At 44.2% G+C, this 288,358-nt stretch overlaps 2 protein-coding genes across 2 annotated transcripts; one reads left to right on the top strand and one right to left on the bottom strand.

Annotated features, from left to right (window-relative positions):
• The first annotated feature begins 35,447 nt into the window (after positions 1-35,447).
• Positions 35,448-36,887, top strand: KCNS2 (potassium voltage-gated channel modifier subfamily S member 2). Its single transcript, XM_049772956.1, has one exon. The coding sequence runs from the start codon at positions 35,448-35,450 to the stop codon at positions 36,885-36,887; it is 1,440 nt and encodes a 479-aa protein (XP_049628913.1).
• Positions 36,888-61,945: 25,058 nt separating this feature from the next.
• Positions 61,946-281,270, bottom strand: STK3 (serine/threonine kinase 3). The gene is made up of 11 exons (XM_049773897.1): positions 281,129-281,270; positions 255,600-255,680; positions 247,719-247,847; positions 244,884-244,998; positions 218,330-218,494; positions 217,566-217,733; positions 150,613-150,750; positions 141,879-142,004; positions 118,469-118,667; positions 111,119-111,294; positions 61,946-62,851 (listed from the first exon to the last, which is right to left on the bottom strand). The coding sequence occupies exons 1-11, from the start codon at positions 281,152-281,154 to the stop codon at positions 62,693-62,695; spliced, it is 1,482 nt and encodes a 493-aa protein (XP_049629854.1). The 5' UTR covers positions 281,155-281,270; the 3' UTR covers positions 61,946-62,692.
• Between the last annotated feature and the right edge of the window lie 7,088 nt (positions 281,271-288,358).

The raw sequence follows: 288,358 nt of genomic DNA, 5'->3' as shown, positions 1-288,358 counted from the left end.
GATGGAGGAGGGAGGGCTGAGTGCTAGTCCCTGTAGCATAGGGGGAGGGGCCTTAGGATCACGCGACTCTCTGCACCTTGGTTTCCTCCTCTGTAGCAGAGAGCTGAACTGGGGCCTTGAAGGGCTCTGGCCATACTTACACTCTCTAGATCAAACTCCTTGTTAATGGAACTGAAGTACAGCAGTAGGGCATTTGCCTTGCACGAGGACAACCCTGGACGAACCCCGGTTCAATTTCCGGCATTCCATATGATCCCCCAAGCCTGCCAGGAGTGATTTCTGAGCACAGAGCTAGAAGTAACCCTTGAGCACTACTGGGTATGACTCCAAAACCAAAAAGAATAAAAAACCAAATAAACAAACAAGCTCCTTGTTAAGTTTCATGCCAAGGGGCAGGTCGGAGGCCCTGGAAACCAGGCCTCTTGATCCCCATACCTTCTCCTTCTCAACCTCAGACTATGGGCAAGATGGTGTGTCTTTGGGCACATTGCTTTGTAGGAGCTAGAGACAGGGTTTGCCTTGGAACAGGAGGCTTCAAGACCAAAGGAGGAAAGTCTGGATTGTGGATTTACAGCTGAAATGGAAGAGATGTCAGAGAGTTAAGAGTTCTAAATGCGCAGCTCCTCTTACCGCTTACACTACTCAGGCAACTAGTGAGCTGGTCTGGGCTTTCTTGCACACAGGCATCATGGGAAGAAGCTTCCATACTCCACAGTCAGAACCTATTGATAAAAGTGTGCGGTGCAGGCAGAGGTGGGTGTGGGGGGCCGTGGTGCCTGAGGGATGTGAGATGAACATTTTAAAGAAGGTAAAACCCCTTAGGCTGAGAACCTCAGAACTTGCTTCAGTGCAGACAGTCCTGGAGGAAGGGGGCATCCAGAACAGAACCAAAGATGCATCCCAGACATGTCTTTTGAGCCAATGGAGTAGGGGGGGGCACCCCATGAAATAGGATATTTATGCCACCCCAACATGGTGCATGCAAAACCCAATAGTTACTGCTTACCTGTGCACTGGCCTAGAAGGGCAGGTCAGCTCCCTGGCAGCACTAGAATGAGCTGGAGTATTGACAGGTAGGGTGCTGGGTGCCTGCAGGCCAATGTGTGTGAGTGTGTGTGTGTGTGTGTGTGTGTGTGTGTGTGTGTGAGAGAGAGAGAGAGAGAGAGAGAGAGAGAGAGAGAGAGAGAGAGAGAGAGAGAGAGAGAGAGAGAGAGAGAGAGAGAGAGAGTGTCCTTGCCAGCAGAGGAAGTAGCAGGAATGCACATGTGGAAATTAACCTGCCTGGAGGGAGACCTGGGGGCACCTGCAGGCCTGGGTGGTAGGGGGAGGATGAAACTGCGCCTCAATTTTTCCTCACAGAATTTCCCAATTCAGGCACTTTCCTGAAAAACACCAGGAAACCCTTGGACGATTTGTAATAAGAACAGAGAGAGGACAAAGGTTTCCATGCTCTCTAGTCACCAGTGCGGAAGCTTTCTGGTCTTGACAGACAAGACTGACAACTGTGTGACCTCTGGGGCCTAGCTCAGTGTCTGGCCTTTGAGAGATGAAGACCAGTTCCATCATCACCAACAGAGGTTTCCCTGGCAATCAGGCGGCAGCCTTGGATAGTCTGGGTTTTGTTTTATCTTTTATTGTCCCTTTGTTTTTGGGGTTACCTCGGCATTGCTCAGGGCTCACTCCTGGCCATGGGATGCTTGTGTGGTGCTGAAATAGAACAGAGGTTGGCTGCGTGCAAGGCAAACTCCTGATTTCTCTCATGCCAGCCTCAGTTTTTGGGATGCTGCATTGATTTCTATCACAAGAGATTGAAATTTCCACTGACCATGCCTTGAAAGCTGGAAGCCAGAATCCCAGATAAAAACTAAAGCTATGGGCCTGGAGAGATAGCACAGCGGTGTTTGCCTTGCAAGCAGCCGATCCAGGACCAAAGGTGGTTGGTTCGAATCCCGGTGTCCCATATGGTCCCCCGTGCCTGCCAGGAGCTATTTCTGAGCAGACAGCCAGGAGTGACCCCTGAGCACCGCCAGGTGTGGGCCAAAAACCAAAAACCAAAACAAACAAACAAACAAACAAACAAACAAAAAACTAAAGCTATAAGGGCAACAAATATTTTGGCCCAAATTCATTATTTTTTGTAAATCCCAACCTCGTCCCAACTTTCTGGGGCATGCAATGAGGCCAGTATTTGACAAGTCATAGAAGAAGCCTAAGATTGAGGGTCAGCAAGGACCAGACCCTCGAACTAGAAGCTGCCTGGAGGGTGCTGGCTTGCATGGTCTGACTGTGGGGTGGGAAGCTGGAGTGTCCTAGCCATGAGGTTGGGGGAAGGAGTAGGATTGGCTTCTCTAAACCAGAGACCTGGCTCCAACTTCTGGTGGTTAGACAGAATGAGCAGCAGGCCGGGATTTGGACATGGACGCCCGAGTTCCCATCCAACCCACATGCCAGTGAAACTATTGCCGTTCCAAATATTTACCCAAATATTTACCTAGGGAATATTGGTACACTGGTGTCAGTGGGGGACCCCTAACAGCAGTGGTAGGTTCGGAGTTGGAGTATTACACCCGAGATACTATGATGAACATGTCTGTAAATCACAGTGTCCCAATAAAAGATGGCAAAAAAATTAATATGCATTCAGATGGATTCATCTGAGGCCTTTCTGTAAGTGCCATGAATTTTTTTTATTTATTTATTTTTTTGGTTTTTGGGTCTCACCCGGCAGTGCTCAGGGGTTACTCCTGGCTCCACACTCAGAAGTCGCTCCTGGCAGGCTCGGGGGACCATATGGGACGCCGGGATTCGAACCGATGACCTTCTGCATGAGAGGCAAACGCCTTACCTCCATGCTATCTCTCCAGCCCCAAGTGCCATGAATTTTAACACTGTTGATTAAATAAACACCACCAATAATAAATGAAACAGGTCCTTAGCCCCCAAAGAGGCACAACTTCTTAAAATTGTGGAGCCAGACAAATAGTACAGTGAGGAGGATGTTTACTTTGCACGCGGCAACCAGGGTTTGATTCTTGGTATCCCATATGGTTCCCCGAGCTTTCCCAGAGTAGTTTCTGAGTGCAGAGCCAGGAGTAATCCCTGAGTGCTGCCAGGAGTGACCCCCAAACCAAAACAAACAAACCAAAATACCAAAATAACTCCTGTGGGTCATGGCTCTATGAGGGTCTGTATACAAGGGCCTTGAAGAATCTTAAAAACTTGTTTTAAAATATATTTTATTTCACCCCTTATTATCAGTACATATTGGATGATATACTTATTTTATCCATCTGTAGACCTAGGGTTGTGTAAAAGTTTCTCGGGTGGCATCTACAGATCCAGAAGCAGTGGGTAAGCTCCAAAAAAAATAATGAAGCCGATACTTCTGAAGTAGTCTAATCTTGGCTCATAACTTTGTGGCACTCTCAGAAATGGGAAGGGGGCAGATTCCCCTTTCTGAAGGAACTACAGCAGCTGAACACTGGTCCCAATACCCTTTGACAGAAAGGGCCCAGCACAGACTTAACCAAACTACCAAGACACCAAAATTATCAAACTGCCAAGACACCAAATTTATTTAGATCTATAAATCCTACAAACCCTGGGTAATTTGGCTACATTATCTTACAGTGGCGTCAGCTTAGTAGGATCACAGGGAATCTAATGGGAAAATTACAGAGTGATCCTCCAAGCTTTAAGGGAGCTTAAACAGTAACACAGAAGCTCAACTTAGACAACCACAGCCCACAGGAAATCCTCAGACACTAACTTTAGTAACAACACCACATCGAGATGGAACAATTATTTAAATTTGACCTGTGTTAATATAAGTTTTAGTAATTCCATTTACCTTTGCCTTAATAAACAATAGGAGGTAAATTTGGGGACTGGAACAATGCACAGAGAACATTTACCTTGCACACAGTCAACCTGGGTTTGACCCCTGGCATTTTATATCATCCCCAAAGCCTACCATGAGCAATTTTCTGAGCCAGAAGAACCCCCTGAGCACCTTAGCATCACTGGGGTGGCCTATGAAAACACACACACACACACACACACACACACACACACACCCCACACACACCACACATGAAGTAAATTTGTTGGAGCCTGTAAGGGGCAGGCTAAGGTGGTGGGTGGGAGATTGGAAACACTGGTGAAGTGAAGGTCACACTGGTGGTGGGACTGGTATTTGAGAAGTGAGTCAGAAGGACAGGGATAGACAGAATGACCTCTCTCACATGTAGGATTTAAAGGGTAAAACAGGACCAAAGACAACAGAACTGAGTTTGGGCAGCTGGGAGCTATCTCGGTGGAGGGAGGCAGATACTTGGATGATGGGTGTTGTGTTGGAATGATGTAGGCATGAAACCATCACTAACAGCACTGTAAATCACAGATCCTCAATAAATACATAAATACATACAAAAAAATTCTAAAGTGAAAGAGGGTCAAGTGTGGAAAAGTTTAAGCAGCCTGCCTCAGGTCACTGCTTCCTCCTCCCAGGGCTTTCTGCAATTATTCTCCCTCCCAAAGTTTGTCTTTTTAAAAATGGCATGTCCATGAATTCTGTGGTGTGTGACCACTAAGGTGGCCTTTTCAACCCTATACAACATAGGGTGTTCAGTGCCTGTCCAAGTTGGTTTCATGGACCAAAATCTACTCTGTTCTGTTGCCAGGTACCAATCCTTTGGGTGGAAGCAACATTGATCCTCCTCTCCCCAAAATCTTTCACAGGGAGACCCTTGGCTAGTTTCCAGTTTGGAGGAATCACCAAAGGACCTGTTCTAAGTATTCATGTACGGGGTTTAGGAGGCATGCACAGTTATGTCTCAGAATTGGCACACAGGTGGAATTACTGAATCTGGTTAGCCTGATGAAGACCTTGCCACAAATGTCCTCAGTCATTGTAGCATGGAGTCTCCACTATCTGTGCAGAAGGGTCTTAGTTGCTCTGTAGATTCTTGCCTACACCGAAATCTCAGTGTAGACTAATACACGTTCTAACGAGGTCTACAGGTATCTCAGAATATTAAAATGTGCGCTTCTGGGCTGGAGATATGGCACAGACGTTAAATCACTATCCTTGCATACAGCTCACATCGAGGCTTGATTCTCAGCACAAAATAGGGTCCCCCGAGGACCACCAGGAAGTGATCCCTGAGCACTGAGATAGAGCATCTCTGGGTGTGTCCCAAGGCCTCAATAAAACATTGTAAAAAGTTTACACTTCTATAATAACTAATGATGTTAACCATCTTTCTATGCACTTATTTACCATTTTTATGTTCACTTTGGGTGGAATTTATGTGCAATTCTTTTGCTGATCCAAAAACTGGATTGACTGGAACTGAAGAGATAGTACAAGGAGTAAGGTAATTGCTTTGTGTGCAACTGGTCTGGTTTCATCTCCAGCACCACATATGGTCCTCTGATGACAGCCAGAAATAATCCCTGATCACAGAGTCAGAAATAAGCCCTGCACACTGTTGAGTGGGACCCCAAACCTTCTCCTACCCCGATACATTAAAAAATTGTTCCCTTAGTATTGAGTTTTGAGATTTCCTTATATATTCCAGATAAAATTCTTTTGTCAGATATAGCTAATAATTTTTTTTACTAGCCTCAGAGCAAAAGTTTTTTATTTTGATGAATTCTAATATATTTTGGGGGTGAGTCACATCCAGTGGTGCTCAGGGCTTACTCTTGGCTCTGTGTTCAAAGCTTACTCTTATTGAGCTTAGGAGACTATTTGGCGTGCTGGGGATAGAACCCACATTCTGTCCTGTTACTCTATCTCTCCATACCCCTCTTTAAAAGGTTTTCTTTTCATGTCTCTAAGTATTCCTTGCTAGATCCAAATTCATAAAAATTGTCTATGTTTTCTTCAGAAGTTGTATCATTTGGGGCGGGGAATATGGCTCAGAAATGAAATCTTTGCCTTGCGTGTGTGAGTCCCTTGGTTTGATCTGCAGCATCACAGAAGCCAAAGGATTTTTTTCTTTTGAATTTTTGGGTGGTGCTCAGGGTTTACTCCTGGCTCTGTGCTCAGGAATCACTCCTGGCCACACTCCAGGGAATATACATGGTGCCAAGGGATATCAAAGTAGAGTCAATCCAGACAAAACAAGCTCCTACCCCCCTGTACTATCTCTGCAATCAGCAAAAATCAGTTTTACAGTTTTATGTACTAGATGGAGATAGAATTATGATCCTCTTTGAATTAATTGTTGTTTACTCTCCAAGGCTTAGAAGAAGGTGCCTGATCTCTATTTTTACATATTTTTTTTACCAGTTTTTAAAAAGCTATTCAACCTTCACTACTAAATTATTTTGCCATAAATCATTTGGTCTTATCCGCGAATCCATCTTTTAGATGTCTTGTTCCATTACACTGATCTATGGATCTATCCCACTGCCAATACTACATTGTCTTGCTGTGCCTCAAGTCTTAAATTCAGATAGAATTTTTATTTATAAATTTTAATTTTATAAATTTATAAATTTATAATTTATAAAATATATAAATTATAAATTTATAAATTTAATTTATAAATTATAAAGATTTATAAATCTTCAGTTTTATGTTTTCTTTTGAAAATTTTTTCCCTAGTCCATATTTTTGTACATTTTAGAGCCAGTTTGCATATATTTAAAATTTTTATGTAGTTTTTAGCAGGAGGGCATTAAATCTACAGTCATGGGAAGGTTAATATGGTATATAACTATATGATATATCTCTATTATATTTATCATACTAAATATAAAAGTTCCATGTATTTAGTTATTTTTATTAAATTTTTTTCATTGGCTGTGGGGAAATGCTCAGGGCTATTTCCATTGATGTGTTCTGGGGTTTCTCCCAGCAGTGCTAGATGGATCAGGTGGTATTGAGAATTGAACTAAGGCATCTGACCTACAAAGCAGCTACCCCAGACCTTTTGTGTCATCTCTCTAAACCCTAGCAAAGTCTCTTAAAAATTTTTTTTGGGGGGTAAGCCACACCTGGAGGTGCTCAGGGGTTACTCCTGGCTCTGTGCTCAGAAATTACTCCTGGCAGGCTCAGGGGACCATATGGGATGCCAGGAATCAAACCTGGGTCAGTTCTGTGCAAAGCAAATGCCCTACCTACCATGTTATTGCTCTGGCCCCTCTAGGCCTTTTAAAACTTTTTCTTATCGTCAGCATTCTTTGTTTTTATCATATACATCCTATACATGTTTTGTTTTCAGAGTTATTTCAAATGCCAATGCTTTCTAATTATACACTGCTGATGACTTAATGTTGGGTTACTTTTTAATGTTAATTTTGTGTTCTGCAACTTTTCTTTTTCTATTATTCTAAGAGATTTTTTTGTTGGTGGATTCTCTGGGATTTTCTAGGTGGCTAATTATGTTACTTCTGAAGTAGTGATTTACTCCTTCCTTTCTGGGGTGTCTTGTATTTAGTTTTCATATCGTATTGCAGAGGCTAAAATTACAGAATGTTGAAAAGGAAGAGTGAAGGTGGACATTCTTGCATTTTGCCCACTGTGAGGGGGCAGAATTCAGGTTTGCTTCTTTAAGCATAATGTTAGTGAGATGCTATTTGGACAGCCCTTGATCAGATTGAAAAAAATACTTTCATTTTTTAAATTAATATCTGTTTCTAGTTTTTCCTATGTTTTGAATGTCTGAATGTTGTACTTTGTTAATGCTTAGTCTCATGTGGTTTTTCTTCTTTATAATATTAATTTAATGGATGATAGAGGAAATGTCCGGTATTCCAAGAATAAACACCTCTTGGTTGTGAAATATTACTCTTAGATAGATTGTTAGATTTGATTTAACAATATTTTGAAATTATCTTATGAAAATATTGGTATAGTCTTCCTGTCTGTATTTTGTACCAGAGTTATACTGGTCTCAAAGTAAGTTAGTATTGTTCCTCTTCTTCTTTCTGGAAAATAGTAAATAACATTGTTTGGGTTTTTTTTTTTCTTTAAATGTTTGAGTTCACTACTGAAGCCATCTGTCTGGATATTTGTTTTTTTGTAAAAATTTTAACAAATTTAATTTATTTAATTGTAATTGGAAACATCATGCAATCAAATTCTCCTTTTGTATTTTTAATATTTATAAGCTCTCAGAGAATCAGCCAATTTTATCTATATTATTTTATAACTACCCATCTTATGTCTGCATGGCTTAGGTGATACCATTACTTTTATTTGATTAATTAATTTTTACTTATCATTGATTTATTATTTACTTGCTTGTTTAGGATCACACCTGTGGTGCTCAGGGATTACTTCAGATTCTGTGCTCAGGGGACATATGAAGTGCCAAGGATCAAACTTAAATTGTTCATATGTAATACAAGTGAATTAAGCTCCATTTTAAGCTATTTTAATAATGTCTTTTTTATTCTATTCTCTTATTTATAAATATAGCAAGAGTTTTAACTACTTAACTTTTTTTTTTTTTTATAAATTTTTGGTCCACATCTAGTGGTAGTCAGGACTGACTCCTGGCTCAGGGATTAATCCTAGCAGGCTTAGGGGAACATATGAGGTACCAGGATTGAGCCCAGCTTGACCACAAGCAAGCACACTTCCCATCTTATTATCAACCCAGCCCCTATTTAAAATGTTTAAAGTTTGTTTTATGATTTGAGCAAGACCCAAGATCTGGTCAATCTTGGTGTTTTCTGTGTTCCCTTGAAAGAAACATATGTATATTATGCATTATGGGGGTAGAAAGTTCTATAAAAGATTATTAGGCTAATTTGGCTGTTCAGTTTTGTGGCTCAATTTTGTGTCCCTGATGAATTTTGTTCTACTAATTACTAAGAGAAGAGTTTTGAAATCTTCACGTAAAATTGTGAATTTTTCCCTTATAATTTCTGTCAGTACTTGCTCAATTAATTTTGTGGTTTTTGCTTTTTGGTGTAAACATTAACTATTCCTATAGCATTCTATAATGATTCTCCTGATCTCTGAGAATTTATTTTCTTTTCAGTCTACTTTGCATGATAAACTAAAACTACTGCAGCTTTCTTATAAAACATTTATACAACTTTCTTTTGGAATACTGTTTATATGGTGAATAGTATTGTCCCCATACTATTCGTTTGAACCTATTATCATTCCAGTAAAATAATAGCACATATCCTGGCCATTCTTTTCATCCATTTTATTTTCATCTATGACAGTCTTTGCCTTTTATTCAATATGTAAACAATAGGCATTTTATATAATGTTATGTTCAGATTGAGATGACCTTTTATTAACTGTTTTCTTTGTATTCCTTCTGTTTTATTTTTTCAATATAAAAATTCAGTACATGTGACATAAAAATCAGCACTATAACCATTCTTTTTATTTTATTTTGTTTTCTTTTTTGGATCATACCCAGCAGCAGTGCTCAGAGTTACTCCTATCTCTATACTCAGGAATCATTCCTAGTAGTGCTCAGGGGACCATATGGGATGTTGGGGATTGAACCTAGGTTGGTCACATGCAAGGCAAATGGCCTCTCCCTGCTGTCCTATCACTCAAGCTCAACATTGTACCATTGTACCCATCCTAAAGTGTGCAGTTCTGGGGACTACAAACAGTCGAAAGCCCTAAAGCTCTAAATTCAAACCCCAGCATGTGACTCCCAGTGTAGCTCTAGGTGTTGTGCTGGTGGCCTGTAGGGACCCCTTAGAATGGGCAGAATACTTAGGACCTTGTGACTTTGCTCAAAGCAGGTAGCCTCGAGAATTAAATGTCAACATTTAAGGTCACCTTATTTGTATATCCCACCTGCCAGAGATAGGTTCCATTATCAAGTACATCCTGACCTAATAGAGACAGACCTCATTATCTGCACATTCCATCTCATTTGCTAATGGGTCCTGTTATTTGAACAATCTGGCCTGTTCTATAGATACGAGCGGAATTATGCCCACAAAAAATATATAAGCCGGGCCTTGAGTTTCAATAAATTGGAATTGGATTTGGATTTGGCTGGAATCCTTTTCCCACTTTTGTCTGTCTCCGTGTCTGTCTTTGTCTTTATGTTTGTGCGATTTTCCTCCAAGAAAGAATAACCACACCTTAATTGGTGTCCCTGCAGGCTGGGGTATTCACAGTGGCCTCTAGCACTGCCCAAGCAACAAAGCACACTGTTCAGAGGTATTAATCACATGAAGAAAGGGGTAGATACATAGACATCAGGGTTTCAGGACTACACCTAGCAGTGCTCAAGGCTCACTCCTGATTGTGCTCAGGGATAACTCCTGATGGTGCTTGGATTGAATTGGGGTTAGCCACATGCAAAGCAGGCGTGTCAACACTTGTACTATCTCTCCAGCCATAAATGTATTCACAACTTGTGATGATTCTACCATCATAGTCCCTCTCTGAAATTCTCCTCATCTTATAAAAGACTAAATTGCACCCATTGAATAATAATGTCCTGCTTCTTCCTTTCCCCCATAACTTCTTTCTAGGAGACTGACTGCCTGGCATCCCACAGAAGTAGAATCACACAGTACTGTTTTTGATCTGTTTTTTTTTTCCTGGTTTTTTGGGCCACACCTGCTGGTGCTCAGAGGTTACTCCTGGCTCTGTGCTCAGAAATTACTCCTTGCAGGCTCAGGTAACCATATGGGATGCTGGAGATTGAACCCAGACTGGCTATGTGCCAGGTAAACGTCCTACCCACTGTGCTATCACTCTGGCCCTATAACTTATTCTTGTTGTTGTTCTTGTCACAGGTTTAATTCACTTGGCACATGTCTTCATAAAACCATGCTGCAGGGCTTTATTGTATTACTTTAAATTTCTAAGCCAAGAACAAAAATATTAAAAATTTTAAATCATTATACTTTTTTTAAACATTGTGATTACAAAGTAGTTACTGATTGAGTTTCAATCATACAATGCCCACCTCCCATTACCAGTGCACATTTCTCACCATCAATATCCCCAGTTTTTCTTCACCTCTGCCTGCAGGGTAAAGTGAGTCCTCTGGATGTAAGATTAAGGTCTGATTATTTACAGTTCCCAAAAGGCATAGGGAATCTCCATTCCCCCTATCCAGTAGTGATGGGGGGGGGGGACAGTTCCAATTGAATAGATCCACAGTAAATACACCACACAGACAAAAAGATAAAAAGAGGCAAGAAGGTCAAACACAAAGCTGCTGACCAACTAGCCAGCTGTTTCCATTTGGAAGCTTGCAAACCAGCAGCAAAAGGCCCCTTTCTCTCAGCATTGCCTCCTATTTATTCAGATCCAAACATTCAAATTCAGATCCAAAGTCAGGCACAAAGAACAGATACAAAAGAGAAATATTATAGGCCTCTATGTGCCTCACACTTCCTCCTTTTTTAGTCTTTAAAAAAATATAAAACAACGTGCAAAATAAGTAATAGATCCTACAAGGACAAGGGAAAAAATGAAGCTAAACAAAAGGCAGCAGTTTGCATAGGCTCATCAGAAGGAAAATGTGAAGAAAAACTTTTAGGCCTAAAGACAGGGTGTCCATATCCAGAAACGTGAGTCCAGGAATCATCTTCAAGCTCCAGAGACAATAATTTCACAATCCCCGAAGAACATGCTGAAGGGTTCTTACAAGGTCTTCCTTTGTAGATCAGGTGATAGAGCCAAATTCAAAGATCATATATCTGGTAGGTTATGGAGATCTTATGAAGCATGGTTTTAAGCAGCACCCTTTTATGTGAAAGTTTAAACATACTCCATCTTTTGCTCACACTAGGCAAAATCTGTTCCATTCTTCCACTATGGTGTGAGGGTCCTCTGGCTGACCCCTAGATCAGCTACTGGAAAAAAATATTGCTATGAATAGGGATAAACAAAACCTCTCACAGAACATTTTACTTGGGAAAAGAACATAGTAGGAACCATCTCTATAAGGTCATGATGGAATTCTAGTTTAGGTTAAGTTTTAATTCATCCTTTGTTGATTGTGGTGATGGGAGTGTGCTGGGGTATTTGCATAGACACCCCAGTGTTCACTGGGTGCTTGCACACATCCTCATCATGGCTTTCACTCATATTCATGGCTCTCTGAGCTTGGGGTGTGGTGCTCACCAGGGATCCCTGGGTGTCTGAGCACATGCTCACTTAAGGTTACACTTCAGGCTGTGGCACACACATCTTTTCAGTTGGGGACTCCTATGGGGTGGGGTGAGCTCAGCTTTATTTATGGTGCCTACATACCTCTGGTTGTGGTGTGGCCAGAAATGGCTTATGGTATGAAGGAATACAGATAGGCTCCAACAGCAGAGCTGTCTGGATCGTGCTCCGAGCTGGAGGGGAAAGACCTCATCCTCCATCCCTCCATCAGTCAACCTCTTCAGGGGCTGACTTGCAACAGTTGATTCTGCTGACAATCTGCTATCCTTACAATGCTCAGGGAAAATCACGCTGAGGACTCTGAGTTATTTGGGGGAGGCAAAAAATGGGAGGCAACTGGGACATCACTGATCATTACCGGGGGAGACTCCATAGGGGGCTCTCTGAAGACACTGGGGACCAGGTCTGGAAGCTTCCTGAGGGGCTGATATCAGCTGGGCTGCTGTTCTCCTTGCTATAAAGGCTGGGGGTGGGGGAGTGGAGACTGAGTTCTAGTCTGGGAAAGGAAAGTAGCTCAAGAGTTAAGTCTGAGTTAAGTCAGAATCCTTAGCTCTGCTCTCCAAAAGCCCCAATCAGGAATACCCACCTTTATGAAGTTATTCATTCCAGTTACCACCCAGTACCTTCTGAATGGGTTTACATGTTTCCTTAGAGGCAGCTCCTGATATCACTAAGGTCAACCGGACCTCCAGGAAGCTTGGGCAGAACCCAGAGAGCAGCTGCCATCTCAGGCATTGAGGTATAGGAATCAGACAGCGCCATAATGCAATGGCTCTACTGAAAAAAAAAAAAAAAAGCTTTGTTCTTTCCGATTAGGACTTCAAAAGTGGCCCAGCGCTGCAGAACTTTGCAGCAGGCCTTGTGAATCCCTCCCACGTTGCCCTGGCCACCTTGCTTCGTGCTGATTTAGGGCACTCTTGGATCTGTGCTGTACCCCCCAGCCCCTTGTTCCTCCTCCAAGTGCCTGGGGCTTGGTGGGTTGGACTCAGCAGCTCCAGAGAGCACAGCTGTAGGTCACCCACACTGCGCTGCCTCCGCTAATCAGATCTTCCAGTCCTTAGAAGTCTTGTAAAAGAAACAGGGGCTTGGTCCAAATTGGAAAGAGGCCGCGGAGCAGAGCTTGCAGCTCCTGAGTCAGACCCCAAGATAAGCGCAAGGATGGCTTCAATGCCATCGTTAATCTCTCCTCCTGATGTCTGTCCTCGTATCTGATGTCTCTCCGTCTGATGTCTGTCCTCGTGGTGGCTGGAGCTAGCCCTTCCTGTTGCTGTAGGCAGTTTTCCACCAAGCCCTGGCTCACCATCTCAGCAATTAAGGGTCATCTCAGTTTTTGTGTCCGTCTCCTATGATCCCTTTGCAACAGTAGTCAACACTTCGTGGGGATGCCCAACGTGGAGTCAGACAAGTTTGCAGGGTTCTACGGCTTTTTAAAAAATCCAAGCTGATTTCCAGGAAAACCAGGAGTCTTGCCTTTCAGTAACAACCCAGGCGACTTGTTTCCTTGAGCCCTTTCTAGCTCTGGGAGGTTTTCTTTCATCCTCATTTGATCCTGGGAAGCGCCTGCTCCTTAGAAGGCTGGAAACTTACCCCCAGGCTCCTGTTCTTTCGTTTCTTTATTGCAAATGACCTGGGTCTGGGTTCATTCTGGCCACTGGGTGTTGTTTTTCCTGCCACTTTCTACAAGTGCGACCCAGAAAGAGAGGAGAGCATCTTGTGTCTCTCCCAGTGGCTACAAACACACTTCCCTCAGACTGCAGTGTAGATGATCTGTCCACTTCTCAGAACCACATGTTTCTTTCACAGGGCCCTGAGAGCTTCTTTTCCTTCATCCGTGTGTGTATGTGTGTGTGTGTGTGTGTGTGTGTGTGTGTGTGTGTGTGTGTGAGAGAGAGAGAGAGAGAGAGAGAGAGAGAGAGCATGCATGTGTGTGCATGCGTGCATCTGCATGCTTGTATGTATGCATCTCTGTGCATACACATTACCCAACACTTCCTCAGTACCCTGGTTCACCTCCCTTCAGCAAACACGTATGTCTTTTCTACCCTGTGCAGGAGCTGGGTCCTGGCTTCCTTCCAGTGTATGGTGTGTCCTCGGAAGCTAAGGAAAAACAAACCAGCAGGGGAGAGCAGGGGAGATAGGCCCACATTTAGCCAAGCCCTCCCAAGAGCCAGGCTCCTTGGCTGAGTGGTTGTTTCAACTCTGACAGCAGGATTCTGAGATGGTGGTTTTTAGCCGCCAACATGCCTGGACTGGGTATGAGTTTGCCCGGATAACTTGGTGTGAGGCAATTCCTGTCATGTCTGTGACAATGCTTTTGGATCGTTTGACTCAGGAGACTGAGCGGAGCAGATTGTCCTTCTGGGAATCTGGGCTGGGGGAAGAATGGGGCCTCATGAGACAGGAACAGGCGTCATTTCAGAAGGCGGCTCATGAGCAAATGTCAGAATCGTGACACCGAGGGGGTGTGTTTTCTCCACAGCACCTAACCTTGCTGGCTAAAGGCCTGAAGGGAATCAACCCTTCATCCCCCCTTCTCTCTGTGTCTTCCCGCATCTCTGGAAGCCTATTTTACAAGTTCAAAGAGTTTCTGTCACTTAACCTCAAGTCCCCAGGCTGGTAAGTGGCACCATGGAGTCCTTTTCTGTGCAGTGCCCATGCCCCTGCCCTTCCCTAGGGATGGGGCTCCTGGAAGGAGCAGGGGGGTGCAGAAGAAGCAGATGAGGTGAATCAGAGAAAGGCATACTTCCACCTCACTTAGGGTTTAAAAGTCACATTTTTATGCCTTGAGGATTTGGGATTCTCTCTCTCTCTCTCTCTCTCTCTCTCTCTCTCTCTCTCTCTCTCTCTCTCTCTCTCTCTCTCACTCTCACTCTCTTTAATTTGGGCCTTTAGTGATTACTCCTGGTTCTGTCTCAGAAATCACTCCTGGTAGGCTTGAAAGACCATATGGGATGTTGGACATTGAACCCTTGTCAACCATGTGCAAGGAAATGCCCTACCGTGCTCTGGACTCCAAGGCATTAATTTTGATGTTTAAAGTATGGGGCAGGGTGGCAGATTATGTCCAGCGTGTGTGTGTGAGGTCCTGAGTTTAATCCTGAGCACTGAAGCCCTTCCCAAGCATCACCAGGTGTAGTCCCAATACATGTCCAGGTGTGACATAATTCAATATCACTTCTCGTTGGCACTGAATTTTCACTCTGTCCCTGAAGTTGCATGACTAAGGGAGGCTCTTTTATCCTAAAAAGGAAGTGGCAGAAGTTCGGGGAAGCTGGTGGAGTGAGAGCGGCAGGTCCAGGAGACCTGGAGTCAGTGCAGGCCCCATGGGGTGTTGTGTGGTATGCAGCAGCCTATGTGGTCCATAAGGCACCCTGTTCTGAGTTGGTGAGTTTTAACAAAACAAGCCCCCTTTGGATACACATGGCTCTGAGTCTGCTTTTATTTTATTTTCATCCTTACTTGGTGCCCAGTGCTCATGCATGTGGAGACCATGTGTCGCTGCTGAGTGGCCATGGATGTGGGAACAAGACAAGCTGCCCTTTGCAAAGACAAGGCACACTCTCCATTCACCTACCTGAGCTCTGCAAGGAGACTACATCACAGCCAGCCTGCCCTGTTCCTGACTCTAGCTTCAAGGAGGGCTGGGAGTGAGGGTCTTGGTGGGTGCCCTGCCACACCACATTATACTTTCCTCTGTGGATACTTTGTTCCTGGGTCTGGGGTGGCCTGGATGGCAGTCTGACAGAAGATCCCACCCCCACTCATGTGGGGTCTGGGCAGCAGCCAATACATGACCCAGGGGAAGGGCAGAAATCGCTTCTGACACAGGGCCCAACTGATAAGACCCTTTCCTGGAATCCCAGCCGGGGCTGGGGCATTTGGACATGCATAGCCTAGCTGGATGAAAGAGTTCCAAGGTTCAAGGGTCCCTCCTCACCCAGGGACCCCCACAGTCTGCTCCTGTCTCCTTAGTGCACACCCTCCCCTTGCTGAGTGTTCTGTTCTGCCTGTGGCTCTGCAGTGGGGCTGCCCCCTCCCTGGACTCTGGTCTCTGTCTCTGAAAGCTCTGACTGCCACATGGCAGTAGTTTCGAAGTGAGGCACATGCTCTGCTCCTCTGGGGCCTTCCCCTCAGTTCTCTTTTTCACAACCCTGTGGCCTTCCAAAATCCCAAATAAACAGGGCTAGAAAGGTAGTGTAGTGGCACTTGCCTTGCATGCTGCTGACCTGGGTTTGATTCTAGGCATCTCATATGGTCTTCAGAGTATTGCCAGGAAGGATTCCTGAGCACAAAGTTGGGAGTTACTCCTGAGCATTACTTGGCATGGCACGTGTCCCCCCCCCCCAAAAAAAAACAACAAAAAACAAATGGCGAGGGCTCCCATCTACCTTTGGTTTCCAGAGATGGTGGTGGAGTTGGTGGGGGGACAAGGCATGTACAGAGGGAATCTGCAATATCCAGCAGGGAATGTGTGTTTGACAGGTAAACAATACTTTCCTCTGGAAGAATCTATGCCAGAGAAAAACCAGAGACAACAATGCAAGGTGTGTGCGCACAGTTATCAACAGCAGCACTATGAAGAGCAAAGAACCGGAAATGAATGAACTATCAGAACCTATCAGTAGTGCACCAGTGAAAGATATGGTGGAGGGGCCCGAAGAGATAGCACAGCGGTGTTTGCCTTGCAAGCAGCTGATCCAGGACCAATGGTGGTGGGTTCAAATCCCGGTGTCCCATATGGTCTCCCGTGCCTGCCAGGAGCTATTTCTGAGCAGACAGCCAGGAGTAACCCCTGAGCAATGCCGGGTGTGGCCCAAAAACCAAAAAAAAAAAAAAAAAAAAAAAAGAAAGAAAGATATGGTGGAGCTTGTGATTACCAAACTCTGCAACAGCTAGTCCTGCAGCTGAAAGGAATGGGAACTGTTTCAATATAGACCTACAGAGGAACCTCTGAACTTGTTTTTATGGTGGAAAAATGGTGGAATTATGCATCATACCTGAGAAAGAAAAATGAATTTTTGTTTGTATTTTTTTTTTGCCACAATCAGTGATTCCCAGGGGTTACTCCTGCCTCTGCACTCAGAAATTACTGCTGGCAGGACTCCAGGGACCAAATGGGATGTTGAGGATCGAACTGGGTCAGCCATATGCAAAGCCAGGCTCTACTCACGGTATTCTCACTCTTGCTCCTGAAAATGATTTGATTAGTCAAACACATTGCTTACAAGCTTTGAAAATGCAAAATAATAACGCTAGTAACAGTGAGCAAAGCGTCTGCGAATATGCCTTGGTTGACGGATTTTTACCTTGAAGCAACGGAAACTGTTCTTTCACACAGTTATAAAACATCATCAATCAAGTAGCAAATGCCAACCTTAAAAATTGAAAGTAAATTAAATAATTAAGCCTGTTTCAATTTAGTGGCTAAAGCACACTGAGAAGGGTTATTTTAAATGATTTAAAAATACAATAATGTGCTCAAGCCATTTTGAGGCACAGCCTAAGAATTAAATTGAAAAAGGATTAAATAAAAAAATTAAATAAAAAACCTGAATAGGACTATTAGACTGCTTTTCCATATTAGTTTGCTGATAATTCTTCTCCTGCTATTCTGAAAAAAAAAAAAAACCATGATGGAATAAAGCAAATAAGTAATTTACTATTTAAGCTTTTTCAAAACAAGAGACACCAGATACAAATACAAAATTAAAGATATTAAAACAGTTTAAAATTTGCATAGGAAATCTCAGCATGAGTCTAGGAAGCAGTTTCCTCTTTTTTTTTTTTAAATTTTTATTGTGGCCAAAGTAAACTACAAATCTTACACAGTGATATTTAAGGTACACAGTGACAATAAATGAGGGCCTTTTCACCTCCAGTGTTGTCCTCCCTTCATTTCTGTTCCCAAGCATATATCCTTTATCTCCCTCCTTTATCCCCCAGAATGCTAGTGTAACTAAAAGCATATATGTTAACACTAATGTAAACCATATTTTTTTGAAGTTCCAGATATTTTTACTAGTGGTTTCTTAAAGGTTTAGAGTCAAAGGAGCACTGTAAAAATAATGTTAGAGTGGCAATTATCGTTTGCATGGACCCACCAAAGTATAGGAGTCATAGAAAGGAAAAACTTTGGCCTAAGTACAAGGAAACCTTACCCCTGAAGTTTCCTGACATAAGACCATTTCTAGGCTCCAGGCAAACTAGTCTGTCCAATCCCGGTCATTGTCTGTAATGACCATACAGTTATATTTTTCACAGTCTCTGTTGTTGATATCATGTTTCTGTATTGAAGATCCTGGAATCTGTATATCCTACATTGAAGTCAGGATGGTTCGGAGTGGTGTCTAATTTCAACTCACAATTAAAGGGCAATGCAGAAAGCCCTGTCCAGTACGCAGGTCGTTGTTGTTGTTTAAATCTTCTCAGCATTAAGGAAAGACTCTTTTGAGTAAATCGATGTCAGAGCAGCAGTAGGGTCTTCCCTGGTAGAGGATTGCTTCCAGGTGATGTCATAGACAACTTTGGATATTTCATAGATGGCTTCCCTGGTTCAGGGGTGACTGGAAAATGCCCAAACCTCTGAGGCCTGTGCCAGGACCATCATGTCAATGTTCAGGGTGTTAAGGTTCCATTGCACCACAAGATTTGTGTGTTCCTATCTCTATTAGATAAGAACTTATTTGTATGAATAGTATTTTCCATTTTTTTTTTTTTTTTGTGGTTTTTGGGTCACACCCGGCAGTGCTCAGGGGTTATTCCTGGCTCCAGGCTCAGAAATTGCTCCTGGCAGGCACGGGAGGACCATATGGGACGCCGGGATTCGAACCGATGACCTCCTGCATGAGAGGCAAACGCCTTACCTCCATGCTATCTCTCCGGCCCAGTATTTTCCATTTTAATGTGCCCATGCAAACAAGGATTAATGCCACCTGGCACTATCAGCACATAAGGAGGCCACAAGAACAAGTCCAACAATCCCCGTGACCTGGTTCAAACATAAGCATTAAACTGCGGGACTCTTTCACCAAAATTCTTATTGACTGTTCACAAAGAGAAAAAAGATAAAAAGTGGGGAAAATAAGCAATCTAACTTAAGACAGTGGACACAATCGTCACTGTTTAAAAAAAAGTTGTGTGTTCCCATCTCTATAAAATAAGAACATGTTTGTATATAATTTCCCATTTTAATGTGCCTATGCAAAGGAAGAATAGTATCACATGGCGAGATTGGTGCCTATGGGGATGCTAGAACAAGTCCAACAATCCAATTGACTTGGTTCTTATATAAACGTTAAATGAAGGGATACCTACAAACTTCCTTATTTAACAAATAACAAAGGGAAGGAAAGATAGAGAGGGACTCTTTCACCAAAATACCTTATTGAACAGTTCATAAAGAGGAGAAAAGATAAAAAGTGGAGAAAATAAACAATCTAACTTAAGACAGTGGACTCAATTGTCACCGTTTATGGGAACTAATCAGAAATCTAGTATGGTAGCAACCACAGTTACACAATGAAAGAAGGAAGAGGCCAAGAGGCCGCTGAGAGTAAACAAGTAGGTAAAGAGTACTGGCCTCTTCCCAGCCTGAGAGTCCATCCTCCCATTTTTATTTTAAATATATATTGTATATATATAGCCCCCGTGGGATTTTTGAAATGGAGACCAATGAGAAAAAAAAAATACCAGTCAATGTCACGACGTAATGTCCCGACATACACCAGTGCTGCATCACCCACCATCTATCCCATGTGTTCCCCCCTTAGTATCGGGAGAGAAAGGGGGAAAGCCTGAGGACCATGATAGAGTCCACCTGGGTCGGCAACCAGGGAAGGCCTGGAGCAGGGAGGAAATAGGGGAATGGTTGGAGGCCTGCCAAGCCTCCCAGCATCCCCCAAGCTAGGGAGAATGCCTCTGACATGGGGTGTCCCCTGACCCCATACCTGGGAAGAGCTGGCCTCCAGGATCAAGGCACCGGAAGCCAGCTATCTGCCCGGCCCCTCCTTCTGCTCCTCCCCCCTAGAGTAGGGAGGGGAAGAAGCCTGGGACCCCTAATAGTCCACCTGGAACCTACAGCAGGCCACCTGAGGTGGCACTCAGGCCAGGCCTACAGTCCAGGGGGAAATAGAGGAACAGCTGGAGGCCTGCCAAGCCTCCCAGCACCCCTCAAGCTAGGGAGAATGCCTCGGCATGGGGTATCCCCTAACCCCATACCTGGGAAGAGCTGGCTTCTCAGTTTTCTTTTAAAAGCATAAGATATTGCAGCTGGAGCAATTGCACAGAGGGTTGACCTGGGTTGATTTTTTTTAAAAGTATTTCTTTTTTTAAAAAAAATTATCTTGGCACCGAAGAGATAGCATGGAGGTAAGGTGTTTGCCTTTCATGCAGAAGGTCAGTGGTTTGAATCCCAGCATCCCGTATGGTCTCCTGAGCCTGCCAGGAGCGATTTCTGAGCATAGAACTAGGAGTAACTCCTGAGCGCTGCTGGGTGTGATCCAAAAACAATAATAATAATAATAATAATAATAATAATAATAATAATAATAATATCTTTATTTAAGCACCATGATTACAAACATGTTTGCAGTTGGGTTTAGGTTATAAAAAAAGAACACCCCACTTCAGCAGTGCAACCTTCCTGCCACCAGTGCCTCCCATCCCTACCCTCCTTTACCCCCCACCTGTATTCCAAACAGGCATTCTACTTCTCTCACTCACTACCATTATCATGATAGTAGTCAACATTATTTCTCTAATTGAACTCACCACACTTTGTGGTAAGCTTCATATTGTGGGCCGGTCCTTTGATCTCCATCAATCTATATGGTCCCCAAGCACCACCAGGAGTAGTTTCTGAGACCAGAGCCAGGAGTAACCCCTGAGCACCACTGGGTGTAGCCCCAAAACAAACAAAACATAAAATATTTATTTCCCACATTTGCTGTAAAGACCTAGAAAGAATGAGTCACATAGTGATGAGAAGTCTTGGGGCCCAGACTTGTAATGAAACACCATTTTCTACGAGAAGAAAATAGAGTTCGTTGTAGATAGTTGCTTTCTGGTCTGAAGCAGGATATGTGCTGGGTAAGTCTGGGAAATCAAGGAAGATGACTAAGGCTGCTGAGATCCTGTTGAGAAGGAACCAGAACCAACTTGAAGGGTCCAGTGACTAAAGAGGGGACCATCTGAGCATGTAAATAAACAGTAAGTAGAATAAACTGAAATACATCCACAAACCTCAAATTCAGGCATGTGCAAGAAGAATGAACTAGCCCATCCCTTTTCGAGTATGCCAGGAATAAACCCATTACTCTAAAAACTTGTAAGAAAACAAACAAACAAACAAAAAATGCGCTACCTTTTCAGGTCAGAAAAATCTAAGAGTTGATGTGGAGAAAGTTCTTCAGAGAGGAATTCTAGCCTGGGAATTAAAAAAGAAAAAAAAAATCAGGGTCAGAATATCACCAGTGCTGTAGCTTTTCATTTTTTTTCTTTTTTTCTTTTTTCTTTTTTTTTTGGTGTTTTTTTTTTTGGGGGGGTCACTCCCGGCAGTGCTCAGGGGTTACTCCTGGCTCCATGCTCAGAAATTGCTCCTGGCAGGCACGGGGGACCATATGGGACGTCGGGATTTGAACCAATGACCTTCTGCATGAAAGGCAAACATCTTACCTCCATGCTATCTCTCCGGCCCTTGCTGTAGCTTTTCTATGTTGTCATGGGACTAGGAACAAGAACCTCAAGCCCCATACTCCACTCCATTCTCAATGACTGTGGAAATTATAGGTCAACGATAATTGACCTTCTGGAAAAATAAAAATGAGTACTTAGTTGTTTATTTAAAGTATCAAATTCATTTTGGTGATTGATGCCAATAATGTTTTGTAAATTTAAAGTGATTACAAAAGAAGAAAACACAAGTAGAAACCTAGGTTTGGAGGGAGACAGTGGGGAAAAATTTGGGACCACTCCTTATTCTTGGACCACTTTCCTAATTGCTATTGGAAAGCTTTGACCAGATTATTCAGCATCGGGGTCATCTAAACCCTGGGCCAACTCAATCTCTCCCACCATGCAGCGGACATCTTTCTGCCTCTTTGGGATCCAAGAAATCCTACATCTTCCTGCACATTGATTGCTCTGAGATGCTGGGCCTTGTTCAAATTTTAGGAAGAATGTAGCTATTTCCGGCTGAGTTTCAACCTGCCTCCGAGATCCATGGTTCTCCACCCATTCAGCAAAGGAGGCTGCCCATTCAGGGCTATGTCAAGTTTGGGCTGGAGGTGGTGGGTGCGCTCATGTGGCCACTCTGTTGGGTGTTAACATTTTGCCCTGCAGCGCTCCAGCTCCTGTCAGAACTCTGGGGCTTCAGTGCACCCTGATTTGCCCGGCGCCCCCTTCCATGGCACCGAGAATCCCAGCAGGGATTACTGGGAAGTTTATCGCCAACTGAGCAGGGCCCCAAACTCTGCTCTTCCTCCTCAGCCCACTCTCTACTGCTTGCTTTCCAGTTCCTTCCAGAAGCATCCAGGCTGGGGAGCTGTGCTTCCCAATCTTTCTCCAATTTCCTGGAACCCCAACCAGTTTTAGGGAACACTCCTCAACATGGTCGTGGTGGTGGGGTTGTGTCTTTTCTCCCCCAGGCCAGAAATCAATGATGAACTTGACAGGTGTTGAAATTGCTGAGTCAGACCTAGTGAGCCCAGAGAGTACAAGCATGGAGGCAACTGTAGGCATGTGGGGCACTGAGCAAGCCTTTAGGGTACCCTGGGCTCAGGTTGTCTGTGCTGTGACCTCCACTGTCCTTTTCTTTAAAGCTCTGCCAGGGGTTTCCTGTCTCCTGTCACTCTCACAAGCCACAGGCCACATAAATTTATCCCAAGCAATTGAAACATTGAATGTTGGTTTTTAGCTCAAAATTGCCTTTTTGTGAAGTCTCTGGTCCCCAAAGCTCATTTCTTGCAGCTACTTCCCCGAATGCTTGGCGAGTGCAAGAAGACAGACAGCAAACACCATCCAGGAAAGGGACAGGTGTTGAAGGATACTGGGCAGTACCAGGAAGGGTCGAGCATGGTAGTTTTTCGGGGTGGGGGGTAGGAGAGCAGGGGCTCAGCCAGCAGTGAGAGGTGGAGGCAGGACAGGGAGCACATAACAGTCATGGGGGACAATGGGAGAAGCGCTCTCCAAACTATAAACCCCCCAGAAATATTCCAAACAAAGCCCTGAGGGGCGGGGCTTTTGGCTATTCTCCCGAGGATGCACCTGTTGGACATTTTCTTCCTCAAACAAGAAATATGACACATCCTGATACTGGAGCTAGGAAGCTTTCCTTGACTCCCCACATGAGAATTCTTCCCAAAGGTGAGGAAGAAAAGGCACCAGGCAGGGCCACCTTATTTTACTGCAAAGCTTTCTGGGTAGTGTCCAGAGCTGCTCACATGGGGATGTTCAGGATAGAAAATGGGGAAAGGGTTAAAGCCTGGTGTGTGGTTTCTGTGTTTTCTTTGGAAATGAAAATAATGTGAAGTACTGGGCAGCAAAGTTGAAGCTTTGGTGGCCATGAAATCTGAGACTCAACTGGATCTGAGTTCCTCTGCTTTCAGGCCAGCATGAGGGGAGTGCCCTTCGGATGTCCCTTCCGGTCTTTCACTCCTGTGGGATGGAAGACACCCAGTATCCCAGATAAAGGGGGTGCCATCTCTGTCCTCTTGGGTCATAGGGCAGGAAGCTGCTGACAGACAAGGCTCAAACCTGCACTGACCCTAACCAGAAGAGAAGTGCATTTGGGTGGTGTTAACATTGATGTCTGCCTGCCCCAGTCTGACTAATGCTGTATTGAAAGGCTGAATTCTTAAAAATACCATTAAAAAAAAAGCCCACACAAAAAATGAGGGGGAAATGGTGCTGTTTATAAAATGCAGATTATCCATGGTTAAGTTTTGGCAAGCACAGTCTGGGACGCAGAGCAACGTCCAGGAAAGTTTAGAAACATAAACACAACAATGGCAACTTTATCTGTTTGGCAGAAGTGGAAGCAAAATTTGATAATATTATGGCAAGATGTTTATGTCTAATATAAATACTGACACCAAATATTCTTGTTTAGAGGCGGAAATACAAAATGAAATTTTGAAAATGGTAGCAGATGTAATCAATGAGTCTGAGAAAGGTAAGAGGAGTTAAATGTTAGTCACTCCTTTGGCTACAAACCAGGATGTTGTATTCGAACCCCAAGCTCTGACCAGTCTAGAATAAGTTTTTTTTTTCTAGACTTATTGGTTTTTCTGAATGCTTCTGAATATGGGCAGGGAGTGAGGAGGCTGGCTCTAGAAGAGGTACAGAGAAAGGTAACCAACACTCTTAGCAGAACAGATACGGAAGTCAACCAAGTATCCAATATGCAGAGGAACCAGGGATATCACAATACAGAAAATATGTGTGGAAAAAAACAATTGAAACCATGATTCTAAGATAATTCAAGGACATTTTCTGTTCCTTGACTGTAGGTAGATATTTTCATCTCAGGAGTGAATGTGCAACCAAATTATCTTCTGACACTACTTACTGAATTTTTCAATAGCATCCAAGATCTACCCACCGCCCTGCAGCTTTGGGAGATGAGCATTTATTAAAAAACATATTGACTGTATGTAAATGTGAACCACTGTCACAGAATTCAATTAGAGATGCAGAACAATTCCTTTCTTGAAAACTTGGCATATTAATATCATTGTAATTTGAGCCAAAGGTAAACTCTCAAAGACACCCACTCTTTGGTTTTGTTTTGGGGCCACACCTGGTGATGCTCAGGGCTTACTCTCTGCTCTGTACTCAGGAATCACTCTTGGAGGTACTTGGGGTACCCTATAGACAGTCAGGTTTGAACCTGACTCACCCAATTTTCATGAGTGCTCAGAGAAATTGGGAAACCCATGTTGGGGCTTTGCCAGGTTCTCAGGCACCTAAGCACCTTGTGCCTGCTACAGCCTGGGGTGTCTGGGGTGGTTCTTGTGAGACTTGTGTGTCATCTGCTGCCTGACATACCCTCACAGCCTCCCTGTGTCCCTTGGGCCTCCCCCACACAGGGCTGGCTGGGCTGAGGAGCTTGTGGGCACCGGCTGCCTGTCCCCTGGGCACCCCAGTTGGAAGAAATAGTGCCTGCTCTGAGTGTTTCCAGGGACCTGGATAGTCTAAGCAAGGCTGCAGGGACATGAGACTCCTTGTCAAACTCCAAGGTCCAAGAGTCACTGGGTGGGGAGGGAGTCAGGACAAGTCCCCAGAGGCTTTGGAGCTAGTGGCAGCCAAGGCTTCAGGTAGCCAGTCGGTGGTGGTAATAAAGCCCATGTCAGTAAAGCAGCCAAGCTACTGCAGTCCAGAATGGTGCTGTGAGTAGGTGTGTGTGTGTGTGTGTGTGTGTGTGTGTTTGTGTGTGTGTGTGTGACTCTGTGTGTGTGTTCAGGTCTTTGCAGAGCTGATTTCAGACACTCAAACAGGAGGAGCAGGTGGGGAGAGAAGGAGCTTCTACTCTTCATGAGAGATGGGGAATCCATGTCCATACATGGGTGCCTGTGAGTGGAGCTGGGATTCCCTGGGATCCTGGGCTGAAGAAGAAGAAAGGTTGGGTCTTTCATCTCCCGACCCAGGCTGACTTCCAGACAGTCCCTAGAGTGGCATGCAGAGGGAGGAGAAGGAGAATCCCCGAACTCTCCAAGCTATGATTGCTGCCTGTACTCTGGCCATTCTACAGAAACTGTAAGCCCAGGTCATAAAACCAGAGAATCAGGACAGCTGGAGCAGGGCAATAGGAAGGGCGTCTCTCTCTCTCTCTCTCTCTCTGTGTCTCTCTCTGTCTCTCTCTCTGTCTCTCTCTCTGTCTCTCTCTGTCTCTCTCTCTGTCTCTCTCTGTCTCTCTCTTTCTCTCTCTCTCTTCCCCTGAATGAGTGTCCCCCATGGCACACCCCTTGAGGGGCTCTAAGACCCTTCACTTGCCTTCTGGAGATGGGGCTCACTCACTTGCTCATTCTGCTTCTGCCCCACCTCTGCATGCACAGAGAGATGGAATGAAGCAAACTTTGAGCATTAAAAAAAGAAATAAAATGAGTTGCAGAGTCAGGAGGAACCCCTGCCCCATCCTCCCCAATATTTTTGTCAAGTTCCACAACCATCATAACTGGCTAAATTTGATTTGGACATCTGCATGCAAGTAACTAAAACTTGACGTGGGACAGATCAATTTGGGGCGGGAGTGGGTCTTGCCCTGACTGCCTCTTGCCAAAGTGGCAGAATAGAGCCGTAGATAGTCTTGAGAAGGGCCTGAGAGGGGCAAGCCCTATTAATTCTACAAGTCTGCTCATTCCTGGGGGCTCAGAGGCCCTACAATTTATTCATGATTTATGCTGGTGGACTTTAGGGGTGAAGCACCAGTGACAAAAATGTTCCTATGCTCCTCAGGCCTTTCAGAGAGCTCACACCCTCACTGTATTCTCAGGAGTCCCACTACCAACACCTCTTTCAGGTGAGTCTTAGATGGTTTCAGAGTACAGTCCTCAGGCTGGCAAGTGTGCCGGTGGGTTTTTGCACCATCATAACAGTGGGCATCTGACTGCACAAATTGCCTGTGAGTTGAAGTCTAGCTAGGGGACCCTCCATGCCAAGCTTGTCTCTGGACCAGGCACAGTTTTAGACCACTGAGCGCTGTGTTATCATTCTGTGGCCACTACGTCTGCCCCATTGTCCCTACCCTTGGCCTGGCCAGTACTCCTGTCTCTGACTCCCACCATGATTTCAGCCCTGAACTCCTTCCTCAGCTGAGACTACCTGGGAGTCATGTCTCTCAATGGCTCTGTGAGAGGCTGGTGAACTGAAGAGGGATGGGGAGGGAGAAAGGGAAAGAGAGGAGTGAAGAGAGGTAGAGAGAAGAAAATAGGGAGAGATGAAGGCAGAGGTTATTTGCTAAACATAGAAAATCAAACAGGAATGTCTATAGCAGGTAGGTGGAGAGAGGAGAGAGAGAGAGATGGGAGAGAGGGAGAAAAGAAAGAGAGAAGGGTAGGGAGAAAGAGGAAGAGAGAAGGAGAGAGGGAAAGAGAGCCTCTGTTCAGGGCTTCCTTGGGGAGGAAGAAGAGGGTGAGATGGGGAAGCAGAAAAAGACAGACCCCTACATGACTGACCAATCTATGTGACCACTGCTGGGGTCATTTCTATCTTCCCTCTGACACATCAACTTACCAAACCATGCCATTTACACATATGCATAATACATGTCCACTTACATACACGAATGCACATATATACTGCGTGCCCACCTACATACATACTCATGCATGTCTATACACACATTCTTGTCTATTTGCACACTCAATACTATGTGTCTACACACACACACACACACACACACACACACACACACACACACACGGTCCTAAAACCAAAGTTTACCAAAACCAAACCACACACACAAAGGAGCAGGTTGCAGAGGAGGAAGAAGAAAGGAGAAGAGTCCCTTGATCAGCAGCCACTCTGGAGTCCACAGGAGTCCCAAAGCAAAATTTAAAGCAGTCAAGGAGTTGGCCTGGTGCATAGATAGGCCATTTCCTTGTTTGTATATTGGGCCACAAGTGGTGGTGTTCAGGGGACCAGAGGGTGCCAGGGATAGAGTCCTGGCCACTTGCACTCAGCTCTACGTTCTTTCTCTCATCCCACTCAACCTCCCTTTCTATGTGCCACCAACTGTGCCTCATATCAATTTGAATGTCCACATGGCACCTCAAGCTGTCACAGACACTACAAAACTTCAATCCTTAATGCTGGCGGAGGTGGAGCCCTCATATTTGACATAGAAAAGAGAAATAACCTCTGGTGACAGAGCAGGCCACTAGCTCTTCTCCAAGTCCAAAGGCTCCTCCAGCCCACACCACTCTAGGAACTGGGAAGATCATCATGGCCAGTCTCCATCCTGATGATTAAGGGGATCATTGAGGAGATGGCTGAGAATGGGGGCATGTATAGGCCTGCACAGAGAAACCTCTCGGTGTGGTTCCATGACTGTTGGGAATGACACAGAGTTCCAAAGCAGGAGGAACATGGGGATATGGCTGGATAATGCCAAGAAAAGCCTTCTGGCCTCATCTCATTGGCCAGAAGAAGTCACATGATTTTCCTAAGAGGGGTGGGAGATGTGGTTGATCTATCTCATTGGTCAGAAAAAGTCACATGCTTCCCACAGTAGGGGTTGGAGATGTAGTGGTTGACCTCCCCTCTCTTTCTCGTACATACTCACACCATAATGTTTGGGGTAAGTGGCGCACATCACCCTGGTAGGAATATGGCCGGCTCCCCCTTACGTGCTATGAACGTTTGGGGTTTTGATGTGAGTGTGAGTGATAGGTCACTTCTGTGGCACCTGAGTCTTAGTGCATTTGCTTATTCATCTGTTGGCATCCCCAGAAATACCTTAAACTAGCTCTCCTGGGCAGTTCATTTGTAGCACCCAGCACAACAACTTGAAATTCACCTTGGTCAGTCACTTCTTCTCCTGCTCTACCGAGGCCAACCCCTTTGTCAGAGAGCCTGCCCAGGCCTGAAATTCTGAGAAATGAAATCTTACCTCCCATTCTGACCTGTGCTAATGTAAGAAGCTTTTTTCAATCCTACCTTGGAACTGGAATAAAATTAACTCTTTCTGCAGACACACAAGTTTTGTTTAAATACGTTTATGTTTCCCTAGCAATCTTAGGTGAGCCTGCCCTTCATCCCATTCTGGACTAAATAGGGGCAGATTATACTTGAAACTCCAAAACACTCTAGTATTCGATCACTCAAACAAGATGGCAGTAGGACACAGTGACTACCTCAGAAATGTGACTGGCTGTTTTAACCAGGGTATAGTCAATACCTTATAGTGTCCACCAAGACTCTCTCCAAGCTGAGGTATGGAATGCAATCCAGTGAGAAATGCAATGTCCAGGAAACTCAAGGAAACTTCGATGGAATTCGGGGTGTGATCTCAGGGTGCTAACTGTGGGGTACCATAACACAGAGTTCCAAGACAGGAGCACGGGGCTGTGGCTGGACAAAGTCAGAAAATATCTTATGGACTCATCTCATTGGCCAGAAGTCACATGCTTCCCACAAAAGGGAGGGAGATGTGGTTGATGTCATTGAATAGAAGAAATCACGTGGTTCTCAAGGAGGGACAGGAAGTGCTGTCCTTTCAAAGACCCAGAGAGAGATACTGGGATTTGGGTGAGCTGTGTATTCTGGAAGATTCTCTCTTTGACGTTGTGGATTTCTTATTCCTGTCATGAACTTCTGCGAAGTTCATGTTTTCCTCAAAAATAACTCAGAAGTTTAAATATTTCACATCTTTCAGCCTCAGGGGGCAGAAAGGAGCCACATTACAAAGATGGATGGAGAGTATTTACCTTTCAAATGACCCTCCCAGAAAAAAAATGTGAATCTAAAGGTTCACCCCTTCTCTTTGATCCATTTTGGAGGAGGAGAGCAGTGAAAGGTGAGGGTGTTAGTTGATGGGCAGAGGGGAGGAGGCACTTTCTAGAATCCTCTCGTGCTACACAGCTTCCTACCAGGACAAAAATATACAGAGCCGCTGTCATTTTTAGCAAGATTTAATTAAAAGTGCCCTAAATTAAGAAAGCCAAGTCACTGTTTGCATTCCTAGAGTTCTATGTTTAGTTGAGTCTCACATAAGCTGAGAAAAGGAACACGAGTTTGGCACTTGGCTCAAGGGACCAGTGTGCTCTGACCCTGCCATGGGCTGTCTGGTGCTTTGCTCAGGACAGCACTGTCCCCTGCACCCCCAGAAGTCTGGCAAGTCACTGCAATCTGAGGATATGTCTGGGTCAGAGGGTTGGGGGCCTCAGAGAGTCAGGAAGTCCTCCTGTGACAGGAATGCACCCTGCACCCCATACCCCATCCAATTTTCTGAGCAGTAAATGCAACTGCCAAGTGGGTCTGCCACGAAATGACGGGCGGTTCCCACATATGGACAGAGTGCTGTTCTTCAGCGTCAGAAAGACTAGATGAGAAAATGTAATGTAGTAAAGGGGGGGTATGCCTAGATCTCTCCTGACTCCACAGTCTAGTGAAGAAAGGTACAGAGGAAGAAAGAAATTCAGGGTGGAAGGAAGAAGGTGAGAAAAGGGTGAGTAATGGGGAACAGGGGCCTGAGCTTCGATTATACCAGTGATGATTTCGAGTGGTGTAGTTCGACATCCAAAGCACAGTCTCGCCAACACTGAAAACATGAGATCTCAGATGCAACCACAGAACTTTGTAATGAGCCTGTCAAAGTGGCAAGAGGGTTGGTGTTAGTGGTGGCAGTGGGAGGTAGGGAGCTGTGGGGATTGACGGAGTCTGGGAGCACTGGTGAGGGGGATTGGTGTTGAACTATTGTATGCCTAAAACCTGACAATCAATAACTTTGCAAATCACAGCTCTTTAAATACTAAAAAGAAAGATAAAATGGAAAGGTTCAGGGCAGCACAGAAACACCAGGCGGCTTGGGGATCATTGGGCTGTGTCCAGCAGGCCTTGAGATGGCTCTTACCTAGTCCTGCAGCCTACTCCCTGAGCGAGCTGAACTAGCTCTATGTCATCTGTGCCCTCCCCCACTACTGGGGGCAGGGTGACTGGGAGGACAGACTGGGGTTCACCGCAGTGGAATCCTGACACCAGTGTGGCTGCAGAAGGAGCCTGTATTCGAAGCCTTGGTGTAAAAACCTCCCACCCTGCAGAATCCCTGGGGAGCATGTCTGCTAAGCCTAAACGGATTGGTGGGGGTGGGGAGTGTTGGATGAAGCCCTCGTGGGGCTGGGCCCCAGAATCAGGTTGGAGCCAGGCAGAGCGTCAGTCTGTCATGGGAACAGCCCCAGCAGAGCAGAGCAGCTCTCAGCAAACTCAGTGCAGGCTCAAGCCCTGCACGTCGCCATGGAAACAGGAGCCCACGGAGGGAGGCTTGGGGTGTGGGATGGGGAAGTGGGTGGCGGGAGGGATGGAGCCACGGAGATGGGTCACCTGGTGGGTGCATGTCACCTTCACCATGGAGAGAGGGGCTGAGTGCTCCAAATGGTGGGCGGGAGGAGGCTGGAGGAGCAGGGCGGGGGTCCTGGTCAGACAAGAGGCTGGGTGTGACCAGGGACCCACAGACCAGCCCGGCCCTCCGCTTCCCTTCACTAGGGAGGAGCCCAGATCCAAGACCCCCCCAAACCATCCCCGAACCACCATCCCAGCAGTACATCTTTACTCCAGTCTTGTCTTCGCAGACTTGGTGGAGCCCACCAAGAGGGCTTGCAGGGAGGCGTGTCCTGATCCCCCATTTTATCAAAATTGTCCAGTGAGAGGAGCATTCAGGAACAGGAAGTGTCTCTCCTTTGCTGACCCCAGGGGTCCCTGAGGCGCTGTACCATGTGGCGTCTGGAAACAATGCAAAGGATGTGGGGCAAGTAAATGGCCAGGCAGGGCATAGGTCAAGTGTGAAGCCTTTACCCTCTCTTCTCGTGAGTCCCCCAGCTCAGGATCTCTCCTGTTCCAGGTCTGCCTGCACACACCACACCCAGCAGCTTCCCCGGGGCCTTTATGCACACCCCACTCCCTCCAAGGCCAGAGTTCTTTGGGCACAGATGCCAGGAAGTGATGAAGGACATTGCCAACTGCGCTGCCTTCCAGGCAAATATTTTTTGTTGTTTTTGTTTGTTTGTTTGTTTGTTTTGGGGCCACACCCATTTGACGCTCAGGGGTTACTCCTGGCTATGTGCTCAGAAATCGCCCCTGGCTTAGGGGGACCATATGGGACACCGGGGGATCGAACCGCGGTCCATCCTACGCTAGCGCTTGCAAGGCAGACACCTTACCTCTAGCGCCACCTTCCCGGTCCCCCAGGCAAATATTTTTGAGGGCAATATTAGGCAACCCTGTGGGAGTGTGGGGAAGGCTCTGAGCCTTTAGGGGGCCCTGCCCGCTGGAACAACCTCTGCCAACTGAGGTCTGCTGCTTGTTTACCTGCACAGCCCCTGTCCTTGGTGCTGACCACCAGGCTGCAGGTTCTTCGAGCAGCTCTGAATCCATCCCCAAGGGAGGAGGCTGCGAAGGGCTAGCGCACTCAGGGGAAAGGAGGAGCCTGCAAGGGGCTGGAGCACTAAGGGGGAAGGGAGGAGCCTGTGAGGGGCTGGAAGGTGATGATGAGGTGGCTTCTTTACCTCCCTGTAATGCCAGCAAGCCCTGCACTGCTCTGATGGCATGGTGGGGGCTGTTGGGGTGCAGGAGATGCCCAGGGGAGCAGCCTGTGCGGGGCAGGGTGTGCAGCGCCCCCGCAGTAAAGAATGTAGGTCAGTCAGCCCAGCTCCCTCAGCCATGCTGCCAGCAGCCTCTTGGCTTGTCAGAGAGAAAAGATAACTCAGAGATGTGTGGACCTGGCCTTGAGTTGTGCAGGGGAGGTAGAGACTTCATCACCCAGTGCCCCCTTCCCACATCTCCCTGACAGGCTAGGCTGGCCCTGGGGAGGTGGCTGTGTGAGCACAAAGGGGCGACTTGCCCTCAGCCATGGGCGGCCATGCTTCTGGGCCCAGTAGAGGCAGTTCAGCATGGCCCCAGGAACCTAAACTCCTGGCTTGGATCCTCATGTGCCCTCTGCCCTCTACCCTCTGTCGAGTGTTGTGTAGCTGACAGACTTCTCTCATCCCTTTCCCTGAAAACGTACACCTCAAAGTAGGGCTTCTCCTTCCAGTGGCCTCCATGCTCACTCACCTGCTGGGAAGGCTTCAGGGGGTTGTGGCCTCTGGCCCAGTGCAGGTGAGTCCTGATCTCTGTCAGCCTGAGGACAGAACAGGAGGAGGAGAAACTGGGAAGAGGAGGAGGAGGTTTGAGGAAGGGGGTGGGAGAGAAGAGTTTTAGAGAAGACATAAAGGATGGAGAGCCAAGGGGCGAGCCATGCCGAAGAGTCTGAAGTGAGGGCACAGGAAACACAGGTGAGATCGGACAGGGGGGAGGAGAGAAGGAAAAGGAAAAGGGGAAAGAGGAGCAGGAAGAAGAGAAGAAGCAGAAGAAGGAGCAGGAGGAGGAGCAGGAGGAAGAGCAGGAGGAAGGAGAGAGAGAGAGAGGAGGCAGAACAGAGCAGATACACTTTCTTTGCACACACACCACACACCACCCCTACATACCACCCCCCACATTCAGACAGCCCAATCATTCACTCCACACACCCCTCAAACCCACAGACCCCTAATTCTTCCTATACCCACTTCCACTGCATCCACAACACCCCCCCCCACAAACACACAGGAACCCCACACCCATAGCCCACATCTCTACACTCCCAGATACATATGGTATAAACAGCACATAGGCACACCAGACACATACACCTCAATGCCGTATAGCCCTCCCCATCTATCTCCCATGGGGACAAGGAACCCCGAGTTGCAGCCTGCAGTCATCAGAGGAGGGGCCCTGATGGAGTGGGACACCCAGAGGGCAGGAGGTCAGTTCCAAAGTAGATAGAAGCCAGGCCAGGGCCCAGTCTTTCCCTCAAATACCCCTCCTACCAGAGGGATTCTCTTCTCCCTTCTATGGAACGCCAGCATTGGCTCGTGCCTCCATGGGGACCCAGAGCCACCCCAAGTTTGCCTGTGCAAATAGAGCTTGGTGCCGCCCCTGCCTACAAAACTGGTTTTTAAAGAGGGACTCCGTGGAGGGCTGAGACCAAGGGACACCACAGTGCTTAGGTCCTTAGGGGACCACATCTTGAGGACACAGGCCCACACCCACAGACCCCAATGTACTGGTCCAAGGCCCTTCACACATGACTCCGATTCACCGTGCCACCCCAGACAGGGCGCATCCCCTCTTCATCCATATTCCATAAAGACGCAGCCAAGTCCTGGTATCCTCAGACAGCCCCCATACCCCAACATCTCACAGGCTTGTGCACACGAGCGCCCCAGTACGCCTAGCCTAGGAGATCCCTGTAGGTCTGGGGGTCCCCCGCCAGTTGGGGCTGAACTCGCGACCTCCTTCCCTCCCTCCAGCCTTGGTCCCTCTCCCCCCCTCCAACTTCCTGCCCCTTCCACGGCCCCCCTCGGTTTCAGAAACTTTCCACCCCCTCCCTGTAAGCAGAAACAGGGGGCTCCAGAGGGGCACCCCACCCCAGCCCCCAGTCGCGCCAGCCGCAGCAGCAGCAGCAGCTTCCCTTCCTCGTCCTCAGCCTGGCTCAGGGGAGGCGCAAGGTCACTGCGCTGGGGGCTGGGGCGGGGGCCGGCGGAGGGGAGCCGGGGAACGCGGAGCAGCAGCAGCCGCATCTGGGGCGGTGGCCGCGCGGACCTGTCCGTTCAGCACCGCCGCGCACCGGGGCGCACGGGCGCAGCTCCGGGAAGGCTGGGCGGGCCGAGGGGCGCGGGGCTGGCGAGGGAGGGCGCGCCTGCGAATCGAATCCGGGGGCCCCGCAGCCACCTGTGAGCCGCCCTCGAGTGCGGGCAGCGGCGGATCCCGCACACACGCCCGCCGGGCGCAGCGCACACACGGGCGCGCACCAGCACCCGCAGCGCCGCGGAGATGCTGCTCGCCGGCGGGTCGGGGAAGTTTGCCGCTGGCCCCGGCCGCGGGCCCCGGTGCCTCCAGGTAAGCTCTCCCTGGGGCGCGGGCCGAGCCGGGGCAACCCCACGGGCAGGCAGGGCAGGGCAGGGCTGGGCAGGGGAGGCCGGGCAGGGTGGCGCGGGGCCTGGGGGCGCTGGGAGCGCGCGGAGGGGTGCCAAGCCAGCCCCATTCTGCCCCTCAAGGCCGGGTCCTCAGATCCACGGAGCAAATCCCCCTGCTTCGTGCCCCCTACCCAGCCCTGCTGCCTGCCCGCCCGCCCGCCCGCATCCTCGCCTACCCGGGTCCGCCTGTCTGCGGCTGGCGGGCGGGGGCGTCCTCACTGCCAGCCCACCATCCAGGCCAGCTCCCAGTCCCCCGATCCCCCCCCATCCCAAGCTTGACCCCTGCCCCAGCATGAAGCCATCTGCGGCTGCACCCCGGAGTGCCAGGGTGGGTGGGTGGGTGGGTGGGCGCGCGTGCGACTCCGCTCTGCGCCTGGAAAGGAAAGCACCGCGCGGCCCGCCTGCTTTCCAAGGGAGCCAGACCCCCAGTCCCGTTCCCTTGCACCCCGCGGCACCCCGGGAAGCCCGTGCCCGGCGGGTGGACAGGCAGGCAGGCAGGGCGAGGGTGCGCACCGGGCCCCGGCGTGCGCTCCGCGCGCGCACCCAACGCGGCCGCCTGTGCTCTGCTCGCTTGCAGGTGTAGCCCCGCTCTTGGCCGGCCCCCCAGCATGAGCGTCCCGAGCCCCGCGTGGGCCTCGGCCGGCGTGGCGGAGGACGGCGAGCTGCGCGTGAACGTGGGCGGCTGCCGGCGGCGCCTGGCCTCGCGCGCGCTGCTGCGCTTCCCGGAGACGCGCCTGGGCCGCCTGCTGCGCTGCCGCTCGCGCGAGGCGGTGCTGGAGCTGTGCGACGACTACGACGAGGCCCGGCGCGAGGTCTACTTCGACCGCAACCCCGAGCTCTTCCCCTACGTGCTGCACTTCTACCACACGGGCCGGCTGCACGTCATGGCCCAGCTGTGCGTCTTCTCCTTCAGCCAGGAGATCGAGTACTGGGGCATCAACGAGTTCTTCATCGACGCCTGCTGCAGCGACAGCTACCACGGCCGCAAAGTGGAGCCCGAGCCGGGCCGGGAGGCGTGGGACGAGCAGAGCGAGCGCGAGAGCACGGCGTCGTCGCTCGACGAGATCCTGGCCTTCTACCACGACGCGGCCAAGTTCGACGGGCAGCCGCTGGGCCGCGTGCGCCGCCGGCTGTGGCTGGCGCTGGACAACCCGGGCCACTCGGCGCTCAGCCGCGTCTTCAGCGTGCTGTCCATCCTGGTGGTGCTGGGCTCCATCGTCACCATGTGCCTGCACAGCCTGCCCGACTTCCAGGCCCGCGAAGGCGACGGCCACCCCGGCGAGGACCCGCGCTTCGAGGCCGTGGAGCACTTCGGCATCGCCTGGTTCACGCTGGAGCTGCTGGCGCGCTTCGCCGTGGCGCCCGACTTCCTGCGCTTCTTCCGCCGCGCGCTCAACCTCATCGACCTCATGTCCATCGCGCCCTTCTACGTCACGCTGCTGGTCAACCTGGTGGTGGACAGCACGCCCGCCCTGGCCAACCTGGGCCGCGTGGCGCAGGTGCTGCGTCTCATGCGCATCTTTCGCATCCTCAAGCTGGCTCGCCACTCCACCGGCCTGCGCTCGCTGGGGGCCACGCTCAAGTACAGCTACAAGGAGGTGGGCCTGCTCCTGCTCTACCTCTCCGTGGGCATCTCCATCTTCTCCGTCGTGGCCTACACCATCGAGAAGGAGGAGAACGAAGGCCTGGCCACCATCCCCGCCTGCTGGTGGTGGGCCACCGTCAGCATGACCACCGTAGGCTACGGGGACGTGGTCCCCGGGAGCACGGCGGGGAAGCTGACCGCCTCCGCCTGCATCCTGGCCGGCATCCTGGTGGTGGTGCTGCCCATCACGCTCATCTTCAACAAGTTCTCGCACTTCTACCGGCGCCAGAAGCAGCTGGAGAGCGCCATGCGCAGCTGCGACTTCGGGGACGGCTTGAAGGACGTGCCCTCGGTGAACCTGAGGGACTACTACGCTCACAAGGTCAAGTCGCTCATGGCGAGCCTGACGAACATGAGCCGGAGCTCGCCCAGCGAGCTGAGTCTAGATGATTCTCTCCACTAGGCTTCGGGATGCGCCTTCCTGCTCTGTCCCACGCCGGCCGCCGGCGTCTGGCCATCACCAAGCCAGCGGCCTGGTGCGTTTGGGTGCATGTCCGGCAACCCACCTGCTGGCCGATGGCCTCGAGAGTTAGGTCTGGCCCCAAAGCCGGGCGCTGCCCGCCTGGGATCGGCACCTCAGCTGGTATTTGCAGCGCTGAGGATCCCTTTTTTTGGGGGGGTTGGGTGTGCCTGAGCCCACAGTGAAATGATGCCCGCGCGTGTCCCCTGCTCCCCTTTGCAGCGGGACAGGGAATGCCTGGAATGCTGATCCCCCCCCCCCCACATCTGTTGTGTGTTCTGCTCTCGTGCCCGTGGCCCTGTCCTGTCTGTGAATTGTTCGTGCCCCTAAATTTTGTTAAAACAAACAAAAAAAAAGTCTGCCCCTCTAGTTTGCCCAGAGAGAGAAGACACCCCCACCAAGTCTGTAAGAACAAGACAAGGTTTACGCTGGGAGTTGCGCAGACGGTCTCCCTTCACAGTTCTCATTTCCTTTTGATACCAAAGCAGAATCCAGGCGCAGGGCCCGTGTGCGCGTCTTTTGGGATGGACAATCCAATGCCGTGGCTGATGTTCTTCCTGTAAATGTCATTTCTGCAGGGATTTTGCTACTTGGCCCGAAGGGTAGCAACAGTGGATTGATTTTTTTTTTTTACTTCCCCTGACAACAAAGCCTTCAAGTCAGAGGATGCCTGAAGGATGTGTCCATGTAGCACCAATGTTCTGTTCCAAGTCTGGACCTGGTTCCCCCTCTGGTAATTGTAAGGACATTTATTTATGGCCAAGATTCTTGGTCTAGGCCACTGACACAAACGTTGCTGTCTTGATATTAGCATGTTCTCGAAAGCTTTGTTTTCCATATTTGGAAATAAGGTCATATTGTCTCTATTGTGGAGGTCTGTTGTAATGCTTGTCTACCTGGGCCAGAACAAACCAGGCCCTGGGCCTGGGGAATGGCCTGGCCATGTCTGTGACCTGATGATTGGGGCCTTTGGCTTCTAGGCTGAATCCACTCTGCTTTCAGGATTCATTGTGGGCTATGGGGTGCTATGATCATGAATGGGAGTGTGGAAGGGTGCTCTAAAATGCAGATACCTCTCCGTGGGCATCTCCATCTTCTCTGTGGTGGCAGATACCTGTTGAGGGGGAGGATTGGAGCAAGGCTGCTTTTCTGGGCCCTGCCTTGTGGAAGGAGCCTGAGGAAAGAGTTACAGAGCAGAATCTTCCTCCACTCCTGACTTCACCAACATTATATCCAGTTCTTGAAGAACTCAGAGTGATTGAAAAGCTCTTTTGACCCCTATATGCTAATGAGACCTGAGAGCTCTTCTCCCAATCCTGCTTTTGTAGGCTGCCCTGCTCACTGACACCAATGTGGAGACAGATATCCGGAGTCCTGCATGCAAGGTCATCCCAGGGGGCTTCCAGGAATGCTATGTGTCTGCAAAGGTTTTGGGAATGCAGCGGCACTGTGTCAGGGTGAGAGAAGGCAGAGGACAAGGGGATTTTTTTTTCCAGAATTGCACAGGCTCTGATCTACGTGCCTAGCATTATAAGAGGGTTCGTCCATGCCCAGCCACGGGTCCATGTGAGAGAGGCTTAGGAGGTGATGATGAAAGAAACAGAGTAATGCTTCTGGAAAGTGGGAACGAGGCAGGTCTCTGACCCTCTGGGCAGCATTTTTCTGATGATCACAGTGGCTCTGTGGCTTGAGGAGACCCGCTGCTCTGTTCTGTTTGGGCAAAGACGCCCCTTTATCCAGTTCCTTTTCTCAGGGGTAGGGGATGAAGGGGAAGTGTGCTTTAGAGGCTGCCTTTTCCAATAGTTGCCCTTAGACTTACTGGCATGGCTCCTTTCTCCCTGTCCACTGTAGTCGCTCTGGCAGGTGTATGTCTCCATGGTATCAGCTTTTCCAGGCACGATTTCCAGTAGCACAAGCACTGGAACCAGTGCCCACAAAAGTTGGAGACTGAGGGGTAACAGGAGTGCAAGATCCCTCCTCACCTGCTAAGGACTATGGCTCAGTTGGGCTGACTCAGGGAGTAGGTCACATCCCAGGAGGTCACAATGTAGAGCAGCCCTGAGGCTTCCACATACGGTGAGTTGGTCATTTCCTTCTCCTGCTGGTCCTGAGAATCTCAATGCATGGTGACCCTTTGGCCACCAGACTGACCTCTAATCCTCTTGGGGGACGCAGAAGACCCAGATCATTATCTGAAGTTACTATCTTGGAAGCAGCCTCACTGCCACAGAGTGATGGAGCTATCACTGTAGATGTCCAGGGGCTTCTCCCACGGCCGCAGGCACCCAGCCTTCTGCATGAATTCCCACTGGTTGTCTGTGTGTGTGTTTGTGTGTGTGTGTGTGTGTGTGTGTATGTGTGTGTATCTGTGGGTGTGTGCCAATAGAGGGGCATATTGTATTGCCAGCCTGATCTGTAGCTCCGACAGTCATAATTGGTATTTAATATTTGGCTTTGTTGCCTCCACTTATCTTTGTGTTCCAATAATTGCACTACCTGCTAATTCCTGCCTGGTTTAGAGAAAACATGATTTGTACTGCACGTCGGGAGAGCGGTGATGTGTGCGGGCCGTGTGTTACTGACTCGAAGGCATCACTGGGATTTCGCATATGTCTGAACAGCATGACTTGTTACAGAGCTGTAATTTTGACTATTGAGCGCGCTGTATTTGTGGTGTCGGCTCTACCTCTCATTAACACGCTCCTCTGTGAAGGTGGGAGCAGGGCTCAAGAAGGGCTTGGAGCAAAAAGTGGCGGGTCACAGAGAAAACCCCACTGCATCCGAAAGGTTTTTGGGGAAGTCCGTTAGTGGTCAGCATGGGAGTGAGGGAAGAGAGACTTCTGGTTGGCTGGAGCTGGGGGTGTTTTGGGCCTATGGGAACAGACTCTACTCAGTAGCTTTGCAGTAGGAAAAAGTGGCTGGTATCAGAGACCTGGGAACCAGCACCCAATAGGATTACAAACCCTCCACTCTTGCCTGCAGTAGCTTGGGTATGGTAGGGGTTTCCAGTGTATTTGCTATGAGCTGTGGTACCTCTGCAGGGACTATGCTGCCCCTACATGCTGCCCTCATTTCCACGGCTTTCCCAGCTCCACATAGAGATAAGGGTGACTGCTGGGCAAAGGAGGTTCAGCTCCTTTCCAGTCCCACCTCCTAGCCCTCGATTTAGGCACCTGCTATCAGGGATTTTGGAGAGGGGGATCCCTATGATCCCCAGAAGCAGAATAGAGGTGCTTTCTACAACCCACCTGTAATGGCGTTGCCTGTGCTTGGCCACCACCCACTTCACCAGGACAGATGGATGAGTGTTGTCCCAAAAAAGAGCGCCCTTGAAACATCAGTACGTATCTCCTATGGCCTGTGACACTGAGCCTTGGCAGAGGGAGTCTGAGGTCATGGTGAAGGCAGGCAGGAGAGACAAGGGAAGGATGGGCAGGGATTCAGTGGATGGTGGTGAGTGGGTGGACACCGATGGGTGGGCAATGGTGACTGCCCATTCAGTGGATGGCGACTGGGTAGACAGTGATGACCGGTGTACCATGGTGACTGGTTGGACATGGCTACTGGGTGAATGGTGACTGGGTGGATAGTGACTGAGTGGATGATGGTGATAGGGTTGATAGTGAATGAGTGAATAGTGGTGAATGGGTGGGCAATGGTGACTGTGTGGTTAGTGACTGGGTGGACGGTGGTGACTGGGTGGATGGTGGTGATTGGACGGTAGTGACTGGGTAGACAATGGTGACTGGGTAGATGGTGGTTACTGGGTGAATGTTGATTATGTGGGCAATGGTGACTGTATGGGTAGTTACTGGGTAGATGGTGGTGTCTAACTGGACAAACATGACTGGGCGATGGTGACTGGGTGGACAATGACTGGCTGGATGATGGTGACTGGGTGGATAGTGGTGACTGGATGGTGACTGGGTAGATGATGGTGACTGGGTAGACAATAGTGACTGAGTGGACAATGGTAACTGGGTAGATGGTGACTGGGTAGATGGTAGTGACTAGGTGGACAGCAGAGCCTTGACAGGAAGTGTCAGGAATCTCAGGCACAGGAAATCCGTGATCTTTCTGCAGAAAGGGGATCTGGGACCATGCAGAAACAGTACAGGAAGATTCAGAGAAAAGATGGGGGGTGGGACAGAGTGCTGCAAGGAACAGCTCTTGGGGGCAGCCATGGAAGGAATAGGGCTCCAAGGGCCCCGACAGATCAGCTCTCTTTCCCTGGGCAAGCTGGAGAACAAGGGATCTGTGGGGTGTGTGACCTGTCTCATCTTTGGGCTAGAGGGCTGTTCTTAGGTGTCAACATTTCTTGGTCTTGCCCCTGCTTCCAGGTCCTTCAGATACCCTAGAACCACTTTGGCTCCCCCATGTCTGTAGAAGGCAGGTTCTGGGGGCCTCTGCCCTTTCTCACCCCGCCATCTCCATCACATCTTTCCTTCGCCTTGTGTCCCTGTAACCCTCGCCAGAGTTCCCAGTAGGTTACAGGTGACCCACAAGTACTGTGCAGCTCATGGCCCTCACCCCATATCTGCCCTGCTGCCTCCTCATGAGCATTCAGGGGACCACCACAGTCTGAATAAAGGGAACATTACTTGTTCTCCCTCATACTGCCAACACCTTAGCTGGGAGAGAAGCCAGCACCTTGGGTCTAAGCTGTCCAAGCTGCCCACAAGTGGGCCTTGACACCCTCTGGGTGCCGTGACAAGGCTTATTTCTAGGCAGACTCACATGGCTGAATCCCAGGGACATGCGCCTTGAGGAAGTGTCAGATGTGGGTAGTTCTCGGGAGCCCTCTCTGTCCTTGTTGGCCCCATGTACCCCAGGATTCCTAGTGCTATCCCGCTCCAGGTTCCCAACCCATTTTCCTCCTGGATCATTTCTGCTATGTATCTTCGACCAGCTCTAGTTCTCCAATTCAGGCTCACTCACACCTTCCTGTCCTAAGACCTCTGGGCTCATGCCACTCCTCACATGGGGTAGAGGTGTGGGGGTAACTGAGCCCAAGGATGTGATGCAGAAAAGGATCCCTGGAGAACAAAGTGACAGCAGAGTGGGGGGGCCAACCACAGTTCGATCCTCAGCATCACATGGGGTCCCCTGTGCCCCATCAGGAGTGATTTCTTGAGTGCAGAGTCAGGAGTAAGCTCTGACTACTGCTGTGTGACCCAAACCCAAACCCAAACCCAAAACCAAAACCAAAACCAACCAACCAAACAAATGAGCTCTGTATAAAGGAGCAGATCCAGCAGACTTACTGGTCTCCCAAGAGCTGAAAGACACAGCTAGGTTGTTGGGAGCAACACACAACTGGGAGCAAGACTGGGGGACGAAGGGGAAGAGAAGTGGGGTTCTTGGGAGTTTTTTTCCACTTGAAACCTTCTCCGGTTGCCTCACTCTCCAGACACTGAAGCCTGCGGAGCTATTTTCGGGCCTTCTATGAAAAGAACTGAGGTGCTATCAGCCTCGGCATCTCTGCCGCTTCCTCCGTGTGGGGCTGGTGTGACTCACGCCTGAGCCATCAGCTTCGCAGGATTTTCTGCCGGTGCTGGGACTCCCCGGGCAGCCCACGTGACAGTCACACCCCAGCATGCTCGAGCCACTTGGGCCCAAGGACAGCCTCTCAGTGTGTACACGCACATGTGTGTGAGGGTACATGTGTATGTGTGTCTGAATAAGCACATGTGTTTGAGGTGTCTGTATGTACATGGTGAGTATATACATGCAACCTGTTTACATTGCATGCTGTATGCATGTTGAGTATGTACGCAATATGAGTTTATGTGAATACGAGTATGTACAAGAGCACATGTAAGTGTGAATACTGCAGGAGTGTATCTGCACGCATGTGCATGTATGTTAATGTATGGAGGAGTAGACGGGGAGCCACAGGCCACAGTATTCCAGGCCCTTCCACTCTGAGCTGTTCAGTGCACCCAACTCTGTGACCCCAGCTGGAAAGATCCAGGACTGCTTATAGAATGAGGCCTGATGGAAGCAGATGGAATTCTAGGGAGTCACTGTCCTCCCTCCACTGCTGTCCTCTGTCTCATCCCACCAGTGACGCGACATTTGTCTGGTCATCTCCCCACTGTGCACAGAACGTTCTTGTGTCCAAAAAGTAAGAAGCAAGTTCAAGCAGTTCAAGTCTTGCCCTAGCACCCTGACCTGCTGGGGTCCATGCTTTACACACCCACTCCTCTCCTACCATGGTAAATGGGCCTGGGGGTCAGGGAGAGGTGTCACAAGAGCAGAGGCTGAAGCTGTGAGCACAGAACCCACCAGGGTCAGCAGTTTGGAGCCCACACGCTGTCACACCTGGATTTTCTGCTGCAGGGAGCAAGGCCGAGGGTGTGACATATGTGTGTGTGTGTGTGTGTGTGGGGTGATCTGTGTCATTCAGGGCAGTTCTGAGCTTTTGTGTGTCCATGAATAGGCATTATTCATATCCTGTGGGAGAAATGGAGACTAGCAGCACTCAGGACCCACCATGTTCCTTCCCTCAAGGTCTATATCCCATTTCAATCACACCCCCACTGTCTCATGTACCTTACACTCTGCTCCCTCAGCTGACAGCCATCTTCCATGCACATCAACCCACTCTTCAGGAACTCTGTGCTGCAGGGACATTTCTCTCTGGGGTTAAGCATGGGATCTGGGAGTCACTCTAACAATGATGACACCCTAGAGTTCAGCTGGGCTCGGAAAGATGCCCATCTCCATTGCTGTCCTTACCTCATAGACTTTCTTCCTTCTAGCATTTCCTTGTGTGGTTATGGTGTCAGAGGTGACAGAGGTGACAGGAGGCCCCTGCCCCTGGATGTGAGGGAGTGATGGCACCCTCATTGGGGAGCAGAGAGCATTGTCCAGGGCTGCCTGAGAAGGAGAGTCTGTCCCAGACAATGGTTACCAGTCATTCATACTGGGGGTGTGTAAACCCAAAAACAGGTCTTCCTGAAGCTCAGAGCCCCTGGGTTCCACTGTATCCAAACCTGTGCTGTGCTCTTGACTCAGGGCTGTCTGTTCCCATGGTGACTGCATGGTTTGGGGGCAGTTCAGACTGGGGTCCTCAGTGCTGATGTGACATATTTTTTGCATGTTTATGTAGCCGCCCCCCCCACTGTCTCTGCTCCCCAGAGAACAATATGAGCAATGAGTCATCCCTCCTTAATTAGAACTGCACTACACCCCAGTTCTCTGGGTGCCCAGAGCCCCGACCTTATTCTCTTGGTCCCGTCCCACTGCTCAGAACTGATGAGCCAAGGTCAGAACCATATCCCCAGTCGCCTGAAAATGTGGAGCATACTGTATGACCATGGGCTGCATGGATGTTTCCAGAACATCTAGCTTAAATTCCCAACTTTCCCTTGCCTTTGCCCCACTCCCAACCTATCCATTCTCACACAACAGGTCTGAAGAAAACAGAGAAAGGAAAAGGAAGAATTTCAGATTCTGGCCTGAATTTATCCTTAGTCTGAGAGAATTTCTTTTCTTTTTTATTTTTTTCCTTTAATTTTGGCCCACGCCTAGCAGTGCTCAGGCATTATTCCTGGCTCTGCACTTAGAAATTACTCCTGCAGGCTTGGGGGATCATAGGAATGCTGGGAAATGAGCCCGGGTCGGCTGCATGCAAGGCAAATGCCCTACCTGCTTTGCTAGGGCTCTAGCTTCTAAGAGAATTTCCTATGCTAAACTCATTCATGGTTCAGCTCTTTCCAGCAACACAGGAAAATGGTTGCAGTGCTGACCAAGATGTTCGAACATTGCTCACACTTACAGCAATGTGAGAACCCAGAGAGTACAAGTGTGAGCAAGACCAAATACTCCTCTTCCTGTATTTACTTCGAGGTGTGTTTTGCTAAATTTTCTCAGCACTTTGGTAGCTCTCAGTACTGTGGGTGATTCCTCGTGATGCAGATTGCCCTGAGAGAAAACCTAAAAACACATGTGCTCCCTTTCCTAGAGATTTCTGGGCCTCTGATGATAGAACCGAGGTTCCAAAAAGGAAGTCTCACAGCCAAAACAAAAGGAAAAGAGACAGTCTCTCCTTCTTTGTATTTTGGTGAAGGAATGGGAGCCTTGGTCAATTCTGCATCAACCCCAGGATCAGGAGCTCAGAGACTAAGCTGAGTACCCCAATGACAGGCTGCTTGAGATTCCCTTTCCACACAGGGCTCCACCCACCAACTCAGGCCCCAAATGCCAGCGATTACAGAACGTGCTTGTCACTTGAATTTATCATCATCAATTTGTCCCAAGGCAAATGGCATGCTTCCTTGGGTTCCAAGGCATAGATGCTGAGTCACTGACATTCTATCTGGGGGGCTAAGAAGACACACACCGATCGAATTCTATGAATGTCAGACTGAGATTTATGGAAGTGGTTCATTCGACTCATTTCCTCACCCCTATCTTTGTTCATTCATTCATTTATCCTCCCAATCCTGCCTGGTTACTGCTTATTAGCCTTATAGTGCTAATTCTAAACAATGCTGGGGGCCAGTCAGAGGGAAATGCCCCCTTGGAAAAAAGCCCCTACAGAATAGGCATCTGAGGCCCCTAAGCTGCAGCCCAGAGTCCAAATTAAAATCCCACTTACTGTCTGTGGCTCACAGTTCAGTCAGCTTTGGGGCTGAGAGCATTGCAGGCAAACATAGCAAGCAAACTTGGGGAGGCTACCTGTCTGAGAGTACGGAGGACACCCCTGAGTCCAGTATCCAGGCTGGGCACCTAGAATCCAAAGGGCTGGAGGAGCAGGTGGGGAGCAGGGTGTGTATGGGGGTCTGCTGTCAGGATTCCAATTATAGTATTCTGAGCTAAACCATGGTGTCCCTACAGAGGCCTCAGCAGGAAGGCATCTCTGAGTCTTGAGGACCATTTTCTCATCAAATGCCCAGTTTCCCCTGAGCAACCAAGACAAATGGGCAAAAGCATCATCGTGAACATGCGGAATCTCTAATGAGGTGTTGCCACATTTACAGCTCAATAAACTGAATTTAAAGTTTCTAGTTTTGTATATTGAACACCAAGGATGGAACCCAGGACCTCAGCCATACAAAGCAAGCGCTTTCCCACTGTACTCATTAGTGGCCTGATGATCTTCACTCATCAGAGTTGTGCAAATATCAACACAGTGCAATTTTGAACGATTTTTAATTGCTTTTTTTGGAGGGGGTTACACTCAGTGATGCTCAGAGATTACTCTTGGATCTGTAGTTAGAAAGTACTTCTGGTGGTACTATACTTGTGTGACTATATAGGATGCAGGTATTAAACCCAGGTTGCTGCGTGCAAGGCAAGCATCCTACCTGCTCAGGGCTCCCTGTTTAGGAATATTCATGTCACCACCCCCTTGCCCTCTTCCAAAGAAACCCTGTGTAGGTATTATTCTGTTCTTTTCCAGTGCTGAATAAACGTTCCTTGGTATGTATCTATTACATTTATCTAGCGATCTGTTGAAGTTGCTCTGCAGTCTAATGAATGGATTTATGCAACGTCAAATGTGAAATGCACGCACTGTGTTCTAATTACTAGCAGCTGCATGACAACGAGGAATGAGTGAAATTAATCTGAATGATTTCAGCCCAATCTATCCCAAGCAGTAGCGTTTCCACAGATAAGAGCTCTATTTTGTACGAAGTCTTCGATAAACAAGGGGCACTTTATAGCACAGCTCATCTCAGTCTAAATGAACACACGTCACATTCCAAGGGCCCCCAAATCTCACAGCAGGCAACTGCATAGTTCCTGGTTTGCTTTTTTCACTCCACTAGGCCACTAGGAAGTTTTGGGCCAAAATCAAGTCCAGCGATTTCACTATGAACATGAACCAGAGCTGTGGCAGGTTGTTCAGCTTCTGGGTTCTCTTCATTTTATCTCTTACATTCTCATTCAGCCATGTTGTTATATCTAATGTTTATCCTCCCTGCTAAGTTGCCTCCCCATGCTTTCCCCATTTTTCCCAAAGGTGGAAAATCCCCATGTATTTGAGAAGAAACTTGGCAACAACAACAACAACAACAAAGAACAGAAATAAAAATCAAGTCATTCCAAGCAATTGAGAATTCCAAGGAAATTCCAGAACCATTTGCCTCTATCTATATTTCTTTGGCCCTATTTTCCTTATGCCAAATTTCAGCCAAATATCAATAACAAATATTTTGTTTGGGTGGGAGTGGGAGGCAGAGCACCAACTAACTGAGTTCATTTTATTGACTATTTTGAATGTCCATCACTAAAATTTCTCTGGTCAAAATATGTATTGGTATGATTGGGAATAGGAGATAGCAAGAGAGGAAAGGAAGTTCTCCCTGCTAGGGACCTTTCCTTATCCTCTCACGTATGCCCAGTCACACAGTAGAACAACAAAGGTCTTTACACATTCACACAGGGTTGTTGCTGAAGACCAAGAAAAGTTGAGGGGGTGGAACCTGTAGGGTACAGTTTGAGAGGGGTCTGGGACAGGTTCCAAAGCAGCAGACCTCAGCACAGGGACATAAGTAACAGGGTCCAGACCAGGACCAAGAATGGCTTAGGAGCAAGACCAGGACATCAGAATCTGGGCTTACTGAGCACTTAAGGGGACCATAGATGTGAAGAGCAGGTGGTGCAAAGAGATGCCAGATGTTGGAGGATCATCAACTCTTTGAGTTAAACTGAGTGATACACTTGTACTTCCAAAGCCTCTGAGTTTTGTATGGAAAAATTTCATACACTATTCAAGGTGTATAAAAGAGCCCAGGAATAAATCCACTTTTGCACTCACACTTTTAACAGGGAATTGTCAAGTAATACTAGCGAGTTTAGTGTACACGACTCAGGGATTCAATGCCAGGAAGGAGGCCAGATATTGCTACTTGGAATTTATTTTTCTGGCAAACACGCAGGTAGAGTTTGGTAAAACAAAAACTAACCAGATGCTCTGAGCTCTTAGTCCACAGGGCTCTAATTATTCATCTCTAGCCCATGTTCACCGCTGTGTTTGTGGCGGGAGAAGGGCCCAGACAGCTAAGCCAGCAGGGGACTCTGGGGTCTGTTTCTGACATGCTTCATGCTCCCAAGCTCTATGGCTGCCCATCCCAGGTCTCCTGAATTCCTATTGTTACAGGGCTTCGCCAGCCTTCCCTTTGTGCTGGCATTACTTATCTTCATCACATCACATCATATCTGAATCCACGGATCCCTTACGCATGCCCAGATACATCGAGGCGCATCTAGTATTGCCCGAGCACTTAATAGCAGCTGGAGGCACGTGGAGCACATGGAAGACAAACCTGCTCACTGCAGGCCGCAGGGATGGAGGCTTCCCCAGTCACGGCTCAGCTTCTTAATTTGCATGCTGCTGGTCCAATTGCTATTCAGGGCACTGATATGTAAGCACCGTGGTTAAAAAAAACTCTGTTCATTGTTAGGTTCCAGTCATACAACGTACATCATCCTTCACCAGTGCACTCTTCCTGCCACCAATGCCTTCCCACCCACCCCCAACCACTCCCGCTTGCTCTAGGGTAGGCAATTCCTCTCTCTCTCTCTCTCTCTCTCTCTCTCTCTCTCTCTCTCTCTCTCTCTCTCTCTCTCTCTCTCTCTCTCTCTCCCCTTGCCCCCTCTCCTTTCTCCACACCCCCTCTCCCTCACTCTCTCATGAAATGAAATTCTCCCTGATAGGGACCTCTTCCTTATCCTCTCATGTACGCCCATCATAACATTCCAAATGGCCAATGACATGAACTCCTTCTGTTCTGCCTCCTCCTTATCTCTTGTTTTTCTTATATCCCACAAATGCGTGGGATTTTTCTATGTCCACCCCTTTCCCTTTGGCTCATTTCACTCAGCATAATAGTCTCCATATCCAGCCATCTATAAGCAAATTTCATGACTTAATTTTTCCTAACAGCTGCATAGTATTGTACATTGTGTAGATGTACCAGTTTTTATAGCCACTCATCTGTTGTTGTCTGGCACCTTGATTATTTCCAAGTTCTTTTTTTTTTATCTTTTGGACCACATCCGGTGATGCTCAGGGGTTACTCCTGGCTAGGTGCTCAGAAATCACTCCTGGCTCGGGGGACTATATGGGACGCCTAGGGATCAAACCAAGGTCCATCCTAGGCTAGTGCAGGCAGAGCAGATGTCTTACACCTTGAACTACTGCTCTGGCCCCAAGATTCTTTTATTAATTATTATTATTATTATTAAATAATCTATTTAAACACCATGATTACAAACATAATTGCAGTTGGGTTTCAGTCATAATAAGAACACACCCTTCACTTGTACTTCCTCCAGATTCTGGCTATTGTTAATAGTGCTGCACTGGACATAGGAGAGCAGAGGGCATTTTTTTATTGTATTTTTGAGTTCCTGGGGTATATTCCTAGGATTGGTATTGCTGGATCATCTAGAAGCTCAATTTCCAGTTTCTTGAAGAATGTCCATATTGTTTTCCCAAAAGTCTGACCAGTCTGCATTCCCACTAGGCACTGAATGAGACTTCCTTTCTTCCTACAAGCACTGGTTGTTCGTGTGTGTGTGTGTGTATGTGTGTGTGTGTGTGTGTGTGTGTGTGTGTGTGTGTGTGTGTGTGTGTGTGAGATGTGTGCTAGTCTCTGTGATGTGAGATGATGTTTTTGATTGTTCTGATTTGCATCTCCCTGATGATTGGTGATGAGGAGAATTTTATTTCATGTGCCCTTTAGCCATCTGTATTTTTTGTTTGAGGAAATGCCTGTTCATTTCTTCCTCTATTTTTTTTATGGAGTTAGCAGGGTTTTTTTAATTGTAAAGTTCAATCAGTGCATTGTATATCTTAGATATTAACCCCTTATCTGATGGACATTGGGTGAAAAGTTTTTCTCATTTTGTAACTAGGAATGAGAGATAATAATAATAATATATAATAATAATAATAATAATAGTGAGAAATAACTAGGATAGCCTTTGTATTCTAGTTACATTTCCTTTGAGGTGCAGAAGCTTCTGAGTTTAATATAGTTCCATTTGTTTATCTTTGCTTCCACTTGCATGGCCAGTGGTATTTCATTATGGAAGATGGCTTTGGCTTTGGCTTCAATGTCATGAAGTGTTCTATCTACGTTTTTCTTTATGTATCTTATGGTTTCAGGTCTGATATCAAGGTCTTTAATCCACTTTGATTTGACTATTGTGCATGGTGTTAAGGAGAGATCTGAGTTCATTTTTTTTTTTGCATGTAGTTGACCAGTTTTCCCAGCACCACTTGTTGAAGAGACTTTCTTTGTTCCATTTTGTGTTTTTTGCTCCTTTATAAAAAAGTTATTGTTCATAAACCTGTAGGTACACCTCTGGATATTCAAGTTTATTCCATTGATATAAGGGTTTATTTTTATTCCAGTACCATTTTATTTTGTTTTAATGATTACTGCTTTATAGTACACCTTTCCTTATGCCTGCTTACTTTTGGCTCATTTTTTGTTCTTTTTCCAATTTCCTAAGCTGTACTATTGTTTATGTAGGCCTTTTCTTCTTTTATGATGAATGCTTGTAAAGCTATAAATTTCCCTCTTAAAACCACTTTTGCTGTGTCCCACAGATTCTGATAATTTGTCTTCATTCTCATTTGTTTCTAGAAATCTTTTGATTTTTCTCTTTCATTTCATCTCTGATCCACTGGCTGTTCAGCAGTGAACTATTTAATTTTTAGGTTTAAACGTCATTTCTCCATGTCTGCTTGTAGTTTACCTCTATTTTCAGTGCTTTATGGTCTAAGAAGGTAGCAGAAACAATTTCTATCCTCTTGATTTTATGGAGATATGTTTTATGGGCTAGCATGAGGTTTATCTTAGAGAATGTCCCATGTGCATTGGAGAAGAATATTTATCCAGTTTTCTGGGGAGGAAGAGCTCTCTATATATCTACTGATCCATTCTCTTCTAGTTCTTCTTTCAGAGCCAGTATATCTTCATTAAGTTTTAGCCTGGTTGACCTATCAAGAGATGACAAGGTGATGTTGAAGTCTCCCACTATTGTGTTTCTACTGATGTTCTTCAATTTTATCAGTATTTTTAAAGTATTTGCTGGCCCTTAATTGGGTGCATATATGTTTATAAGTGTTATTTCTTCTTGGTGCACATATCTCTTGACTAGTAAGAAATGCCCATGTCTATATCTGATAACCTTTTTAAGCCTAAAGTCAGTGTTGTCTAATATTAGTGTGGCCACACCCAGTCTTTTTTTAAGGGAGTTGTTTGCTTGAACGATTGTTCACCAATCTTTGATTTTTAGTCTAGGTTTGCTCTGATGTGTTTCTTGCAGGCAGCAAAATATTGGATTCAATTTTTTTGATCTATTTTCTAAGCTGTGTCTCTTAATTGGTTACTTAGTCCATTGATGTTGAGATGAATGCAATGGGATTAGCCATCTTTTTGTAGGAGTTTGGTGTGTTTGTTGGGTTTGCCTTGCCTTTTTGTTTTGTTTTTGGGTCACCCCTGGTGGCACTCAGGGGTTACGCCTGGCTCTGGCTCAGAAATCGCTCCTGGTAGGCTCGGGGGACCATATGGGATGCCGGGATTCAAAACACCATCCGTCCTGGGTTGGCTGTGTGCAACTCCCTACCACTGTACTATCTCTCTAGCACCCTGCCTTGCCTTAAAGTAGAACATTCAGTTCTTTTAAGGTTGGTTTGAAGTCTGTAAAGTTTTTAAGTTGTTGTTTATCGGTGAAGCTTTTCTTCAAACTTGAATATAAGTCTGACTGGCTGAAGTATTTTTTGGCAAAGTATTTATTTCAGAGTTCTGTCACTATATCCCATCACTGTCTTTACACCTTGAGGGTTGGTCATGATCTGTAATAAATTTTAAGGATGCTTCTTTGTATGCAATTTCCTTATTTGATCTTGCTCCCTTCATTTTTCTTTCCCTATCTTTAGTATTCATCAGCGTGATTATGATGTGCCTTGGGGTGCTTTTCTTTGGATCTATTTTAGCTGGTATTCTTTGGGCATCCAGGATGTAGTTGCATGTTGCTCTGGGACCTTCTCTGCCATGATGTCCTTGACTGTTATTTTTCATGGGGATTTTCTTCCTGGGCCTCTGGGACTCCAGTGATTCTTATGTTGTTTCTATTTAATTTATCCCAGACTTCTATTTTCATCTGTTCATATTCTTTGAGGATTTTCCCCCATCATCTGCTCATTTATTTTAAGGCTTTTTTTCCAACCTTCTGTTGTATGAAGTTGTTATGCAGTTCATCTTCCAGCTCACTGATTCTGTCCTCAGCAGCTGTTACTATGCTGGTGAGGCCTTCCAGTGAGTTTTTCATTTTGCCTACCAAGTTCTTCAGCCCTGTTATTTTAGTTTGAATTTTTCTCATTTCTGCTTTTATATCTTCTTGAGTCTTGGTTATGGTTCATTTAGTTTGTTTCATGTTTTCTTTGAGTTCTTCAAACATCCTCCTTATTTCTTCTCTAAAGCCCTTATTTGAGAGGCTATATAGGTGGTTGGTATTTTTTGAGTCATCAGAACTACCATCTTCATTCTCTAAGCATGGTGGTGATCTGCATTGTTTTCCCATTGTCACACTTGTAGTGTGGTATTTTCTATGTACCATGCTGGGTTCATTGACTAGGAGAAGTATGCAGCTATAGAACAAAGCTGAGCAACCAAACTCCTCTGGTTCTGTTCCTCTGGGCCATTATCACCTGGTCATTGTAGGGCCCAGAACAAAGGTGAAAAGCTGAAGTTTTTCTCTAATTCTCTCCCTCTGGTAGGGGCCATGCTCACCTGGCTGGCCCTCTGATTTGTAGTCTTTTTTTTTTTTTTTTTTTGGTTTTTGGGCCACACCCGGTGACGCTCAGGGGTTACTCCTGGCTATGCACTCAGAAGTTGCTCCTGGCTCCGGGGGACCATATGGGACACCGGGGGATCGAACCGCGGTCCGTCCAAGGCTAGCGCAGGCAAGGCAGGCACCTTACCTCTAGCGCCACCGCCCGGCCCCTGATTTGTAGTCTTAAATTGCATAACATACCATCTGTTAGAATGCCCTGAGGGACTAATCTAATTTGCAAGGTTGGCTTGAGTACAAATGTTGGGGCCTTTACTTGCTGCAAAGGGGTCTGCCTCCCGCATCCAGACAACTGGGGGCCTTGTTCTAGGGCTTTCTGAATTTATGCCTGGAAGGCTGCAATCCTGGTAAGACACTAAATTGACATTTTCTAGCTTATAGCTGGAGTCAGGCAGGCAGTGGGTGCTCAGAAAAATTGTTATTGATGAGCTAAGTGAGTTCCAGAGCCCCAAAGCAAACACTGAGAGCAACAGTTTGGTTGATACGAAGGAAATGTCATTCTATCTGGTAGCTATGGCCTTTCATGGACAAAGGTGAGAATTGGGGGGGGGGGAAGTTTAATTATTTTTCCCACGCCCAGATTGCAAGCTAGCAGCAGTGCTGACAATATGCTTACTTTGAGGAGATGCCTGCTATTTCAGAGATAACTTTCATCATGGCCTCAAAGAAATGAATTTGCTTGCAAATAACAGGGCAACATTCTGCATCAGCTTTGGCCTCCTTTCTGCTAAAGTAGAAAAGGTTACATAGGTTCATATTGTATATATTTATATTCATCACATATGTGAGCTATGGTTGCTTGGGGATAAGTGGCAGGAAAATGGACAAGACATCCGGATTCACTGAACAGAAAAACTGGCAGCTTGTTGGATCTGAGTGCAAAGAGAATCATTTTGCATTAAGAATTTAAAAAGTATTATTTGTACCATGGTTGATATCACATCCAAATTCTGAGTCATTCCCCCCTCAAACCACCATTTCCTGGTAAAAACTATTGATTTACCATCCACTCTGGGAGATGGCTTGTTGAACTGTTTTTTTTTGGGGGGGGGGCATGTTCATTAGCTCATGAATATCATGTATAATTTTTAAAAACCACATTCTAAGTATTCAGCCTGACTTATGGTTATCAGCAGGGAGGTGTTTCTAAATACTTGTCTGTATCCTTCCCCAAAGGTCAACAGAGAATGAATGTGTGGCTTCATTAATAATGAAACAGCTCTACATTGCAGATTCCTTCTGCATCTTATGTTTTCTTTTTCTTTTTAACCATCAAGGATTTTGATTCCCAGTGCTATTATGTATTTTGCCTTCTCATTTGAATAGTTTTGCTAAGGAAAAAAAAAAAAGAGCTGTCATGGAATAAATGTGAAAACACACAGCTGCAAAGCCCCCTGAGTTTTGCACAGGCCTGAGCTTTTCACAAGAAAATTTGCAAAAACTGAGTGAGCGCCTGCTTGCCAGGGCTTTATTTAGCTTCCACGCAACTAATTACAGTTCACCTTGGAAAAATTCTATCAACATTCAGAAAGCAACTAGTTGATGGTTTTAAGCAGGCACTGGGACTACCAAATATTCAAACAAGCAAGCTTTTAGTGCTGTCTCAGAACTGAACAACTCGGGTTCAGGGGGAGAAAATGTGGGGTGCCACTATGTTGTAGTTTGGGTTGAACTGTCTTTTCTCGTGTATTGGAAACACTCTTTCTCTCTGCCCGCATCTCTCTCCTATTCTTCCCTCATCTTGTTAAGAAGGGAGGGCTTTTAGCTAGAACAGTGAAAATGGAAGCATGGACAGGCAGCTCCATTGCTCTGCAAACCCTAATGTGTCTGTGCTGCAGCTTCTGGGCTTCCCTGGTCCCACACCATTTATCTGAGGTGGAATGTGATGTATGTAGGATGCTGACATCACGCAGAGCAAAAGTCAAGGCATTCTGGGGACTTAGTTCCTTTCCAAAGCAGGAAGAGGAGAATGATCTGTCTCCATTTCTTAGAGGGACACTTCCCAACGGGGGGGGGGGCAAATAAATCCCCTGTGGGAACCCAGATTATTTTACGGGTGCCACAGATGAGAATCAAGTCAATTGAGGAGACATGGAAAGAAACAATTGACGCAACACTGTCTTGGGTGAAAAGCATCCATATTCTAGCAAGGCTGGAATCTTTTATTCACAACCTCCCGCCTCACATAAGCATGGTCAGAAACTCCTTATTTATGATGAAGTTTATTTTGAATGTATTCAGAGTGGGTGCAAGTTCAGAAACCTTTCTTTTGCCAAAAATGTTCATGGTTGGGGCTGGAGCGGCGGCGTGGAGTGGTAAGGCATTTGCCTTGCTGGTGCTAGCCTAGGACGGACCGTAGTTCGATCCCCCGGCATCCCCTAGGGTCCCCCAAGTCAGGAGCGATTTTGAGCGCATAGCCAGGAGTAACCCATCACTGGGTGTGACCCAAAAACAACAACAACAAAAAAGTTCATGGTCCCACATTTAGTGATGTGAACTATGCTGGGATGATGTAACCTCTAGTTTAAGAAGCTCAATCCTAGGACACCTTTCAACTCCCCTGGAGGGTAACACTCAAGGCAGGTTTAGCCATTCCACCCCCCCCCCAAATCCTCCTCCACAGGGTTTCTTCCAAGATCCATATAGGCAACCTCTGACCCAGTCTGTATTTGACAGGCAGACAACCCCATGAGAGGGAACTTGTTAAACTTGTTAGGTTGAATAAGAGGACTTAAACCTCCAGCCATCCTTTTAAAAGTCTTTTTTATGAGGCCAGAGAGAGATAACACAGTGGGTAGGGCATTTACCTTGCACATGGCCAACCCGGGCATTCCATATGGTTCCCTGAACCTGTCAGGAGTAATTTTTGAGTACAGAGCCAGGAGTAACCCCTGAGCCCCACCAGATGTGGGCCAAAAAACAAAAAAGAAAGGTTTTTAGATTAAAAAAATAAAACATGACCAGGGAAATATTTGTTGTTCATGGGGTACTATAAGCATATTTATTATAATAAAACATTATTTACTATAGAGCCAGTTTTGAGTTTCCCAGGTCCCAAACTAGCTGGGAAATCTAGTTAGACACACAATTCATCTCTCTATAATTCTAGATGTGACTGTCCATATATATATATGTCTAGACACATAGATTCTAAAACCAAGTGAGTTTTGATTTCTGCACAGAGCTATGTCCCCTATGATTCATATTTTAAGAGCCAAAAAACGCTCAAACATAGTGCAACAAAATATCTGAGGCATAAAATTGAAATTTGTTCATGGGTTTTCAAGTCCGGGGTTCACAGATGCTATGTTAATGATAACCTGAGAGTAGAAAGGATAGTCCATTAGCTGACAGGCTTGGCTTGGCTTCCTGCAGAAGGAAAATCCTTTCAGAAACTAATCTGAGGTCCCCCCAGAATAGGCTGGAGAGTAGAGTAAAAGATGCTAATACATAGACGTTCAATAAACTCACATACCAATCTAAAACTACAGATTCCTTATCATCATCTTTTGAAAAATACAATGCACTATACTGAATTGGTTTTAGTTTTTAAATTACTATTGATGCTAAGTGGCAGGAGCTCTGTAAAATATTTCATACATTCTAGAATAGTTTTTTTTGGGGGGGGGCCACATCCGGTGACGCTCAGGGGTTACTCCTGGCTATGCGCTCAGAAGTCGCTCCTGGCTTGGGGGACCATATGGGACACCGGGGGATCGAACCGCGGTCCGTCCTAGGCTAGCACAGGCAAGGCAGGCACCTTACCTCTAGCGCAACCGCCCGGCCCCACATTCTAGAATAGTTGATGCTCATAATCATTGTATAGTACAGATAATGTTCCCAAAATTAGATGGATGAGTTACTCCTGACCTGGACAACAAGTATAAAGGGGAGTTGGAATTTGAATCTAGGATCTTCAACATCTTTTTTAAAGAAAACTTTATTTAAACACCATGTTTTTTAAAAGTTGTTCAGTTTTCTCAGACATTCAAGGTTCCAACAACCAAATTCCACCACCCATGTGGAACCATTACGGTAAAATGAAAAAAAAAAGAAAGAAAAGAGAAAAAATTGCACAGCCTATTGTAAAAATATGGCAAGAAAACTCTCTAAGGAGCATTTCCTTCCACCAATGTTCCCATTTCTCCACTCCCCTCAATTGTCCCTCCTTAGCAGGTACACAATTATTTACTTTATGTTGTTTGCTACAAAAACAATGGAAAATAGATCTAAAAATAGTTTAGTAAAAGAAAATTTGTGAAAAGTTAATTATTAAAGTCATTGTCGGATTGACTGAACTGTCTGGTGCTAATTGAGCCTTCAGTGTTACTGTTCTGTTCATTGAGCTTAGAGAGCTTCAACGTAACTTTTCCTTATACTTTGCTGTGCTCTCTAGGTTGGCAGTACTGTGAAATTGGGAGGTGTTGTGCAGTTGCGCATGCACACCACATGTTCTAAGAGCTATGGAACTGGGACCATTCAGTAGTTAGTATCTCTGAGATTAGTTGTGGAGCAATGAAGCTGGACTGCTAAGGGTGTTGGCTGTGGGTAAGACACTGGGCCTTTATTTTGGAGTGGGGGTGAGGGAAAAGGCCTATCCCATCCTTAGAAGGCAATCCAGAGATCTCATCTTGGAGATCTCTACCTGGAACACTTCCATGGCTTGGTGTCCTTTAGAGATTCAGGACCTTAAACCACTGATGGCAGGCCTGTCTACCACACTGGTTAACCCTCCTTTAAAGCACTTGTTATGAGACATAGACTTTGGTGGGGAAGAGAACACATTTAAGTTGACCAAGAAATATCCTTTTCAAAGTAAAAGAATTCCAACTCCTTTTATAAACTAATCATGGGAACTGAAATAAATAGAGCCTGATTCCCCTACCCCATCCCCACTTGTAGGAAAGGATGCTATTTCAGAAAACGAATGTTCCGTTGAAATAGAAAAAAGGTATGAATGAGTCAACAATGGTCTTTTCATATGCTTTAATGGAAAATCTCCTTTCAGGGAGGGGGCACACCCAGCAGTCATCACTCCAGATTAAGCTTAGGGGTCACTCCTGGCAGGGGTGAGCATTGGGCCCAGGTCAGTTGCTTGCAAGGCTGCTGTACTATCTCTCCAGTCCTCGGAAATTCTCCCTTTTTCTGTGTTTTGTTTTGTTTTGGTTTTTGGTCCACACCTGGTGATGCTCAGGGGTTACTTCTGGCTCTGTGCTCAGAAATCACTCCTGGTTAGGGGGATCATGTGGGACGTCTGGGATGCTGGGGATCAAACCAAGTTCATTCTGGATCTGCCACCTGCAAGGCAAACCCCCTAACAGTGTGTTATTGCTGCAGCACCTCTTTTTTTTTTTTTTTGGCAGCGGTGAGTGGGTGGGGGGAAACAACTGGTGATGTCACTCTTGGTAGTACTTGGGAGACAGATAGTGTTGGGGATCCTATGTGAGCCTCCCTTATGCAAAGCAAGCACTGTTTTTTGCCCATTGAACTCTCTATGACCCCAAAAGACATCTACTCAAGGACTAGAAGGTTAGCATTTTCAACTGATGCTACTTTCTCAAGAGATACCTCCTATGTCAATCAGGCATGCTGCCCACTAAGAGAAGGCCAAAATTCTGGAGCCAGTGGGTTAGAGCCCCTCAAAACCAGGCCGAAGTTTAATCTCTCTAGGTCTTTCTTCTTTCCTCCCCTCCCCTCTTCCCCTCTTCCCCTCTCTTCCTTCCTTCCTTCCTTCCTTCCTTCCTTCCTTCCTTCCTTCCTTCCTTCCTTCCTTCCTTCCTTCCTTCCTTCCTTCCTTCCTTCCTCCCTCCCTCCCTCCCTCCCTCCCTCCCTCCCTCCCTCCCTCCCTCCCTCCCTCCCTCCCTCCTTCCTTCCTTCCTTCCTTCCTTCCTTCCTTCCTTCCTTCCTTCCTTCCTTCTTCCTTCCTTCTTTCCTTCTCTCTCTTTCTTTTTCTTTCTTCTTTTTCTTTCTTTCTTCCCAGCAGTGCTCAGGTGTTACTCCTGGCACTACACTCAGAAATCACTCCTGGCAGACTCAAGGGACCATATGGGATGTTGGGAATTGAACCCAGGTCAGTCCCAGGTCAGCAGCATGCAAGGCAAACACCCTACCATTGTACTATTGCTCTGGCTCCTAGGTCTTTCTTTTCTGAGAGAAAAAGAACATTCATCTTTTTAGGATGGTCTGAGATAATGAATCCAAGTGCATAGCTTAGTACATGCTTATCAGAAAGATTGGCAGATTACTGTGATAACCTAGATAAGGAAAGAGATAACTGGTATGACTAAGCTGATACTTTTGTTGTTATTTGTTTGGGGATCACACCCAGTGGTGATCACTTCTTATTCCTGGCTTTGTGCTTAAAGATTATTCCAGTATGTTTGGGGGTCATATAGGGAACTGCAGATCAAAACGAGGTGAAATGAGTGGAAGGCAAGCAAGCATCTTACCCATTCTACTCTCTCCAGTCCTTACACTGACACTTTTGTTGTTTGTTGAACTGCTAGACTGTAGTTGCTACCAATGATATCCACCAGCTTCTGAGGAAAGATGATAAAACAGTGCAGTCTCTGCTCTCAGAGACATTCCAGTCCACTCAGAATCTAGGCAGACCCTGGTGAATAAGGTGGTCCACGCGAGAGGGCTGTGGCTTTGGGACTGTTCTTCCAAGATGGCACCATTCAGTGGCAGCAGTTCACCCAACTAAGTCTTCACCTCAGCTGAGGGGCCGTATTTCCTCGGACTACTTAGAGGAAAACAGGGATCTCAGTAGACTCCAGATTTCCTAGGTGTTGGAGCCAAAAAAGGAATGTCTAATCCAAAATAGCATTTTTGATGAACTATCTAATTACATGTCTGAGCTTAATAACAGTTTAGTAATGTGACATGTCTTCAATTACTATTATTTTAAATGATGCTCTATTTGGGATATATCATTAGTATTTTCAGGACTTATTTTAGTCATTAATCTCGAACATACAGGATAGGAAACGAAAATAGCAATGCTATTGAATGCTAATGTGTCAGTAATTTGAAAAGATTTCCTGTGACTAAGTTTAAAACATCTTATTCGTGTATTATATAATTTCTGCCACGGAAGCTATAGATTCTTCCATAAGGAATGATCTGGAATCTCAAGGATCCAGTTAATCCAGTAAGTTCAGGAAAGAAAGAGCAGAGAACAAAAGGTACAGACCTAAAGGGGCTTTGTTTAGAGGTTGACAGAGTCTTAAATGATATGTGCTATTTTTCCTACATCCATTTAAATAAACATGTAATGTTCGAATTATATTGGCCAAATTAGCTTATTTCAAACATAAAACCAGTCCTGTTAAAGACGCTGAGTATATTGGAAGAAAACTGAGTCATGGAAGTTGATTAAATCATGGAAATCCTCCTCCCCTTTATAGGACCTTTACACACACACACACACACACACACACACACACACACACACACACACACACACACACACACGATGAATTTCTCATTGGTGAGCTTCACTTACGTGTAAAGTAACTGTATTTGTTGAAGGGTGGGGGTGTGTAGAAAGTACATTTCCTATTTCTGGAATGTTCTTGGCAACCAAGTTTGAGCTTAAAAGAGGATCCCCCCTCCCCCTTAAACTCATTACAATAACTAGAAAACTGTTAATAATCACAATTAACTCAGCTGGAAGATTACTTCCATATCTAGCTGGTTCTCCAAAATTGATGCCGAATTCCTTTTATTTATGCATTTTATTGATGGGGGATGAAGAGAGAAAAGATAGGGCAGAACTTAAAAATCCAAAAACGTTCTGGTACTTCCTATGTCTTTTAAAAATGCCTATTATTCTCTTAAATATGTGTATGTATACACACATATACACCAGATACAAATACAATCTATAAGAATTAAACTCTAACAGTACAAAAGTCACAATGTGATATTTGCTATCTATGGACTTGGTTAAGATTGAATTAATAAGAACAGGCAACAGGCTTCTGTTGAACTCTGATGAATCTCTTTACTGAAAATGTCTACTTGAGAAATTGGAGAGGGTGCACCTTTATGGGTGTCCTGGCCTTTCGGGGAGGTGGTTCTGCTGGGATGGTGGCAAGCGAGTCATCACCAGGCATCGCCCAAACCAGCGAAGGATGGGGGTGCCTGGGAAGAAAGATGAGGGAGGCAGGGCAGCTGCTTGGGTCTGAGGCTCAGGAGATGCCCGACAAAATCCAAGTTCTGCTTTGAAGAGCCTGTGCTTGGCTTTCTGAATTGATCACCATTCCTGGACCCTCCAACACCCCCTTAGTACTCAAGCCAAGCCAACTAGAGTGAGCAGAGACCATAGCCCCTCCATGCATCACTGGGCACTCCTGCCCTTCTAGAAAGGAAAGGAAGCTTCCTGAGGATGGAGCTACTGAGATTCACCTGGCTCTTCCCAAACCTTGAATTAAGGCTCCGAGAGAGCTGTTGGCTGACCAGATCAAGGCAACTGCAGGCTGTTGGACACTGTGACATCTCCCTCCATGCAGTCACCCCAGTGGTACATAGGGGTTGGTTGGGGGATCCTATGTGGGGTACTGGAAATGACAGACAGGAGGGAGATTGGTGAGGTTAAGTGAGGTGTCCTGGTTGTTGGCAACGCAGATGTGGCCTCCTTCTTTCTTGCCTGGAAAAGACAGAATCAAGGAGGGAGGGAAGGAAGGAGGGAGGGAGGGAGAGGGAGAGAGAGAGAGAGAAAGAGGAGAGAGGAGAGGAGCTAAGCGAGGAGTGAAAGGAGAGAGTTAAAGGAGAGGAGAGAAAGGAGAGGAGAGGAGAGAAAGGAGAAGAGAGGAGAGGAAAGGAAGGAGAGGAGAAGAGAATGGGGAGGAGGAGGGAGGGGGTGAGGAGAGAGAGGGAAAAGAAACAGCATAGCACTGTTGGCCCACGTAGCTGAGAAGGGCCTGTGTCCCAGTTTAATCACAGAAAGTCTTGTCCACTGTCAGTATTCGATTTCTAGTCCCCAAGGCCTGCACAGTTCACTCTAGATGTCTCTTGTTATTGAACTAATTCCTAGAAAATAAATGAACTCAACCAAAAGGCCCCGAGATAGTTGCAAGCACTGCTAGAGAAATGAACTCAGGGTGCTCATTAGAGTTTTACTGTAATGATTCCGCTATCAGACCCAGATATGAGACAGGAAATGAAGTATGCAATTATATGTTTTAAGGTTTTATTTCTTTTAAACTTTTTCCACACTTTTTTTGTGCAAGGTTTTCGGTGATTTCTTTGGTTTTAAACATCATAGCTTTTTTTTTGACCTAAATATATAGCTCTATTTGTACCAAACATAGACAATTTTTAAAAAATTAATCTTTCCGAAGGTAAAAATGGAATTACTGCTTCAGTCCAAAAAACAAACAAATATAAAAGGTCCCATTAGGTATGGTAGCTATTATTGCTTAAATCTATTGAAAAAATGACCCTAGAAATCAAGGAAATGTGCCCCTTAGACCCATGCTTAAAGCATCGTTTTGATTGTATGCGATCATCTATGACCATCTCATCACCAAACTGATCCTGACCTTGTCCTTAACCAAGCAAAAGGAAGTGGAATAGCATAAATAAATAAGTTTATTTACCTAAGGGGCTATAATAAATAGGCCACTAGACAACAACGAAGAATATTGTCAGTAAAGTGCCTCAATCAATAGTCCTGGGTTTGAAGAGGCTCTAAACATGGCCAAATTTGTACATGGTTTTCATGTACATGGTTTCAAGGGCAGGTGGTGCAGGAGCTTTTTGAGCACTGACCTGGGTAGGTACCATCACTAGTTTGGGTCGATACCTAGTTGGGGCGAGCATAGACAGAAGGGATGGAAAAATAACTATCATTGCTTTGAGTTCGAATCCTATCATTGCCCTGAGCCCCAGCAGCGCATAGGAGTCAGGCGAGCCGCAGCTCAGAAGTTCTGCTGCCGCCTCTTCTTGGCATCCATGGCGTCAAGGATGGGCTGCCTCTTGGCCGTGTACCTCTGCCGGAGCTCCTCGATCTCACGCTCCATCATGGGGTCCAGCGCTTTCAGCCGCATCTGCAGCTCTTCCAGGCTGAGGTTTTTCAACTGGCAAAAGGCATGAGGAGAAGCGGTTAGAGAAAGGAAAGGGGCCAGACCAGGCAGAGGGCCCGGGGATGAATGACAAAGGCATTTTGTTTCGCTCAGCCTGACACAGAACCTCAAGTCAAGTAGGATGATTTTTTTCTGGGAGACGTTTGCTCTCCAAAAGGACGTCAGCTGCCATCCAGGGCTGAGGGCTGAGCAATTCCTTGCCTTGTCCCTGTGCAGGAACAGGGCTCCCCAAAAAATCCAGGGCTATATTCCTCAGACCTTGTACTCTAGTACATAGAACACACACACACACACACACACACACACACACACACACATCAGAAAAAACAGCCTCCAGGGGGCCAGAGCAATAGTATAGAGGGGAGGGCTCTTGTCTTGCACAGTATGGCCTATGTGGGTATGATCCCTGGCATCTCATATAGGGTCCTCCAAGTCTGCCATAAGTAATTTCTGGGCGCAGAGCTAAAGCACTGCCGTGTGTAGACCCCCAAACCAAAACAAACCCGAGACCTCCCCAAAAGTACCTCCAAACCTTAAAATGGCTCAGATTTGGGAGGAAGAGCTGTCCCTGCATAGTGGTGGTTCATCAAGATGGGAAGAGAGGGAGAGAGAGAGAGAGAGAGAGAGAGAGAGAGAGAGAGAGAGAGAGAGAGAGAGAGAGAGAGAGAGAGAGAGAGAGAGAGAGAGAATGAGAATCGCACTCGGGTCCCTGTGGCATGGGAACTTGAGCATGGCCTGGCAGTACTCTATCGGCAAGGGCCGGTGCAACCCTGTTATGTGACCAGGAACACACTCTTCCTAGCAACCCTAAATCACACAGATGCAACAGACCTTGGTGGCTCATGATTAGTAAAATGGGCTGCTAGAATTTGGAAAAACTCAAGCAAGCACCCGAGAACAGATGAGTGGTTGAAGAAACCATCATCCATCTACTCAATGAAATACTATGTAGCTGTTAGGAAAAATAAAGTCATGACATTTGGCAATCTATAGATGAATATAGAGAATGTTAGGTTAAGTGAAATGAGTCAGAGGGAGAGGGCTAAACATAGAATAATCTCACTCATCTGTGGGATCTCAGAAAAAGAAAAGACAGTATGGTAATAATATTCAGAGATGACAGAGATGAGGGCCAGGAAGCTTGCCACAAAGAGCATCAGAGTAGTTAGGTGGAGAAGGGACCACCATAACAATGACAGACGGAAATGATCTCTCAGGACAAGAAATGGGTGTTGAATGGAGATAAAGTGATATGCATGGTACCTCCTCATTAACAATAGAGCAAAAGGAAAAAAGAAAAGGAAGGAAAGGAAAAAGGAACATAAAAGGAAAAACAAAGGGAGGGAGAGGGGACAGGAGGGAGGGGAGAGAGAGAGAGATAAAGAAAGAGAATGTCTGGGGCCGGGAAGGTGGCGCTAGAGGTAAGGTGTCTGCCTTGCAAGCGCTAGCGTAGGACGGACAGCAGTTCGATCCCCCGGCGTCCCATATGGTCCCCCCAAGCCAGGGGCGATTTCTGAGCGCATAGCCAGGAGTAACCCCTGAGCGTCAAACGGGTGTGGCCCAAAAACCAAAAAAAAAAAAAAAAAAAAAAAAAAAAGAAAGAAAGAGAATGTCTCCCTCAGAGGCAGGAAGGTGGAGGAAGGGAAACTGGGGACACTGGTGGCAGGAAACGTGCACTACATTGGATGACTGAAACTCGATCACGAACTCTTTTGTAACCATGGTGTTTAAATAAAATAATAAAGAGAGAATAGACATGGGGAAAACTAAGAAATGTCCTGGGGAAAAACGGGCTGCTAATACTATATACCGTGACTCATCTCTTTGCTTATCTGCCAGCTATTCTGATATCAGAAGGACAGGCAAGAATGATGCCCAATGGGCAGCCTGATGCCAACATGCCTGCCCAAAGCATTGGGCAAGCAGGGCAGGGCAGGACAGGGCTGTTTAGTTGAGCATCTCTAAGGGCACTCAGCAGTGGCTTGGGTCCCTCTATCCCTCCTATTCCATTTTAGCTTGAATTTTTGCATTGTGGATTAGAATCTGTTCACTTTTTAGGAAACGCTGTTCTCATGGGCATTGAGAGACAGTGCAGCAGGGACGGCTCTTGCCTTGCCTAGGCCAGTGGTCAGCAACCTGCGGCTCGTGAGCCACATGTGACTCTTTCCACTTTTAATTTGGCTCTTCTGTGTGCCAGGTGGCTGCTCCAGGAGTCAGGACTCTGCTCCTAGCCTCTGTCAGTGCACGCCCTGTGTGGCTCTCAAAATAAATTTCAATCGTGGTTTTGGCGAGATTTGGCTCAGTTGAAAAAAAAAAAAGGTTGCCGACCACTGGCCTAGGCTCAATCCCCAGCACTGCAAAGGGTTCCTGAGCACCTCCAGGAGTGATTCCCTGAGGAAGCCCTGAGCTCTGCTGGATAATGGAAACCCCAAAGGCTGCCTCGGGCCACACTCAATTCACTCGACTAGCTGGACTGGGAGCCCCACAGACTTGTTGAGTCAAGTGGGCTTCGGAGTTCAGACACCTGTGGCCAGGGACAGTGACTATGATGGCAACAGGACACCACTTGGAGGAGGAGGCACAGAAAGTTGAAACCCAGTACTGGAGCAACAGCACAGCGGGGAGGGCACTTGAATTGCACGCAGCTGACCCAACTTTGATCCCTGGCATCGTGTAGGGCCCCCCAAGCACCTCCAGGAAGTAATTCTTGAGCCTGGAGTAACCTCTGAGCGTCACTAGGTGTGTCCCCCTCCAAAAAACCAAAATTAAATGAAAACAGAAATGCAGGCCCAACTGAATTTCTGGCATGCAGAGATAAGCAATGAAACAAATGGCTTTCCATCAATGCAACTTCCTGGAGTTTTAAAATGCACATTTACAGGGCAGGATAGACTCTCAGACTGTCTTCACCTGCCCTAAGCACTGGGGAAAGTGCATACTGATTGCACACTAGCTCCTCAGTCTCCGTTCACCTGGTTCTCAAGGTGGCCTCTGATGAGGGCCCACCTGCTCAACACCAGTTTGAATTGGGGAAGCCAGACATGCTCACCTTTCTGCCACGTGGGAAGGCTTCCCAGGCTCACCTGATGCACTTCTGCTCTGAACACTGCAAGCAAGGTCTTTCCTTGAGTTTGAAGGAGTACCCTACATCTTCATGGCTGGCACAGGCTCTGCATCTGGGCAGCCCAGGTTACACGCTCAGCGCCGCTCTTCCCTGAGCACCCCACCACGGACAAGGCGCTGGGAATTGCCCCTCAAGGGACCGAAAGGAAGACTCAATGGCAAACCCAGAGCAAAAAAAGCAGGATGGGGAGCTGGCAAAACGTCCAGGAAATCTCTGAAGCCTCGTTAGTAAGCGAACTTATGGAATCCGGGAACATGAAAGATGGAAGTGCTGAGAGGGAGTCACCCCAATCTTCTTGAGGGTAAGGAAGGAGGCACAGATAGGAGCGGCTGACCCAGGACTCTAAAAATTCATTGGGGCCATCCTAATTGATCCCTCGGGATCAACTGGCCATAGAGGCCCGTGGCATGTGGCAGGGAGTAAGAGCGACCACCTAGCTGTGTGGGACTGTGGAACTCTCTGACCTGGCCTCAGTACATTCAGGGAGGCTATCTCTGGCACCCTCTGGTGGCCACATGGCACCACAGACTTTCTGTCTAAGGGTAGGAGACTCAAGTTCCAATTTTCTGTTTTCTCTCCATTATCCCCCCCTTGCTTAATTTTCTCCCTTTTCCGTTCTCTCCTTCAATATTTTTATTTATATATTTTTTATTTTTTGTTTTTTGGGTCACATCCAGCGGCGCTTACGGGCTACTCCTGGCTTTGCACTCAGGAATCACTCTCTGTGGCTCAGGGGACTACCGTATTTTCCAGCATATAAGACGACTTTTGAAACCAAATAAAGTCAACTGAAAATTGGGGGTCGTCTTATACGCCAAGTATATCCCAAAAAATGTTTCAATATGCCGCTAAACGAAAATTGTCTGTATATTGCCACAAAAGGAATTTTCCAACTTGATCCTGCACCAATCACTGCCAGGCAGCTCCGACCGGCTCTTTAACTCAGCCATTCCAAGCAGGCTTTTTATGCATGCAAATTAGACAATGTTCTGGACCTGAATCTATACTGTCAAAAGCCTGTTCAGATGGGCCAGAGTCAGAGAGGACGTCTATTACAGTAGAACCTTTGGACCTTTGCTTGTTGTGATTGGCTCACTGTGGGACATACAGTTGCAGCACGGAAACGTTCTGTCTGATACAGCGAATAGAGGCCTAAACCTATGTTTTAACTGCAAAATTAAGGGGTCGTCTTATACGCTGGAAAATATAGTATATGGGATGCTGGAGATTGAACTGGAGTCAGCTGTGTGCAAGACACAAGCCCTACCCGCTGTGCTATTGTTCTGGGTCCTCCTGTAGTTTTTTTTTTTTTTTTTTTTTTGGTGTTTGGGCCACACCCGGCGGTGCTCAGGGGTTACTCCTGGCTATCTGCTCAGAAATAGCTCCCGGCAGGCACGGGGGACCATATGGGACACCGGGACTCGAACCAACCACCTTTGGTCCTGGATTGGCTGCTTGCAAGGCAAACGCCGCTGTGCTATCTCTCCGGGCCCCTTTCCTGATTTTTTTAAAGCACATTATACTTAGATTTGTTTTTAAGTTAGGGTTAGAAGACTTCTAACACTGTTGCTTGGTAAAAAAAAAAGGGCGAGCAGGAAATAGGCATTGGGTCTGAACCTGGCACACAGAAGTAATGAGATCTCAAGGGAGAAACACATTCTTCAAAGTGTGTTTAAGAATCCTTGGTGGGGAGGAAAGGAAAAAAGAAAAAGAAAAAAAAAGAACCCATGGGAGAGCCGGAGAGGTAGCACAACTGGGAAGGCATTTCACTTGAACACACCTGACCTGGGTTGCATCCTTAGAGTTCCAGAGGTACCCTGAGTCCTGCCAGGAGAAATGCCTGAGCACAGAACCAGGCAGATGTGGCCCCAAAACCAAAACAAATGAACAAAATTCCATGGTAGATCTAGTTAGTTCTCGGTTATTGACAACAGACTCTGTGCAGATGTCTCCTTTGTAAGAAATGGTCTTTCTGTGTGTCCTCACCATATTATGAGCTCTTGCGTTAAGTGCCCTGCATGAGCCATGGAAGACATAGCCGCTCCAAGTGCCATTTCATTTAACCCAGGGCCACCAACAGCAGTGTAGGAGCTTAAGCTTTCAGCAACATGTTTAGGTGGTTTGTTTCTCAAAGATGAGGCTAGGATCTGAATTCAGGGAAACATAATCTCAGAGCTGGTGCATTTGCTTTCTTTGTTGGAGGAAAGACTCTCAAACAGTGCTCAGGGGGCCCCAGCCATTCCTAACAATTCTTGGTTAACTACCTGGCCCAGTGAGAGGTTCTATTTGGGCCCTGAGGTGTTAGGTATTTGGGCCACCCCAATGGTGCTTCATGGGGCTAGGCAGGGGCAGTTTTCAATGTTATCTGGTGATGCTTGGGGAATCATTTGGTGCTGGAGATAGAACCGGGGTCAACCTTGGACTGAACTATCTCTTTTTAGCTGGGGGGGCTGGCCAATGTGACACTAACAGAGACATACAGTTTATCAGCTACAGTCAACTTTGGATTTGTCCACCCCCAAGGGAGGTTTCCCAAGCATTTCAAATGAAGATTTAGGGGTGGAGAGATAACCAAAGATCAGGGGCACAGGCCTAGCTTCATCCCTGGGACATCATGGGCCCCACAGCCCCCAACAGTTCAGGTGTGGTCCCTGTTTCCAACTGAGACCAGAGTGTGGCAAGGGGGTTCCTTGTCTCCCAAAACACACCTCTGAAGACTAACAAGGACTTTGCAGACTAAAGAGAATCACAAAGTAGAAGACTTGAAGCTCAGCCAAGTGCTTATTTCACAGATTTATGAACATACATGTGTGGTTCAGTTGAAGAAGAGTTTATTTAGAACTAGTAATGGGAGCCGAGATCTAATATTTTTCAAAGTGTAATTTATTTAAAAGTTGTTTTTTTTTTCCCTTTTTGTATTTGGGTCATACCCAGCACTTCTCAGTGATTATGCCTGATTTTGTGCTCAGGAATCACTCCTGGTGGTGTTTGGGGGACCATATGAGATACCAGGAATCAAATAAGGGTCAATGGTATGCAAGGCAAGCACCCTCCCATTGTTCTATAATTGTTCTGGTCCTATTTTAAACTTCTTTCTCATTTATAAACCATGCTTACACACATGGTCTCAGAGGAACCTGTCAGAATTCTGTGAAATGGGAAAGATATGTGTCAACGGGCATTATTCTAACTTTACAGATAAGATTCATGACAAATCTAATGAATAACTTCCTTACGAAACACGGTTTTTCTCAAGTCCTCACAAATGTCACAAATGATTGAATGTTAAGTTAATTTGCCTTCATCTATTTTTCTCAATGTCCTGTTCTGCAGGGGGGAAAAATCACAATAGCCCAAAGGAAAAACTTACTTTACCAAAATTTTGGCTTAATTTTGCATAATCATGAGGCTCAACTGGAAAGCATTCACTGGAGGAGGAGACACAAACAGGATAGTGAGAAGCCACCGGAACATGCACTGTATGACATGCCATAGGCCCTGCCATGCACACAGGAGGGGCCTGGGAGCCTGGCTCTCCACAGGATAAGGACAATGAGCCGTCACATGGTAGAAGTGGGTTAGCTAGTACCTGTGATTCTGGGAGTTTGGAAGCACAAACTCACACATTCTTTAGACTTTAAGGGAAGCAGTTACTGAAACTCTATGGACAGGACCGGATGTCATCAGGAACACTGAGTAAGGGGCAGATATGCTTAGGAGGCAGTGCACTCAGGGCCAGAGGGATACCTGTCAGCAGGGAGGGCAAAGTTTGCCTCGCACGCAACTGACCTGAATTTGACCCCCAGTGCTGTATAGTGTCCCTTAGTGTAGAGCCAGGAGTCAGCCCTGAGCACCACCAGGTGTGGTTCCCCCCAAACAAAATAAGCCAGTGTTTCTAGGCATAATCAAAGGCCTGGGTGTCTAGTGAATGCCAGTTTAAGTTTTTCCCTTCTGGGCCTGTAGCTAGCTCAGAAGGGCAGAGAAAACTCTCAGCAGTAGGGAACAAAATCTCTGCTCTGGAGAAACAGAGCTCTGGCCCGTGCTTCTGGGTACTTTGGGCTGCTTCTTCCCTGCCATTCAGGGTGCTGGAAGGGAACATCCATCAAAGACAAGGAATGAAGTGCTTTCCATGGGTGTCCCATCACCTGCACACCCTGTCCGTGCTTCCTCCTGATCACCAGAGACAGACACTAGGCCGTTATCTAATAGTCTGGGGAAGCAAGAAACCTGGAGCAGGAAGAAATGAGTCTCCATGGCCTGGAGGCTCCCGGGTCCTAGACATCTCTAAACAGGTGTTTCAGGCTCTACTCTTCATTTCAATCCTCTAATTCTCTGATGGAATTACTGTGTTTGGGATAAGACTCTGGAAAACTTTCAAGTTTTAAAAATCAAGTAAATCATTTTCCCTTTACCTTTTTAGGTTTTTGTTTTTGTTTTGGGAACACACTTGGTGGTGGTGGTCAGGGGTTACACCTGGCTCTGCACTTAGGAACTGTCAGAGCTCAGGGATATGGGATGCTGAAGATGGAAACTGGGTTGGCCAAGTGCAAGGCACACACCCTCCCTGCTGTACTATCAATCCAGCCCTCTCCGCTCCCCAACCTCCTTCCATTTTAAAGAGCTAAGTGGTTGAGGACAAACTAGTGGTGCTTACTAATTTCCCAATATCTGCTAATAGCAGGTATTAACAAGGGGTGATTCATCATCACTCAGGCTGTGAATCATGAATAACCCACCACTAAAAGCAAGAGTCAGCTCACATTTCAGAAACCATTAGGGATGAGTCCGCAGATCAGTGTTGACTGTGCCGAGAAACGGCCCAATTACCCTCGTCCAAAAAGCTGTGGAGGCCAGCAAAGATCATCAGTGACAGCCCCACTCCCTGCTTTTGGACCCTCAAGTCTAGCGGGCAGGTGGCCTTCCTTGGGCAGGATGAACAGTTCCTGTGCCTGGACATAATTCATTTCCCAGTTTAGCAGCACAGTACAGGGCAGAGGCTGAAGGGCTGGAGGATTGGGTCTGCCAGCCAGTGAGGCCAACCTGGGTAAGAGGGTAACCTGGGTTAAGTCCCAGAGGGGGCAGGGGCTGAGACTTCTGAGTTCAGCTCCAAGGCCCTTCTCTCCTCACACACCACCAGGCAAACAGGCTCAGTGCTGGGCACCAGAGAATGTTTCTCCTTGAACTGCGTTTCCCATGCACCGACCCATGATGCTCTCATATGATCTGGTGGGCCTGGGCTGGAATATTTTCAGACGCACCCCTGTGGATGCAGTAGTACTGACTCCCTGGGGGTCTGAGATGCCCACTAGGGCACACGGCACCAGAGCCCCCTCCTCTCCCCTGGGCCCGAGTCAGCAGCACTCTAGCTATGATGGCAGGAAAGGCACCGGAAGTGTCACGCTGTGGACATGGCATCTGCCAGACCAACAGGAACAGGCTTCCCGTCCCGATATCCCCCATACTTAAGGTCGACTCTATCCCAGTTAATCAGCCAGAACAGTGGGATGGGGAGAACCCTGCTGGCACCCCAGCACCCTCTGGGCAAGCCTGGGTGAGTGTAGGAGAGAGAAGATGGCCCAAACCTTGGCCGTGAGAGAAGGTCCAGGCTGGGAGGTGAGGAGATGATTCTGGCAAGAGAGGTGAGATGGTGAAGGCGGGGAGGTGAGAGATGGCCTAAGTCAGGGAGGTGTGATGGCTCAGGTCATGGTCAAGACCACAGAGAATAGCAGGACCCTGTCACCAGCCCTGGTGTCCGTTGGTTGTGGGTATCCTGTTTACCATGTGGCTCTTTGTATTTTTTTTTTTCTTTTATGAGCGACACCTGGTGGTGCACAGAAGTTACTCCTGGCTCTGCACTCAAATTGATCCTAGCAGGCTCAGGGAACCATATAGGATGCTGAGGATCAAACCTGGGTCCCTCCCAGTCGTCTGTGTGCAAGGCAAATGCTCTATCGCTGTGCTATCATTCTGGCCCTTGCCATATGACTCTTGCAACAAGCATTTCCTTCCCAATATAGAGGGTGAAAGAACCTTCTCTAAGTGGAGACAATGTGGGTTCCAACTGCTCCCCTCCTCTCTCAACCTGAAAAACTGTTACGACATGTCACCAGCAAATGTGAAAAGCTGATGCATGACCATATTTTTGGGTAGCAACCACAGAAAACCCTGCAAAGAAACAGTCATGGAGGCACTGGAAATGTCCCAGATATGACACAGCCAGTAGTAATGTCTCCAACTGATTTCCTTCCTGAACCTCCCAGATGCTTTCACTACCCCCAGCTCCCACATACTAACCTGGGTGACCCCCCCCCTACCCTCTTTAGAAGACAGCTGTTGGCTGGGGACTCAGCTATCACATAAACCCTGCCAAAAAGCACTTGGTGCCCCCCAAACCCCATCAGCTTCTTCCTGCAGCTCTGACCCAAGAAAGTCTAAGAGAGACAGCAGTGATGGGGTGCCCATGAATCTGGCTGAGCACATATATACCGCCCCCAGCAAGTGTGGCCAGGGTGGGTAGCAGAACCAGGAGGCTGGGAGGCTGGCTGGGCTGACATCAGGGTGAGGGCTCTGCTTGGAGTGACGGGGAGGCTGCTAGCTGCACCCCCAGAACCATTTCCAGTCAGCACACTAGTGTCCCCTGAGGGCCAAGGACAGAGAGAGAAGCAGGCAGGAAGGGTCAGTGGGCACAGAGCAGAAGCAGGGCACAGAAGCAGGGTCAGTGGACACAGAGCAGATCTTATGGGAGTGGACCAAGGTTTGGGGCCGAAAAGCATCCACGTGTAAAGTGATGCAAGCCATAGAAATGTCAGGTTCTCCAGATGAGGCTGGTACCACAGATCTCACGCCTTCCCCTGCATTGTGGCATCACAGTTGGTGGGGAGGAGGAATCATCCCATTCAAGGATCTTCCCATTGACACCACTGTGACTTGAGCCAGCACATGCCTCGTGGGAGGTTCAGGACTGTGCATGGATTCTGCCAGGTGATGCTGAGCCACAGCTCAGGCTTCAGGCTCTGTACAGGCTCTGGAACACCCTTCACTGCAGCAAACAGAGCAAAGGGAGGGTCTGGGTCCCATGAAAGTTCTCAGAATCATTTTTTTTTAAATTTTGGGCCACACTCAGCAGTGCTCAGGGATTACTCCTGGCTCTGCACTCAGAAATTATTCCTGGTGGGCTTGGGGGACCATATGGGATGCTGGGGATCAAACTTGGGTTAGTTGCATGTAAGGCAAATGTACTATTGCTCCAGCCTCACAGAATCATTTTTATAAACTCCTTAACGTGTTTGTAAGTTTTTAAAAATAAAAGACAAACAAGAGGCAGTTTGATGGTTTTAAGGACACTGTGAAGTTATACAAAGATTTCAAAATGAGGAGCCAGAGCCATAGCATAGTGGGTAGAGCATTTGCCTTGCACACTGACGACCTGAGTAAGCCCTGAGCACTACAGGGTGTGGGCCCCAAAGCAAAAACCAAACTCTCAAACCCAATGAAGATAAAATGAAATTGCAGGTAACACATAAGTGAGGGAAAGTTTTGTCGGTGTCCAAAAGGAGCAATAACTCATTCTGGGAGGCGCTGGGGCCACTGTGTCCCCTTCTGGAATGTTCTCAGGCACAGGAGCACTCCTGTCCTGGCACTCACCTCAGTGAGGGCTGGCAGTAAAAAGGAGGGGGCCCCTTGGCTCCATGTGCTTCTTGAGAATTTAAGGAGCCAAGGAACACCAACCTCAGAGCAAGCCAACAGTACCTAGCAGGTGTCTAGGGAGCACTGGCACTTGAAGGGAAAGAGAGGAAGGCATGAGACCTCCCAGAGAGCCATCTCCTGAGCCCCCAAATGTATCTCAGAGTCAAGCTCTGGGGACAGCTACCTTGCCCAGAAACTAGAGGTCCCAGTGCTTTATAGAAAGGTTTTGTGGTTTTTGTTGGGGGCCCTACCTGGTGATGCTCGGTGTCACTCTTGGCTCTAGAGCACTCAGGAATCACTCCTAGCAATGCTTGAGGGTCCATATGGGATGCCGGAGATGAAACCAGAGTTGGCTGTGTGCAAGGCAAGTGCCCTCCCTGCTGCTCCCTCCAGCCCCATAAAACAAACAAACAAACAAACAAACAAACAAACAAACAAACAAACACACAGCTTTGAGTCAGCAAGCAGATTGTGGAGAAATACCAGTCCCTTCCTGACTAGGCATAAGAAGGCTCAGCAGTCTTGGAGGAGCAAAGCTGGAACGGAATAGAAAAGGAAGCAGCTTTTCTAAATGAATCAGCCTGAGGTGTCCTCTGTTTCCAGGGTCTAGTCGAGAACCTACTCCAGGCCTCCTGGGGCCAAGGTAAGACACTGTGTCTACATAAGGAAGAGGAGCTGACATGTCTCCAAGCCCCCTTGGCCAGGCACTCAGGGCATGACTATGCAGCATAGAGACAGAGACCTAATGCCGAGCTGGATGGATGACACAGACTCTTGACATACCTCACACAGGAGGGCTAGGCGTTCTCAGTAAAAACAAAGCGTGTGTGTGTGTGTGTGTGTGTGTGTGTGTGTGTGTGTACGCGCGCGCGCGTGTTTTACTTTCTGTATCAAATTAGCCACACAATATTAATTATATAAAATGTTTCCCTGAATATCTTGGCAACAGATGGGGTTCATGTGATCTGTTGTAGATCAAAAAATTTTTTCCCTCTCACCCAAAACAAATGTAGCTGGGCTGGAGAAAGGGAGTGTGAAAACGTTAGAAAGCAATCAGAAATTTCAAAATCAATACATTCAAATACATATTCATTGGACTGTTCCAGGCACAAACAGAGAGGGTCTGCTAAACGTGGCAGGAAGTCAACACCAGGTCTGTCTGGCAGCTGGATCCCGCCAAGGAATTTCAGGATGGCCTGAAAATAACAGAAGCTCCAAAGCAGTGGTCCTCAAACTATGGCCTGCGGGCCACATATTGTATTTGTATCTGTTTTGTTTCTTCATTGCAATATAAGATCTATGCAGTGTGCATAAGAACTCGTTCATAAGTTTTGTTTTTACTAGAGTCAGACCCTCCAATGGTCTGAGGGACAGTGAACTGGCCCCCTGTTTAAAAAGTTTGAGGACCCTTGCTCCAAAGCCTCCACCAAATTCATCAGAGTAGGAGCCCCTTTTCTGAGTTCATGAATAAGGAGGAGGAGGAAGAAGTGGGGAGTGGGTGGTGGGTAGGGAGGTGTGTGTGTATTTGGAGTTAAAGCCCGGTGCTTGGCTGGTTTCAGCAGCTTTCACTCTCCCTCATCCTTGCATTGGGACCTGGACTCCAAGGAAGCTGCGTCATCTCAGTGGCCCGGGGTTGCCTTGCTAGGGAATGAGGGTTCCTGAAATCAGCAGAAAGGACAGATCCAGAAAGAAGAAGCCTCCCTCCACTTGCTGGGAGTCAGCCTGCTTTGTGTTTAGAGCTGTGTCCAGTGTGAGTTAGGAAGCAAGCCAGAGGGTTACTTTACAACATGGGAACATCCAGAGCTAAAAGTGGTCACAAAGAACACTTTAACTCCTCAATTTGTTTCCCCAAAAGGACAAAAACACATTGGAACAGAGAAAATAATAATAATTAAAAAAAAAAAGGTCGGTGGGAGTGGGGTGGTGGGAGAGGCAAACTTGTCTTTAGTAACCATTCACGTTTGAGACTCAAGTACTGTGGACAGCGGCCAGCAGAACTGCTAACATTTTAACTGCTCACTTAAAGACAACCAAAAGTAAAAAAAAAAAAAAAAAAAAGACAACCAAAAGTGTTCCCATTCAAATTTGGTAATGCAGTTAGACCTCATACCCTGAACATTGGCATAATGATTTGGCTTAGGCCTTGGAAGAATGGGCATTGCCCATACACCCCTGAACCATGAATACCATCTATGGAAACAACCACAATTGTCTATAACATTACCAGGATGCAAACCTCTACCACTGCTCTGGCATTGACTTACTCCAAAAAGTGCTCCCAACACCCAGACGACTCAGCAACAACCTGCTTGCAGGGCAGGTCTCTCTGCATCTAATGGTGAGGTGAAACTAGAGGATGCTCCACATCAGCCTGACTTCGATGAAGGAAATGCACAAATCCAGAATCTTTAAATACAGGAACCTGACACCAACAACAGCTAAAGTGCGAAAAAGTTTCACCAGGACCATGAAGAATAACTCAGGGTTGGACAGACTGGTGTGCCTGGAGCCCAGAGTCGGTCTTATGCCAATAAACGTCTGGGGTGAGGCCTTCTTTTAATCAGGCCAAGGATTTTTTTTCCCATTTTCCCCATATTTTGCTGGGCCTATGCAAACAACAGTCATTGCCACTTTCACACCTTTACTACTGTATGTTTTTAAACAGTTATCCTTTAAGAAAGAAAAAAAACACAGCTTACTGACCTTTAAAAAAATAATTGTAGTAGAATGCCTATCTCGAATACAGGGAGGGGATGGGAAGGAGGGACGGGGGCATTGGGGGTGGGATTGTTGCACTGGTGAAGGGGGGGTGTCCTATTTGTGACTGAAACCCAACTCTAATCATGTTTGTAATCATGGTGCTTAAATTAAAAAATTAAAAAAAAAAAAGTGTTCCCATTGTAACAACACCAGGACCAAAATGTATGAACAAGTGAAAACTTACTTCTGATAGTCCCCTCCTGACCTACCGAGCCGAACAGGGGAAGCGGATTTACTTTCTAAATTTCAGGTTTCTCCCCATGGGGGCGGGCATATAGGCGGCAGGAATATTGTCACTTAAAATGTTGTTCTCCCCCCAACACTCGTTTCCATCTCACTGGAGTGAACCGGAGCTTCTCCTCTGAATATGCCGTTCTCCTTCCTGGAGACACATGTATCCGAACACTCACACATATGCGCACACATCCCTGCTGAGTTCCTCCTTTTGGACAATGCACTCTCACTCCTTACAAAAGGACTCCCAGCACACGTTCATCTACACATCAAGGTGCCATGCTCACATACAAACACAGGTGACATACAGTCTCGGGAAGTTCCCTTCTTGACCCATTCATTTCTGTTGCTGTCTGCACACATCCCACACACACGTGCATGCAGGCACACGCAAAGTTGCTCAGTTCCTTCATCTCTCCATGCATTCCCACCCCGCACTAAAGGGCTGCCATTGTGGTCCTAGGCAGTGCTGGCTTGGTCTGGAGCACCAACCACCCTAGGCCCGCTGAGGACTACCTGCGAGGTGCTCCACACCTTCCTATGAAAGGAAGGTTAAGTAATCATCAGGCGGGGCTGTTGATAAAAGTGCAGCAGTTTTATAAAACACTACAAAGATGTTTCTCTAAAGTAAGACAAAGAAACTTGGTAGTGGCCAACACCGGGTGATGCTCAGGGACTAGTCTGAACTGTGCTTGCGAGCTGCTCCTGGTGGTGCTCAAGAGGCAGGGCAGGACCAGGGACTGGGAGATGAAATGCACAGGGGGTGCCGTGAAGCAGACTTGGGGATGCTCATCCTCCAAGAACATTTCTAACTTTCTTCTACGAAAAAAAAATGTCTATTTTTTGTTTTGTTTTTTTTTGGGCCATACCTGGTGATGCTCAGGGCTTACTCCTGGCTCTGCACTCAGAAACTGCTCCTGGCTTGGGGGACCATATGGGATGCCAGGGTATCGAACCACTGTCTGTCCTAGGTCAGCCTCAAGCAAGGCAAATGCCCTACCGCTGCGCCACTGCTCCGCTCCCCTTTTTTTCTTTATAATTTAGATTAAATTAATGGGCCACATCTGAACGTGCTCAGGGCTTACTCCTGGATCTAATCCTGATTCAGGGATCACTCCTGATAACAACCGGATGGGATGCTGGGGGGTCAAATCCAGTCAGATCTCGTGCAAGGCAAGCATCCTACTTGCTGAACAGTGGCTCCAGCTCTGAGAAATGGCATCTGGAGCTGGCCACATGGCCACACTGAGTAAAGACTACACTCACCAATGTCCCTGCAGCGAAGTGTACCCCTTCCTCCAGCCCAGGCACAGGACCATTTGTCCTTCTACATCATTTGCTCAGGGCCTGGGGCCCTTCTTCTTCCATGACCGTACTGACCAGGAGCCAAACTAACACCTTCTGCAGCCTGGAGTCCTGGACAGATTTTAGTTTTCATGCTTCCAAAGAGAGCCTTCCCACAAATACCTTCACTGCAGCCACATTCTCAGAAGTGGTTAGAACAAGAGAGATGATTTCCAGAGAGTTTGATGTGGATTATAAACCTGTCTTCTAAGAGCTGGTTTTGCAGGCATGCCCTCTTCCCTGTCCAATACAAGGAGTTTATCGTAATTTTTTTAGTCACTGATTTATAAGAGCACTTTGTAAATGAAAGTTGTGGGCATCGTATTATAAATATGCTTTCCCAATATATTTGCCTTTTTAAACTAGGTTTATTTATTGACACTATACAGAAAGTTAAAAATCATAGGTAGCCAAATCCAATCTGTTAAAAGAGCCTCTTTCTACTAATATCACGATTCTGTATATATTCCCCTCCATGTTTCCTATTACTTTTAGCTTTTCATTTAACCTTTTTTTTTTTTTTTTTGGAGGGGGCACTCAGGGTTAATTACTCTGAATCTGCACTGGCAGTCTCTGGGGTGCTGGGAATGGATCCTGGATCAACCATGTGCAAGGCAAGTGCTCTCATATTGCTCTGGCCCCTCATGAACCTTTCACCTATGAATGCTCTTTCCTCACACATTTTCTTCAGCTGATTGGACCAACTCCACATTCATTACAGTGATAATTCTTGGTTATATCTTTTCCTAAAACTTAGACATTCTGGGGCCGGAGATATGGAGGTAAGGCGTTTGCCTCTCATGCAGAAGGTCAGTGGTCTGAATCTCGGCATCCCATACGGTCCCCTGAGCCTGCCAGGAGTGATTTCTGAGCGTAGAGCCAGGAGTAACCCCTGAGCACTGCCGGGTGTGACCCAAAAACCAAAACCAAAACCAAAACCAAACAAAACCTTAGAAATTCTGCTCTTCTTATACTGGGATGTCTTTTATTGTTTGTTTTGGTTTTTTGGGTCACAACTAGTAATGCTCAAGGGTTAATCCAGTCTGCACTCAGGAATCACTCCTGGGAGACTCAGGAAACTATATGGGAAGCCAGAGATCGAACCCGGGTCAGCTGCAAGCAAGGCAAACGTCCTACTCTCTGTGCAATCACTCTGGCCCTCTAATGGGTTGTTTTAATTACTGTGACTTGAAAAAACTTCATTCACTCTGCCAAAGTAAAAATCTATTTGGTTTATTCCTCCAATCAAACTCTAGACATAAACTGTCAGGAATGGCATACAAAACAAAAGACAAAAATCCCTAATAAAATACAAAAATAAAAATACACTGAACTTGAATTAAATTATGAAGTGATGGGAAGTACGTTGGGTAGGGGAGAACATTTTACTGTAAAATATTCACTCTTGCTACCCATGAATACAGCTTGGTTTCCTTTATTGGACTGCCTACTGCCTCTAGTTTAGTTCTATAGTTTATTTGATTAGTCTAATTTCTCATGTGCACTGTAGACTGTGAATATATCCATGCTATTAATTTGCCTTCTCTCTCCATGGGCCAGAAAACTGGAAGCAATAGAAGGGCCTGGTCAGTGGCCGAGAGGAGCTGGCATAGCTGAGACAGGGAGGACACACACACAGCTCCTGGACATTGTGTCCAAGCCTGGGTGTCGCCTCTACCCGACCTTTAGTAAGTTCATTAAAAGAAATGATAGGAAGAAGGGATCAAAATGTGGATTTTTTACATTTTTGCATTCAACATTTTTCCAAAAACATTTTTAGATGCTGTGATTTAAAAATATTGATAATGGGCAGTGGTTTATGCAGAAAACGTCCCAAACTACCCACTACATGAGGCCAGTTTTCTACCCCACTATCCCAATATCCTTCCCCTGGTCCCTCCTGTGCTATCCGTCAACCCCTGCAGTGACCAGTTCCCAGTTTCTGTTGCCTTCAGGTATTTGTTGTTTCTTTACTATGTTTCTTCCCTCCCCGCCACTCCCAGTGGTTCATTTTAAGCTAAGGTATGTCATTGATTTTTTTTTATTATTGTGGATTTTTATTTAGCTCCATTTTAGTTTATTTTGTTTGTTTTTGTGGGTTACACCCAGAAGTGTTCAGGGGTTACTCCTGGCTCTGTGCTCAGAGGTCATTCCTGGTGGTGTTCGGGGGATTCTGGGATCAAACCTAGGTTGGTTGTGTACAGGGCAACTGTACTATCACTCTGGCCCCTACTATGTTTCTTTGTATCTCTCATAGTAGAGGGATCATTTTGGGTCTGTCCCTCTCCTGCCTATCTTCACTCAACAGGACACTCTACTGACCTGTGATAGCCACACAGCAGTAAATCGCAGTTTTGCCTTTTCCTAATCCAAGCTGTGCCTCACTGTGTTCTGTGCCAGTTTCTTGTTCTATTCTTCTGTACTTTCTGGTTTTTCAGTATTGTGAAGAGTGCTGCCAGGGACTCAGGATTACAGATGTCTTTTTTGAAGAGTTTTTTGGCCGGGGTAGGGGGTGGTGGCGGGGGTAGATGCCCAGTGGGGGAATAGCTGGGTTGCATTTTTTCACAGACAAAGCACGTGAAAGGCAAAGTCTTCTTAAAGACTTCTCCTTTAAGTGGCAGGTCACAGCCCAGAAGAACACATCTTGACCCTACCAGTGCCACCTTCTTCCCTTACACAGACCAACACACGTATGCTTCAAGGTTTGTTCATTCTTCCCCAGACCTGTGACTGGTGAAGCCACGAGTCTGTCAGTTCTGATATATTTGCTCTGGCAGAAAACTGATAATGGATCCAGCTTACGACCACACAGTATATTCAGTAATAAAATCAAAACCAGTGATGTGGTTTTACCTCTACTACCAACTTAAAACTTGAGGTGAGTATGAAGACATGTCTCTTCCTATTTTTATTCCCGATTCACCGAGAATCAAGACAGTTTTGGGAGACTCAGCTGGAACTTACAAAATGAGAAGTGAGTTGCATCAAAGGATATGGGCTCCAATCAAAAATGGAGGAACGTATTAATAATGGGAATACTAAAATTTCACATAAAGCACATTTCTTTGTTACATATATCCAAGCAATTCAAAAACACCCCAAAAAATCCTATCATAGATGTTACCTACACAGAACCATGACTCACTTTTAACTAAAGGCTATTTTTAAATATGTAAGTAAAATTAAAACTCATTGACCTCCACAGAACAGAAAGGGCAGCTAGCATGCTTGATGCATCCATGCCTGAAATAAAACTTTCTAAAATAGAACAGGCAACAAAAGGCAAGAATGTAAATTATGGTCTATGACCAAAAGATTGTATTCTAAAAGACAAAGCTGTGACTTTGACAAAATTTCTATATCATTCACTCGTTATTTCTAAATAAAGCTCCTTCACTATCTAGCTCTAATGAAACACTCATGATTGCAAAAGAGGACAAATAAAATTTAAAACAAAATTTAGGTCAGATCTAAAGATGCTCAAAGGCTACTCTTGACTTTGCACTCAGGGATCACTATTGGAGGGTTTGGGGGAAAGATATGGCATGCCAGGGATGTTCAGATGATTTCATGGTAAATGCCTTACCTGCTATACTATCGTTTTGGCCCCCAAGTAAGTATTCCTAATTTTTTTGTACTAACAATTAGAAGGCAACATGGGAGTGGACAGATGGAGAGACAGCGAAAATAAGAGTAAATAAGCAAATTAAGACATTGGCCTTTAGCCAAAATGAATGGGACTGCAGTTTCTGGTGTGCTTTTGCAAGGAACTTTTTGTAGACACATGAGTCAAAGAGAAAGAGTTCTGAGGAACAGCCAGTCTTCCTGACTGTTCAGAATATGTTCCAAGTACAAATAATGGGAGTCAGAGAAGCAGCTCACAGGTCTGAAGCACTAGCTTCCTGGGAGATAAGCTGGGGTTCTATCCCTGGCACTATAGGAGAGGCCTCCAAGGCACTTAGGCAGGTGTACCGTATTTTCTGGCGTATAAGACGACCCTTAATTTTGCAGTTGAGTTTCCCCTGAGCACTGCTGGGTGTGACCCAAAAGCCACACACAAAAAAAACAAAACAAAAACAAAAAACAACAACATAGATTTAGGCCTATATTCGCTGTATCAGACAGAACGTTCCTGTGCTGCAACTGTATGTCCCACAGTGAGCCAATCACAACAAGCAAAGGTTCAAAGGTTCTACTGTCATAGACTTCCTCTCCAACTCTGGCCAATCTGAGCAGGCTTTTGACAGTGTAGATTCAGTCCACAACATTGTCTCATTTGCATACATCAAAAGCCTGCTTGGATTGGCTGACTTAGAGAGGCGGTCCAAGCAGCTTTGCAGTGATTGGTGCAGAATCGAGTTGGAAAATTCGTTTTGTGGCAATATTCAGACAATTTTCGTTTAGCGGCATACTGAAACATTTTTCAAGATATACTCGGCCTATAAGACGACCCCCGATTTTCGGTTGACTTTTTTGTTTCAAAAGTCGTCTTATACGCCGGAAAATACGGTAGTTAGTTCCTGATCACCTTCCACCAAAACAAAACCAACCCAAAACAACAAAACCCAAAGTAGAAGTGATTGAAGCCCAGAGGGACATGGAGCACCTGCTTTGTAAGCAATGAGTTCAGACCCCCCATGTCCCATATGGACCCAAAGTGGTCCTGGTATCGCTGTCCATGTCTAAACTCTTCAGACATGGCAGAGGTGTGTGTGTGTGTGTGTGTGTGTGTGTGTGTGTGTGTGTGAGAGAGAGAGAGAGAGAGAGAGAGAGAGAGAGAGAGAGAGAGAGAGAGAGAGAGAGAGAGAGAGAAAGGGAGAGACAGAGAGACAGAATGAGAAACAGAGAGAAAGAGAGGGAGCGAGAACTGTGTAAGCATAAGCAGGGGGTGCAAATCTTGGTGTGAGCCCTGCAGCCTCCTGAGACTCTTGCTAAGAGCCACTGCCAGGCACATGTGCCATGTCTGGTCATTGCCACCATAAATGAAGGGGGAGGAGAGGTGGAAGTGAAAGAAAAAAAATTCCTGTCCCTCTATTTTCATCAGCTGTGATTCTATGAAATTGGCGCCTTCACCAAGGGGAAATAGGGCTTGGGGTTAGCTCTAAGGCGAGGACTAGAAGCCAAGTGTGTGGTATTGAGCATGGAAAGCACAGCCGGCAAAGTGGAGTGTGAGGTAGACCCTATAAAAAGGGCTCTGTTGCCTTCCTGGCCAGACTTCTCAGAGTGTGGATGGGCCACCAGGGTGCTCATGCAGGAATAGGAGAGATATTTGGCAGGAGGGTCTCGTAAGTGTGTGCAGGGCTGTGATAATTAGTCTCCCTCTCCCTACCCTTAGAGGTACCAGCTTCCTCAGGGTCCCACCAGACCCAGAGGCACTTCTGTCTTCTGTTGGGATTTCTCTGCCTTGAACTGGATGGAATCCTTGGCTCTCTGTGGGCTCACTGTTGCCTGAGGCTTTAAGCCTCACTCCACAGCCAAGCTCTCTCCATCTTGTTTCTGAAGCCTCAGGCACTCCTTCATTGCTGCCCCCTTCCTGCTACTCAGTATTTCCCTGTACCTGCAGCTGATCAAGTGAAACCCTGGAGCCCAACAGCCCTTTTGCTCCCGGCATCTTCACAAGGGGAGAATCCCGGATTGGGTCTTGCTGTGGCCTCTGTTGCTGACTGATCCCCCTCCCTGTCATCTCCAAACCCTGTAGCAGGATCCAGAGAACATGCACTCCAGTGCCTATGTCCGGCAAAAACCCTCAGCTTCTCTTTCTCATCTTCTCTGAGGCCCAGACTCACCTCCCCCTGCCCTCTGTTGCCGAGTCTACTTTCCCCGGTGTCTGTCTCCTTCAATGCCACCTCCTGGTAAGGTTCCTTCCTGCCTTTGCCAGGCATGCAGATGGGAGGTTCCCAGAGGATGGTCAAACTGTTCCCCAGACACTTCCAATTTCTTTTTCATTTTTGGGTTTTTGGGCCACACCCAGTGACATCAGGGATTACTCCGCTCTGTGCTCAGAAATCACTCCTGGCTTGGGGGGCCATATGGGACATCAGGGATTGAACTGAGGTCCATCCTGGATCAGCTGCGTGCAAGGCAAACGCCATATTGCTGCACCATCACTCCAGCCCTGACGCTTCCGATTTCCAACTGCAGTTTGAAGATTCTCTCAGTAAAGGGCAGCCTTATGGTAGGGTAATTGTCTAAGTGGACTGCTTAAAGACTTAACTGATGCAGATTGGGAAATTAAAATAGAACATTTATTCTAGGTCAGAAGTTTTATTATTAAAAATAATAAAAAAATAAAAAGCTTCGTAACAACAAATGCCCAGAAAGGAAGGTCTTTCAGCTATTTTTATGCTGTTTGAAATGAAACATAATGTGAGAAACGGTTGATGATAGTGTTCAGTGCAGACTATGTCACTTTTGATTTCATATAAATTTACAAGAAAGATCTGTGACAGATACCAAATATGTATTTTATTGAACAAATGCTTGCAATCCATTATTATTAGCCAGAGACCTCCACCAGGCTAGGGTACAGACTTCACAGTCAAGATCTTCCTCCAGTGGAAGTGAAAACATGGAGGAGATATAGGTTAGAAAGCAACTTCTGGGGCTGGGGCACTGTGATCAGAGCATGTGCTCTGCCTCTGGCCCAAGCTCACTCCTGGCACCCGTGGCCCTTGGCACTCACTGCTGGATATGGCTCTGCAGCCTTGGTGGGGGACTTGAGTGGTTGGAGGCTCTTGCATGGAAACCTAACATAGAACTCCAGCATGGAACCCTGGATCAGAGTCCTAACTTGGATCCCCAGCACATAACCGCAACAAAACCTTAACATGGAACCCCAGCAGAGAACCTTGACACAGAACACAGCATGAAACTCTGGCACAGATGCCTAACATGGAACACAAACACAGGACCCCAGCATTGAGCCCTCGCATGGAACCCTGGCATTGAACTGCAGCATCAAATCCCAGAACCAATCCCAGCACAGAACCCCAAACTGGAACTGCAGCCTAGAATCCCAACCTAGAGTCCCATCCTGGAACCCTGGGACACAATCAACACAGATCCTGGCACTGAACCCTTACACTGAACCTTGGCATGGAACCCCAACACAAACTTCTGGTATTGAACCCAGCATGCAACCCCAGTACTGAACTTTATCACCAAATTCTAACACCAAACTCTAGCACAGAACTCTGGCATGGAACTCCAGCACAGAACCCTGGTATGGAGTCTGGTACTGAACACTAGCATGGACCCTGGCACTAAAGATACCCTCAGACCCTAACACTGAATCCTGGACCCAGCTGGCTGAGTATCACTGAGAGCATCTCCAGAGTCCCCCAGGGCAATGCTAGGGAGACCCCTATTCCCCACAAAAAGGAAGTCAGATTCCTAGAGGAAGTGGACAAAGCCTCTGGAGAGAATGGCCAAAGCAGGGTAGATGAGATGGGGGGGGGGCATGGAGGGAGGAGACTAGAGGGGTCCAGGGATGATATTGTATCAGGAGGACTCCAGGAAAAGGCTGCCACCAAAAGGTTGGGGCGCCCTCAGGGCAGTGACTCATGAAAGCTTTGGCTTCCTGCAACTGTTGGAGGCCTTTTTCTGTGCTTGCTCAGACACCTGCTTCATGCGGCCCCACCTGTAAGGCTTTCGAGTTGTGCTCAGAGAAAGCACGGCCACCTTGAACTGGGGCAGGAGTGTGGCTTTGGAGGAAGGCCAGGTGTGACACATGGGCACCTCACATTCTGTCTGCGTACGGGCACTGGGACCTCGCGGCTAGACGGGAGGCGCAGGGTTTACCTTTTTATTTGGTAAATAATGACTAGATTCTATGTTTTTTCCATGCAGCTGAGCACACTGAGTGGGAGCCTGTGTTCTCCAGGTACATTTTTCCTTCAAGGCTGAAAGCGCTTTGATTTAGGAGCCACGGACAGCAACTTCGAGGGTCTTGGACCATGCCAAATCATCCCTAACTCGTTCCAGGTGGGCTGTCCAGCTGGAGTCTCACTGGAGGTGGGTAAATGACCTTGTATTTTGTCCTCATTTACTGAGAATTAGCCAAACCCTCTGTTTTTAATTACATACTTAATTCACCTAGCATGGTCTAATTACAGAAAACAAAACATCATTGAAACAAAAGGTGGCCTTGAACTTAATCTATCAAAACACCAGGGAGTTTGAAGTTTTCAGTTCACGACCAACTGCCAAGACATGCAACAGCAATTTTCCAAATGGGGCCAGAGTATGCTTTGTCGGTGGTGGATCCACTCACTGCCCAAACATCTGCCGGGGCTTTAAGTGAGCGATGTGTTGTCTTCTAAGACAAATCTGCTGAGATTCCGGGAGGCCTGCGAGAGACCCTTCATCGTGATGAAGTCCTACATCATCATTTTCAAGTGCCCCAAGTTATCTGTGTCTAGATACAACAAGTGCTCACAATTAGGGCTCCTCATTCACTAGCGAACCCGGGCCCTGTACCCCTGTGTATGCACTCATGGCATATACAATGTCCGTTTAATCCGCCCCACCTCCCATCAGCAGCCCTTCTCCCACACTTGCTATAACAACGCCTTATGTCTTTCCCAGCCACTGCATTTATGAGGCTGAGTTGTGATGGCTGGTTTTAAGTGCGGCCGTTTGGGCCACATTCAAATGTGAGCCACCACTGGGACAAGCTGCCTGTTCTCCCTTGGATGAGTTCCTCATTGCTGAATAGGGTCGGGTTAGGGGAGGCCCAGGTACTCCAGTAGGTTTGATCAGAAGCATCTAATGCTGGCAAGGAGCGGGCTCTCTTGCTGTCCTGTTGAACTTATCCCCATAGACACCAGCTGTAGTCAGCGCTGCCCCAGCATCTCTTCCTTCCTTTTGAATGCCAGTCATAGCTTTCTTTCCATAATAGCCCCAAACTGAAAGCAACCAAGGTGTCTGTCCTTCCAGAGGTCAAAGAATATAAGCAAGCTGATGAGCCCAGACAAGGGATATCACCCAACACTGAGGAGAAAAAAAGAGGTTATTAAGCGTGAAAGACCCATGGAAGAGATTAGTATTTAAATTCCCAAGGGAAGGAAACCAGTCTAGAAATGAGTCTAGTCACAGACTATTTGGAAAAGGGAAACTATAAAGATAGTGAAGAGATGAATGACTACAGGGCAAGTAGGGAAGGGCAAGAGGCAAGGACTGGGGACACTTATGGCAGTGCAGCTGTCTGCACTGTATGGAACTGGGATGGGGGCCCAGAGCTTTCTGCCTCGCCTAACACTCACAGAGCTCACAGCAAGAGTAAACTGCGATGCAGGTATAGGCTTGGGTTCATGGGAACCTATTATAACTTGTTTAACAACTGCAATGTTACAGTCACCAGCTTTGGTTAACAGCAGAGGAAGATGCAGGGGAGATGTCGGACGGCTGAGAATGGGAATCTAAAAACTTTTAGGACTCATTTGGTGGTGCTCAGGCCTTACTCCTAGCTCTGTGCTTCAGAATCACTCCCTCCAGTGCTTGGGGGACCATATAGGGGTACCAGAAATGGAACCCAGGTCAGCTCCGTGAAAGGCAACCATCCTACTTGCTGTTTTATGGTTCTGGTCCCAGGAATTTAAACTTTCTTATTTATCCTGCATACCTTAAACACTCTAAAAAATAAGGCCTAGAAATTTAAAAAAAAAGTACAGAAAGGAAGCTTTAGAATTTTAGAGTTCTACAAATAAAATACACTTATCTTCTTAGAGAAGATCTCAGATCTTCAAACTCACGGCCTATGGGCCGCAAATGGCCCTCCCTACATTTTGTGGCCCTGCCCTAGAGGAATCTTTGTTTTGTTTTGTTTTATTTGTTTAGGTCACACCCCCCAATGTTCAAGGCTTACTACTGACTTTGCACTCAAGGATCACCCCCACTTTGCCTCCTGCGGCCCCCAGGTAAATTGAGTTTGAGACCCCTGAAAGAGTATACATCTTAACAAGGGGGCGGGGAAGGGATAATAAACTTAACTACAATACAATGAAAACCATCTGTCAAGAAAGACACTGCGAAGAAAAAAAAGATAAGCCACAAAATGGGAGCAGGTATTTACAGCACACCATAAATAACAGGGGCTTGCCCAGTGTCTAGGATGTATAAATAGCTCATAATCGTCAGGAAGAGACAAATCATCCTAATAAAACTCAAGAGACTTCAACAGGCACTTCAGAGACTAGGAAATTAGAACAGACCAAACTCACAAGAAACGCAGGAAGCTAGAGCCCAGCCCACCAGTGATGACAGAAATAAGCAAGTGGAAAGGATAATGGAGAAGCCAGACCCCATGCAGGGGGATAAAAGCTCGTGGTGCATTGTGCCCATGGGCCTCACCTGATTTCCGATGTACAGGAAAGGAACTCACTCACCAACTGCTTAAAGGAAAATCTGCTTAAATCAGTTTCACTTTAGACTTCAAATTACACCCAGGCTGCCTCGTGTTATCAGCTATGACTGCTTGTGTCATTCTGCTATTACAACCCACTTATCTAGGCAAGGTGGGAAACAGTTGGCTCAGAGACTTTGAGATTTCATTGATAGAAAGGGAGGTAAAATCTGGCTGGGCAGAGAGCGAAGGGGTTAAAGCTCATGGGGATGACCTAGGCTCAATATCCTCCTTACCTCACTGGTCCCTTGGGTACAGTAGCAACCACTGAGCACCACTGTGTGTTGCCTTTATTTTAGCTTGTGGACCACACCTGGCAATACTCCAGCAATCACTCCTGACAGTGCTTGGGTGACTATATGGGATGCTGGGGATTGAATCTGGGTTGGCAGCATGGAAGGCAAACACCCTCCCCACTGTGCTATCTCCTCAGCCCTCTCCAAACACTCCTAAGATGCACACATCAATACAAATTTTATTTTATTCTGAAGCCTAAATGAACAACATACACAGTTAACGCCCTTGACCATTTCAAATGGGTATGTGTATCTATAAAATGTACAGTCACCTAAAAATTTAGATGCATGGTATTAAAATACTGAGATAGCACAGCATGTAAGGCATTAGTCTTGCATGCAACTGACCCGGTTTAATCCCAAGTACCACATAAGGTTTCACAAACCTGCCCAGGAGTGATTCCTGAGCTCAGAGCCAGGCATAAGCTCTGAGCACTTCTGGATCTGATTTCAAAAGAAACAACAGGGGTCAGAGAGATAGCACAGCAGTGGGGCATTTGCCTTGCATGCGGCCAACCCAAGAGGGACCCAGCTTGATTCCCAGCATCCCAGATGGTCCCCCAGCCTGCTGGGGTCGATTTCTGAGTACAGAGCCAGGAGTGACCCCTGAATGCTGCTGGCTGTGGCCCCAAAACCAATCAATCAGTAAATAAACAAAGTTTAAAAAAAAAGAAGCAACAAGAAGAATAAAATAATGACACTATTTTATATGTTTTTCGGGAAACAAAAATACACTTAGCTCAGCGTTTCTCCAACATGATCCCTCTTTCAACCTTGTTTCTTTCCTGTGTGAACTCCACAACTCAGTCTACTAATTGGCCCTGAGTCTTATGGCTGAGGTCCCCCATTTACACTCTTTTCATCTGAGGCCCCCTTGGGATAGCCTTGGAATGTAGGACCCTCAGTTAAGAAACCTTAGTCTAGGGCACTATTGGCTGCTCAACAAATTGAATAAAAACATTTTAATGGAGTCATTTTAGTATGAAGAGTCATCTGGCCACACTTTAGACTTTGAACTTAAAAACTTGTAGCTAGTAATCAAACTGCTCTTAGCAACAAGATATAAAACATCCAGGTTAAGTCTAAAGTTGGTCCTAGATTGGAAATCTGAACCTTTCAAGTGACCGTGAACCAAAGTACATTCTGGGTAGCAAAATACAGGGAAAATGAGAAGTACCAGGACTAATAGTCCCCTTTAAAAGGCTGTAAATAAACACAATTTAGAACAGGGGTCTCAAACTCTCAGCCTGCGGACCGTTTGCGGCCCTCCGTACAACATTTTGTGGCCCTGCCCTAGAGGAATCTTTTTCGTTTTGTTTTGTTTTAGTTGTTTGGGTCACAGCCCCCAATGTTCAAGGCTTACTACTACTGACTTTGCACTCAAGGATCACCCCGACTTTGCCTCCTGCAGCCCCCAGGTAAATTGAGTTTGAGACCCCTGATTTAGAATAATAAATATTTTGTCTGCATCTTAAAATTAGTGAGCACTTCACTGTTTATCCAATTTTATTTTCATATTCACAGAAGTTATTAAACTATGTTTGGAAATGAATACTCTATTGTTTTTCTTCCTTTCTTTTTTTGTTTTTGGGTCACACCTAGCAGTGCTCAGAGCTTACTCCTTGCTCTGTGCTCAAAAATCACTGGAGATGCTTGGGGGACCTTATGAAATGGCAGGGATCAAACCTGGGTCAGATGCACACATGGCAAATGCTCTCCCACTATGCTATCATTCTAGCCCCACAATCTATTGTTTTCCTAAGGTTTTTTCTTTGTTTCTATTTTTTCTTTTGCGGGTGGCACCTGGCAGAGATGTTCAGGGTACCATGGGTGGGGCCTCAAGCATTCCGAGAGTGAGTTACAGTCCTCTGATCTCTCTTCCAATCCTTTGAGATTCTACTCGAGATACAACTACTGCTCACTGATATTTATTCAATCACTTCTTTGTTAATAAAAAAAAAGTTCTCTACTTTGAGGGTTTGACATTAGATATTAAATTAAATTGGTAACAGAAAAAAACGCAAAGAAACATTTAGAAAGGAGAAGCTCTAGGCTTCAAAATACACACAACTAAGGTGGTATCTAGGTTACAAATAAATACAAAAATTAAACATATGGTGCTGGACAGATAGTACAGGGGGAAGGCACTTGTTTTGTATATGGCCAATCCAATATTGATTCCCAAGGCCCCACAGGGTTCCATGAGCCTCATCAGGAGTGTTCTTTGAGCTTAGATCAGGAGTAAGCCTAGAGCACTGCCAGGAGAGACCTCAAATAATAAACAGACAATGATGATGATGAAGATGATGCTGACAATAATAATGATGATGATGATGATGATAATACCTGGGAGCATCTTAATCTCTTCAGGACACAGTCTAGGGCTGTTGCAGAGCATCAATGCCTGATCTAAGCAGTTGCCTCATTAAATGCCTCAGCCAGAGGCTGCCACAAATCTGCAAGTCCTATTTTTGACCCTATCGAAGGCTGTTCTGTATACATTTCTTCCAACTTCTTCTTTTTTTTTTTTTTTTTTTTTTTTTGGTTTTTGGGCCACACCCGGCGTTGTTCAGGGGTTCCTCCTGGCTGTCTGCTCAGAAATAGCTCCTGGCAGGCATGGGGGACCATATGGAACAACGGGATTCGAACCAACCACCTTTGGTCCTAATCGGCTGCTTGCAAGGCAAATGCCGCTGTGCTCTCTCCGGGCCCTTCTTCCAACTTCTTAACCACTGTTGCAAGTGATTCCCAAGTTTCTCCCGGGCCAAATGGCCCCTCCTGCGCCCCACGCTTGTCTTTCCTTCCCTTTATAATAACATCAGAGGGTTTTAAAAGCTCAGCTGTAAATAAGCCCTAACTAGCTATGACTCACTCCCAGATACTCCCGTTTGCAGATGGGATTATGAATTTCCATGAGCTATCTAAACCCAATTTCAGCGGCCAGAATTCACATCTGAACAAATAGGAAAATCCCAGCCCATACGCAACAATCCTCTCTCCTGCCATTAATACTGCTGTGTGTGTGTGTGTGTGTGTGTGTGTGTGTGTGTGTGTGTGTGTGTGTGTGTGTGTGTGTGTGTGTGTTGGGGGGGGGGTGGGGAACTGTTTGTTTGTTTCAACTCTGCTAGCCCCTGATTTGACTGGGGAGTCCAAAGCCTTCTTTGGACAAACAGAGACAATGGCTCAAAGAGCCGGCTCAGGTGCTCCACTTTCTTCTGAAACGGTCTGGGGAAGGTTATAGGATTCCACAAAATGTCTCCACATCTTTTAGGCTCCCTAATTCTGTAGCAGAAAGATGCTCAGCATGTCCTTATATGAGCATTTGCATTTCTGTGGGACTTGTTACAACTTCTGCCCTTTTATTTCTGATCTGATTTATTAGCATTTTGTCTCAGTCTAACCAAAGTTTTTATGGGGTTTAACTATTCTTAAAAAAAAAAAAGTCTTGGTTTCATTGATATTTAGGGGTTTTGTAATTTCTCTATCAGTGGAATTTATGTAAAATTTTATTAATTTCTCCCTATTGCTTGTTTTGGGATCTCTTTGTTCCCCCTAGTACTTTAACAGCGCATAGTTCAGTTATTTATTTGGGATTTATTTCCCGATAAAACCCTTGAGTTGCTATCAACCTTCCTCGTACAGCTTTTGTTGTGTCCCATATGTTCTGGCAACCCAAGTGTTCTTGCTCCTTTGCTTCTAGGAATTGTTAGATTTTCTTTTTTCCTTCTTTGATATCTTCTTTTTTTTTTTTTTTTTTTTTTTATTCAACGTTCCAGTGCCAATCCCACAACCCTGTGATCTGCCTTCCACTGACCTCTAAGCCTATTATCCCCTTATCAGGCACAAAATGAATTTTTATTATAATAAAATTGTTAAGTAGATTTATCCAAATATAGTTTAGTAAGAAAAATTTGAGAAAAATTATTAAATTCACAATAGTGTTGTAAAATCATTGTCTAAAGATATACTTGGTGGTTGTTGTTAGTTGATTTCTTCTTTGACTCACTGGTGTTTGGTAGTAAGTAGTTTCATTTCTAAGTGTTTGAGTTTTCCCAAGTGTTCTCTTTGAGGCTCCCTGTCAAGGTATTGATGGTCCAAGAAAATATTTGATATGATCTATAGTTTCATTCCATAGAGACTTGTTTCACTCTTCAGTACATAATCTGTCTTAGAGACTATAAAATGTTCCTTGTGCATTGGAGGACTCTATAGGGTGTGGACAGAGACCCTACACACATCTATTAAGTTCTGCCATTCCTTTAAGGCCAATGCATCCTTCCAAAGTTTTTGCCTACCTGATGTATCCAGTGGTGGTGTTGGTGTTGGTATTAAAATATCCCACTACTATTATATTATGTTGCTGTCAACATCTTCCCTTCAGCCTATAAGCAGCTGCTTTATATATTTTGATGTTCCTTTATTGGATAATCATATGTTAATGAGTATAAAGTCTCCTTGATATATAGATTTTTTTGATCATTATATAATATCCACCCCTGTCCCTTATAACCTTTTAAAATTTGAAGTCTATGTTGTCTGCATTAAGGGATTCCTTTTTTTAAGAGATGCAAAAATATAAAATTTCATTCTCATCAAAAAAATACTTGGAGTGCAAAAATTTTTCTTTGAATAAAAGTTATACCATCAGGACGAGAAGCCCGATGCATCATTATGTACATTTGTTTGTAAATGAGCCAAAGGTGATTGTTGCATGTTTCTTAAGCTCTCGCTTCCAATGGCAGTTTCTCTTTATGCTGAATTTATTCTGAGTTGAAACAATAGCTTCTTAAAAAGCTGATTTAAGGAACTATACAGGAGTACATTCTGGCTGAGGGGGTCGCTGTCCAATAAGCTGAGCTCTCTGGCCTGCAGAGGCTCCGCCCTGCTGTGCCTTTGTTTACTCTGAGGACTTCAAGGGAAACTTTTCCTGCCTGTGCCTGTCTGCCTTTGTTTCTGAATCCCTGAAGGTCTCCTCAGAGGCCTAGGGAGAGCACTCCCAAAGAACTGTCAACTAGAGGCAGCCGCGCACTCTTTCTAACCAATGAACCCCACCACAACACGCAGGAAAAACCACACTACAAGTGTGACAATGGGGAAACCTCGCAGACAAACACCATGTACAGAATAATGAAGACGAAAGCTCGGATGACCTAATAAATTCCAACCACCTGATTAAGCTCTTGGATAAGGAACTTAAAATAGCAATATGGAAGATGTTTGAAGAACTCAAAGAAAGCATAGATCGGTCTGATCAGAACACAAAGACAGAAATCAGAAAACTCCAACTGAAATAACAGATCTGAAAAATACAGTAGCTCAACTGAAAAATCTAAATGGATGACCTTGCCAGCAGGGTATCAGCAGCTGAGGAGAGAATCGAAGTACTAGAATATGTGATGCTGAAAAACTCAACACAACATAAGAAATTGGAAAAGAACCTTAAGACAAACAAACAGGCAATGGAAAAAGTACTCAAGGCATGCGAACAGATGAAAATAGAAGTCTTTGATAAACTCAACAGAAACAACATAAGAATCATTGGAGTCCCAGAGACCCAGATAGGAGATCTCCAGGAAGAATCAACTGTCAAAGACATCATCAAAGAGATACTCCCAGAGTTAAAGACTACATGCAATCAAATCCTGCATGCCCGAAGAGTACCAGCTAAAAGAGACCCAAAGAAAAACACTCCAAGACACATCCTCATTACAATGACAAATCCCACAGATAGAGTTAGAATGCCGAAAGCAGCAAGATCAAAAAGGGAAATTACATTCAAAGGAGCATCACTAAGACTTGCCACAGACATGTCACAAGAAACTCTCAAGGCCAGAAGACAGTGGTGGGATATTACGACAAGACTGAATGAAATGAATGCCTCACCGAAAATACTGCACCCAGCCTGATCACGTTCAGGTTTGAAGGAAGAATACATAGCTTCATGGATAAACAACCGCTTAGAAACTTCAAAGATCATAAACCAGCCTTAAAGGAAAAACTGACAGGTCTACCTAAGATAAGAGAGATCAACAAACACAGCAAACTTATCTACAAAGAACATTAAATCCTATGACAATCATCTCCCTCAACGTCAATGGACTAAATTCAACAATTAAAAGACAAAGAGTGGCAAAATGGGTCAAAAAGATAAATCCAACCTTCTGCTGCCTACAAGAAACACATCTGAATAGTCAGAACAAACATAAACTCAAAATCAAAGGCTGGAGGAGAATCATCCAATCAAACAACACCCTCAAAAAAGCCGAGGTGGCCATATTAATATCTGATGACACCAACTTTATACTCAGAAAAGTGATAAGGGACAAAGATGGACACTATGTACTAATCAAGGGATATGTGCAACAGGAAGAAATCAGACTATTAAACATATATGCACCCAATGAGAGACCAGCAAATTATCTAATACAATTACTGACAAATCTGAAAGAAGAAATCAATAATAATACAATAATTGTGGGAGACCTCAACACGGCCCTATCAACACTTGATAGGTCAAACAGACTGAAACCCAACAAAAACATAATAGCCCTGAAAAGAGTAATGGAAGAAAGAGGACCAGTAGATATATATAGGACACTCCATCCCAAAAAGCCTGGATACACATTCTTCTCCAATGTACATGGTCATTCTCCAGGATAGACTACATGCTGACACATAAAACATACCTCCATAAAATCAAGAAGATAGAAATCTTACAGGCTACCTTTGCTAACCACAAGGCTCTGAAATTAGATGTGAACTACAAAGCCACACAGAAGAAAAACTTTAACAATTGGAAATCAGACACCCTGCTACTGAACAACCAGTGGGTTGAGATGAAATAAAAAAGGAAATCAAAACTTTCCTGAAAACAAATAATAATGAAGACACAAACTGCCAGAATCTATGGGACACAGCAAAAGTGGTCCTGAGAGGAAAATTTATAGCTCTACAAGCACACATCAGGAAGGAAGAAGGGCATACCTGAATAACTTAATGACGCAGCTCAAAAAATTAGAAAATGACCAACAAAAGGAACCAAAAATAGAGAGACAGAAGGAAATAACAAAGCTGAAAGCAGAACTCAATGAAGTGGAAAACCAAAAAACAATCCGAAAGATCAATGAAAGCAGAAGTTGGTTCTTTGAAAAAATAATCAAAATTGATAGACCATTGGCAAAACTCACAAAGAAAGAGAAATCTGATAATCCGTATTAGAAATGAAAAGGGGGAGATCACGACATATATTGCAGAGATCCAAAGAGTAATCAGAGACTACTTTGAGAAACTTTATGCTACTAAACATGAGAACCTAGAAGAAATGGAAAAATTCTTGAACACTTATAACCTTCCACATTTAAGTAAGGAGGATGTAGCCTATCTAAACACTTCCATCACTACTGAGGAAATTGAAATTGTAATCAAGCATCTGCCCAAAAAGAAAAGCCCAGGCCCAGATGGATTTCCTGATGAATTTTTTTCAAATCTTTCAAGAGGAGCTACTACCAATCCTAGCCAAGCTCTTCCATGAAATTGAAAAAACAGGAACACTCCCAAACAGCTTTTATGAAGCCAACATCACCTTGATACCAAAACCAGATAGAAAATTACAGACCAATATCCCTGATGAATGCTGATGCAAAGATTTTCAACAAAATCCTGGCAAATAGGATCCAATGCATCATCAAGAAGATCATACACTATGACCAAGTAGGTTTCATCCCAGGAATGCAAGGATGGTTTAACATCCGTAAATCTATCATCATATACAACATCAACAAGAAGAAAAATAAAATCACATGATCATATCAATAGACACAGAGAAAGCATTTGATAAGGTCCAACACCCATTCTTGTCAAAACTCTCAGCAAGATGGGAATGGAAGGAACCTTTCTCAATCTAGTTGAAGCCATCTACCACAAGCCAATGGCAAATATTATCCTCAATGGAGAAAAACTAAAAGCCTTTCCTCTAAATTCTGGTACAAGACAAGGCTGTCCACTCTCACCACTCCTCTTCAACATAGTACTGGAAGTTCTTGCTATAGTGACCAGGCAAGAAAAAGATATCAAGGGAATCCAGATAGGAAAGAAGAAGTCAAGCTCTCATTGTTTGCAAACGACATGCTACTCTACTTAGAAAACCCTAAAGACTCTACCAACTAGCTTCTAGAAACAAAAGACTCATATAGCAAGGTGGCAGGCTACAAAATTAACACACAGAAATCAATGGCCTTTTTATACACCAATAATGATAAGGAAGAGAAGGAAGTCAAGAAGGCAACCCCATTCACAATAGTGCCACACAAAATCAAATATCTTGGAGTCAACTTGACCAAAGACGTGAAGGACCTACCAGTGGTTCTCAAACTATGGCCCATGGGCCACATATTGTATTTGAAACTGTTTTGTTTCTTCATTGCAAAATAAGATATATGCAGTGTGCATAAGAATTTGTTCATAAGTTTTGTTTTTACTAGAGTCAGACCCTCCAATGGTCTGAGGGACAGTGAACTGGCCCCCTGTTTAAACAGTTTGAGGACCCCTGAGTCCTATACAAAGAAAACTATAAAGCACTGCTCCAAGAAATAAGAGAGGACACATGGAAATGGAAACACGTACCCTGCTCATGGATTGGGAGGATTAACATCATTAAAATGGCAATACTCCCCAAAGCATTATACAGATTTAATGCGATCCCCTTAAAAATACCCATGACATTCTTCAAAGAAGTGAATCAAACACTTATGAAGTTCATCTGGAACAATAAACACCCTCAAATAGCTAAAGCACTCCTAGGGAAAAGGAAAATGGGAGGCATTACTTTCCCCAACTTCAAACTATACTACAAAGCAATAGTTATCAAAACAGCATGGTATTGAAATAAAGACAGACCCTCAGATCAGTGGAATAGGCTTGAGTTCTCAGAGAACATTCCCCAGACATACAATTACCTAATTTTTGACAAAGGAGCAAGAAATCCTAAGTGGAGCAGGGAAAACCTCTTCAACAAGTCATGCTGGCAGAACTGGTTAGCCACTTGCAAAAAAGCGAACATAGACCCCCCAGTTAACATCATGTATGAAGGTAAAATCCAAATGGATTAAAGACCTTGATATCAGACCGGATACCATAAGGTATATAGAACAACACGTCTGTAAAACACTCCATGACATTGAGACTAAAGGCATCTTCAAGGAGGAAACTGCACTTTCCAAACAAGTAAAAGCGGAGATCAACAGATGGGAATACATTAAACTGAGAAGCTTCTGCACCTCAAAAGAAATAGTGCCCAGGATACAAGAGTCACCCACCGAGGGAGAGAAACTATTCACCCAACACCCATCAGATAAGGGGCTAATATCCAAAATATAGAGGGCACTGACAGAACTTTACAAGAAAAAACATCTAATCCCATCAAAAAATGGGGAGAAGAAATGAACAGACGCTTTGATAAAAAAGAAATACAAATGGCCAAAAGGCACATGAAAAAATGCTCCTCGTCACTAATCATCAGGGAGATGCAAATCAAAACAACGATGAGATACCACCTCACACCACAGAGATTGGCACACATCACAAAGAATGAGAACAATCAGTGCTGGCGGGGATGTGGAGAGAAAGGAACTCTTATCCACTGCTGGTGGGAATGCCGTCTAGTCCAACCTCTATGGAAAGCGATATGGAGATTCCTCCAAAATCTGGAAATTGAGCTCCCATTCGACCCAGCTATTCCATTCCTAGGGATATACTCTAAAAGACAAGAATACAATACAAAACCCCTTCCTCACACCTATATTTATTGCAGCACTATTCACAATAGCCAGGCTCTGGAAACAACCAAGATGCCCTTCAACAGACGAATGGCTAAAGAAACTGTGGTACATATACACAATGGAATATTATGCAGCCATCAGGAGAGATGAAGTCATGAAATTTTCTTATACATGGATGTACATGGAATCTATCATGCTGAGTGAAATAAGTCAGAGGGAGAGAGAGAGATGCAGAATAGTCTCACTCATCTATGGGTTTAAAGAAAAATAAAAGTCATTTTTGCAACAATCCTCAGAGACAACGAGAGGAGGGCTGAAACTTCCAGCTCACTTCATGAAGCTCACCACAAAGAGTGGTGAGTTCAGTTATAGAAATAACTACACAGAGAACTACCATAATCATATGAATGAATGAGGGAACTGGAAAGCCTGTCTGGAGTACAGGTGGGGGTGGGGTGGGATGGAGGGAGATTTGGGACATTGGTGGTGGGAATGTTGCATTGGTGAAGGGGGTGTTCTTTACATGACCAAAACCTAATCACAATCATATATGTAATCAAGATGTTTAAATAAAGAAAAAAAATAAAATACTTAATCTGCATAAAAAAGGAACTATACAGATCCATTTTTCTCTGAATTATAGTCTCAAGTTGAATGTATAAAAGATATAGAACCTGAATGGAAGTGTCAAATCCAACTATTTAAAAGGCACTTCCCTCATTGTTAGAATCTGATTTTATTATTCAAGCACTTATTTCATTTTAGAAATTAATATAAAGTAGGCTTTCTCTGAATTATAAAATTACAAAGGTGACTTACGGGGTTATTCAATTAATGAGGATGATATAAGCATAAAATTGTTACCAAAGATTATGGTGATATGCATAATACTGTAGTATTGTTTTCTTATCTACTCAGATGAAAAATTTCATACTTAGAAATAATTTTTAGCTTTTACAATGGATGTGAGGTTTTGAAAAAAGTAATCTTTCAGAATCATAACCAGAAATGGAGGTGATGGTGTTTGGCCTGAACTTTTCTAAGTTCCTTTGCATGAATGTTTATTTTTACACGAAATCTTCAGACTCAAGTTGGTAAACAAATGATACATAATTGTTCTGATAATATAAGATGTGGGTCATATTAAAGCACCATTTTAGAAATCAAGATTGCAGAACTAGGTAAGAATAGAAAAAAAAAACACCAAAAGAAACAAAACCAAAAATTACAAGATGCTTTATAAAATTCTCTGCTACCACACAGATCATCCTCTCCATGCTTTTTTTGCACAATCTCAATGATCTATTTACGATGATCTATTACCTTAACTGCTAGGCATGTTCTAAAAACCACTACTGCCTGGGTGCTGCTGGCCACCCCATTGATCCCAGCACAGAGCTGGAAACTGAATGACTTTTCTATGATTTCACAAGCAAACACTTGGGGCATCTGTCTTAAATCAGTGGTCAAAAGATTAGATTGTCTGTTCATTCTCTGATTCTAAATGTTGCCAGCATCATTTTGCTGCACTCACCTCACAGTTCACAGTGGCCACTGATGACAGACTAAACATTCAGAAATGAGGTTCTGAGCAGAAAACCCATATGGTCCCCAACTGTCCTGACCGCATCACTGGCCGTTCCTCATGCTCAGAACACAAAGCCTCCAAGCTTCATGGTGTGAACCGGTCCATGTCCCAATAGGGTCTCTAAATAAACACCACTTTTCAAAGGACTAGCTATTCAGAAGAAAATTTCATCCTAGAAGAACTCTTCTTGGGAACCTTTTTTTGTTTATTTTTGGGCCCATACCTAGTGGGGCTCAGAGGTTATTCCTAACTCTGCACTCAGAAATCACTCCTGGCAGGCTTGTGGGACCACATGGGATGCTGGGGATTGAATCTGGGTTAGTCATGTGCAAGGCAAATTCCCTTCTGCTGTGCTCTCACCCCTCCCCCATTTCCCTTTTGGCAGGTGTTTTCAACATCCTAATAAAATCTAAGAAGGTGACAAGACAAGCAGCAGGGGCACCAGGACCTGCTGGCTGGACTGGGACTAGGCCATTGGAACAGGCAGACTTGTTTCTGATGGGAAGAAAATGAAGACAGAGCAAGAAGCTTAAGCTTCTCGAATTCAAGATGGTCAGAGGCACAACCTGCTCCTTGGTTTCAGCACTCTTGGCTTACTCCAAACAGATATTTCTGGCCTCGTGGGATCTTTGGGATGGAGAGAGCACAAATGATCTTTCTACCTGTGATGGCCAAGTGGCTGGAGCTGTCTTGAGGGGAAGTGGTCAGAGAGGCCCAGGGAGATGCTTGTGCAATGCTGTCTTCAAGACAGCATCAGCTCAAGAGCCAGGAGAGGCTTTGGGGGTATGGGGGTAAATGAACCCCATTCTGGCCTTACATCCCGACACTTATCTTTGAAGAAGGCCACTCTCAAAACAAAAGATGTTTAAGTGCCTCTGCAGATGGGATGGTCCAAATCTAATAAAAACTCTCTGTGGGCCTAGACAGTTCCATGACACAGCCACACACGCCACCCCTTGTGCTGGGACCGTGGCCAGCCATGGCTTGTGTGAGCTGGCAGGGACCACACAGGGGAAAGTGTTCTGGGAGTCCCATCACCCAGGCTCCATGGTTAACATTCATTTCCTGTTGGCTCTACAAGAGGGGAGGAGGGAGAGAAGAGGACAAAGTGCCCATACCCACCCCTACATACTTGGGGTACATGACATCCCCCAACTGGGAGCTCGGACCTTCTTCCAGGGCCCCACCAGTGTGTCTCTGTCTGTCTGTCTGAGATTCTTTCTCCTTTTCCCAGGAGAAGCCCATTGGAGGGTCCCTCTCTCTGTCCTGGGTTCTAGTACTCTGCCAGCGAACATCTGGAAATACTTGGCAATGGTCATGTAATGAACACAAAGCTAATTGCCAGCTTTACGCTCCCATCCTCCACTGGACAGGGGTGCTTGCCTCCTTCTGTCCATGGAGCCACAGGTTAAAGAGGACAGGGGTTCTCTGTGGTGCTCCAGCCCAGCTCTGATTTGTACTTGGGCAGATGGAGCATCAAGAACAGGGAAAAGACCAGCTCTAGGCTCTCTGTGGGAGCCTGTAATGCCCAGAGCATTCAAGGGGGCTGATTCCGGAGCCCCTTCTATCCAGGCTTACTTCTCACACCTGCTGGAGCAGAAGGAAGAGACACAGCGCCCCCGCCCCCCCAAGGGCCAACCCTGGCTGCAAAAATGTCCATGGAAGGCCCCAGAGCAGAGATAGTACATTCTTGGGGGTTCATGGATCTCTTGTTTTACATCAGATGTTTTGTATCCCATCTTTTTTTTCTTTTTCTTTGTTTTTTTTTCTCCTTTGTTTTTGGGCCACACCCTGCTGTGCTCAGTGATTACTCCTAGCTCTGAACTCATAAATCACTCCTGGCAGGCTCAGGACCATATGAGTACTGGGAATCGAACCCAGGCCCATCTTGGGTCAGCTGCGTGCAAGGCAAATGCCCTCCACTGTACTATCCAACTGTGCTATCTCTCTGGCCCCCTCTCCTTTCTTTTCTTTCTCATTTTCTTTCCCTTCTTTCTTCCTTCCTCTTCCTCTTTTCTCCCTCCTCTTCCCTCTCTTCTCTCCTTTTTCCTTTCCCCTTTCCTTTCTTTTTTCTTATTTCCCCTCCTTTTCTTTTCTTTGTTCACACTGATTGATCCATCCATCCATCCATCCATCCATCCATCCATCCATCCATCCATCCATCCATCCATCCATCCATCCATCCATCCAGAAACCAGCAGTAGAAACTAAATAATTTGGAAAGTCTGCAGCAAATTTACACATGAAAAACAAAACTTCCAATCCCTCCCATCAGTCTGCAGGGTGAGCTTCTCCCTGGTGACCCCCTGAGCTCAAAACACCATCCTGCACAGAACAAATAATTCAGGATGTTTGTTGTCCAGGAATGATACTTTATAGTTTTGTTGGAGGCACAAACCAAATCCCAAAGGGCTGCTTTACCTGCCTCTGCTGATCCTAGTAATGATTAGCAACTCACTGTCTTCCTTTATTGCAAAGTTGGAACCAATAGAGTGAGCTAACAGATGGCTTTTAAAGTTTTTGTTCTTATTCCAAAATCTTTATGTTGCCCAAAATACATCTATTTAAATATGATACTGTAATTTCAGCAAACTATGGTCTACACGCTCTCTATTTAACACTAAACAATCTGGATGCAAAGGCTGTTTGAAAATAATGCACACAAAACCATGAAACATTAGACTAGTGCTATCATAAACAGATTTGCCTTTTCCATTTGCTTTAGAAGTCTTCCTAGGCACGCCCTAAACAAATTATTGTTTTTTTTTAAAGTAGAGTTAAAATAATGGCTTCAATGAGCTCCAATATAGCTTGCTATACCACCCCAGGATTGGTGCACCTCATAAATTATATCTCCAATCATCTCATTAGACCCAGGAACATACATGGAAATCCAGAAAATAGCTTAAAGAAAAGCAGCCAAGACTCCGGTGCTTCGGAGCACATCTGCTCAACAGGCGTCTCCCACATCGGGGACCTGCTCTGGATAACACACAAGGCAAGGAAACCTCCTTTGTCTTTCTCCCCTCAAGTCTCCCCCCACCCACCCAAGAGGCAGGAAGACTAAAGTTCAATGTCCTAGCAACATGGTCAAGAGAACTGAAGCCTGGTGCAAGCCAGCAACAGCTCCTATTTAATAGACAAAGAGAGTCTCATAAACCCAGTTCTCATTTTGGAAGGTAGCCTTCAGATACATCACAAAGAGGGAAGATAAACATGCAGAAACCTCAGCACTTTATACTTTGATGAGCCTTTTTTTTTTTTCCTAAATGGTCGGTATCTAATGTATGATGGAATGCAGAAGATCAGATTTCCCTTATCATTCCCAGCTGTGGGGTTAAGTGCAAATCTGCCTTTGCTTCCAGCGTTAGACCATGTCATTGTAAGCAGAGCATTCAGCAAGCCCTCTACACCCACCCATGTCCCCTCTTTCCCAGATCCTCTGCCTCACCGACCAGGCTCCCTGCCCCTTTCAGCATCCTAAATCCATCTGTCCATCTCCCCATCCTTCCAGTCATTCCCAGGGTGGAGAGGGGAGAGCTGCTGTGTTCCACCAAGCCCCCCTCAAAGACCACCTACCCTGGGTAAATGGGCAAAAAAAGGTGGATCCAGGCTCTCTCTCTCTCTCCTCTCTCTCTCCTCTCTCTTCTCTCTCTTCTCTCTCTCTCCCCCTCCCCCTCTCCCCCCTTCTATCTCTCTCCCTCCCTCCCCCCGTAGGACTTTTTTTCATTCTGATTTCTGCTCGCTGTCCTTTTTTTATTAATAATTGTTTTCACTGAATCACAATAAGATACACAGTTGTTCATGATTGAGTTTCAGTCATACAACATCCAACATTCTCCACCAGTGCATATTTCCTGCCACCGATGTCCCCAGTTTCCCTCCTGCCCTCTCCACCATCTGCACCTATGGCAGACATTTCTCTCTCCCCCACCGTTTTTCATTTTAGACACCATGGTCTACAATATGGCTACTGATGGGTTATCATGCCTCTCACTTTTCCTCCTTTTAGCACCCAGTTCTTGTCCAGAGTGATCATTTCCAACTCTCATTGTCATAGTGGTCCCTTCTCTGTCCTCACCGCATCCCCCCATACTCTCTTTCCTAACACTATACCCATCACCATAACGGGATCAGGAATCTGTGGAATAACCTGGCTATTTCTACTCATTACATCTTTTTCATGGTCTCCTACACCTATGTCTTCTTTCTTTCTTTTCTGTTTTATTTCAGATCAAGCCTGTTCTTTGCCATCCATTACTCCTGAAGGCACCCCTCAAAACTAATAACCCAAAACACTTTTCATTAAACTTGGCCATGTGCAGGAATTTCTACACCTCTGAAATAAAAATTCAGACTTTGCAATTCTAAATCCAAGGCTTCCATCAGCTGGCCCAGATTTACCTTTCCCCTATTTCATTTTTCTTTGGAGGAACCATTCCCCGTGGCGCTCTAAGGGTCCTGGGGGGTGTCCCTAACCAGTGATTCTCAGTTGAACCACTGGGCCATTCAGCTAATGGTAAGCCTGAGTATGCACAGTTGCTCGAACCTTGCAATGCAGGGAAGCAGGAGGGTCCTCCTTGCCATTCTGGTCCTCCCAAATCCTTTCTCATTGGTCTGAAGGGACATGGTTGGACACATGCAGGGCAGCACTCATTATACTCTCTCCTTAGCCCTAACTTTCCATTTTACCCTCTTAATGCTCGGAAATGAGGCCAGAAGATCTGCCCAGCGCAGGTTCTGGCTTCTCAGCCTTTCCCTGCATCCATCCTTCCATACCCCTCCATTCCCAGCTTCCTTCTTGCTGTCCTTTCTCTGCAGGGTGGTCTTCTTTGGGGAAACTACCCAACATCTGAATTATAGTTCTGGATTACAACACAACACTTATTTTTTTCAGGTCTTAATCTAATAAATTATTGTGCTTTTTTTTTAAACATGCAATCTCTGTCAATCTATGCAGAGAGCAGACCATCAATCAGATTAGTTTGATGTATAATAATAAATTTTGGAATACCCAAAGAGAAGGACCCACAAATCTAGGATAGGCTGATTTATTTATTTATAGTAAACTGTCACTGGAAAATGTCACACTCTGATTCACAGAACTAGAATGAGGTTAAAAAAGAAGTGTAGGGGCCGGAGAGATAGCACAGCGGCGTTTGCCTTGCAAGCAGCCGATCCAGGACCTAAGGTGGTTGGTTCGAATCCTGGCATCCCATATGGTCCCCTGGGCCTTCCAGGAGCTATTTCTGAGCAGATAGCCAGGAGTAACCCCTGAGCATTTGGGTATGGCCCAAAAACCAAAAAAACAAAACAAAACAAAAAAAAAGTGAAAGTAAGAGTATATGTATAAAATTTTTGGAAAGTGAAAATTTTGAAAGATTTTATTAACATTTTTTATAGTTAACTCCAGTATCCTTTCAGTCATATAATTTCTTTGACTTTAGTTATGGCACTTTCTAATAGGTTCTTTTCAAGAGTGCCTTTGCCGAAGAACTTGGTTGTTCTTCGAAGCCTCAATACAGTGAACTCTATCAACATATCTTCCCATTTGTTTGGGGTTCTTTTTGGGTGACACCTGTGCTCAGAGCTGACTCCTGGCTCTGTGCTCAGGGATCATGTGCTATTCAGAGGAACAAAACAGGGTTGGTCATATGCAAGGTAAGGACCTTGACCCTTGTACTACTTTTCTTTACCCCAGAACTTTATTAACCTGACAGAACTGACACTCTTTACCCTCTAAACAACTGACCCACATCTCTCTCTCTCTTTCCCCTGGGCTGGCTGAGGAAACCATTTTGCTGTTTGTCTCTATGCATCACCCATGTCAGTGGGATTGCACAGAATTTGTTCTTTCATGATTGGCTCTTTCTCAGCATCTTATCTTCCAGGTTCCTCTGTACAATCCACCTTTCCTTCTTAGGTCATGATCATGGTATTCTGTGGTTCTCTTACCACCTTTGGTTTTTCTGCTTATTCATCTATAATGGGCAGCTGGGTTGTTTCCTCCATGAGACTGTGAATAACATTGCATCTCCAGCTACCTGAGCTTGTGTTTTGCTTCTTTTGGGGACACACCTAAAAGTGGATCCCATGATGATTCTATGTTTCATTTCTTCTTCTTTTAGAGTGTCTTTTTGTTTGTTTTTTGGGTCACACCCGGCAGTGCTCAGGGGTTACTCCTGGCTCTACGCTTAGAAATCACCCCTGGCAGGCACGGGGGACCATATGGGATGCAGGGATTCAAACCACTGTCCTTCTGCATGGAAGGCAAACGCCTTACTTCCATGCTATCTCACCGGCCCTTAGAGTGTCTTTTTTAAAGAAAATTTAATATGTTATTTAAAGACCATGTAACATAGTTGACATAGTTGATCATAATACATACATAATAATACAAAATTATTTAAAAAAAAGAATAAAAGAGTACAGCAACAAGACAATCCTTGAAGATTATTGTGCCTTGCAATAAGGTCATTGAGTCATTGTCCAAAGGCTTAGTAAGCTCTTGTTGCTAGTTGACCATTCTATGACATCATATATTTCTGAACATTAGATTGCTTTAAATACACATGGGTATCTAAATTGGTGTGTTCCTACGGAGATGGCAGTATTAAAAAAATTGGAGTTGTGCAGGAATTCCAAGCACTATTGATGATACTGCAGGTTTTGTGAGGCCTGGTTTTAGCTGCCACAGCTTCCGGAAGTACAAGAAGGTGGTGGTGGTGAGGAGGCACGGACTCACTCCAAGAGTCCTACTGATATCAGCCCTCATTCCTGCATCCCTAGAGTTTTAGTCAAATTGGTCTCTGCAGAGAGCTGTGGAGGAATGGGGAAGCAGGGCAATTGGTGAAGAGGCAGTTGTGGGTGATGGTTATAACAGGTGTGGCTTCAGAAGGGCGGGGACTTGGCCCATCTTCTCTCAAGACTGACAGTTTCCAGCTTCGAGGCCGATGTACACATATTTTTTCACAGCTTGGTTTCCATCTCTTTTGAGAACAGAGTGAATTTATGAACTGGCTGCATATAGACAAGGCAACTGCATTTGTAGGCATGATTTTATGTTTCGAAACTGCACCCTTCTGGATTCTCATATGCAGCCCAGAGAACTCCAACTTCTGCACATCTTTACCATCCCCTGCACACCCCCTGTTTGCAAAGTAGCATCTTCGTGGGCGAGTAGAGTTCTCACTGAGATTTCAATTTACCTCTCGCTCTTGATGACAGACAGTGAGCATCTCTTGATTTGCATAGCAACCATTTGTATATCATCCCTGGAGAACTATTGACTTGAATCACTGGCCCATTTGAATTGTTTCCCAAGCTCATTATTGTACTATGATTATTTGTTGCTGATAGTTGACGTAACAGGACTATAATAGCATCAACATTCATGATTCTGGTGTGTAAAACTGCTACCTTATCACCTCCACCAGAGCACTACCACACCCTACCACTGTCCTGTGGTCATTTCTAGATTCTCCCCTTCTGTCCCTTCCCCTATCACCTTTGTAACCTCAGTCCTGAAGGTCAAACCCATGGATTATTCTTGTCAGACAACATCTGTTCTTTGCTCTGTGGTTTTACATCCCACATAGGAGTGAGAACATCTGGGGTCTGACTAATTCTACCTAACATGCCTCCCCACCACCCCAGATCCATCCAAGTTGTAGCAAATGTGGGATCACTCTTTTCACAGGGCCAAGCACTACTGCAGTGAGTGAGCAAGTGAGCGTGTGTGCTTGTGTGTCTGTGTGTGTTCGTGCTTGTCTGTGTGTGTGTGTGTGTGTGTGCTTGTGTGTGTGCATGCAACATCTTGGCCCACACACCTGTTCTTGAATGCAGATTGTCAGCAGTGTTGCTTCAGACACATATATGGTATATGTGTTATTTTGAATGTTTTCCTTCTGGGTGAAGAGCTGAGAAGTGGAGTCTCTGGGTGAGACAGAAGCCCTTCATTCCTTCTTTTGAGGAGTTTCTATGCTGTTTTCACAGAACCTGAACCAGAAGATAGTCCTGCTGGCTGTTTCTCGCCTCCTTTATCAAGCCCATCCTTGGTAGTGTGAAATGGCATCTCACCTTCACATTGGTTTGCATTTCCCTGATAATCAGGAATAGGGAATATTTTTCCTACATTCATTCCTTGCCCATTTTCTTTTCTTTCTTTCTTTTTTTTGGGGGAGAAGGGGCCACACCCGGTGACACTCAGGGGTTACTCTTGGCTATGTGCTCAGAAATCGCTCCTGGCTTGGGGGACCATATGGGATGCCAGGGGATGGAACTGCGGTCCATCCTAGGTTAGTGCATGCAAGGCAAATGCCCTTCTTATACCACTACTCTGGCCCCTCCTTGCCCATTTTCAACTGGGCTGGTGTTTTGCAGTTGTAGAATTTCAGGGTGTTCTCCACATCACACCTTAATGCTATTATTCCATTTAAGATATTTATTTGCATGTCTTCTTCCTTTCTGTAAGCTACCTTTTGAAATGCTCTTTGATGCATAAAAATGTTTAATTCTAAAATAGTCCAATGGATGCTTTATTTTTCTTTTGTTGATGTATGGTTGGTGTCACTTTCAAGCAATCAGCAATCTTTAGTTTTTGTGTTTTGATTTTCAGAAATTCACTTTCAGTTAATTTTTGTCTCAGGTGTAACTTCAAGGGCCCAACTACATCCTTCTGCACATGGCTCTCCAGTTTTCTCAATTTTATTTGCAAACAAGATGTTTGTTCTTTTCTCATTGCCTGATTTCGGCACCTTAAACCAAGGAAAACGATGATGTGTGTGATGATTTACTCTGATCTCTTTATTCCACTCTATTGGCCTCCATATCTGCCTGTTTTGATTACTGCAGAAATTCTCAATTTGTAGAAATATGAAACCACCCACTTTGGCTTCCGCTTTTGAATCACTTGCTTGAATCACTTAAACATTGAACTTCCATCGGAAACTGCACCATTAAGATCCTTTGAAAGCCCCCAAGAATATGAGGATTTTTGTGAAGAAGGTCACTGATATTCAAATAGAGATGGCACTGAAAGTGTAGGTAAGCAGTGACATCTGAACAAGACAATCTTCCAACTCATAAGAGGACTATAAGAACACCTCAGAAGGGTGTTCTATAGGTCCTTTTGCAAATATTTGTGGGTTTTAGTGTCAAATTCTTTCTACTCTTAGGTTAAGATAGATGCCCACTGTTGGCTATTTTTAAAGCCATTGGCACTGTGTGGATCCCAGACACAAGTTTTAGGATGTAGTACAAGGAGCAAAAATGGTTTCCTGATGGTCTGTGGTGAACCCTTGCCAGCGCAATGGCCAGATACCTGAGTGAGGGTCTTTAGAGACACTTTCCAGCTCCTGATGAACAGAGCTACTTGAGAAACACCAGGAATCTGACCCCAGTCTAACCGTTAAGTATGAAGTTGCACAGAAAACCAAGAATTTTCTTCAAGACATTACCTTAGGGCAGCAGCAGCCAAGGCTTAACTGAAATGGAACTGCAAGATTTCATTTGCTGCTTCTTAACTATGATCATTTATTCATTACTTTGTAAGTCATTTCAGCCTGACCCCCAGAGGCTGCTGAGATGTATTCCAACGGAGACAAGACAGAGTTCTACGATGCAAAATAGTCTACATTATTCACCATCTGCATGAATGATTTAAAACTTAAATGTCAGTGTGTTCTAAATAATTCATGGGTTTCAAAATTCAGATGGCTAAAATGAAATTTACTAGAACCACAGGAACAAAGATATAGTCTTATTCTGATTCATAATTTCAAACTTCACAATTGAAAAATATAAGTGTATGTTGTCAAGTAATGTTTTCAGACTACTCTTTACAATATTGCTGATATTTGTTAGCAAATTAGTACTGAGTTTATTGAGGATATTGCTTAAAATGTATTTATTATCTGATTATTTAAAAACTCTGAATAATTATATCTGGGGCAAATATTTAACATTAAAAGTATTTATATTGCTAAAGTATGTAGAAAGAAAGATGGTAACCAAACAAAATATTTTATATTACTTAAACCTTTAAAAAGGTATATGTTAAGTCTAAAATTCTATTTACTTATAAATAGATAACATTACAAATATTATATATTACTATATATATTACAAATCAGCAATTATTTTATGTAGTTATATTATGTGGAAAGTACATAAATGTTACTTAAAACATGCTAAAGTGAATGATATGTCCACGAAAGAGCTCATTTTGAGAATTTACTCTCTTAAGTCATAAAGTAGTTGTTTGAGAATGTTTATCTGATTGTTGATAGTTATTGAAAGAAAGAAATAAAGGGGCTGGAGTGATAGTATGGCAGGTTAGGCACTTGTTTTGCATGAGTTTCGGGTTCAATCTCTAGAAGTTCATATTATCCCCCCTGAGCTCTGCCAGGGTGATTCCTGAGCACAGAGATAGGCGTAAGCCCTGAGAGTGGGGCATACACACAAAAATTAAAAACAAAAACAAGGAATAGAACAGAAGAAATAAAGAAAAGAGACACAGAACAGGGAATAAAGCATTCTTATAATCAATTTTATATGCTTTATAGATACAGAATTAGGGCTTCTTTTTGACAAACGTGGAACTAAAGTCAAGATGAAATCACTCAGCGTTCAAAGTTAAGACAAATTTCTCCAAGTCTATCTCATAAATGCCTCTACATCCTTTGTTTAGGATGAGTGGCCAGAAGCATCTCCTGTTGCATCACTGAACACATCTTTTGAAACAGTCATCAGTAAGAGTTGGAAATCCCCCCCACACCGAGATTTGGGACCCAATTTGCAGAAACTTTTTTGCAAGAATATCGTCTAGATGTACAAACTCCAACACTACCAGCTACTTCTCCCCGAATGACTACTCACAGAAAGCCAAGCTTTACACACACACATAAACACATGGACATATGCACGCACGCGCACACACACACACACACACACACACACACACACACACACACACATCTATACTTCTCAACAAACCACACATCAGACAAAGGAAGAGCAAAGGCCCAACAGAAGGATGAAGAGGGACTTACAAAGTCAAAGTCTCCATCCTGTGGCACTTTCCAGTTCTCAGGAAACACGTTTTTGGACATGGGGAAAGGGTCGTGCACATTCTGGCAGCAGCTGTTGCGGCTCTTGTTCTTGAAATCCTGTTTATCAAAGTAGTCCATAAAGGCTGGCCTTGGCGCTTGTGGTGAAGTTGCATTTCCTCGGGGAAACAAAGAGCAGGAGGTGGCATGAGTTTCTCCAGAGATCTATACAGTGGCTCTATGTCCCTGCTCAGCAATACAAATACTTCACCTGGGTTAGGTGCTGGGCTCACCAAAGTCCATGATGAACAGAGTCAAAGCAAAACAAAACACACAAGTCAGGCTACATCTATAAAAACATGCAAGCCCTGGAGCAATGTCTTCACTAGACAGAGAGGCAGGATGACTTGGGACAGAAGAGAAATTTCAGAATTTGGGCACAGTCTACTATAACTTTATCCTCTTTGAAACACATAAGAAACCTGGTTCTTTCTATATCAGATCAAAGATTTATCTTTCTCCTAAAGCCAGGGCAGAGATAATATCCAGTGGAAGAAAACAGTTAACTTCTAGCAGAAGAATGTGCATGTGGAAAGTGATAAGTGGGTGGGAAACCTGAACTTTGGAGGTCAGTCTGCTGAGGTGCATCTGTGCCCCTGAAACAATCAAGATGCTGTTTTCTAAACCAATGTTCCCTTAACAAATTAAAAAAATATATTGGGGGGGGTTTGGGCCACACTGGGCAGTAGTCAAGGGTTACTTCTGACTCCTCACTCAAGAATCACTGCTGGTGGGCTCGGTCAAGACCATATGGGATGCTGAGGATCAAACCCAAGTCATATGTGTGCAAGGCAAACCCCCTATCCACTGTGCTATTAAAATTTTTTGTTTCTGATTTTGATTTCTGGGCCACACTGTGTTTGTTGCTCAGGGCTTTTTCTTGGTTCTACACTCAAGGACTCGAGGGAACAATTTGGTGCTGGGCCAGCCAGAGTGCCAGATAAGTGCCTTACTTGCTGTACTATTTATCCAGCTCCAGAATAAGCTAATTTTTAAAATAAATGGCACTATAATGCTAATTATAAATAAAAATGTTCAATTACTTTTGAGATCAAAGACAGTGAATGGCCCACCTCTTTCAGGATTCCCTACAGGAAGGATACTCATGCCTACAAGAGTATGCTGAAAGTTTACCCATAGTTTCTGCTTCTGTTGCATGTAATACCTCTACCTTATACTCAAACCCTTTGCCCCTTTGCACCCCCCAACCCCCGCCCCAAATTGCAGGCCAAGACTGAGTCCTGGCTAGGTCATATGTCCAGTAAATCGTCCCCAGATCTATTCCTATGACTAGTTTTTTCAACTCATCATCTTGTTGGCTAGCCAGTGGAGATGGTCCAGTTTCTCCACGAGCCTCTCTGGGCAGAACTAATATTGCAGCAGTGAGCTGGGAGGCCAGGAATGTGGCTGACATCTTCAAACAATTCTCACTCCTCAGAGCATGGAGTTGCACTGTTGGCTCAAGGGGCATTAGAAAAGTCATGCTGGCCCAGGGAACACAAGGCTGAAACTGCTATCATTTATTGAGACTATGCAGTGAATCTGAGTTCAAGCTTATGGGGTTAGTCTAAGTAGTGACTCAGGGGTACTGGAATCTTTAAATTAACATGTTTGTCCTTACTGTTCTGGGGCCACACCCAGTAATGCCTAGTGGGGGGGGGGGGGGAAGGCAGTGTTAGGGATAGAGTCCAGAGCCTCAGACATGGAAAGCATGTGCTCTACCATTTAAATTAAATCCCTGGCCCCAAGTAACTCTTTGACTTAAAGATAAAAGGGAGACAGAGACCAGAACAATAGCACAGTGAGGAGGGCATTTGACTTGCAAGTGGCCAACCAGAGTTCAATCCTCAGCATCCCAAATGGTCCCCCCAAGTACCACCAGGAGTGATTCCTGAGCCCAGAGCTAGCAGTTAACTCCTGAGCATTGTGGGTGTTGCCTCCAAACCAAAAAAAAAAAGAAAGAAAGAAAAATAAAAGGGAATAGACACTGGTGGTAGAATTGGTGTTGAAATAATATAAGCCTAAAACCCAACTGTCAATAAATTTATAAATAATGGTTCTTTAACAAAACAAAGAAATTTAAAAAATGTTTTCATAAATAAAATACAAAGGTGAGGTAAGGGAGACAGAGCAGTCTATAAGAATCCTTCTCAAGACCTAACTCTGACCATCTTAACCACTAAGCAATGCACGATTAATAAAGTAGCACTGGGCGACCAATCGTCAACTTTTCCCATTTTGGAAAGTGAAACTTGGTGCCCAGTTACTGCAGCTTCCCCTGTTCTTCATCCATAGCTCCAGCAACCAGCACTGTCCTTTCTGTATCTAGGAAAATCGACTGAATACAGTTCTCAGAGTGGTGGGACTCAGGGCAGGGTTTGTCTTTTACAACCTGGGCTTGCTTCACTTTAGTTTAAATTCCTTCAAGGCTGGTCCACATTATAACAGAATTCCTTGGTGTTTAAAAGGCAAATATATTCCTTGCTTTTCTGCATGCATCATATTTTATTTAGCCACTTTTTGGGGTGTTTCCAGTTTCATGAACAAAGCCGGTATACAAACAGCAAGAAGACTGTTATTCTCCTTTCTAAATTCACCCAATGCTTCCCTAGACATGTGTAGACTCTTAACTTGCAGGCAGTATTTCTTTTCTCAATAACAACATAGAGGTCTTTTTCAGTTTCTATGAGCATTTGGATGGTTAGGCCTAATCTTTAATTATGTGAATCACTATAATATGAGCAACAACAAATAATGCAGTATTTAAAAAAAGGAATCTTTTACATGTTTTAGCCTATGAAGTCTTTTTTTTTTAATTTTGAGCCACAAATGACAAAAAAAGAAGACATCACTGTACAAGAAAATTACACGTGTGTGCTTTGTAAGTTTTCATTTTTTGTGGACCAGGTCATGTTCGAGGGTTACTCCTGATGGTGCTGGGAATCGTGGGATATCAAAGATTGAACATTAGCATCTTCCTGCAAAACCTGTTCTCCAGCCTGTCCTATTTTTCTGGCCACTTAATTGATTTCTTTTCTTTTCTTTCTCTTTCTTTTTGGTGGTGATGGTAGCGGGGTTGGTCTGGGCTACACCTGATGATGCTCTGGGGTTACTCCTGGCTCTGCAATCAGGAGTCACTCCTGGTGGTACTCAGGGGACAATACGGGATGTCAGTGATCAAACCCAGATTGGCCACATGCAGGGTAAATGCCTTACCCACTGGAATATCCAGTCCTAATTGATTATTCTTAAAATGGGTCACAAGTGTAAAGCAACCCCTCCCCAAATTTAACATTCAGTATCACTAGGGTTAAGAGCTATGGTGTTCCTTTGCTTTGTGATCAGCAGTGACTTCCTTCTTGTCTCTTGACTGGGATGCCCAGTTGATGAATGACTTGACAGCCCTTCTGCAGGTGTATGAGCTACAGATGGCATCATAGAAAGAGACTCTAAAGATACCATGAAATCACCAGCAGAAAACTTTGCTTCTGGGATTTCTGTTCCATGAGATGAGAAACCAGAGGTTATCTGAGCACAGTCCTGCTGTTTGGAGGATTTCTGATGCATCCAGCCAAATTCATTTTGGCTGGTTGTGTGATGTTAACACACAAATGTGTGATACTGAAACATTTCTATTCCCAAGTAGAAGTTGGTTTTTGTTTTTATTGTTTTGTTTTTGTTTTTGTTTTGACCACACCTGGTAGTGCTCAGAGCTTACTCTGTGATCAGGGATCACTCCTGGCAGTCCTCAGGGTACCATATGGGATACTGGAGAGTGAACCTGAGTTGGTTGCATGCAAGGCAAATGTCCTACCCATTGAACTATTACTCTGGGCTCAGCCAAATACAATTTTTTTTGTTTTGTTTTTTTTTGGACTATACCCAGTGACGCTCAGGGGTTACTCCTGGCTATGTGCTCAGAATATGGGACGCCGGGGGATCGAACCGTGGTCCGTCCTAGGTTAGTTGCGTGCAAGGCAAACACCCTACTGCTGTGCTACCACTCCAGCTCCCCAAGTACAATTTTTATAGAAAAAAAAGTTCTCCCTCTTCTTCATGTGCTTTCTAAAACATATGTACACATGGTAATACCAAACAGTATAAACTATAATGCCCCTAAAATGACACACCAGCTGCTCCTTAATTCTTCACAAATTTCCTTCTAAACAGCAAGAAGTCTTCCTGGAAATGTACAAACAGAAAAGCAAAATCTCGATACTTCAACAAAATGTAATTTGTTTAAATTTTCATTTCTTTGCCTGATTGTGACAAAAAGCAAAATAACAATTAATCATAACGTTAGCATAATATATTTTGACATCTGAGGACTTTATGAGTCTTACCTAATTTGCTCTATAAATATTTTAAGATGTGGGAGTTCCACCTGATTAATGATCTTGGGAATTCGTCCTTTTAACTTGTTGCCAAGAGTCTAGCGCAGAGACATAAAAACCAGGATGCTAAGACAGAAGCTACTGACATCAGCTTTTTCTTCACTCATCCGACTCTTACTTCAAATATAAAAGAGGAGGCGGGTGATGTGGAGAAGGACCAGAGGCTTATTCGTGAAAGAGATGAAAAGCTCAGAACATAATTACCTGCATGAAGGTTAGAGGGACTCAGGAAAAGTGGGAGGATGCCATCTGACACATGTCCAAGGACATCTGAAGGGCGGTTGCCCTGGAAACAGTGACCAGCTGTTTCTCATCGCTAAGGCAGGCAGAATGAGAGGAGACAGCTGGAAACCCCAGGATCTGAGCTGAACGGGGGCCATGAGTTCTAGCCAGTGGAGGGGGTCTCAGGAAGCCCAACCCTGTGTCTGGGAAGACACACACATGCACTTTGGCCCATGCCCTGTGCTCAGTTAAATGGCAAGTTAGATGTGAATTAGTAATTTCAGCTTCTAAGACTGAAATGTTGGGCTACTTACTTAGAACTTCACCAGGAAAGTCAGGATTTTAGTGTATAATAGAACATTGTAGAGTTTAGAAAACAAGTTTTTGTTGTTGGTGGTTATTTTGGGGGGCTCTGCACTCATAAATCGCTCTGGCAGGCTTGGGGAACCATATGGAATGCCGGGGATTGAACCAGACTCAACCATGTGCAAGGCAAATGCCCACCCTGCTGGGCTATCGCTCTGGTCCCAAGATTTCTTAAATGTTCTTGTTAGAGTCTCATTGGGGGTTCACAAACATCACAACATGTGAGCCAAGGCGATGCTGACAGATGTGCCAGAAGCTACTTTCTACATGACTGGGGCAGTTCTAAGGCGATGGTGGAAAAGCAGGGGTGAAAGGAATTATGTGTGGAGGAAAAATTTACTTACTAGTGTGATACTATAAAGAACGATAATCCCTGGAAGTAAAACTCAAATCACCTGATTAGATTTTGGGAGGGACTCTGAAAGTCCTACATCATAATGTCTAAAAATTAAAGGAAATTAAAATGCAAGGAGTGCTGGCTCGGGGGATTTTGTATTGTTTAGGGACCACATTTGGCAATGCTCAGGGCTCACTCACTCCTTGCTCTATACTCAAGAATCACACTTGGCAGTGCTCAGAAGACCATATGGGATGCTGGGGATTGAACCCAGGTCAGCTGCTCCTGGCTTGGGGGTTTTAAAACTTGCTGAAGCTAAAAGATCAACCACAGTTAAAGGACCATCTCAACTTGGAACTGGGCTTTCTATCAGGTCCCTGGGGCCAGAAATGACACACCCAGGTCCCCATGATAACCCAAACTATCTCTACAGTGCTCAGAACTGACAGGTAGTGTTCCTCACCGGAAGCAGAATATCTTCTGGGCTATTGCAGGCCTTTACTAACCCCTGACAGAGACTCCAGAGTCTAGAGAAAAGGAGACGCTAGCAGAGAGGAAGCTGCTTAGCTCTCCACTCTGCCTACAGCAGCAGAACCTTCCAGGTGCCTTAGTACACAGGCTTTGGGGGCATTTGGGGTGGTGGGGCTGAGGGGTGGTGGGCAGGGCCCTGTACTGAGGCTTTGGCATGAAACACATGTGACCTGTTTGGGGGAGACAGAGGAAGCTGGGAAGCAAATAGCATTTGACTCTAACTGTAAAATGAAAGAGCAACTAAGCAGAGAGAGGAGAGAGAAGAGAGTGGGGAGAGAGGAGAGACAGAGAGAAAAACAGACAGAGACCAAGGAGCGAGTCTGGAGCCCCAAGTGCATGGACTGGGCCCCTTCCCTTGATGCCCCTGGTTTTCCTCCTAATTTTCCTTCCTACCCACTTTGGCCCTGTTACCCCTCGGCCTGCACTCATCTCTCACTGCAGCTGAACTGATAATTCAGACAACGTGAAATAATATTATGTTGTATATATTGGAACTGAATTTGAGGTTTGCCTTTTTTTTTTTTTTTAGATTGGAAAAGCAAATGTTAGGAACACTATCATTTTGATCTCTAAAAATACTTCACAAATTAAATTAAGTTGGGGGCTAGCATCATTTGACAGAAAAAGCATCTCGACCCTCAAATAAAAGATGAAGCACCTTCTGCAATCATAAGCAAGAAGGGGAAATAAAAAGAGATTTTTTTTGGGGGGGGGCCCACACCTGGTAATGCTCAGGGGTTACTCCTGGCTATGCGCTCAGAAGTCGCTCCTGGCTTGGGGGACCATATGGGTAGCCGGGGGATCGAACCGCAGTCCGTCCTAGGCTAGCACTGGCAAGGTAGACACCTACCTCTAGCGCCACCACACTGGCCCCGAGAGATATTTTTTTAAGTTTCTTTGTGACACTTTTTTTTTTGGTACAGTTTTGGGCCACATGCAGCAGCAATTAGGGGTTAATTTTTGTTTGTTTGTTTTTGGTTTTTTTTGGTTTTTGGGTCCCACCTGGCGTTGCTCAGGGGTTACTCCTGGCTGTCTGCTCAGAAAAATAGCTCCTGGCAGGCACGGGGGACCATATGGGACACAGGGATTCGAACCAACCACCTTTTGTCCTGGATCGGCTGCTTGCAAGGCAAACGCCGCTGTGCTATCTCTCCGGGCCCAATTAGGGTTTAATTTTGACTGTGTTCAGGGATCACTTACAGGCATTGCTCTGGGATGCTATGGGATGCTGAGGCTCGGATGCGGGTTGGCTGCATGCATGGCAAATGCCATCTCTGCTGTGCTATCACTCTGGCTCTCACATTCTCCTTTTTTAAAACGATGAAATAAAGCCAAGAAACCAACACAACTGGCTATCACAGGGAGGCCAGGCCGAGGCTGAATTCGGGACCCCACAGGTCCTTTACAGGGAGCCCTGGAATGAGGATGGGGAGTGCCGCCTACTTTTCATGGTGCCGTCGTCATCGCCCTCGCCCTCGCCTTCGCTGTTGATGACCATTGTGCCCAGGTCTGACTCCAGCACGCTGCCACCATGCTCGATCATGGTCTGCGCTCCCTCACTCAGGGTGCTGGTGGCCCGCATGGTGCCCACGCTCTCCGAGCTGCTCTTCACCATGGTGTGTGAGTCCAGCTCGTCTTCATCCTGCAAGGAGAGAATGGAGGATGGAGGGTGAGGGATGGCTACTCCTGGGGTGTTTGCCCACATCCGCAGGTCACACATGTCACCACAACCCACCATGATGTGAGGTGGCCATGCTGAATGACCTCTGTGATGCTGTTCCTGAATCTCTTGGCAGACGGAATCCTTAGAGAGCTATTTGTTCCAGGGGACCCCACAGAGCAATTGTTCTGGGGAATTCTCCTTGGAGCTGAGAGCTTCAGAGCTCCAGGGATGGGGAAGGACAGCACAAAGAGGGTCGCCATCCCCCCATGATTAGTGACTCCTAATCAGAGTTGACATTGGGCCATCCCTCCTCCCTCAGAGAGCTCTGGTTAAAGGAGATAACACTGATAGACACTGCTTGGGTTCAGGGGCACTCCTAAGCCACACTGTTCAAGCTTATTTTCTCCTCAGAGCCTCAATTACCCCCCTGGTTATGTCCAGTTACCTTTCATATATCACAGTTCTCTTTTGGAAAGGAATAACTGTCTCTGATCATCAGTTTGGGACCCATTCTTTCCTGGTCATGAGCAGGAGGGAATGCCCTTGGTCCCTGAATACACCAGGAGAAAGTTGACCCCTGCTGGCTGACAGGGTTGGCACAACACAGGCATGGTTATGGCCAGAGCCAAACTTGTCCAAGATAAATGAGGGGAGGTGTGGGAGATAACTAATACAGGTAACTAATACAGCGGAAGGAAGGTGACAAAGAAACGAGATGCTGGTCTGTAGGACAGGCTGCTGGTGTTTCTTGTTCAATGGTCACTGGCTTGTCTAAAATGATGATAAATATGCCTAGCATCAAGTCTACCATGGATGCCTTGTAAAACATATAGGCCAGTGGTCCTAAGAACACACAGCATGTGATAATGTGATGCTACCAGTGCAACATGTTCTTCCAGGATTTTTTTCATCAACCCAAAGAGCACCTCTGTACCTAGGAAACACCCACCCTGGCCCCTGTTGGCCCCAGCTTGGCCACTTGTGGTTGCGATGGATTTGCCTCTTCTAGAAACTTCAGACAGTAAGGCTCTCCTGTTGACTGGCAATTTCTTTTAGTGTAACTTGCTTTAAAAGTTCATCCATAGGGGCCGGGCAGTGGCGCTGGAGGTAAGGTGCCTGCCTTGCCTGCGCTAGCCTAGGACGGACCGCGGTTCGATCCCCCGGCGTCCCATATGGTCCCCCAAGCCAGGAGTGACTTCTGAGCGCATAGCCAGGAGTAACCCCTGAGCGTCACCGGGTGTGGCCCAAAAACCAAAAAAAAAAAAAGTTCATCCATGAGGACAGGAGCAATAGCACAGCGAATAGGGCATATGACTTGCACATGGCCAACCCACGTTCAATCCCTGCCATTCTGTATGGTCCTCTGGGGCCTCCAGGAGTGATCCCTGAGCACTGTCGGGTGTGGCCCCAAAACAAACAAACAAACAAACAAAACAAACAAAGAAGTTCACTCATATTGTAGCATGGATCAATTTTTTTTTAATTGTTTTCTGGGCCACATCAGCCATGTTCTAGGGTTACTCCTGGCTCTGCCCTCAGGAATTACTCTGGTACTCCTCAGGGGGGACCATATGGGATAGTAGGGAATAGAGGCTAGGTCAGCTGCATGCCAAACTTACCTGCTGTACTATTGCTCTGACCCTGATTTTCAATGCTTTTTAAGGTTGACTATAATATTCCAATGAATGCATTTGTATATATACACACTGGAGACACACACATATACATCCTTGTTACTTTTGATTTCCCATTCATGTGTCAATGGTTACTCAAGTGGGTGGTTATGAACAATAAAAACCTCACTGCTAAAGCATCTGCCTAAGTATTAAAGTACTTCTGTACCTAAAAATGCAACTCTGCATCTCTTCTTATGGAAATCTGATGAGGAAGACGTATTAGGCAACCTGCAGAGGTGCCTAGAAACTTAACTCTGTGCCCAGGGATCACTCCGGCAAACTCAGGGAAACATAAAGTGATACTAGAAATGGAAAAGGGATCAGTCACAGTCAAGACAAGCAACTTACCTCTTTATTATTTATATCTCTAGCTCTGCTTTTATTTATTTATTTACTTTTTAAGAAAGTTACCTGTGCTTCTGACAATGAACAATCAAGTCAGTAATATATAAACAAATCCACAGAACCTTCCAAGACCTAGACCTCAATGGAGTATTCAATGATATGATGCCAATGGCAAAGTCCAAAGAATCAAATTTGAACACATGGGACTTCATCAAACTAAAAAGTTTCTGTATGGCAAAAGAAACACAGGCTAAAATTAAAAAACAGCTAATGAAGTGGAAGAAATTATTTGCATTTGACACATCAGATAAAGAGTAGATATCTAGGATATATAAAGTAATTATAAAGATTAACCCTCCAAAATACAAAACACCATCAAAAATGGGGAGAGGAAATGAACAGACACATCTCGGAGGAAGACAAAAAGTGCTCATCATCATTTATCATTAGGGAAATAGAAATCAAGATGACAGTGAGTTATCATCTTTCACCAGTGAGAATGGCATGTCAAAAGGACTGGGAAAAATTTGTGTTGGTAGGATGTTGTATGATTCGACCTCTATGGAATAATGTGGATGGATCTCAATAAACTTAGAATCAAGCTGTTATATGACCCAGAATTTCCACTTTGGGGTATTCTCAAACAGTAAAATACTGATTCAAAAGGACAAATGCACACCCCTATTCATCACAGCACACAGTACAACAGCTAAGAGTGGGAATCAACCTAGATGTCCAACAACAGATGAGTGCCTCATCAAGATGTCGTACATATACACAATGGAATATTACATAGCTGTAAGAAATGATGTAACCGGGGCCCGAGTGATGGCGCAAACAGTGTCTGCCTTGCAAGTGCTAACCTACGACGGACCGTGGTTCGATCCCCCAGTGTCCCATATGGCCCCCAAGCCAGAAGCGATTTCTGAGCACATAGCCAGGAGTAACCCCTGAGTGTCACTGGGTGTGCCCCACCCCCCAAAAGAAATGATGCAACCATGCAATTTGCTGCAACACGGATTGAACTGGAAGATACCATGTTAAATAAAGCAAGCCAGAGGAAGGACAAATAGAGGATTATATCACTTATATGTGGTATTTAGAATAACTGCCTAAAGAAATGCAATGGTTTAAAGGGGACTGCCTAGATCAGTCTTGGCCCCAAAGTATAGTGAGGAGAAGGAGAGAAATTGAGGAGGGGGAGAAAGACAGATATGAAATAATGAAGGAAGGGGTCAAGGGGACTCAGGTGCATGGGTGGTATTAAGAAAGGACAAAACTGGGGCCGGACAGATAGCACAGTAGCGTTTGCCTTGCAAGCAGCCGACCCAGGACCTAAGGTGGTAGGTTCGAATCCCAGCATCCCATATGGTCCCCCGTGCCTGCCAGAAGCTATTGCTGAGCAGATAGCCAGGAGTAACCCCTGAGTACCGCCGGGTGTGGCCAAAGAAAAAAAATTATTGCAAAAATGGGGCTGGAGAGATAGCATGGAGGTAAGGCATTTGCTTTGCATGCAGAAGGATGGTGGTTCAAATCCCAGCATCCCAGCATCCCGAGTCTGCCAGGAGCGATTTCTGAGCATAGAGCCAGGAGTAACCCCTGAACACTGCCGGGTGTGGGCGGCCCAAAAAAAAAAAAAAAAAAAAAAAAAAAAAAAGGACAAAACTAAATATCCAAGCCATGCAGTCAACAACACTGAAATCATGAGACCCAAACTTGTACAACCAAATTTGAAAAGGTGCTTGTTGAGATGGTAAGCTGGGAGAGATGTTTATGGGAAGGACCCTGGGAACACTGGTACAGGGAGGCTGATAGTGGAGGTGGAATTGTGCTGAAACATTGTGTGTCTAAAAAATAAACTTAGCTGTGAATTACTCTTTAAATCATAATGCTTTAAATACAAATATTAATAAAAACAAAGAAAGAAGAATGAATTGAAGAAATGTTCTTTGGACCATTCACCTAAAGATGTACTAGAAAGAAGCCATAACAGCAAATGGACTAATTCTGCTGGAGAGACCAAGAAAACTGCTGTCTGAAAATGCTGGATCACACACTAAAAAGCTCTGTTCCTCTAGGTACAAGCCAACAAGGAAAGCTGGGTGCCCAGAGAGCTCAGAGAGCTCAAGCCATGGGCAGGGACAGAGGTATCTAAGAATGGAGACCCATGTACCCCTAACTGCTCCTCCCCAGATGAAACCAGCACCTTTGCTCTACTTTCTTCTTGTTCCTTTAGTTTAGACTCTCAGGAGAATTCTTCACACCCTCTCTCCAACCATGCTCCTAGAGTCTGGAATGTTCTGGTCTTTGCTTGTGGTTTAAATGCTTATGGAGTCTAAAACATTAGGGTATTCCCAGACCAATTATTATGACACCCATCCCCACACCCTCAGCACCTTCACTATCAACAGCCAGAACTCTGGTCTCCTTAGGATCTCTCTCCCTGCTCATCCTCCCTCCCTCCCTTTTCCTCATTCTTTTCCTCTCCCTATCCCATCTCTCTTATACTCCCTCTTTTTTCTCTATCTCCTCTCCCTTCCTCCCTCCCTCTCTCTTCTTCCCTTCCCTCCCTCTCTTTCTGTTTTTTCTCTCTCTCTCCTACTCTCCCTCCTTTTCATTCCCTCTCTCTTTTTCTCTCCCTCTCACTCCCTGCCTACAATCATTCTACAGGTTTCTCTTCAAAAATCTTTGCTGCAAGTTCTCTGTTCCAGCATCCTTGACTCTCTGTGCTGGAGAAGCCTTTGTTCTCTCTAGAGCAGGGGTCTCAAACTCGTGGCCTACGGGCCACAAACGGCCCTCCGAACAACATATTGTGGCCCTGCCCTAGAGGAATCTTTTTGTTTTGTTTTGTTTTAGTTGTTTGGGTCACACCTCCCAATGTTCAAGGCTTACTACTGACTTTGCACTCAAGGATCACCCCAACTTTGCCTCCTGTGGCCCCCAGGTAAATTGAGTTTGAGACCCCTGCGAGTCTAAAGGGTAGATCTTACTTTCCTCCCTCCCTGACTTTCTCTCCTCCCTCTCTCCCTTGTTCCCTCTGTCTCTGCCTGCATGTCTGTCTGCCTCACCCCCCCCCTCTCACTCACTCCCTCCTTCCCTCCATCCCCCTCCCTCCCTTCCTTTCCTAAATTCACCTCTCCTGATCCATGTTTCACCTTCATCCTAAATCCTTCTCTATGTGGGAAGGCTACATTCTTGGGAACCTGGGGAGAAATTAGACCTATTCTCCTCTTCTGCAGAGAGCCATCCCTCAGTCCCTTACCCCAGCCTGTTCCCCAGGCTCCCCAGGGCTCCCCCGGGGAGAAAAGACCATGCCCCATCTGTCCTGTGCAGGGCCTGGTATTTCCCTGGTCTCTTTCACAAGGTCTCAGTCCTGTGTCTCCCAGTCCTTCAAGCCCCAGGGTTGGGACGATTCCATACCTGCAACACTGAGACTGGGTATGCCAAGGTCCTTTAATCTGCTTATTCCCCTCCAGGGGTATCCAAATCTCTATTGTGCAAAGGGTGCTCTGAAGTTGAAGCTTGAGAAGCAATGCTGGGTTCTAGCCAGGCCATACTGATGATAAAGCCCAAGATCTGATTCCTGTTTGCATAAGGCTTTAAGAAATGATCTCCAGCGCTGTCCAAGTCTCACTTAATTCACATTAAGGATGTGTTGGAGCATATTCTATTTTTGTTAAAGCCGAGAGATAAAGAAACGGTGCACACAAAAACTGCTTGATGAAGAAAAAAAAAAAAAAAAAACAGTACAAAACCCGTAACAGAATGAATTTGATGTTCCCAATAGGGAAAAAGAGAAAAATGGAAGGGTTTTCTATCATGTCTGCTAGCTTCATGGCTACATTTATCATGGATGCAACAAATTCATTCTCAAACAGCAAATCTGATTCTAGATGCGTGAGTCATCTCATTTGCCCCTAAACCTCGTAAGACTCGCGGCACAGACTCTTCAACTAACAAGCGTCTGGCTGGTGAGAACCAGCTGGTACCTTCAGTCCTCTGGTGTTCTCTTATAGCTGAACATTCAAAGGAAACCAATCTAGATTCGTACACTGGCCAAGATAATCACTAAGCTGATAAAACAATGACTCAAATTTCGAAGGGGGCCTTTTATAATTTTTTAACTGCGTATTATTCTTGCTAGTTACCTCGCTAAAGGATAACCAGTTAATCTCCAGTCTTACAGGAAATAACCAAGGAAAGAATCAAAATAGAGTGAGTTTTCTGTGCAAAGGGGACAGAAGGGTTCAAGGAACAAGAAGAGTTATGTGGGGAGTTGTCAAAAAAACTTTGCCAGAAACTTTTTTTACTTTTTAACTCATTAACTCACACCATTTGCGCTATCTGAATTGACCGTTAAAAACACATTTGAGGGGCTGGAGCGATGGCGCAGTGTTAGGGCATTTGCCTTGCACGTTGCTGACCCAGAACGTACTGCAGTTCGATTCCCTGACGTCTCATATGATTTCCCAAGCCAGGAGGGATTTCTAAGTGCATAGCCAGGAATAACCCCTGAGTGTCACTGGATGTGCGTGGCCCAAAAACCAAAAACCAACCAAACAAGCCACATATGACACTGTAGATCATTATGCGGAAAGTTCCTTGTAATTAATGAATGAAAGAATAAAAGAACTGGCTTTCCAAAGTTACACTTCATTCAAGTGTAGTACTATTCCTCACAAAGGCGAAGCAGAAGGGAAACCTGTTGAGACTAGAGAGGAAAAGGTCTGTGCAGCAGATGGCTCTGGAAGCAGAGAGCAGCCATTCCAGTGAGGAATACAATAGTGTTTCAATCAGTGCTCATCATGGACCAGGAATGCAACACAGAGTGAGGAGATTAATCCAGGTTATGAATCACAATGTCCATGGGGAAAACAAATATTTGAAAACATTATTAGGAAATCCTACTCCATTGCTAAGAGATTTATGTTCTAACAGTTTGAAAAGTAATCAAGAGGCAGTCCTGGGGATCTTGACTTTTGCAGTATCTGTTACCTGCAAGGATTAGCGAAATGCTCAGCGATTACCTGATTGAGGATTAGGACACTTACACATTTTCTAAGCATTTGTCATTTGCCAGAGACAAGCAGGCTGTTCCTAAGTTAATGGGTACCTTTCCTATTTAGAAATGCCCCATTTTTTCATTTGTCTTTTAGAAATGATTAGTAAAAACTTCGCTGCTGAGAATTGTACAACACAACATCATTAGCACAGAACAATGGCCTTAATGACTTTGATTCAATTAGACAAACCTAGGGACATTGTTTTAGAGCAAGAAAAAAAAATTCATCTTATTTACCAGGAATAAAAGAAATGGGAGACGTACAAGTGTACTAAGTAAACAAAAATGTGCAATCTCACAATTCAGGGGTCTCAAACTCAATTTACCTGCGGGCCCGCAGGAGGCAAAGTCGGGGTGATCCTTGAGTGCAAAGTCAGTAGTAAGCCTTGAACATTGGGGGTTGTGATCCAAACAACTAAAACAAAACAAAACAAAAACAAAAAATGATTCCTCTAGGGCAGGGCCACAAAATGCTGTATGGAGGGCCGTTTGCGGCCTGTGGGCCAAAGTTTGAGACCCCTGGTAATGCTAAAGCATCTCAAACCAGATAGCACTAACCAAGCAAAAAACAATGCAGCAGACATGTGTGTGATAAATCGTGACTGCGTGTTGGGGCATGTCTGTGTGTGCACGTGTGTGTGGCGTGTGCACGTGTGTGTATGTTTTGGGTGCCATACATTGCAGCATTTAAGGGCTACTCCCAGTGCTGTGTAGAGGATTCTGCAGGGAAAGGGATTGAATCAGGAGTTTTTTGTTGTCTCTGCATTCAAGAATTATTCCTGGTGGTTCTCAGGAGACCATATGAGATGCTGGAACAGGAATCAATCTGGGTCAGCCGCATGCAAGGCATTTGCATCAGGTCAGCCCCCTCGGAAGTGAGATATTTCCAACGCTCCCAAGATAAAGTCAGGACAGACAACATTCTAGATCCAAGAAAGAAAAAAAGGTGCACAAAAGTTCAGGAGCCCAGAGCTTAGAGAGTGTTTAATGGGCTGGAACCCAGCAGGGCTGCTCTGAGGAGGGGAGAGGAGAGTGGAGGAAGAGATGGGGGAAGGGAAGGGAGGGGGGTGTGTGTGAGAGAGAGAGAGAGAGAGAGAGAGAGAGAGAGAGAGAGAGAGAGAGAGAGAGAGAATGAAAGAGAGAGAATGAAAGAGAGAGAATGAGAGAGAGGAGAGAGAAGGGAGGGAGAGAGAGAAGGGAGGGAGAGGGAGGGAGGGAGAGAGAGAGAGAGAGAGAGAGAGAGAGAGAGAGAGAGAGAGAGAGAGAGAGAGAGAGAGAGAGAGAGAGAGTATGAGATAAGCCAGACTAGGAAACAGCCAGGAAAGCAGCAGCCAGAAGGTTGTTAAGTAAATTCCAAATTTGAGGGAATCAGGCTGGGGTTAAAAAAAGGTGTGGGGGGGTGTTCCTTCAGGGACCAGGGCGATACTACAGCAGGCAAGATACTTACATTACATGTGACTGACCCAGGTTTGATCCCAAAACTCTATAAGGTCCCCCAAGCTATCCTAGGAGTGATGTTTGAGCCAGAAAGGAGTAAGCCCTAAGCACTGCTGGGCTCCCCAAAAGAGAAATGACAAATCAGATCTGAAAGAAACCCCCAAAGAAAAATCTGCCTAGAAACTTTCTGGGCAGTTGAGCACAGTAGGTCAGAGATGAGGCCAAATATTCTAAACCTGCAGTGAGGACCAAACGAACCTCAGCATTCAGGAGAGTCTAATATGAATAGATGAAGGAAGAAAACCAAGAAGGTGATGCTGTTTATAACCAATCTAGAAAAGACTCTGGAGCACTGCCAGTGGAGAGCATACAGAAGACACAGTTTGCCTATCGATGGGTGAGAGGGTGCTGCAGAAACTGGAGAAAATGGGGGGCTGGGGAATCTCTTCTCTGTTTTCTCTGCATAACCACATGGGGGGGTGGTCATGGCAACATGCTAATCCAAGTCAATAAATGTGCATTTTCTGAGTTAGAAGGAGTGAAGGTCAGAGGGTGTCACGAGACATTCCTTGTAGTCTCCCAGCATGCCGCAGTCCCAAGCCCCACTGAGCAGAGTCCCTTCTCCTTGAGAGTGAGGCAAGATAGCAGGGTCTCCCTCAGCAGGTCCCCACTGCCCCCTTTCCCCACTATGCCCTCTTTTCTGTGCTCCCTCTTGAGATGGGCCATACTTGCACCCTACAGAACTGACAACTTCGGTCTCTTTTGTGCTTCCACTCAAACTGAGCTCAGAGTCTTAGACAAAAAACATCAAAAATATGCTCCTTTGGGACCTGAGCATAGCACAGCGGGGAGGTTGCTTGCCTTGCATGCAGTCGAGCCAGGTTCCATTCCCTGGGATCCCATAGGGTCCCCTCACCCTACTAGGAATGGTTCCTGAGATCAGGGCCAGGAGTAACCCGAGCAATGCCAGGTATGGCCCAAACAACAATAACAACGACGACAATGATGACAACAACAACAACAAAATGCTCCTCATATTGCTCTGAAGCTCGGCTGCTTTCAGGCTAAAGTTCTGCGAAGTGCAGTAAGGGGAAAGTGCATCCCAGACACAGACCTTGTTTCCCTGTGGCTAGAGCCAGGTGATCTGGTTCCACAGCAGAACCAGCTGACGGGCTCACAAGGCTGCTTGCCTTCCACATACCTGCCATAAACAAACAGAAACTTCTGCTCCACTGGCCTTGAGCTCGTTGGGTTCCCAGGCGTGTTATAAAGTGACATCAAAGCCTTCACGAGGAATCATGAAAGGCTTGTTCCCCAGTACAATGAACTGAAATGGGGAGCTGGGGGTGTGGGAAGGACTTCAGAGGCGGCAGGATGCAAGACTGCACACGCTCCAGGCTTTATCTTAAAGGTTTCCAAACAAAAGATGATCGTAGCAGCCTCGCCATGCACCACGCACATTAATACGCAAGAAAGCGAGTTAAACAGCAGAGGAAACCTGAACCATGACCTCTGATATCTTCTCTCAGGAACCAAAGCATGTCACAAGGTTAGCAAAATAGAGTATCAAGCCCAACATTGGAAGGTTAAAAAAATAATAATAATAATAACCCAACCTTTGTGGAACATGTGCCACAAGAGGGCACCAAAGACAAGAAACTAGAACAAATACAAAAAACAGGTTCAGAAAAAGTTACTGCTTTCAGGAATTTTGGAAGGTCTAGTGGTCACCTTTTTTAAAATTCCTTTTTTAAAAAAAAAGAATTTTGGGGGTTGATTTTGAGGCGCATGCAGCTGTGGGTATGTGCACATGCTTAGGGCGTATTCCTGGTTCTGTGCTCAGGGATCATACCTGGCCATATTCAGGGGACCATTTGGGATACTGAGATCAAATCTGGGTAGACACCGTGTAAGGCAAACAACTTTCCCACTATAATCTCTCTCTGGACCCCCAAAAGGATATATTTTAAAGTATGGCAGTCACAGGGCCTGGAGAGATAGCACAGTGGCGTTTGCCTTGCAAGCAGCCGATTCAGGACCAAAGGTGGTTGGGTTCGAATCCCGGTGTCCCATATGGTCCCCCGTGCCTGCCAGGAGCGATTTCTGAGCAGACAGCCAGGAGTGACCCCTGAGCACCACCGGGTGTGACCCAAAAACCAAAAAAAAAAAAAAAAGTATGGCAGTCACAAGTATGATGTAAGTTACATTTTTAAAATAAGCAGCATTTATATTTCTTATTATACACATTGTTTACATTAAACAATCTCCATGTTATATATATTTAATAGTAAGAACTAGCTTAGATTAACCAAGATTCCCCAATATGAACAGAAATATACAGGAGGGCATATCAAATATTCACATTATCACTTCATCTGTAAAAAAAAATGAATGAACCTAATATTCCTAAAACAAATGCAACTAATAATTTTCCCTTCATCCTTTCCTCCTCTAATTCCTTTTCTGCTCCATTACTCACAGTGCTCAATAGCAAATACAAGTTTTGAAATGCTATGAAAGGATAGTGTTATAAAATGATTTTTTAATTTAATAAAGAATCATATTTTCTTTTAGCTTTTAGTTTTTATTGAAACTTATTTAGAAAGACGTGATGGAAGGGAAAGATAGACATGTATGGGACGAGATCAGGAAAGAGACAGAGAAATCAGCAATCGTGTTCAAGGGAGAACACGAGATCGAAGGAATATCTGTCTGAATGAAGAATTCAGAACTTTGCTTTAAAGAAAAATACGCTCATTTTGTCTGGGGCTAAAAATCCCCTCATGGGTGCCATCTGAGGTGAGAAAGTATTGGGTTAGCAGAACCACCCCACCAATCTCCACTGCTTCAGATGTGGCTTGGCCCTTTAGGCCCCCAAGATCCATCCAGCAGAGAGAGCTGATCCTGCAGAACCACAGGGATGCAGACATAGGCACAGGGATGCAGAAGCTCAGGGCAATGCTCAGGCTCATGTCTGTCTTGAGAGGTGTCCAGTGTCCAGGAGGGCAGGGAAGGCAGAGGGTGTGCAGGGGAAAGGGATCAGGGACTGCCTCAAGGAGGAAAAGCCTTCACGTAGGCAGTGAGAGTGAAGACATTAGTGGGGTATCCAGTTCTCTAGGGCCACTTCCATCTCACAGAAACTACCCAGATGGAGCTTCCAGCCCCTCACATGAAGCCTGAGGTCTCTTCGAACCTTGACAGCGACAGTGAGTGACAGAGGACTCTGCAGGGATAGGAAGAAGCAGGCCATGAAGAAGGAGGAAAGGGGAAGAGTTTGTTTCTGAGAAAAAGTTTTCAATGGTCTAAAAAGAAATGCCAGTAGGGAGGGCTGGCTGGGGAGTAGGAAAGAGATGGGGGGGGGTGCAGTCAGAGGGGAAGGGGAGCAAAACCGACATCCCAGTGCTCTGGCTAACTGCCTCCCAAACCCCCATTTGGACCTGAAGCTCACCAGGGCTCTCTGCAAACTTCTTGAAGGGAAACACTGGGTCTCTCTCTCTTCTCTCTCTCTCTTCTCTCTTCTCTCTCTCTCTCTCTCTCTCTCTCTCTCTCTCTCTCTCTCTCTCTCTCTCTCTCTCTCTCTCTCTCTCTCTCTCTCTCTCTCTCTCTCGTTTTTGGGTCACACCCGGCAGCGCTCAGGGGTTACTCCTGGCTCTGCGCTCAGAAATTGCCCATGGGGGACCATATGGGATACTGGGATTCGAACCACCGACCTTCTGCATGAAAGGCAAGCACCTTACCTCCATGCTATCTCTCCGGCCCTAGTTCTTTTTCTCTTTTATCCATACTTAGAGAATATGTTAAACAGAAGCCTGAGACAGGAAGAAAGTGAGGACAAAGAAGCATATTCAAGAAAAAAGAAATCCAAGTCATGAAGTCATGAAATTTGCTTATACATGGCTGGACATGAAGAGTAGTATGCTGAGTGAAATGAGTCAGAGGGAGAAGGATAAACAGAATAATCTCACTCATGGGATATAGGAAAAATGAAAGACAGAGTGGGGATGTTATTCCGAGAAAATAGGGATGAGGATTAGGAGGACCAGGCCTCAGTAGGAAGCTTACCACAAAAAGCAGAGAGTGCAATGAGAGGACTTTGAAAGGGATATGCATGGCACCCTTTTATAAACAGTAGTGTAAACCACAATGTCAAAAATGGGGAGAGAGAAAGAGAGAGAAGAGAGGCTCATAAGCCAGGCTTTCTGCTGTGCCATCCTGTCTAATTTTTGCAGCAGTGTTGCAAGGCTCCTGTGCTTTGTCATGGTCTGGAAGAATGGAAGTCAGAGATCTGAGAAGATCTGTGACGTTTCCAGCCACACCACAGCATGGGGCAAAATCAGACCCTGAAACTGGGCTGCAGGATTGTAGTGCTCAGGGATCATTCCTGATGAGCTTAGGGGACAATATGGGATGCCAGGAGTTGAACCTGGATTGGCCACCCACAAGGCAAGTGCCCTACCTGCTATACCATCACTCCAACCCTCATTATTAATACCTCTTCTATGAAAGATTTTTTGTAACAATAAAAATGCTTTTAAGCTATGTCTCATGAAAATATTACTAGATGCCCAAAAGTATGTGTGCCATATGCAAGTCAGCTATTAATAGTACTAATGAACTAATTACCTAATGACTTATGTAAATATAAAGGCAGTTATTCAATTTATACTAAAGATTTCAGAATATCTTTATGAAGGGGTAGATTTGGGCCACACTAGGCAGTGTTCAGGCAGGGCTGAGTCCTGGCTCTGCACTCAGAGATCACTCATAGAGAAATTTGGGGGACCCTGGGAATTTCTGGGGATTGAACCTGGGTCAACAGCATAAAAGTCAAATGCCTTACCCCTTGTACTAGTGCTCAGATTTCCAGGTTTAGGAATATCTTGCACTAAAATTCAGAAAACAAATTCCTTCTTACTATGGAATACAGCTGACCCATCTCAGCACCAAATTTATATCACATGTTCAGAAACGCTCCCCCCCCCAAAAAAGAAGACTTTGTCATATTTAGCAATGCTTTGACTAACACAAAAAGCTTGATACTGGTATTAACCTGCTGCAGAAATCTCTGTTTGCAATTTGTTTAATTTTTAAAATCTGTACAATTACCTCAGCACCTATCAAAACACGTCCATTTGTCAAGATATATTCTCATCAGATGAGCTTTTCCTCTAATGGTTATAAAAATCAACTTCACGAGGCTTTACTTCCAATTGTATCCCATTCCTTTCACGAATAAAATATTTAAAGAGGTTTGTTGATAACAGTTTCCCAGGACACAGGTGCATAGTACTAAAACTTAAAAAAAAAAATCTATCTTAATATGGTGATCTATATTGTTTGCTTTTCAAAAGTCAAATTCAGAATTGATGGAAACGTCATTTGAACTTAAGGCCAAGAATGTTTCTCCAAGTGTAGTAAAATGAACTTTATGAACTGAAATTAAATTTGGAACAAAAAATTGAAGTTGATATCGATAGGTTTCAGCTTATGTTTTCAGAACAACGCTCTCTGAAAAAGTGAACTCAAAACAGAAAATGTAAGTTCTCCAACAGGCGCAAGTACAATACTGAATATTGACTATAAATACTTTCCTGTAACATGTGACTCAACATGGTGAATTTTGTGGCTCTAAAAATTGGAGAAGAATTTGACCGACATAATTTCAAAATTTAGCTTTATGAAACATTTTCCGTGCCAATGGGCTCTGGCTTCCAATTAGACAGAGACCAATCCTGGGTCACGCCTAAAAAAAGCTGCCATAGAGGCTGCCAGAAAACCCAGATCCTTGCTCAAATCCATGCAGAAATGAAGTCTGGCAGTGCTGAGCACTCACATGCCCACTTACTGTTGAAATAATCAAAAAAAGAGGAGATGAGAGGAATAAGAGAGAAAACCTCAGTGAAAACAAGCAGGATACCCATCTACCAATCATCTTTTGCTGGGCCCAAAAAGATAACTAGACCTTGGGACAACATCTTGTGGATGCAGACAGTCCACCAGTACCCCTAACTGATGGGTCCCAGTCGAGGGAATTCCCCAACTGGAGCAAACTCCAAAGGAACTAGCAGATTTCGTGGAGCAAAAGTAAATCAAAAGCTTTTATGAATAAAAATAAATTGCAAAGCAACAGCCTTGACTTTAGAATGTAGATGTTAATGCGAGCACAGTACCAACCAGATAAAAGCTCATTTCCCTACAACTGCTCTTATATGGGAGGAAAGAAGATGAGAGGGTTAACAAATGGACCTTTATTCCACCATGTAGAGAAAATAATTTTGCGGAAGAAAAAGTGGTTAAGACAAAGAGAAATACCTATTTACTTCTATTCTTAAAAATGTCTAACTTGGCATGACTGTTGTGACAGGTCTTGATCTCTTAAGTCCTTTTTGTTGTTTGTTTTGTTTTGTGTTTGGCCACACCTGGAAGTGCTCAGGGGTTACTGCTGGCTCTGCACTCAGAAATTATTCCTGGCAGGCTGGGGGACCGTATTGGGATCCTGGGGATCAACTCTGGGTTGGCCACACGCAAGGCAAATGACCTTCTCATCGTGCTATCACTCTGACCCCTCATGTTTTAAATTTTTCCCCTCCGTTCCTGGGAAAGTTGTATCAAAAATTGTCTAAACTATAGCAAAAAATTGTTTAGAGTAAACTAAAACTGAGCAGACAATAGTTTTCACTTGACATGTGCAAATTTAGGAGAACCAAAGAGTTTGTCACCACTGGTATAGATGGTGTGTTTTGCAGCTTTATAAAGAGATTATATTAAAGTGGAAGCTCAATGTTTAAAATGAGACTTGCAGAAGACCCAAGAAATAATAAAATAATAAATGGCAGGATCAGAATGGAATTCTTGGGCCAAGGTGTGCCTTAGTGGCTGGGAGAAGCAAGTCTGGGTTCAGTCCTCAGTATCACAGATGAACACTTTCAGGTACCATATTTCTTCACTTATGCATTCATTAACACCATCATGTCTGGCCCCTTCAGATACATCTATTGTACTGGTTGTGGCTCCATGGCGAAAGCATCTGTCTTGCTAGAAGGAGGCCATGAATCTCCTGGATGTCCATGAGGATCAGGCATGATCCAGGATGCTCTGCCTTTTAACTCCAGCTACAACAAATGTGATTTCTGGCCTCACCACAACTAAAAATTTTAGACAAGTCCATGGCCAGGAGATTTCTTAGGCCCTCTTGAGTGCTACAATCCCTAGCACGTACCACAGTCAAGTGTGTGAACACCACAGCAGAGGATGTGTGTGTGTCTGCTCATAACTGCTGGATCAACAGAAGAAGGGTGAGGAGAGGGAAGATAGACAGACAGATAACATTACAACCCATTCTACAGTGTAGACTTTTAGACATGCCTGTAAATCTTTTCAGAATGCATTCTATTCTAGTTCACTTAAAACCAGTTTTGAAGGGGCTGGAAAGCTAGTGCAGGGATTAAGGCATTTTCCTTGCAAGCGACTGACACCAGTTTGATCCCCAGTACCACATGGTCCCCAGAATCACTGTTGGGAGCAACCTGGGAGCACAACTTAAGAGCAGCCCTGAGCACTGCCAGGTTTAGACCAAATTAATCCTCTACCTCAAATAAAAACAAAACTTGTCTTTTATAAGTCCTTAAGTCAAACTCTATAAATGTTTACCGCCTGTTGTATAATAAATCACAAAACGCATGCTTAACATTTTTTATGCATTTTGTGAATTATAACAAGAGGATAGAAGGTCCTTTATGCTGCAACTTGTATATAAACAACCTAACTTTATGCTGCAATTTTGGGTTAGAAATATATATATGTTTTGTGAAAACAGTAATAAAAACTATCATTTTAATGGCATTGTTTGGCCTGGATTTTGAAGAAATGCACAGTTCTGTAAGAATTCAGCTGTTTTATTTTCAAACTGGGTATGAAACCCAATTTAAAGCCAAGATACAAGAGAATCCCAAAGGTATGAACCATATAAAGGCAAACTCCCCGACAACTTGAGCCTTTGGTGCAAATAAGCGTTCCTGAGAGAATACAATGCTCTGTTTAAAAATCTGTCAGAAATGCAGTCACAAAGAAATCACTCTTATAGGAGTTCTGGGGATCTATGCTTCAATCTCAGCCATTATAGAGACATATGCACATATTTTTACATTTACATGAAATGTACAGTGATTACAAGATGGAAATGTGAAATATAAAGCCAAGCAGATGAATATTGTTCAGGACAATATTTCATTTTTTAAAATTTTTTTATCTTTATTTAAACACCGTGATTACAAACATGATTGTAGTTGGACTTCAGTCACAAAAGAACACCCCCTCCACCCATGCAACATTCCCACCACCAATGCATTCCATCTCCCCCACCCACACCCCCTGCCTGTATTTGAGACAGGCATTATACTTCTCTCACTCATTAACATTGTCTTGGTAGTTGTTAGTGTTTTAACTGCACTTGAGGTGCAGCTTCATATCATGATCTGGTCCTGCAGGCACACATCTTGCATTACTTGCCCCTTTATCAGAGATTAATTGATTGTATATCTGGGCACATTTTCTGAATACTCAAATCTATTTCACTGATCTGAGGGTCTGTCTTTATTCCAGTACCATGCTGTTTTAATGACTATAGCTTTGTAATTTAATTTAATCTGGTCCTTCAGACACACATCTCTGAGCATTAATGCAAGAATGTCTTTTATTTTCCTTAAAACCCATAGATAAGTGAGACTATTCCGTGTCTCTCTCTCCCTCTGACTCATTTCAGTCAGCATAATAGTTCCTGTATAGGAAAATTTCATGACTTCATCTCTTGATGGCTGCATAGTATTCCATTGTATATATGTACCACAGTTTCTTTAGCCATTCATCTGTTGATGGGCATCTTGGTTGTTTCCAGAGTCTGGCTATTGTATTTTTTTATTTTTTTAATTTTTTTATTTTTAATTATGAGAACAATGATGCAAAGAGGACAAGTGAAAGGACAATCGCCCATAAACAGAGTTCTCAGAAGAAATCCCTTTGCTGACGTCTAAATATTGAACTTACAGTCAAAGAACATTAAGAAAAATAAGGCAGAATCCAGGTACAATTACTTTGTTCACAAGTCCCCAGATTGTAGTACATTATAACATTTCTTAGCAGTACACAAAGCAACCTAAAGCCATAAGATTTATGTGAGTCTGGCTATTGTAAATAGTGCTGCGATGAATATAGGTGTAAGGAAGGGATTTTTATATTGGATTGTGTTCCAGGGTATATCCCTAAAAGTAATATAGCTGTATCATATGGGAGCTCAATTTCCAGTTTTTTGAGCAATCTCCATATTGATTTCCATAAAGGTTGGACTAGACAGGCATTCCCACCAGCAGTGAATGAGAGTTCCTTTCTCTCTTCACGTCCCACCAGCACTGATTGTTCTTGTTCTTTGTGATGTGTCAGTCTCTATGGTGTGAGATGGTACCTCACTGTTGTTTTGATTTGCATCTCCCTGATAAATAGTGATGTGGAACATTTTTTCATGTGCCTTTTGGCCATTTGTATTTCTTCATTGAGAAATTGTTAATTTCTTCTCCCCATTTTTTGACAGGGTTAGATGTTTTGTTTTTTGTTTCTGTTTTTGTTTTTGTTAAGTTCTGTCAGTAACTTATATATCTTGTCTGATGGGTACTGGGTGAATAGTTTCTCCCATTCTGTGGGTAGCTTTTGTATCCTAGGTACTATTTCCTTTGAGGTACAGAAGCTTCTAAGCTTAATATAGTCCCATTGGTTTATCTCTGTTTCCACTTGTATGGAGAGTGCTGTTTCCACCTTGAAGATGACTTTAGTCTTAATGTCTTTAATGTCATACAGTATTTTACCTACATGTTGTTCAATATACCTTATGGTTTCAGGTCTTTCATCCATTTGGATTTGACCTTTGTGCATGGTGTTAGATGGAGGTCTGAGTTTGCTTTTTTGCAAGCGGCTGGCCAGTTGCTCCAACACCACTTGTTGAAGAGGCTTTCCTTGCTCCATTTTGCATTACTTTCCCCTTTATCAAAGATTAACTGATTGTTTATCTGGGGCACATTTTCTAATACTCAAGTCTATTTCACTGATCTGAGGGTCTGTCTTTATTCTAGTACCATGCTGTTTTAATGACTATAGCTTTGTAATTTAATTTAAAGTTTGGGAAAATGATGCCTTCCATAGTCCTTTTCCCAAGGGTTGCTCAAGCTATTCATTGGTGTCTATTGTTCCAAATGAATTTCAGCAGTGTTTGATCTACTTCTTTGAAGAATTTCAAGACAATTTTTTCTTATCATTTCAATGAAAAAATTTAATTAAAATTTTTTGACCTCATAAAACAACACAGTTTCAGAACCTAGAGGCTTTGGGAGGCTAGGGGGGAATCACTACAACTCCAATGTTAGTTTTCGATCTTTCTGCACAATGTCAATGCAGTTGTGCTGTCTGAGCATGGGGTGTGGCAAAGACTAAGTGACATTTCTTCAAGAACCAGAGAAGTTGGCAAGAGGCAGTGGGAGGAAACTGGGTGGCATCATTCTGAAAGAAAATTAGTAACCACCAAGATAGGCACAAGGATCCTGGGAGACATCTCAAGTACTTTTAGGAGGCTTTGGGAAGGAAGGAAAATGTTGGGACACAAGAGGGAGAATGTTCTTATGCAGGGGCAGAAAAAGGACAAACAACTCTCTCTCTATCTCTCTCTTCTTTTTCTCCTCTCTCTTCCCTCTCTCCCTCCCTCTCTCTCCCTCTTTCCCTTTGACTCCCTACCCCCCTCCTTCCCTTCCTCTCTCCCTCAACCCCCCCTTTTTCTGTTTTCTCTTTCTTTTCTCTCCCCTCTCTCTCTTTTTTAGTTTTTGAGCCACACAGGACCATGCTCAGGGGTTACTCATAACTCTGTGCTCAGAAGTTGCTCCTGGCATGCTCCAGAGACCATATGGGTTGCCAGGAATCAAACCCAGGTCCTACGGGATTGGCTGTATGCAAGGCAAAGTCACTGCTGTGCTTTCTCTCTGGCCCCTCTCCTCTTTTTTTCCTCTCTCTTTCTCTCTTCTCTCTGTCTCTCTCCTCTCCACTCTCTCTCAAATCAGAATAGCCAATAGTGCTCTTCTCAATGCTGTGAGAGCTTTTGTCCATGGGGTGTCTTTGTAACTATTGTGTGTGCCCACAGAGAAAGTTGAGGGGAGGACCTTCAGAAAAAAAGAAAAAAAAGAAAAAGGGCAAACATGATTATAACTAAGAATATAACCAGAAAAGCAAGAAGTGGAAAACAAACACAAAGACAAAAATTAAAAACCCCATCTAGTAAATTGGAGAACCTATTAAGTGAGATTTCTGGGTAAAATGGTTTTTCTCAGGGAAAAAATGTGAAAGGAAACAGAAAAGATTAAGAAAGGACCAACAAAAAAGAGAGTGGCCTCCTGATTTTTTAAATCTCTAGATGTGGAAAACGATTAAATCATGAATTCAAAGTAAGCATCAAATTAATTTCTAATTGGACGTAAAATCCGAGGACCATTCAGGAAAGCATCGTGTCTAAATCAAAGTGTAGAGAAGACTGCAAAAGTATTCAGAAAGAGCCAACGCACATGCCCACACTTTGAAGCAGCTCATTCAGTCCCAGGTGGTCTTGGGAGAAGTTCATGAGAGCAAAACAACGGCCCCTACAGAATTCAAGGACACCTTCTGTTCTCAATGAGTGACCATGGATGGACGTGCAGGAGATCCACAAAGGGGTTTTGGCAGAAAGTCTGGCACAGCATGAGAAGGGCAGAGACAGCTCAAACTGAAACCTCCAGTGCACCAAGACAATGATTTCACTCCAAACCCTGGCTAGCTCCGGGGAAAGAAAAGAATGACTCAACAAGCAGGATAGGGAGCAGCAGGCAAAACAGTGGCCTTGAGAGTTTATCAATGCAGAGAAAGAGGTGAGTCCATCAAAGATGTTTGAACATTTACTAGGGAAGATCCCAAATATGTACCTGCTGGACTCTTTCTTTTTGTTTTTGGATGGGGGGGGGGGGGGAACACACCTGCTTGCGCACCAGGATAATTCCTGCTCTGCACCAGGAATCACTCCTGGAGGGCTCATGGGACCCTATGGGGTGCTGGGGATTAAATCCTGGTCGGTCATGTGCAAGGCAAGCACCCTCCCCATTGCACTATCACTCCAGCCTCTCCTGGACTCTTGACTCTTAAGAGGCTGGTCTTCTCTGCATTTGTAACAGAGAAGGATGAGGTTATGATGTCACATCTGATCTACCACTAAAGGTGGGGTACATGGGGGAAGTGCACTTTGATCTCTATCTTCAGGGGCAGAAGCTGCTACAGGGCAATCTGAGCTGCTTTGAAAACTTGGCCATGGAGTCGCCGGAGAGTACATCCTTTCACCACATCAAAGACTTGACTGTCAAAGTCATGTCAGGAAAGCAGCCCCTCTATTTTCCTCTTGGCGCACTAACATTGGAGCTAAGCTGTGCCATCCTACCTGCTGGCTAAGGGCTGCTGGCTCCTCACTAGTCCCAGCTCAAACCTTGGGGAGACCGCTGAGCACTCCACTGAGTCCTGACACCAGGTGGTGGGTGAAGAGATGGCACTATGGTTGGGAGTTTGGGATTAATCCCCAGCACTGGAGAATTCCAAGCAGTACTAGGAGTGATTGCAGAGCATCAGGAGTAACACCCAAACACCACCAGGTATGGCTCAAATACATCCATCCCCCCCCAAAAAAAAAGAAAACAGAGGGTAAGTCAGGCACATATGACAAAACACCAGAGAACTTTCCAACGAGGCGAGTGCTTGGGTTTCTGTTAATGGCTCTGCAGTGCTGTGCTCTGTCTAGAAGAAAGAAGTTGATTTGTCAGGTTTTGCCACCTAGAAGGCAGCTTCTAAGAAGGCACTGATGGATTCCTGGAGCTCTTTACTCTTCCATAGCCCATGGCCAGAGAATTCGCCTCAGAGTCAGTATGAAAAGGAGTGGGGAGGATGACAACATGCTTCACCCCAGATTATGTCCAAACAACACATCTAATTCTTGCACTGGCATCCTTTGTGCTCAGCGAGGCCAGAGAGGTGAGCGGCCCTCTTCCAGCTCAGAAAGAGCCTTTAGACTCTTTCATGGCAGGAACCAAGCTAGCCTCTGCCAGGTGCCTGTCCAGGTCTTCAGAAAGCCAGGGGTTCTCAACAGGACTGTGGCCAGAACAGGTGGCCTCTATGCTGGGAATGTCCAGCTCAGCCTCTCCTGGTGATAAATGTGATCCTGGTTAGGGGCTAGTCCATATGCCTCGGTTATGGTACAGGATCAAAACCCAATAGATGAGAAGAGCTGCCAGGAGGCTCAGGTGTGGGGAAGAGTTTTCTAGAGCAGAGGGGAGATGAGGACTTAGAAAGGGACAGGACCTGGATAGGGGAGGCGAGCCAATAAGGACTCCCTAAGTGTGGGAAGGGGTAGGTTGGCTTAAACATGAGACAGGCTGGGGAGTACTGAGGGTAGGCAAGGATTGGACAGTCAAAGGGGCACCCAACCTGTCATCCACTTCAGAGCAGCTTTGTGCAAGTGTGTGTGTGTGTGTGGGGGGGGCAATTGCTCACTCCAGGGGTGCAAGAGACAGAGACAGAGATCAGACTTGGTTTTCAGCAGAAATCAGCAGAAATGAGCGACTGCAGAAAGGTACTCTGTATTCTGCCCTATTTGATCAGAAAATAAGTTATCCTTTGAAATAAGGAAGAAACTCATTAGCAAAGGTGTGAGCATTAGGTGTTAAAATTTTGATTTAATGGGGCGGAGAGATAGCATGGAGGTAAGGTGTTTGCCTTGCATGCAGAAGGTTGATGGTTCGAATCCTGGCATTCCATATGGTCCCCCGAGCCTGCCAGGAGCAATTTCTGAGCATAGAGCCAGGAGTAACCCCTGAGCGTTGCTGGGTGTGACCCAAAAACAAAAACAAAACAAAAACAATTTTTTTTGATTTAATGATATTTTGTAATTAAAAAGCTGTGACTTGCCAATAGAAAGAAAACAAAATAAATTGGTTTTATTATGGGAAATCTGTCTTTATGGTTTCTTTCTTTAGTAAATATATCTGAGAGAGTTCTCTCTCTCTGTGTGCTCTCTGTGTCTCTGTCTCTGTTCTCTCCCTATCTCTGTCTCTCTCTCGCCACCAGCATTAGGATCACCAGTTCAAAAAAATAGGGCACAATTAATTTAAGGACAATATTTATTTAAGAAACAGTCATTGCAACTAGATAGCACACTAGTCCACCAATATTCACCTATTACACTGATCACAATTCCAAACACAATGGAAAGGGATAGAAAATAGTTGATGCAGCAACACTGGTTCTTTTTTTGTTGTTGTTTTCTGGGTCACACCGGTAGTGCTCAGGGGTTACTCCTGGCTCTGTGCTCAGAAATCACTCCTGGCAGGCTCAGGGGACCATATGGGATGCCGGGATTTCAACCACCGACCTGCTGCATGTAAGGTAAACGCCTTACCTCCATGTTATATCTCCAGCCCCAACAACACTGGTTCTTAATTCAATAAACACACTTACCTCCTTGTGCTATAAAAGTACATAGTTTTCTTATATTTCAAGAAAATAAAGCAACACCATAGACAAATGACTGAAAGAAAATGAAAACTACCCTTTCTGAGGGCAATTACGCACCGAATTCTCTTCCTCCTCTTCCAGCTCTCGCTGCTGTTCCTCGTGCCTTTTGGCTTTGATCTCCATGGCTTCTGTTATCAGGTCTCTTAGAATCGACACCGGCTTTGCATTCTTGATGAAGGGATGCTAGGAGTAAAATTTAATGGTGTAAACTGAAATGTTTCTATAGTGCTACTTTAACATATTCAACCATTCCTACAGTCAATCTTGACTGTTCTTGCATCTAGAACTCAACATAGAGGTAAAGTAATGAGTATTTTTAGTGCTTTAGACATAAATATTTTGCTTTATGTTTTTGGTTGTTTGTTTTTAAAACATTGAGTTACAGTAAAAAAACTGTACATAAAACTCTGTTACACTCAAAAGATGGTCAATCCTGGCACCCCATCTGGTCCCCTGAGCATTGCCAGAAGTAACTCTTGAGTGCATAGCCAGGTGTAACCCCTAAGCATCAGTGAGTGTCACCCCAAAACCAAAATAACCAAAATAAATACAAAAAATTGATTAAAGATGAGTGGTTACATGACATACATAAACAATATTATTCTGGTATTTGTTATAGGCTAACAGCTAGAATCAGTAGTGGTCAAAAGGAGGGTAACTATTTTATTAATACCTTTTATATCCCTTCTATTTTATTTTGTCTTGAAGAATTTATTTTTTTCCCAATGGCTAAACTAGCATGGCAATACAAGAACAAAATGCTTTTCCAAAAATAAATATTGGCTCATTTCTATATTCTACATTAAACAACATTTCAGTTAAAAAAAAAATAATCACCCTGATCTAGATAAAATTCAGTTAGTTGTGACTCTTCAAAGCAACTGGGCAACACTAGAAGAGAGATTTGTTAACTTTTCCTTGTTCCAAGAGAACATGAGTAAGAGGCAGAAGGAGAAACTACAAGGAAAGCTTCAAAGTCTGTAGAAAAAGGAATGAAAAACAAACATACAGGAAAGACATGTGGCACAGGCCACAGCCTGGCAGGGATAGGAAGAAGGGGAAGGTGACTGGGGTGCCTCAAAGGTTTGTTTTCGAAAGGAGCTAATGTGCATACACTCATGCACGCAATTAAATATACACAAACACATATGCACTGCCCGAGACCAATCCTCCCCCCCAAAATAATACAAGCAGAAATTTAAAAAAATTCAAAAAAGCCAAGCAGTCAGTCACCACCATCCAGGGGATGGAGTAAATAACTGGAAGAGCATTTAAGGACCAAGACCTGACCGTAGAGTAACAGGTATCCACATAACACTTCCTTGTGATGTGCCAGGATTACAACAATGGAGGCCAGCAGAAATGCAACGCATGGAACAGGCAAAGAAACCATGAGTTCAAACACTTGATCTCTTCCAGGCATTGGGAGCCAATGGTCAAGTGCAGCTCGACTGACTGGCCTTTAAAACAAGTCGCACCAGCCACACAGTCCAAGATACTGAGGCAGACAGAAAGATGGGCAGTGAGCTCCTTTTTGACTCAGAAGAGCCATTTTCACCCCAGGTCTGTACACCCTGAGAAGAGTGCGGCTGCTCTGCTTCACTCAGTGGCCACTCAATTAGTTCTAGTCAATAAGCCCCACCACAACACATAAAACACACTTCAACACCACAAAGTTCACAATGGGTAAAACACTCTGCAGCCCACGCACTTCCCAGAGCTGCCTGCTGGCGGCCATCTGCAGCTCTGGGCACTAGGGACACAGCCCAGACACACTGACGCTCACTAGCTGGAGCCCCAGATGTCTGTGCTCCACAAAACTGCCGCACATGCACATCTGGGCCCAGGAAGGAATCATCCAACACATCTGGAACTTGGACAACACCGATTACCTAACCTTTACTCATGGTCAGAAGATCGAATGGACCCACCAGCAGATCTGTGAAGGGGAATGTCAAAGGTTTTGTAGCCTATGGTAAATTAAAACTGTGAAACTCATAGAAAAATGACAAAACACTCACAAAATCAAACAAGTGGACAACAAGAAAACATGAACGTTGCAATTTAGAACATCACCAGCATAAAGGCACATGCCAAGGCAAATAAATGGGTTTAAAAATTACATTTATTCAAGAGCAGTTTAGTTCAGTACTCAGAGACATTGTGTTGGTAAAGATAAGTTTAACCACATGCTTTCTATATGAGGCATATTTTAAAAGAAATCCAACTCAAGTTTCATATTAGAGGAATACTTCAAAGAACTTGAGTTTTTAGCTTTGGTTTTTTTGGGGGAAGGCTCCCAAGAATTTTCAGCCTACTGTAAGAGGACACCAGCTATTAAACAAAAGGCATTCCCCCATATTCCTCTTTTCTTTAAACCTATCCCATTGATATGTAAAAGCTCACCAAGTTCACTCAACCTTCTCACCTCCCCACCCCTCCTTGCCTGGTGGACTTCTGTACAGAAAGAATAAAGAAAGAGTAGTCTGGCTTTGGTGTGCCGGAAGACCACAAGGAAGAAGCAACTGACTTTATGCCTCTCTCCTGACTAGCTTCGTTTATTAAGCCTTCTTGGCTACCTGAATCAGATCTGACTGCCTGGGGGTGAAAATATGCATGTGGGTGATTTCACAACAAGGGGATTTATTTTACAACTAGTGCCTAAACAGGGACCCAGGCACCCAAGAAGACAAGACCCCCACTGATGATGAGTTATTTGACCCTCTTATGGATTATCATCATCACGGCCTCCTTCAGATGGACTGAGTGTTAAGTGCCCTTCATCAAATATCAGTGCATATGGCCCCTGTTCTGAATGTGGCAGAGGCCCCCTTGGGTAGAACAGAAACAGGAAGTGAAGGGGAGAGAGCTGAAGTCTCTGGGCAGTGTCCCAGATGCCTACACCTGCAGCCTTTCTTCTACTAAAGGTGTTTTGTGCGAGACCTCAGCCCCCCAATCTGCATCAGCTTATCAAGGTCACTGATGGGGTAGAAGCCAAAGAAAAAGCCCTATTGGAGGGAGACCAACAGCAGGGAGATGAACATGTCCCCCGACCAGATTCTGGTTTATGTACTAGGGGCCTTTTCGTTCCAGGAGACCCCAGCAGTCTACTACAGAAGGAGAAGATGGAGAATCCAAGCCCAACTGAGGAGCAACTGCTTTCAGAACCTCCTGCAACTTTCTTCTATGTTATTCTCTCAATCCTGTTTGTATTGGTCACTAAAGTGCTGGTTGAACTGTGTTCTACCTATATAGCTCTTAATAACTACCATATTTTCTGATGTATAAAACGACTCCTTACTTTTCCTGTTAAAATACAGGGTTTGGGCTACATTCGCTGTATAAAACTACCTCTCTTTTAATGCACACCAAATGAAAATTAAGAGTAGACCCCTCAAAGGTTAACAGTATATGTTTAATAAAGCTTTTGAAGTGCCAACAATCATTCTACATTCGGCATTTTTAGTGAGTGACTGTGATTTTTTTATTGTGATCTACACTGAGAGCAGGGAGTGGGGACTCCTCCAAGAACAGCTAGCTGGGGTGCAGTGATCAATAGGACAGCTAAAGGGAGACAGCTCTGTGTCCCAAAAAAGCTGAACATAGGACTGAGCACCGGAAAGCCACATACCTGGCGGTTGGATGAGATGTGGTGCTCGGTACCTCAGCTCCTCTCTGTGCCCTGAAAGATGAATCAGGACAAGCAGAGGATTCAGTGATGACGCCTGGCAGCTGGATGGGATGTGGTGATAAGAGGGAGGTGGATTACTCGTTCCTGAAGCTGGAGTAAATTTCAGCATGCCGTATATCGGTGTGTAAGACAACCCCCGACTTTTAAGAAGTTTTTCATGGGTTAAAAAGTCGTCTTATATGCCAGAAAACATAGTATTCATTTTGTTCTATATCCCCTACAAATAGATAATTATGTATCCAACTTCAGTGATTTAATATTAGCTTGCATAGTTCCAAGGAATGAATAATGTTGTTATATTTTTAATGGGTCTCAGCTATCCAACTGTTTCCCAATTGCTGTGATGCCTGTGTATATTAAATAGCAACTTGTTCTTAAATTATGTCTGCAAAAATGCTCTAATGCCTTTGTCCACAAAAAAACAACAGAAAGGGAACTTGGATAGTATAAACTCTTATTACAGTGCTCATTATAAGAATGCTTTGGCAAACTTATTTTCAAACTGTATAAATATCTGCAGAAATGTTCTTATGATTTTGTTTAGAGAAGTTTCTAGAAAAAACTTAGATGCTATAGACTTTTATTACAGTGCTCAGTGTAAGAATTTTTAAGAATTTTCAAATTAAGTATATCTGCAGAAAGGTTCTAATGTTTATGTTTCAGAGAAGTCTATGAAAAAACTTTGTGAGATATATAAGATAAGGATATGGAAAAAGCTGATTGTTTTGAGAATGATGTATACAATCTAACATTTGATGCTTTTACAGCCTTTTATTACTGTGCCTTTCCAAAAATAAAAACCAAAACTCCAAACCACTTTTATAAGTTCTGATCTGGGGTTCCTGCCTCTGGCAGAGAATGGTAGAACAAAACTTTTGTAGCATTTCACAATTTTTTTTTGTCTTGAACAGAAAGGGTGAAATTGTAAGATGCCACCCAGTTATTAACCCAAAACAGGCATTCTCCCCATCTTCCTCTTTCCTTTAAACCATTTAAACTTTTAAACCACTGATATGTAAAAGCCCACCTGGATCACTAGGCCCTCCCTTGCCTGATGGATTTTGGGGAGGAAGGGAGGGAGGGAGGGAGGGAGGGAGGGAGGGAGGGAGGGAGGGAGGGAGGGAAGGAGGGAGGGAGGGAGGGAGGGAGGGAGGGAGAGAGAGAGAGAGAGGGAGAGAGAGAGAGAGAGAGAGAGAGAGAGATAATATGAAGGAGAAATAACTGACACCATGACTCTCTCCTGACTGGCTTGGTTTATTAATTCTTCATGGCTACCTGCATCAAAGCCGTCTGCCTTGGAGTAGAAATATGTGTGGAGGGTGATTTCACAATGAGGGGATTTATTTTATAGCCAACCAGACCAGCACTTCAGTATAAGGGCTAGAGGCTGTGGTGCTGTGTAGGCCCTGCGATGCCAGAGATTACCTGTGTCAGCCCAGTAGTGTTCAAGGGCAATGTTCACTACATGATGTGGGGAAAGAACGAGTAGAAAAAAAAGGGGGGGGGGGAGAGAAAGAGAAGAAAACCAAAACAATGTTTTTTACAAAACAAATTATCCTGGAATAGGAGATCACTCAAAGGGTAGAAGTACTTGATTTGCACATGGGAAGCCTAGATCTGATCCCTTGAGCACTGTGAGAGATGACATTGGTGCACTAAACTGAGAGTAGCCTTCAGCATTGCCAGTATGACTCAATGAATTAAATCCACTCCGCTTCTGAGTCACAGCCCCCATCAGAGCTCAGAGCCTATAAGAACATAGAGGAAAGGCAGTTAGTATTGAATGAGAAGGAGGAAGCGAAGGAGCTCACAGTAGAACTTCTATGAAACAAGTAGCTAATTTTTGAAGAAGAGCGTCTCTCCAATTAGGTGTGGTGTGGGAAACGAGCATGAACAAGGTGAAAGAGAAAACTAAGAAAGCACCACTGTTTGCTTGAGAAACACAAGTCTATGATTTTAATATTTACAGAAGAAAATAAGGTGGAAGGGATTGACAAAGGGGCTGCCTAGGCTGGTGTTCATGATCATACAACAGGACAAATAAATGTCAAGCAAATAATAATTGTGTACTCTATAGACCTCTACCATCCCAAATAGGGGTACTGTGCCCTTAATAGAAAAGAGAACTTTCCTGGATTGTGCCAAACCCCAGAATCAAATTACCCACAAAGTCTACACAGTAGGTTAAACTCACGAGCAGAAAGTGTAGGGCAGAGTGCTTTCCTGAAAGGAAGAGGTGAGGAACTACAACACTTATGTAAGCACTGGGAGTTTTAATGAGTCAATGAAGTTTTTACTTCATTGATGCCAGAGATCTTTTTGGTGTCAGAGAAAAATCTGTAGTATATCGGGGCTGTAGTATCTTTATCCAGAAAATTAGAAAATTATAGAACATGTCCAAAGTACTTTTTGTTTTATCCGAAAAATGCTTAGTTTTAAAAGAAAGACAAATTTCTTTTCATAAGAAAGATTTAAAAAGATTGCCTAAGGGACCAGAGAGATAGCGTGGAGGTAAGGCAAAAGGTAAGGCGTTTGCCTTGCATGCAGAAGGTCGGTGGTTCGAATCCCAGCATCCCATATGGTCCCCCGAGCCTACCAGGAGTGATTTCTGAGCATAGAGTCAGGAGTAACCCCTGAGTGCTGCCGGGTGTGATCCAAAAACCAAAAAAAAAAAAAAAAAAAAAAAGATTACTTAAGACTAGAAAAGACCACTAACTCATTTATCTGAGATTTATCAAACATACTTAGTATTATATCTAGTATCATATAGTGGGCTATTCAAATCATTTTTTTCTGGTTCCCTCCCTTTCTCTCCTTGCTTTATTGGGGGTTGAATAAGACCCTTGATATCTGTACCAAAAATTCCTCTGAAATGCTGATATTTTAAAATAAATGTCCCTATAAAGTAACTGTGGGAAAGGTAAGAGTTATTCAGAGAACAAAAGGGGCATTCAGTGGTGGAAAAAACTAACTCTGGGTTGGATCCCTGATGCTACCCAAAAAACATAACAGAAAATGAAGTCTCTCTAAGGCCCGGTCCATAGTACCATGAGCTGGGCACTCATGGTACAAGCAGACAACCCAGATTTGATCTCTGGCACCTCGTAAGGTGCCCTTAATTCCAATAGGAGTGATTCCTGAGTGCAGAGTATTCCTGAGTAAGAACTGTCTGATGTGTGTTCCATATCTCCACCTCCCCAAAAAAAAGAAGACAAAGGGGAAAGAAAATATAGCCTTTCTAAGAAACCTGCTACTTAGCTAGATTATTAGTCTGCAAAGGCAAGTTTCTTGCTTATATCCCCAGAGTGATTTCCCTCAAGATCTGGCACATGCACCTTACACACAGACTTAGGGTGCTGGTGAATCGTTTGCTCTGATTTTGAAGCCATACTTGGTGATATTAGGGGTTACTCCTGACTCAAACATCACTCCTGGAAGGCTTGGGTGACCACATGGGATGTCTGGGATTTAACCTGGGTCAGCTGCATGCAAGGCAAGTCTCCTACCAGCTGTGCTCTAGTGAACATATTCTGCTGACCACCTGGATAGACTTAGACTGCTTCCTTCCAATTTTCTAACAGATATTACCTTGTTTCCAGTCTCTGGCCACTACAATATTCTATAGAGTTTTAAATATATTTAATATCACAGATGTCCTAATTTCTAGACACATAACTGCTGGATTAAAAGAACATAAGGAAATTTTGTTTGAGAGATATTACTGAACAGCCTTACATAATGGCTGTATAATATATTCAAGTTTTCTAACAATAAACATATTTAAGAGCCTGATCTGCTATCTTTCTGGTTTTGGGGCCACACCTAGCATACTCAGTGGTTACTCCTGGCTCTGTGCTCAGAAATCACTCCTGGCAGGCTCGGGGGATCATATGGGATGCTGGGATTTGAATTCAGGTCTGTCTCAGGCTGGCCAGATGCAAGGCAAATATTCTACCACTGTGCTATCACTCTGGCCCCATGATTCCTCTATTTTTTAAGAAATTTCTTTCATAATAGTTCCTGGGAAAAATTACTTTGTATAAGAACTAAAAAGTGAATTATTTTTTGTCTCTTAACCCAGTTTGCAAATGTAAATTCTGTTCATGTGAAGCACACTTTCAGCTAGAAGGCTTGAACCAGTTCTGCTGAGAAAATACTTACAAATACTTCTTTAAAATAGTAGTTCTTTCTAGTTTCATTCAAATAATTTCTTTGGTTTTGGGGTCATACCCAATGGTACTCAGGGGTTACTCCTAGTTTATTCAGTGATTATTCTTGGAGGGTTTGGGAGGCCCTTCATGATGCCAGGGAGTCAAAGCCTGCACAAGGAAAATACTTCACCCCACAAAACTCTCTCTGTCATCACTGAGGCAGAATTCAAAAACAAAATGAATGTAGGCACCAGACACAAAGTTGACTTTTGCAGAGGTAAGAGAAAGTCTTTATCTGCAAAATGCCATAGCCAGCTCTGACCAGGCATGACCTCTTCACAATTCCCAGTGTCTGTATTTCTGTATAATGTGAAGGGAACAAAAAAGTCAAAAGGAGAAACGTTGGGTCAAGGTCAAGGGAAACTACATCAGAATAAGAGATACCGGAAACAGTCCCCCTCTGAAACAAAACTCATTGGGAAATGAGCGCCCTTCGGGAGGTTTCTTCTTTTTATTTAAAAAAAATTACCTTATTAAACTCTGTGGTTTTCAAAGTTGTTCATAATTCATTATTCTCCCCCCGCCCCCGCCCCAGTTACAAAGTTGTTCATGATTGAGTTTCAGTCTTCTGAATCAACTCTATGGAGGCAAGACTTGACTATATACACTGTTGTTGTTGTTGTTGTTGTTTTTTAATGAGGGTAGAAAAAGACAAAAGATTGAGAGTAGGAAAACAAAAAATTTCAAGACAGAAGTCATCTAGAAGTGTGTGTGTGTGTGTGTGTGTGTGTGTGTGTGTGTGTGTGTGTGTGTGTGTTGTTTCTAACCATCTCTCTTTCCTGAGAGAGACACAACTGCAGAAATCAGTGGCCAGAGCTCCCCAGCAATCCTGGCCACCGTCCGAAGGCTCATAGCTATTTCCCAAGCCCCCTTCCCGTCAAGCACTGACCTGTAAAAGTTGCGTGGCAGTAGCTCTTTGCTCAGGATTCTTCACCAGGCACTTCTTAACAAAATCGGTGAAGTCATCAGACCAAAGTTCTGGCTTCCTGAATGTTGGCGGTGGATTGGTGGGAATCATAAAAATCGCCTGGTAAAAAAAAAAATGAAACAGCCAAATGGCACAGTAAGAATCCCAACAGCACAGCAAATAAACAAGTCACTCTAACTTTTTATCGGGATCAAAATCTGGGAAACAAATTTAAGCTGTTCTAAGATTTCCAGTAAGACTGCAATTCAGGAAGCAAGCCCATCTGCTACTAATGGAATCGTTTCCCATTAAATTTCCTCTATTTGAACTGTAGCTCATTGAGCACATCATTCCTTATTATATCTATCATTTTTAATGTTTTCAAAGTGGATGGCACTTTTAACCCTTTTGACAAACTAAAGATACTCTCAAGTTAACAAACATGTCGTCCCTCAACTGTGATATTGCAAACTGGATTCACTTCACAACAGTTTATATAAACCTTGGCAAAAGGCAATTGTGTTTGCTTTCTACAATACAGCATATCTAAGCACGACTGTAATTAATACTGTGACTTGATAGAATACCAGATAGAACTAAGTAAGATCTGTTCTGTTCTTTGTAGCTGACTTGAGAGTTTAAATTTTAAAAATGCTTAAAGTAATACGCGAGTTTCATCTAGCATTGATGATGTGATGTTGTATTAATAACTCACTTCTATTCAAGCAACAGTATATCCAAAATAGTTCAAAATTCAATCATCACACTCAGTCATCACCTTTTTTTAACCCCAAATCAATCCCTTATACTCTCAGAAATTATGAATTTCTAGAATACATTTCTCTCTGCCCTGGACATCTCAAACAGTTACTGATAAAACACAGTCACTAAAACATCATTTTCTTTGAAAACATTGGGATGCTGTTTATCAAGCACTCAAGCAAAGAGTCATCATTTACATCTTGCATGATGAGATAAAAGATAAAAAAAACATAAAGCAAGAATTCAATCAGATAGCAAAATATAATTCCATAGGTGAGTTGAGAGAATTATGCCAATCAACAGTGGTGAAATACAGGAACATTAACTTTTTTTTTTGTGGTTTTTGGGTCACACCCAGCAGTGCTTAGGGGTTACTCCTGGCTCCATGCTCAGAAATTGCTCCTGGCAGGCACGAGGGACCATATGGGATGCCGGGATTCGAACCGATGACCTTCTGCATGAAAGGCAAACACCTTACCTCCATGCTATCTCTCCAGCCCCAAGAACAATATCTTTTTGACTGCCCTTGCTTATGTACACTTAGCCACACAGATAGCAAGCATAGCTTAAAGATATGCTAGTACCGGGCCAGAGAGATAGCATGGAGGTAGTACATTTGCCTTGCCTGCAGAAGGATGGTGGTTCAAATCCTGGCATCCCATATGGTCCCCCAAGCCTCCCAGGAGCAATTTCTGAGCATAGAGCCAGGAGTGACCCCTGAGCGCTGCCGGGTATGACCCAAAAAACAAAACAAAACAAAAAAGATATGCAGGTGCCTAGATGCAATTCTTGACTACAGAACTTGGCAGCTCTTCGGATCTGTCTTGCTCCATGCTTACTCTCTCCCACCTGGTGCAAGGTGACCCTCTTCCTTGTGTGCAAACAAGCTTATTATACATCAACTAATGTCCTGGATTTTCAGACATAAAAAGAAAGATGACAAGCCATAACAACACATAGAAACTAAGCTTTTGGATATTAACTCAAAGTAGCAGGTCATTGCTACATTTCAAACCACTGTTCTATGCAGAAAACACTTCACAAGTTCAGAAGCAATAATAAAGACAATCTACTGAAGGAGAGACCAATTTTTAACTTATTTCTTTTATTTGATAAGTTGTTTCACTCTCCAGTTGGATTTTATTTACTATTTAAAGTCTACTTACCAGTAACTGGGACCATGTAATTGCCACAGTGAGAGAAAAGATAAAGTTTAGATCCTTGAGCACACTCTTCTCATCTGAGAGAAAGGAAAAGTGGCCAGAAGATGGCACAAAAACCTGAGCACATGCTTTTCATGTGGGACCCTCACCAGCAATTCTCAGCACTGCATAGTCTCCCTAAGCATCACTGGAGCAATTCCTGAGCACCAAACTAGGAGTATCCACTGAGAACTACCAAATAGGGCAAACAAAACAATCAGATCAATAATTAATAGAAGAAAACCAAATTTCCTGAGCAACCAAGTCACTTAAAAATAACAACAAGGCCTTTACTTAAAATAGGTTAGCAATGTCTCCGAATGCTTCAACCGTGTTTCCAGAAATGGGAATATGGGCAGGGACATGGCTGGATGCTGGACAGGCAGGGCCCAAGTCCACTATCCAACACCTGCAGGAATATCACAGAGGGTAGTGAAATGGACAAACTAAGACAGAGGTGCTGACAAACAACAGAGAATTAAACTGTGACACTGGGCTGGCACACACATTTTCCCCAGCTCCTCTTAATTTTAAATGGGGTGAGGAAAGGCCTTCTTGACTGGCATTGAATTTGTTGGTTTGGAGGCCATACCCAGAGGTACTCAGGGATTTCACTCAAGAATCACTCCTGGTGGTGCTTGGGGAAACTTGTGGGATGCTAGGGATGGTACCCAGGTTGGTTCCTTCTGGCCCTTTTCCTCACCTCCCCTCTTTTCCTGTATCCTCCCCTCTCTTTCCTTCCCTTCCCTTTTAGCCCTCACCATTTTAAGGCTCTCTGGCCTATGGCAAGAAAGGTCTTAAAACTTGCTACAATCCATAATTGCTGAAACAGTTCTAGATCATTCAGTTAACTATGACAACACATGTTAATAAGACTGTCTATAGATGAGCAGCAAAGTATGCCTGGACCTTACACCATACATAGAAATGAGTGAACTCAAAGGAACCCAGCCTTAAGAGTGGAGGCAGTAAAATTGAGATACTGTGGGGGCGGGCAGGGAATGGGAGAGTTTTATCATACAGAATTGAGCAGTATTTCTTGTAGGTGAACCAGCAGTTTGGGCATTTAAAAAAAACCAGATAACTTGAAATTTATCATAATGAAAATGTTTGTGTATCTGAGGACACCCAAGAGAGTGAAAAAACCAGCAACGCAGTGGGGAAAATAGTTATTAACTCTCTATCTTTGGGAAGTGGTCAATACCCAGAGTATATAAAGGATACCTTCAATGCAGCAACAATAACAGTAAGTCAATTTAAATGTGAACAAAGAATTCAGATATTTCTTCAAGAAAGATATACAGTGGTGGGAGAGATATTACAGGGGATAAAATGCTTGCTTTGCATCACCTTTGCAATCTTCCTTGAGTATGATTGAAGTGAGCACAGAGATAAGAATAGTCCCTGAGCATCAGTGAGTGTGGCTCAAATCTCCCAACCTACCCCTGTCGCGCAAAAGCAGATATAAAAAAGGTCAACAGCATGTGAAACAATACTCATTTTTATTTTAGAGAGAGAACTGCTTGGTATGCAGTTGATCCCCATGTGATCACCATAAATGGATATGGTCGACCCCCCAGAGTGATCCCTGAGCATTCTACAGAGTCTGAGAGTAAGCCCCCTCCCCTCAAACAAAGGTTCTTTATAAGGCATTTGAGAAATATAAATCAATTCCACAGAGGATACTATTTATACCTGCTAGAAAGACTCTTCTAAAGCAAACCAGAAAACAACCTTGGGCTGCAAGGACAGGAGCAACCCACATGCACTGCTGAGGGGACTCCAGAATGGAGTGGATAGGATGGTGGGTTCTCAAACCACCAACCTTAAAATGACTAAATGTTTGAATTGTACTCTGGGTTTACACTCAAAAGAACTGAAGGAAGACAAAGGGGGGGGGGGGAGGACTGAAGGCAGGGGCTAGAGAGAGACTATGGGAGTTAAGGCGCTTGCTTGGCTTGCATCCTGCTGACCGTTGTTTGATCCCCAAGCACAACTGGGTTGGTTCCCCCAAAAGAAACAAAACAAGAATGAAAGGAAGAAACTAAACAGATGTTTCTATACCTACACTCAGAATAACATTATCCCCAACAGTCAAAAGATGAAAATAGTTTAAGTGGACATACAGATGAACGAATTTTTAAAAAAAACATAATGGACACAAATGCAAATATCAACCTTCATCACAAAGAGAATCCTTACATACTAGAATAGAGGAGAAGCTTGAAGATATTAGCTGAAAGAAATCAACAAAAATCTGAGAATTTCTTCTTTCATGAGAATCCTTGAGCAATCTCATTCATGAAGATGCAAAGCCCAATAGGGCGCTGCCAGATTGGGGGAGCAGTGTCTGCCCCAGAGAACACAGAGTCTCCCAAGAACCAAAGGGAAAGAACTGAGATGCTCAACCTGTGAATACACATCCTCTCAGATAAACCACATAGTTCTCAAAAAGGCTGAAAAGGGGGCCATGGGTACTGAGTCTATTTTACCACCTATTTCACCAACCAGAATCATGAATGAAAATCACAGGTGCTTGTTGAGTCTCTGCTAGGTTTATAGCACTGCATGTGTGCAAAGATTGAGCAGAAAGTACACTCCCTGCCAACCAAAAGCTTCTGAGCAAGTCTGGTAATAAAAAGACCAATATGAAAAGATGTAAAGAACAGCATAGCAATAGGAGAAACAAATAGGGCACAAAAAGCGGGTGAATGTTCCCCTCACTGTGAGAAGACAAAACAAGAGAATAAAATTAGGCTTATGGATGAAGCAGAGAAAAGATGACTGGTCTTGTCTACTTGTTTGTTTGGGGGCCATACCTGGCAGCACTCAGGAGCTACTCCTGGCTCTGCACTCAGGAATCCATCACTCCTGACAGACATGGGACACCATTTGGAATGCCAGTGATCAAATCCAGGTCAAATGCATGCAAGGCAAACACCCTACTTTGTGCTACTGCTCTGGCCCCAAGGTGACTTATCTTGTAATGCACCAGGAATGACACAATTAAAACAAAACTGAGGGTGATGGAGCTGGTCTGCAAAGAAGTGCAAAATAAAGTGTTGTCCTGGTGTTTGTGTGTGTATGTATGCATATATGTGTGTGCACATGTTTGCTCTTTCTTTTAATCAAGAGTCTGTTTTATGATCCAAGAAATAGAAAAAAATTAAGAGACATGAGACATGGAATACAAAGGACAGTTAGGGCAGAGTGGAGATGTTCCAAGACGAGTAATAAAATAGTTCAAAGGAGTTTGCTGTCCGAAGGGATTAAATGGAGAGAATGAGGTATGGACTACTTCAAAGAAAGAATAAGAAAGACAACATGCTCACAAATTTGTTTATAAGGTTTAGAAAGAGGGGAATGAAAAGATTACTCCAGAAAATCCAAGAGTGGAAAACAGCCAGTTCAGGGGAAGGGACTGGATTGTGTTAACACGTGTTAGTTCTGAGCACCCTCACAACATGCACGGTTGACCCTGATGTACAATCACTGGTTTCCAGCATAAAGTGACCCAAAAGCTAGGGAAATGGCAACACCCACGTCTGCTGATTCTCCAGTACAAGCTCACCTCGGTGTTTGTGGATGCATCTTCTTCCATTAAAGAAATGTCCTCAGAAAATGTTCTGAAACATCTGAGCCCCACCACAGGCATTTCACACAAAATGGTCCTCCTAAACCTGTATGGATTTTACAACATGATAGCAGAGGCTCTCACAACAGAAAAACACGGCTTCAGTAAGTGCTTCCTTTGTGTTCTCGCGCATAACCTCATGAGGAAGGGATAAATTACAGGCCACAGACCTAATAGAATCTCTTGTGTGGGTCTATTTCTTCTCTGGCAACATTGAGCAGGAATGCATAGTAAGGAGCAGCTGCAATGGGCTGCTTTTAAGCAGGATGCACAAGATCAATTTGAAATGGGCCTTACTTGTCTTCCCTCAACTGTCCTGGTTTACCTGATGGGCCTTTTTACTCATCCATTCTGTGAGCTGCATCATCAGACTTTAAAAGAAGATGCAGAGCTCTGGAAAAGGGGAATCTAAGCACATCTGAGTAAAAAGAGAGGTTCTACAGTGTCTAAAAGGATCAAAAAAGTAGGGTGCTAGAAGTAAATTCTCTCCTGACAACCCCAACAAACCTCAGACGCCCCTCCCCGCCCACGAAACACAACCAAAGCTGGCTGTAAAGATGGTCAGCGAGGGGTTAACAGGGACACACGACCACATATGACTTCAAATTAAAGAACCAAGAAAAAATTTTTTAAGTTTGAACCCACATTCCTGCAAAACCAGTTCAAAGCACCTACCTCACACTCCTGCTACCCCCTCCGCCCTGCCCATCCTACAGAGACTGACCTCGAACTGCGGCAAAGCAGACTAGATAGTCCAAATAACTGTCATCCATCCACACTTGTGTCCCGAATGGATGGGCAACATCTAAGTGATTTATGCCCTGGAAGCTAAAGCTCGCGTTTGAACTTTGAGCCAATGAGCTGCCACCTTATCTTCAGATAATCTGAGCATATAAGGCTCACCTCAGCAGTAGCTATTAGAAACCCAGGGATAAAAAGCTTAGCTCGAACTCTTATTTACCAAGTCCTACCATAAAGTGAACCTAAAATGTTCCCATCTTATTCTCAAACAAGTGCCGAAGTATTCAGCGGGCTGGTTCAAACAAATAAATCTTCACACGTGATATACCACGACAGACTATGAAGCCCCAGGAAGACTCAACCTCTGGGGTTGTTTATTCAATCCCCAAGGGGGGTTTTCATTCAAATGTCCCACATTTTACTCTGTCTTGGTAATTAATTTTTTTATATAAATTCTTTAATTGAATGACCATGGGAGACACCTTACAAAGTTGTTTCTGATTGAGTTTTAGTCATACAATGTCCAACACTTATCCCTTCACCAGTGCACATTTTCCACCACCAATGTCAACAGCTAATTAAAGCTGACCGCAAAGGATCCTTTAAGAATCTCTGGGTTCCATAGCAGGTGAATAGGCTGTGACTTCTGCTGTGGAAAGTTCTGGCCAGCAGTTGTCCCCCCTTACCCTGACATTTCACTCCCTTCCAACCCAACTGCAGGGATATACCTTGTAGCCATATACTTTATCTTATCTCTACCACCGTTTTTTGATGGAAGAATGTCAAGACAATAAATGCTAGGATTGTCCCCATGTTTGTTTCTACACAATGTGCTGCTTATCTACACATTGAGCCTTTGATTAAGTTTGAAAAGGAACTTCTCTGATCACAGCAGCTGTCTGGAGGGAGCCAAGCAATTGTGTTTCGAAACCAAATCTCCCAGGTTGGGAATTTCATGCCTTGGAAGCTAGGAGGGCTCTGGAGGACATGGAAAGAGCTGAGAGACAAACTGAAAGGCTGAACCTTATAATCTTGCTAGGGTGAGTCAATGTTTTTGTCCACAGCTAAGGGAGTTAGATTTGAGAGCATACAGAAGCCAAGGATATGCTAGATGACAGAGAAGTAAGTGCCACTCTGCAGGCATTTCAGCTATGTGGGTCAAAGGTTATCTGGGACCACAGGTAATAGATAAAGAAGGAGAAAGCGCTTTATAAAGCTGCAGAGAATGGAAGAAACCTGGCTGTTTCCGAACAGTAGGCCTAATGCCTAACTGCTGAGTAAAATGAAGATGATCCACTTCTAAATGGGGTGGACAGGGAGGGCCTTAGAAAGATACACAGATAGGCACACAAAACAATCTGAAGAGAGCCTGTTCTGACCCCAGTGTGTGGCTTGCTTCCTGGAAGCAAGGAGGAGGGTTTAGCTTCCTTATTGCCTGTAAACAGCTCTGGCCATTGAAGGGTATGGAGGATTTGGGGCTAGAGAAGAGGAGATGGTAGTGATAGAGGGAAGAAGAATCAAAACACTGACTAGAGTTGGAAACCAAGACATGTGGAGCTAGAGAGCATAGGGTGTTCAGGGGCTTGCCTGCCATGCAGCCAAGCCAGGAATGATTGAACCCCAGCATGGTACAAGGATTCCCAGGCACTGTCAGGAGTTAGCCCTGAGAACAGAGCCAGAAGTAGGGGTGGCCAAAAGACAAATGTAAAACAAACACAAAACGACAAAGAATATTGGGGCTAGAGAAATAGTATGAGTATCCAACTAATACCTCCAATGCCTGTCTTACTGCAGATGCCCAGCAATGCACACCTTTGGACACCACAGCCAATGTGTCCCTGTGCTTCTTCTTCATTTCTTTATGTTGTTGTTGGTTTCGGTTTGGAAGCCACATCTAGCAATGCTCAGGGGTTACTGTACTCAGGAATTACTCCTAATAGTGCTAAGGGGGGACCCTATGGGATGCCAGGAATTGATCCCAGGTTAGCTGTGTGCATGGCAAATGCCCTGCCAATTGTACTATCCCTTTGGCCCCACTCTGACTCCATTTCTGTGGTCAAAAATCTTGCTGGAGAGTAACTCTCAGTGCTCCTTCTTTGAGGTGCAATAGAGAGCCTGGAAGCTGTGCAAATGCCTAGGGTATAGACATGTCAACATGGGGGCAATCTAAGCAAAAGCCACCAGAATGGTTTGGGACAGGCAGCATGAACTGTCACAATTAGTGAAGTGAAATATCACATCACTATAAAACAGAATCACAAAGCATCTTGATTATTTACAAGTTAGGGTAGATGCCGGATGTGAGCCTGATTTGGGTTTGCTTCTGGCCACGTGGTGCCCTGAGCACTGTAGAGTGCAGTCTCAGAGGTCCCCTAGCACTGCAGCATAGCCTGGGTATCCTCAGTACTGCAGGGCTCAGGCATTCCCACATCCTCAGGCCTTGTGCTGAGCCTCTGCAGTTGGCTGAGAATCACAGAGTTCAGGGAAACATAGGCAGTATCAGGGATCGAACCAGGACTGGGTTGCATCAAGGCAAGTGCCCTACCTTTTGTATACTCTCTTCAATTCCTAAACCTCTGAAATTCTACAGCACTGCTAACCATTGTGTGTGTGTGTGTGTGTGTGTGTGTGTGTGTGTGTGTGTGTGTGTGTGTGTGTGTGTGTGTGTATAAAATACTGGAGGGGCCAGAATGACAGGACAACAGGGACAGTATTTGCCTTGCACATGGCTGACTAGCATCCCTGGAGTATAACCAAGAATAATTCCTGAGCACAGAAGCAGGAATAACCCTTGAGCATCACTGTCCCCTCTCCAAATAATACTGACCACCTCATGAGCCTGATTAAATTTTACCAAAATGTCTCAGTAATTTAAGTTCACCCACAGTAGGTCAATAATATCCAGACTGGTTAAATTAGCCCCTCTACCACCACAAGAACTGAGGGCAAGAAAACAGATACCCAGAGATTATGAGGTTACCACTCATACACTCCCACTCTTGACTCATAAATCACCCCAACCATCCATCAGAATCCCGGCTTGAGTCCTTCTGGCACTGGGCAGGCACCTGACAGCTGCTTCCTGCCCACCCCCAGCTCAGTCCAGGCTCTCACAAGGATCGTCCTGCAAAAGACATCTCAGTCATGGGACAGGAAATTCAGAATACTGGTCTTGCTGTAGATTCCACGGCTCTAACACAGGAAGTAGCATGGTCAGTGTCAGGTCAACTAAGAATAGGCTTTCGCCAAAGTCTCCAGTTACCCAGCAATGCAGGTGCCCCTCAATGTGGCCACCTAGCATCAAAGTCATAACAAGAGCAGAATAACACTCCACACTGTACACCAGGTAGTTTAATCACATCACCCACAACAGAGTGAAATGTGGAAAGGCCAGTTAGAAGCAAGTCAATCCTCCCAGTTCTATCAGAGATGGCAAAGCTCAGGCAGAGACCAACCCAAGTCAACTCAATGAAGTAGGTTAAAGCCACTCCAGTTTCCTGTGACTGAACTCACCAGTCCTGAGGGAGCAAAGAGTATTATGCAGGGGGTGAGGCTCCCACCTCAGTACTATGTCCAGCACAGCTCACAGGACCCACAACAAGAAGAAATTCCAGAATGAAGCCAATGTATATCAGAATTAAGAAAAACTGAAACAACAACACTGACGAGAAGAATAAGAAAGAAATAGAAATAAAAATGTGTAAAGTCTTATCAGAAAGAAACCCTGGATGTCAGGAATATTCAGGTTGGCAAGCTAAGAATGAAATATGTTTCAGGAAAAATAAAATCTGTCATCAGGGTCCTGCTATGCTCAAACATGAAAGACAAATAAATCAAAGAATCCAAACAAGTCAAAAGAACTAAAAGTGTAAACATTTAAAATATCCATGGGTTAATTTCTGGTTCCATATTCTTTGGGAAAAGCCTTAATAGGCCTAAACTATCCCAAATTCAAACTCCTGCTCAATGGTTCTCAATACTGGCTGTATATAAGAATCCCTGGGGAAGTTTGTTTGGTTTGGGGGCTATGAGCTTTCTCCTGGTTCTATGCTCAGGGATTTTCCTGAGTGCTGCCTTGGGGAACCATTGGGGCGCCCAGAATGGAACCCGAGTCAGCTGCATGTGAGACATGCTCCTTACCTGCTGTGCCTGGGGGAAAAAAAAAAACCAACACAATTAAATTGCTAATGCCTCATCCAAATACCATGAACTCAACAAAAAGAGAAAACTAAAAATTGAGTCCAGCAAGACAAGCATGCGGGGAAAAAAAAAAAAAAAAGGCATTTCAGTGGACTAGCAATGAGTACTGAAGACAAAATGGAAAAAGCACTATATCTTTTGAAGTTGCTCAAAAGAATTCGGTGGAGAAACCTCAGATCCCTTTGTTTCTTTTTTCCGAACATGTTAAAGTCTATCAGTTTCTCTTAAAATAAACAACAAATATCAAAAACAACAATAACATAACAACAAACTACCACCACCCTGTTCATCAACTTTTCTTGGTTTTTATTTCATTAAATTTTTGGTCTCAAATTTTATTCTTTTCTGCTCCTTTTTCTTCTTCTGTTTTCTTTGGGTTCATTTTGTTCTCCTTTTTCTTGAAGATGAGATTGCTGACTTTTGTTCTTTACTATTATAGTATTTAGTACTAATAATCTTTCTTTTCACCATCATTTTAACTATCCTGCAAATTTTGATACCTTACATGTTTGTTTTTATTCATATGGTGTTTTTAAATTTGTTTTTTGAGCCATATTCGGCAGCACCCAGGATTACTCCTGGCTCTGTGCTCAGAAATTATTCCTGGCAGGCCTCAGGGGACCCTATTGGGTGCTGGGGATCAAACCCGGGTGGGCCATGTGCAAGGCCCTACCTGCTGTACTATCACTCTGGCCCCTCAGATGGTGTATTTTTTTTTAAGTTCTTGAGACTTCCTTTTTTGATCCATGGATTATTCAGAAGCATGCTGTTTAGTTCTTTAAGCATATAGAGAATTTCATAATCTTACTATCATTCGTTCTCATTAGATTTCATTGTGCTTGGAAAATAAACTCCATGATTTCACTTCTTTAAATTTGTCTTGCTTGGGGTATTTTGCATTCATTTTCATTTTGGAGGGGTCCTATCTAACAATGTTTGTCAGAGGCTACTCCAACCTTAGCACTGGGGGGGGGGGGCACTTCTAGAGGTGCTGGGGGATCAAGTGGTATGCCAAGGAAGAGATCTATGCTATTGCACAGAGCACATACATGAGCCCTTTGAGAGAGCTCCCTGCTCAATTTGTTTGAAATTTGTTGAGTCGCAGGATCTAGGCTATGGTCACTATTGTTTTTCAGCGGGAAACATACCCAGAGGTGCTCACGAGGTCCTGGCTCTTCAATCAGGGATCACTCCTAACAGTACTCAAGGGACCATAGGGAGAACCTAGGATAGCTGTGTGCTATCCTACTGTACTGTCACTCTGGTCCCTATGGTTGCTCTTGGTATATATTTCTTAAGCACCTAAAAAAGTGCTCTGCAGGAGTTCAGTGAAGCACATCCCTAAATCAGTTAGATCCCATTGACTGATGGTGATGCCCACTTTTATTATCTTATAGATGTGCCTAGTTGTATCCATTGATCTGAGAGGGCATGAAAGTCTCTAGTAATAGTGAATTTGGTGAGAGTGCTTTTCATTTTCCAAATTGTTTTGCATCTTAACATTTTGTATCTTAACAGCCCCTGTGCAATGCACTCACATTTAGGGTTGCCATGTCTTCTCTATAGGTTGACTTAATACATAATGTCTCTGTTCCTGGCAACTGCCTTTGCTTTGAAGTCTAATTCACTTGGCATCAGTAAGTCACCTATGCTTTCCTTTGATTAAAATTTGCCTAATAAATGCAGTCTTTTATTGGACATTTTTTGAATAAGAACAGGCACCTTCCCCTGCTTTCTCGTACTTCCAGAACCTCTAGGAGCCCAAAACATGCCCCATAAAAGTCACAGTACTAACAATAGTGCTGGGAATTCCTGAACCATTTGGCCAAAAAAATGCACTTTAATTTTTCAAATACTGTCACCCCCACAGGCACATGCCAATTTAGAAGCCTAAATCTGAAGCCGCCTACTGTTTGGAAATAAAAGAAGTAACAGAATCAACTAGCAAAAAGAGCTACTATACCTCCTGTCAATGACTTAATGACCTCATTGTGAGATACAATAATTTTCATAAATTTCATAAATTTTCTGTTGCTGTACTCTTTTTCCTTTCTTTTTTTTTTTCCTTTCATTTCTTTGCTCCCATTTACCTGGAAACAAATGTATTATGATTAACTATGTCAACTATGAGATACAAGGTCTTTAAATAAAGTAATTTACATTAGGAAGATTTTGCCTAATACATTTTCCCTATGATTTTACTTTCAGGATACCTATTACATGATATGTGAAGGGAGTTTCTTATAGGCTGTATACACTTTAATTTATGTGTGTGTGTGTGTGTGTGTGTGTGTGTGTGTGTGTGTATACCCATACATATACCCAGAAATATCTTTGCCACGCTTCCAATTTCTGCCTGTAATTGGTATATTAGACCATTTACCGTATTTTTTATGTAACGATACATTGCTATGCAATGTTAGAGCTTAAAGTTTCCACTTTGTATTTTGTTTCCTGTTTGTTTTCTCCCATTTGTTTTTTATTTTTCCTGTCTTCCTGTGGGTATGTGAACATCTTCTAGAGTTTTGATTTGGTGTAGTTGTGGTGTTTCTGTGAGCATCTTTCTGTGAAGCAAACTCAGTGCTGTGTTAAATCTACCAGAGGCTCCCTTAGCTTCAGTTTCACTTTCCATGGTTTCATACTCCTGCTGTCTGAGAAGATGACGGTCAGCGACTCTGATAGCGAGAATAAAACAGAAGCACTTTCACTCACGAAACTGTGTCATACTTCTTTGCTATAAGAACTCTTTATCAGTAGTTATTATTATCTTAATTTTCATCTTGTTTTGTTTGAGCACCATACCCAGTGATGTTCAGGGCTTATTCCTGGCTCAGTGCTCAGGAATCATACCTAGTGAACTCAGGGGCGAGAAGAGTACCAAACGGAATGTAGGAATCAACTCCAGGTTGGCTACGTGCAAGGTAAGTGCCCTACCTGCTATACTATCTCTTGAGCCCTTAATGCACTTAATTTATAAATTGAACACATCACTGGCATACATGTAAGAAAACAGGGTCCTCACTCTATGCGCAATTTCAGGCACCCTTGGGGCATTGGGACTTAGTCTCCTATAGATCAGGGTAAACTATTGTTCATATCCTCCTGCTCAGTCTGTCCTCAATGTGCCAACAGCTGAGGAGGGGCTTGTTCAAGCTCTGAGAAAGGTGGTTTACTACATGGCTTGCCCCCCAGAACCACACTCTAACAAACACCTTTCCAAAGAGCAAGGAAAAGAGCAGAATGGCAGGGGGCTCTCAGGAAACACCAGGGTTGAGCAGAGCCAAGTTTTCTCCTTTTTGCTTCTCTCAGGCCTTCAGGACCCTGATGGCAGAGACACCTGTTTAGCTCTGAGATCTGAAACTCCAGTCAAAGAAACTCAACATGTGACCCACAAACAGCCATGCAGGGCTCTTCTGGACCTCTCGGAATGGAAGGGAAACCCGACAGGAGATGATTGACTACCTGAAGAATAAGGCATCTCTGAGCAGTGCCTCCAAATAAACATGTGAAAAGCTTGATAATAAAATGATATAATTAAGCAAAAGGAACAAGACGGTCTTGCCAAGATTTGCTATCATTGGCAAGCATCCATATGAAACTCAGCTTCCCCAACTCCAGATCCAAATAGAAATGTGAATCTGGCAACTGGCTGGAGAGAAAGACTAAAGTACAGTCCGGGTTCATGTTCAAGTGACCTCATTCTTCACGACTTAGATCTGACCCAAAGGGAAAATTTTTAACAGATTGCATTGGCAGCATGCCATACTACTTTCAGACGAATTCAAAATTAGCATTTTAGATGCTAACCTAAAGGGTTTGAGTTTGTTTTCTTAAAACTATAGAGTGGTCTATAAATTATTATAGATAATCTATAAAATAGATTATTGAAAAGAAATAGGTTGTCAAAGAAATATGCTAATTATAACACTAGTCCTTCTCTCGTCTTTTATTGATTTCATTCATGCAAGGCATCATTCAGAGCTTAACACATGGGAAGGCTCAAATTGCTAATGGGCTAGAGAGAAAATGTTTGGCTCTTTCTAGGTTTATCCAAATTTAGCAATGTGCACCACAGCAAGTCTGCCTCAACCACCCCAGTTATTAAAACAAAAATGCAAATAATAGTTACTTCAAATGTAGGTGTTTCTGTGTAGATTGGGCCATTCCATTTATTTTATTCCTACAGCATCACCACTTAATATGGTGGGAACTGAAGAAACAGAAAGATGTTACATGTGTTCTTAATATGCTAAGAACGCAGTGAAAGAGTCAAGCCCATAACACCAGAGGGTCCTGAACCATGAGATCCTACGGTATGTGGGTGCACTGAGGGGGCCCAGAAGGAAGGATCCATGTGAGACTGAGCAGATGAGCAATGGGAGAAGATGCAAAAGCCTACAGGCACCCCTGAGCAGGGACTGTGAAAAACCCTAAATAACTATTGATGAGGGTGAGTCTAAAGGAAAGGAGTCTCCCTGGAATAAAGAAGAGCAACATTTTGTAGGGTACCCCAAAGCACCTACATGCTTAACCTGGAGACCAGTGAAAGTGCTTGCTTTGTCATCGAAGGATCGAAGAGATTAATGGGATCTGTGTTTCATGGGAGAAGGAACAATCTGTCAGTCCCATAAAGAGGCCACTGGAAAGAGGGCCACATAGTTAGACTGATTATCAAGAGACAAATGCAAAGCCCAGAGGTCTGGAGGAGAAAATAAAGATGGAGATGGAAAGAAGAGGAGTGTCTGAGCAAGAGTAAGGAGGGAACAACAGAGACTGTGTGCAAAATAAAAGTGTGTTGGCACTACAGACAATGTCTTAGATTGGACGATCTAGCTTGCCTGGAGCCTAGAGTTGGTCTTGTGCCAGGAAACTTCAGGGGTCGGGTCTCTTTGTATTTAGGCCAAGGTTATTCCTTTCCATGTCCCTCATATTTTGGTGGGCCTATGCAAACAACAAGTGCCACTCTAACACCATTTTTACTGTGCTCCTTTGACTCTAATCCTTAAAAAGAACCCACTTAAAATTTGAGATTAACTTAAGCTAATATGCATGTACATGGAAATGTAGAAAAATACTATGCCTGTAATGTTTAAGGAGTTACGTAAGTTTTATGGCTTTAGATTGCCTTGTGTGCTGTTAAGAAATATAATGTGTTACAATCTGGGGACTTGAGGGACAAAGTAATTGTACATGGATTCTGTCTTATTTATCTTAATGTTCTTTGGCTGAAATTTCAAAGTTAAGATATCAGCAAGGGGACTTCTGAGAATTCTCTTTATGGGTGATTGTCCTTCCACTGTAACTTTACCTTGTCCTCTTTCTTTGCATCTTTGTTCTCATAATTAAAAATAAAAAATTAAAAAAAAACAAAAGAGTAAGGAGGGAACACAAATGGAAAGTGGAAGTAATTGCAGTAGCTGAGTGGCAGAGGAGCCAAAGAGGAATTTTAAGAAAACAGAAGGCAAAATCAGTATAATCTTGTGATCAGTGATGGATGGCTGCATGGAGTAAACATGGTCTAGTAGATGTTCAATGGCAACTGGCCAGGTGGCAATACTTATAACCAAGAGAGAAAACTTACAAGGGAAACAAGTCTGATGAGAAATCAGTGAAGGCACACCTGAAGATTTATTGCAGTGTTTCATGATGATGTAAAAAAAAGACTTGTCTTAAGTTTAATAGATAATTTAAAATGAGTCTAGAACATAAGAGATAAATGAGGACATTTTGGAGATGAGGAAAAGAAAGAACTTTGAGGGAAAGAGCAGCTGTCAGAACAGGAGCAAACCTGCAGATGCATAAGCTACATAAACATAGTGCTCTCCACACAGATAAGAGAACCCACAAATTTTCCATTTCTTTATTGAAGTTCTGGGGCTCAAAGGAAATGCAAGAGCTCATAGGAAATTGGATTGGGAAGATTCACCTATAAGTTCTCTAATGCAAAGCAAGAAAAGGTGAAGGTAAATGACAGGGTTTAAGGAAAAAAAACATAAAACTAAAAGCCTTCAAGCTAGGCATCAGCCTTCCTTAGAGATGATCATCTCTGCCACAGGATCTCAGGACTACTGTAATTTTTTTCTGCAGTACCATTGACACATATGCAGTATATGTAATGATGGTCAATATTGACACAGCTAATAGAACTAGAAAATGCTCAACAAAAGGACCCAAAAATAGGAAGACAGAAGGAAATAACAAAGCTGAGAGCAGAAATCAATGAAGTGGAAACCCAAAAAACAATCCGAAAGATCAACGAAAGCAGAAGTTGGTTCTTTGAAAAAATAAACAAGATTGATAGACCACTGGCAAACCTAACAAAGAAAGAGAGAGAGAGAAACTTGATAACTCGTATTAGGAATGAAAAAGGAGAGATCACTACTGATATGAGAGAGATTCAAAGGGTAATCAGAAACTACTTTGAGAAACTCTACACCACTAAAAATGAGAACCTGGAAGAAATGGATAAATTCTTGGACTCTTATAATCTTCCACGGTTGAAGGAAGAGGATGTAGCATATCTAAACACCCCCATCACCATAGATGAAATTAGAATGGTAATCAAAGGTCTGCTGAAAAACAAAAGCCCAGGCCCAGATGGATTCACTAATGAATTCTTTCAAACTTTCCAAGAGGAACTACTACCAATCCTGGCAAGACTCTTTCATGAAATTGAACAAACGGAAACACTTCCAAATAGCTTTTATGAAGCCAACATCACCTTGATACCTAAACCAGACAGAGATGCTACAAAAAAAGAAAATTACAGACCAATATCGCTGATGAATGCAGATGCAAAGATCCTCAACAAAATCCTGGCAAATAGGATTCAATGCCTCGTTAAGAAGATCATCCACTATGATCAAGTAGGTTTCATCCCAGGAATGCAAGGCTGGTTTAACATCCATAAATCTATCAACATCATACACAACATCAATAACAAGAAAAATAAAAACCACATGATCATATCAATAGATGCAGAGAAAGCATTTGATAAGGTCCAACACCCATTCTTGATCAAAACTCTCAGCAAGATGGGAATGGAAGGAACCTTTCTCAATCTAGTTGAAGCCATCTACCACAAGCCAACGGCAAATATTATCCTCAATGGAGAAAAACTAAAAGCCTTCCCTCTAAATTCTGGTACAAGACAAGGCTGTCCTCTCTCACCACTCCTATTCAACATAGCACTGGAAGTACTTGCTATAGCGATTAGGCAAGAAAAAGATATCAAGGGAATCCAGATAGGAAAGGAAGAAGTCAAGCTCTCACTGTTTGCAGATGACATGACACTCTACTTAGAAAACCCTAAAGACTCTACCAAAAAGCTTCTAGAAACAATAGACTCATATAGCAAGGTGGCAGGCTACAAAATTAACACACAAAAATCAATGGCCTTTCTATACACCAACAGTAATAAGGAAGAAATGGACATTAAGAAAACAACCCCATTCACAATAGTGCCACACAAACTCAAATATCTTGGAATCAACTTGACTAAAAATGTGAAGGACCTATACAGAGAAAACTATAAAACTCTGCTCCAAGAAATAAGAGAGGACACGTGGAAATGGTAATGCATACCCTGCTCGTGGATTGGCAGGATTAACATCATTAAAATGGCAATACTCCCCAAGGCATTATACAGATTTAATGCTATCCCTCTAAAGATACCCATGACATTCTTCAAAGAAGTGGATCAGACACTTTTGAAATTCATTTGGAACAATAAACACCCTCGAATAGCCAAAGCAATCATTGGGAAAAAGAATATGGGAGGAATTACTTTCCCCAACTTTAAACTGTACTACAAAGCAATAGTTATCAAAACAGCATGGTATTGGAATAAGGACAGGCCCTCAGATCAGTGGAATAGGCTTGAATACTCAGAAAATTTTCCCCAGACATACAATCAACTAATTTTTGATAAAGGAGCAGGAAACCCTAAATGGAGCAGGGAAAGCCTCTTCAACAAGTGGTGTTGGCACAATTGGATAGCTGCTTGCAAAAAATTGAACTTAGACCCCCAGCTATCATCATGTACGAAGGTAAAATCCAAATGGATTAAAGACCTCGATATCAGCCCCAAAACCATAAGATATATAGAACAGCACATAGGCAAGACACTCCAGGACATTACAGGCATCTTCAAGGAGGAAACTGCACTCTCCAAGCAAGTGAAAGCAGAGATTAACAGATGGGAATATATTAAGCTGAGAAGCTTCTGCACCTCAAAGGAAATAGTGCCCAGGATACAAGAGCCACCCACTGAGTGGGAGAAACTATTCACCCAATACCCATCAGATAAGGGGCTAATCTCCAAAATATACAAGGCACTGACAGAACTTTACAAGAAAAAAACATCTAATCCCATCAAAAAATGGGGAGAAGAAATGAACAGACACTTTGACAAAAAAGAAATACAAATGGCCAAAAGACACATGAAAAAGTGCTCCACATCACTAATCATCAGGGAGATGCAAATCAAAACAACGATGAGATACCACCTCACACCACAGAGAATGGCACACATCACAAAGAATGAGAATAAACAGTGTTGGCGGGGATGTGGAGAGAAAGGAACTCTTATCCACTGCTGGTGGGAATGCCGTCTAGTTCAACCTTTATGGAAAGCGATATGGAGATTTCTCCAAAAACTTGAAATCGAGCTCCCATATGATCCAGCTATACCACTCCTAGGAATATACCCTAAGAACACAAAAATACAGTACAAAAACCCCTTCCTTACACCCATATTCATTGCAGCACTATTTACCATAGCAAGACTCTGGAAACAACCAAGATGCCCTTCAACAAATGAATGGCTAAAGAAACTGTGGTACATATACACAATGGAATATTATGCAGCTGTCAGGAGAGATGAAGTCATGAAAGTTTCCTATACATGGATGTACATGGAATCTATTATGCTGAGTGAAATAAGCCAGACAGAGAGAGAAAAACACAGAATGGTCTCACTCATCTATGGGTTTTAAGAAAAATGAAAGACATTCTTGCAATAATAATTTTTAGACACAAAAGAGAAAAGAGCTGGAAGTTCCAGCTCACCACAGGAAGCTCACCACAAAGAGTGATGAGTTTAACTAGAGAAATAACTACATTCTGAACTTTCCTAATAATGAGAATGTATGAGGGAAATGGAGAGCCTGTTTAGAGTACAGGCAGGGGTTAGGTGGGGAGGAGGGAGACTTGGGACATTGGTGGTGGGAATGTTGCACTGGTGATGGGTGGCGTTCTTTACATGACTGAAACCCAAACACAATCATGTATGTAATCAAGGTGTTTAAATAAAAAAAAAAAAAAAAAAGAAAAAAAAAAGAATAAAAAAAAAAAGAAATGATGGTCATTATTGCTGGTACTGTATGGACTTTATCTAAACAATGTACATGATTTCCAGTAATTCTCACAGAAACCACAGGAGGCTAATTATTCAAATATATATCTAAAAAAAAAAAAAAAAAAAAAACAGCAAACAAAGGGGCCAGCACAGTGGCGCTAGAGGTTAGGTGTTTGCCTTGCCAGCGCTAGCCTAGGACGGACCACAGTTAGATCCCCCGGTGTCCCATATGGTCCCCCAAGTCAGGAGCGACTTCTGAGCGCATAGCCAGGAGTAACCCCTGAGCGTCACTGGGTGTGGGCCAAAGACAAAAACAAAAAAAAAAAACAAATATATATATATATATATATATATATATATATATATATATATATATATATATGACAGGAAGGTTTAATAACTTGTATCTGAAGATTTCCAGAGTTAAAAACTGAACAGAAACCAGAGGTCCATAATCGCATTCTTAACCGTCAAGATACACTGCATTCTCTCTACCTATTGATATGAACTACTCTTAGCTCACTAAATTAATCAGCAAACAACATGTTTTGTATTGGGAACTATTTATAACTTAAGAATAAAAGTAGGAGCTGGAAAAACTCCCTCTCCCTCTCTACCTCCCTTTCTCCTTCCTCTCTCTTTCTCCTTTCCCTCTCTTCTCCCACTTTCTCTCCCTCTCTCCCCCTCCCTATCCTTCTCTTCCTCTCTTCCTCCCTCCCTCTCTCTCCCTCCCCTTCTCCCTCTCTTCCTCTCCCTGTCATTCCTTTCTCTCTCTCCCCCCCCTCTTTCTCCCTCACTGTGCCTCTCATCCTCCTCTCTCTCCTTCCCTTTCTCTCCCTCTCTCTCCCTCTCCCTGTCACTCTTTTCTCTCTCTCCCTCTCCCTACCTCTCCCTCCTTCTCCCTCGCCTCCTCCTCTCTCTTCTTTCCTCTCTCCTCCCTCTTCCTCCCTCTCTCCCTCTTACTCCTTTCTTCTTCCCCCTCTCCCTCTCCCCCTCTCCCTCTCACTCCCTCTCTCTCTCTCCACTCTCTCCCTCTCCTTCACTATCTCTCGAGAAGAAAGAAGAAAAAAAGAATAAAAGAGAAAAATGATAATTAGTCAGAAATTTGCTAGATTACATCTAATATATCAAAAGAGAAAGCCTTAAATTTTTATGTATCAAAATTTTTTCATAAAAAACATTTCATTTGGGCCTGGAGAGAGAGCACAGCGGCGTTTGCCTTGCAAGCAGCCGAACCAGGACCAAAGGTGGTTGGTCCGAATCCCGGTGTCCCCGATGGTCCCCCGTGCCTGCCAGGAGCTATTTCTGAGCAGACAGCCAGGAGTAACCCCTGAGCACCGCCGGGTGTGGCCCAAAAACCAAAAAAAAAAGAAAAAAAAAAAAAAAAGGCATTTCATTTGGGGCAGGTGAGGTGGTGCTAGAGGTAAGATGTCTGCCTTGCAAGCACAAGCCTAGGAAGGATCGCGGTTCGATCCCCTGGCATCCCATATGGTTCCCCCAAGCCAGGGGCAATTTCTGAGCGCTTAGCCAGGAGTAAGCCCTGAGCATCAAATGGGTGTGGCCTGAAAAAACAAAGAAAAAAATCTTTTTCATTTGGTTTTTGGGATATTTTGTTATTTGTTTGGGGGGGGGGGGCACACCTGGCAGTACTCAGAAGTTACTCCTGGCTCTTCATTCAGGAATTACACTTGGCAGTGCTCGAAAGGCCATATGGGATACTGGAGATCAAACCTAGGTTGGCCCTGTGCGAGGTAAAAAAAAATGCCCTTTCTGTTGTTCCAGCCCCAACATTTAAAAATATTTCATTAAAACAAAACCTATGGTGGTCCTGGTGATGGGGATGCAATGCCGAGGATTAAACTCAGACCTGCCGCTCTGATCCAGGGCTGTGGGCCTGAAATCTTGCCAAATGGCAGCACTTCTGGGGGCAACTGTGAAAATCCTGTTAGCTTCACCTAGAATTTAGCTTTGGTAGGCCAGAGGCCAGGCCCAGGAAGATCTATTCCCAGAGAATGCTCAGAACTGCTTGTCTACCATTCACCAGTTTGAAGGAGTCTCTTTCAGTAGCCTTGGAGGGAGGGAGTGACCTCAACATAGAGACTCGCTGTGCACAGTGAACTTTGAATGGGAATTGCACTTTTGCTTGTGACAAGTGTGACCATGGCCTCTGCTATTACCCATGTCATGACTGAGCTGTCATGTCTGTTTGCACTTGGGACAAACTGTGCACATCCCTTTAAAGCCATGCTGAGTTCCCAGGGTCCAACCTCCAATCCTCTCAGCAATCTCAACAACTGACTCTACTTTCCATTCATCATTCCCAGGCCTAGGAAAAGAAGAAATTCCTGGTCCTGGTGGACAGGCAACTGTTCTGCTCCCAAGTCATTGCCATGCCTGTCAATGAGCTTTCAAAACACTACCTTCCCTTTTAGGGTTTTCTGCTGCTGAACTTGATAGATGACACATGTCTTCTATCCTTCCCAACTACTTTGAACATTCCCAAAGGACCAATACTGGCATAAGGCAGTGTTTATATGCCCTTTCCTTTATTTTATTTTATTTTATTTTATTTTTGGTTTTTGGGTCACACCTGGCAGTGCTCAGGGGTTACTCCTGGCTCTATGCTCAGAAATCACCCCTGGCAGGCACAGGGGACCATCTGGGGTGCCAGGTTTTGAACCACTGTCCTTCTGCATGCAAAGCAAATGCCTTACCTCCATTCTATCTCTCCGGCCCCCCTATGTGCCCTTTCCTGAGGGCTTATTGTTATTTACTTGTACCTCCGTAACAACTCAGGATAAAGACTACCATGATTCTCCTTTTAGATGTGGGAAAGAAATAAGATAATAAAGAGAGGTTAAATGAACTGGCAAGTAGAAGAGTCAGGATTCTACCATTAGAAGTATACTGATATTTGAGTATTATTTACATAGTGGATTTTTTTCTTCTGGTGGAAGGCACACTTAGCAATGCTCAGGTGCCACTTTTGTGTCCCTGATTCTGGGCTCAGGACCATGGTGCTCGAGGGACCACATGGGGTACTGGAGACTCAAACCAGGCAGAATGCCACAGTCAGATGCAGGGCACACAGCTTAGACTTTGTACTATCTACTTCTCCAACCAAGGTTTAGAAATATAAATCTAAATCACTGCCATATTACCTCGTACATTATTTAACTAAGGAATAGGAGGGATAAGATGGAGGGGAAGATAGATAATGAACCAAAAGGAATCACACATTTCAGTAGAGGAACAGTAGGTTTCTCAGGACTATAAAAAGAAGCTTTCACCTGTCTGCATTTCATTTTATTTTTTGTTCGTTTGTTTGTTTATTTTTGGGCCACACCCAGTGATGCTCAGGGGTTACTCCTTGCTCTGCATTCAGAAATCACTCCTGCTCAGGGGACCATATGGGATGCTGGGTATCAAACCCAGGCCCATCTTGGGTCAGTCGCATGCAAGGCAAATGTCCTACCACTGAGCTATAGCTCCAGCCCCTCATTTTCATTTATCTTAACTAAAATACAACTACCATGTGCAGGTCATATAACACTTTCAGAAGAATCACTTACTACAATTTTGGTTTTTTTCGGGGGAACCACACCCAGTGGTGCTCAGGGGTTGGTTACTTGGTTCTGCACTCAGGAATCATTCCTGATGGGCTCAGGGAAACATATGGGATACCAAGGATTGAACCTGACCGAAAGCAAGGCAAGAGCCCTCATACACCATCACTATGGCCCTGACTTACTCTATTTTTAAATGACCTTACAAAGTCAAATCAAATGATTGAATGATTTTAAATGTTATATATATTATTCAAAATGCTATTCAAATTATTTTGTTCTGTGTACCCTAGGGAAATGCAGTTATTGATTCTGAACAAATATACTAAATATCTAACGCCAATAAAGGGGCACTTGAAGGAGCCTTGCAATAGAGGCCATGATAAAGGTAAAATAATATGCCAAGTTTCTGACAATCCTGATAGTACATAAAAGTGCTTCCACTTTGGAAAATGTTAACGTTCTTGAGAATAAAGATTAGTCTTGAGATCTATGACTTAATAGACTTTAAGATAAAAACAAAAACACTTTAATACTAAGTTTCAAAGGGGATATAAAGGCCAATATTTTTTATAGGTAAAAAGTTTCCTAAAAGTCCAAGTACTGATGTTACAAAAAGACATGAAAGGTAGAAGCAAACAGGAACCAGTTCCAGAGTCCTGTATCTTCAGTTTCTATTTATCAAACAGAAAAATCTCTCCAACTTTCTCCTTTCCTGTATAAGACCAAAACTATGCGATATTCTGTTTGTATTACAATTACACTAATTCAATGCAGGTCACTTGCTTTTTACTGAGTCCAGATGACATTCAGTAAACTAAACATGGGCCAATTAGTTTTTAGAAAAAAAGGGGGGGTATGAGGGAAAAAAAGAGAAGAGAAAGAAGTGGGGCATGCTTGTTGGTCGCCTTTTGAGTCTACATAGCTGCCCAGAGCAAATGCAGTATCAGACCCTGGTTTTATAACATGAACGCCAACCAGGTGCTAAAGCAGGGCCGAGCCTTGGCCAAGTTCTCACCACCATCTCCACCTCCACCTCACAGTTGTGCAAATTTGTGTGTAAATTCTCTCTCTCTATTACTACTTACTGCCCTCCTGTATCCACAGGAGCGGGCTCAACTCTCAACGTCAAATAGAGTTTACTGAGAAGAAACCTACTTATTGGCTCAAACACATCATGGCTCTCCTGATGACCTGGCTGCTGACCTGATGACCTGCTCTTTCCTTATCCCAGTTCTAAGGGAGTCTATGAAACTGTTCAGCTCATTGACACATGAGGGAGGAAAGATGCTCTATGGCTATAAACTCTCAGCGTCAATATTTGTGATCTTAAATCAACCAGACACCATGTAACCAAGGTCCTTGACAAGCTGGAGGGTAGGAGAAACACTGGCCACTAAAAATACAAACAAACAAAAAAAACCACCACCATTTTTATGACCTCATCAGAAGCAAACACTCAGCACCTTCTCTGCAGCCCATGAGTAAAGAAATTCCAATTATCTTCTCCTCAAACTCTATTTACTGATAGATATTCTCAAAAAAAAAAAATCATGACTTAATTCTAAGTTAGAGTGCAGACAGACATCACTTCATCAATTCACATCAGACTACATCTCTACCCTTAAAAAAAGAAACTACAGAAGGCTGGTGCGGTGGCACAAGCCGTAAGGCGTCCGCCTTGTGCACGCTAGCCTAGGATGGACTGTGGTGTATCGATCCCCTGGCGTCCCATATGGCCCCCAAGCCAGGAGCAATTTCTGAGCACATAGCCAGGAGTAACCCCTGAGCGCCACCGGATGTGGCCCCAAAACAAAAAAAACCTACAAAAGTTAATTACTCATTCCACCTAGGTATATCTTATCAGCTGCCAGCATGGTAAATTAAAAACGAATCACTAGCAATTATTACCCCCCCCAAAAAGAGAGAGAGACACACCACACAAGTCTTCCAATGTTTAAATTAGGCTGATTTGCAGGTTTGCATTATTTACTTTCAGCCTGATTCTTTTTAACTTGCATAAATCCAAGTGGAAGAATATTATGTTCCTGCGAGTGTTCATGAATACAAAGATAGAGTAATGGAGATGGAAATTATTTACTCTGAAAATCCTGGCCGCGTGACTGCTAAATCACTTACATACGGCCAAACGGGCTACGGGAAACCAGGGAGGTCCTGAAACCAGGCACTCGGCCCCGTGCCCAACTACTGCACCGGCGACACACTCCATCAAGGCCCGAGTGAAGCAGAGTGGAGCGGAAGGTGAACCACAGAGGCCAACTATACTCACAGAGCAGCCTCCACCTTTTCCAAAGTGCCCTCCCGATGCTCCCGAGGCCCAGGCACTGGGCACTGCTTCTACTACACTCAGACACACACATGGCACACTTCAAAGGTGCTGGTGACTGAAAAAAATTCCCCATTAGCCAAGTGCCTGCAAGTGCAGTTTCTTGCACCACCTGGACAGACTCGCTGGCAACACTTTCTGAAGGGAAGGAGAGTGATGGTGCTGGGTGAGGGAAGAGGACACCAGAGTCTGTGGGGTGCAGCAGGACTCTCCCAGGTGGGGGTGAGTAGAGCAGCGGCCTGCCAGAACCACTGATAGGGGTTAGGAGACCACAGCCCCTCTAGAAAAAGCGGGGGGGGGGGGCTGGAGGGGGATGCGCTATTGGCCTTTAAGCAAAGGACAGCCCAGAGAAACAATTCCCCTCTGTCCTCTTAGGACCAGAAGATATGGCCTGACGTCTCCACCACATCTTCTAAAGAAATACAATTTTAAGAGTCTGGGTGGTATAAACTTGAGCTTTCTCAGTTTTACTTTCTTTTGAAATTATTCAAGTCAAATTATGTATTAACCACAGTAATATATCTCAGATCTAGAAGTGATGCTAGACACTAACCTTCCATGAAGATAAATTCACTGTTGACCAAAACTCTGAAATCCATTGCGTACCTTCCCTGGCTCTGCCCAGACCCAGTGACATCACAGGGAGGGACCATGGGAGAAATGTCCAAACCTAATATATGCCTAATTTTATCTTTTAAATCAAATCCATTACTTTACTCCACACAGTATTTCTCTATTCCAGTTCTGCCTTTCCACCATATTATCCTTTCCCTTCTACACAATGGTAAGTCCGAAAGGCTTGGAGTCACTTATTTACACAAGAGGTTCAATCTCCGGAAGACACAATCAGGCTCTGTTGAGCCACATATAAGAGCAGAGTGACACAATGAATAGAAAAGCAGCTGGGGCCAGAGAAGACAAACCTAATTCAAACTCATTATTTTTTACTGTATTCCAAAATTTGACAGCAAACTTCTCTTGGGCTTGTGTCCCACATTTCTATGAATCAGTACTGTGTGTATACTTTTTGTAATTTACTGGGAATCATTCTCCAAAACTACATTTAAAAAATGTAAAATCATAAAGAAATAAAAGTGAAGTAGTTTGGAGGGTGGCTCAGAAAAAAGGAGAAGGGCGGAGGGCATAAGAGTCTGGGGTACATGTTCTGTGTGCAGAGAACTCAATTCCACTCCCAGTACCTTCTGTAGCCAACACTGCCAGGTGTGGCCCTGCTGGTCCTCAACTGCAACATTTTTACCCCTGGGCACTAGCATGGAACCATCCAGCCTGGCTAGCCCTTGGGAGGTACTTCCCCACCAAAAGACTGAGCTGAAATGGTGGTGGTGGAGACAGGGTAATCATTCATTCCCACAGGACAGAGCAGTGGCAAAAAGCTGATGATTCAGAGGCTGAGGGTGTAGGGGGGCACCAGCAAAGAGAGGGGGAGAGGTGAGTTTTCAGAATAAGACAGGGATGCAGGCTCAGCTCAGGCAGAACAGAGCACTTGGCTGGCAGTTCTAAGGTGCTGGGTTCATTCCCCACACCTCACAAATAATAATAATTGTAATGATAGTTAAGTAAAAATAAAATGTGGGAACAGCCTGTTGCTGAATAGGAAATGAATGGGTAGAATAGGCAATGTAGCTGTACTGTCCAAACTCACACTTTAAACTTCATCGCCAGCCAGAAGGCAGAACACGGAATATAGAAGAGTTTAAAAAAAAAAATGTCCATTCCGTGCAAAAATTCCTAGGGGAGTACTTGCTTCTCATTATATGCATAAACTCTCTTGCTCGAGTTTTGGGGACCCTACACAATAAAATGGTGGTTCTGTAAATAAAACCTTACTTTTAATCATTCTACTTTCTTGGAAGAGTAAATAGTTAAAATGTTACATAAAAGTCCTATGCTAGTCCCAAATTCCTTCTATTCAAAATTGTGGGCCTGTATCAAATCTGTCATTTGTAGTTCCCTGATCTAAAAATGGTGTGAAAATACTCTTTAGGGGCCCGAGAGATAGTAAGTACAGCAGGTAGGAGCTTGCCTTGTCTGTTAATGACCCAGGTCTAATCTCTGCCAACCCTACATTCTTTCAAGCCCCACTAAGAATAAGCCCTGTGGATTGCCAGGTACGGTCCTTGGGCCAAAAGAAATATAAGTATGTGTGTGTGTGTATATATATATATGTATATATATATATATACACACACATATCCATATAAAATTATGCAGTAGTCTACAAACTTTTATTCATTCTCATCTCATTTCTTTATGAGACTATTAGTCCTCAACATTTTCGTTGCTACCAATAAACTACCGCAAAATGATTAATTATTAGTTTTACTGCATTTACTATTTACTCAGGAGCAGAACTACTAGGGCTATGAAGGACAGTACCAGGAATCAAACCTGAGGCCCTGTGTGCATTGGGCAAGCATGAGACAGTCTGAGCTCTCTCCTGGATCCTACTGCTTGCCGCTAACTTATCATCCAATGAAATCCCTCCTAGAAAGGGGCAATTCTGTGATAATTTACTTTGGGCTCTTTTTCTTGGGAGATTCACATTTCCTTTACTCTAGAGCACAAAGATTCTACCTTATTGATATAGTATTATTACCCTAATTTTAGTTCTTCTTTATTTTTTAATTGTCAGAGAAAACATGTCAACCCACAGTGCAAAGCTATGAATTCTGTCTTCTGGCTTACTGAAGCCACAGGAAACGAACTGGACAAGTGGCCAACTTACCCAGCTTGGCTTCAGAAGAGCAGTCCTGTGGCTTTAGGTCTGTGACTTCCCCAGAACCCCTCACTTCAAGGTGCTAGTTCCTAGGGGACAGGTCTGACCCCTGGGACTGACACAGAAGCTTCAGCATTGATCCTGAATCTGCTTCTAAGTGTGCAAACAGTCAGGCTGCTCATTTCCCATTGCCCCTATGCTCGCTGCATTTTGACCATGTTTCCAATCAGATTCTCTGGGTCCCAGGCCTCAGAACCAGGAGCTACACCAGAGCCCAGATGTCAGTGTCAACTGTCATTGAAAAAATTCAGAAAAGTATGAAGAAAGATAAAGAGAGAGATACAGATCAAGAGAGAACCTGGAGTTCTCCAGAGGGTAAAAAGCTGCAAGGAGATATTTGAGATATTTTAATTCCCTACTTTGCAGTTAAGAAAAGTTAGGGCCAAAGGCACTGCAGAATTGGTTTTTTTTGTTTGTTTGTTTTTTGTTTTTTGGGCCACACCCATTTGACGCTCAGGGGTTACTCCTGGCTATGTGCTCAGAAATCGCCCCTGGCTTGGGGGGACCATATGGGACGCCGGGGGATCGAACCGCGGTCCTTCCTTGGCTAGCGCTTGCAAGGCAGACACCTTACCTCCAGCGCCACCTACCCGGCCCCCTTTAAATTTTTGTTTTTTTGTTTTTTTTTTTTTTTGGCACTGCAGAATTGGGCAGGACTATAATACACAACTGAGCCTAGCTGGAACCAGAAGAGGCAAATGGGGAACTTCCGGATGCGAGTGAGATCTGGCTGCGACGACATCTGTCACCCAATTGATCGTTAGGGCTCATTCGGCTGATCTGCTGGCTTGGCGGGTGTTCCCTTCCTCCCTCACCACTCCATGTGCGTCCCTCCCGAAGCTGTGCGCTTGGTCAAAGAGGACAGACAGCCTTCTGCGAATAGAGATGGACCGTTTTTCAGTTGAGGGTATATGAGTAGCTGCGCTCCCCTGCTAGAACCTCCAAACAAGCTCTCAAATGGGGAACTTCCCACCACATCTCAGTCCCTGCTTTGCTGTGATTACTTTTTACTGTACTAGAGAGAGACACATATGAAATTGAAACATTAAAACTGCTGGTGTTCTTGCTGCCAACAGATCACATGGCATAGGCTAGGGGTTCAGGTAAGAGTGGCAAGAGCAAGGGAGGAAGGAAAGACCAAAACTTCTGCAGGATGTGCCACAGTGATTCATTCCCACTCTGCACACTCTGGGTGCGAGTGTCTAAGCAACCAGATCTCCATGACTGCAAAAAGCCAAGTTATTAAAGAAAACATATCTGGAGACCTTTGTGATCATTCATCACCTTGATGGTGGAGGAATGGCCTGGCACTGTCTCCTGACTCTGTCTGAACATAATGGACACCAAATGCCCCATCTCAGACTCTGGGCTTTGTTCCTCAACAGTCCTGTGACTTTGCTCCTTCACGTCCTTCATGCTGTTGTGGCACTGTATACTTCCCAACTTCTCTCTTGATGTTGCTGAAAATGCCACCAGACTGTTACATTCCCACAACACCTGATGGTCCCATTCACAAACTGGCAGAGCCAACTGCAAGGTCAACCCCACAAAAGGCAGCAATTCTGGCTTTATTCAGGACTGGATCCTGCCCTCAGACCCAAACCTAGTTCTCAAGAAATATTTATTGAGGAATAAATGAACTTCTAACTAGAAATTAGGGACTGAGTTAATTTGGGGAGGGGGCACATCTGGTGACGCTGAGGGGTTACTCCTGGCTATGTGCTCAGAAATCACTCCTGGCTTGGGGGGCCATATGGGACACCGAGGTCCATCCTAGGTCAGCCACATGCAAGGCAAACGCCCTACCACTACGCCATTACTCTGGCCCCAGTTCATGTTATTTTTATGACAGCAACAGATTTCAATGAAAGGTACCAAGGAGACACCTTGGGAGGCTTAGGGTTAGAGTAAGTCTGGCAGGTGTAAGGCCCAAGTTTGAGTCCCAGCATTCTTTGCTCCCCAAGCACCACCAGGCCTGGCTCTTAAAGCCCCCAATCAATGGGGTCTGGGCACACCCAGGAAAGCCAGGGAATGCCAGGAACAGTCCAGGCACCCTTTGAAAACAGGAAAGGCACAAAATAGATATTTCAATGGATGTGTCTTCCAAATACAATTCTATTTTAACTGGCACACACAGAAGTTCCTGGCTATCACATGTTTTATTCTGCATCTATGGTTTAACTGTGCATTTCTTTTCACTGCTATTTTTAGAGACATCACAGGGAGTAAAACCAAACTGTGACCTTCCAAGTTCTCATTCTCATGAAACTACACACAGCCGGGTCCATGTCACTTGACGCTCCTTTTCCTGGGATTCAGGAACATTCCAGCTCTGGGAAGCAGAGCCTGGGCCTCACAACTACATATTCTCTGCTTCTTTACAACCACCTGCAGGGAAAGCAATAGTCATGGGGAGCACGGGGTGGAATGTGGGAGTTCTGTGAGACAGCATTTGCAGTAAGACCCTGAGTTCAATCTCTGGCACTACAAAAAATTTTTTCAATCATTAGAAAAGGCTCTAGAAAAACGAAACATCTCATGTTGTGGAGGGATCCTGGAACCAAAGATCTGTTAGGAGATTCCTAGGAATGAAGTATCCCACAAGACACCTCTGCACTATCCCGTCTCCCAGTGGTCCCCCTCTGAACTATTCATTCTTTGAAACCTTTTATTTTATTCCTCACCAATAGCTTTTCACCCCTAAGGAGCACATGAGCTTGTCACCCTCTACCCACCACCACCCCATTATATCACTTTTATTATTTCAATTAAATAATTAACAGAGACTGGCAATTTTTTATGACCATCTCTACACATTTAGAAAAAGTAAATAAGCTAGAGATCAAAATACACAGTAAAAACCGTAGGCACAGCAGTTTTTCATTGCCAGCTCGTTCTGTGTAAACACGGGACGCAATTCTCTGGAAGTGCAGCTCCATGGCCTCAGATGGGGGGGCTAGGTCTGTTTACATATGGCGCTTTCCTGCCTTGTACCCCATTGGGCCCGGACAGCGCCTCTGTGGTTAAGATTTACTGCGTGTTCATATTAAAGTCCCATTTCCAACATTTAAACACGCGGCCACAAAGGCCAATTACCACAGTTATTAGAGCAGCCCAGGGTTATACGCGAGATTGGGGCATTTGTCAAATTGGAATGGATTGTTTACGGGCAATTACAGGTACTGAGATTATTTCAAACGTTTCCATTTTTGTTTGGCTCGGGCGAGCCAGACTATCTCATTTTAAATAACCAAACCAGATGCGGAGAGTTAAATATCAACTTCTAATCAAAAATCACCACTAACATCTTAGCAGGGTGGCCTAGCTTCTGCTCAGGAAGGATCCTGGAGAAGACAAGAGCATGGTGGTGCTTGTCCCAAGCAGGGCTGGAATAAACAGAAAATATGCCCATAAACGAAAAGACATGATGTCTAGCAAAAAAAAAATTTTTTTTTGGTAAGCTTTCCGAAACTAAACCTTCAGCTGCAAGTAACAGAGAGGTTCAAAGAGAGAAATTCATGTTTCAGACACTTGGCCAAGGAAGAACATTTGCATGCATAATGCTGCTAGTGGCTAAGTGGTACCTCTATTGTATAGCTCAAGCATTTTCAAGGGCCAGAGAGATAGTCCAGTGGGTAGGGAGCTTACTTTGCAAGGGACTGACCTAAGTCAAATCCCCAGCATCAAATATGGTACCCAAGGACTCTCAGGAGTGATCCTTGAACACAGAACCAGGAGTAAGCCCTAAGCACAGCCAGGTCTTGGCCCAAACACCAATCCAAAAAAAGAAGCCTTAAAGATAATAAAGTGGGTAAGGGCAGTTGCTCTGCACACAGCTTGTCTGAATCTCCAAAACCCTATATGGTCCTCTGAGCTCTTCCAAGAATGATCCCTGCCTGAGTCAAGAAGCCACAAGTCAGCCCTGAGCACAGTGGGGTATGGCCACAAAACAGATAAAAAGGGAAAGCAGCACCATCTCCTTGTTAAGCACTGACTCATACATTAGACTTAACAAAGGTGGTGTATCTCTTAGAAACCTTAAGGTGAGCGTTTGCAAATGCCCTGGATGGCCACTGACTGTGAGCTCCTTTAGGAGCTCAGGTAGGCCCATCTAAGGAGCCAGGGCCTGCGGAAATGGAGGAAACTCGGTAAATATGAAAAAAACGGGGCTTAAAAAGAACACAATAGAAAGGGGACTTTTGTTGTGACATTTCTGGGGAAAAAAAAACATGGCTCCTTCTTGAAGTCAATGGAAGGATGAGAAAGAACACTGGACCTTTCCACCTGCCTTTATGTGCATGGTGCTAGGCAGGACACTGTCCCCACAGTGGTCATCAGGGCCCAGGGCTTTTAGCTCTGCCTCTGCTGTCTCCTTCCAGATAGACCAGAACTCTGGGCAAAGGAATCACTGTCAGGCTTGGTGCCTGCACCATAATGAAGACCAGAAGTGGCTGGGTTCCACTGCACGTGGGTTTCCAGTCTCCCCACTGGGCACCGCAGTGTCCCTCTGCTGGAGGAATCATGTAGCAGCTCTGGCAAAGGCAGGAGCAGCCCCTAAGGAGGCCGGTCCCTGTGATCTCTTGGCCTGGGGTAGGACAATCCTGCTCCAGAGAGAGGAAAGGCCTGAGCTGGGCCCCTCAACCCAACACCTAATCTTTCCAAAATCCATGGGCCTCACTCCTCTCCCCACAGTGGGAGGCTCAGCCAAGCACCTCTGTTCCTTTCCTTATTCCCTGAAGAGAGGCAGTGAGGACAGCCTGCTGAGGAGGCAGAAGACTTAGAACTATCCAGCTCCTTTTCTCCTTCCCACCCATCCTCTCCATTCCCTCATTCCTACCCAAAGTCCTTCAACACTTCTCCCACTTTCAACCAAAAATGCCAAAATGGGTGTTGCAGTGATGTGCTGTCTATACCATTATCTTCAGAACATGGGGTAGGCTGCAGAGCTAGTATATAGCAGGGAAGGTGCTTGCCTTGCAGAAGGCAGATCTATGTTCTGATGGTACCTGAGCACTCTCTGGAATGACCCCTGAACATAGAGATGGGAGCACATGGAAGGAAGGAAGGAAGAAAGGAAGGAAGGAAGGAAGGAAGGAAGGAAGGAAGGAAGGAAGGAAGGAAGGAAGGAAGGAAGGAAGGAAGGAAGGGAGGGAGGGAGGGAGGGAGGGAGGGAGGGAGGGAGGGAGGGAGGGAGGGAGGGAGGGAGGGAGGGAGGGAGGGAGGGAGGGATAAGGGAGAAAAAAGAAAGAAAGGAATGGAGGGAGGAGGGGTGGTTCACCTTTCTATAGAATATTCCTCAAATAAACAGTATGTACATGAAAAAATTCTCAGCATCACTTCTCATTAGGAAAATCCAAATCAAGACAACAATAAAATATCTCAACCAGTAAGGATGGCACACATCATAAATAGTAGAAATTATCTGTGCTGGTGGGATGTGATGTAAAAGAAACTCTCATCCACTGCTGGTGGGAATATTGTCTGATTCAACCCTTGAGCTCAGTATAATTAGAATTGAACTGCCTGATAATAAAAAAAAAAAAAATTCCAATTTTGGTATCTACCGCAGGATATGAAAACATTTGTTCAAAAGGACGTAAGCACACCATCATTCATTGCTGCTCTTAGTGCAATAGCTAATATACAGAATCAACCCAGGTGCTCAATCACAGATGAATGGTCTATGAAGATGTGGTATACACATCTTCATACACAAAGGAATACTGTGCAGCTGCAAGTAATGATGAAATCGTGCAATTTGCTAGAGCCTGGTTGTAACTGGATAATATCATGTAGAGTGAAGAAAACAAGAAGAAAGACACAGGATGATCTCACTTACCTGTGGTAACTAGAACAACAGGGTGAGGAAATATAAAATGCAAAATGTAAAATGTAGTAAAGGGGGATGTCTAGATCACCCTCAATTCCCAGATCCAAGGGAGGAGAAGGACATAAAAGCAAAGTTTACAAGGTGGGAAAGAAAAAGATGAGAAATGGGAGACCAATTTTAGTTATATTGAGATGTGGGAGACTGGTGTAGCTCTATACACAAAGTATAGACTCAGCAACACTAAAAACATGAGATCTAAGTTACAACCACTGAACTTACATTGTAATATGCTTGTCAAGGTGGCAGGCAGGGGGTGGAATGAGGGGAGGGGCAGGGTGGATGATGGAACATAGGAACACTGGGAAAGGGTAGCTGACATTGATGGCGTTGGTGTTGAAATTATATGCCAAAAACATTATAGTTCGTGGTTCTTTGATTACATGGAAAAAGTCCTTCAGCTGGCACAGTCCGGAGAACTTCTATATGCAAAACACTAAAAGCCCAATGAAGTCATTTTCTAAAGAGATTTCAATGAGTGGAACTGCCCATAACTAATATTGTTAGCAACTATTAATAAAAAGTGAAGAACTAGAGAGATGATACAGGAGGTAGGGTGCTTGCTTTAAAAATGGCTAACCACCCCCCAAAAAATGGCTGACCCAAGTTCAATCCCCATCACTACACAGAATCCTGCCAGCAATGATCCCTAAGTGATTCCTAAGTGCAGAGCCAAGAGTCAGCTTCCTTCCTTGCTTACTTCCTTTCCCTCTCACCCTCTTCTCCTTTTCTCCCTCCCTCCCTTCCTTTTTATCACCCTCCTCTCTCCCTCTCTCTCTCCCATACCCAGTGGTACTCAGAACTTACTTTTAGCACTGTGCTTAGGGATCACTCCTGGCAATGCTCCAGGGACCAACATATGCGGTGCCTGGGGTAAAACCTGGGTTGGCTGCATGCAATGCGGTTGTCCACTGTAACAGCTCTCAAGTATAACTTTTAAATTGGGCTGGGGGTGGGGCTTTTGGGCCACACCAGTGGCACTCAGGGGTTACTTATTCCAGCTCTGTGTTCAGTAGTTACTCCTAGCAGGTTCAGGGGACTATATGGGATGCCAGAATCCAGGTCAGACGCATGCAAGGCAAATGCCCTACCTACTGTGCCATTGCTCCAGCTCAAGTATAACATATTTTGGGGGGAGGGTCCACACCCATGATGCTCAGAGGTTACTCCTGGCTATGCACTCAGAAATCGCTTCTGGCTTGGGGGACCATATGGGATCGAACCAAGATCCATCCTGGATCAGCCACAGGCAAGGCAAATGCCCTACCACCGTGCTATTGCTCTGGCCCCTCAAGTATAACTTTTAATGCATGTGGACCTAAAATACATTGAAAGCAAGAAATGCAGACTTTATCGCCCAACTCATGTTTCCTATGGATTCAACAAGTGGTCTGGTAAACAACTGGTTCCAGCCAACACTGCACCAGAATACAAAGCTGCAGGATCCAGCTTTGGAGCATGATTCTAACTGGGCCGTATCCCAAGCTCGAAGTGTCAGAGGTGACATTTCACTGACAGCTCATGCAGAAGGATTAGCCCTTGGAAGCTTTCCCAGAAGGTAAGCTGCAATCATTACTCCCTTCCCTTAAACTCGCACATGCTGCCAGGAAGCACCTGGAATCTGTTAGGAATACCTCAGAATCACAACAATATTTTAACCTGGTACAACCTCCATCAGCAAAGCACTTTTTCATCCTCTTTATGTGGCCAATAAAGATAAAGCACTTTTAGTACTAAGTGAAAAAAAAATTGTTCTTGCTTCCTAAACTTTAGACGCCTGTTTCCAAGACTTTCATCAAGCGGAAAGGACTCTGTATCCTCTCTCATCCTCACCATTAATTCCTCTCCTGCATCTTTTCCTTTCAGCTCAGAATTCCTGAGGTTGCTTCACTTCCTTCCAGATTTCGACTTTTATCTGGGTCCCAACAAAGTTTGTTCCTTGGACAAACTGCCACAAGACACCCTCTTTGAATTTTGCACTTATCCCTTGTTGTAATGACCTGGTACAATTGTCTATTCAGGACCAGCCTCGTGAGCAAGAAAAGACAGTGGATTTTGGACAGGATTGGGTTGGTCCAGGAGACCAGCCCCAATCCAGACTCCCCCAGACATAACACATCTGGGTCAAATGCCAGCCCTGACCCCCTTTTCATCTCTCCCTTGCCCGCTTCTGCCCTTCTCCTTGGATTTAGGATGACTCCCTCCAATCATCCTGCCTCCTATCTCACCCTAGCAAAAGAATTGTTGACCTGACCCACACCCACATAGCAACAGGGGCTTCCTTCAGTTTCTGTTCCCTTGGTTTCTCTGAACCCAGCCCTCACCTTACACGACAAAGGCCCTGCAAACCTCTGAAAATGCAAACCACAGTGACCACTTGGCTGCTCACTGTCCGGCAGAGGTCAGGGAATGTCCAGAAGAGTTCTGTTCCTAGTCTGGGCCCCTACCATCACCTCCTTCCTGCCCTACTCTCCATGTCTCCTGCTCCTCTCTCCTGCTCCAGCCCTTTCCCCAAACACAGGAGCCTTTTCTGCTGCCCTCACTGCTGCCTGGGATGGTCTTCCCCAGTGCCACTGTAACCCACAACTACAGGGCCCTCAAATCAAAAGCCGCAGACACACTGAGGTACCTTCCTGATGACCCCAGAGCCCTTCAGAAACCAAAGCTAACCTGGCCCAGAAGAAATGTCCTAGTTCTAAACCCCTGTTCTGAGTCCCCTCACCCTGATTTCTGTTAGCTGGTCTTGTCAGACTCCATAATTCTGGTTTCGGCTGAGCCAAGGTCAGAAATGAGCCTTTACTGGAACCTCTACCACTTGCCCTCTCACAACACAGCCTACAACACCGTAGCCACACCTCAGTTTTGTTTCTCACTTTTCTCACTTCATCACAGGTAGTATATCTATCCACATCCACTGGTATAGACAGACTCTGTTCTTGTTGGTGGGGAGAGAACTCCATTTGTCTTGCGGGTGTGTCCAGGTCTCTGTTCTTCTTGCTGGTTCATTCTTCCTGATGGCTAAACGCCCCTTTGTCTGTGGAGCTTTTCTGTGGCTCCTTGTAGAACCATTTTTCCATCACTATGTGACTGGATTTTTCTTTTATACTTTCTGGTTTTCCTGTGTTAGTTAGAAATTTCTCTCCAACTCCCAACTCAGAATTATCTAAACATTTACTTGCAGATGATAAGAACTTGTAGATCAGTCTGTCTGGAATACAGAAGACACTGTAGCAGCACAAATGTCATTTTCTGTGATTCTGTATCCCTCATTCCCCTGGGGATGCTTTAACCAGAGCACTGGGGAAGCAGCTCAGTGCAAACTGTATGAGACTCTTGGGTGTGACCCCCAATCAAAAGGCAAAAGGGGTCTTTCAGCATACTGTCAGCCAAGAACTGAATAGGTGAGTATTGAGAACTGAAATGCTAAAAAGAGAAAAAAAAAAATAGGCACTGAATATGAATATGCGACTGACTGCAAAGGCTTTTGTATCTAAGGAATCTTTTTTTTTTTTTAAATGAAGATACAGACACATTCTTCATCCTGAGGGAACCAAGAACAGGCATTTGCAGACCCACCACTCATTGGAAAATCTTAACTGGATCCTTTACATACTTACTCATCTCCTTCTCCTAATAAGCCCAAGTCCAGTAAGTCTCCTGAGAACATGAAGCTGAAAAGCACAAGCACAGTATCTTACTTACTGGAGGGAAAACTAGAGATCTGCCCAGATGGTCTGCTCAGATCTCAGGGGCTGAGAGATTTGACTTGCTACAGGGGACAACTATGTGGGTTCAATAAAGCTGTAGGTTGCATGGTGATGTAGGAAAAAAACAGTCTCTGGACCAGAAGGGATAGATTCAGCTTCAATCGAAGCTGAGTGACCACGGTGTGGCAGTTTAAGGGCTTTTCTCACACACTGCTCTGTGATGACCCAGAAGTAGAATCAGAGTAACCCAAGAAATCCAGCACACCTGAAATCCCATTCCAACAGTCATTCCCTGGATCCCTAAGAAGCTAACATGCTTCTCCACCCTGGGCTCCCTTTCTTCCCTCTGTTCAACCCAGGCCACCTTCACACACTCTTCCAAATTCCCCCTGTTCCTCAGAGGAGCTTCCAACCTTACATCCTCTCCTCTTGGCCAAGTACCCTCTGCCAATGCCTTTCTTCTCTTCCCCACCAGCTCCTCCTGGGAATGCTCATGCGTATGTTCATTGCCTCCATGTAAACCCTGATGTCTGATAAAGCCAACTTAAGGTAAGCTTCCACACCTATTCTGCAGGTACCAGGGAGAAAAATGGGTCATGACCATAGTGGCCTATGTTCCAAGAAATGGATATGGGGGAGGGGGGAATTGATACCCTCAACAGACAGGATATTAAACATCCGCATAATAATTCTAAACTGTTTGGCAAAATCCAAGGAGTAAAAACATAATCCACCTCATTCAGCAGCTGGAGGGCTGTACCCTCACAGAGCAGCTGTGGGGCTCCTGGCTCTGGAGCTCCCAGCCTCACATGTCCTACCATGTGGCCAGAATAACACCTCACATACATCATGAATGAGTCACAAAGCCAAGATGAGTCACTGACAGTTTACCTATCGAGGAACTCGGAGCCCAGTAATCACCACAGGGCTTTTAATTCTTATCATATTACTGAAATTGTATCAGAAACAGATGTCCACAGCCCAATTTTGATGGAATTAGTTAACTCTCCCTTCACTTTCATAACAAATTAAGCACTGCTGAACTGAACAGTTATAATGTCATACATAAGCCTGGAGGCCGTGTGAGCCATCATAATTCAAACCGGAGTGGTGTGTATGCCCAGTCCCTGGAAAACAATCTGCAAATCTCCTTCCTGGAAATGACGGAGTCAGCTAAGTCCTGGGTTCTCTTTGCACTTGCAATCAATTATCTGTCTAAGGAAGCTAATCAAATACCTGAAAGGTCTTTTAATGCACATAACAAATATAGTGATATATAAATTAGCAATAGGGTAGCAAAATACGTTGGAGGTATTCCCATTAGTGAAAAATTCCAAAGAACAAAATCAGATAAATGGTTTATGTCCCCAAATAAGCTATGTCCTCTGGAGATATAACTACTGTAAGTGGAATAATTTATTCTTAATTTTTTTTTCAAAAGAAAGAGAATAAAATAAGACAGTGAATACACCATGTTGAACAGTATTCAGCCTTATAAGAGACCCTTGTTATCTATCTACTATGTATGAGTGAGTCTTTAAGGTCTGTGGCCAAGTGAAAGAAGGCAGACACAAAAGCCACAAATCCTGGAATATTCTCCTTAAATTAAATCAAATTTTCCTTAAGTTAAATCCACAGGATAGGTAGCAAAATGGAAATTCACAGGGGCGTTATGTGTGGAAAATGGGGAGCTATGGAACAGGGAACTAATGGATGCTGAACACAGCAGAGGGCATTCAGCTGCACTGAGCTGCACACAGGATAGTGGGAAGGATGGGAAGTTCTGGGACCGATGCATTTGACCACAATTGTTAATGAGAGAACAAGGAGTGAAGAAGACAGAGGTACAGTTGTCTTCCTTCGACCTAATCCCACGGTGCCACGTAAGGACCTTCTCAGACACTGACCCCTGGTGGGCTCAGTCCCCCCACCCCGAAGAACCTGCTATGCAGATGCCATCAGATGAGGCCAGTTGACCCCAGGTCCCCCTTCCTCTTCAATATCACTGCCTGCCACTGTCTTCCCTCCTAAATGCTAGACAAAATCATGACATTCTTAGTTCCAGAGACAGGACAAGAATCAACACTAGGAGACCAGCATGCAGAAGACCTGCAAAGAGTTGCCGATTTGAAATAACCCCAGGCACCAAATCAAAGCAATCTTCCAGGAACAAGAGCCACGGCCACTGCAGTGGCCAAGCCAGAGAGAGGAGTATATTTCTGGCCCTCATTTCTGGAGTAGCCAAGAACTTAGCAGGTCAAGGGTGAACCTGTATCAACATGTGGGCTTATCTTTTTCATCCTGAAATGAAGAAGGGAAAGAGAAAGGAAAATAAAAATGGGGGAAGAAAAAAAGCAAATGTAGCCCTACAGAGAGGCCTTGCTGCAAAGGTGGTATGGAAGCCCTGCACAAGGAACTAGAGTCTAAAATGGCCTTTCTTCCCAGAACAGTCAGCTGCCCTTTTCCCAACATCGGCCCTGTCAGATCCTCCAATGCCTTACATGCTGTCCCTGGTTTACTTCTTTGCTTAGCAATGTCACCACAAGCCAATCATGGAACTCACGCAGTCCCCATTTTTCCTGGGAATTTGGGGGTATTCTGTATTCTCCACCCTGGCACTTTCCACACTGCTGCCACAGTGACCCGATAACATCAACTGGCATCCATGTTGCCCAAAGCCACTCAAGAGACAAAGGCATTGTGATTCCCCCACAGAGGGCAATCAAGGCATCCTGGCAGAAAACAGGAGCACCTCTTGCATTGGAGTCACCTATGCCAGGCTGCAGAGTGCTGGGGGGTACTGAAGATCCCTCGAAATTCCAGGTCTCCTTTCACATGTGCTGTTTTTCAAATTTCCTCTCAAATGAGAAAGCCCTTACCCAACACACCACCTGATTTCTACCCCAGATAAAAACTCCCTTTGATTCAGGATTCCAAGTCTACAGTTACGTCCACATCCCACACTCCCTCCTCCAAACTAAGGCTGAATTTTGACACTATCTCTACATCATTACTGAACTTGATAGCAAAATATACTTTTCAAAATGTGCTTTACAGCACAATTCTCCCATAGACTATAACCTAATCATGTATCAAGATCTCTTTTGCATTCCTAGTTATTTTTAGCTACTACATATACAGATTGTGCCCAAGATGAAATAGGTGGTTAAGAAATATTTGCATCAGGGTCCTGGAGAGATAGCACAGTGGCGTTTGCCTTGCAAGCAGCCGATCCAGAACCAAAGGTGGTTGGTTCGAATCCCAGTGTCCCATATGGCCCCCGTGCCTGCCAGGAGCTATTTCTGAGCAGACAGCCAGGAGTAACCCCTGAGCAACGCCGGGTGTGGCCCAAAAACCAAAAAAAAAAAAAAAAAAAAAGAAAAAGAAGTATTTGCATCAAAGATAAACCAGGTGATACACTACTAGATAATGGAGAAGCAATTCCATTTTCACTTTCTATAACTAGTAACCAAAAAAATGTGAATTACCTAGTGAAACAGAAGTGCCACAATTAATCCTTACTAGATATATAATGGTTAAAAATAAGTACTCTATTTTTCGCTCTATAAGATGCACCTGACCATAAGATGCAAATAATTTTTAGATGCTCTCCTCCCCTGCTCCAGACAGCATTCGCTCCAAGTACCTGGGGGGGGGGGGGAGGGTGTCTAACGGTACAAAGAATATGATAAATAATAGAATGGCATCCTTAATTTTTGCAGTTAGATTCTTCAAAACATTGTCTTCAATGACAGTAAAGTAAAAGTCAGAAAACATGCTGTCTCTCTCCAAAAGAGAAACACCATCAAAAATAGAGAGAATTTCAAGTTATCACCTAGAATCCCTGGTTAACTAAAAGTCAAGAAAAACACAAAGAGGGCCAGAGTGAGTGACATAATAGCAGGTAAGGCACTTATCTTGACATGTGGCTGATCCTGGTTCAATCCCTGGCCTCACATATAATCCCTAAGCCACACTATGAGTGACCCTGAGCATAGAGTCAGGAATAAGTAAACCCTGGTCAGCACTGGGTGTATCCATAATCCAAGCCCATCCCCAATCTATTTCCATAAAGCCTGAATGGAGAGGGAAAGAGCATACAAGCACAGCAAAAGCAGGAGTAAGTAAAAGGTGAGAGAAAAATCTCCACATGTGGGGTATTCTCTTAACAAGGGTTCAGGTAAAGTGACAGTTGAACTAAAAGATCTTGGAACAACCCAGCAGCCCACCAAGGGCTCTACTTCCTGCTGGGGTCCTGAGTGCTGGGGTGCATTGATGGAAAGGTGATAAGAGGGGAGAGGGCAGTCACTTAATGCTCAGCCCCAAACTAAGCAAGGCTCATACCCCCCACCATCATCCCCCCAGGCACATTACCCCCAGACTCACACCCCAATGTGGAGAGGGGCTCCTCTCATCAGCTCTCCTGCTGGTGGCGCTATGCTTGCTACACACACATCCTTCAGGGAAAAAGAAGGTTTCCCCCAAAAGTCTCACTTCCTAGTGACTGACCTCATACCTTCACCCAAGCCCCAGGGGTCTTCCTGGGACCAATAACTCACTGCAGTCACTGAGATAAAAGCAGCAGGAGTTACAGGAAAGAGCGAACATGTCCTCCTGGACCTTTCCAGTGAGTGGGAGGGGGGGGGAGCTGTAAAGGGTGGGCAGGGGTGTAGGGGTGTGGTGGTATGTGTATTCAGGTGTATCTTTGGGGTGTATAGATATATATTCAGGTATATTATGGTGTGTGTGTGTGTGTGTGTGTGTGTGTGTGTGTGTGTGTGTGTGTGTGTGTGTGTGTACTAAAACCCTCATTCAAATAGCACTCAATTAAACCAGAATGAATTCCTCCTTCCCCTGACAGTGTTTTTGGCAAAAATAATGCCAGGCACAGAGAATATTACTGCATGTAAGGTGCTAGTGGTGCATACAGCAGTCTAGGTTTGATCCCCAGCACCCCAGATGGCTCCCAAGCCCTGCCAGAGTGCAGAGCTAGAACTAACCCTTGAGTATAACTGGGTGTAACCTTCCTCCAAAACAGTAAAAAAAAGTGGTGCCAAGAAACTCTACTTCACATGAGACCACCTTCTCCATTAACATGTTGTAAATTTGAATGCAAGAAAACAAAAGTGGAGAGGTGAGGGTCCAGTTCAGTCCCACATCTGAGAGACAGAAGGAACAACAGACTCCACTCTGCGGCTGTCAAGCCTTTAGTGCCTTTGTTTGTTCTACACAAAGTACTGCCTAATCAAATCAGGTTTGGGGTTTGGCTTCCTGGAACTCTCTCCATGGCAAGACAGAATCTTTTTATTTTTAAATCACAAGGCAAATTTAAACAATGATTCTCTAGTCCACACACAAAACCCCTTCAAAGTAAATCAAAATTATCCCAGGTGAGCCTACCTTTGGAAAATTCAAGAATAAGCCCCACTCGGTGGAGGAAACTTCCAGAACTGTACCATGAGTTTGCCTCACAGAAGATACACAATTCTGATCTCTAGACATGGAAAAGTTATTCTTTTCAGCCACTTGTTTAACTGAATGTATGTCTCAATTACCCAACACTAAAACAGAATAATGACCATTCATGATCCCAAATACATGAATCAATGAAAGGGTAGAGGGGAGAGAATATGTAGCTTCCATCAGAAAAGGTCCAAGTGATTAGTTTTATCCACTGCCCTGTAGAAATCTTCCTAGCAGAAACTTTTATGCAACAGACCTTGATCCCTCACAACCTTCGGGGAAAGAAAAGAGGATAATGCTCCCTTCTTTAAAATCTCGAATTGTTAGTAAATGAATGAAAGGGAGCTTAGCTTTCCAAGACAATGTTCCAATTCCAGATACTTTTTCCCCCCCCTACTTGCTGTCAGTTAGCTTTTCTAATTTCTAATTCCAGTTCTCAAGGAAAAGAAATTTAACATAACTAAGAAAGACAAACTGAAATTACTCAGGGATTTTTATGCAAAACTTCCAATTGTGTGTCCTAAGCTGTTTGACTCTGAAGTGAGTTCACAAACTCTGACAGATGTTTCATGGCTCTGTTTAAATATTTAGTCAGTAAAAGGATGAAATTTTTTAAAACCCAGAATGATTTCATTCTTCTCAAAAACCAGGGTGGTCTACAGGCAATTTGGGTCCCAGTGGTGTTGCCGGGGGAACAAAATGAAAGCAGGTGCCATCAAATTCAAATTAAAGATTTAGTTCTATTTTAAACCACCTTAAACGATGTTTCCATAAACTTTCTAACTGATACTACTATAAATTTGACAATATTTTATAATAAGAAAAGGATTATGAATTTCTGTAGACCATCAAATTTTAACTGTAACAAATTTAGGTTGATTGGCAACACTTCCTTTTAAAAACCGTCTTACATTAAATATGCAGCATCATTTTTAAATGAAATGAATATATAATAAAAGGCAAGTCAAAATAAGGAAACAGAAAACATAAACTCTGAGTCTTTTCTGAAAAACAGTTTAAAAAAGAAAAACCTCAAAATCAAACGCAAAATTTTAAATGTATTACAAATAAGGGAAGCTTATATAATTAATAACATTGTAGAAAGATTAGCCTATCCTCATCCTATGATAGAAATGCTAATGTTAGAACTGAATGAAACATTCTCTCCAGTAAATTTAATAACTTGTGCTTTATTTTGCATCCAAGTACTTGGCTTTATTATTGAAAAGCATGTTTTATTTGCTTTTGGTTTGGAGGGCATTCCTGGTTGTGCTCAAGGTTTACTTCTGGCTTTGGGCTCAAGGATCTCTCCAGGCAGGGGACTCTCTCCTGGGGACTAGATGCTAGGGATTCAACTAAAGTTGGCTATATGCAAGGCAAGATAGTACCTGTACTAGCTCTCTGGCCCAGCAATTTCATATCAACTCAAAAGTTAATTAAAAGAAAAATCTTCAGAGGCCAGAGCTATAGCACAGTGGTAGGGTGTTTGCCTTGCACGCAGCTGACCCAGGAAGACCCTCGGTTTGATCCCCAATGTCCCATATGGTCCCCCAAACCAGGAGTGATTTCTGAGCACATAGCCAGGAGTAACCCCTGAGCATCATCAGGTGTGGCACCAAAAGAAAGTCTTTAGTGTCCAGAGCCAATAAATGTTAGAGAAAATACAGGATAGAATTAGATGTTTTCTTACTTTATATATTCTCAGGGATAAGACATCTCCATTTTGTTAAGTTTTATTCTAAAAAATGAACTAAGTTATGTGTAGACAGGCCATATATATTGATAGGTAGATGTCCTGAATATGAGAATGTCAAGGAAAGTGAGATGTTCTGATCCCAATGAAGATTCTAGAAATAAAGGTAATCAGAAAATTTCCCTATCAGTTATGACACCTGAAAACTTCTCCTCTTGAAGGGGTATTTCATCTTGCACAAATGAGAGTTCTTTGATCCTGATCATAAATAATCCAATTCTGTTGCCATTTCAAGTCTTCGAGGTCTTATTTTTAGCAGCGCTCTGGGGAAACACAAGTTGGTTCCTTAGAGCAGAGTCAGTTCTCAGCCAAGTCTATTAGCTGGGTTCCTTCCAATATTTAACCACACAGGATTTCATCAGCTAGTTTCTCCCCAAATTCAAGTTTTCATTATTAATAGGCAAACATCTCTGAAATGAAGTTTAAAATTTCCCTCTAATAAATTATCTGAATAAAAATGATGGAAGTAGACTTTTTTTTTTCAGATTAACACTTGTAAGCATAAGAGAAAAACATAGTATTTAATAAAGTTAACCAATGTCAAACTTCCTTTACAGTTAGAGTTTCAAATCATCTCACTTGAGTGTAATTATAAAATTACTGTACTGGTCTACTGCTGACTTTGAAAGTGATTAATCAAAGTCAGAGAAAGCCAACCATCAACTGACGTGTTTCAAATTTCCTTCTCAGAGAAACATTAAAAAAAAAAAAAGATGAGCCCGTTTGACTTTAATTAAAACCTCATTGAGAAATATGATGTGAATGTTTCCTATTTAATTCCAATTATTTTTCAATCATGTCCAGCTTTCCAACTGCTTCTGCTACTTGATTACACGTGCCAATTAATCTTTTTTTTAAATTCCAATAAATGGACTTAAGACCAAGGATCTGGGTGCCTGTTCTAGAAACTCACAGCCTTGTATATTATACGAGAACGTAAACAAGTTCAAAAAATAAGAAAAAAATTACCAACATTAACATTAAACATACCAACTTCTATTTAATAATGAATCTCCTACACTTACCCTAAGAGCAAATACTTAAATTTCATTCTCCACATTTTAGAAATCTTCATTTTTTTTAATATTCTGCACACTCTCATAAAAGCAAGAATATCTATTAGCCTAAATGCCTGATTCTGAGTTGGCCAAAATAACCAGATGTCACTCTTTGTGCCAACACTAGGCTATGTCACAGCAGCCCAATTATGAAACTCCCAGAAGGTCTGTGGCTGGGAAAGACTCTGCTTACCGGAACCAATGGTGATGGCCAACCTATCACATGTATTTAGCCTTGCCTCCAGCCTTGCCCTTCTTTGAGATTCAGGCAGCTAAGATTCAGGATGTGTTTTTCCTGAAGAAGAAGAGAGAAATGATGAAATGTCCTGGGAAGATACCCACTTCCTGCATCCTTCGGCCATGGACAACTGCATCTCGATTACCAGGTGGTTACTGGAGTGGGTTAATTTTTCAACCCTCTTAAAAGGTTTCAAGTGGGCAAATATGTGAAAAGTACTGTAATGCATTAAAAAAAAAAACTAGTGGTAAGTGAAAACAATCTACACTCACATATAGTTCATTATATGGTGGGGCTTAAGGAGGGACAACTGGTGATTCTCAGACAACCCAACCAGTGATTGCACACACCTGAGGACACAGGGCTGCTCAGTTCTTGAAATTCTGGGGATTACCTGGCCAATCCAGTGTTCAGGGGGCCTTACAGGGTGCACCCTACCAAGCTCTGGAATCATGTGGTGGCAAGAATCAAACAGGTCAGATACAAGGCCTCTCTCCCCCTTGACCCCTGTACTCTCTTAACCATAACTCATGACTCAGTACCAACTTCTTCACTTCCGTTTGTATTTTAGAAGGGCCAAACCAAGCAATGTGCTGAGATCCCTGCAGTGCTCGGGAATCATATTCAAGGCCACACATGGGGTCCACCAGTGGGGGCCCAGTCCCACCCCCCAGAAGCACAATGTGAAACCTACCAAAGCAAAGGTACTCAACACTATGAATAAAGCCAATGAAGTCAATGAGAACAGCCAGGGATGCAGCACTAGAAATCGAGCATTGACAAGGCAAATGAAATTAAATAAGGAAGAACAATGTGCCATGGGTGAAAGTCTTCAGTTCTAGCATATCTATCAGAAACATTCCCTATGGAATTAGAAAAGGACTTACAGGACAAGAAGGGCTAATCAGAATACTGTCTAGGTCTACCTCCTGCCAGAGAAGCAAAAAACACAGCTACAAGGAGTAATTCTACAAACGAGTAGTGCTGGATGAAAAGAAAACCAGAAAGTGGTTGCTTATGTGCATCCAAAGATAACAGCAAAGAAAATCTTTCCTATTATGTAGCAAATGCTGAAGGACTCACTGATCATCTTTTCAAAGGTGTTTGGAATATATATATATATCATTTTGGGAGACATTTTCTAAGGTATTATATAATGGGCATGAACATATTTGCTCAAAGTTTTGCTTTATATTAATTTTTCATCTAAACATCATTAAACTAGTTATATGAATATCACCACCATCTTTTTTAATGGTGATTAAGGTTTCATAAAATAATCTAAAATTTTTTGTGTTTCTGTTGTGTTCTGTTTTTCAGTACTCTGCTAAAAAGAAAAGCCTACAAAAGAACACTTATTTCCCCAAAGGTTTCAAAGCAATTGCTTCGGTCAATAAAAAGAATGCTTTCTTGATTAGCCAAAGCATATAATTTAAGAGTAAAGGGCTACATAAGAGGATTTTAACTGTTCTCAAAAAAAGAAGGGAAAAGTTAGGTGGTAGTAAGATAGTGATCGAAATTCTGGCACTTTCTGATCAAGCTATTTCATATAAAGAGAAATTTCCATGATATGTGTCAGAGCTCTGAGCAGAAGTTTCATCCTTTGCTGTGTTTCTTTAAAAAAGAAAATAAAAATGGTTGGGACCAGAGAGATAGTACAAGGGGTAAGGCACTTACCCTGTGCATGGCTTACCCAGTTGGGTTCCTGGCATCACATACAGTCTTCTAAACAGCTCCTGGAGTGATTTTTGTACAAAAAGTCAAGAGTAACCAACCCCTGAGCACCACTGTGTGGGGACCCCCCAATTTTAGGTGGTATTTAACTTCAGAATATAAAAAAAATTCTCTCCGTAATCAATGTTTGGTCTCAGATGTGTTCATTTTGGCCTCTAAATTTTCTAATTATCCAACTATTCAGTTTTTCACCTATACCTTTCATGTCATAAATTTGTTCCCCTTTGACTGGGACCCAGTTTACACTTGGGACTGACTTCATACAAGATTAACAGCACACTATCTTCTGTCAAGGTTAAGAGGCCAAGACTCCAAGTTTACTGCCTGCTCTGAGTTTACAGATCTTGTGTCTTGTAGAATGACATGACTTTTCTAATTACTAGTTATATAACCTCTTTATCCTTACTTTTTATCACCACTGTCAATAATACTAATATTAACTACACAGGCTTACTGTGAGGATTCAATTAGGAATCATAACAGTGTTGAAAGCAAAGCCATAAACGTGAATAAGTACCCCACACAGTGCAACATGGACCAACATCAACAGCACAATGCAGGGTATGGTCTGATCTAACTTGGATAACACCTCAGACAAGGTGAGTCAGTAGAGACGGAACGAACACAGGCTTGGGGCAGCAAGAGATGGGAGGAATAAATGCGGCCGGAAAGATGGACAGGAGCAAGGCCCTGTCTGGACAAAGAAACTGGCTCAGAACACGAGAGGGTAAAATTTACAACAGGAATGGACTAATTGTTACCACTTTTTGTTTGTTTGAGGGCCATACCTGGAGGCACTCGGGTTTCTCCTGCTCTGTGCTCAGAAATTACTCCTGGCAGGCTCAGGGACCATAAGGGATGCCAGGGACCAACCTGGGTCAGCTGTATGCAAAGCACTGTGCCATGGCTCTGGACCCAAGGTTAGGATAGTACCTTTACTTTTTTAAATTATTCTAAACAATGTAATCTTTAAATCTGGTGTGAAATCGTATGATTCGTCTAGCAGTAACTTATATCATCCACACAAAAAAGGAGATATTTACTGAAATACTTATAAAAACAGCAACTAAATTACTTTGTATATTTTTCAATTTATAAATATAATTTTGAGAGACAGTACTTAAGTGTTAAACCCCTTAACACTTAAAGGGAAAAGTGAGTAATATTATGAAGAAACTACACATAAAACAACCAAGAATTCTTTCGAGAACTTAACCCAATGTACTAAAAACATTATACTACTGCTATACTTGGATATAAATAATGCAATGTGTGAGACAAGGGAAGGTCTGTGATGAATCAGAGATTTCTTCACAATGGAAGACAAAACGGACTTTTTATAGTTCCGTCCAGAGAAATCAAGTAAAAATAAAACCACAATGAAACAAAAAAGATGAGTAGCTATAGGGCGCATTCATTTCCCCATTTTATCTTTTTGTTGTTGTTGTTCTGCTTGGGAACTGTCCCCACTTGGACTGATGTCAAGCCGCAGTGCCTCAAAACAAAGCAGCCTCTGGTATTCAAAGCTGAGCTCACTCAACTGAGCTCTCTCCTCGCCCTCACTTTCCTGTTTGAAAGTGAAAAAGAAAAAAGAAAAAAAATTCGTATTTCAAACTTAAAATCATTCATCCTATCAATGAGGTCTTACGCTAGTAATGAAGAATTATATCATTTTTCTGATTATCAATAGGGCAGCCAACAATGAAATTGAGACTGAAAATGACCTCAAATAAAAAGGTCGCTAGGAGGCACTTTTCACTGCCTTCTCAACAGAAAAGCCAAGAAATAATCCACAGGCAAGGGACATGTTCAGAGTTTCTATCTCCTTGCTCACAGGTGCATTTTACTGAAAGGGCGCCTTTTTGTTTTCTTTGTCATGCCTAATGTTTAGCTTCTAAATTTGCTTTACATGTGTTACAAAAGGTTCCTGCTGGGAATGATATAGATTTCAAATCGACACTTATAAAAAAGCAACAGAAAAAGCAACTGCTATTCAATAATTTTATTATAAAATTTAATTTGGGGACTAATCTTTCAAATATTATATGCAGACATTGGCCAAGGAATCAGGGCATGATACATGTCGCCTATGCTGGCTTTGAAAGCACAGCTTATTTCGGTCAGGCTTTTTAGAACCACTTGTTGTTTAACAATGGAAGAATAAATGTGCACTAAGTGCTTTAGGAATAAAAATAGCTCAGATAAATTCTGTTTGCATGCCATATGCGACATGGAAGGCATTCCAAATCCCACACCAACACTAAGCAGTACAACACTCTGTGTGCTAGGAAAAAACGCTTGCCAACTCTAAACTCTGGATGTTTTCGGTGTTACCTTTCCCTCCAAAGACCTGGAAGAAAAATAACTGAACTCATTTCTGCAATCATTTAAATATGATTGTAAAATTATTTGAATGATTAAATTATTTGAATCTGATCATTCATAGACCTCTTGCAACCCAAGATAAAAAATATTTGAATGAAAAGATTATTCATTTTCTAAACCACCTGATCGCATGTCAAATATCGAAAGAACTGAGTGAGCAATGGAAACCGGATGGTGGTTCCTGAAAAATGTACACACATAATTAATAGCCATACGACACACTAAGTGCATTTGTAAGCGTAAACTCAAAAATGCCAGAAGCAGGAGAGGAGAGAGAGTTGGCAAGCCTGGCCCAATCCTCAGCACATGGTCCCCTGAAGACCATTAGGAGTGGGGGTGGGGCGGGGTCGAAGGATAGGAATTGAGTGTGAGACAACTAACCCTTGTCATGGCAGGACGCAATTATCAATGGGTTCTCAGGTCCTCACACTGACCCTCATATCAGTTGGCCAGGAATCAGCAGGATGGGTCAAAGAGATTGGGCAGTATGGAGGGCATATGCCTTGCATGTGGCTGACCAGGTTTGATCACCATCAGTCCCCCAAGCATCACCAGGAATGACACTTGAGCACGAAGTCAGGAGTAATCCCTGAGCAGCACAGGTATGGCTCTCAAACCAAAATAATTAAAAAAGTGAGAGAGAATCACCAGGAGAGAGAGAAAGGGGGGAGGGCTCTTGCCTTGCACACAGCCAACTGGGTTTCATCCCCAGCATCCCATATTATGCACTGCCAGGAGTGATCCTTGAGTACAGAGCCAGGAATAACTCCTGAGCATCTCCAGGTGTAGCCCCAAAACCAAAAATTAAATTCAGCCACTAGGATGAGCCCCAAATCTCCATAGGCACTTCTTGGGAGGCCTCCCAAAACCCAACAAAGAATTAAAAGCAGGATTTCAAGCCAATATTTATGTTTCTGTATATACAACAGCATGATATAAAGTAAAGGGGATGGTGGTGGGAACACCCCCCGAATTATCATTCAGTGATGAGGGGACAAAGTAAAGCAAACACAGACATGGACTCAGATCCAGCGGAATAAGAAAATCGATTTGACACCAGCCACAACATTCAACTGAGAAACCAGAAAGAAACCAAAGGACAATTGTTGCGTTAAATAATTAAGGATGGGGCTGGAGAGATAGCATGGAGGTAAGGCGTTTGCCTTTCATGCAAGAGGTCATCGGTTCGAATCCCAGCGTCCCATATGGTCCCCCGTGCCTGCCAGGAGCAATTTCTGAGCATGGAGCCAGGAGTAACCCCTGAGCACTGCCGGGTGTGACCCAAAAAAACCACAAAAAAAAAAAAAAAAAAAAAAAAAAAATAATTAAGGATGGGGCTGGATGGTGGAGGATGCCATTCAGCCCACATGGCTCTGCAACCTCCATGCAGCCGGCGAGTTCCAGGCCCAGGTGAAATCACTCACTCACAGGCAGCCATCAGGAAGAATCATCTTTATTCATGCCCTTGCCACCACAGGTGTGTGGCCTATGTCAACCTTTTAAGCATTCAGCTATATTTTGCTAGCCCTGCATCTTATCTCCTGTTAGCCATCTTCCCTTTGGGCTCCATGCGGCCCAAAGATCCAAAAGCCAGGAAGCCAAGCCGGGCCAAGAGAGAAACGGCAAAAGGGCCGAATCCCCTGGCTCAGAGGTTTATCTATCCTTTTCCAGACCCCTCCCAGAAATGGGAGGTCTTGCAGGTAGTTACACCTATTATCCGGTTCCCAAGACCCCTCCCAGATATGGGTGGGTCTTAGGGTCTTTGCACCCCCAACTTCAGGGTTTTAGCTAGGTACACCAACAGACAATGTTGTCAGATTCTCTTTATGCCAGGTACTACAGTAAAACTGACTCCGGTGATAAATAAGATGGAGCTGGAGAGAAGGGAGTAGGCAGCACCGTGCATGGGGATGGCCCTCATGGGTGAAGTTCCAGGGGAGGTAATAGTGATGTTTGGGCAACACCTGAACGTGCATGCGGCCACAAGACAGAAAAAACAACAACAGTGAAACAGGGTAAATTTCATGTGACCACAACGTGTTCTACCACAATATTAAAACTGGAAGGGTTGAAGCACAGCAGAGAGGGTAATTGCCTTACATGCAGCTAACTCAGGTTCCATCCCCAGCACCCCATCTGATCTCTCTTACTGCCACTGATCCCTGAATGCAGAGCGAGGAGTAAGCTCTGAGTACTGCTGGGTATGAAAAAACACAACTAACCAAAAAATAAAAATGAGGGAAAGCTTTGAAGTTCTAGAATTGAATAGTGGTGATGGTGCTGTATCTGAATGTCTATAATGCAATGGAATCAACCTTTGGAAAACATCCATTTTCATGCTGTGTGAATTTTCTCAACCATCCTTGTTTCACTTTTGACTTTTTTAAGTTGGGTGATGTTCCTCTTGGACTCAGTTGCTTTTTAGAAGTGCCTCAGAATATGGTGGTTGTACGTCTCATAAATACTGTAAGCAACTACATCTCCCCCTAATGCCAGGCATGCTGGATCATGGCCTTTCTTTCCTCCAGATGCTGGAAAAAGGAATATCCTATCCCAGGCCACTGAATATGCAGCTGTGGGTTTCCACCAGATTTTGGGGGACAGAGGTGGGTGGCTGGAGGCTCCTTGGGGAGGGGACCTAAGTAGCCACTCACACCCAAGGATGTACCCAGCATGGTCACAGGCAAAGTCCAGTTGTCCCAGCCTGAGTGACAGTGGACCACTGTTCTATCCAGGGCAGACCCACATTATCCTGGGTCCAGCTGGCTGGGACCATGGACAGACCTAGATGGTTCCAACAAGATGGCCAGGAAACAAGTGAAGAAATACAATGACTCTCAACAGCACAACTGTGTTTTACTGTGTTTACATTTGGGTATTTAGGAGCTTGGTGATGCTTTGGAGACAGGAAAAATGCCATAGGAACTTACCCTCACAAGCCAAGGACAGAACTAATCTCACCAATCATTACCTGGCATCAAGTGAGCTTTCCACAAACCTATGGCCAACACCACAGCCTGAGTGCTGCCTGCCTACCACACACTAACTCAAGCCTGGCAGCACCCAAGATGCCTCCTGATGCTTCTGTAGCACTTAGCCATGGGATTTGAGGTACAAATGCCTCACCCTGCTTCCCCATGAGGCTCAGTGCTCCCTCAATCTCTTTCCTTGCTGCCCTACCCTGGGGATCTGGCTCTATTACATCTCTGTGGCCTACATCTCAGCTGATCCATAAAATAAAGTCTTTACTCCTCCCTCATAAGATCAAAGTCCACCCATGGCCATTCTTCTCTTCTGTACCAAGTTCCCCAAATAATAATCAAACAGCTGTCCTACTTCTAAGGTAGCCTGGTCCCCCAGAAATTGTGGAATAGAGACTCCCTGATAGCCTCTTTGTTTTTGTTTTTTATTGTTTTGTTTTTTATTTAATTTTTTTATTTTGAATTATGAGAACAAAAGATGCAAAGAAAGAGAACAAGATAAAGTTACAGTGGAACGACAATCACCCATAACATAATTCTCAGCAGAAGTCCGCTTGCTGATATCTTAACTTTGAACTTTCAGCCAAAGAACATTAAGATAAATAAAACAGAATCCATGTACAATTACTTTGTCCCTCAAGTCCCCAGATTGTAACACATTATAATATTTCTTAACAGCACACAAGGCAATCTAAAGCCATAAAACTTACGTAACTCCTTAAACATTAGAGGCATAGTATTTTTTACATTTCCATGTACATGCATATTAGCTTAAGTTAACCTCAAATTTTAAGTGGGTTTTTTTTAAGGATTAGAGTCAAAGGAGCACAGTAAAAATGGTGTTAGAGTGGCAATTGTTGTTTGCACAGGCCCACCAAAATATGAGAGGCATGGAAAGGAATAACCTTGGCCTACATACAAAGAGATCCTACCCCTGAAGTTTCCTGGCATAAGACCCTGAGAGCCTCTTTGTATCGCTCAGTCCAGAGACTAAAGAGACAGCAACACAGGAGGCATTGCCCGTTAGGCCCACACAGGAATTCTCCTAGTCTCATAAGCCATTGTTTGAATCTTCTCTGTGTCACTCCAGAACTCCCCACTAAGGACATTTATTCCATCCTTCACAGCCCCAATGCTTTTAGGAACCTTTGAGAACTCTTCTTCCTGAAACTGCAAAAATATCTGTGCAGAAGGGCCCACGGCACAAGAGACAGTGGGAGTTGGGCAGGGAGAGCATGGTCCCCCCACATCACAATAATTAATTATTGGCAGTCAGAAGAATGCTTCCCAAACCCACGTGCACACAGCAGCGCTCAAGGTTAAGAAAACCACATTTGTATTTTTTGGCAGGTAAAATACATTTTAAATGAAAAAAACATTTAGAATGTTTTGTTTTTGAAATGATTGTACAGCTAGAAGGAAGTATCGAGCAATCTGTTCGTTATTAATTGCATGTTTTCTGATATGGTTAATTATTTAGCCTTGATGCAATCACTCAGCTGGTTTAAGACTGCTTACCGATACCAAGTCTGAGATGGGATGTATGAATTGCAATATAAATATCAGTGTCTGATGGCTCAAAAATAATTTCCCCTAATATAAAGTTTTTTAAATTCCACGTAGAAATAATATTTGTATAGAGGAAATAGGAAAACAAAGTCCACCAAAAATGGATACGCTATATAGCTTCGTTTAATAGTCATCTGAATATTGATATTCTTGAATGTAGCACTTATGAGAGACAAAAGAAAAATAATTTATTGGTATGAAAGATTAAAACCAAGGACACCATACACCGTTTGGGACAGAGGCGGTGGTATGCTCAAGCTGCTCCCTTTCACTTCATGAAAAAAATGAATCGTCTTCAAAGCTTTATCATAAAAGCTGAACTTTAGTAAAATTATTTTAGTTCAGCAACTGAAAAAATATTAAAGGCCCCAAAAAAAACACCTGAAGGATATGAAGAAATTATCAAGATATACCACTGAAAGATTCCAAACACATTTTAAAAAAATAAAATACAGACAAAGACAATAGGGAAAGTCAAAGGTTAGAGCACCCTTTGGGTACAAGTGGGTATTAATTTTCTTTTGGGGGTTCTGTGCCTTCTTGACACTTTCTTTTCTTGAACAAGTACATATTCCATTGGCAGCTCGGAGTCCTGGAAGAACACACTCTACATGCTCTTGATCCTTTGCCTTAACTGTCTGAACAAAGTGAGGAAAACTCATCTTCAGAACCTGCAGGGAGTGACAAGTGGAACTGTCTGGGCTCTCATGCACCTGAGCCATGAGCAAATCCTGCCAATTCTCCTTCCATAGACACCAAAAAGTCATGGTTCAGCATCTTTATACTTCCACCTTTCACATCCATGTTACTGCTATATTCCACCTTGTAATTCTCTACTTCTTCATTCTATTGCTTATGCTTTGGAGAGAGAGGGGAGAGAGAGAGAGGAAAGGAGAGAAGAGGAGAGAGAGAGAGAGAGGAGAGAGAGAGAGAGAGGAGAGAGAGAGAGAGAGAGAAAGAGAAAGAGAGAGAGAGAGAGAGAGAGAGAGAGAGAGAGAGAGAGAGAGAGAGAGAGAGAGATCCCACAGTACTGAAGATCAAACCTGGGGCTTTTAGGTCATATCCCAGCCCCTTTTAATTGTACTTTTGTAATTGAGGTCATGTGGGTTTGCAAGAAGACATCAATGTTTACAGCACATCACTGTGTCCACTTATAACACATACACCAGCCACCCAAGTGCCACTGTCCCTCCAGAGCCTGCCTGCCATCCTGTGGTGGGCTTAGTACTGCTGTCAGAGCTATTTTCAGGCTATTCTTGGCCTCAGAACCCTTTGGGGATGCCTGAACCTTCAGAGAACAGACCCAAGTGCTGACTCTGGCTAAGTAATGACATGAAGTCATTAGTACCCCAAACTCAGAGCTACATCTGGCACCAAGAACAGAGCCACATCCTGTCCACCCTGTACCCAGGTGACCAGTGTCCCACTTCCTGTTCCCATGAGACCTTTTCAGGAAAGTTGGCACAGCAGCTGCCAGCCCAGCCCTCTCTGCTCAGGTGCTTCTAGAACTTTCTCCTCACTTCAGGATGGCCAAGTCACTTCCCAGATGCTTTTTTATTTGCTTCCTGAGTGAGGGCATCTCAACCAAGAAGATCAGCCATGGCTGTCTACGCCCTGGGATAGCCTATTGGGCGCTATCCCAGCTTCCCTGGCACTGTCAGAGCCAGGTCACTAGGCAGGCACCTTGAAAGATGGTGACAGAGACCAAAGCAATGGCATAGGGGAAAGCGTCTGCCTGGCACACAACTGATCCAGGCTCCAACATAATGGTCTCTTGAGCCCTTTGGGGTGATCCCTGAGCACAGAGGCCAGAGTAAGCTCTGAGAAATTTCAGGGGTGCCCTCCCCGAAGCAAAAAAAAGGAAGATAGTGGCAAGGTGAGAACTGTTTGCAGAGCTACTGAGTTCCCCCAAAGGGAACTCCAACAATGCCCAGCTTTCGAGCCTGCCCCAACATGCCACCCTTCAGCAACAAGGAAGAAAACAGCCCAACAGCTCTGTCCAGGGGATGCCACTGTCACTCCTGCCCAATGACTGATGGTCTTGAAAACCCAGACTCTATGAGCTTTCCACTGGAATATTTGATTCCCATCTGGAGGGGCCCCAATCTAAAACTTTCCTCCTGTATAAACAAAACCAGGCTGGAAATGGTGGCATCAGGTATATGAGGGCTTTGCTTTCAGACAGATCTCGGGGGCCCTTTGTAAACATCAATCAACGCCGGTAAGGATAAGGGGGGAGAGAGAGAGGGAGAGGGGAAGAGAGAGAGAAAGAGAGAGCAGCAGCAATCAGTCCCCACCCCCTTCCCGGCCATGGTGGCAGTGACACCGCGAGGCAGGAGGGACGGATAATCTGGGTAAGTGCCATGGAAAAATAAATACCATGATTGGACTCGAGGCAAATGGAAACAGTTCAAATTGGCTCCGTGCGGCTCTCGGCAGCACATATGATGTCCATATGTCCATTCCCGACATGCTGCAACACGGAACCTCACAAAAAGCCAAGGCCAGGAGGGACGCAAGCATATGCCCAATGCCAGTCCTCACCACACCCAGAGAGCTGAATCTACTCCTGTTGCCAGGTATGGAGGGACAGAAGCAGCATGAGGCGGACTGCACCAGGTGCTCCCCTGACAGAAGACAGTGCTGGGCCTAGAGAAGAGAGCTCAGAATGTGGCCACAATAAAGGCTGTCTTGGATGCACTTTTCCTCCTCTCTTCCCCAAAAACAGTTTGCTTACCATATTTTCCGGTGTATAAGACGACCCCCTAATTTTGCAGTTAAAACATAGGTTTAGGCCTATATTCGTTGAATCAGACAGAACGTTCCTGTGCTGCAACTGTATGGACCACAGTGAGCCAATCACAACAAGCAAAGGTTCAAAGGTTCTACTGTCATAGACTTCATCTCTGACTCTGGCCCATCTGAGCAGGCTTTTGACAGTGTAGATTCGGGTCCAGAACATTGTCTCATTGGCATGCATCAAAAGCCTGCTTGGATTGGCTGAGTCAGAGAGGCAGTCTGAGCAGCCTTGCAGTGATTGGTCCCTTATCATAGGCACCTTTTCTGGCAATTCCCTGGTGGCGTCGGTTAATCTCCCCCACGACATGAACCAAACAACACCCCATCCTCGGACCCTAGCACTGAACCACCAACACGGTTAGCTGGGTTTTGCCAGAAGTGGCCCCCAGATCTCCTGAGTACTGTTTGGGAGCCCCCAAGAAAGAGACTAGAAACTCTGCGGCCTGATTTTTTTGTTTGTTTGTTTCGTTTAGCGGCATATTGAAACATTTTTCGGGATATACTCGCGTATAAGACGACCCCCGATTTTTGGTTGACTTTTTTTTTTGTTTCAAAAGTCGTCTTATACGCTGGAAAATGCGATAAGTAGCAAATGCTTTCCAATGACAGTGGTCAGCTATTCCCGTTTCTGGGTGCTTTGTTGATTTTGGTTTCGGGGCCACTCCTGGCTGCCACTCAGACCTTGACTCCAGAGCTCACTCCTGTTAGGCCTCAGGGGACTATACAGGGTGCCAGGAAGTCAAACAGGGGTTCATTGTGTGTAAGGCAAAGCACCATAACCTATGCAGTCTCTCTCTGACCACAGGTTAGTGTTGTACCTAAAATTACATGTAAATTCAAAGGTAGAGAACCAAAGAAATAGTAAAGTAGACAGAACATCCAATTTTTTTTTCAAAATGATGTTAGAAAAACATGACACAGTTTTTCATGTTTTCATGGAAAAATAAAACAAGATAAAAAAAAACAAGAAAAATAAACAAGATATCTTTGAAAAACATGATATAGAAAAGCAGAGTGACCACAGATGCTCTGAGGCCCAACATGTTTTATAGCAGTGATATAAAATTCTCTTCCCATATCTTCGAACCCCTGAACTGACACTCTAAAGCTATCATCAGGGCAGTTCTAAAGGAAGTGCTCAGACAACGCTTCTGAAGAACCAACTGGCACAGCAAAGTCAAGACTACACTGAGAAGCAAAACTCTCCAGGGGTTAAGAGATGACCCCAAGGGCCAGAGCATGAGCTTCGCATGTGGAGTCTAGGATTTGAGCCCTGGCCTTGTAAGGACTGCTGAGTGCCAAGCTGAAGCAGCTCCAGGGCGCCACGAGGTATGTCCCCCAAAGCATAAAAATGAAATTAAAAATGTTTAAAACAAAATCTCTGAAGAGCAGGGCTAATGGAGCAGGTCTTTCTGGGGGTCCAGACATGTTCCGCCACTCAGGGCAAGTTACACAAGCAAAGGAACTGCCTAAAAATCACCACTCCTCAGGTGCAGGAGCAAACCAAGTATCAGTCACCAAGCCAGCAGTTCAAAGCACGTAACTATTTTTGACAGTAAATAGCAAATGTCAGTCCTGTGTTCAACCTGGGTTTCCCTTCTTTCCTTGCCCCCCACCCCAAACTCAAAACCAAGTACAATTTCTTGGGTAGCTGGAGTGTGGTGAGGGAAAGGAAGCTATGCTTGTTTGTATGGAATCTGCCATTTCCTCCCTGCCAAAACACTTGTTTAAAAAGTCATGTAATATTTCTATTAAATTGTAAATGCAGCCGACAAGGAAACGGCCTACTGGCAGCGCATTACCTTTGTGGCGGTGCCAACGGGCCTACAGCAAAATAGTGCGCATGATCATTTCAACATGCATTCCCGAGTAACACAATTGGGCTTTACATAAATACCACAGGACCGGAGCAAGATCCAGAAAAAGCAAGGGAAATTTGCCCGCGCTTTCATGCTTGCCTATATCAATTGTATGTCATAACGAAAGCAAAATAGAAAAGCATCTACATATGTCCAAGAAGCTTGTGAAGTTAGATCATATAACCCTGGGAAAACTGGGGCAACTTAAATCTGTGTATTTCTTGTTAACCGCTGTAACAACTCACTAATAAAAATTAAGAAAAACTGTGGGTATCGAATGAACCCAAATGTACTAACTACGCACAAGTCCTTAAAGACCATAATGCAACTTATTAACAGGAACATATGTTCAGTGGAAGCCACAATTGTTATGTTCAATTACTGTTTCCTTTGATAGCATTCATTTGATTACAGAATTTAAGAGATTCACAAACCTTCCAATTAAAATGGTGACCCTCAGTTTAGACGCCATTCATAGCGATGCCTAGAAAGTCACCTCTGGTCATTTCTCCTCCGCCTTTCATTATATGGCACAACCACACATAATTATGTAGATAAATGGTGCCAGATGGAATGAAGATGACTCTATTTATATAAAAGTTATACTGAAAACTAAGTTAACCTCACCAAATAATTAACCTCAATTAAATGTAGTCCTTTAGGTCAGCTGAAGAATTACATTCTTTTTTACAAGAACTTCAACTCAAATAGACTTAAAGAACAAGTCAATATATCTTATCTACCTGCATATTTTAAAATATGTCTGGGCCAGAGCGATAGCAGAGTGGGGAAGACATTTGCTTTGCACACAGCTGACCTGGCTTTGGTCCCCAGCATCCCATATGGTCCACCCTCAGCACTACCTGGAATAACTTGTGAGCCCTAAGCCAGGAGTAACCCATGAGCACCACTAGGTATGACCTCCTCAAACAACAATAAAACAAAAATTCTTAAATGAAGAGAATATATCTGTCCAACCATAATTTCAAAAAAAATTTCCTACAAAAATTATGATTTTTCTTGTATGCACTTGAGATGACAGTCGAGCCCTGCTCTCAGATAACCATAAGTCCCTTCCTTTTCTCCCTATACACCCCAAGGTCACTGGGTCTTATAAATAATAAATGAAAGTGGGCCCAGAGAGATAGCACAGCGGTGTTTGCCTTGCAAGCAGCCGATCCAGGACCAAAGGTGGTTGGTTCGAATTCCGGTGTCCCATATGGTCCCCGTGCCTGCCAGGAGCTATTTCTGAGCAGACAGCCAGGAGTAACCCCTGAGCACCGCTGGGTGTGGCTCAAAAAACATTAAAAAAATAATAATAATAATAAATGAGAGCTGTAGCTCAGGCCGAGACAGTTCTCACTAGTTGAGAACAAAATTTGCGGGGCCGGGAAGGTGGCGCTGGAATTAAGGTGTCTGCCTTGCAAGCGCTAGCGTAGGATGGACCACGGTTCGATCCCCCGGCGTCCCATATGGTCCCCCCAAGCCAGGGGCGATTTCTGAGCGCATAGCCAGGAGTAACCCCTGAGCGTCAAATGGGTGTGACCCAAAAACCAAAAAAAAAAAAAAAAAAGAGAGAACAAAATTTGGATCAAGCTGCCACATCCAAATCAGTGCTTTCAAGGCCTGGGACTTAAAGTTCCAGCCAGACCAAAGCTTAGAACTTACAGATTTCTGGATAGCCTTCGAATGGAGAAAGAGGACTGATTAATCCCACCCCCACCACCCCAACTAATTAATCAATAGGAATATGTGCTTTGAAAAACTGAAATTGGGAACAAATGTGTGCTAAGTAAGGGTGTACAAGAAGTGAGGAGCAGGTGTATATGGGGTCAGCTCCCAACTGCACTCATTCGGCTTCTCTTTTGGGCTCGGCCTCTATGCTGGGGGCGCATTTATGATGCCAAGCGATAAAGATGCATGTGTCGGGCTGAGGACTTAGCATTGCGTCTCCCCAAAGTGGGAGAGAAGTCATCACTGAGGTTTCTGCCTGGTGCTCAGTGGGTAGGTGGCCCCCTCAGGGGTTCACCCCCCACACAGAGGTGACACTTTGCAGGCCTGTGTTTATCTCACACAGTCAGACATGGCAGCTAGGATGGGACACAGTGAACTAGAAAGTGCCACCAGAAAGTCATTGTTAACAGTGACAAAGAATTCAGGAGAAGGAAATGATCCTGTGTTCTTCTTCGTGTGGGTCCACACTCAGGGGTGCTGGGGACATGAAGGGGAGGGACTTGAACCCAGGAACTGTACATGTGAGGCTTGCACTCTACCACTTGGGCTATACTCCTGTCCCCAGGGAAATGCTCTGTCACACAAAAGGGGGTGATGAATAATTTCCACCCATAGCCAGGCACCCCTACAGTTTTCCAGAGGTCAAAGGAGCTTGAGCAGAAGTCTAGACCCTGGATTATGTACATATGTATGCATGTTCTGGCTCCAGATTGAACTGCATAAGAATGGTGAACAGGCAGGGATAAAAAGTAGCCAAGGGAAACATCCCTTATAATAAGAACTTCTCATGAAGCTCCTATCACAGCAGGGAGCTGCCTTCTACGGGAGATTTTGCCTTCCCACCCACCAAGACAGTGAGCACTCCCACAAGCACAAGCTCAGGGGTCTGCTGCTGGGATTCCCCTGCACATTCTCTACCTAGCCTGGACTGGCACAAAGTATAACTCAGGCAGGCCCGGGGTTAACCACAGATGGGCCGAGGCCAAAGCGATATGAGCCACATTGACTGCTGCCCATTCCTGCAGCTCTGCCGTCCCCACAATGCTGCTGGCAGAAGCCACATTCCATGGTTCCCCTCGGAAGCCCAAAGCAGGCAAACAAACTTCCCAGGACCTTTACAATCGCCATTGGCTCTTCCGGGGCCAATCCCACCCGGCCTAGGGGAGCCACAGTAGAGCAGAGTGTTGGTGAAGTAAATGGCCAGTCTTTCCTGTGGCTGAAAGCTGCCTCCACGACAAGAAAAAAGGCTCTGCAGCCATTTGCCTGCAAAAATGGACACAGGGCTAGGAGTAGCCCCCCAAACCAGACTTAAATTAACATAGAGATGAGAGAATCCTTCTCCACCCCCAACTATACCAAACCAAATCAAATGAGAGACAGGAAAGCACTATTAAATTTGAATGACAAGAAATCTGAAAGGAAAAAAAAAAGACATTTCAAAGGAGAGAAGAGGGTGCAGGGATGCAATGTTAAGCTGCAATGCCCAGGTGCTCACAACCATCTCTAAGAATCCCTGGATGAGGGCACATGGGAGATCTTTGCAGATGTCATTATGAAAAAGACCCAGATATTGGGTAGGCAGAGGAAAAGCTGAGACCAAGAGATGAGGGAAAAGACACAGACAAGCATGGAGAGGAGCTATGAACTTGAGGTGGTGGTGACAATGCAATCCAAGGAATGCTGGGGGGCACAGAGCCACTGGGAAATGGGGAACCGAGAGACACCAGTCCCAGAAACCATGGGTGCAGGATGGTCCTGCCAACACCTTGGCTCAGGATGGAGGAATTCTGCTGGGTGAGACCACATTTGTGGCTATCGGTGACAGTGGTTCAAGCAGCTGTGCAAAGGGTGTAAAAAAAAAATAAAATGGAAGCACCCTCCCCTCCCAGGATAAGGATTCATCGCTCATCCCAGCACAACTGGGAAACACAAGAAGAGAGGGAGGGGCCTGGCTGCCCCAGAGGCCAGAGTCCTAGGCACAGAAGGGTCATGAGCCTACCTGCCTGCCTGCAGCATGCCTGCCTGTGTCTCTGTGTCCATCTATGTGTCTGCATTCCCACCTGTATTTATGTGCCCAGTCACATGTCTGCATGCCAAAATCTGTGTTTGCATGTCTACCTGTGTATCTGCATATCCACCTGTGAGTCTGCATGCCCACCTGCATGGGATGGCAGAGAAAAATCCCTCCATCCATCCATCTCCATCCACCACCATCTTTAATTAATTAATGCAACATATGCCCACTTGTGTGTCTGTGTGGCCACCTGAGTATCTGTGTCCCCACCTATATATTGCATGCGCACTTACATGTCTGTGTGCCCACCTGTGTGTTCCCATCTGCATTCCCCAAGCATGGCTAAGAGTGATTCCTGTATGCAGTGCTAGGAGTAACCCTAACTCCCGAACACTGCTGGGTATGGACCCAAAGTCAAAAAAATCAAAACAACCCCCAAACAGCCCAGATTTCCTACACAGATAACCCTTCCACATGCAGAATGACTGCGCGTTTCTTCCTAGGAAGGGGTGTGAAGGTAGAGACAAAGGAATCATATAGGTACAAGGAGTGATATAGATATATGTAAAGAGAGAACTTTCAGTAGTCAGAAAAAAAATCTATTGTCACTAAAACAGATCATCCAGCTCTGTTTTAGGTAAAACTCCAGAAAATGGCTACACAAAGGCCCCCAATTGCCTCATCACATTGTCTATCCATCTCCCTCAACACACTGTACGTTTCTGCATCATAACTTCAGACACGCTGGGCTAGAGCACCAATGCCCTGGGTCTTGAGCCCTTACCCACAGCCAGGCTGGTGGCACTGGACACTCACCTCTCACCCAGTGCTGCTTCCATACCTCCCCACCTTAGGCTGGCACCAGGCACTCATGGGTCTTCCAACACAGAAATTAATGCACAGAACACAAACAGGTCTTTGGCCAAGAACCAATATGGCCTTGGTAGTGTCCAAAGTGCTTTGGGTTGGGTACAGTGATAGCTATTTAAGAAAATGAGACTCTTCACTCACTTCCTAGTTTTTTAAATATCTATTTTCTAAATTAGCAGAGAGAGGGGGGAGAAAAAGAAGACGATCTCCACAGAAGGATGTGGTGAACTGAATTCAAAAGTAAGCCTTTATTTATTTAACTGACCAGAAATGAATTCAGTGGTTGCATAGTTATCATTTAAAAATAAACTGGGTTTTCATAGAATTTGTTTCATTTAATATTTAAGCAAATTGACTTCACTTTACCATTACTCATTAATTTTAATCTAAGACCTAGATGTAAATGCATAGACATTTACATCTCTTTCCTGTTTTTTTTGGGGGGGGGGGGGTATTTGTTTTTAGTTTTTGGTTTTGGGGCCACACCCTGTGACACTCAGAGGCTACTACTGGCTATGTGCTCAGAAATTGCTCCTGGGTTTGGGGACCATATGGGACACCCAGGGATAGAACCACGGTCCATCCTGGATCAGCCACGTGAAAGGCAAATGTCCTACCACTGCGCCACCACTCTGGCCCCCTCTCCTGTTTTAATATGTATTTATGGCTGTGCTCTATTAGGTACTTACTGCTAATTATTACAATGAAAATTTACAATGGAAAATGAAGGAAGACAACAGACAGTATGTGATTGCACTGCTCAGAATGTGCAGCTCTTGATATATTCCTGGTGTAAGACACTGAACCCCCATTCCCCAACTCCTGTTCAGAGTAGCACTGGAGCAGCAGCCCTTTTTAGACTCTTCCAAAGTTACCATCCTTCCCTCTCATCTGCCCTCTGCCCACCTCTCTGCCAGCTGTGGTCCCTACCCATTTTTCTACACTATACAACAAACAAGACTCTCTCCCCAAATTTTTTATTTTTTATATCTTCATTTAAGAACCATGATTACAAACATGTTTTCAGTTGGGTTTCAGTTATAAAAAATAAAGAATATAACACCCCCCCTTCACCAGTGCAACATTCCCACCACCAATGCCCTCCATCTCCCTCCTCCCTCACCCCTGCCTGCATTCAAGACAGGCATTCTAGTTTTCTCCTCCTCTGCATCTTCTCTTCCTGAGGTGTCAGCAGCCACTAGAGGGCAATAAATTTACAGTGATCCATGTTCTTATCTCTAATGAGCTGAGATTCTCATGTGGCCAATCTGAAAACCTACATCACCACCTGCCCAGCCGGAAGACAACTACAGTGTGTTATGCAGGACCCCTCTAGGACCCCTCTTCCCCCACACTCAAAACCTGCTCTGGAAAAGTAGATGCCGGAAGAGCATCAGTAAGATCCATTTCTTACTCTGTGCACTAAAAACCAAGACCTACTGACTTACAAATACATACACAACCAGAGGCGGCATCCAGATTACTCCAATATGGGGTGAGAGGGAGAGGTGGGAGGAGGGGGATACAGAAGGGTGAAGAGAGAGAAGTTCAGCTTATCTCAGTCATACCCAGAAAACTAAGCCAGGAAACAGGGCTGACTAACACCCCTTTCTCCTACCCAAGTTCCCAGGCGGAAAGTGGGGCTGTCAAGACAAACAGCACTCACTGTTTTGTTTTCTCTTTTAAGATATTAGTGTGGGGCAGAGAAGCTAAGAGAAGCTTATTCTCTGATGATTTCAAAACTCTTATACAACCTAAATTTAAAATTAAATTTAAATTAAATTAAAATTAAATTTAAAATTTAAAATGATCTACTCTCTATTGACTAATGTTGATGTTGGCACATCAACACTGCCACGTTGCTAACAGTGACATCCTTAGGAAACTTTTGTGTTTCATTTGTTTTGTTTGGGGAACACACCTGAAGATGCTCGGGGCTTACTCCTGGCTCTGCATTCAGGGATCACTCCTGATGTGCTCCAGAAACTAAAAGGAGTACTGGGGATCGAAACCAGGCTGGCTACAGCCTCGCCATTTATACTGTATCTCTCTAACCCCATAAACCTTACTATCAGGAAACACCAATGGTGTCTTGACCAAGACCTTGCCTTATTTGTTTTAAAGGAATAAGGTAACACTTCTTCCAGTTCACCTCCACCAACCTCAATTTCCACCTCTCTCTATCCCCATCACTGAACCTTCTCCCCAATTCCCCCAGTGATACCCACAGTTGAGTGGGCAGAGCCCAGTCAGTGTCCGATGCCCACATCCTCTTACCCTCATGGGATGGATATCCGCATATGGAGGTTTCCCTTCAGCCATTTCTATAGAGGTGATGCCCAGGGACCAGATGTCTGCCACGCAGTTATAGCCGATCTCCTGGATAACTTCAGGAGCCATCCAGAATGGGGTTCCAATCACAGTGTTGCGTTTTGCCATCGTGTCCTGAAAATGCACCCCACAAACATCAGAGGTGCTTCAAAAGCATAAAGGAAATCTGCCCACCCACATGTTCTGTGAGCTATCCAGGTGAAGCCTTCAGGTATTACATCCAGGTTATTACATGGCCCTGACTAGTGTCCTAAAATGGAGTTCGAATATATCAGAGAATTTTGAACTGGTAATTAAGGCATCCAGAGAGAGCACTGCCCTAGCGTCTTTACTTAATAGCCATTAAAGGCAGAAGCTAATCCTTTCAAAATCTCAAATGTGTGAAGCTGGAGCAATAGCATAGCAAGTAGGGTGCTTGCCTTGCATGCAGCCAACCTGGATTTGATCCCCAGTATCCACAAGCCTGTCATGTGTGATTCCTGAGTGCAGAGCCAGGAACAACTCCTGAGCACCACTAGGTGTGGCCCAAGAACCAAAACAAAGTCTCAAATTCTTCCCTTAGTACTAATATGACATCTCTCTCCCACTCCTACCCTGAACAATGAAGTTGTGTCTCTCTTTCCTTCTTCTCCCCCAAAGATATCCAAGTCTGATCAACAACAACACCCAGGCACAAACAACCCTTGTGCCTGCAGAATGACCCTTTATACCGTGAGTTGGCCAGCCACACCAAAATCTGCCAGCTTCGCATGTCCTTCTGTGTTGAGGAGGATATTCCCAGCCTTGATATCCCTGTGGATTTTTCTCATAAAGTGCAGATACTCCAGCCCCTTCAATGTAGATTTCAGGATTGTTGCGATCTCGTCTTCGGTTAACTGGCGAGAAATATTTCAAGGACACAAATAAGAAACTCAGAGGTACTGCAAGGTTCTGGGGTCAAGGAAGGGAAAATGTTCAAGTTCCCACAAGATCCTCTGCTCACCTTCCCAAGGGAAACACAGGACATCTAGGCCCTTTTCTCCTCTGTCTCACATCACCCCTTGGGCATACAACTGAGCTCTGGTAACTTCCCCTGAAGCCTCCAGCTCTATTCCCATTCCTGGGAATCTATCCTGAAATTGGGAACACCACTTGCACTGGCCCCAGTTCTTCATGAGGGCAAAAACCAACGGGTTCCCACAGAGCACAGGAAACCAGAGGGTGGGCAGCTGCTAGGAATCTGCTACCCACCCATGCCTGGGCCATCCCTGTGAGCACTTGGAAAAGAGTATGTCAGGAGATGAGAAGGAGAAGAAATGAGCTGCCAAGGCTTGGGAGGAGGGATGCATTCAGGATAGAGAGACATAGAGCAAGGAGGCCAGGACTGGCACTGTGTTGAGGACTCAGTATGAGTATCTTTTTTTACTTAATTTAAACATTATGGTTATGACTGTTCATATTATGTAAAGTATTGTTTTCAGTTACAAATTTTTTGGTTGAGTTTCAGTCACACAATGTCCAACACCCTTTATCGGTGCACATTTCCTGCAACCAATGTCCCGTTTCCCCTCTTGTCCTCCCCCTTTATCTACCTCTAGTGCAGATGTTCTCTCTCTCTCTCTCTCTCTCTCTCTCTCTCTCTCTCTCTCTCTCTCTCTCTCTCTCTCTCTCTCTCTCTCTCTCTCTCTCCCTCTCCCCTCTCTCTCTCCCCTCTCTCCTTTCATTTTTTCCCCTTTTAGACACTATGGTCTGCAAACTGTTAATGAAGGGTATCATGCATGCCACTATCTCCTTTCAGCACCCAGTTTCTGTCCAGAGTGACCATTTCCAACTCTGTCGTAATAGTCCCTACCTTTCCCTAACTGCACTCCCCAGCTCTCTGTGACATGCTTCCTATCATGGACTGGTCCTCCTGGCCCTCATCTCTTTCTCTGGATAGTATAACTATACTATTTATTTTAATATCCCACAAGTAAATGTAATCATGCTATGTCTATTCCTCTTCCACTGACTCATTTCCTTCAACATTATACTCTCCATATCCATCATGAATAAGCAAGTTTCATGATTTCATTTTTCCTAACAGCTGCTCCACATAAGTAATCATCAGGGAGATGCAAATGAAAACAACAATGAGATATCATTCACACCACTAAGACTGGCACACATTAAAAAAAAAAAAAAAAAAAACAAGAACAACCAGTGCTGGTACAGATATGGGGAGAAAGATTACCTTTCCCTCACTGCTGATGGAAATGTCAACTGGTTCAAATTTATTTGGAAAACAATATGGAAATTATTCAAACAAGTAGAAATTGAACTTCTATCTGACCCAGTATGTTCCTAAAGGAAGATATTCCTATATGATCCTAGAAAATGATTCAAAACACAATGTAGAAAAGCCCTCTGCATTCCCATGTGCCCCAAAACAGACATGAATTAAAAAAAAAAAACTATGGTCCATCTTTACACAATTCTTGATTCTAAGTTGTCCTTAAAACATCTGCCGGATAAGACTACCAGTATCACCTGACAGATGAAGACATGCCTGGAGAGTAGATCCTTGCCTTGTCCTGGTAACTGGGGCTGGAGAGAGAGGATGGAGGGCAGGGCACTGGCTAGCACAGAACAGACTTCAGTTCAATCCCCAAGAACTGCCAGGAGCTATCCCAGAGCACAGAGGCAGGAGTAAGTCCTGACCACTGTTGGGAGCGGCAGCTACAGAACTATGTATAGAGGGCACCAGCTGTAGTGAGTCCTGAACAGGAGGACTAGCCAAATCTGGAGTCAGTGTGTAAAGACAATACAACACTTATTGCATTATACTTTTCTCCCTTTGGTAACAAACTTCCCTGGTCACTTCAGAAGGTCACTTCAGAGCTGCCCTCAGTCAAGAGATTCAACATCCAATCCTCCCCACAATTGCCTGGGAACATTCAAATTCAAAATTATCTGTGCAATAAAATTTTTATTTATTTATTTAGGGTTTGGGGATCACACCCTGCAGCGCTCAGGGATTACTCCTGGCTCTACGCTCAGAAATCACTCCTGGCAGGTTCGGGGGACCATATGGGATGCCAGAATTCGAACCATTATCCTTCTGCATGCAAGACAAATGCCCTTCCTCCATGCTATCTCTCTGACCCCTGTGTAATAATTATTTTAACCACCATCTAAGAGCTGATTCGCGAAAAATATAAACAAAATTAATAAACTCTCACCTAGATTTCTCAAGAAAAAGAAAGGACTTAAATAAGTAATATCAGAAATAAAAATGAAACCACAGAATACAAAGGACTATAAGAGATGACCATGAACATTACACAAATCAAATCAGACAACCTAGAACTGCAATGGCAAACCTACGGCACACGTGCCAGCAGTGGCACACGAAGAGGTCCGCAATTAAAATATGTGGCTCATGCTGCATAGTTTTTAAATACTAAACCCTTGTTATTAAGGTTTAATTGACGTTGGTTTTGTGCAGCAGTTTGGGCACGCGGGCTCAAAACGGTTAGCCATGACTGACCTAGAAGAATAAATTTTTAGAAACACAGCAGTGACCTAGCATAAATTATTAAGAAACAATGGATCTGAGACTGTATCAATAACGAAAAACATGCCAACAAACAGAAATTCAGGAGCAGGCAGCCTTGCTCAGAGCTGTGCCAGACACTGATGAAAAATGTAGGCCGGTGAGCCTCAAATTACTGCCAAACACTGAGAATGAGGTCACACATCCTCACACATTTTGTGAGGTCAGCACCCCCAGAATCCAAACCAGAGGAGCATGCCACAAGGAGAGAAAGATATGTATCAATATTCCTAATAAGCACAGGTCCAAGTTCCTCTACAAAATATCATCAGCAATCTCTACACTTCGAGGACTTAAGCACAATAACCCAAATATGCATCCAACTTAAAATGCCCACTGACACGGTAAAGGGGCAATGATAGGTACACTTAATAGAATACTACTCTGCCTTTTGGGACTAAATGTATGGAATCTAAGCCAAATGAAAAAAGTAAAGAAGCAAAATAAAAATTTTAAAAAGAAAGAGAGAAAGGAAGTAAAAGACAATTACCAGATGGTTGACTCATCTGTAGAACATGAGTAACTAAAGAAAACTGAAATAAACCAACAAAAGTAATTCCTAGATTGGGTAAAGTCTACGGCTGTAACCAGAAAAAAATGCAGTGAGGAAGATGAGCAGAAGGGTCATTTTGGTTATGAGGTGGCACTGAAACATAGGTGGTAACTATGGTGTTTTACATAAATAGAGATATAAAATAAACCCTAAAGTTCAAAACTACAAAAAGCCAATTTTTGTAAATTTTACAAATCAGTAGCTGAGTTCAATGACACAAAAATTAATGTGTGGGTGTTGAACCATCCTTATATTCTTATGTGTGTGATAATTATCCAGGAATACAAGAATGGTTAAACATCCAAAAATCAACCAACACACATTAACAAAAGGAAAAACAAAAAAAAAATTACATGATCTCTCAATAGCTACAGAAGAAGCATTTGACAAGATGTAACATCTATTTAGGGAAAAAAACCATGAACAAAACAAGTATGAAAGAAATGCTTCTCAATATAAAGCTAGATAGGACAAGTCTGCCATATTTACTGTGTAGTAAAAATCTGAATAACTTTCTTCTGAAATCAGGAAAGACAAGGATGTCCACTCTCACCACTACTGCAGAATATTGTGTTTGAAGTCCTAGCCAGAACAATTAGAAAAGAAAAGGAAATATAAGGAAATATAGGTGACCCAAATTAGAAAGGAAGAAGTAAAAATATCACACTTGCAGGTAACATGATTACATATGCAATAAATACCAAAGATTCCAGCAAAAAAAATCCATATAAATAATAATAAAGAGCAGAGGTCTATTAAAATTAACACAGAAATAGAATTGCATTTCTATAAACAATGAGGTAGAAAAAAGAGGTATCAGGGAAGCAATCCCATTTGTAATGACATACAAAATAATTAAAATAGAAATACATTTAGTCAAAAAGGTGATTGATCTATTGAATACAAACAGCATTGTGCTGCAGAGAACACAGCAGAGAGGCACTTGCTGCGCACATACACTCCCTGTGGCTTCTTCTGCTGTGATTCTGGTTCAAATCCCCAGTACATAACACATTTGGTGAACTGATTACTGCCCAGGGAGGGAGGGAAAGAAGGAGGGAACGAGGGAACGAGGGAGGGAGGGAGGGAGGAGGGAGGGGAAGATGCTGATGAAATGATGAAGAGAAAGACAAAGAGAAGGAGAAAAGGAGGGTAAGGGAAAGAAAAGGAAAGGAGAAAAGAAAAAAGGAAGGTAGGATGAAGCAGAGAGCTGTGGTGTAAATACACAACAGAATACTGTTCCACCATAAGCAAAGATGGACTCCTGCCACCTGCCTCTATCTATCTGTAAGTGAACTGTGCTCTGCTGAGTGAAGTTCATCAATGGGAGAAGGACAAATATGGAATGTTCTCGCTCATAGGTGGAGCATCAAGGAATGTTGATAAGAGGCCCTGAGACCTGGCTCCAGAACTCAGCTCTGGAAGGAGGGTATGGGGTGTGAGAGGGCCCTACACACAGTGATGAAGGGATGCTGACATTCAGGTGGTGGCTGTGATATAGCCATGATGTATGTCAAAACATTATGACTAGTAGTACTGTAAATCGTTGTGCCTGAATAAAATATTGTTTCTTATGAAATGAAGAAAACTAACAACTCGGAACATGTCATAGCTTCAAATTAAATTTAGCTATTTGTCAAAACATATCTATAAACTTTTAAAAAGAAGATGAAGGGGCCGGAGAGACAGCATGGAGGTAGGGCGTTTGCCTTTCATGCAGAAGGACGGTGGTTCGAATCCCAGCATCCCATATGGTTTCCCGACCCTGCCAGGAGCGATTTCTGAGCGTAGAGCCAGGAGGAACCCCTGAGCACTGCCGGGTGTGTCCCAAAAACCAAAAAATAAAAATAAAAAAGAAGATGAAATACCAAGAGCTAGACAGTATGTGGAAAGATGGGAATCTTTGTACACTGTAGTGGCAATAAAAGTAAGGAAGGCCAATCACTAGAAATGTAGATTGCTTGAGATATTAAAGGCAAGAATCACCCCCAGTAAGGGAAGAGATATGTGTGCCCCAGAATCATCCACAGGGTCAATAGCAAGAGCCAAAACTGGCTCCAAAGTCTTCACTGGCTGATGTTGAGATGAAGAAGAATGCAGTGGAAAACTACTCAGTTTTTACAAGCATGGTGCATGTCCTAGGAAATGTTAAGTGGGACAGAGAAGATAAAACCCTGCATGACTTCACTTCCATGTGACAAATAAGGAAACAAGATCCAAGGAAGACAAAACAAAAACAAGTGTTCAGTGGCTAAGAGCAAACTGATGAGACAATGGGAGCACAAACACGTGGGAAGTGAGGCCCTTGAACCAGGTGGCGGCTATATGGAGAAGGATGGAAACTGGGCTTTAAAAATGCCTGCTTCTCATATATATTTTAAAAATATTCAATATGGTGATAATATCCAAAGATAATAAAACCAAGAAGTAAAAAAAAAAAGTAATAAATAAAAAGTAGGAGTTGGTCCATAGTAGGAAGCCTGTCACAAAGAGTGGGACAGAAAAACATTCATCCAAAATGATGTATGCACACCACTATTCATTGCAGCTCTCGGTACAATAGTTAAGATTTGTAATCAACTTAGATGTCCAACAATAGGTGAGTGGGGCCGGAAAGGTGGCGCTAGAGGTAAGGTCTCTCTGCCTTGCAAGTGCTAGCATAGGACGAACCTTGGTTTGATCCCCCGGCATCCCATATGGTCCCCCCAAGCCAGGGGCGATTTCTGAGCACATAGCCAGGAATAACCCCTGAGCGTCAAATGGGTGTGCCCAAAAACCAAAAAAAAAAACCAAAAACAATAAGTGAGTGGACTGTGAAGATATGGCACATATATATAATGGAATATTACATAGCTGTAAGAAATGATGCAGTCATGCAATTTGCTACAACATGGATGAAACTGGAAGATATACGTTATGAAGCCAGAAGCCAGAAATACAGAATGATATCATTTATATATGGCGTTTAGAAAACCTGCATGAAGAAATAAATGCAATGGCCTAAATGGGAGTCAGTTTGAAAACCCTTGGCCCCAGAGAATAGGAAGGAGAAGGAAAAAAAAACTGAGTAAAAGAGGAGAAACACAAATATAGAAGAATGGGGGCCAGGGACCAACCGATCTCAGGTGCATTGGCAAAGATTTAAAAACAAAACACAACTAAATATCCAAGCCAAAGTTAACAACAGTGTAATCAAGAGATCAAACTCTAACTATCTAAACTTTGAATGGGCCTGTTATACTGGCAGGCTGGAGGTTCAAGGCTGGTGGCATGGTGGAGCGAGGTTGACACTAGTGGTGCGATTGGCCCTGATTCATTGTATGTCTGAAACCCAACTATGAAGGACTTTTTAAATTACAATAGTTTAAAATTAAATTAAATTTAAAAAAAAAAAAAGGCGTGGGAAGTACAGTTAGTGAGAAGGGACCAGTACGAAATTGAGAGTTGGAAAAGATCATAGTGGACAAGAACTGGATGCTGAAAGGAGGGAAAGTGAGGGGCACGATACCCCTTCAGTAACAATATCACACACAATGAATGAACAATATCACAAAAAATTGAAAAGGGAGAGAAAGAAAAAATATCTGCCATCGAGGCAGGCTTGGGAAAGCGGGAGAGAAAGTGGGATACTGGGTGGGGAGTGTGCACTAGTGAAGGGACGCTGTTGGTCATTGTATGACTGAAACTTAATCAAGAGCAACTTTATAGCTCGCATGATTCAATTAAAATTTGTTAACTAAAAAAATGCTCCCTTCACTTTATTGCAGCTAGTTTGGATGTCATGGTGAAAGTGGGGTCAAACACAATGGACCGTAAAGATCCTGGGCCAGGGCATTCCCTGACTACAATGCTCGCATACTGTCTGTGGTACACCAGAGATCACACATTTATGTTGTGGTGCTGGTACACATGGTACATACAGGGGCAAAAAGGCTGCACTACGCATCTCTAATCCACCTACAGAGAAAAGAGCTCCACAAGCTACACAACAGGAAAGAGGGAGCATACGACTCACCACACTGAAGGAGAATTAGATAATATGATGGAAAATATTCACCTGCACTAAAGAAAAGGAAGGCAAATTAAAAGAGTGAGGTGTCAACTATAAATTTATCATGTAAGGCTCACAAGGTCACATACAGTAGTCCTGAAGATAAGAGTCCACGTGAGACACAGAGTAAAAACTGTGTATAAAAATAATCAAACAATCTAGAAGATGTTTCTAAAAAATGTCCCAGATAGCATAATTCACTGGAAAACATTTACTGAGCACAGGCTCTGTGCTGGATTAAAAAGAAAAAACAACACTAATGTAACATCATGGGGTTCCAATCTAAGCATGAAAGACAGACTAGAAATTCATAGACTATGATCAAAAGCACATTCAAGGTGAAAGGAAATTGCAGTAAAAGCAACTGATTCGGAAAGCAGAGAGGAAGTGGCCTTCCCTAGAAAGAAAAGTGGTTAACCATCAGGAGAATGGAAAGATGATCCAGAGTAAAATCAGGCAAAGCCCAATTCTTTCCCTTCCTTCCACTGAGAATGATAAAAGCTGTGAAGAATGACCGGGAGGGGGGCAAGATTTCAGCCTTATTAGTACTGTTAAGTGCTTATGCAGGTTGGTCCAGAAAATCTGGAGGTATAACTATTTCTCTGGTCACTGAAACGTCAATAAGCATTATTAGGTACCCAGCTCTTTCCAGCAGCCACCACTAGACAGAGATTCCGAGTCATCCAGCATCCAGGAGAAGAGCGAGAAAGGTAGGCAGCAAGATGCTGGTGATTACTTGGTGGGCACGGGGGGGGGGGGGGGGGGGGGGCATGGCTGTTCGTGCTCTCTGGAGATGCACTGGCCATTCTGTGAGAAAAGGGAGGGGAGGGGAGGGGAGGGGAGGGGAGGGGAGGGGAGGGGAGGGAGGGAAGGGAAGGGAGGGAGGGAGGGAGGGAGGGAGGGAGGGAGGGAGGGAGGGAAGGACGGAAGGAAGGAAGGAGGAAGGAAGGAAGGAAGGAAGGAAGGAAGGACGGAAGGAAGGAAGGAAGGAAGGAAGGAAGGAAGGAAGGAAGGAAGGAAGGAAGGAAGGAAGGGAGGAAGGGAGGAAGGGAGGAAGGGAGGAAGGGAGGAAGGGAGGAAGGAAGGAAGGAAGGAAGGAAGGAAGGAAGGAAGGAAGGAAGAGAGAGAGAGAGCAGATCACAGTCACCTTAAGAGTTTTGTTTTAGGGCCCGGAGAGATAGCACATCGGTCAGAACCTAAGGTGGTTGGTTCGAATCCCGGTGTCCCATATGTTCCCCCATGCCCGCCGGGAGCTATTTCTGAGCAGACAGCCAGGAGTAACCCCTGAGCACCACCGGGTGTGACCCAAAAACCAAAAAAAAAAGAGTTTTGTTTCAGAACTTTTAAACAGTTTCACACATTACACTTGTACACCATCAGTTATCAAAGCACAGTGAGATCTGAATGTGGCAACAAACAGAAATTCTAACAGAATGTGAAGTGGTTTTGTTTGTTTTGTTGGGGGGGGGGCACACCCAACAGTGCTCAGGGAGTACTCCTGGCTCTGAGCTCCAGAATCACTCCTGGTGGGGTACTGGGGACCAGATGGGTTATCAGGGAATAACCCAGGTCAGCTATGTGCAAAACAAGCACCTTACTTGTTGTGCTATGATTTCGGCCTACATGACATGAAATTTAAAGTGAAATCAAAGCTTATCAATAGAGGATTTCGTGTGTGGATTTAATGAAATCATCTTCAATCCCATTACAGAAGTAATGTACCTTTTAAGACATATAAATCATTCAAATTTAGGTAAATGTTAGTGCCTTTAAAACATGTGTATTTGGGATCCGGAGAGATAGCACAGCAGTTCTGGTTCAAATCCGGCACCCCATATGGTCCCCCGAGCCTGCCAGGGGTGATTTCTAAGCGTAAAGTCGGGAGTAGCCCCTGAGTGCTGCCGGGTGTGACCCAAAAACAAAACAAAAAAAATTGTGTATTGGGGGGAGTGTTTCAATTTCATGCTTCTTATTTTTTAGAGGGGGATTTTGTTTGGGGTTTTGGGTTTAGGGCTCTACACAGCAGTAATCAGGGCTGACTCTAAGCTCAGGGATCACTCCTGGCAGTGCTCCAGGGAGCATATGGGATTGAACCAGACTCTTCAGCATTAAATGGAAGCATCTTAACACTTAAACTATCTCTCCAGCCCTTGAGCCCACTTTTGTTAAACCAAGGTCAAGGGGAGATTAATAAGCCATTGTTGAGACAGTCAGCAATCAGAGATGGAAATAAAACCCCAACACAATAAAAGACGCAGAGCAACATCTGCTTTCCATACCGGTATGAATTCATGAGCACATTTTAAAAGACTCTCAATGTCCAAAAACAAAAAGACGGCTTTGACGGGCATTAGTCCTCTAATTACTTTTGTTTTTAGGGTCACGTGACTCATAACATGATACATTTAATGTCACTGTTTATATGGTTTTCATAAAAAGTGCCACACCCACCAGCTTGTCTCAAAGGCACACAGACACAGCCTGTCTGAAAATAAGCAAACTGCCTTAAATGTTTTTTGGGGTTTATTGTCAGTAAAAAATTCAGCAGAGATTGTTAATTCATTTAAACTTAAGCTTTCACATTGCCAAATTATCTTTGAGGAACTAGAACGAGAGCATAGCAGATAGGACATTTGCCTTGCACGCAGCCGATATCTCATATCTCTATATGGTACCCTGAGCCATCTAAGAATAATTTCGGAGTGCAGAGCCAGGAGTAACCCCTGAGCACCACTGAGTGTGACCCTGAAACCAAAACCAAAATTATCTTTGACCATCTTCGTTAAGCCTTACCTTCTTGGAATAAAATTAATCATGCATATAAAATACTGTAATTCTAAATTTACTATCTCATTAGATATTAAAGAGAAAAACGATACATAATTCCCTTTTTTCAAACATCTCAATAGGGTTTAATACAACATGTTAAGCCTTCTCTTTGACAATAATTTTTGACAATGTCTTAAAAATCAGTTAAGAAGACTGGCCCCTCTCCTAAGGCTTTGATTGAATCTCACCTCATTCAGAATTTTGTTATATTTGCCAAGTCCCATCCAGAGCTCCCAGAGCTTTCACATTGCTGGCCCACATCACAACGTCTCACCTGTTTCACTTATACACAGCCGTGGAAGCTGGCAATGTACAGAACTTGCTGGAGCCTGAGTTCCTGTCATGCTCCTGGTCCTCCAAATGGTGGGAAGAGCACATGAAAATGTGGCAGCCACACTAGATGCTGGCTCAGCTCAGAACACCAGGGGAACAGCTGCCCATGGGGATGAGGTATCAGAACCAGCACACAACACATCAAACCCAAGTACTGGGCCTGAGCCCTGAGGACCAAGAAGAGCATTTGGTACCTCTAGGTCTCCACGATCTCACCACCTCACTGTCCATTCCAAGAAGCCTTCCTGGAAGAGGTGACTTCAAAGCAAACTTTTTTTTTTTTAATTTTTAGAATTTTTAAAAATTACTTGGGCTGTCAATGAGGAGCAGGTCAGGCCAGTAGGCCTATTTCTGGTGTTACTGGGCTGGCAGAGGGGTTGTCCCACTATGAACTCAACCTTTGCAGGAGCAAAGCATGGCTCTTGCCCTCTGGCTTCATCCCCACAAACCCCCAGCCCTAGAGATAAGCCTGGAGTTCTGAGTGGGAGGAAGGTACGCTCGAATCTGAGCGTCCAAGAAGGAAAAGGGGGAACAGGCAAAGTCTGAGCAGAGAGGCAGGGATAGGAATAATTTGAGGGGCCCACAGAAAGTGGGCAGGATTCAAGCTGATGTCAGATCCCAATAAGATTTATAGCAAACATTAGACAGAAGTGGGGACAATACCAATGAGGAGGACAGAAGACACATGGGAATACACGAAGGCATGGAGCGTAAAATCTAAAGTTCTAGAATTCCAGCAAATAGGCTAGGCACTGAAAATACCATCTGTGGCTTAGGAACCCCAATCAACGCCCCCAAATACTGCTATTAAAAATGAGCCTTGTGGTCTGGGACAAAGGCTCTCAGTGCTGGAGCAGGACCTTTGCACACAGAAACCCAGGCCAGCTCCTAGGCATTGCACTCTCCCCCAAACACCACAAGAAGCAAATGCAAGGACCGCTTGCCTTGTGTGTGATTCCAGCACTCATACGGTCTCTAGAGCCCTGCCAGAAGAGCCTGGGGGAAGCCCTGAGAACAGAAGAGGGAAAGAAGGTGGAGGAGGAGAAGGAGGAAGAAGAGGAGGGGGAGAAAAAAAGGAGGAAGAGGAGGAGGAGTAGCAGCAGCCGGAGAATTATGTGGGGAGCAGCACCCAGACCACCACTGGGTATGGCCCAACAACAACAGCAGCAGCTGCAGCAGCTTGCCTTAAACCTAGTAATTTCAAATCTCAAAATAAATCCAATGATCATAAAAAAAATAAAATCTATGCTTATAGATGTACAAAAGTCTCCCGCAATTTTGATGATAACAACCTAGAAAGCTGAAAAGCTGGGACTTCCTGTATTCCAAGCACTGAAAATCTATATTGCTGCATAGGCAGAGGCCTGGATCAAATGGCAGAGAAAGATGTCTCAGAACTAGTGGAAGTTTTGTTGTTTGTTTTGTTATTGTTGTTGTTCTTGTTATTGGCCACATGGACAGTGCTTAGGGTTTATTCCTGGCTCTGAATTCAGGAATTACTCCTAGGAGTTCACAGGGGACCATAAGGAATGTCAGGAATTGAACCCAGGTCAGCTGCATGCAAGACCCTACCTGCTGTAATATTGCTTTGGCCCCTTGAGGAAGTTTTCTAAAAGAGCAAAGCAGGGGTCAGGGAGTGAGCTTGGAGGGTTGGGGCTGAGGCTTGGAGTGCCCAGGACCCAGGCCTACTCCAGCACCCATGGATCAGTACTGGTACTACAGTGCCAGCTTATGAGGCCCAGTGCCCCATGACCCGTGAGCATGGATTGGACACCCATCATCCCTCAAACGGGGGTAGGTCCAGAACATGGTACAGAGCTCAATTCTAAAACTCAGGCCCAAGGAGCCAAAGTGATTGCACAGCAGTTAGGGCATTAGCGGTAGCGACAAGCAGGGCTTGATCCCCAGCATCCCACATGGTCCCCTGAATCTGTCAGGAGCAGTTTCTGAGCACAAAGTCAGGAGTAACTCCTAAGTGCCATCAGATGTGGCCCCCCCAAAAAAACAAAAACATAAATTAAATAAAAAAATAAATAAATAAAACTAAGGCCCAGTGTGAGATAAAACCTACACCTCAGGGGCCAGAGTGATAGCACAGAAGGAAGGACATTTGCCTTCCACAGGGCAGACCCATAGGATTCCCCAAGTCTGCCAGGAATAATTTGCTGAGTGCAGGGCCAGGAGTCACCCCTGAGCATTGCTGGGTATATGGCCCCAAAACAAACCCAAAATCCCACATCTGTCCTAAGGCTAAGTGGGGAGAGTGGGTCTCAGCAGCTTCACGACACTACTGGAGATTTGTACAATGTGCCCACATTACTCTGATTTTCATAGACACCTATAAAAGAACTAACACATTAAAAAGTATAAAAAAAAAAAAAACTTGGGGGCCGGAGAGACAGCATGGAGGTAGGGCATTTGCCTTGTATGCAGAAGGACGGTGGTTCGAATTCTGGCATCCCATATGGTCCCGAGCCTGCCAGGAGCAATTTCTGAGCATAGAGCCAGGAGGAACCCCTGAGCACTGCCGGAAGTGATCCAAAAACAAACAAACAAACAAAAGTATAAAAAACTACTGGGAAACAATATTTTAAAGCCCCCATTTTCTGAAAAGGTCCCTTCTGATTTCCACTTCTTGATTTCCTAAGGTTGAACAAGCCTCTACTGGATAAGGCCCAATGAGCTTCTCATTCCTTCTCCTAATGCTGGGGGATTAGCCACGACTTCAGCAGAGCAGAAAATTCTCAGCTATGAACAACTAAATAAATACCCCTCAACACTTTGGACCGTCACAGTAACAAAACAGCCACAGGCGTATGAACAGAAAGAACTAGGAGGTTCCAAAAGCTCACTCTGACAGTCTGACACTCGTTCCACTGGCTCCTCACAAGGAAACACTGAGGTAGGTAAGAGCAGAAACTTGACACGGGGTGCAGTTTAGGATTAGGCACCTGAGGAGTACACAACTTGGGGGTAGGGAGGTCCTGGTGCTGGAAGGGGTGGTTCGCCGAAGAACCACTCCATGCCTCCCTCAGGACATGCCATCACCACACACGATCAGGGCCAAGGGTAAGACAGTGGGGAACAAAGGGAGACAGGGGGGCTGGCAGAGACCCCATGGGGCCATGCCTTCCAGAGGAGAAACATACAATGGGTTGGGGCATGGGGGGGGGGGCTGATGAAAAGGAAACAGGCCTGGGAGAGATGCCAACAAGAACAGCCGCTAAGGTGAAGGCTGGGCGGCCGCCCAACAAGGGTGGCCAAGGAAATGCCTTTGTGAGCTTAATTGACTTAGCCAAGGTAGCAGACCAGGCTCACCGAGGGACTGTGCTGCCATGTGGAAAAACCACAGGGGAAAGGTGTTGCGAATCGACTCAGGAGCCTCAGAAAGGAGGTCATGGGAGGGTGACGTGCGCCCTGTGTTTAATCCTGAATTAAGTACTGGGTGGAGGGGAGGGGAGGCAGGGACTGACCCACCCCCCCAGGGCATGCTCTCTGTTCAAGTTGTGGCTTGGCACCTTGAGAAGCCAAGTTAGAAAGCGACTCAGGACTCAGTCTAAGGGAGGCACCAGACAGAAACAAAAGCTTCATCCCACCTGCTGGGAGGGAAGGGCGCAGAAGGGGCCTGCCCAGGGTGAAGGAACCCTGGATGCCACCAGAGCCATGTCACCAGGGCACCCATGGTCTTCAGAGCCACTGCACCTCACAGGCTCCCCTGGCCACTCAGAAACCTCTTCTACTGTGTGTCCACTGTGGGGTCCCCTGAGACGAAGTGATCCAATAGCTTTCCTCCCTGAATTGTTGTGCTATGACCTGATTTGGCAAGCAGAGAAGTTCCTGGTGCTGAGACAGAGGCAGCTTGGCTGGGCTCTGACACCAGGTAAAGGGGGTGGGAATTACTGGAAAGAAGGTTTGGATGCTACTGTAAATACCTCCGACCAAGCCTGGAAACATGGAAACACTTCCCCATTTAGAAAGGGGTCAGCTTTCTGGTAGGCGACCCTAAACAGAAGGTGTGTAGCCTCTGAGGGGGGCGCAGAGGCAGGCAAATCCGAGAAGCCTGCATCTCTCTCTGGCCTTGCTGTCTCAGTGTGCATCCTCCCTCGCTGATAAACAATGACTTCAGACTGTACTAATACTGCAATCAGAATTCTGCAGACTAGGCAAATGCTCATTTCTTTTCATCCTAGAATGGCCTGTGTGGGATACTCACATGATGGTGATCCCAAAAAGTCTTGTTTGTTTGTAGTAGTTGTTGTTTAAAAAGAAAGATGCTGAGGCAAATTTAAGAAGTTAAGCAGCACTCTCTGAAATAGTAAATCTCCAAAGTAATACTCAGGCTTCTGTGTGGGACTCGAACTAAACATCTATCATGCCTGGGATTTCACCTTCTTTATTACCAAAACGCCTCCCCTCCTACTCCTTCCCTAAGGGATTAATGGGGGCTCTTAAGGGATGATGGGGAGGAAGTGAGGGAAAGATAGAGAAATGAATAATACCTTCCAGCCCTCCCCACTCTGCAGTATTCCCCTCAAAAAAAGAGGCCTCAGAGTATACAATCACCAACATTTCAACGACTTAAAAAAAAAAACCTGATAGAATTCTTTCAGAAAAATACAAATCTGCTCAACACCAAGTACATACATTAGGAAATATAAAGCGAATATTTTAGCCATTATTATACACGAAAGGGCAGCAAGAGGTTGGCTTTCATGAAATCTGGATTGCAGATGTCTGGCAGAAAATAAATATAAAAAAAAGATTAATAATCTATCACAAAGCCCCACAACTCGTGATTTCAAAATGAAAGCTTTCACTACTTACACCATATGTAAATACACATCTAGATGCTGCTTAGAATCCCTTGATCTGAACGAAGGAGGGAACTGATACTCTACTGTGAAAACGGTCAGTGGGCAGGCACGGGAGAGCCCCTTCCCACATGAAAAGGTTTCTGAAAGAGAGATCAGAAGACAACAGAAAAGCACTCAGTGTCTATATGGCGCTGTAAATCCTGTCGGAACCCATATCCATTACACAAAGGGGAACAGAGCAACAAAGCAATAACGAAAGTCGGGTCGTCCAGGAACACAGCCACAGCGCACAAACTCCTTGTGCACAGAAGCATTCCGGGGGGAGATGCTGGGGGGGGGCTTGAAATCTACACATATCACCAGATGTCCATAATTAACAGTGAAATATTACCGAACTTTGAAGCTCCGAATAGACCTTAAATCAATAATAAATGCTTGAAGCAGTACATCATTAACATCAAGGCAAAACACGTTTTAAAAAAAATGTATGACACATTTCAAAACACTTACTAAAAGGCTTATTATATGCGTGGCATTAACTGTAGGGGCAGGAAGATAAAAGAGCCCAGTGGGTTCAGAACCGCCAGGGCTTCATGCGTTAAAAGAAACTCGGCAATGCTGAAAGCTGTCAGCGCGTCTTAGCGAACGTAGTACTTTCTCTTCCAACGTCTAGCAGTGGGGAACACTCAGAGGACTAATGGTGGGACAACAGGGTAGCAGCGGATCCCAACCTCCAGTTTTATATCACAAGCCTCTTCCCCAAGGACAACCCAGAGCACTGCACCAGGAGGAGTCTCTGAGTACTTCCAGGTGTGTTCCCTCCATCCAGAAAAAAAAAGTCCTAGTGGTAAATGCTGGGATTTTGCCCATGTTCTTGAGCTCTCTGTAATTCTCCTCCAACACACCTGCTGGGGAATGTTCTTTAGCAAAACATCCTCATCAGGGTGAATGAGGAAAGGGGAGGCTGTTGCCAACTGCATCTGTGAATACACATGAGGCTTTTCACTGGCCAGGCACCACCTGGTCTCCCCGTACCCCCCAGCACATGCCTGGAAATGATCCTCCAAGCATTGAGCTGGGAAAACCCTCTGGAAACCTCTGCCTCTGAAAACTCCAGGTATGGCTCAAAAGCAAATGATTATCTAAATAAAGTGTAAACTACCTATGTGGGTAGGCCCTTCCCCTTGAAAGTCCAACAACCGACACACACACCTGCCTCCTCATTGCTCCACCCGTAGCTGCTTTCCTGGCTAGTAGGTCAGCCCTGCCTGGGGTTGCAAAGCCAACTCACTGGAAGAAGAGAAACTGTAATCAAGAGGAAATAAGAGGTAATCGAGGAAACAGAAATACCTTTCAAAGCGCATATTATTCTTGGAGCAAACAAAAAAGCAATTTGCATTTATTTCTCAACTTCAATATATTAAGGAAAAGTAATAATCAGAAGTGGAAAAAACTGGGGCCAGTGGGATAGCACAATGGATAGGGCATTGCCTTGCATGCGACAGACCCAGGTTCTATCCCTGGCATCCCATATGGTCCCCCAAGCACCACTAGGAATGACCCCTAAACACAGAACCAGGAGTAACTCCTGAGTACCAGAGGGTGTAGCCCCCAAAACACACACACACACACACACACACACACACACACACACACACACACACACACACACGACCTTAAAGCAGAAAATCTAGGAGCGAACAAATAAAATAAAATACAATTTGGAAGAGTCACCACATGTAGCAGAAAACAGAGGCAGCAATTTTTCCAAAACAGAAGATGCAGTATTTACTCGGAAGGAAATACTTCGTGTTCAGAACCATGAATGACAAGGACCGTCCTGGGGAACACATGTCTCTGTATTATCCCAGACACCACATTAAAGAAGTGTGACCCTTCCCCCAACTTCCTGTTTCCCTAACCTCTTCTTTTGATATGTCAAAGTCCACCTAAATAACAGGACCTTCCACCACCCTGGTGAGCGGGTTCCGAAGAAAAAGTGTTGGCTTTGAGTTCAGGAGAGAAAGAAAAGGGGCCTGAGAGATAGAACAGTGGTAGGGCGTTTGCATGTGACCCGGGAGGGACTCGGTTCGATTTCCCCAGCATCGCATATGGTCCCCCAGCCTGCCAGGAGCGATTTCTGAGTGCAGAGCCCAGTTGTAATCCTTGAGCACTGCTGGGTGTGGTCCAACAATCAATCGATCAATAAATAAATAAATAAAATTTTTTAAAAAAGGAGAGAAAGAAAAAGCATAGAGGACAGAGAAATCGGCAAAGAAAGCAGATGGCAGAAAAAAGCCGCGAGCTGACTCCAATGAATATCTTTTCTGACTTCTGTGTATAGTTTCTCTGCTGCTACTACAGTACTTCATCAGACCCATGACTGGGGGGGGGGGGGGGGACACTACAAAGAGGAAGGGGGGAAAAAAGCTACAAATAAGAATAGAGCTCCAGCCTCATTGAGCACTACAGGATACAAGAGGAAAGCGCTTCAAACTAGTGAGGAACTCGGTATCACATACAGCTGCACCAAAGGTAACATCAACCAAGCAAGAAAGCAAAATAATGGCCCAGAAAGAAAGCAAATGAAATAGAAAGACAAGGGGAGAAAAAATAGGCAAGAAAACAGTTGCCAGTGACAAAAAAAATTCCAAGGATGCAGCTTATCCACCATACCTGAAAAAGGGACCAGGAAGCACCTGAGAATGTCATTTCCAAAAGTCAACACTATCAACAGCAGGAGACAGATAAATGAAAAAAGATGCTAAGACAAAGTGAGTAAAATGATAAAGTGGAATATGCTCTTACTCTGAACATGAATTAATGAGAAAAGCTCCAAGAACAATAAAACAAAAATCTGACACCATCAAGTTCTCAACGCAGACTGACCTAACTCAAACCGAGCAGAGCATCTGAGATATGACGAGAAGAGAATTCCAGTTACTCTGGCACTGTGACCCTAAACCTCAACCCTCCTTCAGATGACCAAGAGTGACGCTGCCTTGCAGGGAGATAAGTGCCATTACTCTGGGAGACCATCAGCCTCTAGGTGTGGGGGCCACATGCCCAAGGAATGTACTCTGCTCCAAGAACCCACTTCAGGTGTACTCACTTGGGAGGGGGACCTCTGACTTTCCACAGCGGCATTGCATGCTTCTTTGCTGTGCTGGAGGAACAGTCACTGAACCCAGCCTCTTACCTTCTTCCTCCCTCAGCTAGTGGGAAAACCAGCCCCCATCCCCAGAGAGACCTCCACTTGGGCTGGGTCCACAGCAGCAAATGTACATGAGGCCTTCCAGGGCTCAGCGCTGCAGGGTAGAACACACAGGATAAATGCAGCTTGCCTTTGACCAGAGGAGCTGCCCCAAGCCTGAGTGTGCTCAGGCTTTGCCCAGATGGTAAAAGACATTTGTGGAAGTGCCAAAATGGAAATCCTTGGTGTGAGGTTGAATTAAACAATGGTCAAATCAGAATATGGGCCAAACAGGGAGAGGCATTTTCTCAAAACAGTTCCAAGTAGACAATAAATGTCTAAGACATAGAATCTATTTCTTCCATATGTTAAGGCATAGCTTTTATGTCAGCAATCATGTAAAGATCGTTTTTGAATGCCTCTCATCAAAACATATAATCTATCTTTTAAAAGCTTAAATTTCAGAGCTGTATATTTCTACTTTATAGCATATAATACTTGAAAATCATAAATGTTTAGAGATGTTAAAGAAGTTCAATAAAAGTACATTTGTTAAAAAATAAACAGATCCTAACACAGAAAGCTTCAAAACAGTCCTATTCATATTTTATTTTCATAAGTACTGGACTTTTTCTTTTTAACCTTAAAGCACTTCCAAAACAATGCTTATGCTAATATCCATTACCAACAACAAAAAAGGGCAGATTTCATCACCCAAAGGGAACCACCTATGTATTGGAACCAAAATAGACACAAAGAAAACAGAACAGAGGTGGGGGTGTGGGGTGGAGGGAGGTTGAAAAAAAAAAAGAGCAGAGACAAATTATGACAAAAGATCTAAGATCATACAAAGGGAAGAAAAATCTGTTCAATAAATGGTGCTGGGAAAATTGCACGAAGGAAGGAAGGAAGGAAGGAAGGAAGGAAGGAAGGAAGGAAGGAAGGAAGGAAGGAAGGAAGGAAGGAAGGAAGGAAGGAAGGAAGGAAGGGAGGGAGGGAGGGAGGGAGGGAGGGAGGGAGGGAGGGAGGGAGGGAGGGAGGGAGAGATGGAGGAAAAGAAAGAAAGAAAGAAAGAAAGAAAGAAAGAAAGAAAGAAAGAAGGAAGGAAGGAAGGAGGAAGGAAGGAAGGAAGGAAGGAAGGAAGGAAGGAAGGAAGGAAGGAAGGAAGGAAGGAAGGAAGGAAGGAAGGAAGGAAGGAAGAAAAAGAAAGAGGGAAGGAGGGAGAGAAAGAAAGAAAGAAAGAAAGAAAGAAAGAAAGAAAGAAAGAAAGAAAGAAAGAAAGAAAGAAAGAAAGAAAGAGAGAGAGAGAGAGAGAGAGAGAGAGAGAGAGAAAGAAAGAAAGAAAGAAAGAAAGAAAGAAAGAAAGAAAGAAAGAAAGAAAGAAAGAAAGAAAGAAAGAAAGAAAGAAAGAAAGAAAGAAAGAAAGAAAGAAAGAAAGAAAGAAAGAAAGAAAGAAAGAGAGAAAGAGAGAGAGAAAGAGAGAGAGAAAGGAAGGAAGGAAGGAAGGAAGGAAGGAAGGAAGGAAGGAAGGAAGGAAGGAAGGAAGGAAGGAAGGAAGGGAGGGAGGGAGGGAGGGAGGGAGGGAGGGAGGGAGGGAGGGAGGGAGGAAGGAAGGAAGGAAGGAAGGAAGGAAGGAAGGAAGGAAGGAAGGAAGGAAGGAAGGAAGGAAGGAAGGAAGGAAGGAAGGAAGGAAGGAAGAAAAAAGAGGGGCCAGAAAGATAGCAGAGAGAGAGAGCGCGCGCATGAAATCACTATTTAATAGAAAATCAACTCAAAATGGGACCAAGATCATGGATATAAGAGCTGAAAGCCTTGATTTGGCCAAAGAGAAAGGGTAGTGGATAAAGCACTTAGCTTGTATGTAGCCAATCTGGATTAGATCTCTGGTACCACGTATGGTACCAGGAGAGATCTCTGCCAGGAGAGCTAGGTGTAGCCCCCAAACAAACAAAAAATATATCAGATATTATATAATACACAAAAGAAAGCATACCAGATCCTCCCTTGGAAGAAGTATTTAGAGACTCAATTCCATTGGCAAAGAAAGTAGAAGCAAAAGTAAACAGAAGGGACAGCATGAGTTAAAAAGCACTTATACAGCAAAGAAAGCACTGCATAACCAAAAAGGCAGCCTAGTAATTGAGAAGATATTTGCACACCATATGTTAGACAAAGGATTAAAAAATATATCGAGCTCACACAATTCAAAATAATAACAAAAGAAACAGACCAATATAATAATGCATACATAAATGGGCAAAGAACCTAAAAATATACTTGTCCAACGAGCACTTACAAATGGTCCACAGACATTGGGCAAAAACGCTCAACTTATTATTAGGAAAATGTAAATCAGGACCAGAGAGATAGCATGGAGATAAGGCATTTGCCTTGCATGCAGAAGGTCGTTGGTTCGAATCCAGGCATCCCATATGGTCCCCCGAGCCTGCCAGGATCAATTTCTGAACTCAGAACCCCTGAGCGCTGCCTGGTGTGACCCAAAAACAAAACAAAACAAAAAAATGTAAATCAAATCCACAGTGAGTTACCACCTCACAATGAAAATAAGAACGTTGTGCCACTATCTATGGGAGAGTAAATGGTGCCACATTTGTGGGAGATGGTATAGTGAGTCCTTGGAAAAATGGAAGACTGAAGAAAATAAAATAAGCTCCTTCCAGTCAAGTATCCAAAGGGAAGGAAAACATCAATTCAAAAGAATATTTGCATTCTTTTGTTCCCAGCAGCACGATTCACAATAGTCAACACCTGGAGTTGCCCAGCAGCAGAAGTCAGCAGAGAAAAGCTATGCACAAACATTGGAATACCCCAACCCCAGAAAAAGATGAAGTGACTTTGGGGTCTAAATCAGTGGATATTGAGTTGATGCCACTGAGTGAAATGACTGATGAAGTAAATGAAGTATGATTACCACAGGGTTTCCCTCATCTACGGGATATCAGTTACTAAACACAAGAGATGCACTTCTATCTGTGTATCTATATATATAAATTCACAGTTAGAGATGTGAGACTGTATGCATTCATAAAATTCAACAAAAAAATTAAATTACAGCCCTAAGTTTTATAAATATCAAGGAACTAATGCAACAGGTCCGATTCTTTTGTACATTCTAAGTTTACTTCTAAGCACTTATTTAATGGCCTTTTAAGACCCTAATCTGTTCCATAACTGATACTATTACTAGTAAGAGTGGTTGTCATACAAATGATAGCCATTTACAAAATTAGAATTATAAAAAGGTAAGTTTGTTTTATATTTCACAATCACACCACAACAGAAAAGGCCACTACACAAATGCAAAGGAGTTCAGACTATCTGCAGGTAAAAATACATAAATAACAGTGAAAATTATGTTAATAGCAGCTGGTATATAGATATAAAGTCATGCTTTCATTCTTTCTCCCTAAAAGACTTACCTGATTACTTAAGCAATGATAAAACTCTAAAACTCTCGGAAATTGGGGCCAGAGCAATAGCAAAGCAGATAGGGCATTTGCCTTGCATGGGGCCAAACCAGATTCAATCCCCCAGCACATCCCATATGACAAATAGTCCCCAGAGGCTGACAGGAGAGATTTCTGAGCACATAGCCAGTAGTAACCCCTGAGTGCCGATGGGTGTGGCCCAAGAAACAAAAACAAAACTCTCAGAAATTGGGAAAGTTTCAACAGGAATATATTAGAGCTAACCCTTTATAGATAAAATAGGGAATAACTGGGTAAAGGACAAAGCAATTGTATCTATCAAAACACTAAATTTTGAATCTGGCTTTATTCTAGAAGCCAGTTCTTTCTGTGAAGCTGATGTCTGCAGGCATGATCAAGTAACAAATGAGAAAACTCCAGATAGGAGGGATATGAGTTGATATACTTCAGGCTAAAAAAAAATTTTTTAATGATTTTTAAACGGCATGAAACAATCCTTGGGGACAAGAATTTATTTTTTTCTAAAAAAAAAAAAAAAAAAAAAAGCTAGGAGCCTGAGCAATAGCACAGAGGTAGGGTGTTTGCTTTGCCTTGTACTCTGCTGATCCAGGATGAACCTGCATTCAATCCCCGGTATTTCATATAGTCTCCAAAGTCAGAAGCAATGGATTTCTGAGTGGATAGCCAGAAGTAACCCATGAGCATCACCGGGTATGGCCCAAAAATCAAAACAAAACAAAAAAGCTGTTTTATTCTGTCTTTAATTTTCAAGAAAACATTTGATTAGAAACAGATGGAATTCAATAATTAAGAATCAAAAGCATTTTGATCCCTAATGAGATTTTTTTCAAAGACACACAGAATTCCACATAAAGCATACTATGTAGGTGGTTTTTCCTAGTCATTTCTCTAAAAACAAACCAAAATATAAAGGAAGGTGCCAACATAGAATTCTCTACCTAAAAAATACAAGTTTCAAGATGAGGTAAAATGCCATCTTTTCATATCAAAAGAACTGAAATCAGGACCAGTGAGATCGCTCTCATGCCCAGAGTGCTGAAAGGCAGGGTTTAATCCCTAGTACCACAGTCCTCAAAACATTACCAGGAACCAACCTTGAACACTGAACCAGAAGTAACCGCTGAGTGCTACTAGGTGAAACCCAAATACCAAAAGAAAAAATTTAGAAAAAGAAAGATAAAAACAACTGAGATTGTATCATGGTCATATCCACATAGAAGCAATAACAAAAGGATACTGGCTTACATACAACCAATAAATGTGATAAAGAATAATGTCTAATAAAAAGCAGAAATAAGTATATATGAACACTTGGCAATATAAAACAAAAGTCCTGGGCTGTTTAAAATGCATAAGAATCAATCACACACACACGCATACAGAATTAAACACATACACAACACACACACACACACACACACATACACACACACACTATAAACACTAAACCATTTCCCACACACTCAGGAACAAAGTGATTGTCCAGGGACCACAAAACCAGTAATTAGGAGAGTGAGTTTTAGTAGAACAAAGACAATGTTTCCCTGGTCCCCTTTCTGGAAGTCAGACTATCAGTGAGAGCCAGGCCTGGGTAACTGACGGGGTCTCTCCAGCAAATATTCCTAGAAGATAATAGAACATTTTTAGGACGAGCAAGAGTGCCACAGGCTGAGGACAGGCTATGGACAGGCTCTGCACGTGGGAGGTATGTAGGCAATTCCCCGCATCGAGTGGTATGCTTCCACTCAACAGCACCGCATCAAGTGAAGACATCTCTAAGCAGCACTGGGTATGACCCCCAAATTTTAAGAAGTGAATAAAATTAAATAAATAAAAACAAGATTCTATATTGGGAGGTGGCGTGTATTTGCAACATTTGGGCTTAAAAAAGACCCAAGTTGATGAATGCCTTCTTGCCACTAACATCTTTGCTGATGATACCCAATTGTAACTCCACCCTGGATTTAGGTGTACCTATCTGAGACCCGCCCATTTCTGGGAGGGGTCTTGAGAACTGAATATTAGGTGTGACCTTACCTGCAAGACCCCTCCCATTCCTGGGAGGGGTCTTGGAATAGGTAGATAAACCCTTGAGCCAGGGGATTAGGGGCTTTTGCCCTGCTGAGCTAGCTCTCTGGCTTCTGGGTCTCTGCCTCTTTTGGTCTTGGACCAGGATGGAGGCCAAAGGGAAGATGGCTGAAAGGAGTTAAGACGCAGGGTAGCCTAGAATGGCTGAATGCTTAATTGGTTATGATATTGGCCACACATGTGGTGAATAGGGCATGAATAAAGCTGATGCTTCCTGATGCCTGTCTCTGGATGAGTCTGATTCCGCCGTTCACCTGGGCCTGGGACCCGCCGGCTGAATGGGGGTTGCAAGCCACGTGGCCTGGGATGGCATCCACCTCCATCCAGCTCCATCTTTAATTATTTGATTCTACAACCAATGAGAAAAAAGTAGGATGCACACTTGAGGTGTCATAGATCCTATATCAAGGCCACCTCCGCACACAGCCCACATGTGGCTCCTGATCTGGGGTCGCTGCCCTCTCAGGGGTCGAACTCCTTTGTCATCCCCCACCCCAATCTAATATAACTGCCCAGTGAGGGCAGCAAGAAGACTCTAGGTTCTGACTTGCCAACCTAATCAGCGGACTGTCCTCTAAAGAGAAATGAGACTAGGGTAACTGAGAATCTTTCTCTGACAACTAGGAAGATATTCTCGAGGATAACTTCCATTTCTAACCATCTTACAGAGCTGCAGAATCCCTTCAACCTTTGTAACCCCTGACAATTAGCAAGTACTACCCAGACCTCCCACCCAATCAAAATGAATGTATCAAAAGAGTTTACAATCAAGCAAACATATCTTCTATGTAACACACTTTTTCTTCATATTTCTACTTGTGATTTTACGTGCCAAGTGCACAGAGTTTAGCCCTAAAATGGTTTTAAAATACCACTCAAAGTGGAATACAATTATTGCGATTAAAGCATTGTTCTGCTACTCAAGAATGATCTGACTTACGTGAATGCTAAACACCAGGCAAATTCTGAAATGCATAACTAGAAAGTAAAAGATCAGTTAATCCATTATGTCAAAACAGAGATTATTTTAATTTCTTTTTGACTCCCTTTAAAAAGAAGTCCTATTTATTTTTCTAACATAAAAAAATTAGGATAAACTTACAAGAACCTCCCGAATCAAACTTTAAAATGATTCTGGTTAACCACAAATTGGCTCAAGTAGTTAAATATTTTTTGAATATATTTTACTAAAACATGTATGACAACATATAATAATGTCATATAGTAATTGGGTTACTGTTTTACAGAATCACTTTTTTTTTTTTTGCCAATTCTTATTCTCAGTCAACTCACAGATTAAAAAGTTAATTTTTGTTCTTATAAATTATCCAAGTGAAGTAGATGCTCAGCTAACTTCCCAATGGTTAGCCTGTGAAAAGTTCCTTTATTCAGGGTCCAGAGCCAATGTGCAAGCAGTATAGCATCTTGTCTTACACACATCAGCCTAGGATGGACCTAGGTTCAATCCCTCGATGTCCCATATGGTCCCCCAAGCCAAGAGTGCATAGCCAGGAGTAACCCCTGTACATCACCAGGTGTGACCCAAAACAAAAACAAACCAAAAAAGGTTCCTTTATTCAGAATTTTAAAATAAACCTTAAAAGCTGTTTTAAGTGATATATTTCACTGAACTAAAATCACACACCAAAAAGATTAAAAGCCTTGTTCCTTCACTTTCTTGCTTTATTACTTTCAAACACTCAAGCAATACTTTGAAAAATAAAGACATTTGCTTTTCCAGTTATTTTGGAAAATTCAGAAAAAGAAACGGTAAATTTTTATGATTTACCAAAGATTATAGTGCCAAAAAAATTAAAACTGAGACTATAGGGACTGAAGCAGTGGTGTGGAGCAGTAAGGCATCTGTGCTGCAGGCGCTAGCCTAGGACGAACCACAGTTCAATCTCCTGGCATCCCATATGGTCCCCCAAGCCAGGAGCGATTTCTAAGTACATAGCCAGAAGTAACCTCTGAGTGTCACCGGTTGTGTCCCCCTCAAAAAAAAAACCTAAGATGCATATTGACTATTATAAAAATTCCATCAAATTCTGGCCATAATTTATTAAAACCAGATTTAAGGAGAATGTACATGTTGATTGCAATAAAAAGAGAACCAAGACAGTTTCTCAGTACTTTAACTCAAAATTATCTTGATGAGTAAATTAAATAATCATAAGACTCCAACACTTGCCAGAAAAAGATATTGGGTGCTTTCTCACACTTCATCCTAGATCCCTTCATTTATTTAGAGTGTCAAACCTATTCTTTTTTTTCCACACTTGTTTTTTTCTTAGTAATAAAATACTACCTGGTCAGGTTCCAGAAGATGCAACTCACAAAACCATTTGAAAATACTTACCGTCTTGTTTCGTAACCGAATTATGTCAGAGACGGAGCCAGCACCACAATACTCCATGACAATCCAGAGGTCTGTGTTCTTGAAGTAGCTTCCATAGTACTTCACAACGTACGGGCTACGGACAGACACAGAAACAATTAAACCGTGTATTCTCAAAGCAAACTATTCCTCTAATCCCGACACGGACTGTTTTCAACAGTTCACGATGTTCCAATAAGAAAACTTAATGAGCAAACTGCTATTGTGCAGTAAATTGACTCTACATAAGGCTCACCAACTGGGTGTAATTAGTCTTCAATTCATGGATGAAATTTAACAGGATTACAAACCAGAAGAGGCCCAAATGTTTTGAGCGATTCCCAGGAAAACAAGGCTCTGTTCTGGCAGACCACTTACCATTTAACATAAGGAACGAATGAAAATACTTTCCTTTGGCTAAAATATTTTCAAAATAAATCTGCACAAGGATTTCGCATTCAGTCAGATATTAAGCACTCAGCTTGAAAATAGTCTATCTCCATGAGGCCAAAAAATGTTTCGAATTCCCTTTCATTTTGGCTTTTGGAAATTCTAGAAATAATGATTACACTTTTGCTTTTAAATTGAGGCCAGTAAAAGTCCTAAGAAATTGGAAGTGTTTGGGATTGAGGTGTTGCATCTTTAAGAACAGAGCAAACTCTAGTTACACCCAACTGTTCACTTTGAAAGGTGTAAAGAGACAGGGGGTAAGGGAGACGGTTCAGTGGTCAGGCCAGTGCAGCCTGCCTAGTGAACCCCAGTTGCAACCCCTGTATGGACCAGACCAGGTGTGGCCCTACTGGCCCACAGCACAGCCAAGCAGGAGTAGCACCACTTTACCAGAACTGAGCATTGAACTTTTTCCAGCTCCAGTCTCACTGACTGTAGCCCTTGAACCCCTTGAGTACTGCTTGGAAAGCCCCTCATTCCTCACCCAATAAAAAGAGAGGAATGACTATCACCTCTCATATTGTTATAGAGTATACAACGCACAGTAACATGCAAAGCCTCTTGCCCCACTAGAGGAGAGAGCCTAGACTCAGAGTCCCCAAAAAAGCAAACACGACACAGAGTAAGTAAAGATGCTACAGTAATTTGGGAAGTGGAAGGAGGAGGGGTGCCATGGGGGAGTCATCACAAAGAACTCTTGTAGGAAGGGTGGAATTTGAATTATGAAAAAAAGCTGAAAACTTCCCAATGTGGGAGGAGCTTTCTGGAAATGAGAAAGGCACCAAAATGGGAAGGGCACATTTCAGAGACAGCATGGGTAGATATAGGAAAAGGAGCTAGACTGGAAGATAGAGAAGCCACAGGCTTCCCACTAGCAATCAGTAGGGAAAAGCACCATCAGAGAGCACCACACTCTCAGGAGTGACCTCTGAACACAGAGCAGTATGTAGTATGTCCTGAGCAAAGCTGGGTGTGGCAAAAAAAGAAAAAAAAAAAAAAAGAAAACCTAAAATTTTAAAAAGTGTTAAGTAGCAGTAGCTTAAGATTATGGTAATTTTGTTGTTGTTGTTGTTGTTGTTGTTGTTAGGCCATACCCGGTGATGCTCAGGGATTACTCCTGGTTATGCACTCAAAAATTGCTCCTGGCTTGGGGGACCATATGGGACCATATAGGAGATAGAACCACAGTCCGTCCTAGGTTAGCCACTTGCAAGGCAAATGCCCTACCGCTGCATCATCACTCTGCATCCTATTTTTTTTTAATTTAATAGTATATTCCCTAAAAAGCATGCAGAAATGGATGAATATTTTCCTCCTGTACCATATGTTATATAGACAGCAATCCCAAGCAATATTATACTAACCACACTTAGGAAAGTGGGGCCACTCTAGTCTGGGCTCCCAGAAAAGGCAGCTTTACCTATCTTTACAGGCAAGTCAAAAGAATCAATAAAGAAAAAGGTACAATGCTTGTCAAAAAAAAACAAACTGTGGTTCATGCTAATGTAATCCATACATCCAATAGACGAATCAAAGTCTAACAGTTTTCACCATTACAAGGTTGATCATTTCAACCTAAAAGTACTTAGTAGGTGGAACCGAAGTGTCATGCTTGGAACACACTTCCAGGCACAGTTTCTCTTAGGAAGTGTTTGCTGAATTAGTAAAACAAGTTTCTTTTAATCTGGGGCTGGAGAGATAGTACAGCAGGTAGGGTGCCTGCCTTGCACACAGCCAACTTGGGTTTAATCCCTGAAAGCCCAGATAATCCTTTGAGCACTGCCAGGAGTAATTCCTGAGTGCAGAGTCAGGAGTAATCCCTGAGCATTACCACACACACACACACACACACACACACACACACACACACACACACACGCCTCTTAGTTAAGAAAAAAAATTATTTTTATTAGTAATATATAGAGACAATAGAGATGAATAACTTTGCATGAAAAAAAATTTTACCGGAAAATAAAAATCTTGAGTATTTTCTATCATCATATGAGACCTTACTTAATTTTGGGATGAGGGGCCCACACTAGCAGTGCTCAGTACCACTTCCAGCTCTATGCTTGGGAGTTTTGCCCTGTGACATTCAGAGGACCAGAGCAGTTCCAGGGATCCCCTGGTCCAGCCCATTGAGTCTCTCTAGCCCTCCACATGCAACTTCATAACCAGCTATGGAGCTAGGGCTTTGGGGTGCTTTATAAAGGCAGTACCACAAAGTTGCCCCCATCTTCCTTAAAGAATTCACCTCAATTCCCATGAGAAGTCAGAAAAGGAACCTGAAAAGATAAAAAGTGAATGCCCTTTTACTATACTTTATCAACAAAATTCATCAAAAGGAAGGCAAAAATCTCTTCATACCTGTCACACTGCTGCATGATAGAAATTTCTTTGATTATTTCTTGAAGATCTGACTCAACAGGTACTTGCTTAATTGCCACAACTTGTCCAGATTCCTTATGGATTGCTTTAAATACACTTCCATAAGACCTAAAAGAAACCGAGATCTTTATTTTTCCCCTTTGAAAATCATAATTATTAAGAGAAAAACAGTCTGCATTTTTTATGTTGACTTTTCTGGTGTCAAACACAAATATTGACAAATCAAAGTACATAAATCAATGAAGAATATGAATTACATCTTCATACTACTACTCCAATTACAGATTTACAAAATCAAAGTAACTATTTTTAAAGTGCTATTTTTCTTAGGAATGAAAGAAAAGGACTTACATTTCTGCCCACTCAAATGAACGCAGCTTTAAGAAGATATAAAGGGGAATTAGAAAAATGAAATGCAGATTTAAAAGTTAGGAGAAAAGGCTTAACCTCACTTATGCAAAATTCACCCCAGAATATCCAAACCCCATCCCTGTTCTGACTAAGAGAGAGTAACTTCGACTCTAGGTCTGGCCCAGGTCCTAGGCAGAGCCAAGGCTCTAAGATTCCTTCCTCCACCCTCATCCCTCAAGGGCAGAGGACATGCTAGGGGTAAATGACCAGCAGGATCTAATGGCCTTTTGTCACAAAACTCTGTGTTGCCACCCTGGAAACTGCAACTTAAGCATGCATGTGCTCTAACAACAAAAACAAAGAGAATGGAAACCATTAATTCTGTGGGATGAACGAGGAGCTGAAATTAAAGCCTGCTATTATACATTGGGGCCAGAGAGACAGCAGGGAGGTCGCTTGCCTAGCACATGACAGACCTGGGTTCTATCATCAGTACCCTATATGGTTCCCCAACACCACTAGGAGTAAGCCCTGAGCACTGCCCAAAACAAACAAACAAACAAACAAAAATCTTGTCAAACTATCTGTTCTGATTGTCATAAGCTAAGCTTCAACTTTTAACATGCATCATCAAATTTAAGCCTATTATTGGGCCAAAAAATTATTTGTTACTGTTTTAAAAGTTAAAAAAGCAGAGATTCTGGTACTGGGACCACCAGCAAGGCCAGAACTCAAACATATTCTGGAAGAGAGGGGAGCAGAGGGAAGGAGAGGAGAGGAGAGGAGAGGAGAGGAGAGGAGAGGAGAGGAGAGGAGAGGAGAGGAGAGGAGAGGAGAGGAGAGGAGAGGAGAGGAGAGGAGAGGAGAGGAGAGGAGAGGAGAGGAGAGGAGAGGAGAGGAGAGGAGAGGAGAGGAGAGGAGAGGAGAGGAGAGGAGAGGAGAGGAGAGGAGAGGAGAGGAGAGGAGAGGAGAGGAGAGGAGAGGAGAGGAGAGGAGAGGAGAGGAGAGGAGAGGAGAGGGAAGAAGATGAGAGGAGAGGGCCTAGCTGGAGGAGAGAGAAGGGGAGGAGAAGGGAAGAGAAAACAGGAGAGGAAAGGGCAAGGGAGAAGAGGGAAGGAGAAAGGGAAAGGAAGGGAGAGGAGAAAGGAGGGGAGGAGAGAGTAGTGAAGGAAAGGGGAAAGGAGGGAAGGGGAAAAGAGAAGAGGAAGAGACAGAAGGGGAGGGGAAGAGGAAGAAAAGGGAGTGGAAAGAAATGGGTAGAAAGGGGGAGCAAAGGGGAGCAAGGGGGAAAGGGGAAGGGAAGGGAGAAAAATTGAAGGAAGAGAAGGGGAGAAGGGGGAAAAGGGTGAAGGAAAGGGGAGGGGAAGAGGGGAAGGGAAAGGAGAGGAGAGGAGAGAATAAGAGAAGGGAAAAGGAAGGGGGAGAAGGGGAGGGGAAAGGAGAGGAGAGGGGAAAGGAAGGGGAGAGAAGGGGAGGGGAGAGGAGAGGAGAGGTGAGGAAAGGGGAAGGAAGGGGAGGGGAAAGGGAGGGGAAGAGAAGGGAGAGGAGGGGGAAGGAGGGGAGGGGAGAGAGGGGAGGGGGAAGGAGGGAAGGAAGAAAAGGAAAGGGGAGGGGAGAGAGGCCCAGTGGTGGAGGCTGAAAAGGACATACCAGATTTTCATTGTGGCTTCCCTCCTTTGAGATAGTACAAACCATCTTTCTGGGTGCATTGGTGAGAGCATTTCAGATTCCTGAGGTAACCCCATCCCACAGCACCTGGCACATCCCTTCTCCCTTCCTGACCACCCCTATTACCGACTGAGTAGGTTGTTTTCATGCTGTGATCTTTATTATCAAATTGCATAGGTCATGATCAGAAACATAACCTGGAGAATCTTTGCAAGGCTGAGTTTGGTGTTGAGGAATTTTTCTTTTTTTCTTTATGTGAACATTGTGATTGATTCAATTTGATTTGATTGTGCTACCACTGATGTATGGCAGGGGACAGAATTTGGGAGTATAAGATCCCATCTCTTCAAATGATTGCTCAGTGGACTATTAAAAAATACCCCTTAAAATGAATATTATAAGAAAATAATGTGTAAGTATGATTCATTATATGCTTACATATTGAATCAAATGTATTGACTAAAGAAGTTCCCAAAATTACTTGGTGTACAATCCTCTTTAAAAGAAAGTAAAAATCACTCAGCACACTCCTGAAAGTCAACCTCTTTTATTGTCTTTTGTTTTTTTTTTTTTTTTTTGGGGGGGGGCACACCCAGCAGTGCTCAGGGGTTACTCCTGATTCTGCACACAGGAATTATTTCTGGTGGGCTTGGGGGACCATATAGGATGCCAGAGATGTAACCCCAGTTGACTACATGCAGGGCAAGAGCCTTCCCTGATGCACTGGCTCCAATCAAGATAGCATGGAGGTAGAGTGTTTGCCTTGCATGCACATGTAAGTCCTGACATCCCATATGGTCCCCAAGCCTGCCAGGATCGATTGATTTCTGAGCGTAAAGCCAGGAGTAACCCCTGAGCAATGCCAGGTGTGACCCAAAACAAACAAACAAAAAAAAAAACCCTTTTTAAATAAACAAAAAGAAAGTGTCCCCAAATCACCTGAGGCTGCTAACAGCTTCCCTAGTCCCAGCACATTCCCTGCTGGGGGAACAGTACTGCCCACTTTGACTGTCAAGGACACAACTTTTCTACCATTTCTGTTCAATTCTGAAACTTCCTGTGCAACTGTCATGTCAGCTTCCAGCCCTTCCTAATTTTCCCTTAATAAATTGATAATCTTGTTATCTGGCATAAGCATGTTTGGTTACATGCTCTCTTGTATATCATTAACAATGTTCTTCTTTATTCAATAGCATTGAACTTAAAAAATGTCCTTGAATAATAAGGAGCAGGCAGCCTTCTGAAGTGGCCAAGAGTTCCAGGAGACAAAACCCTGACACACCTTCCTGGGTGCCAGTGATAGAAATTTGGCCCTGCCCACCTACCTTGACTCAGACTTTATGTGTGGCCAATTACACCCCAATACCCATAACACCTCATAACCCTGTCAGAAATCCTCATATGTTAATCCAGAAGCATACCTGCATACACGCATACACACACACACACACACACACACACACACACACACACACACACACACACACTTTTCCAGAATAAGTGTTGCTACTTTTGCTTTCTTTTTTTTTGTTTGTTTTTTGTTTTGGGGACCACACCCATTTGATGCTCAGGAGTTACTCCTGGCTAAGTGCTCAGAAATTGTCCCTGGCTTGGGGGGACCATATGGGACGACAGGGGATTGAACCATGGTCTTTCCTTGGCTAGCGCTTGCAAGGCAGACACCTTACCTCTAGCACCGCCTCACCAGCCCCTACTTTTGCTTTCTTTTAAATTTCATTTAAACTACCTTGTTTTTGTTTGTGTGGATCACATGATTGATCTTTACCTACCCAACCATGATACATGAAGCTGCACCTTTTTTTTTTCAGAGTGAAGGAGGCCATGAACCCAATCCCAGTGCCTAATGATGCCAAGCACAGTTCTGGTTGCTCTGTTGCTTAGGACTCTGAGGCCACAGCAGAGTGTGACCCCCAGCAGGTAGCCCATGACCCCCAGCAGATAGAGTGGCATGCGAGCATCATGCTTGTGTCATCTTATGTGTCGTCTCTCCTTTTGTCCATTTTTAAACCATCAATATGATGTCTTGATGTTAAGTTTTGAAGTTCTAAAAATGCTGTATCAGAAATGTGGGTTGATTTACAAGTATTTTATCCCTTTTTTCATGGGTTGTCTATTTTCTTGGTGTCCAGAAAGTCAATATTCTTCATTTCCATTTCCCCACTTTTTAAAGGTTTTTATAAAGCATTTTTTTAAATGTTCATTATTACCTGGAAGTGGGGGGAATGCAGTGTCCACCTTGACCCTGTCCCACTTCCTTCCTTCCACACAAAAGTTCTGGCCTTGGGCAGTAAGATAAGGGAGTCTGAAGAGCTACTCATCCTGTAGAGCTTCATTGGCACAAGACTTGTAAGTTTTTCTCTCCTTCCCGCCAATGCTACAGTTGTTGGAATTAGGGTGCAGAAGAGGGCGTCACATCATCTGGTTGGTGCCCCAGACTCAGCTCCAGAGCCACAGGATTTGGTTGTGGTATTCACACATACATGCTTTCTGGGGCACACACTCCTTTAGGCAAGATACTCACATCCCACTCTGTCTGCTGGGGTTCACGATCTACTGTGGCCTCAGAGTCCCAAGTAATAGAGTAACCAGGACTGTAGTTGGTGCCATCAGGCACTAGGATTGGGTCCATGACCTCATTCACACCTACAAGTCATGGATTTCGCCCCCAGACCCCCCACCCACATCACCTGTTTTAGGTCATCGGCCTCATGCCTTTGGTATGAGCGTTAAAGAACTCCACTTGCCCAGCCTTCTGTTTTCCTCAAAAGATTGTGTAATAGGACGCTCAGTTCCACAATTCATTTGAGTCGATGCTGATCGAGTCTCAAGGTAAGAACCCATCTGTGCTCACATATCTAAGTGTCCCAGTGCTGTGCGTGAAAAGATTCTTCTCTTCCTACACCTGACCCAGGCACCACCACATAGCTCAGGAAACTGTGGGTCCCTTTCTGGGCCCTGCCTGAGTGCCTTCCCTGCCACCACCACTGTCCCAATCACTGCACACTCTCTGAAGTCTGTCTGCTAGCTCTTTTCTCCGGAAGTATCACTGGCACCTGGCATTGCGCACTTTAGAGATGCAGAATGATGGCTGGGTGTTTGTATATTCCAGTATGTCGCTACAAAAAGTTGAGTTTGATTTTCACCACACCAGAAGGTACTGAAGGTGAGCACAGTCCATTTTATATACAGTCTGTGCCTGGGAGCTGCTAACCTTCTCAGGCAAGTGGGAAATATGACTCGGACTTGGATGCATGTTAGGATGTTCATGGACATAAACTAACAAAGGGGAGACCTTTGTTCGTATGGTCATGAATGCAGGGATGTAAGTATTTGTTAGGATGTTCATTGAACACAGGAATGCAGAAGTGTTTTAGTATGTTCATGACCATGGGGGCAGATGTCTGTCCTTACATGCTTGAGTACAGGTGCAGGTGTCTGTTCCTATGTCCATGAGCACAGATGCAGGTGACTGTATGTCTATTAGCATAGGTGTGAGTGTCTGTTGATTTGTTCATGAACATCGGTGCATGTGTCTTTGTTCCTATGTTCATGAGCATGGGTTGCAGGTATCTGTTCATATGTTCCTGAGCGCTAGTACAGGTGTCTGTTCATATGTCCAAGAGCACAGGTACAGGTGTGTTTTCTAGCTAGTGCTTCATTTTCCTCCCTAACTGTAGCCATGGGACTTCTGGGACCCTAGCTCAAGTGGACCCTCCACTGTTTCCCACCCACCAACAGCACGCACTGTCCCAGTACTTGCTATCCTGTCCTGGCATCCTACAGGACAGAACGTAATCTCGCACTGTGGCCTCTATTTGTATTTCTCATAATTTGTTATTTCTCATAACAATATTTTCACGTATCCGGTCATATTTAGCCTTTTTTATAAAAAGAAAAGTCTATTCAGCTCTTTACCCACTTTTTGAAACCAGATTACCTGTTTTCTGTTATTCAGCTGTATATGTTCTTTATGTAATAGATTAAAAAGATGTGATTTACAAATAGTTTCCCCCATTTGGTAGGTTGCCTTTTCATTTTGTTGATGGTGTCCCAGCCATGCTGGTTGGATGGAACCTTGTTAATTTATTTGTTGCTTTTTTTGAGGGGGCCACACCCTGCGGCACTCAGGGGTTACTCCTGGCTATCTGCTCAGAAATAGCTTCAGGCAGGCATGGGAGAACCATATGGGTGATTCGAACCAACCAACTTAGGTCCTGGGTCGGCTGCTTGCAAGGCAAACGCTGCTGTGCTATCTCTCCAGCCCCTTATTTGTTGTTTTAAAAAAAAAAAATCATTGCAAGACAAATGTCCAGGAACTCATGGCCTGTTTCCTTGCTGGAGTCTTAGGGTTTGGGGATTTTGTGTTTCTGTCTTCACCCACAGAGTGAACGCTGGTTTCTGAATGGGGACAGACTAGCCTGGCTCTATCCAGATCTGGTTGTCCAGCCTGCCCAGCTCCCTTCATTGTCTGCCTCTTCTGCACTGTGTGACCCCTTTGTCATAAACCCATGGATCATAGATGGGGGTGTAAATAAATAGGAGTATGGTTGCTTCCAGACTCTGTGTCCAGCTCAACAGATCTACGTATCTATTTCCATACTCAGGTCACACTGTTTTGGATTAAGAGTTGTGGTGAGTGTAACAGCTTGAAATCAGAAAATGTCACACCTCTGGCTTGTCCATTCTTCAGACTGGCTTGGCTGTTCAGGGCCCTCCGTGATTCTATACAATTTTAGGATTCTTTATTCTATTTTTTATTCTATTTTATTTTCTAATAATTCTTATTAGAATTTTAATAAGGGTTAGACTGAATCTGTAGCCTGTTCAGGAAATATGGACATTATTAGTTCTTCTAATCTATGAGCAGGGAATCTGATTATTTGATTTGTCTCAGAAGAAACACTGCAGTATTTCTACCCTTTGAATATTATAAGTCTCTTCAAACAGCATACATTTATCTTTGTATTTGAATTCATCCTAATTGTGTGAGATGACTGAGGTTTTTTGTTTTGGTTTTTGGTTTTTGGGCTACACCCAGTGATGCTCAGGGGTTCTCCTGGCTCTGCGCTCAGAAATCACTCCTGGCTGGCTCAGGAGGTGTGGGGAGGACCATATGGGATACTGGATATCAAATCCAGGTCTTTCCCAAGTCGGTCGTGTGCAAGGTAAATACCCTACTGCTATGTTATCACTCTGGCACCAGACTGAGATTTAATAAAAAATACTTTATATTATTTCTTCTATCTTATCACATATTTTTTTTCTCTTTTTTGCTTTGCTTTTGCTATATAAGCCATTTGGGGTTCTGTTTTATACTTCTTATTATATTTACCAGTTTTCCTATACTTTGCCATTTCCTTCAATGCTCCTCTGTATTCACAATGAAACCTGTTTCACTAGCACCATTCTGAAGTCATACCCAGTTTTTCCTTTTTCCTCACCAAGACACCATTGCTTTAAAAAAAAAAAAAAAAAACTACTCACTTTTCTCCAAAGATGAGTCTCAACATCCTGAAAGATGAAATAAAATCTTCCAATTTATTAGTGAAAATGCTTTATGAAATGAACCAGCAAGCTTCTTGGAAATGATTTTACAGCACAGTTCTTGTTTGTCTCTTACATAAAATTCCCAGCTCTTGAAAAGACTAATACTAAACCTAGCAAAATTTTTATCTTTACAAATCCACAATGACTTCTATAGAATATATTAATTTTAACTACTATATAAGAAAATATCCTCTATTGAAAGATTAGGATGATAGCATAATTTCAATGATCAATTTAGTACCTTAATGGAGCTTTCATAACTTTTGTACTTACCCTTCTCCAAGCTTCTCCAATACATCAAACACTTCTTCAGGCTGCTTAGTCAAACTGTCTTCACTCAGCTTTTTTAGTTTACTGTTCAAAAACAAAATCACAAAGAAACATTGTTCTTAAAGCCTTTTATAAACTCATTTACTTTTAATATGCAATAGACTCATTCAGACAGTTTTAAAATTAAACACGGAGGCAGGAGTACAGCTGGTAGAGCTCTTGTATTGCATGTGGCCAATCAGGGTTTAATCTCTGGTACCCCATAAAGTCTCTCAAGTACTACCAAGAGGAGTGAACCCTGAGCAGTTAGGTGTGCTCCAGGCTCTAGCATCTTTGTTTTCTCACTAATTTATTGTCCATTGTTTATAGACATCTAAGTTATCATTTGTTATTACAACCAATGTTCCCATAACTTATACACATATCAATTCCCACACGTGCCAGCATATCTACAGGAGAAATTTCCAGAAGTGAAGCTGCTAGAGCAAGAGACTATACATACATACTCATTCGTATACACTTAAATTTGCATGCAAGTTATTTGCAAATATATTAAAATGTGCACATAAGCGAATGTATACATATTCATTAACATGTATATAAGAGTGATAGTCATAGTATAAATGCATCATAATCTAAATAAAATCACTGCAATTATATAGTAGTTATTAAAAATAGTTACTGGGATGCTTTATATGCTGTGATTATGTAATAAAATATGAAAGCTGCTGAAACACTATATGGCGGATACCAAATCGTGAATAACTTTGTAATTTCATAGAAACTAATTAAAATAAAAAATTAAATAATAATAAAATAAAATATGAATGCACAGTGACATACTAACAAACTGCCCTGCAAAAATTGCACTAGCAAAGCAGTAGGGCGTTTGCCTTGCACACAGCTGATCCAGGACGAACCTGATTCAATCCCAGGCATCCCATATGGGCCCCCCCAAGCCAGGAGTAACCCCTGACTTCACCAGGTGTGGCCCAAAACAAAACAAAACAAAAAAGCATGAATTTATCCCCCCACAAATGATAGCTGAAAGAACCTTCCTGAACACATGAATACAGCATATCTAACAACAGGCACCAAATACCCAGATTTGGGTACCCAGATTTGGATTAATGGTAAGGTGAAGCATAGTACTTCAGAATAGATTTAATGTGCATTTGTCTCATGCAAGTGAGGCTGATACATAATACATGTTAATACATAATACATATTTAAAATATGGTACAATATTGGGGTGGAGAGATAGCATGGAGGTAAGGTGTTTGCCTTTCATGCAGAAGGATGGTGGTTCGAATCCCGGCATCCCCTGTGGTCCCCAGAGCCTGCCAGGGCTGATTTCTGAGCATAGAGATGGAGTAACCCCTGAGCGCTGCCGGGTGTGACCCCCCCAATATATATATATATATAAATATATATATGGTACAATATTAAAATACCACATATTTTAATGTGACAATAAAATTATACCAAGTATTCCTGTTATTTGCCTATTTTTCTACTGTTTTATTAGTATGCATGTGAAATTAGCTTTTTTAAGGTTGTAAATGTTTTCACTTACATCTTGACTTCTCTTACATATGGGTTTTCAGTTTTATGGTCTATTTTATTTGCTATATACAAATGTTTGGGGAGGGTTAATTTGACTTTTTCTTTTATTAAAAAATATATGTGGAATGTCATCTAGCTCAACTTCTGGAAAGCAATCTGAGGATTTCTTGAAAAAGTAGGAACAGAATTCCTGGATGCCCGTAGTATACCACTTATTGTATCTATCCATAAATTACAAAAACACTAATCCCGAAGTATGCACACCTAAGTTCATCACCAGACTTAGTATAATAATCAAGATTGGAAACAACCCAAAAGCCCAACTATGGATCAATGAATCAAGAAATTGTGGGGTCTGTGTGTTTATGTATATGTGTACATATATAATATATATATATATATATATATATATATATATATATATATATATATATATATATATGAAATGGAATACCATTCAGCTGTAAGAAAGGGCAGCTCAAGTAATTACCCATTACATGGCTGGAACTAGAGAACATCATGTAGAGTGAAGTCAGTCAGTAGAAGGCGAACAGAGCTATAGTGTAGTAGTCATGTGCCTTGCAACCGTTTACCCAGATTCAATCCCCTGCATCCCCTATGGTACCATCAGGAGTAGTTCCTGAGTGCAGAAGCAGGTTTAACCCCTGAGCATTGCTTAGTGAGGCCCAGAAACAAAAAGAAAAAAAGAAAAAGAACAGAAATGACACAAAATGATCTCTCTCACATGTGGAACCCCAATACAAAATAAAGGAGCAACAAATGGCTGAAGGCAACAAAACTGAAGATCTGGTCCACAGAACTCCATCCCACAGCTTATGGGATGGAGGGATGGAGATGGAACAGGAGGGACATTGGGCACGGTGGTGGAGAGAGAGAATACCCTGGTGGTGGGTGTGCTGTGGTGTTGAAAGGATGTGTACATAAAACTACCATAAAAGTCTGATAAATCACAGTATCATGATAAAGATTCAGAAAAATAAACACCCACCTGTAGAGCAGATCAGCTGGAAGCAAGAAACGAGAGAGATTTGGTGTATTTGGTGGAGCAAAAATAATTTAGTATGAAATTTCTTTTTTTTTTTAAATAATTTTTATTGTGATCAAAGTGATTGAAACTTCTTATATAAAGAACCAAAGGATGGGGCCGGAGCAGTGGTGCAAGCAGTAGAGCATCTGCCTTGCACGCGCTAACCTAGGAGGGACTGTGGTTCGATCCCTCGGCATCCCATATGGTCCCCAAGCTAGGAGCGATTCCTGAGCATATAGCCAGGAGTAACTCCTAAATATCACCAGGTGTGGCCCAAAAGCCAAAAAAAAAAAAAAAAAAAAAAAGAATCAAAGGAAAAATTTTAGATAAAGAACCAAAACTGCTCTTTCCCTCCTGGGAGCCGGGAGTTTTTGCCAGCATGGGGTTGGCAGGCCTTCGCCATACCAAAGGCCTTTTTAACCAGGCCTAGGAGGGATGTGGGGCTTGGGTCACCCCAGCACCCTTCCACCTCCTTCCTCCGGAACTCCAGGGCTTCCCCTAGACCACCTGCCCAGGCAAGTCAGTGAGGTGGGTCCCAACAAGAAGCTTAAAGGGTACCTCAAGCTTTCCCCATTTCCCACCCAGCTCCAGAGGGAGGGTTTGGGTGGGAGCTTTGAACTTCCAGGCTTTCAGCTCTTGAAGGATCTCTTTCTTTCCTGGGAGCCAGGAGTTTTTGCCAGCATGGGGAATGGCAGCACAAGAGGCTCTGGCTTCAGAAAGTCGCAGGCAACTTTCCTTACTAACCCTGTCCATTGTAAAACCGCGCAGGGGAGCTACACAAATATTTGGATATCACTGGGTTTAATCTGTTTGTCATTTTCAGAACGCCGTCCAGAAGCTCATTTTATTCCTTTATTCCCTCACCCCCACCTCTTATTACCCCACATTTAACCTTTTTTTTTTTTTTGTACTAGTGATTTTTGTTTTGGCCATGGTGGACTGCATATCTTTCACAGTAATGTTTTAGAGGGAGTCGGAAGCTTCAGCAGGCAACACGGGAACGACATGGCTCCATGCGGTAGGCTTTTTGGCCAAGCTTAGGGGAAGATGCAGCCTCAGCTGCCCCCCCCCCACAGCCTTCGCTCTCCTTGCTCCCGGTTCCCAGGGTCCCAACAAGTGGGTTCCAGCGAGGAGCAGTTTAAAGCAAACCCCAGTCTTCCCTATTCCTGCATGGGGCAGGAAGGGGACTGGTAAACTTCCAGCTTCCAGCAATTAGGAAGCAAACGCCTCTCAGGGAGTCTCCATGTGCTGCTCTTCACTCTTTATGAAGCAGATTAATCCTCTTATATAGTGACAATTTTGCCCACTGGTTTTTTTATTTGTTTATTTGCTTTTTCCCCTTTGAGATCTGTTTTATAAGTAATACTGGTAGAAGAGCATCTCTGTGTAGAATTCATGTTTGAACCAAGTTATGGGGAATGTTGGAACTGATCCGTCGACCCCCAGATGCACCAACAATATCTTGTGGCATTGTTTCTCTTTTGCACAGGCACGTTAAAATGGGAAAATAATACATATTCAAACAAGTTCTTATCTAATAGAGATGGGAACACAAATGTGGTAATGCAGTTAGGTCTTATACCCTGAACATTGGCATAATGATTTGGCTTAGGCCTCAGAAGAATCGGCATCGCCCACACACACCTGAACAATAGATACCATCTATGGAAACAACCACAATCATCTATAACATTACCAGGATACAAACCTCTACCATGAAAGACCTACCACTACTCTGGCATTGACTTACTCCAAAGAGTGCTCTCAACACCCAGACAACTCAGCAACAACCTGCTTGCAGGGCAGATCTCTCCGTATCTAAGGTGTGCTGAAACTAGAGGATGCTCCACATCAGCCTGACTTCAATGAAAGAAATGCAGAGAATCCAGAATCTTTAAATATAAGAACCTGATACCAACAAAAGCTAAACTGTGAAAAAGTTTCACCTGGACCACGGAGAATGACACAGGTTGGACAGACTGGTATGCCTGGAGTCCAGAGTCGGTCTTATGCCAAGAAAGTTCTGGGATGAGGCCTTCTTGTAATCAGACTAAAGATTTTTTTCCTGTTTTCCCCATATTTTTCTGGGCCTATGCAAACAACATTGTTTGCAATGATTTGCAGTGATTGCCACTGTCACACCTTTACTATTGTATTTTTTTTAACACTTATCCTTTAAGAAAAAGAAAGTTACTGAACTTAAAAACGAATAACTGTAGTAGAATGCCTGTCTTGAATACAGGCAGGGGATGGGAAGGGGGGAGGGGCACTGGGAGGGGGAATGTTACACTGGTGAAGGAAGATGTTCTGTTTGTGACTATAATCCAACTATAATCCTGTTTGTAATCATGATGCTTAAATAAAAAAAAAAATAAAAAAAGAACCAAAACCAGTTTAGTATTATTAAAACAAAAGTATCAGGGCCAAAGAGATAGCACAGTGGTTGGGTGTTTGTCTTGCATGTAGCCGACCTGGGAGGGACCCAGTTCGATTCCTGGAATCCCATATGGTCCTCCAGCCTGCCAGGAGTGATTTCTGAGTGCAGAACCAAGAGTAACCCTGAGTACCACTAGGTGTGGCCCAACAGCCAATCAATCAACAAATAAAGGTTTTAAAAAATAAAATAAAAGTACCATAAATTAAAAATAACCCAGATGGGTTAAGAATAAACCATATACCATACAACCTGGTAAGGAACTGTTACCAAAGATGGTTTTCCTGCAGTGTAGAGAAGGGATTTCCAGCAAGAAAACTAGAAAATGGGAATCAGAAGCTGATTCAGATGAAGCGAGCACAAATATAGCAAGGCAGTGGAAGCAAGTTGTTTGGCAGGTCCAAGAATGCACCATAGAATAGTTGTGACAACCACAGAACAATGAGGACGGAAGGTTTAAAGCTACTGGCCGAGGCATGGCTGAGAGCAGAGAGGGAAGTGAGAAGGAAGGAGATGAAGAGAGAGGGGAACAAAGCACCACCAAGTCCTACAGTTTGGGACCACTGCTCCCTCCAGCAGCCCATCTGCTCTCACTCAACAAGCAAGGCCTGGGCCTTACACACTGAGGAAGCACCCGCTCTAGTCCACATGGCATCTTTCTCAACATGTGCAGCAACTGCGAGGCTCTTAACTTAATGCAGGCAAAGAAGGGGGGGCGGGGGGAGTGAAAACACATGATTTGTCTTGGTAAATGTTCACATTCTGTGTCATTTTGTCTCTATTTCCTCTTTCTTTTCTGCTATTGTCAATGAAATCTGATTATTTCAGTTATGGTTTAATTTTAAATAATTTTTATACTGTCTACTCTTAAAACTTACTGTTTGGAGGAGAAAAAAAATACAAACAATCGCTAATTAAGACCCCAAGCTAAAATTCACAACACATTTTCCTCTTTTACTGCCCTGGCAGACATGGCGTAATGAGTCTCCTCTCATCTATGTCTGACATATGCAATGGCCTCTAAGCTCCACAGAGGCAACTCATCGTGGTGCTGATGTTTGAATCAGAGTTGTGTAGAGGTGTCCCCAGCACATGTCCTTCCCCAGATCTGTGCTCCATGGAGAGGGCAGGCCCAACACACACACACACACACACACACACACACACACACAGCCACACACAGCTACACCTAGGACTATCTTTGTAAGATGAAGTCAGTGGCTAATACAGTTTGACTTTTCTATCACCTGGCTCTCCATCTCGTAAGGTGGGAAGAAGATGAGGACCCATCCAGCCAATGCAAGACAGGTGTGTGTGTGTGTGTGTGTGTGTGTGTGTGTGTGTGTGTTTATACATGTGAATGCATGTGCATGAGTTAGTGTGTGAGTGTGTGTATAAGTGTGTGTGAGAGTGAGTAGTCTTATCCCACATTGTTTTTTAAAACAGTAACGTCCCTTTTTCCTCAGCAACATAAAATTTTCCAACATGCCCACACCTCAGTGGCTTCTTCAACTTTTCCCTAATCTCTAAGTTTGTTTATCTCACTTCTGTGTTTCCTGTTGAATGTAAGAATGTCTTTTCCTCCCAAGACCTCAATACTAAGTTTTCTAGTGGAGTCTGGGGAAGGATAAACCTTTTGCGATAGACTAGTCTATGGTTCTCCAATTCACCCTAATAGTTCAGTTTCAAGAATAAGTAACATTTAATAGATTTTGCTGGGGCCAAGGAGATGGTACAATGAGCAGGGCATCTGTCTTGCATAAGCAAATTTCATAATGAGAAAGAGCTGAAAAAAAGATGCAGGATTGGGAGTTGATTCTGATCCTTACAATTCAAAAGTCTGGCAATAAGGATTCAGCCACACAAAGTTAAAAATAGAAAAACTGGTCAGCTACATGCAAAAAAAAAGTGAACTTTTTAGCACTGTGCACAAAAGTCAAATAAAAGTGAATTAAATGCCTTGATATCATACCTGAAACCATAAGGTACATAGAGGAAAACACCATGACATTGAGACTAAAGGCATGAAACACCAGTGGTTAACCAAGTGGAAGCAAAGATAAAACAAATGGGACTACATTAAATTAAGAAGTTCTCAAAGGAAACAGTGACTAGTATACAAAGACTTCCTACAGAATGGGAGAAACCATTCACTCAATACCCATCTAATAATAATATCATAATATCTAAGATACATAAGGCACTGTTAGAGAATAGCAAGAAAAAAACATTGAAGCCCATCCAAAAATGCTACAGAGATGAACAGAAATTTCCTCAAAGAAGACTCATAGATGGCCAACAGGCACATGACAAAATGCTCCACTGTATTAATCATCAGGAAAATGCAAATTGAACAAACGAGATACCATCTCATGCCACAGAAACTGGCACATATCACAAAGAACAAGAACAACCAGTGCTGGCATGGATGTCGAGAGAAAGAGATTTTCATTCACTGCTGGTGGGAATGTAGACTGATGCAGCCATTTTGGAAAACAATGTGGATATTCCGCACACGAAAAAAAAAATCTAGAAATTGAGCTTCCATATGACCCAGCAATACTGTTTCTAGGAATATACCCTAGGAGCCCAAAAACACAATGTAGAAAATCCCTCCACATCCCTATTCGCAATAACCAGAATCTGGACACAACCTAAGTGCCTAAGAACAGATGAGTGGATTTAAAAAATAAATAAATAAATAAATAAATAAATAAATAAATAAATAAATAAATAAATAAAGGTACATCTACACAATGGAATACTATACAGTTGTTGGGAAAAATTTCATGAAGTCACGAAATTTGCTTATACATGGATGGATATAGAGTATCATGCTGAGAGAAATCAGTCAGATAAAGAGGAATTTGTGAAATATTTTAAAAAATAATAGTAGGTTAATAATATCCAAAGACAATAGAGTCGAGGGCCGGGAAGATCAGTCCATGTAATAAGCTTGCCACAAAGAGTGGGGAGTGCAATGAGGGTAGAAAAGGGACCACTATGACTCTGGACAAGAATTGGGTGCCGAGAAGAAGGAAAATGATATGTATAATACCCCTTCAGTAATCATATTGCAGAACACAGTGGCTAAAAGGGAAAAAGGAAGAGAGAAAAAGAAGAAAAATATATGCCACAGATAGATGCAGGCTGGGGGGGGGGGGGGGTAGCAAGAAGAAAACTGGCGACACTTAAATGTACTGGTGAAGCCATACACTGTATGACTAAAACTCAATCATGAACTACTTTGTGTAACTCACAGTGATTCGGGTAAATTATTTATTTAAAAAAATGAGAATGACAGGAAAAAATCTTTCCAGAGTTATTCTGCACAAACACTGCCTTGTACAAGATAAATGTCCCCGCAGAGGGGCTTTAGAACACCTCCACCTCATCCCCATGACCCACATCTCAACTGCAGCGAACTCTTCTCGCAGGCTGCGAGTTTTCACATTAACCACACACAAGTAGGATATGAAAAAGCATCACGTGACAGTGATGTGAAAAAGCAAAGGGTATGAAGCTCTTCGCCCACAGAGAAGGCAGGCAGTGGGAGTGCAGGAAGGGAGAGGGGTGCTCACAGTAGCAGGAAGATGGGCTCTGCTCAGGCCACTCACCCTTCTGACATGATCCCTTTCTCTGCCTTTGAAGAACACCCTTCAAGCCTGCTCTGGGAAATCTTCAGAGAACTATCCCCCTTCCCTCTGCCCCTGTCCCAACCCACTCCCCCCAATTCAGCAGCTAGTCCCAAAGTCAACAGCACTTGGCACACTGTGGCCCCAACCTTTCTTACATGGGTCCAAGAGTGCATGACAAAGTTAATCCATCAAATGACAGTCCATCAAAATATGGACGGCCTGATCCAGGTGAAACCTATCCCACACCTGAACTCTCATGACTGTTTAGTAAAGCTCCATGCAATAAATTCATGGGGAGGGGGGAAGGTGCTAGAGCCTGGAGAGCTGAAAAGTTCAAAGAAACTGTCATGTACCCAGTGCACCTAAGGAAAAAATGTGAACAAGACTGGAATGGTAGTATTGCAAGGAGGACACTGATTTTGCATTCCCGGTATCCCATATGGTCCCCTGAGCACGGTCAGGAGGAATTCTTTAGCACAGAGCCAGGAATAACCCCTGAACACTTCTGGGTGTGGCCCAAAAACCAAAAGAATAAAAGTCAAAGTAAAAAAAAATTACCAAAAATTGAACTTCCCGTCTAAATTATTAGGGCTCATGATCTAACACGCTTTACTCTCCACAAATTAAATGCACATGTGGTAGAAGTTGATCTAGAAGCCAAAAGCATCCACTCAAGGGCGCTGATTATAACAGCCGAAGGATGCCCCAAATCTCAGAGTTACAAAGTGACTCAATTTACCCTAGAGTTCAAAAAAGTACAAATGCTAAGTGAACAACTGTGACAAAGATCCCTGGCACTCCAGTCCCTGCTGCAGTGACCCTGAGCTGCTGGTCCCCCAGGGTTAGAGACAAAAGGCACAGACAGAATACCATCAACACCTTCCCCTTCCCGGCCAGCTTCCTATGTATTTCCTGGGTAAAATCCTCCTCTAAATGCATCAGCTACCTCCCTTACTTGGGGTGCAAAGCAGTAATACAGACAGCAAGAAGAGAGTAGGGGCCCCCAATTGAGGGGAGTAGGATTAGAACCTGTGGCAGCACCACTAAGCAGAAGCTGGCAGAAGGGAAAGGTTGAGCAGAATGTGGCAGAAGAGAAAGGTGCATCCAGAACAGACAGGTTTCAAGACAAGCAAATCAGCCACATGTCCTTTGGGAGGTTGGAAACACTAAATACAAAGATTCCACACCTCAGAGGTGTGTCACTCTGACCAAAGGGTGAAATCATAAGAGAAATATAGAAAGGAAAAGAAATATATTAAAGAAAATGTTAAAGAAGAGGAGGATGACGGAAAGCATAAAATGCACTATTCTGAGTGGAAGAAGATCCGGTAAGCTAGCCAAAGGAGAGTCAACAAGCTCTTGAGGAGAAAACTTCGAGAACGAGAGATCCACAATTAAAAGCAGAGGTATTTGGTTTCTGGGTGAGGATCCACCACCTGACTTCTGACAGCATATCATCAGACACAGGCTGCCTGAGCCAGAATGAAGTCTGAGGAACAGAAATCTCCAAGTTAGGAACAGGGAACAAAAATGGGCTTACAGAAGTCATAACAGGTATAAAAATGGTCACGCTCAAAAGTCAGACAGAAACTAGCAGGGAAGAGAGTAAAATTTTCTCTTTCTGAGCTAGGGGCAAAAATAATCAACAGGAACAATATTGAATAAAGTTTACAGTGATCGTCCACGGTAGCTTTTCCAACAGCTATAAAATTTCCACCAGCTCTGCAAAGTCAAGGCGGTCACCAAAAAACCAACAGAAGCAAAGTTGCCTATAAGGAGTTAGACTGTGGCTCACAGGTAGAACAGCTGGCTTGCAAGAGTGAGGCCCTAAGTTCAATTCTCCACACTGACAAAACAGGAAAAGAGAGAGGGAGAGCTAAATATAGACCAAATAGGGCCAGGAGAAATTAGGGAGGAACCTCAGGCTGATTCAGCAGCAATGGCTTCCTCCAAAGTCACCCACCAGGATGCGAATAAGACTCAGAGAAATTGCACAGCCTCACATGTGCTAACCAGGGTTCCATTCCCCAGCACCCAAAATGATGCCCCATGCCCTATCAGGAGTTATCCGTAGGTACTGAGCCAGAAATAAGACCCAAGCACAGCATAGTGTGGCCCAAATCCCCCTGGATCCTGTGTGCTTCCCCACTCCAAATAAAACCAGGATGCATCTCCCACTCATGTGGAAGCAGCAGCCGGGTCACAGAGACCAGAGTCCTCCACCTTCCTTCCCATTTCCAGCTCAGGCAACATGCAAGCTGGCAGACCCAGTGACTTCTGCTAAGCCCATCTCTTCTGAGAGACACAGAGCCCCAAGAAAGTAGCATGCAGAGAGCTTGACTACTCCCCAGGATACAATGAGGCACACTGGCACTGTCCCACTTGTGTGACCCTCTCCATCAACCTCTCCACAGCCCAAACCTTCCTTCTACTCATTGGCTCCTGGGCCAGCACCTGCCTGTTTCCTTCCCCAGGAAGCTACCTGGTCCAACGAAGCCATGACGAAGCGTGTCAGTGTGATCATTGAGCATGTGTCCTTTGGCTTCTTTCTTTCACCATCACTTCCAGATTCATCCCAGGGGTAGCACAGATCCCAATTCTAGTTCCCTCACTATCAACGCTGAACAGTGAACCAATTTTGTTCATCTCGTTGGATTGCTTCCCTTGTTGAGCACTTGCAGAGGACGCCCATGAGTAAGACTTGTGACAAGTATCAGCAGTCCCTCCTCTCCCTTTGCTCAGAAACGGTCTACGCTGAGGCCCAAAGTCTTCACTGTACCATTTCACCTTCTCATCCACCGAAATTCCAGCAACTACACACATTCCTCTGGGGGTCTGCACAGGTGTATCCATGTACAACTGCATACTCCTGAGGCCAGTCAAGTTGTATCTGGTTGCGGCTTTGTTTACATTTCCCTGATGACTAGTGATATACAACATCTACCTTCCTATGTGCTTTTGTTCCATTCTCTCTCTTTGAAAAAGCCTCTATTAGAGTCTTTTGGCCATTTTTCATTCGGGTTGCTGGCTTAGGCTAAAAAACTTCTTGAGGAAAAATAAATTATATTCGTGGGGCCTGAGCAATAGCACAGTGGGGAAGCATTTGCCTTGCATGCGGCAGACTCAGGCTCAAGCCCTGGCATCCTAGATGGTCCCCAGGAGCCTGCCAGGAATGATTTCTGAGCACAGAGCCAGGAATAACTCCAGAGTTCTATCAGGTTTGCCCTCCCAAAAAAAGAAAATTGTATATTTCTGATCTGCTGTGTAGTTTGGGGAGGGTGACTATGAAGTGAGGTGGGTGTATTTGGTTTCTGGACAAACTGATCATGGACCTCATCATGGCACATACTCAGGGTAAATATTTAGCAGAAGAGGAAATGTTTCCAACTCTGTAGGGGAAAATGAAAAAAATGAAGGTTTCTTCTCCCAAAAGCACCTGATTCCAGCGCTGGCTCCTTTTCTCTTCCAGCAGATTTCCCGATGGCTGAAACACTGTTTGTTACTCTGTTACTCGTGGCAACGGCTGAGTCTTCCCTGTTATTGTTGCTATGTGCTAGGCATTTGGCTTCATTTTATAAATGATGTCCCATTTAAAAATACACTCTGGTCTTTGGCCCTGCAAGTTTCATCCAAAATATTGTTAGAAAGATCCTACATGTTCAAAAGCATATGTGTGGTTCATCCATCAACACACCATTGTTCAACAATGTCAAAAAGTCCCCAAACTATGACTTAAGTAATAGACATTTTCTAAAATATACAATGATGAAACTGATTTTGGATCCGCAAAAATGAGTATTTTTTACTTCAACCCAAGAAGTACATTTTATCTCGAATCAATAAAATTTGAAGACTGTTTGTTCTTTCTGCCTTTGTAAGATCAAGCATTTCTTTAAGTATTTGGTAAGTTTTTTAACTCTAAAACTATTTTTATTTGTTTTTATTTGGGGGCCACACCTAGAGGTGCTCAGGTCTGACTCTTGGCTCTGCACTCACGGATCACTTCTGGCAGGCTCAGAGAACAGTACGGGGGTTTGAATCCAAGTCAGCCAGCCCATGTACAGGAAGCTCCCTGCCTGCTGTATTCTCCATCCAACCTCTACAGAGTTCCAATTATTTTAAGCAACTACAAGATATGCATCGGAGTGAAATTTGCCCTTTTGATCCCACTAGAAAGTGAGGTGTTTCTTCAAAAGATATTCACAATGCCAGACACATTTTTAAACACTTTGGAAACTTTATAGACAAAAGTTTGACAATCACTGATGCTTTGATCTTCACATAGCCCAAAGGGAAGAGTAAGCCATTTCTGTTTTTATTTTTGGGTCACACCAGGTGGTACTCAGCTTATTCCTGGCGCTGATCACCAGGCAATGTTCAGGACCATATGTTGTGCCTAAATCAAACCAAGGCCATACTGGTACAACGCAAGAACCTTAGTGTCAAGTAAAGATAGTTTTTAGTTTGTTTTTGTGCCATAAACTCTGGTGCTCAGGACTGAGGATAACTCCTGGCATAATGATCCTCTTGTCCCTGGCAGGCTCGGGAAACCATATGGGATGCTAGGGATCGAACCCTTCGTTGGCTGTATGTGAGACAATTGCCCTCCTCGCTGTGCTATCTCTCCAACCCTGGAGATAGTTATTTTTACCTCTGCTCTATAAGTCAGTGAGCATGTGGAAACTTAGAAAGCTAATAACTTGGGGCGGGGGGAAGAGAAAGAGAGAAAAAGAAAGAGAGAGAGAGAGAGAGAGGGAGAGAGAGTCCCAATGGATGAGTACTCACAGGAGACCAGGGTTCAATGCCCCACACTTCATGGTTTCCTGAGTGACACAAGGATTGTCCCCAGAGTAATGTGCTAAAAAAAAAAAAAAAAAACATCCCCCCCAACAAAAACACCCCAGACAAAAGCCTATGGTAGTTGCTAAGTGACTTGCTCATCACTACAACCAATATTATCAAAATTTTAATAATAAGATAGATGAAGACTGATGACCTTATTATAAAACTAATTTTTGGTAAAGATTAGTTCATTGTTGATATTAAAATGAGCTGAAAAAGTAATTTTAAAAATGAGCTGAACACCTAAGAAAATAGATGTTCTGCATTAGGTAGAAGACTTAAAAACTCAATGAAAGGGCCCGGAGAGATAGCACAGCGGCGTTTGCCTTGCAAGCAGCCGATCCAGGACCAAAGGTGGTTGGTTGGAATCCCGGTGTCCCATATGGTCCCCGGTGCCTGCCAGGAGCTATTTCTGAGCAGACAGCCAGGAATAACCCCTGAGCACTGCTGGGTGTGGCCCAAAAACCAAAAAAAAAAAAAAAAAACTCGATGAAAGTGGGCCACAGCAGTGGCTCAGGGCATAAGGAGTCTGCCTTGTACATTAGCCTAGGACAGAGGGCGGTTAGATCCCCTGGCATCCCATATGGTCCCCAAGCCAGGAGCAATTTCTGAGCACATAGCCAGGAGTAACCCCTGAGCGTCACTGGGTGTGGCTCCCCCCCCCCAAAAAAAAAAAAAAAAAAAAAAAGAAAAACTCAATGAAAGCCTTGTTTTTCCACTTATCATACTGTTTCCTCTCAGGGTGGGCTCTTTGCCCAAAAGTCTTCTAAACTTATCACTTCCTGGCAAAAAGCTATAGAGGGGAAAAATCAGAATTTCTCTGTCCTGCACCCTTAGAATGTTTCATTTTTATTTTTGAATTATATTTTCACTATGGGTCAAAGAGATCATACAGTGGGTAGACTGACTTGCATACAGTCAATCTGGGGTTCAAACCCAGACACCACATTTGGTTCTCAGAACCCTACCAGGTGTGATCCCTGAGCACAGATCCAAGAGAAAGCCCTGAGCACAGTTAAAAAGAATGTTTTTACCAATCAACTTGAAAGTGATGATTCCTCTGAATTCCTTGTATGAAGCCTATACATGGTCAACAAACACTGCATTGTTTTCCTTGATCCTAGAAACATGTTACCACAGTCACTTCCTTCACTAATTTTTTTAAAGACAAAAATCCAGAAAATACCAACGATATAAACAGCCAGTTTAAAATGTTCCAACCTTTTCATGGGCCTAATGAAAAAAATATTTATTCTTTATAAGAAATGAGGCACCGGATCATACTTTTCAATACAATTCATTATAAATATTTAAAAATATTCAATAGCCATATCTAGATGTGAGAACTAATAAAAGGGAATAGAATCTTTAACTGATTAAAATTGAAACTGGTTACTTATTTATGAACTGTGCCAAGATTGACCTATATTCAGCTGTTTGATCCTCCCGTGTCCCATATGGTCCCCAAGCCAGGAGCAATTTCTGAGCACATAGCCAGTAGTAACTCCTGAGTGTCACCGGGAGTGGCCCCCAAAAAACACCAAAAATGAAAATTCCACAATGATTTGTGCCAGAGGTATGATGAGCTACACTTAAAAACTAGATTTTCTATCCAGAGACAATAGAGAGGCCGGGAGGACTAGTCCATGGTAGGAAACTCACCACAATGGGCCAGGAGTGCAATTAAGGCAGAGAAAGGATAAATATGACAATGATAGTTGGAACTGATCACTTTGGACAAGAACTGGGTGCTGAGAGGAGGCAAAGTAATAGGCACAAACCCCTTCAGAAACAATATGGCAAATCGCAGCGTGTAAAAGGGAAAAAAAGTAGGGGAAGAGAGGGAGAGAGAGAGAAGAAAATGTCTGCCCCAGAGGCAGTCAGGGAACAGGGCAGGGAAAAGGGGGATAGAAAATTGGGAACATTGGTGGCGAGAAATGTGCCCTGGTGAAGGGTGTTGGATATTGTATGATTAAAATCATGAACAACTTTGTAACTGTGAAAAAAAAAAAAGCTCAACTGTATTATGAACAACCTTGTAACCAAGACAGTGTTCAAATAAAGTTAATTTTAAACAACTGGATTTACTTACTCATCTGCTTTCCTACTTCACTTCTTTTTCTACATTTCAAATGTGGATGGTAAATTACAAGTCTCTAACCCACCCAGTTCCTGACTCTAGTTCCCTACAGAATAGTGGTGCTAGCCCAATCCTATCAACATGGCACTCAGCCTCCTGCGGCTCTGCAGAGGCGGACCAGGGGAGTCCTGAGAAGAGAGGGTTGTGTGTATGTATGGGGGGAGGGGGTTAGGTCTGCTATGAGCACAGGAGGGCACCCCCAGGCCTGACCATTCAGCGGGTCACTGCATAAGCTGCTTCTCAGGATTTCCTTCTCTGGGGTTCTTTGAACATATGTTAAAGCAGGAAGACTGAGAAATAGTACCCAATGTTCATGTTCCTTAAAAAGAATTTTTCCTTTTAAAAACTAGAATTATTTTACCTCCATGGATTCTTTTGACCATGGTGTCAATTCCTGAACAGGTATAAATACCGTCTGAAACTCCAACTCACTTTGGTAATGACACTGCATTTCAAAACTAAGTGATGCTCCAAAACAATAGTTTATTTTCCTCAGGGGATCAGACCTGAGGCCTCATAATCAAATACCCTCCCACTGAATATATCCCTGGCTCCTAGACTTTTAACTCTGGAAATTTGTGGAATTAGGTCTGTGTAAAGGGGTCACACCCAGTGGTGCTCAGGGCTTACAAGTGGCTCTGTGCTCAGGTGTCACTCTTGAGAGGACTAGGAGACCATATGTGGTATAATAGATTGAACCCAGATCCAATGCATGCAAAGCAAGTACCTTGACCCTGTGCTCTCTTTCCAGCCCCAAGAAGCCTTTATTTATTTATTTATTTATTTATTTTATTTATTTATTTTTTGATGATGGTGCGCCTTAAAGGTCTCTTTTGATCTGGCAGGGAACCAGTGTAGTCAAATGGTATATATTAGCTTTCTTTTTATTTAGGAGTCACACCCAATGGTGCATAGGGCTTCCTCCTGGCTCTGTGCTCAAGGATCACTCCTGGCAATGTTTGGGGAACCATAAGCAGTGCCAGGGATCAAACCTGGATCAGTCTCGTACAGGAAGGACGCAAAAGACAAATGGCATCTGAGAGTCACATCTGCAGTATCTGCCCAAAAGTCCCACTTAGGTTGTAAGTCAGAAACCTTATGGACAGTAGGGGAGAGGCTAGGGGAAGGATGCACTAAATGCTGGCACAATTTACCATATTCACCCCTGCACCATCTACCACATTCACCTCACCAGTCTACCACATTCATGCCAACATCGTCTACCACATTCCTAAAGACTCTGCCAGCCTTTGAAAGCAGAAACCATTGCCAATTAATGAAGAAAATATATCTACAGAAAACTATAAGTGAGGCCAGAGAAGGTTTAGAGGTTAAATCACCTGCATTGCATGCAGTCAACCAGCTCAATCCCTGGCACCACACAATCCCCTGAGCATCACCAGATGCAGCCCTGGAGGCCCCTAAGTACCCCTAGGGTAGTCCAGGCAATCCCAGAACTTCAGGGCTCAAAGCCCCGCATCCTCGCACTGGACCACTGGCCCAGTTGTATAAGCATCACAAGGAGTGGCCCCAGACTCACCCCAGTACCACTAGGGAGTTCCTCTCACCAAAAATAAACAAATGAAACAGAAACCAGGGCTTCTTGGAGCACTGGATGGTTCTAGATATGGATGGGTCTGGGAACAGACCTAAGAAGGGCTTAGCCTTGCCTGCCTGCAGGAAACAGAGAACAAAGAAACCCAATCATGGGTGGGCAGCCACAGGCAGGCCAATGGGGAATTACAGTTCCCACAACCCGTTTGGTTCTTATCCCAGAAAAGGAAAAGGAAAAGGGCAGAGAAGGGCCTGCTGACTCCAAGTGAAAGCTCATGTCAAAATCAGGTTCAATCTTCACTACTCTGTGATGACCTCCAGCAGCACACATTCAGCATTCTAAGATGGGCGATGGAGACTGAGAGTCGGCTGAGGTACAAGGAGGAGTGTGATGGGACAGACTCAAAGAAGGGATCCAGGAACAATGAGAAAAGGTTCAAGTTCTTAACCTGACACATGATACAAAGGCTTCTATAGATACACCAAGCCATACACTTACCCTTATGTTTTGCTTTGAATAAGCAGATTTATCTGGGGGGCCAGGGAGACAGTTCAATGGGTTGAGATACAAGTGGGAGGCCTGGGTTTCATCCCTGGCATGTCAGGGTTCCCTGAGCAGTGCCAGGAGTAGGCCCTGAGGATACACTAGGTATGACCTCATAACCAAAGCAAACCAAAAACATGATTTCTTCCTAAGCAAGTTACCAGGATCCCATGCTGTATCTACACCACGCCAAGAGTGTTTCCCACTCTGCACTTGCCACAGGCTGGAGCCACATTGGGACTCACCACTTCTTCCCTCATAAAGTGGAGCCAACTCACCTCACATTTCCCATCAATTCAATTCACTTTCCAAGGAACCAGGAATTCTTCCCTGAGAGCTCACACATGCAAAGCCTGTGCTCCAGCTCTTGGAGTTATGGGAGCATGGGAATTGAACTGAGACTCAAGACATCCAAATAAGTCCCTCTCAACCCCCACAGGGCTCAAAGGCAGATCCTCCGCACCAAGACTCATCCTTTCCTCCTCTTTCCCACATCTAGTCAAAGGGTGAGTCTTACCTGGCTCTGTAAGTAGTCTATCTCACTGCAAAGCAAACCCTAATCCGGCCTGCCAAATCCAGCCAAACTCCAGCCCCACACCCATGCCCTTCTCTAGCCCAAAACCATTGAAACTGCCTCCAAGTATGATTCCAAGGCTCTGGCTCTTAGCCCTGAGCTATCTGCTGGACCCAAAACAACCAGAAAGAGCTTTTTTCAGACACAAATTTCCTGGACCCCTCTAATGATAGCCCACTTTTCCTGACGCACATTCTTTCCCTGGCCTGCATCGCTGACTCCCTGGCCAGAAATTGAGCTCAGCCTGCCACGAGGACCTCATTTCACTTCCTCCCACACCCACAACTTGCCCCATAGCCAGCCCTTCTTGGAGCTTTTCCCCTCCGCCTGAAGCACGCCTGCCCTGATCATCAGATCCATGCCACTGCCCAAGAGAATCCTCGAGAACTATCCTGACCAGTAAGAAACACAGGTCAATCTGTCCGTTCAAGAAATGTGCTGCTTTGCCCCTGCAGAACCTAGCCTCAACCTTGGTACGTATCCTGTGAGGGCAGAAAGATTACCTGGCTGCTCTACCCACCAATGCCTGCATCTGGTATGTGGGTGGCAGTTAATCATAATTACTGAGTGCAAAAATAAATGTGAAAATGCATGAGCTCAAGACTGACCCAGGCTATTCTGCCACGGATATTAATCAGTCAATGAAGAAAAGGAAGACTGTCTCAGAAGAAAACAGGGGAGGGAAGTGCAGATGGGAGTGAGGAACAGTATGACCACAGAGATGGTCGAGAATCTTGACTGTCCCTAGTACTCCCGCTTCCCTCCAATACAAGATGTTCATCTACGGGACAAAAGTTCACCAATCAGCACATGTTGTATATGTAGGAGGTCTAGGTTCCATTCCTAGTACTGCTGACCCAGGAATAGCCCCTGAGCATTGCCAAAATCAAATTCAAACAAACAAGAAGAAAAAGACTCAATCACCTATCTTCATGTCTGAAATTGTATAAATTCAATAGACTAATTCCAAACCCACACACTAACATATCATTCTCATTAATGTTAACAACTTTCTATAATCCTCACTTTTTTTTTTTACCATGTTCCAAGACCACTGCATTCATTTATCCCTTTTCACAAACTAAAGGAATTTGTACCTTAATGTTCATGGCATCAAGGGGCTTATTTCACACTCAAACATGTCTGTTTTCCTATGTTATGTTCCTTCACTGAATTTAAGGCCAGGTAAATAAATTATTGTGATAAGTCATTTTAAGTGTGAAAATCTTGGTTATAAGAGCTAAAAACTGTCTAGAAGTTAGAATCAATCTAATGTAAAGAATTCAAGCAAAGTCACATGAACATGGAAAAGACAAATGTCCCATCAGACAGTAGAGAGTACCAAGAGAAGCTGCAACCTTCCCAACTATATCTGGATGTTTCCAGGGCCCAGGCTCATTCTACACTGGCTACACTACATTCTACATTAGTTCCTCCTCCCTGGCTATCTTTCCCTTTACAAACTTTGCCAGAGATAGCACAGGAGCTGCATTTCCATACTTCTACCATGACAGAGAGTGTGCTGGGCAGGAAGTACAGCAGGTAGGGTACTTGCCCTACATATAGCCAGCCCAGGTTCAATCCCTGACATCCTATAGGGTCCCCCAAGCAACATCAGGAGTAATCCCTGAGTACAGAGCTAGGGGTAAGCCCTAAAGACATCTGTATACAACCCACAAACAAACAAAACAAAAAGAAAATGTTTAAAATATAGCAGCTTCTAATTAATAGCTTCTTCTCTCCCTTTCCCTGCTTCCCTTTCTAGAAGCCTAAAGGGTATCTCTAATGTCTATCTAGATGTAACCATCTCCAGACTCTCAGTCTTTGGCAATGTGATTCTGAAAGAACCTGTCAACCTCAGCAGAACTTTGAAAAGGAGATCCATTTCCTGTCAATAAGACACAGGCTACAGTGCTTTTTTACACTGCAAGTTCCAATGCATTTGTGGGATCGAATAAATAATTAGAAGGGTTATGATCAGTGAAAGACATCAGGACCAAAAATAGAAGTAATAACAGCTACCCATAGCCCGTGTCTGGGTCATTTCCTTTCCGACTTCTCAAATCTGACCACTCTGTGGTCATTCTTCTTCCCTACTAGTAGCTGCCCTACAAAGGATCTTGCTAATGCAACACTCCAAGGTGCCAGTAGTGAATAACTATCTCATAGGACTCGCATCCTGGCAAGACTTTCTGGAGACCTGACACAAGTTGCTGGGAAAGGTAGGACCCTAAGAGGCATCCGGGACCCCATGGCAGTGGTATGGGGGACCATATCCACTGATCCTGTTGAACATCCACCTCATCAGGGGAAGGCGGGATCTTTGGGGCAGCCTTGGCTCACGGTAATGATTTTCAGAGCTAGGGACACAGTAGTTATCTCCCCTACCCGGGGGACAGAAGAAGTGCCCTGAGAAGCAAAGTACAGTCAGTAATAACACTGGCCTAAGACTACCCCATAAAGGAGAGTGGCACTCAAAGTAGAAAGTACACAGTGAATGACAAGTACCAAGTCAGGGCAGTGACATGTCTGTGGGAAATGGAAGGGGATTGTCACGGAGAAGTAAGAAACATAGATCAGCCACTGGGATTGACAATATCTGGCTCCTAAGGCAGAGCAATGATGCACAGAGTTGCTGAATGGGCCCCTGTTCTGTTTTGGAAGTCCAAAAGTTTGTCCTCAGGGGCTGGAAAGCTAGTACAGCAAGTAAAAGGATTGTTGTGCATGAGCTCGAGCTAGGTTCAAATCCCAGCACCATATATGGTCCGCTGAACCTTACCAGGAGTAACATGTGAGCACAGAGCCAGAAGCAAGCCCTGAGTATTGCTGGGTATAGCTCCAAATCCTCAAGAGGAAAAAATAAAATTTGGCACTTAAAAAATGGGTATGGAGACTGAAGTGATAGCACTGTGGATAGGACACTTGCCTTGCACGCATCTGACCCAGGTTCAATCTCCAGCATCTCATGTGGTCTCCTGAACCGTCCAGGAGTGATTCCTGAGTGCAAAGCCAGGAATAACCCCTGGGCATCAACAGGTGTGAGCCAAAATACAATTTAAAAAAACAGGGGGTATGAAGATGGTATGTATTCAAATGGCACCGTATTGTGAGTACAGGAAAAAAAAATTTAGATTCAAACAGGACTCATTCATTCATGTGTGTTAATTCAGTCTTCTACCTTGTGATTCACTTATTATTTCTCAAACAAGATACTTCTGAAGCAGTGAAAGATAAAATATATATATATATATAACTACAAATAAAGTAGCACAAACCTCCCTAAAGGCAAAATCATGAATGACGAATGATATAGGGAGCACCAGAACTTGGGAAAATGCTCAGTGGTAAAGAGCCAAACTTGCATAAATCCCCGGGTTTGATCCCCAGCAAACCCAGATTGCCAACAACCACAGCTTAGACCTAAACAAAAAAACAAGGAAGAGGGGGTAGAGAAAAGAACAGCAGGTAGGGCACTTGCCTTGCACGTAACTGGTCTGTGTTCAATCCCCGGTACTTAGCATGGCCCCCTGAATAACACCAGGCACAGAGCCAGAAGTAAGCCCTAAGCAACAACGGGTATGGCCTGAAAACTAAACAACAAACAAACAAAAAAAACAGGGAAGCTTTGTGAGGATACTTTCTTCTGGGACAGTAACAGAATCTGAAGATAAAGTGCTGAGCACTTTGGTTCTAAGACTAATGTCCCTATAAAAACAATAAATAAATAAATAAATAAATAAACAAACAAACAAACAAACAAACAAACCCTTTTTGTAAGGAGCAGCCTAGCTGAAGAAATGGCTTAGCAAGTGAATCAGGGGTTTTGCCTAGCAAGAACTCTCACCACCAGTTCTGTAGGATGGGGGAAGGTGTCCCGGCAGCAAGCAGAAGGGCCAAAACTGGACCAATGCAGCACAGTGCTTCTGCTGTGAAAAGGTTTCTGTGGCCCAAACAATAAGGAGTGCTCAGGAGGCCTGAGGGGGTGAGGAGGCTCATAATAATTCTAGGCAAAACCAGGCCAGGGTTTCAATGCAAGGACCTGAGGCACGAAGCTGCTGACATGCTGTGGTGATATGGGGAGTCTCCAGGGTTGCACCAGAGATGCTCTGGGAATCTGTGGTGCTACGAATAGAACCCATGTTTGGTACATGCTTTGCCTGTGCCCTAATGGCTGTACTAACTCCGACCCAGTCCCCAAAGTGAAAACCAATCTGGAACAGGGCTATAAATCATGGGAAGTCACAGTCCCGAGAATGAAGAGGGAGAGATACATGCATACATCCTGATGGGACATGGCTGAGCAACAAAGTGACAGTGGGCCACTAGCAGAAGAGTCTGCTGGGGCTGGAGTGATAACACAGTGGACAGCGTGCTGGCCTTGCACACAGCAAACCTGGGTTTGACCCCCACATTCCATAAGGTTCCCCAATCACCACCAGGAGTGACTGCTCAATGCAGAGGAAAGTATAAGTGCTGAGCATCACCACGTATGGCCCTAAAACAAACAAACAACAGCAATAAAAGAATGAGTCTGCTAAGAATAATACCACTGCTAAGGGCGGGGCAGATGGCTTTGAGATGTCAGTGCTGCACATGGGGCTACAGGTTCAATCCCTGCCATCACTCTACCTTTAGGGAGTGCCACACGGACTCTCATCTTTCGAACCATAACCTAAGTGGGGGACATAGATATATCTTAACCAAAGGTGACATCCAGTGCATGCAACTCCTCGACCAAGTGTGACTCAATTACAATGCAGCTAAGAGTAGTGGACACCATGGCCACATCACCGTGACAACAACAGAGAGAGAGAGAAAAGGGGCCACATCAGTCGAGCAGCAGCACCATATCACAGCTGTGTGCATCAGCTACCTAAGTGCAAATGTGTGATTCGGAAGCTCAGGGCAGTGCCACTTGGGACATGACCCAGGTGGCCATGATCCAGGTGGCCACACTGCTGCAGAGAAAAGCAGGTACAATGTGACCGCCATGGGACCACAGAGAGGACAGCCACAACATGCAGTTCTCTTCCTCTGGACCATGTCTGTGAGCTGAACTGAGCTCCTACAGAAGGACAACCCTGACCCTATCACAGAACACAGCCTCCCTCAACCCACTTTATAGCTGAAGAAAGTGTACTTAGTCCCAGCAAGAAGAAGTTGCAGAGCCAAGACCTTCTGTCTTGGGGCAATCAGAGAAAGAGATGTACATGCTAAGTCTCAGGCAAGCAGCATGATGCACAACAGTACGTCCAGGCAAGTAGCTGGCTTTCAGTATTAGATGGCCCTAAGGGTCAATAAGGGTGATGCAAAAACCCAGGACTGTCTTCCCATCAGCAAACTCTGCCTCTACTCCAGCCCACATGCAACAGAGTTGCTAGGAGAATTCAATGATATTCTGAAAAATAAAAAGGCAATTCCTGGAACTGTGACCTTCCACTTGCTCAGAGAGAGTAAGGGTACAAAAGGCTAAGCATAAGCTTTGCATGTGGGATACCCAGGTTCAATGGCCAATACCTCGTGGGACCCCCAGGAGCAAACCCAGAACTTCGAGTAGCCCCTCAGCACCACGGAGTAAGGGCCAAGAAGACAAAAAATTGAGAGCTTTTTATGATATTCTCATATGCGAGAGATAGTGCAAGAGGAATGGCACTTGCTTGACATACAGCCGACTCAGGTTCAGTCCCCGGCATCCCATATGGTTGGTCCCCTGAGCATTGACAGGAGTGGTCCCAGCTCATAGGGCCAGGAGTAAAGCCCTAAGCACCAAAAAGCCCAAAAATTAAAAAACAAAACAAAAAGTGCTGTCCTTGAATCAATATATCTCTGAAGAGACTAAAGATAACTCTGAAAGGCACTGTTTCCATAGTGAAAGTCTCCATGCTCAAGAGTTGTGACGGAGGCACCCCTTTCCCTACAACTTGGGGTCCCTTACCACGAGAACCACTGGCACAAAGGAGACAGCGACTGAGGTCCAGAATCAATGGAGAACCAAAGGCTTCTTGCCTTCATGGCTGACCCAGATGGTCTCAGAGACCCCTCATAACTCACTGCTCCCCAAACTGGAAAAGTGGGGGGTCATGTTTCCCATGTGCCTCCAAAAGCACTGAACTCAGGTGCCCTGTTAAGGAAGAAAGGAATCTCTGGGTGGCTCTGTCTGCTAGCAGGTCTCCTTTGGAACCCCTCTCCACGCGCTTCTTTTATTCCACCTCAACAGATGGTTTCCAGGCCACCTGCCCCACAATTCACTGCCTGACTCCTGGTTACCACCTGCCTGGTTGGTTCCCTGCTCCTAGTTCTGAGCACCCTTTGGGGGTGGAGTGGGGGTGCGGGCCTGTGAGACCCTGAGAGCGTGCAGCAGCAATTATTTGGGGGGTGTCTTGAGGTTACCCTCCCTTCTAGCATCAGTGGTCTGGTGAGGGAGGGAGTGAGGGAGTGAGGGAGTGAGTGATTGAGTGAGTGAGTGAGTGAGTGAGTGGGTGGGTGGCCTGGAAGGGGAAGACCCCAAAAGGAGTGAGTGAGTGAGTGAGTGAGTGAGTGAGTGAGTGAGTGAGTGGGTGGGTGGCCTGGTAGGGGAGACCCCAAAAGGCACACGGGCCAAGACCTGCCATGCGAGTGGTCTGGTGAGGGAGTGAGGGAGTGAGGGAGTGAGTGAGTGAGTGAGTGGCCTGGAAGGGGGAGACCCCAAAAGGAGTGAGTGAGTGAGTGAGTGAGTGGGTGGCCTGGAAGGGGAGACCCCAAAAGGCACACAGGCCAAGAGCTGCCATGCGAGGTGGATGCTTCTGGCTGGCAGCAGTGGGCCCCAGCTCCCAGGGTCCAGCCAGCCCAAGTGAAGACGGAAGCGCGTTGTTTTTATTTGCTCTGAGTTAGAGCAGAAGAAGTCAAGGCAGGGGCAGGGGCGGGTCCTCCCTTGCCCCCCGCCCGCGCCCCACAAGTGCTGAGGGGCCTGGGAGGAGAGGAGGGAGGGGAGAGGGCGCACCTGTCAGTGGGGACCCCAGGCCCCTCCCGGTGGGAAGCGGGATCGAGGGCAGGAGGAGCGTCCGGCCCAGCTTCCCGGGGGCTCCAGCACGGCCAGGCCCAGCGGCGGCCCCCCAAGGGCCCCCCAGCCCGAGCCCCGACCCGCCCGCCTCCCGCCCCGGGCGCCCCGGGCGCAAGGCCCCGTCCCGCCCGGCCTAGCGGGGTCCTAGTTTACCTCTTGGGCGCCGGCGGCTGCTCCATGTCGGCGGGGGCGAAGGGGGCCCCGCGGGGCGGCGAGAGCCTGGGCAGCGACGCTCGGAGCCGGGCGCGGGCCGCGAGGCAGGAAACTTCCAGGAACTCGGCCCGATCGCCCGCACCGCGGCCGAGGATCCCGCCCGCTCCAGTCCCGTGCGCCTCCGGCTCCGCTCCGCTCCGCTCCGGCTCCGGCTGTCGACGCGCAGGGGGCGTGGCCGAGCGGGAGCGGAAGGGCGGGGCCTGAGGACGCGTGGGCGGGGCCTTAGTCGTGGAAGGGGCGGGGCCTAGCGGGAGAGGCGGGGCACACGCCGGGAAAGACCTTGGCAGGTCGCGGCCCGGCGGCGGTGGGCGGGGCCTGAGAAGGGAGTGGGCGGTGACGTTGGTAAAGTGGGCGGGGTCTGAAGCGTGGTAGGGCGGGGCACAAACCGAGAAAAGCCCGAGCGGGTTGCGCAGCCCTGCGATAGTGGGCGGGGCTAGCTCGGCCAGTGGGCGGGGCCGAACCGGGCGGGGCGGGGCGGGGCGAAGGGCCGGGCTGGCCTGGCCGAGGCCCCGGGATTGACAGGTCCGAGAGGGAGACTGGAGCCCTGAGCTCCTGCAGCCCAGCCAGGCTGAGGAACGTTTCTCCGAGCTGGCCTGCAGCTCATGGCGCCTCTCACTCATGCCTTCTCCTCTTTTGTCCCCAAGGGCGACGTGACTCATCCTTCTGGATTTCCCAAGGACACATCTTATGCGGCCCTTTGAAGTGTGCCCCCGCTTCTCTCTCTAGCACTGGGGATAATTATTGGTTAGGTTCCACACACACACTCACACTCACACACACACACACACACACACACACACACACACACACACACACACACACACTGACATGACATTGGCTGCTACAGGACCCAGGCATAGTTCTGGAAATTCTTGACACACACACACACACACACACACACACACACACACAACACACACACACACACTCTGACATGACACTGGCTGCTACAGGACCCAGGCATAGTTCTGGAAATTCTTGTTTGATTTCGACTGTGGACAAGCTCCTAAGCTACATTTCACAATAATTACGTCTAATTACAAAGAAAATAATGACTGTCTCCCTGTGCACCACATTCATTCAGTGGTGGTCTTGCCGGCTGCTCCCTTGGGGGCCATGATAAACAAACACATGACAGATTGTGTTGCACAGAAAAGGACTCAAGGGAAGTCGTTCGCTTCCTCCTCCACATCTGTGCCCAAGGTCCTGACCCTGCTGTTATTTGACACCTACCCAGGCTAGGACTTAACCTTAAGGCCCATATAGAGATGCCTTTCTTCTGACCATATACAGCTGTTACGTTATACGTTTGCTTGTTTTTGTTTGAAATGGTCAAGCTGTAGAGTCGTGGAGCTTTCTTGGAGACTAAAACAAAGACTATGAAAATCATGTCGAACTAAAGAATTCTATGAATATTAACCCACATTAAATTGATTTTAAAGAGTCATCCCTCATTTGACATTATTTTAATTTTCGCTATATGATAAATTACATTATTTATCTCCCAACCGTGTAAGTCCTCCTAAATTTAATGACTTTAAATTTAAGATTATTCATTGTAGAAACCTAAAGTCAAGACCTGTTAACATGAGGTTATTATGTTTTATAGTCTTTTGCATTTAATAAAGATCCATGGGCTATATAATTCAGACGTAAAAAGATAAGAAGAAACTAAAAATTTAAATGTTAAAGCTAGAAAGAACCTTTGAAATTATTTTATTCTATTCACTCTTCACTCTAGTTTCACTTCTGTGACTGTTTTCATCTTAACATTTCACCAGAAAAATCTTTTTTTGAGATATTTATTTCAACTTCTTAAAATATTAACAATATTGTTGTTTTTGTTGTTGCTGCTGCTGCTGTTTTGTTTTGTGATCACATTTAGTTGTTCTCAGGGCTTGCTTACTCCTGGCTCTGTGCTCAGGATCACTCCTGGTAGTCCTTGGGGACCATATGGGGTGCCAGGAATTGAATTCAGGTCAGGCACATGGAAGAGAAGCACCTTACCTTCTTACTAGTTCACCAGCCCTCAAGATATTGGTCAATATTTTTAACTTGGCTAAAATCTTATACTATGAAACAAGCTCTCAGCTATCAGCCTTAATTTTTAGGAAGGCTTTCCCAGTTAAATTCCCATTATCTCCACCTTACAGGAAAGTTTTAAAGGAGAGTGCAGCCTTAAAAGGAACCATAACACAACCATTGTCTTTAGAGGTGAGCCCTCCACACTGCTACAGAGAAGCCAAAAGGCTCCACTTAACAATGCTAACTGGGGAGGGGAGGGAAGCATGCTGTGAGTGTGTTAAGAGGAACCATGCAGTGCCAGGGGTCTAACTCTGGGCCTCATACATGGTTTACATCCTTTTGAGCTCTCTCCTTCGTCCTGTCACAGTATTAAAGTACTATATTTTTTGTTTTGGGGTCTTGGGGGGGTGAGTACATAATGAGCAATATTACTGATGCTCAGGGGCATTTTGTGACAGTTCTCAGAGTCCCTTCCTAGGGCGTTCAAGGGACCATGCAGTGCCAAGAATAGAAGCTGATTCTTGCATGCAGAGTTCAGCCCTTGGAGCCATCTCTTTTTTTTTTTTTTTTAATTATGAGAACAAAGATGCAAAGAAAGAGGACAAGGTAAAGTTACAGTAGAAGGACAGTCACCCATAACATAATTCTCAGAAGAAGTCCCCTTGCTGATATCTTAACTTTGAACTTTCAGACAAAGAATGTTAAGATAAATAAAACAGAATCCATGTACAATTACTTTGTCCCTCAAGTTCCCAGATTGTAACACATTATAATATTTCTTAACAGCACACAAGGCAATCTAAAGCCATAAAACTTACATAACTCCTTAAACATTAGAGGCATAGTATTTTTTACATTTCCATGTACATGCATATTAACTTAAGTTAACCTCAAATTTTAAGTGGTATTTTTTTAAGGATTAGAGTCAAAGGAGCACAGTAAAAATGGTGTTAGAGTGGCAATTGTTGTTTGCATAGGCCCACCAAAATATGAGGGGCATGGAAAGGAATAACCTTGGCCTAAATACAAAGAGACCCTACCCCTGAAGTTTCCTGGCATAAGACCAGCTCTAGGCTCCAGGCAAGTCGTCCAATCCAAGACATTGACTGTAGTGCCAACACACTTTTCACACAGTCTCTGTTGTTGGTATCATGTTTCTGTATTAAAGATCCTGGAATCTGCATATCCTACATTGAAGTCAGGATGTGGAGCATCCTCTCATTTCACCTCACCATTAAAGGGCAATGCAGGGAGCCCTGTCCTGTAAGCAGGTCGTTGTTGTTGTTAAGTCTTCTCAGTGTTAAGGGAAGTCTCTTTTGAGCAGGACAATATCTGAGCAGTGGTAGGGTCTTCCATGGTAGAGGATTGCTTCCAGGTGATGTTATAGACAAACCTGGATGTTTCATGGATGGCTTCACTGGTTCAGGGGTGAATAGAAAATGCCCTTTCTTCTGAGGTCTGTGCCAGGTCATTATGTCAATCAATGTTCAGGGTGTAAGGTCCCTTTGCACTACACGAGTTGTGTGTTCCAATCTCTATTAGATAAGATCTTATTTGTATGTATAGTATTTTCCCATTTTAATGTGCCTATGCAAAAAAAGGAGCAATGCCATGTGGCGTTATTGGCGCATATAGGAGCCGTAAGAACAAGTCCAACAATCCCCACGACATGGTTCAATCATAAGCATTAACCTGAGGGACTCTTTCACCAAAATTCCTTGTTGAACAGCTCATAAAGAGAAGATAAAAAGTGGTTAGAATCGTCACTGTATAAGAGAATATTTAGTAAGACTTTTAGCTGTCAGAAAAAAAACCACAAAATATTCTAAAGAAATGCATGTCCTTTTTATGTCTTTTGAAACAGTTTGGGGTTGTTACACACAATGCACGGCTTTGGTGTGTGATTAGGATTGTGCAGTACTAAAGTTAAAAAGAGTAATGTGGGTTAGTGATATTTGGGGGGGTGAGAGAGTTAAGGAGTAAAAATGAGCTTTGTAGGGGTGTGGGAAAGGGCAGAATACAAAATGGACATTCTGGATATGCAAAACTTAACATAAAGATAATACTCTTAATACATGCAGAGTGGTCAGAAATTGCCAGTGACAAACAGCGCAACCGAGCAAATCTCAGCACACCCCAAGTTAGGATCAACCATTTCTGGCCGCCTGGGCTGCCACCCCAGAAGGCCTGGAGGCTGGGGGCAGAAGAGGGGAAGGCTGGGGGCCTATCAAGGCTCCCAGCGCACCCAAGTTAGGGAGAAGACCTTCCACATGGGGTCTCCCCCTCCCTCTTGCCGGCTAGAGCTAGCCTCCAGCTCAAGAGAGGATCGAGAGAGAGCTGGAAGCCAGGATCTGCCCACCCTCCACCCTGTGCCCTTCCCACCCTAGAGCTGAGGGAAGGGCGGGGAAAGCTTGGGACCCCATCCAGGAGGGGCCCCCCACACCCACCTTGTCTGGCCACCTGGGCTGTCACCCCAGAAGGCCTGGAGGCCGGGGGCAGAAGAGGGGAAGCCTGGGGGCCTATCAAGGCTCCCAGCGCACCCAAGTTAGGGAGAAGGCCTTTCACATGGGGTCTCCCCAAACCCCATGCCAGCTCTGGAGCCATCTCTTTGATCCTGCATAACTGACTGTTATACCGACCCAACTGTGAGTCTGTTAAACTTGGACTGCCTGTGACCTGTTCATTCCTTGCATCCCAGAGCCCTGGAGTGAGAACACTTAGGTACAGAATTTCCTCTGACACCCCCAGACTCACTCTCCATCTTTCTCCTACCATTCTCTGCCCTTGGGCTCCCAGCCACTGAGTTTATGGTTTTGTCAGATGACAGAGAAAGGGATTCTAGGAGCATGCTAGTGACTTCCCCAGTGAGGGTAAATCAGTTAGGTGAGGCCACTTAGAGTTCCCAGGGAAGGTTTGAAGAAGGAAGAAGAGTCATTCCAGAAAGGAAGTCTTAGGTGTATTCTCAGTTTCAGTGCACAAGGGCTCCAATAGAAACTGACACCTAACTTACATCACCTCATTGAACCCTGGGAAATAACTTTTTTGGACAACAAAGGTAACGTAACAGGCTGGAATGCACTTTGCACAAAGGCAGCCCAGCTGTGATCTTGGCATTGCTTGGTTCCTGAAACTCAACCAGGACAATCCCAACCCCAAGCACTAAGCCAGCAGTATCCCCCCTCCCAAGCACTTCTGGGTGTGCCCCCTACAAAGGTACCCTTTTAGGGGACTCAGATTTGTGATTTGCTGATAGAGCACACCTGCCTTGCATACACTGACACCACAAATTCAATCCCCCGTACTACCCTCATCTACAGGGAGTGACACCATGAGTTCAAAACCCCCATACCACCCTCACCTCTAGGTAGTGCAGTGTAGGATTCTATCAGCTTGGTGCTCAACAATGCCCTTAAGTATGGAGTCACCAGGGCACAACCACCTTCTCACAGCAAAGACAATAGAGTGAAAGGAAAGTGACTTATTGGGTGATTAGTTCTACTTCTGAGGTAAAAGAACTTAAATTTAGTGGAGTCAAGGTAGAAGGGTGCTGATACTTTGGTGGCGGGTATCAACACTGGACTCCTGAAACATTAAATGTTAACAGGGTTGTCAATCACAGCGCCTAGTCAAAGTAAAAAAAAAATAGGGAATTTTTTTTATAAATAAGGCAAATAGAAAATCTTCATTCTAACCTAAGTCTTTATAATACCCAAACCCAGTAAGAATTCCTCTGTAAGCCAATCAACAAAGGCTGTACACATGTGTATGCCAGGCTCTGATAGATGTATTGACAACATATCCAGTATTTAGGGGTTTGACATAGGAGTAGGGCAATAATGTATAATAAAATGAATAAAGAACTAATGACGTTCAGTAAGAAATAAAAGGGCAAAAGAAAAAAAGAAATAAAGGACAAAAACGATCATCTAAAGGGGGGCAGTAAGTTCAGATTCAGCCATTGGGGAGGTCTTAGTGGGAAAATCATTACGAAGTCTAGAGACCCACGTGTCTGATCTGTTAAACACTAGGGAAGAAAAGCAACAATTTTCTCCTACACTCCCCCAGAACCAAATCAAACCCCAAAATTCAAGGTTCTGTTCTGATTTATCCTCAGAAAGCTGATCTGAAGAGTCCAGGGAGGGTAGAAAAGGAACCACCAATCTAAAAATAAGCAGCAATAAGAAATGACTGAGTGAGGAAATGTGAGGTGCAGTCCTGTCACTGGGTCTCACTTGGTTATGAAAGTAGCTCATCTGTTTCCACTGCCAGCCATGTTTTGGAGTGAAATGAGATAAAGTACACATTGTGATTATGAGCATGAGTCCACCAGTGTTTTTGACTGAGCAGGGTAGGAGAAACAAGAAAACTCTCCGCGACTTGGAGGTCATTTTCTTTAAAGAGCAAACTTATGTCAGTAAATGCAAATACCACCACATCATTGATTATACCTCTTCAGTAACAATATTGTCTAATGCAGGGGTCTCAAATTCAATTTACCTGGGGGCCGCAGGAGGCAAAGTCGGGGTGAGGCAGGGCCGCATAAGAGATTTCACAAAAAAAAAAGTTCTCAAACGTCATTATTAACAGTTTTAATTATTTCTTCTGAACATGAAAAGAACATTGAGTGAAGATCATGAACAGTTCTTCTGAACATGGCATCTTTTGCCTATTCCTTGCTGCCAGAGACTTGACAGCATTTCTCACAAATCTGAACCACATTTGGCTTTAGAGAGGAAGCAGTTGAGACCCTCAGTATGGCTTGAAGATGATCATCATTAAGTCTAGACCTGTACTTTGACTTATTAAGTTCAATGTGGAGAATAACTTTTCACACAAATATGTGCTCCCAAAAAGGCACATGGTGTGCTTGAACATTCGGGAAAGCTCAGGGAAGCTGGGGGGCAATTCTCTCAAAACTTGCCCATGCATGTCTGCTTTTCCACTAATCTCCCTGAACTTGGCTTTGAGATCAGAGTTGCATTGCAGTTCAATGAGCTCCTTTTGAAGCACAGGAGGGGCATCTTGCACATCAAAGGAAAAGGGGTCCACAAAAATTTGGAAAGTGGCTGTATGCTTTTTGAAGTCTGCAAATCTGTGATCAAATTCCTTCTCTAGCTTAAAAATAGCATCAACATATTTCTCGCC

Source organism: Suncus etruscus, chromosome 5, assembly GCF_024139225.1.
Source record: "Suncus etruscus isolate mSunEtr1 chromosome 5, mSunEtr1.pri.cur, whole genome shotgun sequence".
Taxonomy (NCBI): domain Eukaryota; kingdom Metazoa; phylum Chordata; class Mammalia; order Eulipotyphla; family Soricidae; genus Suncus; species Suncus etruscus.
The sequence above is the reverse complement of the archived record's forward strand: the minus strand, read 5'-3'. Positions and strand labels throughout refer to the sequence as shown.

Coding starts and splice junctions, on each gene's coding strand:
- KCNS2 (XM_049772956.1), top strand. CDS start 35,448: ATGAGCGTCCCGAGCCCCGCGTGGGCCTCGGCCGGCGTGGCGGAGGAC.
- STK3 (XM_049773897.1), bottom strand. CDS start 281,154: ATGGAGCAGCCGCCGGCGCCCAAGAG. Junction 255,681..281,128: donor CAGCCGCCGGCGCCCAAGAG/GTAAACTAGGAC, acceptor GTTTTTGAACAG/TAAACTAAAAAAGCTGAGTG. Junction 218,495..244,883: donor TTCGGTTACGAAACAAGACG/GTAAGTATTTTC, acceptor ATTTCTCGCCAG/TTAACCGAAGACGAGATCGC.